The sequence below is a fragment of the Cuculus canorus genome, chromosome 29, assembly GCF_017976375.1.
Source record: "Cuculus canorus isolate bCucCan1 chromosome 29, bCucCan1.pri, whole genome shotgun sequence".
Taxonomy (NCBI): domain Eukaryota; kingdom Metazoa; phylum Chordata; class Aves; order Cuculiformes; family Cuculidae; genus Cuculus; species Cuculus canorus.
Window position 1 is genome coordinate 2,974,379 of NC_071429.1, and position 263,387 is coordinate 3,237,765.

The 263,387-nt window shown below is 60.7% G+C and overlaps 20 protein-coding genes, 1 long non-coding RNA gene and 3 other non-coding genes across 42 annotated transcripts in view; 8 read left to right on the plus strand and 16 right to left on the minus strand.

The window, feature by feature from the left end:
* The first annotated feature begins 383 nt into the window (after positions 1–383).
* CCNT1 (cyclin T1) lies at positions 384–9,868 on the plus strand. The gene is made up of 9 exons (XM_054051570.1): positions 384–618; positions 1,872–1,953; positions 2,337–2,465; positions 3,272–3,332; positions 4,515–4,577; positions 5,307–5,352; positions 7,364–7,527; positions 7,871–7,941; positions 8,318–9,868. The coding sequence occupies exons 1-9, from the start codon at positions 446–448 to the stop codon at positions 9,731–9,733; spliced, it is 2,205 nt and encodes a 734-aa protein (XP_053907545.1). The 5' UTR covers positions 384–445; the 3' UTR covers positions 9,734–9,868.
* A 1,016-nt stretch (positions 9,869–10,884) lies between these two features.
* Positions 10,885–25,322, plus strand: KANSL2 (KAT8 regulatory NSL complex subunit 2). Of its 2 annotated transcripts, none has more exons than XM_054051573.1 (10): positions 10,885–10,941; positions 12,131–12,389; positions 14,040–14,218; positions 14,758–14,872; positions 15,801–15,968; positions 17,031–17,193; positions 17,653–17,749; positions 20,952–21,205; positions 23,403–23,621; positions 24,527–25,322. In XM_054051573.1, the coding sequence occupies exons 2-10, from the start codon at positions 12,139–12,141 to the stop codon at positions 24,629–24,631; spliced, it is 1,551 nt and encodes a 516-aa protein (XP_053907548.1). In that variant the 5' UTR covers positions 10,885–10,941; positions 12,131–12,138; the 3' UTR covers positions 24,632–25,322. The 2 variants fall into 2 exon arrangements, with proteins under 2 accessions (XP_053907548.1, XP_053907547.1); XM_054051572.1 differs by lacking the exon at positions 10,885–10,941 and adding an exon at positions 10,953–11,239.
* On the plus strand, positions 17,810–17,938 carry LOC128849513 (small nucleolar RNA SNORA2/SNORA34 family). Its single transcript, XR_008447426.1, has one exon. It is a non-coding gene; the product is annotated as a small nucleolar RNA SNORA2/SNORA34 family (small nucleolar RNA).
* A 3,438-nt stretch (positions 25,323–28,760) lies between the features above and the next one.
* Positions 28,761–36,913, plus strand: NCKAP5L (NCK associated protein 5 like). Its single transcript, XM_054051336.1, has 12 exons — positions 28,761–29,165; positions 30,126–30,370; positions 31,130–31,198; positions 31,296–31,334; positions 31,908–32,027; positions 32,142–32,319; positions 32,836–34,570; positions 35,040–35,193; positions 35,277–35,355; positions 35,438–35,734; positions 35,862–36,001; positions 36,488–36,913. The coding sequence occupies exons 1-12, from the start codon at positions 28,892–28,894 to the stop codon at positions 36,722–36,724; spliced, it is 3,567 nt and encodes a 1,188-aa protein (XP_053907311.1). The 5' UTR covers positions 28,761–28,891; the 3' UTR covers positions 36,725–36,913.
* Positions 36,914–37,486: 573 nt separating this feature from the next.
* On the minus strand, positions 37,487–42,589 carry TMBIM6 (transmembrane BAX inhibitor motif containing 6). 2 transcript variants are annotated; one of them, XM_054051312.1, is made up of 11 exons: positions 42,475–42,556; positions 41,556–41,628; positions 40,507–40,610; positions 40,303–40,411; positions 40,078–40,198; positions 39,896–39,944; positions 39,722–39,819; positions 38,446–38,525; positions 38,251–38,351; positions 37,715–37,787; positions 37,487–37,611 (listed from the first exon to the last, which is right to left on the minus strand). In XM_054051312.1, the coding sequence occupies exons 3-11, from the start codon at positions 40,560–40,562 to the stop codon at positions 37,588–37,590; spliced, it is 711 nt and encodes a 236-aa protein (XP_053907287.1). In that variant the 5' UTR covers positions 40,563–40,610; positions 41,556–41,628; positions 42,475–42,556; the 3' UTR covers positions 37,487–37,587. The 2 variants fall into 2 exon arrangements, with proteins under 2 accessions (XP_053907287.1, XP_053907288.1); XM_054051313.1 differs by lacking the exon at positions 41,556–41,628 and having other exon boundaries at positions 42,475–42,589.
* Positions 42,590–42,885: 296 nt separating this feature from the next.
* Positions 42,886–63,008, plus strand: FMNL3 (formin like 3). Of its 2 annotated transcripts, XM_054051274.1 has the most exons (28): positions 42,886–43,096; positions 47,164–47,247; positions 47,352–47,432; positions 47,523–47,599; positions 50,036–50,119; positions 50,423–50,575; positions 51,456–51,564; positions 51,648–51,724; positions 51,820–51,913; positions 52,976–53,050; positions 53,136–53,246; positions 53,534–53,683; positions 54,311–54,412; positions 54,497–54,746; positions 55,388–55,456; positions 55,830–55,954; positions 56,030–56,232; positions 56,879–57,113; positions 57,200–57,268; positions 58,184–58,264; positions 58,371–58,500; positions 59,749–59,909; positions 60,422–60,523; positions 60,636–60,725; positions 61,336–61,447; positions 61,547–61,645; positions 62,525–62,557; positions 62,627–63,008. In XM_054051274.1, exons 1-26 carry the CDS (start codon positions 42,950–42,952, stop codon positions 61,636–61,638), a joined length of 3,063 nt encoding a protein of 1,020 aa, XP_053907249.1. In that variant the 5' UTR covers positions 42,886–42,949; the 3' UTR covers positions 61,639–61,645; positions 62,525–62,557; positions 62,627–63,008. The 2 variants fall into 2 exon arrangements, with proteins under 2 accessions (XP_053907249.1, XP_053907250.1); XM_054051275.1 differs by lacking the exon at positions 50,423–50,575.
* A 1,487-nt stretch (positions 63,009–64,495) lies between these two features.
* On the minus strand, positions 64,496–67,273 carry ATG101 (autophagy related 101). 2 transcript variants are annotated; one of them, XM_009559373.2, is made up of 3 exons: positions 67,134–67,273; positions 66,229–66,517; positions 64,496–65,298 (listed from the first exon to the last, which is right to left on the minus strand). In XM_009559373.2, exons 1-3 carry the CDS (start codon positions 67,148–67,150, stop codon positions 64,894–64,896), a joined length of 711 nt encoding a protein of 236 aa, XP_009557668.2. In that variant the 5' UTR covers positions 67,151–67,273; the 3' UTR covers positions 64,496–64,893. The 2 variants fall into 2 exon arrangements, with proteins under 2 accessions (XP_009557668.2, XP_053907286.1); XM_054051311.1 differs by having other exon boundaries at positions 67,086–67,149.
* A 2,914-nt stretch (positions 67,274–70,187) lies between these two features.
* Positions 70,188–77,894, minus strand: NR4A1 (nuclear receptor subfamily 4 group A member 1). The gene is made up of 7 exons (XM_054051285.1): positions 77,526–77,894; positions 72,730–73,529; positions 72,361–72,490; positions 71,541–71,692; positions 71,260–71,462; positions 70,571–70,749; positions 70,188–70,487 (listed from the first exon to the last, which is right to left on the minus strand). The coding sequence occupies exons 2-7, from the start codon at positions 73,525–73,527 to the stop codon at positions 70,231–70,233; spliced, it is 1,719 nt and encodes a 572-aa protein (XP_053907260.1). The 5' UTR covers positions 73,528–73,529; positions 77,526–77,894; the 3' UTR covers positions 70,188–70,230.
* A 3,691-nt stretch (positions 77,895–81,585) lies between these two features.
* TAMALIN (trafficking regulator and scaffold protein tamalin) lies at positions 81,586–87,777 on the minus strand. The gene is made up of 9 exons (XM_054051322.1): positions 87,625–87,777; positions 84,696–84,745; positions 84,140–84,194; positions 83,691–83,793; positions 83,201–83,294; positions 83,059–83,125; positions 82,598–82,664; positions 82,312–82,487; positions 81,586–82,035 (listed from the first exon to the last, which is right to left on the minus strand). The coding sequence occupies exons 1-9, from the start codon at positions 87,754–87,756 to the stop codon at positions 81,775–81,777; spliced, it is 1,005 nt and encodes a 334-aa protein (XP_053907297.1). The 5' UTR covers positions 87,757–87,777; the 3' UTR covers positions 81,586–81,774.
* Positions 87,778–91,773: 3,996 nt separating this feature from the next.
* ACVR1B (activin A receptor type 1B) lies at positions 91,774–113,921 on the minus strand. 2 transcript variants are annotated; one of them, XM_054051302.1, is made up of 9 exons: positions 113,811–113,921; positions 100,591–100,830; positions 99,091–99,339; positions 96,741–96,971; positions 96,366–96,533; positions 95,389–95,545; positions 94,777–94,901; positions 93,740–93,870; positions 91,774–93,000 (listed from the first exon to the last, which is right to left on the minus strand). In XM_054051302.1, the coding sequence occupies exons 2-9, from the start codon at positions 100,763–100,765 to the stop codon at positions 92,875–92,877; spliced, it is 1,362 nt and encodes a 453-aa protein (XP_053907277.1). In that variant the 5' UTR covers positions 100,766–100,830; positions 113,811–113,921; the 3' UTR covers positions 91,774–92,874. The 2 variants fall into 2 exon arrangements, with proteins under 2 accessions (XP_053907277.1, XP_053907276.1); XM_054051301.1 differs by lacking the exon at positions 113,811–113,921 and adding an exon at positions 110,636–111,470.
* Positions 113,922–115,430: 1,509 nt separating this feature from the next.
* Positions 115,431–129,159, minus strand: ACVRL1 (activin A receptor like type 1). The gene is made up of 10 exons (XM_054051290.1): positions 128,835–129,159; positions 123,528–123,598; positions 121,425–121,649; positions 120,939–121,138; positions 120,734–120,833; positions 120,243–120,389; positions 119,894–120,169; positions 118,669–118,866; positions 117,415–117,545; positions 115,431–116,712 (listed from the first exon to the last, which is right to left on the minus strand). Exons 2-10 carry the CDS (start codon positions 123,592–123,594, stop codon positions 116,578–116,580), a joined length of 1,479 nt encoding a protein of 492 aa, XP_053907265.1. The 5' UTR covers positions 123,595–123,598; positions 128,835–129,159; the 3' UTR covers positions 115,431–116,577.
* On the plus strand, positions 121,830–128,828 carry LOC128849443 (uncharacterized). The gene is made up of 3 exons (XR_008447395.1): positions 121,830–123,616; positions 125,090–125,338; positions 127,898–128,828. It is a non-coding gene; the product is annotated as an uncharacterized LOC128849443 (long non-coding RNA).
* Positions 129,160–132,074: 2,915 nt separating the features above from the next.
* ANKRD33 (ankyrin repeat domain 33) lies at positions 132,075–138,732 on the minus strand. Of its 2 annotated transcripts, none has more exons than XM_054051288.1 (5): positions 138,428–138,732; positions 135,222–136,469; positions 134,828–134,957; positions 134,002–134,142; positions 132,075–133,884 (listed from the first exon to the last, which is right to left on the minus strand). In XM_054051288.1, the coding sequence occupies exons 2-5, from the start codon at positions 135,669–135,671 to the stop codon at positions 133,109–133,111; spliced, it is 1,497 nt and encodes a 498-aa protein (XP_053907263.1). In that variant the 5' UTR covers positions 135,672–136,469; positions 138,428–138,732; the 3' UTR covers positions 132,075–133,108. The 2 variants fall into 2 exon arrangements, with proteins under 2 accessions (XP_053907263.1, XP_053907264.1); XM_054051289.1 differs by lacking the exon at positions 138,428–138,732 and having other exon boundaries at positions 135,222–135,868; positions 136,409–136,604.
* Positions 138,733–164,533: 25,801 nt separating this feature from the next.
* Positions 164,534–183,340, plus strand: FIGNL2 (fidgetin like 2). Of its 2 annotated transcripts, none has more exons than XM_054051278.1 (2): positions 164,534–164,654; positions 180,308–183,340. In XM_054051278.1, the coding sequence occupies exon 2, from the start codon at positions 180,319–180,321 to the stop codon at positions 182,518–182,520; it is 2,202 nt and encodes a 733-aa protein (XP_053907253.1). In that variant the 5' UTR covers positions 164,534–164,654; positions 180,308–180,318; the 3' UTR covers positions 182,521–183,340. The 2 variants fall into 2 exon arrangements, with proteins under 2 accessions (XP_053907253.1, XP_053907254.1); XM_054051279.1 differs by lacking the exon at positions 164,534–164,654 and adding an exon at positions 177,645–179,420.
* Positions 183,341–193,081: 9,741 nt separating this feature from the next.
* APOF (apolipoprotein F) lies at positions 193,082–194,254 on the minus strand. Of its 2 annotated transcripts, none has more exons than XM_054051306.1 (2): positions 194,108–194,254; positions 193,082–194,037 (listed from the first exon to the last, which is right to left on the minus strand). In XM_054051306.1, exon 2 carries the CDS (start codon positions 194,015–194,017, stop codon positions 193,109–193,111), a length of 909 nt encoding a protein of 302 aa, XP_053907281.1. In that variant the 5' UTR covers positions 194,018–194,037; positions 194,108–194,254; the 3' UTR covers positions 193,082–193,108. The 2 variants fall into 2 exon arrangements, with proteins under 2 accessions (XP_053907281.1, XP_053907282.1); XM_054051307.1 differs by having other exon boundaries at positions 194,112–194,209.
* A 79-nt stretch (positions 194,255–194,333) lies between these two features.
* Positions 194,334–208,615, minus strand: TIMELESS (timeless circadian regulator). 5 transcript variants are annotated; one of them, XM_054051268.1, is made up of 30 exons: positions 203,600–203,618; positions 201,698–201,828; positions 201,457–201,610; positions 200,970–201,084; positions 200,832–200,894; positions 200,647–200,748; positions 200,382–200,537; positions 200,170–200,303; positions 200,001–200,088; positions 198,985–199,161; positions 198,696–198,913; positions 198,506–198,609; positions 198,262–198,431; positions 198,060–198,185; positions 197,832–197,983; positions 197,657–197,754; positions 197,457–197,577; positions 197,173–197,374; positions 196,914–197,065; positions 196,759–196,844; positions 196,555–196,678; positions 196,391–196,473; positions 196,173–196,315; positions 195,925–196,090; positions 195,780–195,848; positions 195,356–195,474; positions 195,131–195,275; positions 194,997–195,063; positions 194,781–194,872; positions 194,334–194,591 (listed from the first exon to the last, which is right to left on the minus strand). In XM_054051268.1, the coding sequence occupies exons 2-30, from the start codon at positions 201,792–201,794 to the stop codon at positions 194,482–194,484; spliced, it is 3,633 nt and encodes a 1,210-aa protein (XP_053907243.1). In that variant the 5' UTR covers positions 201,795–201,828; positions 203,600–203,618; the 3' UTR covers positions 194,334–194,481. The 5 variants fall into 5 exon arrangements, 4 of the variants coding, with proteins under 4 accessions (XP_053907243.1, XP_053907242.1, XP_053907241.1 ...); XM_054051267.1 differs by lacking the exon at positions 203,600–203,618 and adding an exon at positions 202,836–202,918; XM_054051266.1 differs by lacking the exon at positions 203,600–203,618 and adding an exon at positions 202,627–202,772.
* A 1,793-nt stretch (positions 208,616–210,408) lies between these two features.
* MIP (major intrinsic protein of lens fiber) lies at positions 210,409–213,058 on the minus strand. 2 transcript variants are annotated; one of them, XM_054051310.1, is made up of 5 exons: positions 212,970–213,058; positions 211,986–212,306; positions 211,460–211,612; positions 211,314–211,394; positions 210,409–210,696 (listed from the first exon to the last, which is right to left on the minus strand). In XM_054051310.1, exons 1-5 carry the CDS (start codon positions 212,982–212,984, stop codon positions 210,487–210,489), a joined length of 780 nt encoding a protein of 259 aa, XP_053907285.1. In that variant the 5' UTR covers positions 212,985–213,058; the 3' UTR covers positions 210,409–210,486. The 2 variants fall into 2 exon arrangements, with proteins under 2 accessions (XP_053907285.1, XP_053907284.1); XM_054051309.1 differs by lacking the exon at positions 212,970–213,058 and having other exon boundaries at positions 211,986–212,415.
* A 1,349-nt stretch (positions 213,059–214,407) lies between these two features.
* Positions 214,408–220,815, plus strand: RBMS2 (RNA binding motif single stranded interacting protein 2). 2 transcript variants are annotated; one of them, XM_054051305.1, is made up of 13 exons: positions 214,408–214,667; positions 216,177–216,316; positions 216,440–216,498; positions 216,585–216,676; positions 216,782–216,939; positions 217,217–217,296; positions 217,381–217,490; positions 217,591–217,637; positions 217,746–217,839; positions 218,324–218,371; positions 219,248–219,355; positions 219,442–219,507; positions 220,598–220,815. In XM_054051305.1, exons 1-13 carry the CDS (start codon positions 214,602–214,604, stop codon positions 220,676–220,678), a joined length of 1,149 nt encoding a protein of 382 aa, XP_053907280.1. In that variant the 5' UTR covers positions 214,408–214,601; the 3' UTR covers positions 220,679–220,815. The 2 variants fall into 2 exon arrangements, with proteins under 2 accessions (XP_053907280.1, XP_053907279.1); XM_054051304.1 differs by having other exon boundaries at positions 214,417–214,667; positions 216,174–216,316; positions 220,598–220,811.
* A 4,620-nt stretch (positions 220,816–225,435) lies between these two features.
* BAZ2A (bromodomain adjacent to zinc finger domain 2A) lies at positions 225,436–241,052 on the minus strand. Of its 2 annotated transcripts, none has more exons than XM_054051265.1 (29): positions 240,942–241,052; positions 236,673–236,810; positions 235,018–235,602; positions 234,459–234,617; positions 233,816–234,010; positions 233,306–233,527; positions 233,153–233,213; positions 232,974–233,082; positions 232,700–232,801; positions 232,424–232,634; positions 232,249–232,310; positions 232,081–232,146; positions 231,809–232,000; positions 231,456–231,710; positions 230,560–230,774; positions 230,384–230,458; positions 230,093–230,255; positions 229,922–229,981; positions 229,625–229,760; positions 228,998–229,548; positions 228,185–228,410; positions 227,948–228,103; positions 227,715–227,878; positions 227,278–227,561; positions 227,071–227,203; positions 226,843–226,989; positions 226,564–226,760; positions 226,346–226,489; positions 225,436–225,773 (listed from the first exon to the last, which is right to left on the minus strand). In XM_054051265.1, exons 2-29 carry the CDS (start codon positions 236,806–236,808, stop codon positions 225,605–225,607), a joined length of 5,175 nt encoding a protein of 1,724 aa, XP_053907240.1. In that variant the 5' UTR covers positions 236,809–236,810; positions 240,942–241,052; the 3' UTR covers positions 225,436–225,604. The 2 variants fall into 2 exon arrangements, with proteins under 2 accessions (XP_053907240.1, XP_053907239.1); XM_054051264.1 differs by lacking the exon at positions 240,942–241,052 and adding an exon at positions 240,079–240,186.
* A 425-nt stretch (positions 241,053–241,477) lies between these two features.
* ATP5F1B (ATP synthase F1 subunit beta) lies at positions 241,478–245,126 on the minus strand. The gene is made up of 10 exons (XM_054051286.1): positions 244,964–245,126; positions 244,475–244,657; positions 243,648–243,822; positions 243,358–243,479; positions 242,932–243,116; positions 242,696–242,854; positions 242,487–242,609; positions 242,192–242,404; positions 241,913–242,114; positions 241,478–241,673 (listed from the first exon to the last, which is right to left on the minus strand). The coding sequence occupies exons 1-10, from the start codon at positions 245,097–245,099 to the stop codon at positions 241,576–241,578; spliced, it is 1,596 nt and encodes a 531-aa protein (XP_053907261.1). The 5' UTR covers positions 245,100–245,126; the 3' UTR covers positions 241,478–241,575.
* LOC128849511 (small nucleolar RNA SNORD59) lies at positions 243,188–243,261 on the minus strand. The gene has a single exon (XR_008447424.1). It is a non-coding gene; the product is annotated as a small nucleolar RNA SNORD59 (small nucleolar RNA).
* On the minus strand, positions 244,019–244,091 carry LOC128849512 (small nucleolar RNA SNORD59). The gene has a single exon (XR_008447425.1). It is a non-coding gene; the product is annotated as a small nucleolar RNA SNORD59 (small nucleolar RNA).
* An 891-nt stretch (positions 245,127–246,017) lies between the features above and the next one.
* Positions 246,018–253,663, minus strand: PTGES3 (prostaglandin E synthase 3). 4 transcript variants are annotated; one of them, XM_054051316.1, is made up of 8 exons: positions 253,516–253,663; positions 248,826–248,939; positions 248,603–248,672; positions 248,266–248,364; positions 248,021–248,110; positions 247,535–247,597; positions 247,103–247,127; positions 246,018–246,707 (listed from the first exon to the last, which is right to left on the minus strand). In XM_054051316.1, coding segments are annotated over exons 1-8 (483 nt in total). In that variant the 5' UTR covers positions 253,518–253,663; the 3' UTR covers positions 246,018–246,687. The 4 variants fall into 4 exon arrangements, with proteins under 4 accessions (XP_053907291.1, XP_053907293.1, XP_053907292.1 ...); XM_054051318.1 differs by lacking the exon at positions 253,516–253,663 and adding an exon at positions 253,368–253,474; XM_054051317.1 differs by lacking the exon at positions 253,516–253,663 and adding an exon at positions 253,280–253,413.
* A 1,037-nt stretch (positions 253,664–254,700) lies between these two features.
* The window catches only part of NACA (nascent polypeptide associated complex subunit alpha), a 9,108-nt gene continuing 421 nt past the window's right edge, over positions 254,701–263,387 (minus strand). The window contains exons 2-8 of the mRNA XM_054051314.1: positions 263,118–263,189; positions 256,468–256,553; positions 256,284–256,361; positions 255,715–255,861; positions 255,329–255,457; positions 254,919–255,041; positions 254,701–254,811 (exon numbers count right to left, since the gene is read on the minus strand). Of these exons, the coding sequence (XP_053907289.1) occupies positions 254,797–254,811; positions 254,919–255,041; positions 255,329–255,457; positions 255,715–255,861; positions 256,284–256,361; positions 256,468–256,553; positions 263,118–263,187 (648 nt within the window). The 5' untranslated portion in view covers positions 263,188–263,189 and the 3' untranslated portion in view covers positions 254,701–254,796. The remainder of the gene's footprint in view (positions 254,812–254,918; positions 255,042–255,328; positions 255,458–255,714; positions 255,862–256,283; positions 256,362–256,467; positions 256,554–263,117; positions 263,190–263,387) is intronic.

Consider the following 263,387-nt stretch of genomic DNA (forward strand, 5'->3'; position numbering starts at 1 on the left):
ATGCGTATTCGTATCCCAGAACCCTGCCCATCACCCTTTTGGCCACGCCCCCATCGTCATCGCTACCAATGTGCATGCGCAGCCCAGCACTGCCCCCGCCCCTTTGGCCCCGCCCCCGCTACAATTCCGACCAACGCGCGTGCGCATCTTTAGCACTGACCCCACCCACTTAACCCCACCCCTCATCAGCCGCGACCAATGCGCATGCGCATCGCTATCACTGAGCCCCCGCCCCCTCCACCTTTTTGGCCACGCCCCCGCCTCGGCCGCGACCAATGCGCATGAGCATCCCCGTCACTGACGTCCTTATCGCAACCGCGACTAATGCGCATGCGCTTCACAGACCCCGCCCCCGCTCTGTGACGCCAGCGTGCGCGCGCGCCGCCGTGCCCCGTGACGTCACCGCGCCCGTTGCGGCGGCCGCAGCGCGCGCGCGCGTTCCGCCATGGAGGCCTCGGCGGGCGGCGGGCCCGGCGGCGCGGGCCGGCGCTGGTACTTTACCCGCGAGCAGTTAGACCGAAGCCCCTCCCGCCGAGCTGGGCTCGACCCGGATAAGGAGCTCTCGTACCGGCAGCAGGCGGCGAATCTGCTGCAGGACATGGGGCAGCGCCTCAACGTGTATCCGGCCTCCGCCAGGCCGCGCGGCCTGCACCGGGGCGGGGTGGGGGGAGAGAGCGGGAACGGGGAGAGAGCGGGGTGTGGGGAGAGACCGGGATGGAACCGGAGCGTGAGGAGACACTGGGGTGTGGGAAGAGACCGGGATTAAACCGGAGCGGTGGGAGAGAGACCGGGATGGAACCGCAACGTGAGGAGAGACTGAGGTGTGGGGAGAAAGCGGGATGGAACCGGAGCCGGGAGAGACCGAAGCGTGGAGAGAGAGCGGGGTGGTGTGGGTGTTAGCATATAGATCTATAGGCTAACATGGGGAGAGACTGAGATAGAACCGGAGCGAAGGGAGAGAGCGGGGTAGGAACCGGAGTATGGGGCCAGAGCGGGGTGTGCAGAGAGAGCCGGCTGGAATCGGAGCCGGGAGAGACCTAGCAGGGAGAGGCCGGGCTCGAATCGGATAGCGGGGAGAGACTGGGGTGCAGGGAGAGACCGGAATTGAACTGGAGCGTGAGGAGAGATTGGGTTGTGGGGAGACATCGGGGTGGAACTGGAGCATGGGGAGAGGCCGGGCTGGAACCGAATCCGGGGGAGAGAGCCAGATGTGGGGAGAGACCGGGCTGGAACCAGAGCCGGGAGAGAGACTGGGCCGGAACTGGAGCATGGAAAGAGACTGGAGTGTGGGAAGAGGCTGGGCTGTACAGAGAGACTGGGCTGGAACTAGAGTGTGGGGAGAGCTGAGTGCGCTTTGGGAGCCAGGAGAACCACCCTGGGAGAACTGAGCCTGACCTGGGAGCAGGGAGAGAGCAAGCTGGAACTGGAGCGTGGGGAGAGCCAGGCCAGGAGGCTGGGAGAGTGAGACTAGAATGTGGGGAGAACCAGGAGTGGCAAGAGCTGAGCATGTTTTGGGACCCAGGAGAGCCAGATTCATCCCAGCAGTGGGGAAAGTGAAGTCCAGCCCGGGAGCAGGGAATGCTGAGAGTGTTTTAGGAGCTGCGAGACCCCAGCCCAGGAGTGGAGAAAGCTGAGTGTGTTTTGTGAGCTGGGAGAGCTTGGCCCAACAAGCGAGAAGAGCTGGTGGGATGTCTGGAGAGCCGGAGCTAGAACTGGAGTGTGAGGAGAGCCAGACCCAGGAGCGGGAAGAGCCAAGTGTGTTTTGGGAGCCTGGAGAGCTCGGCCCAGGAGTGAGAAGAGCTGGTGGGATGTCTGGAGCTGAGGGTGCTGCTCAGGGATGGCCCCGTGCTTTTCCTTAACCGCCCCACCAGCTCCCAACTTACCATCAACACGGCCATCGTGTACATGCATCGCTTCTACATGGTGCAGTCCTTCACCCAGTTCCACAGGAACGTAAGTGTGCCGGGGCCTGGCGGGGTGGGGGGCACCGGGAACCCCCCTTCACGGTTCTGCTCTAGCCACTGCGAGGGGGTGACACAGTGGATGAGGAGGGGGCTTGGGAAAGGGAAGGGAGGTTGTCACACGAGACCCTTTCCTTCCTGGTGGCATTTGGTTGTGCGCTGGCTTCGTTTCCTGGAGGAATATTTGTTTCAGACGTGAGAACTAGCTGGGTTAATTTGTTTCCTTGAGGAATATTTGTTTTGGATGGGAGAATTAGTTGGATTTATTTGTTTCCTCGAGGCAGATTTATTTCAGATGTGAGAATTAGCTGGATTTATTTGTTTTAATCTTGAACTTACTTACTTTATTAAAACACCGTTGTTTTTTCTCTGCAGTCAGTGGTACCGGCAGCTCTGTTCCTGGCTGCCAAGGTGGAGGAGCAGCCTCGAAAGCTGGATTATGTCATCAAGGTAGCCCATGCCTGTCTCCATCCCCAGGAACCTCCTCTAGACACCAAGAGCGAGGTAAGTGTCCCTCGAGAGCGGAGGGACGAGGAGTGAGAATGGCGGAAGCCTGCGGCATCCCGAATCGCGTGGCTACAGCATCTCGTGAAGTCGGGTTTGGCAGGACCCGCTCTGTAAGCGAGCGTCCACGTCCCAGGATAGTCAGAGCTTGCTTTCGACTGCTCTGATGCTGCCGCCTGAAGCTTTTAGGCTTCTGTACAGCAGGAGGTTTCCCTCTCTTGCTCTGTGGTGGTCTCTCCTCCCTTCTCCTCTACTGTGCTGCTGCAAATGTGACTCGGGTGCGCTGTGTCTGTGTGAAACGTTGCTGAGGAGGGCACAGATGTTGGCAGCTGCGATTGAGCCGTGCCTGTGGCAGAGCAGGAGCTGGCACGCATGGTTTGGTTTGGTTTGGTTTTGTCTGTGTACCTTTAATGCTGTTAAGAACATTGCCCACTCCCTATCTCTCGAGACAGAGCCTGTCTTACCTGGAACCAACCCTGTAAGGGGCAGCTCAGTCCAGGAAAGCTTAATAAAAAATGGGTGATTCCTCTCTGGTAGTCGTCCCCGTGCGGTGCAAGGGACCAGGACTGAGAGGGCCACTGGATCTCGAAGGAATTATTCCCTCGCAGTGGCAGGGAGTGGGGCTGCCTCAGCGCTCTGTTTTCTCTTCCCCTGGCAGAAAATCCATGCCCGTTCCCCCAGCGCAGAGTGGCTAAAAAGATTCCCCTTTGCTTTTTTTGCCTCCCTGAGGAAAAGGGGGTTTGAAATGTGCAGGCTTTATCTGGAATGCCTCCTCGTGAGTAACTTGCCTGTCCTCTCAACCCCAGGCTTACCTGCAACAAGCCCAAGACCTGGTCATTCTAGAGAGCATAATACTGCAGACCCTGGGTAAGTTTTTCAAAGCGGCCGGGCTGCCACATGAATCCGAGACCCAGGAGTTGTTCCGCAGAGCGGAGAGCATAACCACTCAGCCTTCTCCACAACCGGAGGGCAGATGTACGGCTGGCCAATGGGAGAGCAAGAGCCCAGGCAACAAATTCCATTTTTTCACACACCCACTCCTTTCCTTTTCCTTCTTAACATCGTTTTCTGCAGGTGGAACTCACATTCAGAGAAATTAAATCACGGAAGCGTGGCTTGTCTTCTTTCTTCGCCCTCCCACAGCAGGTTTTGTTCTGTTTAGGTGCCAGTCTCTGGCCTCTGTTGCTCTCTTGAGCTCGGGAGTGGCTGGGAAGCAGTTTGCACTGCGAGATGTCACACAAAGCTTGGGCTGAAAGTTAAGATTTTGATCAGATAGCTGAATATGGGGGAAAAAAATAAATAGCAACAAGTTTGGGGTTTATTTTTTGAAAGTAGAAGCCGGAGCCAGCACTTGGGGCTGTGGCTGTTGGGTCTGGTACTCTATTCCTTTCTACAGTGTACTTTTACTCCCTGTTTGTACTGACACGGGTTTCATTCCAGAGGGACCCCAGCTCTGCCCGGACTCCCTTCTCCAGTTGCCTTTTTTAACATCCCAGTTCTTCCAGAACATTCCTCATGGGAAGAACCAAATCTGTTGCACACATGGACCGACTGGAATCCTTTTTTTTTTTTTTTCCCTTTTAAAACGTAACACCCAAACTGAATAGGAAACCGAAGTGAGGATGAAGTTCAATTGTCTTTAGCGCTGCAGGCTCCTTCAAAGGGAAAATGTCTGCTTCCTCTTAGCTTTTTGGGTGACACAAATTCCTTTGAGCAGATGCCATTGTCTTCTCCTTCCTCCCAGCTGCTGTAAGAGGCTTTGTCCTGCTATTTTTACAATCCTTAATAGTTGTTTTGTTTGCAGTGAGGTTCTTCTGAACGCAGAAGTCCTTTAGCTGCTCGGAGGTCTGGCAGCAGCAGTGACCTTTGGGTTTTGTGACCTGAGTCTTCTGGATACAGGAAAATGGTTCCTTTATTCCTGCTGGCCTCTGAGCAGAGCCAGGGCTGTAGGAGGGAAGGGGAGAAGGCCTTGTCCCCCAGGAGCAGGGAACGTGAGCTTTGGGGATGCATTGCTGCTTTCCTGATGTCCATATGTCTGTGTTCCTCCAGGTTTTGAGATCACCATCGATCACCCCCACACCCACGTGGTGAAGTGCACGCAGCTGGTGCGAGGTGAGCGGCGTGCTCGGGCACTCGCGCCTTCTCCTCCGCGTAGCGAGAAGAGCTGTGAAAATCATAGAATGGGTTATGGATTGGGTTGGAAGGGACCTCAAAGCCCAGCCAGTTCCTCCCACTGGCTCAGGGGACACCTCCCACTGGCTCAGGGGCTCCAAGCCCCATCCAGTCTGGCCTTGAACCCCTCCAGGGATGGGGCAGCCACCACTGCTCTGGGCAAAATCCTCAAAATGAAGAATTTTTTCCTAAGATCTCATCTCAATCTCCCCTCTTTCAGCTGAAAACTGTTCCCCCTCATCCTCTCCCTGCACTCCTTGATCAAGAGCCCCTCCCCAGCTTTCTTGGAGCCCCTTTCCATACTGGAAGCTGCTCTAAGATCTCCCCACAGCCTTCTCTTCTCCAGGCTGAACATCGCCAACACTCTCAGCCTGGCCTGCACCTTTTGTAGTGCTCAGCCAAGAGCTCGCCTGCAGTCTCTCTCCTTAACAACCATAATGAAGGTCAAAATAAAGGCAGTTTCAAATGCCTGATGCGATGTCGTGGCTCTGACAAACCACGCAGAGCTCACTACCTGCAGTAGTTCCTAAACTCCTTCTTTCCATGGCGTGGTCGCATCGTGCTGGGTATTTTATGCGTGGGGTGGTGAGAGGCCCGTGGTTCTCAAAACATCACAATATTGGTCGGGATGTGCAGACTAACGCCTCGCTTTCTCGTTTTCTCTTCCAGCCAGCAAGGACTTGGCACAAACTTCCTATTTCATGGCTACCAACAGGTTATTATTTTACAATTGATTCATATTTGACGGAGGGTTTTATCTGGTGCTGCTGGTGACCCGGGGTGTTGATTGGCCTGTGAGCAACTGAGCAGCACTGGTTTGTTTCGGGAAGAACAGGAATCCTTTCTCCTTTGAGCTGCTGGTCTGAATTGGCCGTGGAAGCGAGGGAGATGGGATGCTCAGGAGCTTCACTTGCTTGCTTTTTGGGGAGTTAGGCAGTTGGGAAAGTTAAAAAATCAAACTGAAACAAAAAAGGAGACTGGAAATGAACCATTTTTACTGAATTAGGGTCAGAGGGAGAGTTTTGCCACTGAACCAGGTGCTGTGCAAGTTGTCAGCCGGTTCAGTCCATACCCTGGAGAAGGTGGATCTCGAGGATAAAGGGGTAAGAAGGGGAATTGGGTACAGGCATAAGGCATTCCAAAAGGAAACGATTGTGTAGGTTGTGTGATAGGACTCTGTGCTGTAAGCAGAGCCTTGGAAAGGAAAAAAGATGGGGGTTTTTTTTCACCCTGCGGGGTCTGCGTAGCTTTGTCCTGAGGTTTTCACCGATAGCAGGCCTTGTGTTGGGGCTTCTGATGCTGAAAACTGAATTTCCTGGATTACCAGCTTCAGGCGAATCGTGGAGTTGATGTTTGGCACAGACCATGGCAAATATTGTGGTGTTGAGAAAGAACTTGCAGAAGTGAAAGGAGCGGAGGAAAGGGTGGTTCAGGAGCTAGCGCAGAGGAAGCTGCAGAGTCAGAGAACCCTTCCAGTGCTTCCGAGCCCTGAACAGCCTCAGGCGAACCTCCGAGTGGCACCGTGTGGGTTCCCTGTGTAAATCAACGTGAAGGGAAGGTGGTTGTGGTGGTAATGTGTGGGTAAAGGCATCCTTGAAACGTGTTTTATCCCTGCAGCAATCACTGCATACCCAAGGAATTACGAGATTAAGATTGTAATTGAAAGAAATCCGTGTGGAAAGTACAAAACGCAGCCGGGCAGCCTCAATTTTGCCTTAAAGTCATGCCATGGAGCTCCAGATGAGGGTGCTGAGGGTTTATCAGATGTTGCTACAGATGCTTATATTCTGCTTTCTTCTGGCATCATTTTGGGGCAGAGTTTAGGCTTTTTGTGCACCTGAATGTCGCTTCTTGCCTTGGCAGACCCTATAAGGGCTCTGAATTCACCAGGTGTGGCTTCTCAATGTATGGATAAACAGTACCCATGAAACAGCTTCTGACTGGCTGGCTGTAGGTGCCTCTCCCTGTTCGCTCTGCTTTGCATTGATGGACCAAGGTTTAATAACCAGAGTGTGGCACAGGAATGTGGTTTGTGCCATCCTGTGGCTGCACAGAGACACTCTAAGCCCTGCTTCCTCTTGGAAAGGGCCGACTCCTGAGCGTGGCAGTGGGCAAATCCTGCGCTCGGCTCGCTGTCGTGTTTCTTGAGGCTTAGTGGACCTCACGTTGCTGTGGGGAGAGATCTGAGTGTTTGCTTAGTCCCATCAGTTCTGTTTTGAGGGCTCCCAGCACTGACGTCTCAGCTGTAATATGGCAAATTAATTCACTAATTAAAGGACTTGATAGGTGTCTGGATAGTGTTTCCAGCACTCCTAGGTCACACGGTGCTTCTCGCAGCCGATGCTTTGCCTAAAACTCATTTGGGAAAGCCCAAACCCTTCTTAAAAGCTGAAAAGGGTCCGTTTGCTCCTTGAAGTTGCACTTGGAAGTGCCTTTGAGTTCCCAGAGCCCATGGCAGCGGCGCTAGGGGTTGGCAGGGAACCCAGCCGCTTGCTTTCTCCCTCGGAGAAACCTTCGGCAGGAGCTACAAATCCTTGAGCTGCTGAATTCCCTGGGGAAGAGCAGGGAAGGAACCAGCACGTCGTTGGAGTTGGGATAGAGACACTCGTAACAGTAGGGCTGTACTGGGAGAGGAACAGCAGGGACTTCCCCACCATGTGGTCTGAGTGCCGGCGTTGGGGCTCGGGAGTTGATGGCTTTCTGTTTCTCTCTCCCGCTGGTGTCAGCCTGCACCTGACCACCTTCAGCCTGCAGTACACCCCTCCCGTTGTGGCCTGCGTCTGTATCCACCTGGCTTGTAAGTGGTCCAACTGGGAGATCCCAGTCTCCACGGACGGGAAGCACTGGTGGGAATACGTTGATGGCACTGTAACTCTGGAGCTCTTAGATGGTAAGTTTTGGACCGAGGTTTTGGAGCGAGGTTTTCCCTTCCCAAAAGGCTCTTCCATTATTTTGGCATCTCTCTTCCTGGGTCTGCCATTCCAATGCGGCCATCGGCCGGGCTCGTGGACTCCAGGATTTTGGGTCTCGCCAAGGTTTCCAGGGCAGCAGAGATGGCAAAAGGCGCAGAGTGAGAGGAGTTGAAATGTGATCAGGGATACCAGCTCTCAGTATTTCCCCTCCTGGAGTAGCTCCATCTCCCCGGTAGCTCCATCCATCTGTGTAGGGGGTTGCGTTGACGTTGTCCCATCCGCCTCTGACCCCTCTTGCCTATGTTTGTGTCTCCTCTGCAGAACTGACTCATGAATTCCTGCAAATTCTTGAGAAAACTCCCAACCGGCTTAAACGCATCCGGAACTGGCGGGTAAGAACCTTGCTTTGGGGTATGGGTGCTTGCAAGAGAACACAGGCTCCGGTTTCATCCGTGTCTCTGGAAGCACTGTGGAAGGCAGTGTCCGAAGGGCTTGCGTGGTGGGGGAACAGGAATGCTGCGCGTCTGCAAAATGTTTTGGCACTTGAGTTCCTCTGTTCTGAATGAACTCTGTGGAGAACTTGGGTTGAAACTCATCCGGCAGCCCCGCTCCCACAGGTCGGATCCTTTCCCACAAGGAGAGACGTGGGCAAAGCGGATTTGTCTTAGTTTAACTGAGTGCATGCGCGTCGTACAGGGTGAGCTGTTTGCGTCACCCCAGCTTCGGTGCTGGCCCAAAGGGAGTGACTGCTCACTGATTTTATTCCAGGCTTCTCAAGCAGCCAAGAAGTCCAAGGCTGATGACCATGGTGAAGACGAGAGCCTCTCGGAGCAGACGATCCTCAACATGATTTCCAGGAACAACAGCTCGGACATGAACATCGCTGGATTAATGAGCATGTCGACATCCTCGACTGCCGGAGCGGGGCCTTCTCTGACGGCCACAGCGGACTCTCCCAGCGAGCAGAGCAGTGCGGATGTATCCCAGACTGACCACTGGCATCCTCCAGCCAAGCTGGACATCAGCCAGAGTCACAGGACTAACGAAAGCTCTTCGGCTGCTGAGCATCCGTCGCAGCAAGATGGCGCTGGCTATCAGAAACACCCCAGCAAGAACGCTCCGTCAGCCAAAGTCTCGCTCAAGGAATACCGGGCCAAGCACGCCGAGGAGCTGGCGGCGCAGAAGCGGCAGCTGGAGAACATGGAGGCCAACGTGCGCTCTCAGTACGCCTACGCCGCGCAGAACCTTCTGGTCCAGCAGCAGCGGGAGAGGGAAGTTCAGCAGGACAGCAACCCCTCTCCCATCATCCTCAAAATCCCCATTGGAGGCCCTGAGAACCCCGAACGTCCTCCTGGGCCCGAAAAGGGTGACAAAGCCTCGGCTCTGAAGCTGAGGCTCCCGGTGGCGAGTGGAGGAGATAACAGGCCGCTCCCCTCCAAGCAGGAGGAGATAAAAATGCGGATCAAGATGCCAACCGGTGCGGACAGGCATGGCTCTTCAGATGAGAGCAGCGCCAAGAACCGGGAGCACAAGGAGAAACACAAGGGCCACTCTTCCAACCACCACCACCACCACCATAACCATCATTCTCACAAACACTTGCATGCCCCGCTCGGCGTCGGCCCCAGCGCCGTGCCCGGCAAGCGGCCGGGAGACTCTAAACATGGTGGCCCACCCGGCTCCCTGCCCCACAAGAGCTACGGGCCCCTTGGCTCCTCATCCCGCAAGAGGCCCCTGCCTGAGGAGGCAGCAGCCGCGGCCCACGACCACCAACCTAAAGTCAGCAAAGCCTCCAAAGGCCCCGGTGTGCCGTTTCCATACCCGCACCTCCCCGGAGGGGTCCATCTCCCGGGGCATGGCTCAGATACGAGCAATCTTCCTTTATCCCAAGCTAACAAAGCTCGGGGTACCCACAGCAAATCGGACAAGGGGCCCACAGGGGCCAACGGGCACAACGCCAGCCAGGCCAGTGACTACCAAGATACGGTCAATATGCTGCACTCGTTGTTGCACGCGCAGGGCATGCAACCTACCCAGCCCTCCACTTTCGACTTCCACGCTTACGGCGAGCTCTTGAATCCCCGCGCTTCCACCAGCTCCAGAGCCGCCACCAACACGGACAAACCCCGGCCCCCGCCCCTGCCCTCAGAACCCCCCCCTCCGCTCCCCCCTCTCCCCAAGTAACAAAACCCCTTTTGACTACTGAGTTTGTAGAGCCCGAGCCTGAAGCGGGGGCCGAGGAGGGCTTTGTTCCATCTTCACTGCCTCACGAAGAACTATTTTATTATATTATAACTTTTATTATTGATTATTTAGAGCGCGGAGTTGTTGAAGCTGTGAAAGGATAAGAAACCCTTTCTCTGTTCCTTGCTCTCTCCTCCTTTGCCTTCCAGTTCCCGGCTGGAAGCGGAGCCCCCTCTGGTGAACAGACGCTGAGGGGGGACTGGGAGGTATTTAAAAATATGTCAAAAAAAAAAAGAATTTAAGGCGTTTTACAAATAATTTAAGCAGTAACTTATATCTTAGTGCTTTCTTCATTTTGATTTGATGGGGGATCCTGGCGAGGCGCCGGGAGGGTGGTACCTTTCGTGCTCTTGGCAGTGGAAAGTGGATTGAGGAGGTTCTGCTTGAGCTGTTGGTGGCACAAAGTGGATTGAGGAGGTTCTGCTTGAGCTGTTGGTGGTGCAAAGCGGATTGAGGGGGGCTTTGGTGGCTGTGGGGTAGGAAAGGAGTGCAAGGAGGGGCTGAGAGCAGAGGCTCCTTGGGCTGTGGGGTGAGGGAATCTCAGCTGCTGCGGCAGCCGGGCAATGGGGGCAGTCCCATGGGCGGGGATAAACTGGAGAGGGGCAGAGTTAGACTGGACATAAGGAGGTATTTCTTCCCTATGGGAGAGGGGAGGCCCTGGAACAGGTTTCCCAGGGAAGCTGTGGCTGCCCCATCCCTGGAGGCGTTCAAGGCCGGGCTGGATGGGCCTCGGGCAGCCTGAGACCGTGGGATGTCCCTCCCCACGGCGGGAGGTGGGACTGGATGGGCTTTAAGGTCCCTTCCAGCCCAATCTAGTCTGGGATTCTTTACCGCCACACCGCTAGGGGGGCGGGGCTTGTCCCTGCGGAGTGACAGCAGGCTCAGCCAATCACATCTTATCCCCGCCCACAAACCACCAGTTGATTGGCTGTCGTGCTGACCAGTCCCGCCTAATCCCCGCCCCCACCGCTGATTGGCAGCCGAATTGACCAATGAGCTCTGTAGCCACGCCCACAACGCTGTTTGACGTAAGAATTGACCAATCATACGGCCACGCCCCATTTCCCGACGCTGATTGGCTGTCCCGCTCGCCAACGAACGGTGGGGGGAGGCGCGCGCTTCAGGCAGCAGGGAGACTCGCCGGCGAGGTAAGATGGCGGCCGCGGGGCCCTTGCGGAGCGGAGCCTTCCGAGCGTTTCACTGCGGCCTTTCCGCGTTCTCACGGGGCTCCTCCGCCCCGCCTCGCCCTGAGGGAGTCGGATCCCGCCCCGCTTTTCGCTCCGGCAGCGCTGCCCCGGCCCCGTCGGGAGCGGCGCGCACGCTCGCCACCAGCGGACAAAATGGCGGCGCGGGGGCGGGGGGAGAGGAGCGAGTGCGCTTGCGCGGGGCGGTGGAGCACGTGGGGAGCACCGGGAACGGGCACCGGGATGCAGGTGATGGGCATGGGTGAGCACCGGGGCACGGATGGATACCGGGAACAGGAACGGGTACCGGGAGCACGGTTGAGCACCGGGAAGCGGATAGGTACCGCGATTCAGGGGATGGGCACCGGGAGCGCGGGTGAGCACCGGAAGGAGGAACGGGTACCGTGGGCACGGTTGAGCGCCTGGTGCAGAGAGTGAACACCGGGAGCAGGGATGAGCACCGGGACCATGGACTGGGCAAGGTCAGGCAGGAGTGTGAGACAGGTGCCGGCGCCGTGAATGAGTACCGGAGACGTGGGATCGGCTCCAGGATCAGAGCGTGGGCACCGGGAGCGCGAATGAGCACCGGGATGCAGGATACGGGCACGGATGAGCGCTGGCATCCGTGGGATTGGCACTGGGAGCAGGGACTGGCAGTGGGACCACGGATGAGGATTCAGGAGCACAGCTGGAATGGTTTTAAGCTGAAAGAGAGGAGATTGGGATGAGATCTTAGAAAGAAATATTTTCCAGTGAAGGTAGGGAGGCCCTGGCCCAGGGTGCCCAGAGCAGTGGAGGCTGCCACATCCCTGGAGGGGCTGAAGGCCAGGTTGGATGGGACTTGGAGCCCCTGATCCCGTGGGACGTGTCCATGCCCATGGCAGGAGGTGCAACTGGATGGGTTTTAAGGTCCCTTCCAACCCAAACCATTCCAGGATTCCATGAACAGTTGCTAGTTCTGCTCATCCCCCACCGATCCGTCCAATTCAGCCCAGCTCAGTGAGTGGCATCCCTGCCCATGGCAGAGCATGGAACTGGATGGGCTTTGAGGTCCCATATAACCCAACCCATTCCATATGTTCGCGGAGTTTGCTTTTCCTTTTTATCAGCAGTTTGTTTCGTTTCTTTTAACTGTTTTTTGTCTCTTGAGCAGGTGTTGGTATGAACAGGATCCGGATCCATGTTCTGCCATCCAGCCGAGGCCGCCTCACGCCTGTGCCGCGGCCGCAGGAGCCACTGTCCTGCGCCTTCACTCAGCGCCAGTGCTCCCAGCCACGCCTGGAGGGGCAGGAGTTCTGCATCAAGCACATCCTCGAAGACCGGAGCGCCCCGTTCAAGCAGTGCAGCTACATTTCAACAAAGAATGGAAAGCGATGCCCAAACGCTGCGCCCAAACCGGAGAAGAAGGATAGGTGAGTGCCTCTGTGTCTTGCTGCATTCGTTCTGTGCTGTGCAGAATCAAAGAATCGTAGAATCCTGGAACGGTTTGGCTTAGAAGGGACCTCAAAGCCTAGCCAGTCCCACCTCTGGCATTGGCCGGAACATCTCCCATTGGATGAGGAGTCTCAAAGCCCCATCCAGCCTGGCCTGGAACCTCCAGGGATGGCACAGCCACCACTGCTCTGGGCAGCCTGTGCAAAATCCTCGTAATGAAGAATTTCTCCCCAAGATCTCATCTCGATCTCCCTTCTTTCAGCTCAAAACCATTCCACCTCATCCTCTCCCTGCACTCCCTGATCAAGAGACCCTCCCCAGCTTTCCTGGAGCCCCTTTCGGTACTGGAAGCTGCTCTAAGATCTCCCGCAGACTTCTCTTCTCCAGGCTGAACAACCTTAACTTTCTCAGCCTGTCCTTGTACGGGAAGGTGCAGGTGGGGTCTAGGCTGTCTCCTTCACCCCCTGTCCTTCAGACAAGCAGCTCCCGTTTCCTGAAGTGTTTTTAAGCATGGAAAAGACTGCGTGGATTTATCTCAGTCCTGCAGGACTTCTGTGCCATCAGGAGGTGGCTGCAGTGATCCAGAGCTGTCATACGAGCTGTGTGTGCGCCCACGCTGTGCTGCAGCTCCGCTCAGCCCAGGAAATTCAGCTCAACGCTCGTAGTCCTTGCGGTTAATCCTCAGCACAGACACTCTGGTTCCCGGTTGTGTGGAGTTGATGACCTGGTTGTGTTCCTTGTTCCTTGATCTGTACGAAATGTTCTGACTGCGATGGGTGGAAAGACCTAGGAACAGCGATCGATACTCACTACTTGCAGCGATGGAACACAGACCTACATTCACCTGTGTTTCATTCGTGGAGGTTATGGGAATATGGACACTGATGGTTTTGATTCTGCCCTTCATTCCTTTGGGATAAAAAAGACCCACGCAATGAGGGCCTTTGTGCTTAGCGTGTAAATGAGAGCTCAGCATGAATGTTTGGAATCAGAAGAGCTCGCCTTGCAGGCTTTAAGAAAAAAGAGAAGGCTCTGGAGAGACCTTAGAGCAGCTTCCAGTACTGAAAGGGGCTCCTGGAGAGCTGAGGAGAGGCTTTTAACCAGAAAGTGCAGAGAGAGGATGACAGGGAACAGTTTTGGCCTGAAAGAAGGGAGATTGAGAGAAGATTTAAGAAGAAATGTAAGAAATGTTTTGCTGTGAGGGTGGGGACGCCCTGGCCCACGTTGCCCAGAGAAATGGTGGCTGCCCCACTTCAGACAAGTTTTCAAGGCCAGGTTGGATGGGGCTTGGAGCAACCTAATCCAGTAAGAGGTGGCCCTGCCCACGGCAGAGGGTGGAACTGGGTGGGCTTTGAGGTCCCTTCATATCCAACCCATTCTGGGATTCCATGAAGCAGCTCTCTGCCCGCTGCTCTGCCTGCTGGCTCCACTGCCACAGGCGGTGTTTTGGCCGCACAGTATGGTCTGCGAGCTATCCCGGGCTCTGGCAGTTCAGAGTGGTGCCTGCAGTCGTGTTTGTGGAGGGGATGTGCTTTCTAGGTGCCAGAGAACGTTTCTCACGGCATTGCTTGTTTGTTTTGCTGGCTGAGGGCTCAGAATCATAACCAGGTTGTCATTTCTTCCTGCAGCACGTCGTTCTGTGCCGAGCACGCCCGTAGGAACGCGCTGGCGCTCCAGGCTCAGATGAAGAAGTCCAATCCTGGACCTGCGAGTGAAACTCTTCTTTGCCAGCTTAGCTCTTATGCTAAAACAGAGCTGGGCTCCCAGACCGCCGAGAGCAGCCGCAGCGAAGCCTGTCGGATCCTCGGTAAGAACTGAAAGTGAGAAGTAGTGAGAGAAGACCTGGAATTCTCTGGTTTGTGTGGAAATGCTGAGAATATTATTTCTTATATCCAGTATGGGAAAGAGATTACAGGGGTCTGTGGGTAGCAGATCACATTCTGCTCGCTCTGGCATGCCCTGCCTGCTGCTGAATATAGACGTGTCACACCACCAAAATCCTGCCAGTTCCTTCCCTTGCAGTTGCAGAGTGGAAGCGCAGCGGGATTCGCTCTCTGCTGCGTCAGTCTCTAGTGGTGTCTGTCCGTCCCCATCTCGCAGGGTTGCTCCGTGGGGGCAGGAGCTTTCCCCCCTCAGGAGCTCAGCTGTGCAAAGGTGGTGGCTTTTGTGTTGTTCCATGTCCTTTGCTGGCACCGTGCTGGAGAGAAGTTTCTCTTGATACGAGGCAGAGCTGCTTCACTTCCTTGCGGCTGTGGAGCTGAGCCCCTGAGCTCTGTCCTGTGCCAGAGCAGCGAGTTTTGGGGCGCAGGGCGGTCTCCTGTCACTCCAGGTGATTTCTCTTTCCAGATGAGGACAGCTGGAGCGATGGCGAACAGGATCCTATCACAGTGGACCAGACATGGCGAGGAGACCCGGACAGTGAGGCCGACAGCATCGATAGCGATCAGGAGGATCCCTTGAAGTGAGTTGGACGCTGCTGGATGCGTGCAGAGTGTTCTGACCTTAGTCTGGTGCCGGGGGGAGATGGCATTTCTGTTAGAGAGACGATACCGATGGTGTTGCAGTTGGAATTTGTGCTTTGTCTGGGTGTGAATGCTTAAAAGTTTGGGAGAAGCTCAGTGTGAGTCAGCCAGTTGTGCTCACAGCCCGGAGAGCCAAACCATTTCTTGGCCTGCATCCAAAGCGGTGGGAGGGGATTCTGCCCCTCTGTTCTGCTCTTGTGAGACCTCACCTGGAGCCCTGTGTGCAGTTCTGGAGTCCTCAGCACAAGAAGGAGATGGAGCTGTTGGAGCGAGTCCAGAGGAGGCCACGGAGATGATCCGAGGGCTGGAGAACCTCCCATACAAGGACAGGCTGGGAAAGTTGGGGTTGTCCAGCCTGGAGAAGAGAAGGCTCCCCAAATTGTTTAAGAGCAGCTTCCAGTACTGAAAGGGCTCCAGGAAAGCTGGGGAGGGGCTCTTGGTCAGGGAGTGCAGGGATAGGATGAGGGGAACAGTTTTGAGCTGAAAGAGGGGAGATTGAGATGAGATCGTAAGTAGAAATGTTTTCCGGTGAGGGTGGGGAGGTTCTGGCCCAGGTTGCCCAGAGCAGTGGGGGCTGCCACATCCCTGGAGGTGCTCAAGGCCAGGCTGGATGGGGCTTGGAGCCCCTGATCCCGTGAGAGGTGTCTGTGCCCATGGCAGGAGGTGCAACTGGATGGGTTTTGAGGTCCCTTCCAACCCAAACCGTTCCAGATTTCCATGAACAGTTGCTAGTTCTGCTCATCCCCCACCGATCTGTCCAATCCAGCCCAGCTCAGCCTGCACTTCCAGTAACATTCGTGCCATTTGGTCAGAGCAGCCCTGTGAGATCCTTGGAAACCTCACCCCGTTTCTGTGGTTGTTTTTTAGGCACGCAGGCGTGTACACAGCCGAGGAGGTGGCTTTGATCATGCGAGAGAAGCTGATCCGCCTGCAGTCTCTCTACATTGACCAGTTCAAACGCCTCCAGCACCTTCTGAAGGAGAAGAAACGCCGGTACCTGCACAGCCGCAAGGGCGAGCATGAAGCCATAGGCAAGTACAGGGCCAGGCAGTCACCGGACTGGATTCACCCCCATGGGCACGGCGCTTCTCTGTAACACGTGCACATTAAAACACTCTGTGTTAAAAAAATATGGGGTTTTGCCCTTTTAAAAGCAGATTTCAGAGCGATGCAGTCTTGGTAAGGGTGAAAATCACTGTAGGAGTCAAACTTGGTTTGAGAAGGTATTTTTGTGTTTGGCCTCCTGACCGGAGATCGGTATTGTCTGGGTTAGAAAGGGTTGCAGGGTTTCTTTGGTCTTCAAAGTTAGCAGCGTCGTCAGGAAATGAGGCTACAAAGTGAATTCTGAGACAAAAGTTCTTTTTTTGTAGGGGATTTCCTGTTCTTGGTTTTATAAACAACAAAACTTATTCATCTGTACGGCTCCGTCCATGTTGGCTGAGGTTTCTTGCGGCGTATTCCTGCTTAGCACGGGTGCAGCTTTCCCTTGCAAAAGCGTTTCTGCTCTGCTTGGAATCCTCCCTGTACGGCACACGCAGAGGCAGAACCGTGCTGTGCGGCCGACGGTGAGGACCGCGGCGAGCAGAATGCGGTCCGTAGTGCAGTCTTAGAATAGCTCGTCCTGGAAAATGGCCTGGGTCAGCTCTGTCTCTGGTAAAAATAACTGCAGGCTTGGTACATAACAATTTTGTAGAGCTCTTTTTAGCAAACGGGTGATAAAAAGGCAGATCCCGAGCATTGCCCTTTAATTACAGCCCAGAGCGCGTAAGGGAAGCTTCCAGAACTCGCACAGGAGCGAGACTGTGTTTGGCAACTTGAATTCTGCCTACGGGAATCACGAGAGACTTTGCGGAGGCCAAATGGTTTTAAAACCGCTCTGTCAGCCCAAGCACAGCTGATGCACACGGATAGAAGTCAGGATGGAATCTGCTTTGTCGGCTTCTTGTGTAAGCAAGAGACGTTCCTGTTCATACACGCAACCCTACGTGGTGATGTCGATGCTGTTAGAGGTGTTGGAGCTCCTGACTGCTGGTTTTAGACATTCTAGTGGCAGTTGGGGTGGTGGTTTCTGAGCCTTCTCTTGTTCCCCACAGGCAGCAGCCTCCTGACGGGCCCGGAGGGACTGATGGCCAAGGAACGGGAGAATCTGAAGCGCCTCAAGTGTCTGCGCCGCTACCGGCAGCGCTATGGCGTGGAGGCCCTGCTGCACCGGCAGCTGAAGGAGCGCAGGATGTTGGCGACCGACGGCGCTGCCCAACAGGTACAGCCAGTGCCTTGGGGTTGGTGTTATCACCTTGCTGGGAAGAGGAGGCTCTCTTCCCTTCTTGGGAGCAATCCCAGGCCAGGTCCGCTCTGGCCCTGCCGGATTATCCCTTTATGCCAGGATGTGAAGATTGGGGAGTGCCCCACAGCCCCATTCTAGAACACCTCCTGGGGCCATGCTGAGAGAGTTGGGGTTGTTCAGCCTGGAGAAGAGAAGGCTCCAGGGAGACCTTAGAGCAGCTTCCAGTACGTTGAAGCAGAGCTGGGCTTTATTATCTTATCTGTCTTTAATGAAAGCTTGAAGTGGAAGGACCCGATAAGGAGTGAGGCTCTGCTGGAGTGCACCGAGTGTGGTCTTGGCGTGTTTGTAAAGCAGGATGCGAGTGTTGTACAGCCAAGGGGGTTTCTCCGGCACAGAGCTGGCAACAGCGTGGATCTGAGCTCTGCTCTCTTGCAGGCGCACACCACCCGCTCCAGCCAGAGGTGCTTGGCCTTTGTTGATGACATCCGCTGTTCCAACCAGTCCCTCCCGATGACCCGGCACTGCCTTACGCGTATCTTTTGATCCATTTGGGCTGCGCTCTGACCGTTTGAAGTGTGTTGGATCCTCTTTTCTGGCCCTGAATCAAGGCCGTCGGTTTGCCGTAGCCGTTGGTTTCAAACAGGAGCCCAAAGGAAACATCTCTTGGTCTGTTGGCTCTCCTGTCTCCATGGAATAGCCAATTCGTTTGGGAGTGACAAAAAGCTGGCCTTGTCCTCACCTCTGCCTGGGCAGGTCCTGCTGCAACCGTTGTGTGGAGTGCTGGCCAATCCGAGCATCCAAACGGGGTGGATGGTTCACTTGGAAGCGACCAGGGAACCTCACAAGGTCCAAGTGACGCTCCAGCTGGATTCAGGATGTGTGAAAGTGGGGTAGGAGCAAGTGTGCTCTTGGTTTGGCTGCAGGTGTTGGGTGCCAGTAGTATCTGTGAGCAGGATTTGTGAGTCCTCCTGGGAGGGAAGCTGGTAGGAGGGGGTGGCTCCCTGCTGAACCATGTCTTTGGTGATTTTCGGGAGGATCTCAGAGCCCTGCGTTCAATTCTGGAGTCTTCAGCACAGGAAGGACGTGGAGCTGTTGGTGTGAGACCAGAGGAGGCCACGGAGATGATTGAGGGCTGGAGAACCTCCAATATGAGAACAGGCTGAGAGAGTTGGGGTGTTCAGCCTGGAGAAGAGAAGGCTGCAGGGAGACCTTAGAGCAGCTTCCAGTACTGAAAAGGGTTAGGGGGTGCAGGGACAGGATGAGGGGGAACGGTTTTGAGCTGAAAGAGAGGAGATTGAAATGAGATCTTGGGAAGAAACATTTTCCCATGAGGGTGGGGAGGCCCTGGCCTAGGTTGCCCAGAGCAGTGGGGGCTGCCCCATCCCTGGAGGGTTTCCAGGCCAGGTTGGATGGGGCTTGGAGCCCCTGATCCAGTGGGAGGTGTCCCTGCCCATGGCAGGGGGTGGAACTGGATGGGCTTTGAGGTCCCTTCCAACCCAAACTACTCCAGGATTCCGTGATCTGAATTGAGGGAGCAGTTTCTGGCCTGTTTTTGGTTGCCATGGCCCAGCTCCGTCTCCTTTTACTCCTTAAAAGCTTCGCACAGGTGTGTGTGAGAGCAGCCTCAAGCTGTTTGACCTCAAACCCTCTTGGCTTTTCCAGGGCCAGCTCTGAAATTCCCACTGGGATCCCCCCCTGCTCAGGGATCGCTGCCTCAACATGGGATCCACCAACGAAACAGATCCGTGCATGCATTCGTGGTGCTCTTGTCCAAGCGGGCTTGGGCAGATGCGTCTGGGAGCAGGTTTGGATCGGGTTGGAGCTGCGTTAGCTGCTGTTGCTGGGCTGAGTCAGGAGAAGCCTGGGTCCCAGAGTGGAGCTGGCAGCTCAGGGAGGATGAGCTCTTTGTTTGAGCTCTTGATTGTGTTTTGTTATTGAAGTTGGCAGAGTCTCTGTGCAGGGAGCAGCTTAGAGAGCCGGAAGCTGCCTTTTGTTTCTCTCTAGCGACCATCTACCTCAAAATAAAGGCAGGAGAACCACCTCTAAAGCACTCAGAGCCAGTTGCTGTTGGCAGCTGGCTCGTGGGGACTGGAGCAAGGAGAGGAGGGAGTGGAAAAAGCGATGTCTGATCTCTTAAGGTCAGAGCCATCAGCTGGCTGGCTTTCACTGACACAAACAAGGTTTTACTTTGCCGATACCATCTGTAGCCCATGCTGCTCTTGTCAGGAGGCTCTTGGGCTTTGTTTGCTTTTCAGGAGCCGGATTGTTTGTCACGATGCATTAAAGGGACCAAATCCAGCTGGGCTGCTGGGCTCCAGGTGGAGCGTGTGATGTTGTCAGCTTGGCAATCAGTGCCTTTTGGCTACTGATAAAGTCAGTGCTTGAGCTGGGAGTCCATCAGGGAGATAAAAATGTGACTTCCCCACCCCGCTGTTCGTACTGAGGCGCTGCCCTGGGGGCTCTGCAGGGTGAGGCTCCCCACAGCCGGCCAGGAATCCCATCATGGAATCATTGAGGTTTGGAAAAGCCCTCTAAGCTCACCCAGTCCAACCGTCAGCCCAACCCCACCGTGCCTGCTAAACTATGTCCTGAAGCTCCACATCTCTATGAGTTTTAAACCCGTAAACCCCTTCAGGGATGGAGACTCCACTGCGTCCCTGGGAGTTCCCAGTGGTCCCCAGGGTTCACCACGCTGCCAGTAAAGACATTTTTCCCCAATATCCAATCTAAACCTCCCCTGGCACAACTTGAGGCCGTTTCCTCTCATCCTATCGCTTGTTCCTTGGGTGAAGAGACCAACACCCACCTTACTCCAACCTCCTTTCAGGGAGTTTCAGGTATCTGCACGTTCACAGAGCAGGGAGGAGAGGAGGAAGGATAAATCTGAAACTTTGACAGCTTTGGAAGGTGGGTTAAACTTGGTGCCTTGAACCAGTTTGTGCGGTTTGGGGTTTTTTCTTGGCTGCGCTCTGTGTAGAGGAAACGGTGATACGAACCCCGCCAAGGTCAGCAGCAGCTGGACAGTTGGGTGGATGGGTTTGGTGTTGAGGTATCTGACCTGAAAGCCTTGGAATCCACTTTGGCCACAGCCTCAGGTTGTCACTCTTTCAGGGCTGTCAGCAAAGTGTTTGTGGAGTCGCTCCCACAGGCTTGGTGTTGGGTCTGGGCCGGCTGTTGTTCCCCAGGGCTTCTGGAAGAGTGTGGGCTTGCATCTGTCACTCCTCTGTGAGCTCAGTGTGATCAGAGCGGAGTTTCTGTTTGTGATTAAAGGCAGGAAATCCCATTTACACCTCGAGCAGGAATAGGTTTTCCATTGGGAAGGAAAATGCACTGAGAAGACAGAAGTACCGGAACAAAACTCCTGGCTGTGGAGAAAGCATTGTGTGTGCTCACATCTCCGCTGCGTGTTCCACGTTGAGGCTTGGGCTGATGTTTCTCAAAAGGGCGTGAGCCTGTGTTTGGAATCCCTTCCATCCAAGGATCCACAGGTGTTTTACAGGGATCCAGCCGCATCTCCCAGTCCCCACTGGGAGCCTGTGCCTGTTGTCCCCATTTCCCATCGTGCGAGTAACGCGGCCCGTATCTCCAGGCAGTTGAGATGCGACTCTGGAATCAGGACCTTGAGGAAAAGTGAGGGGGTTTTAACACTGTTGAGTGAGTGGGGAGCGTTTCTGCCTCTGAATGTGTCTGTAGCTTGGCTGCTGTGCCCGTTTTCCTTGACTGCATCTTCCCAGACATCTGTCAGGACACGAACCAGACGCTGTTCAAGCCCTGCCAAGGCTCCGAGGAGGTGCCCTGCAACAAACCCGTTCCTGTCAGCCTCTCCGAGGATCCCTGCTGCCCGCTGCACCTCCGCTTGCCTCCGCAGATGTACGTACCCGAACAGGTCCTTGCTGTCCCCGAGGAGCTGGAAGCTGCTCCCACCGACCTCTACTTGAGCGCTGCCGAGCTCCAGCCCACGGAGAGTTTGCCCCTGGAGTTCAGCGATGTAAGTTGGAGCAGTGTGTGCTGCAGATTGTGGTGTTGCACACAAGCTGCCCTGCAGGAAAATGTCCCCTGGATGTTGCTCATTCCTTTGTATGCCATGAAGCCACACTGAGATACCCGGGAAGCACGTGGCAGGGCGGCTGCTCCCCACGTGGAGTTGAGCTCCAGGAAAGCTGGAGAGGGGCGCATAAACAGGGAGTGCAGGGAAAGGACCCGGCGGAATGGTTTTGTGCTGGAAGAGGGGAGATTGAGATGAGATCTTGGGAAGAAATTCTTCATGATGAGCATTTTGCCCAGAGCAGGGATGGCTGCCCCATCCCTGGAGGTGTTGAAGGTCAGTTTGGATGGGGCTTGGAGCCCCTGATCCAGTGGGAGGTGTCCCTGCCTGTGGCAGAGATGGGACTGGATGGGCTTTGAGGTCTGTTTCAACCCAAACCATCCCATGGTCCCATGACTCTGTAATAGGAGAGCACATGGGCATCATGTGAAGTCCCTGCCTCGCAGCACAGACAGCCTGGAATTGGTTTTATTCTCGCTAGCTCGGAGAAGCAGAGTCTCTTGAGGAAGGTTCAGGAATGCAAAAGGTTTGGGAGGAGTTTGTTTCTGCGCAGTTAGCGACTGCTCCTTCCGAAGGGCTCTGTGCTCATTTAAATCCCTATTTAGGGGCTTTTTAAAAAGAGGATTTCCTCCCCCCCTCTTCTTTCCCATGAGGAATCCATGAGGATTTTAATCCCCAGATTATTCTGATGTCAGCACTTATGTTAAGCCTGCGTGCCTAAAATCCTCTGGGATTGGTTTTGTGGCCATTTGGAGCTGCTCCTCTGGACCAGGGGCTGCTACCTTCAGTGATGGGATGCCCCCGAGATTCTTGAGCACCGCTATTGGGAGGCAAATCCCACTGCCACCTTGGAGTTTGCTGCTGGAGGAGGGATTGCCGGCAGCGATTAACACAGGAGGGGCTGTGGAGTCAGGCTGGGCCCAGGTGGAGAGAATGCTCTCCCTACCTTCAGTGCATGTTGGAGCAGATCCTAGCTCTCCTTCCCGTGCTCTGGAAACACCCTTTGTGGGAGAGGTGGGTTTTCAGGTCAGAAATGAAAACCAGAGCTGTTCCCTTCCCTCAGCCTGACTTTCAGAGAGTGCCCAGCCCTGCACAGAGACCCTGGGGGCCTCGTTCCTGCCCCATATCGTGATCTGGGGCTCACGGTGCCTCAATCCTGCCCCAATCTGGGATGCTGGGTACCTCATTCCTGCTTTGTTCCCAGTCTGGGACACTGGGTACCTCAATCCTACCCCAATCTGGGATGCTGGGCGCCTCACTCCTGCCCCGATCTGAGAAGCTGAGTGCCTCGCTCCTTCCCTGTCCCCAGTCTGGGACACTGGGTACCTCAATCCTGCCCTGATCTGGAATGCTAGGTGCCTCATTCCTCTCCCGTATCCCAGTCCAGGGCCCCGTACCCCAATCCGTGTCTGGATGTGACTGCAGGCTTTCTGTGTGAGCTCTGCGTCCTCGGCTCAGAGGGCTGTGGAGCTCCGCCAGTGTTACTGCTGTGCAGGGCATCTGTGTTGGATCTGGCATCACACTAGGCTCATAGCACACCCCTCGTGAGTTGCAGACACCTCGCCAGGGTGTCAAACACCCTCCTGAGCCAAAACAAATCCTATCCTCTTAACGGCAGCCTCGCAGGACTCCTGGAATCTCAGCCTCGCAGGAATCCCAGCCGCTCGCCGCAGCAGGGTTGTCTGCAGCCGCAGCAGCAAGCAGGGTGATGGAGGAGGAAGTCAGAGTTGTCAGGGCAGACAAAGGGCGTTGTGTGAAATCCTAGGAGAGGGCTGGCTGCTCCAGCTGCCCTGAGGAAGGCAGATTGGGACCCTTTTGCATCCCTCCTGGCTGCAGCTGGGATGCATCTGGTGAAGCGCATCCTGCTGGACTCCAGAACTTGCAACCCCCACCTTGTTTTTAGTGGGAGCGCAGCTGCCTGCGTGGATCCCGCCGTTACTGGAGGAGATTCCTGGCTGCCGAGGCTGGGAATCGCAGTGACATGATGCCCGCTGCTCTGCCTTCTTCCTCCCATGCCCCTAAAGCCGAGGAGCAGCCTGCTCCCACTCCTGCCCCACTGCTTAGGGGGGCTGGAAAAGGGCTACAAGGGTTTCCACCACCCGCTCCTTTGCTGAGCCTCTCCTGGTGTTTTCTCTCCTAGGACCTGGATGTGGTGGGAGATGGAATGCAGTGTCCCCCATCCCCGCTCCTCTTTGACCCCTCCGTGGCCCTCGATCCATCCCTCCGAGACATTGCCGAGGCTCCCATAGACATCCTGGCTCTGGAGGAATCTCCACATCCATCCCTCCCATCGCAAGCGGTGCTGGGGAACGGAGGGAGCTCCGCGGCTGCAGAGTCAGCGGCTGAGCTGCCTGCACAGGTACAGCCGGGGCAGCGCCGGCAGCTCCCAGCACCGCGCAGGCCCCACGGCACTGGGAGATGAGCCTTCATCCAGGGAAATTGTGGCTGCCCCATCCCTGGAGGTGTTCAAGGCCAAGTTGCTGGGGCTTGGGGCAGTCTGAGCCAGTGGGATATGTCCCTGCCTATGGCAGGGGTTCTGAATTAGATGATCCTTAATGTTCCTTCCAACCCAAAATATTCTATGATTGATTCATCCCCGTTTGCCCCACAGCCGGGCCCTGGGGGGTTCCTCTCCCACACAGCGGAGCTCAGCCCATGCCTGGATGGCCTTAGGAGTGGTGAGGGGCTGGAAGCCAGAGCTTATTCCTGGTGGCCGCCTCTTCTCTGTGGGTGGCTCGGTGCCACCCTCTTGCCGTGCGTGGGCTGGGTGTCTGGGAAGCGGTGGGGACGTCTCGCAGGCTTGGAATCCCGGCTGGCTCCCATCTGGGGAGGTGAAGAGAAGCTGTTGCTTTCTGGGCAGAACAATTCTGCCTTCCGAGCCTCCGTCTGCCCTCACAACTCCCTCCCCTCATGGCCCATACGGAGTCTGGGGCCACCAAGGGCACAGAGTCTCGTCTTTGGGGGTGCCCTCACCCGCTCACCCTGCATTCCCAGTGCTTCCAAGGAGTCCTTGCAGGAGCTGAGAGTTGGGGTGGGGGGACCCCAATCCCAGAGCCCCCCAGGCTCTGGCTGAAGACCACTGGTTTGCCGTAGCCATTGGTTTCAAGTAGGAGCCAAGAGGAAACGCCTTCCGCTCTGTTGGTGCTCCTGTCCCTGTGGAACGTCCGCTTTGTGTGGGAGCAACATGAGGCTGTGCTTGTCGTTGGCTCCATCCGGGCACATCACGCCACAGCTGGCTCACCGTCCCCTTTTTGTCCCTTCCAGGATCCCATGCCGATGGCAGCAGGACACTCGGCACCTGGCAGTGACAGGCAACCGGAGGAAGCCACCTCGGCCAACGGGAGCCTGGAGCCGGCACCCATGAGCTGAGCCCGGTTGCTCCCAGTGAATCCTCATGGTGGGACACGTGTGGGAATGGCACCTGTGTCCTTGCCAGCAGGAATCTGGTGTCCATGAGCTGAGCGCAGCCGTGCATCGCGGCTCCTCACACCTGGTGAATCCTCACGGTGGGATAGGTGTAGGAACGGCGCCTGGAGCCGGCGTCCGTGAGCTGAGCCCAGCTTTGTGCCGCAGCTTGATGCTCCCGGTGAATCCTCGCTCCTGCTGAATCCTCCTGGTGGGAGACACGCGTGGAAATAGTGCCCATGAGCTGAGCCTGGCCTTGTGCCGTGGTTCCATGGTCCCGGTGAATCCATGCTCCTGGTAAATCCTCGTGGTGAAACAAGTGGGAACGGTGACCATGAGCTGAGCCCGGCCTTGTGCCGTGGCTCCTTACTCCCGGTAAATCCTCATGGTGGGACACTGGTGGGAACGGCACCGTGTCTTCGCCAACACCGGCTCCAGCCAGAGCAGCAGGGTTGGAACCCCAGGACTGAAGCCGCTGAACCCTCAGTTGTGGGAAGAAGCCGTGGGGGCTCCTGGTGCTGTGGGGCCTTTGCCATGGGGAGCAGCTGATGCCGCTGTGGGACTTGGGGGGTCTCCGAGGTGGGGACCCCACAGTGGTTTTGGTCTGAGGGAAGGGAGGTTCCCCCTATTGTATCCCCCATAATAAAGTGGTAGAGGGGAGAACAATTCTTCCTGTGCCCTGCGGAGGAGGAGGTGAAAGATGGAGGTGCCCTGGGGGGGCTTGGGGGTGCCCAGGGGGCCATGGGGAGGTGTGGGGATGCCTGGGGGGGTGGGCTGGGGGATGTCTAGGGGGAAGTTGAGGGTGCTCTGAGGAGTTTTGGGGTGCATGGGGGGGTCAGCAGGGGGGGGGGGCTGTGGGGTGTTCTGGGGGTTTGGAGGTGTGGGGGGTACAGGAGTCCCTGGGTTGTGGTGGGGGTTGTATTGGGGGATCCTGGGGCTTCAGGGGTGCCCAAGGGGGGGATGTAGGGGTGCCCGGAGGGGTCTGGGGGTGCTCTAGTGGGTGCAGGGGTCCCCTGAGGGGTCTGGGGGGTCCCCTGAGAGGATGTAGGGCTGCTAGGGGGATTTAGGGTCCCCAGAGGGGGGTGGGGGTGCCCTGAGGAGTTTTGGGGTGCCTTGAGAGGTGGGGGTGTCCTGGGAGATTTAGGGGTGTTCTGAGTGGTTCGGGTTGTCCTGGGGAATTTTGGGGTACCCTGAGGGGTGGGAGGGTGCCCTGAGGGGGAGTGTTGGGGTTGGGGGTTCCCTGGAGGCATTTGGGGGTACCCTCAGGGGTTCGGAGTGTCCTCGGGGCAGTTTTGGGGTGCCCTGACTGGGGGGGGTGGGGGTGGGGGTTCCGGGTCTCGGTGCCGAATCCCGATCGGAATCCCGGGGTTGGGGGGGGGGGGATGCGGCGACCCCGGGACCTCCCCCCGCCCATCCCCGCCCCACCGGGCTCCCATTGGCGGCGGGGCAGGGGGCGGAGCCGGGACAGCCGTGACGTCACCACCGGCCCCGCCGCCGCCGCAGCCCCGGTGAGTCCGGAGGGGGGGAGGGGGGGGCAGCTCCCTACGGGCACCGGGGGGGGGGGGGGGGGGAGGATCCCGGTGTGCCCCGTGTCCCCAGTGCATCCCGGGTGTCCCCAGTGCATCCCGGTTGTTCCCAGTATTCCCAGTACACCCCGGGTGTCCCCAGTGCATCCCGCCTGTCCCTACTGTGTTCCTGCCGTGTCCCCAGTGTGTCCCCAGCGTGTCTCCAGTGTCCCCAGTGCATCCCACGTCCCCAGTGTGTCCCCAGAGCATCCCGCCTGTCCCTGCTGTGTCCCCAGTGTCCCCAGGGCAGCCTGCATGTCCCCAGTATATCCCCAGTGTCTCCAGCACACCTGGTTGTCCCCAGTGTCCCCAGTGTCACCTGCATGTCCCCAGTACATCCTGGCTGTCCCCAGTATATCCCCAGTGTCCCCAGTGCATCCTGGCTGTCCCCAGTGTCACCTGCATGTCCCCAGTATATCCCCAGTGTCCCCAGTACATCCTGGCTGTCCCCAGTGTCACCTGCATGTCCCCAGTGTATCCCCAGTGTCTCCAGCACACCTGGTTGTCCTCAGTGTCCCCAGTGTCGCCTGTATATCCCCAGTATCCTCACTGCACCCTGGCTGTCCCTGATGTCCCCAATGTCCCCACTGCACTCTGGGTCTCCCCAGTGTGTCCCCAATGTCCCCATTGCCTCCCGGCTCGCCCTGCCATGTGTCCCCATGAGTCCCTGCTGTCCCCGAGCTGTCCCTGATCCCCTAAGGCTGTTTCTCTGGCACATCCCGCTTGTCCTCCTGCGTCCCCGCTTGTCCCCAGTGCATCCAGGCTGCCCCAAGAGCAGCGCAGCTCCGCAGGGTTGGGGACACTTAGGGTGTCCCCCCACGTCCCCTGGAGGACTTTGGCGTGGGGCAAACCAATCCAGCCCCCTCGCCATGGGATCGTGGCTGTCCTCTGCCGCGCTGGCACGTCCCCAGCCGTGCGGTTTGGGGACGTGGTGGGTGTCAGCGGCTGCTGTCCCTTGGCCCAGGGTGACCGAGGGGGACAAGGAGGGGGACACGGGCTCCTGGTGCCCCATGGAGCATCCCTTTCCCCTGGGGACACACCAGGGACAGGGAGAAGCCTGGATGGAGCAGGGGACGATGGGGACAGATGGTGGGATGCACTGGGGACACTGGGGACAAACGAGAGCCTGGATGGACTGGGGGATGGTGGGGATGGACTGGGGACACATGGGATGTACTGGGGACACCCCAAGGACATGCGAGAGTCTGGGTGGAGCGGGGGACAGCTGGAAGAGATGGCAGAGGGGTGGGATGCACTGGGAACACTGGGGACAGACAGGAGCCTGGAAGGACTGGAGGATGGTGGGGACGGACTGGAGACGTGTGGGATGCACCGGGGACACTGGGGCACACCAGGGACACTGGGACACACCAGGGACAGGCGAGAGTCTGGATGGACCAGGGGATGGTGGGATGCACTGGGGGAGCCACGGAGTGTGCTGGGGACAGCAGGGACACGCACCCTTGTGTCCCCCTCCCCATGGGGACACTGGTGCTTCCACCGTGGGGTCCCAAGCTGGGGGAGGTGACAGCCACACCCATCCATCTGTCAAGACCCCCCATTCTGTCCCCGCCGGTAGGGCCTGGGGGGGCCATGGGCTGCTCTTCCCCTCCAGACGGAGCCTCATTTCCCCCCATGACGCAGCCGGAGCTGCCGGACGGGGGCCGCTTCCTGCCCTGGGACAGCAGGGATGGGGGGACACGGCCACCATGGGCCATCCCGGAGACCCTCTGATCCCGAGAGCTGTGAGGGGACAGGGACAGCGTGGACCACGTCTGGCTGCGCGCGTGGTGCTGGGCGCGTGGCCAAAGTCATGGAGCTGAATGGGTTGAGGATGGCTGATGGATGGGGACGCGGGGAACATCCGACAACGCCATCCTAGAAGACCTCCCATCCAAGGAGGGGCTGTGGGAGTTGGGGTTGTTCTGGAGAAGAGAAGGCTCCGGGGAGACCTTAGAGCAGCTTCCAGCGCTGAAAGGGGCTCCGGGAAAGCTGGAGAGGGGCTCTGGATGAGGGAGTGCAGGGAGAGGATGAGGGGGAATGGTTTTGAGCGGAAAGAGGGGAGATTGAGATGAGATCTTAGGGAGAAATGTTCTCCTGTGAGGGTGGGGAGGCCCTGGCCCAGGTTGCCCAGAGCAGTGGGGGCTGCCCCATCCCTGGAGGGGTTCCAGGCCAGGTTGGATGGGGCTCGGAGCCCCTGATCCAGTGGGAGGTGTCCCTGCCCATGGATGGGCTTTGAGGTCCCTTCTAACCCAACGCATTCCAGGGTTCTCGGATCCTTTGCCCATCACTGCACTGAGCAGGGCTGCAGATACCGGCGCTCCGCTTCTTTCTTGGGTGCCATCTCACAGGATGCCCCGTGTCCTGGTGCCCGGGTTTGCCCTCTCCAGATTGCCCGGTGCCCCTGGTACCCGGGTTCTCCCTCTCCCGGGGTTCCCGGTGTCTCGTACCCGGGTTCTCCCTCTCCCGGGGTTCCCGGTGTCTCGTACCCGGGTTCTCCCAGTCCTGGGATGCCCCGAGTACCCCTCTCCAGGGATTCCTGGTGCCCTGTATCCCCTCTCCCGGTGTCTCCGGTGTCTCGTACCCGGGTTCTCCCTCTCCCGGTGCCCAGTGTCCCCTCTCCCGGGATGCCCGGTACCCAGGTTCTCCCTCTCCTGGGATGCCCCCGGTGTCCTCTCTCCAGGGATTCCCGGTGCCCCCTGTATCCCCTCTCCCGGGATGCCCCCGGTGCTGTCTCTCCGGGGATGCCCGGTGTCCCCGGTGTCCCCTCTCCCGGGGCAGGGGGCGGGGGTCCCTCCCGGCTCCTCCCCGGTCGCGGCGGGGAAGGCGGAGCCGGGGCCGCCGCCGCCTCCCAACAATAGCGCGGCCGGGCCGGGCCGGGCTGGAGCCGCCGCCGGGACCGGGGCCGGGGCCGAGCCGAGCCGGGAGAGCGGGTGAGTGCGGGGGGGACCGGGACGGGGCGCGGGGAGCGGCACCGGCCCCGTTCCGGGGCGCACGGGGCGAGCGGCCGGGAGGCACCGGCGGCGGGAGGAGCCCCGGGGGAACCGGGACCGGGAGCTCCACGGCACCCCCGGGGGCCCGGGCACCGGTGTCCCGGGGGCTGAGGCTGGTTTCAGGGGTGCTGTGCACCCCGGTCCCAGTCTCGGTACCGGGGATGCTGAGCATCCCGGTGCCCCGGGGTTGGTGCCGGTCCTACTCTCGGTACCGGGGATGCTGTGCATCTCGGGGCTGGTCCCGGTCCCTCTTCCATCAGTGCTGAGCATCCCGGTGCCCCGGGGCTGGGGCTGGTCCCAGTCTCGGTACCGGTCACAGTGCCGGTCCTGAGGGTGCTGTGCATCCTGGTCCGTGGTGCTGTGCATCCCGGTGTCTTAGGGCTGGTCCCGGCGGTGCTGCGTCTCCCAGTTCCCCCGGTGCTGATACCAGTCCCGGTCCCAGCAGTGCTGTGCATCCCAGCGCCCTGTGGCGGGTGCTGAGCCTCCTGGGACTCATCCCAGGGGTGCTGTGCATCCCAGTGCCAGTAATGGGGGTGCTGTGCATCCCAGTGCCAGTAATGGGGGTGCTGCACATCCCAGTGCTGGTCCTGAGGGTGCTGTGCATCCCAGTGCTGGTCCTGGGGGTGCTGTGGATCCCAGTCCAGATCCCAATCCCGGTCCTGGAGGTGCTGTGGATCCCAGTGCCGGTCCTGAGGGTGCTGTGCATCCCAGTGCTGGTCCTGGAGGTGCTGTGGATCCCAGTCCAGATCCCAGTGCTGGTCCTGGGGGTGCTGTGCATCCCCGTCCCCCCCGGGAAGGCGCAGGATGGGTCCCGGTCTCGGGGTGCCGTGACTGACGGGGTTGGGACTCAGCTCGGGGTCCCCCCGGCTCTGTCCCCACTCACCCCGTTGTGCCCCACAGGTGCCACCGGGCAGGGACGGGGCTGGGGACCCTCCGAGCGAGGCAGAGGTGGCCCAGGCTGCCCAGGGCCTGGCAGGCTGGGTGGCCAGTGGCCCGGGGCTAGCGGGGACCCCGGCCGGACGCACGTCCCCCCGCAACCAACGATGTCGGAGAGCGCGGCCGAGGCGCCTGGAGATGGGAACGCCGCGGCGCTCGGCGAGACGGGCACCAGCCAGGAGCTGCTGCAGCGCCTGCGGGAGCTGGAGGTACGGGTGGGCCACCGGCAGCAGGGACTGGTGGCCACCGTGGAGCTGTGGCCACCGTGGCCACCACCACTGTGCAGCCATGGGCAGTGCCACCGTGGAGCTGTGGCCACCGTGACCACCACCAGGCAATTGTGGCCACCAGGCAACCATGGCCATTGCCATCGTGTAGCCACTGCCACTGGGCAGCTGTGGCCACCAGGAACTGGGGTGACCGAGGCAGCTGTGGCTATCAGGCAACTGTGACTGGTGCCACCGGGCAACCTTGGCCACTGCCGTGGTGCAGCCACTGTGGCTAGTGTCACTATAGATGTGGCTATTGCCTTCAGACAACTGGGGCCACCATGGAGCCATGGCCGCTAGCTGTGGCTAGTGCCGCTAGAGATGTGACCATTGCCTTCAGGCCGCCGTGGCCACCGTGTAGCCGGTGCTACGAGACAGCTGTGGCCACCAGGTAGCCGTGACCAGTGCCACCGTGCAGCCGTGGCCACCGTGTAGCTGTGGCCAGTGCCACCATGCAGCTGTGGCCACCGTCCAGCCATGGCCAATGCCACTATGCATCCGTGGCCACAGAGCAGCGGGTGCCACAGCACCAGCAGCCCAGACGCCACGGTGAGGGGCAGCACGTCCTTGCCATGGGGTGGCCCCGTCCCTGCAGCGGTGGCAGAGAAGGAGGGGGGTGGGGGGAGGTGTCCCCCCTGGGTGCTTGTGGGGTTCCAGGTGCCTCTGCTGTGTCCCCTGAACTGTCCCCACTGTCCCCAGGCGGAGAATTCGGCGCTGGCCCAGGCCAATGAGAACCAGCGGGAGACGTACGAGCGCTGCCTGGATGAGGTACGGGGTGGGGGGGGACCCACACGTGTGGGACATGGGGGGACACGTGTGTGCCCTCAGACCCCCCCACCCAGACCCCCCCCCCTCTGCTCCCCAGGTCGCCAACCACGTGGTGCAGGCGCTGCTCAACCAGAAGGTGGGTGCTGGGGGGGAACTGGGGGTGCTGGGGGGGAACTGGGGGGCATTGAATGGGCACTGGGGGGAGACTGGGGGTGCTGGGGGGGCACTGGGGATGCTGGGGGGGAACTGAGGGTGCTGGGGGGAATACTGGGGTGTCCTAGAGGGGATCTGGGGGTGCTGGAGGGGAACTGGGGATGCTGGGAGGGAACTGGGAGGGAACTGAGGGGCACTGAATGGGCACTGGGGGGAGACTGGGGGTGCTGGGGGCGAACTGGGGATGCTGAGGGGATACTGGAGGGTGAAGGGAGGGGGACTGGGGGTGCTGGGGGGAATACCGAGGTGTCCTGGAGGGGATCTGGGGGTGCTGGAGGGGAACTGGGGATGCTGGGAGGGAACTGGGAGGGAACTGAGGGGCACTGAATGGAGACTGGGGGTGCTGGGGGGGCACTGGGGATGCTGAAGGGATCTAACAGGGCTGGAGGGGAACTGGGTGTGCTGGGGGGATATTGGGGGTTCTGGAGGGCACTGGTGGGTCTGGAGGGGAACTGGGGGGGCTCCCAGCTGACACCCCCAGTCCCGTCCTTCCCAGGACCTGCGCGAGGAGTGCATCAAGCTGAAGAAACGCGTTTTCGACCTGGAGCGCCAGAACCAGGCGCTGAGCGACCTCTTCCAGCAGAAGCTGCAGCTCTCGGCAGGATCTGTGCCCCAGGTACGGCCCAGGGGGGCAGTTGGTGCCAAGGAGGAAAGGGGGGGGTCACAAGGCAGAGCCCCCCCCCCCCTTCCCGAGCCCCAAAGCTTAACCTGGGGTCTCCCTGCTCTCCAGCTGCTGCTGCACCCGGTGCCGGTGCCGGTGCCGGTGGACGCCCCGGTGAGCTCCGTGCCGGGCTGTGCTGAGCAGCCACCCCCCCAGCCGCCCCCGAGCCGCTGCGTCCCCCCGCCGGAGGTGGGTACCAGTGTCACCCCCCAGCTCTGCCTGCGCTGTCCCACGCCCCAAATGTGGGGTACCGCGCATCCCAAGCCTGCTGTGTCCCCAGGGCGGTGGGGACCCTGCATTCCAGGGCCATCCATGGTGCCACCCTCTCCGGGTCTGTGGCGTCCCCGTCCCTGTGCCCGTGGCATCGTCCTTTCCACCTGCCCACAGTGTCCCTGTGCCTCCATTGTCCCCCTCTCCAGGCTGGCGCATCCCTGTCCTTGTGCCTGTGGCATCGCCTTTGCTACCTGTCCAGTGTGTCCCTGTCCCCATCCCTGCGCTGTCCCCATCTCTGGGTTCATGGCATCCCCATCCTTGTGCCATCGCTCTTTCCAAGCCCGCAGTGTCCCTGTCCCCATCCCTGTGCTGTCCCCTTTGTCCCCACATCCCCAAAGCCCTTTGTGCCCCCTCCGAAGCCCCTCTGCATCCCTCTCCCCATCCCTCTCCCCCAGAGCGACCCCTCTCCCCGCGGTGGGACTCAGCTCTCCCTCTCCCGGTGTGTCCCGGTGCTCCGTGTGGGTGCCGTGACGGTGCCCGTTCCCCGCAGGTGACCCCCCCGGTGCCCTCGAGCAGCCCTGGGCTCAGCCCCGCCGCCCCCCCCCCCCCTTGGACGCCCTCTCGCCGTTCTTCAAGAAGAAAGCACAGATCTTGGAGGTCCTTCGCAAACTGGAGGAGACGGACGCGCTGTTGGGGCCCCCCCCGGGTTCCCCCGGCTCCCCCGAGCCCTGCGCGGCACCGGGATGGCCCCCCTGGGCGCTGCGGGGAGCGGGGGGCTGCCGGGGGGCCGAGGGGAGCCCCTGCTCGTCGCCGGAGGATGCTGCGCCGCCGCGGGGGGCTCTGCTCAGCGCTTTGGCCGAGCGGCTGCTGTTGCGGGGGGACGGCGGCTGCTGCCGGCGCAACGGCGAAGCCCCCGGGGGACCCCCTCGCCCACGGCACGCCGAGCACCCCGCTTTCCTCGGGCTTTACGCCCCGACCGAGGAGAACCCCGAAGGGGGGGGTTTCCCTTCGCTCTCGCCCGCCCTGGGGGGCTCCAATTCCTTGGGGCCCCCCCCGAAGGTGCTCAAGCTGCCACCCCCCCCCGGGGCGCTGCGCCTCAGCCCGCAGCTGGCGCGCACCTCCAAGATTCCGTGCCGCGGCGGCGGCAACCCCGAAGCCTCGCCGGCGCTCAGCCGCCGTGCGTCCCCCGATACCCCTCCCGAGCCCCCCGCTTTCCCCACGCCGTGCGCCTGCGAGGCGGCCGAGCAGCCCCCCAACCCACCGGGACCCCCCCCCGCCAGAGGGGAGCGAGCGGCCGCTTTGCCCCCCAACACCCGCTGCGGTACCGGGGGCTCGGCCCCCTCGCGCCGCCCCGGTAAGAAGCCCCCGGAGCCGGGCTACTTGCCCTTCAAGGAGCGCCTGGCCGCCCTGGGCAAGCTACGGGGGGCCGAGGGCCGCGAACCCCCCGGGCCGGGCCGGCCGGAGCGCAGCCACGGGGCTGAGCCGCGTCCCGCTGCGTCCCGGGGGGGTTTGGGGGGCAGCTTGAAGCACCCCGAGCCGGCACACGGCGCCGAACCCCTCGCCCGCTGCTATTCCTCGGGTTCCATGGGCGAGCCCGGCAAGTTGGGGGGCAAAGGGCGTCCCTCCGGTGGCAAAACCCCCCCGCGCGCCCCCCCGGCTCCCCCCGCCAAGGCCGCCCGCAGCCCCCATGGCAGCCCCACCAAGCTGCCCACCAAGGCGGGCGCCGGCAAGGCCGCGGCGCCGCGCGCCGAGGAGCCCGGAGGCGCTAAGGCCGTGGGGGTTCCTCGTAAAAGCCTTGCGGCTTCGGAACCTTCCGGCACGGGGCCGCCGGCGGGTGCTGCCGCGCATTCGGCCATCGAGGAGAAGGTGATGAAGGGCATCGAGGAGAACGTGCTGCGGCTGCAGGGCCAGGCGCCGGGCGGGGAAGCCAAGGGCAAGGCGGCCGGCGGCTTGGCCAGTTGGTTTGGTTTGCGTCGAAGCAAGTTACCGGCTTTGAGCCGTCGCGGCGATGGCGGCCGAGGCCGGGAATGGGCCGGAACGCCGTCTCCATTGCGGCGAGAGGTCAAGTTGGCCGCTCGGAAGCTGGAAGCCGAAAGCCTCAACATCTCGAAGCTGATGGAGAAGGCGGAGGATCTGCGGAAGGCGCTGCGCGAGGAGCACGCGTTCCTGCAGGGGTTGGCGTTGGAAAAGGGGCGCCCCAGAGGAACCCCCAACGCCCCCGGCCACGTCCCGGTGATGTACCAGGAGGTGACGGCCGAGACCTTCATGCAGCAGCTGCTGGACAGGTTAGGGGGGGTCCAAGGGGGGGTTATGGGGTGTCTGTGCGCCCCAAGGACGGGTTGGGGGGGGTCTATGGGGAGTCTGTGCACCCCCAAGGACAGGTCGGGGGGGTTATGGGGAGTCTGTGCACCCCCAAGGACAGGTCAGGGGGGGTCTATGGGGAGTCTGTACACCCCCAAGGACAGGTCGGGGGGTTATGGGGTGCAGGGGGGGGTCTATGGGGAGTCTGTGCACCCCCAGGACAGGTCAGGGGGGGTCTATGGGGAGTCTGTGCACCCCCAAGGACAGGTCGGGGGGGTCTATGGGGAGTCTGTGCAACCCCAAGGACGGGTTGGGGAGTCTATGGGGAGTCTGTGCACCCCCAAGGACAGGTCAGGGGGGGTTATGGGGTGTCTGTGCACCCCCAAGGACAGGACAAAGGTTCCAGGGGGGTTATGGGGTGTCTTTTTCCCCCTGACACTGCCTCCTCCCCAGAGTGGACGGGAAGGATGTGCCCTACGAGAACCGCCTGGAGCACAAGCGGGAGCTCTGTGACCTCCGCCGGGTCCCCCCCGACGCCAAAGACCCCCGGCTCTGCCACCCACCCCGCAATGGTATCGTGGGGCACCTACAGGGCCCCCCCGACAAGGTGAGGACCCCCTCCATCCTGCCCACCCCCCAACTATGTGTTTTGGGGGGACCCCATGGCCACTTCCCCCCTCTCCACCGCAGGTGCCCGACGTGGGGCTCCGGGATGAGCTGCCGTCGGATGAGAGCTTCTCCGAGTCAGGAACGTCGCAGCTTTTTGCCGGTGAGGGGGTGCTGGGATGGGGGGGCACCCATCGGGGAGCAAGGGGGGGGAGCCCCAGCACTGACGCCTCCCCTCGTGCCAGCAGCCTGCGGGTCCCTAACACGGACGCTGGACAGTGGGATCGGGACCTTCCCACCCCCCGATTACGGAGGGGTCCCCACTAAAAGCACCCCAAAACCACGAGGCCGGCCTGAGCCGCTGGCCGGAGCTGTGCCGACGCGGCCACCCGCCATCACCAAAGTGCCGCGCAAGGCTCGGACGCTGGAGCGCGAGGTGCCCAGTTCAGAGGAGCTGCTGGTGACCGGCAAACACCGCAGCACCCCAGCGTGCCACGTCCCGGCACCCCCCAGCACCCACGGCCACCGCGCCGCTCCCCAAGGTCAGTGGCCAACCCTACGGCGTGCAAGCGTGCACCCATTCATGTGCAAGGTGCTATGGGGCTCAGGACCCCCCTGGAGGGCCGGGGGGGCTCTATGGCACAGCAGTGACCCCCCTTTTTCCTGCAGACGCCGATGACGATGCCGGGAAGCCGTGGCGCGTCCAGCAGAGCAAGAACTGGACCTTCCCCAACGCCAAAGCCTGTGGTGCCGCAGACCCCTTCCTCTGCCCAAGGGGGGATCTGGAGGGGCTGCACCGCCCCGCGATGGTAAGGGGTGGGGTGGGGGGGCGCTTGAGTGGGCTGTGGGGTCACCCCACCAGCCCCAGGGTGGGGATTTGGCATTGAGAAGGAGTGGGGGGCACAGGGACCCCGGCCACGTCGCGGTGATGTACCAGGAGGTGACGGCTGAGACCTTCATGTAGCAGCTCCGGGACAGTTTGGGGGGGCTCAAGGGGGGTTATGGGGTGTCTGTGCACCCCGCCCAGGACAGGTCTGGGGGTCCAGAGAGGGTCATGGGTTGTCTGTGCCCCACCTCAGCAGCTCCTGGACAGGTTGGGGGGCGCCCAAGGTGGGTCATGGGGTGTCTGTGCCCCACCTCAGCAGCTCCTGGACAGGTCGGGGCGTCTGGGGGGGTTATGTTTTTTTTGTGGCTCCCCCCCAGGACAGGTCAGGGGGGCTCCAGGGGTTTATAAGGTTATTGGTGTGGAGTGGGGGGCACAGGGACGCCCCCCCGACAGTCCTGTTACTCCCCAGGTACCAGTCTGCAGCCCGTCTGGGTGTCGGGGGGCTTCCCCAGAGGCCCCCCCGCCGCTGCCCCCCACTCTGAGCGCCAGCAGCAGCCGAACCCCCAGTGCTTCGGATGTGGGGGACGAGGGCAGCACGGAAGCCCAGTCACGGGATGGGGGGCACGGCCCCCCCGGCTTGGAACACTCGGAATCCCTCAGCGATTCCCTCTACGACAGCCTCTCTTCCTGCGGCAGCCAGGGCTGAGCCCCCACCTCGGCTGCGCTCGCACGTCTTCCGCTCCCCAGCCCGCTCCCCCTACCCCAGTCTTGGGGTGCAACTGGGACAGGGTGGGGTCCCGGTGCCCCGTGCCCCCCACCTCAGCTCTCTCCGATGGTGCTATCGCAGTGTACAGCCCCCGCCGCTGGGTTTTTAACTCAATAAAGCTGCCCTCGCCCCCGTTTATTTATATAGGTTCTCATGCAGCCGCTGTCGTCTCTGCCGTGGCCGCATCCTGCCCAGGGGAGGAGGGAGGGAGGGGGGTGGAAAAGATGGAAAAGGGCCCAAAAAATTCCAACTCTGAGCGTTTTATTGAATCATCCCGGTGTACAAAGAGAGGCGACGCGGGATTGGGAAGAGCTCGGAATCACAACACCTTTGTCCCCGCCGGCTGGCTCGGGTTGGTTCCCGGCGTGGTTCTTGGCACTGGTGCTAAAGGAGAGGCTGCTCCATTGAGTTTGGCTTTGGGAGAACAGCCAGTGGGGCGGCCTGGGGGTCTGCTGCCCCCCAAGTCCCCCCCAGCTGGTGTTGGGGGGCCCACAGGTTAGGGGGATAACACCCCGGCTCCCTGCACAAGGGTGCAGTGAGGCCACGTCGCCAGCGGAGCCGGGGAGAAACCTCATCCCGAGGGACACGGGCTCTGGGTTGGGGAACTGGGGGGGAGGTGTAAAACTCCAGCAGGATCTGCAAATTGGTCGCTTTCTACTCAAAAAAAAAGCTCAACAAGAGAAAAACCCACAAGGTGCGAAAGCTTCCGGGCTGCTTTTCATCGGCAGCAAAGCGCAACCCCTTTAATGAATTAGAGAGGGGACGGGGATGGGGATGGGGACCGGATGGGGACAGGAGCCGCTTCACTTCTTCTCCTTCTTCTTGTTCTGCAAGAGGAGCGGTGTTCGGTCACTGCCGGCCCCGTGGTGGCCGTCTGGTGCCCGAGGGCCCCTCGCGCCCCCTGCGCCGCCCCCGGGGCCCCTCACCCACCTTGGTCATGCCCAGGATCATCAGGAGCTCCTGGAAGATGTTGACGAAGTCGAGGAAGAGGTCGACGCAGTGCCTGCAGGAGAAAGCGGCTCAGGCCGTGCCGGCTCACCCGTTTCCCAGTCCCCTTTCCCTCCTCCCTTTCCCATTCACCCTCACTTTTCCCTTTCCCTCTCCCCTTTCCTGTTTCCCCCCCACTTTTCCCTCCTCCCTCATTTCCCTTCCCCTTTCCCATTTTCCCCTCTCCTTTCCCATTTTCCTCCCCCCTTTCCCATTTCCTCACCCTCTTTTCCCATTCACCCCCCTTATCCATTTTCTCCCTTTTCCCATTTTCTTCCCCTTTCCTGTCCCCCCCTTTTCCCTTTCTCTCCCCCCTTTCCCTCCCCCTCCCATTCACTCCCCTTTTCCCTCCTTCCTTTCCTCTTTTCCCTCACCCCCTTCCCATTTTCCTCCTCCCTTTCCCTCCCCCCTTTTCCATTTCCCTCCCCCCTTTCCGACTTTCTTTCCCCTTTCCTTCCCCCACCCTTCCCCTTCCCCACCAGATGTAATCCTTGTCCCCGCTCTCCGCCTTCTCAATGATGAGCTGCGTGTCGAAGAGCACGAAGCCGCACATGATCATCAGCCCCAGGTAGAGGTTGGCCTGTGGGAAGAAAGGGGGGGACGTTGGAGGGGGGACAAGTCCCACAGTGGCATCACCAGAGCGAGGTGACGTCCGTCCATCTGTCTGTCCTTACCGTGAAGAGCCAAGTGGATCCCATGAAGGTGTTAACCACGGAGAAGAGGAGCATCAGGGTGAGGCCGGAGAGAAGAAAACCTGTGGGGCAAAGGCAGGGCAGGTGGTGAGGCCCGGCTTCAGTCCCCCAGAGTGCCCCCCAAGAAGCCCTCAGACCCCTGTGGGTCCCCACTGGCCTCCCAGACCCACACAAGGAGCCCCCAAACCCCCGTGGTGCCCCCCCAGACCCCTGTGGGTCCCCACTGGCCTCCCAGATGCACACAGGGAGCTCCCAGACCCCCGTGGTGCTCCTCCAGACCCCTGTGGGTCGCACTGGCCCCCCAGACCCACACAAGGAGCCCCCAAACCTCCGTGGTGCCCTCCCAGACCCCTGTGGGTCCCCACTAGCGCCACAGACCCCTGTGGTGCCCTCCCAGACCCTTGTGGGTCTCCACTGGCCCCCAGACTCACACAAGGAGCCCCCAGACCCCCGTGGTGCCCCTCCAGACCCACACAAGGAGCCCCTCGACCCCCGTGGTGCCCTCCTAGACTCCTGTGGGTCCCCACCAGCCCTGTAGACCCACACAAGGAGCCCCCAAACCCCTGTGGTGCCCTCCCAGACCCCTGTGGGTCCCCACTGGCCTCCCAGACCCACACAAGGAGCCCCCAAACCCCTGTGGTGCCCTCCCAGACCCCTGTGGGTCCCCACTGGCCTCCCAGACCCACACAAGGAGCCCCCAAACCCCTGCGGTGCCCTCCCAGACCCTTGTGGGTTCCCACGGGCCTCCCAGATCCACACAAGGAGCCCCCAAGCCCCCGTGGTGCCCTCCCAGACCCCTGTGGGTCCCCACCAGCCCTGTAGACCCACACAAGGAGCCCCCCGAAGCCTCTGGTGCCCTCCCAGACCCACACAAGGAGCCCCTAAACCCCTGTGGTGCCCTCCCAGACCCCTGTGGGTCCCCACCAGCCCTGTAGACCCACACAAGGAGCCCCCAGACCCCCGTGGTGCCCCTCCAGACCCACACAAGGAGCCCCTAGACCCCCGTGGTGCCCTCCCCAGGAGCCCCCAGACCCCTGTGGGTCCCCACTAGCCTCCCAGATGCACACAGGGAGTTCCCAGACCCCCGTGGTGCTCCTCCAGACCCTTGTGGGTCCCCACTGGCCCCCCAGAGCCACACACGCAGCTCCCAGCCCCACATGGTGCCTCCCCCAGAGCCCCAAGCCCTCCCTGGGAATCCACTGCCCCCAAAGCCCCACACAAGGAGCCTCCAGCCTCCCCCCGTGGGCTCCCCCCTCACCTCCCAGGTAGAGGAAGCTGCGGCGCCGGGCGTACAGGGCACTCAGGGAGAAGCAGGCGAAGATGGTGGCAGTGCCGAGGAAGGCGGTGGGGATGACGCTAGGAGAGAGAAAAGGGGGTGAACGGGATCTGGGGGTGCAATGGGGAGGGTTTGGGGGGGGGGCCACGCTCCTACCTGGGGTTGATGGAGATGCACATTTCCAGGAGGGGTCCCAGGTTGATGCCTGGAAGGACAGAGCAGGATGTCACCAGAGTCATTTTTCGGGTGGTGCGGGCTGTGTCGGAGCCCCTGTCCCCACACCCCCGGCCTGAGGGTCCCGTGGGACTTGGGGGGGGCAGTTCCCAGTGCCCACCTACCTGTCAGGAAAGCAAAGCCAGCCAGCATCCCCAGCCGCTTCTGCTCCGTCTCCCGGCTGTGCGGGGTAGCAGTGAGCCAGATCATCAGCCCCAGGGCACCCAAGCCAGTCAGGAAGCTGAACTGTGGGGCGAGACGTAGCTTGGGGGCCCGGCATCACCTCACCAAGGCAGCACGGGCAGTGGGGTGCACATATGGACCACCGCCATGCCCCAGAGACCCCTCACCTGGAAGAAGTGGGTCACCACGTTGATGTAGGCGCCTGTGGCGGCCACAAACATGCAGATGGCGAAGCTGGCATAGACCTTCTTGAGGTGCTCCTGGGTGGAGGCCGAGCTGCGGGTGAGGAGGAGGAGGTGGTGAGGTCGGTGGCGAGGCCAGTGCAGCCCCCCGTGAGCCCCCAGCCCTGCCTGCTCGAGGGGGTTACTCACATGTGAGAGAACTTGAAGAGGGCATCGAAATTGATGTTTCGATCAAAGACGTTCATGGTGCCGCGCTGCGAGTGGGCCCACTGGCCGCTTCGCAGTGGTGCAAGCTGCAAGAGAAGAGGTAGGCGAGGTGGCTCAGGGGGGATGTTGGAGCCTTCTCGTGCTCCCAAAGCTCCCACCTTGCTGTGCAGGAGCTCAGTGGGAGCCGAGGAGCTGCCCGTCCCGTGTGGAGCGAGCGGCAGGAGCTGTGAGCTGCTGGGGACGCGCCGCACTCTGTGCCAGCTGGTGCAAGTGTTGCCGGCTGTTGCGAGACCGGGGCTGCCCCCGAGGAGGCTTCGACCCCGCGGGAGTGCTGCTGGCAGCTGGAAAGCGTCTTTGTGCCAGGCTACTATTAGTGCCCGTAATGACATCCCCAGAGGAGGCTTTGGCAGTGTGAGGCTCCCTTTGCGGCCTCCTCCTCCTCGCTCCTTCTTGCGCCAGCCTCTGGTCCAGCCGGCTCGGCCGGTGCTGTTTATCCTGGCACCTACGGGAGCTCATCCGGCCCAGTGAGTCCCAAGGGAAGGGAATGACAGGATGGGGCTGTCAAGCGGCTGCCCTGGCACACAGAAGGGTTTGGGGTCCTCTCTGGCTACCCCGGCACAGGAAAGGGCCCGGGATGCTCTTCTGGCACAGGAAAGGGCCCAGGATCTCCTCCTGGCACAGGCCTGGGGGTCTCCTTCCTGCCACCCCATCCAGCCAGGCACGGGGAAGGGCTCAGGGTCTCCCCCTGCTATCCCGGCACCAGGACAGTGAAGGCTCAGCTGCCACTGGTGCCACTGGGATCTCCTGGCTCAGCGCGTGGCTCCCGGTGGGTCAGAACCGGTGGCCATTGTGCCGTGGCCTCGCCGGGGGTTGTGCAGGCGGTGGAGCAGCCATCCCTGCGTGGCTGTGGCAGGCGCGGAGCTGCACACCAGCCTCCTCCCGGCACAGCGGTGACAGCGAGTTTCGTCAGGCAGGGCCCGCGCTCCCTTTGGGGCTGGGGGACTCGAACCCCTGGGAGAGCCGCCCTTCACCTGTCACGGGCGACTGCAACGGGGCTGGAGCTGCTTCGGCTTCGCTGGCAACGTCCGGGGGCAGAGACTGGAGCTGTTAATGGGGAACCGTGGCTGCCAGGCGACCTTTACCCATGGCCATGGCCCTGCCAGCCACCGCCCAGGCGCCTCCGAGGGGGTTGGAGGTGGCTGACACCGGGCTGCAACCCCTGTGACTGGAGGGGGACCCCCAAAACTGGGCAAAGCCCCCCTGAATCACACCTATCCAAACATCCCCCCCCAACCCCAGGCTCAGTTTGGGGTGCCCAGAATGGAGCCCCCAAGAGTTGAAATTTGACTGAGCCCCAGCGGGGGCTGCCAAGACCCCCCCCCGAACCAGATGGAGCCCCCGTAGTGGCCAGAACCCCTGTGTCCCCCAACTTCCCACAGATCCAGCGGAGGTGGCGGGGGAGGGGCGCCCGTGGCGTTGAGACCTACCAGGGCCCCAGTGGGGGCTCCCAGGGCCCCATGGGGGTTGGGGACCCCCCAGTCCTCCCTATGCCCACCCTCTCCCTCTCCTCCAGACCCGGGGGGGGGGGGCTGCAATCGCCCCCCCCCGCATGCCCCACCACCCCAATCCCAGAGAGGGGGGCAGAGGATGTCCAGATCGCACACCCCTCGTTGTTGACACCTAACCGGGTCCTACGGGGGGCTGCAACGCCCCCTCAGGGTCCCCATGGTGGGGGAGGGAATCGGGGTCCTCATGGGGGGGGACCCCCAAGGCTCCCCATCCCTCCTTGTCCGGCCCCCCACCCCCCCCAGAGCCAGTGGGGGAGCAGGGCCTGCCCACACCGCCGACCCCCCGCCGTTATTGACACCTCACCGGGCCCTACCGGGGACCGCAGCCGCTGTTCGACCCCCCCCCAGGCCCGGGCCCCCCCGCAGCCGCCCCCGCCCTCACCTGCGCTGCGCCGTCCGGGCCAGGCCGCGAGCGCTGGCCGCTGCGCCACGGACTGGGCTGCGATTGGCCAGCGCCCCCTTAAGCCCCGCCTACCACGCCCTGCGATTGGTCCGCTCCAGACTCCCGCGGCCGCTCATTGGCCGATGTCCGCGCGATCCCGCCCACGCACCGAATACGCGACGCTGATTGGATGCTGCGGACGAGGCGCGGGCCAATGGGAGTCCTCCTCTCTGCTCTCTCGCGCCCCCACGTGGCGACGCCGCCGCGGCTGCGCCTTCGAGCGCCCCCCGGTGGCTCCGGTGGTGCCGTTTGTGCTCGGGCGCCCCCTGGTGGCTCCGGTGGCGACGACGCCCCCGGCTCGGGCGCCCCCCGGTGGCTCCGGTTGGGCGGGGCGGGGCGGGGCCGGGAGACGACGGGCTAAGCGCCCCCCCCCCCCCCCGCGCCTCCTCCGCCCCCCCCGGTGCCTGGACCGGGGATGGGGAACGTGGAGAGCGCGGATGGGGAGGCGCTGCCCCGGGGACCGGGAACGGCGGCGGCCCCCGGGGGACCCGGGTTGCTCGCCCCCGGTAAGATGCCGATGCCGGAGCCTTGCGAGCTGGAGGAGCGCTTTGCCTTGGTGCTGGTAAGGGATCGAACCTCTCCGGTGCCGTTCCCCGGGACTCCATCCCTCCTCCCGGAGTGCCTTCTCCGGTTCCCGCTTCTCTTCTCCGTGTTCCATCCCTGCTCCCACTGCTCTGGTTCCCCGGCTCTATCTCCCGGGACCCCTCCCGGTACTCTTCCCCTCCCGGGACCCCTCCCGGTGCTCTTCCCCTCCCGGTGCTCTTCCCCTCCCGGGACCCCTCCCGGTGCTCTTCCCCTCCCGGTGCTCTTCCCTTCCCGGGACCCCTCCCGGTGCTCTTCCCTTCCCGGGACCCTTCCCGGTGCTCTTCCCTTCCCGGGACCTCTCCCGGTGCTTCTCCCCTCCCGGTTCTCATCCTCCCCCCGGTTCCTCTCCCGGTGCTCTTCTTCCCCCCGGTTCCCCTCTCGGTTCTCCCCCCCTCCCGGTTCCCCTCCCGGTCCCGGTGTCCGGTTGCGGGGTCGGGCGGGGATCGCCGGTACCGGGACTTCCCCGGGATGGGGGGGGGGGGGCACACGTTCCCGGAGCCGCCGTTCCCCTGCAGCCCCGGGGCTTTTGGAGTGGGGAAAGTCCCGGTGGGGGCACGGGGCGAGTGGGGAGGCGCGAGGCTTGGGGATCCCTCCTGGATGCTGGGGATCCCCCGCGGGGGTGAGGTCCCCGATTCTGGGGGTCCCCATGGATGTGATGGCTCTGTGGTTTGGGGTCCCCGATTCTGGGGATCCCCATGGATATGGTGTTGCTGTGGTTTGGGATCCCCGATTCTGGGGGTCCCCATGGATGCAATGTCACTGTGGTTTGCGGTCCCCAATGTTGGGGGTCCCCATGGATGCGACGTTGCTGTGGTTTGGGATCCCTGATTCTGGGGGTCCCCATGGATGTGATGTTGCTGTGGTTTGGGGTCCCCAATGTTGGGGGTCCCCATGGATGCGACGTTGCTGTGGTTTGGGATCCCTGATTCTGGGGGTCCCCATGGATGCAATGTCCCTGTGGTTTGGGGTCCCCGATTCTGGGGGTCCCCATGGATGCGATGTCCCTGTGGTTTGGGATCCCTGATTCTGGGGATCCCCACGGATGCGGTGTCCCCGTGGGTGCAGTGTCCCCATGGCTGGGGGTCCCCATGGATGCAATGTCCCCATGGTTGGGAGTCCCCGGTGTTGGGGGTCCCCATATTTGAGGGTTCCTGTGAGCGTGGAGTGCCCTCATAGTGGGGGTCCCCATGGCTGGGGGTCCCTGTGAATACACTGTCCCCGTGACTGGGGGGTCCCTACGGGTGACCCCCACCCCGCTGTTCCCGCCGGGGCGGTGGCCGTTGTGCCGCGCTCACCAGCCCAAACCATCCTGCGCCCCCCGTTTAGCGGCCACAGCTCCGCACTGATCCTGTCCCCACGCTGTCACCTCGGGGCCATCGCCACCACCGACCCCATGGGGGTCACTCCTGGCACAACGCGGTGGCTTTTATTTTGGGGGGGCCACCATGGCCAAGTGACACCCGGGGCACGCGGCCTCCGGTACCACCATCCCGGTGGCCACGGCCAACGGAAGCCGCAGGCGGGCAGGAAATGCCGAGCGTGGTCCCAGGGGGTTACTGGGAGCTGGAACTGGGGATACTGGGGGGCACTGACCCCCCCCTTCTCAGCGTGGGATTGTCCCACCCGTGGGGCCATCGCTCGTCCCCGCATCCCACGCGGGGCGGATGTGGCACCCGGTCACCGTGGGGCCGGTGGCGGGGGGGGCGCATCCTGCTTGAGGGGGGACACACACACATGGATTTTTGGGTCCATCCCAATGTTGTCACCCCCAAAATCCATCACGCTCCCCCCAGCATCATCCTGGAGGAAAACATCCCATCGTACGCCCCGGGGACCCGAACGGGCAGGATGCGACCCCAGGTCCCCAAAGCGGGTGGGCTGCAGCCTCTGGTTCTTGGGGGGGTGTTGGGGGGGGGACACAGACGGGATGGGGGTCCCCGTGGAAGTGGGGGGGGGAGTTGGTGGTGGAGGAAGCGGCTGAGCTCCTGCCACAAAGGCAGGAAACCGAGTGGCTGGAACGTGGGCGACGGCGGCTGCGCTTCCAAGCCCCCCCCTTGGGTCCCCCCCCTGCCCGGGACCCCTGTGCCCCCCAACTCCTGCCCGGGACCTCCGTGTCCCCCCCATGCCCAGGGTCTCTATGTCCCCTGGGACCTCTGTGTGTCCCCCTCAAGAGCCTCTGTGTCCCCTCCATCTGGATTTCCATGTCCCCCCTGTGCCTGGGGGGGGTGTCTCTGTGTCCCCCCCCTTTCTCAGCACCCCAATCCCCCCACCTGGGACCTCCATGTCCCCCCCCCTGCACTTCCATGTCCCCCCCTGCCTGGTGCCTCCACGCCTCCTGGGGTCTCCATGTCCCCCCCTTCCCAGGTTTCCCTGTCCCCTGGCATCTCCATGTCCCCCCCAGGACCCCCCTGGAATCTCTGTGTCCCCCCCTTTGGCCCTTCATGTCCCCCCTCTTCTCCTCCATCCCAGTGTGGGGGGGCCCTGGGTACCCCAGGCTTTCTCCAGTGGCTGTGACGTACGAAGCCCCATCCCTATGGCATTTCTGGGGGTCCCCATGGTGGCCGTGATGCCCTCATCCCACGGGACTGTCCCCCCGCAATCTGGGGGTCACGGCCGCGCCCAGGCTGGGGTTCGGTTTCCTGCGGGCAGCGATGAACGGATAATTTTAGCTGCTACCGGGTGGGTGGAGTGCGGGCACCTCCCCACTGCCGCGGGGGCCAAGCGGCCCCCGGCACCGCCTGGGGGTCACCTCGCTGCGGTGGCATCGCCCATTAGGGTGGCATTGGCCACCGTGATGACACTACTCGTTGAGGTAGCATCGCTGCCCTGGTGGCATCACCCATTGGGGTGGCATCACTTGTTGGGGTGATATTGCTGCCCTGGTGGCATCACTTGTTGGGGTGGCATCACCCGTTGGGGTGGCATTGCTGCCCTGGTGGCTTCACCTGTGGTGGTGGCATCACCCCTTGGGGTGGCATCACTCATTGGGGTGGCATTGCTGCCCCAATGGCATCACTTGTTGGGGTGGCATTGCAGCTCTGGTGGCTTCACCCGTGGTGGTGGCATCACCCATTGGGGTGGCATCACTTGTTGGGGTGATATTGCTGTCCTGGTGGCATCACTTGTTGGGGTGGCATCCCTGCCCTGGTGGCTTCACCTGTGGTGGTGGCATCACCCCTTGGGGTGGCATTGCTGCCCTGGTGGCATCATTTGTTGGGGTGGCATCACTTGTTGGGGTGATATTGCTGCCCTGGTGGCATCACACCTTGGGGTGGCATCACTCGTTGGGGTGGCATTGCTGCCATGGTGGCATCACTTGTTGGGGTGGCATTGCAGCTCTGATGGCTTCACCCGTGGTGGTGGCATCACCCATTGGGGTGGCATCACTTGTTGGGGTGGCATCCCTGCCCTGGTGGCATCAGCTGCCATGGTGACATCTCCCATTGCGGTGGATTTGGTGCTGTGGTGCCATCACCTGCCGTGCTCGCATCACCCGCTGGGGTGGCACGTCCTGCCAGGGCAGCCCCTGTCCCCCCCATGTCCCCACATTCCTCGGTGCCACCGCTGCGAGTCCCTGGTGACAGCGGTGCCCCGGTGGGTGTCGCGCCGCGGTCGGGGTGTCGGGGCTGCGGTTTGCGGGTGAGGAAGCGGGTGCAGACAGGAAGGATGCGTCGGTGCTGCTGGCAGCTGGCATGGGGCACTGGTGGCACTGGTGGCACTGGTGGCACTGGTTTCCTATGCCATGCATGTGGCCTTGTGCCCACCAGTGCCTCCCAGTGCCAGGGACCATCGGGGGGCCCCTGGCTGTGTTTGGGGGTGGGGGGTGTCTGGGTGACATCGAGGGGGACCCTGGCTGTGTTTGGGGGGGGTGGTGACATCGAGGGGACCCTGGCTGTGTTTGGGGGGGGGGCTGGGTGACATCGAGGGGACCCTGGCTGTGTTTGGGGCTTGGTGACACTGGGGGGGCCCTGGCCATGCTGTGGGTCCCCTCGGGGGGGGGACAGTGTCCCCGTGTCCCCCAGGGTCACCCCCTTTTCCCCCCAGAGCTCCATGAACCTCCCCCCGGACAAAGCCCGGCTGCTGCGCCAGTACGACAACGAGAAGAAGTGGGACCTCATCTGCGACCAGGTGGGGGTTTTGGGGGGGCTGAAGGGGACTGGGGGGGGGAGGGGGGGGCTGTGCCAGCATCACTGACACCCCCCAAAAAAAAAAATCTCCTTCCAACCCCCCAGGAACGATTCCAGGTGAAAAGCCCCCCCCACGCCTACATCCAGAAACTGCGCAGCTTCTTGGAACCGGGGGTGACGCGGAAGGTGAGGGGTTCGGGGGGGGGGGGGGGGAGGGGGGGCGGTCCTGGGGGTTCGGGGGGGTGTCCAGCTCAGCCCTGGCTTTGCCCCCCCCAGAAATTCAGGAGGAGAGTGCAGGAGTCGACAAAGGTCCTGCGGGAACTGGAGATCAGCCTGAGGACCAACCACATCGGGTGAGTGGGGGGGGTCCTGGGGGGGGGGGGCAGGGGGTCCTGGGGGGGGCACACACAGAGGGGGTCCTGAGGGGGGCACAGGGGGTCCTGAGGACACGCACATGAGGTCTGGGGGGGATACACATGAGGTCTGGGGGGGGTACACAGGGGGTCCTGGGAGGGGGCACAGGGGGTCCTGGAGAGGGAACAGGGGGTCCGGGGGGCACACAGGGGTCCTGGGGGGGGGGGGGCACAGGGGGTCCTGGGGGACACACACACACAGGGGGTCCTGGGGACGGCACACACAGGGGGTCCTGGGGGGGGCACACAGGGGTCCTGGGGGGGGGCACACACAGAGGGGGTCCTGGGGAGGGGTACACAAGGGGTCCTGGTGGACTCACCCACAGAGGAGGTCCTGGGGGGGGTACAGGCGGTCCTGGGGGGGGGGGGGGCTGGGCACACAGGGGGTCCTGGGGGGGCACGCAGGGGGGCCGGGGAGTACATAGGGGGTCTGGGGGACACACAGGGACACAGTGGGTCCCAGTGCAGGAGGTGGGGGGGTCCTGGGGGGGTCACACAAGGTTCTGGGGGGGGGGGGTCCCATGGCAGGAAGAGGATCCTGTGGGGGGAGTGGGGGGCGCACAGGGTCCTGGGAGGGTCCCAGTGCAGGAGGTGGGGGGGTGTCCCGGGGGGGGGGGGGGTCAGGGGCTCCTGGTGTGCAGCCCCGCTGCAGCTGCAGGGGAAGTCGCAGGCGCTGCAGGAACTGTGCCTGTTCCTGCGCCGCCGCTGCAGCAGCGGATGCCGCGGGCGGATGCGCCGCGATGACGCCCTGCGAGGAGCTGCGAGGTCGCATCCTGCACCTCCTGGCACCGCAGGCTTCGGCGCTGAGCCCGCCGGTGTGCCCGGGCTCCTCGGGCACCCACCCTGTGCGCACGCTGCATTGTGCGTGTGCAAACCTCCCCCCCTGTGCGCGCAGCCCATGCGCGCAGCCCTGGCGCCTCGTGCACACCCATGCACACTCGCAGCCCATGCACGTGTGCTCCATGCGCACAGTCCCTCTCCCCGGGGGTGTGCTTTCCCACGTGTAGGTGCTCCCCTCGTGCACACACAGGCTGTGCACACCTCCCCTTTGCACATACACGCTGTGCACACCCCTCCTCGTGCACACCCCATGCACACACACACTTTGCACACACACCCCGTGCACACACACTTTGCACAGACACCCCCTGTGCACACACCCCCTGTGCACACTCACCCCATGCGCACACATGCTGTGCACACTCCCTATACCCATGCAACACCCCCCCCAAAAAATGCCCCCCATCCCTTATGCACACCCCAATGTTCACCCCAGTGTCCCCCCTCACCCCAGGGTGCTCAGGGCTGGGGGCACCCAAACCCCATCACCTCAGGGTGCTCAGAGCTGGGGGCACCCAAACCCCATCGCCTCAGGGTGCTCAGGGCTGGGGGCACCCAAACCCCCTCACCCAGGGTGCTCAGAGCTGGGGGCACCCAAACCCCATCGCCCCAGAGTGCTCAGAGCTGGGGGCACCCAAACCCCATCGCCCCAGAGTGCTCAGAGCTGGGGGCACCCAAACCCCATCGCCCCAGGGTGCTTGCAGCCGAGCCCTTCCCGCGCTGCAGGCGGCAGATAAAGCTGCGCAGGTGCTGGCACGGGTGATAGCAGAGGGGCTGCAACCGTCAGCGCAGCCCCAGGTGTCCCCAAGTGTCCCCACCCCAGCCCTGAGCCCCACTGGGGGTCCCCATGGTCTGGGGAGGAGGGGTTCAGGCCAGGAGCTGGAGCAGAGTGGGAGCGGGGCACTGGGGGGACTGGAGCAGAGTGGGATGGGGATAGTGGGGGGACTGGAGCAGAGTGGGATGGGGACAGTGGGGGGACTGGAGCAGAGTGGGATGGGGACACTGGAGGGACTGGAGCAGAGTGGGATGGGGATAGTGGGGGGACTGGAGCAGAGTGGGATGAGGGCACTGGAGGGACTGGAGCAGAGTGGGATGGGGATAATGGGGGGACTGGAGCAGAGTGGGATGGGGACACTGGGGGGACTGGAGCAGAGTGGGATGGGGGCACTGGGGGGACTGGAGGGACTGGATGGGGTTGAGATAGAGGACCAGGATCCAGGCAATGCAGGAATTTGGAACACCAGTATGAGGCTGGGATGAGAGAACTGGAGGCCCCAGGACCAAACTGGGCTGGAAAAGCAGAACCCATGGAATGAAGGAACTGGGGAGATGGGATCAGACTGCGATGGGGGCACTGGGCGGGACTGGATCAGACTGGGATGGGGGCAGGATGAGGCTGAGACAGAGGACCAGGACCTGGGGAATGCTGGAACTGGGGGCACTGGGACCAAACTGGGCTGGAAGAACAGGACCCAGGGAACGGAGGAACTGGGGGGACCGGGACCCGCGGCCGCTGATGGGTTCTCGGTGCCGTAGGTGGGTGCGCGAGTTCCTCAACGATGAGAACAAAGGACTGGATGTGCTGGTGAACTACCTGTCCTTCGCCCAGTGCGCCGTCATGTGAGTGGGTACTGGGGTGCAGGGGGGGTCTGGGGGTGCAGGGGGGGTCTGGGAGAAGGGGATGGCGAGGGTCCCGCTGTCCCCGGGGCAGCTCCCTGCTCCGTATCGGCACCGGGGCAGCCGGGGCATCCCGAGGGATGCGGGTTCTCGAGGGCCATGGGATGCTCGGTCCCCTCTTTGTGCCAAAATCGTGGCTCCCAACGCCTCCTTCGCGCCAATGCCCACCGCTACCGCCCACTTCAGCGCTTGCCGCGGCGGCCGTGGCTCTTTTGCGTGCCGAAGCCGCTTGCGTGTCGCACCCAGGTTGGATTTGGAGGGCCTGGAAGGCGGCGAGGACGGCGCGCTGGAGAAGTTGCGCGTCTGGAGCAGATCCATCGAGGATCTGCAGCCCCCCAGCGCCCTGCCCGCCCCCTTCGCCAGCAGCCTCGCCCGCTCGGCACGCCAGACCGCCCTACGGTACGTGTGCCCGCCGCCGCCGGGCACCAACCGCAGCTGTGCCGCTTGGAGCTGGTGGCCACCGCGCTGCTGCCGCTTGCCGGGGCCGTGCCGTATGGCATCCTGCCCCGTGCCACGTGCTTCTGGCTGCGATGTGCGCCGTGCCGAGCGCTGTCTTGCCCGTGGCGTGTGCCGTGCCATGTGCCCTGTGCCAGACACCATCCTGCCCGTGGCGTGTGCCGTGCCATGTGCCCTGTGCCATCCTGCCCGTGGCGTGTGCCGTGCCGAGCACCGTCGTGCCATGCCATGTGCCCTGTGCCATCCTGCCTGTGGCGTGTGCCATGCTGTGTGCCATCCTGTTTCGGTGCATGCCTGGCCACGCCACATCCCGCCGTGCGGTGCGTGCCGTACTGAGCCCCATCTCGCCTGCGGCGCAAACCCCACCGTGCCGTGTCCTGCTCGGTGCATGGTGCATGCCACACCCCGCGGCTGTGCCGTCTCCCGTGTCTCGTGGCGCCGGTGGCCTGCGCCGTGCCCTGTCCTGCTCTGTGCCATGGCATGCGTGGTGCACGCTCACCCGGCTCTGGCTGTGCCGCGCGCTCGGGGTAACGCGCCCCATCTCTGCTTCCAGGCCTGGGGTCCCTCTCTCTGCCTGCGCTCTCTTCTCTCTCTCTCCTCTGCGCCCGCCTCGCCGGGTAAGTAACCGGCGCGGCATCAGTGGCGGCTTCGCTCCGCGTCTCCGCTCAACCTCTCTGTCCTTCTCGCCCTCCGGCCGCTTCTCTCTGCCCCTCTGAAAGCCACACTATCCCCACGCCATCCCCACCGCGGTGCCGGCTGAGCGCTGGCGGTGCAATTCCGGCGCTGCCAGCGTCCTGCTCACCGGTGCCCGCTTGCCCCCCAGTTACGGCACGCTGCCGAGCCGCAGGGCGCTGAAGAACTCGCGTTTGGTGAGCCAGAAGGATGACGTCCACCTCTGCATCATGTGTCTGAGGGCCATCATGAACTACCAGGTACCGCCGAGCCGCGGAGGCAGCGGTGACGCCGAGGCCACCGCCACGGCACGGTTAACGCCGCCTCCGCTCCGTCCCCACAGTACGGCTTCAATCTGGTGATGTCCCATCCTCACGCCGTCAACGAGATCGCTCTGAGCCTCAATAACAAAAACCCCAGGTGAGAAGGAAAGAGGGGGAAGGGGAGGGGGTTTGGGGGGGTCCCTGGTGCCATCTGGGGGTGACGGTGATGGTGACGGCGCTGCTCGGTCCCAGGACGAAGGCGCTGGTGCTGGAGCTGCTGGCGGCCGTGTGCCTGGTGAGGGGCGGCCACGAGATCATCCTCGCCGCCTTCGACAACTTCAAGGAGGTACGAGGGGAGTAGAGGGGAACGGGGTGAGACTGGGCTGGGGGGACTGGGGGGGGCTGGGGGGAAAGGATGAGAGGGGGGGACTGGGGGGGACTGGAGGAGGTTGGGATGGGGGGGACTGGGGGGACTGGGGGGGACTGGGGGGAAAGGATGAGAGGGAGGGACTGGGGGGGACTGGAGGAGGTTGGGATGGGGGGGACTGGAGCGAAAGGGGTGGGGCACTGGGGGGACTGGAGCAGGCTGGGATGGGGATACTGGTGGGACTGGAGCAGAGTGGGATGGGGGTACTGGGGGGTCTGGATGAGGCTGAGATGGGGGAACTGGGGGGACTGGAGCACAGTGGGATGGGGGTACTGGGGGGTCTGGATAAGGCTGAGATGGGGGAACTGGGGGGACTGGAGCACAGTGGGATGGGGATACTGGGGGGACTGGATAGGGCCGCAGTGGGGGGACTGGGGGGACTGGAGCAGAGGGGGATGGGGGCACTGGTGGGATTGGAGCACAGTGGGATGGGGATACTGGGGGGACTGGATGAAGCTGGGGTGGGGGGACTGGAGCAGAGGGGATGGAGATACTGGTGGGACTGGAGCACAGTGGGATGGGGGCACTGGGGGGACAGCGTGAGGCTGGGGTGGAGGACCAGGACTCAGGGAATGCAGGAATTGGGGGCACCAGTATGAAGGTGGGATGGGGGCACTGGGGGCACCAGGATCAAACTGGGCTGGATGAGCGGGATCCAAGGAATGGAGGAACTGGGGCCACCAGGTTCAGACTGTGTTGGGAGCACTGGGGCCACCAGGACCAGGTTGGGATGGAGAACCAGGACCCAGGGAATGCAGGAATTGGGGGCACCAGGAGTAGGTTGGGATGGGGAGACTGGAGCACAGGGGATGGAGGGATCAGGGAGGATGAGGTCAAGGTGGGACTGATGCCTCCAGGACCAGACTGGGATTTGGGGTTTGGAATGGAGGAGATTTGGGGTCAGTGGCTGCTGGTGGTGGTGGTGGTGATGGTGGTGGTGGGGGTCCAAGCCAGGTTAACCCCCCGTCCGCACCTACTCAGGTCTGCAAAGAGAAGCACCGCTTCGAGCGGCTGATGGACTACTTCCGCAACGAGGACAGCAGCATCGACTTCATGGTGGGACGCTTGGTCCTGGGGGATGATGGGGGGTGGCAGGAGATGCTGGGGTGGGGGCTCCCGGTGACCCCAGCCCTGCCCGCAGGTGGCCTGCATGCAGTTCATCAACATCGTGGTGCATTCAGTGGAAGACATGAATTTCCGCGTCCATCTCCAGTATGAGTTCACCAAACTGGGGCTGGAGGAGTTCCTGCAGGTACAGGAGGTCCTACAGGGACAAGGGGGAAAAGGGGGTTGAGCCATTCCTCCCCCCCCTGCAGCCCCACCACTTCTCTACTGGTGGAACTGGGAGCATTGAACCCTCAAAGGGAAGGAAAAGGGGCTCAGGGTGGGGCAATTTCTCTCCCCCCCGTGAAGTTCCTGGAGATCCCAGGTGGATTTTGGGGTGGGAGAGTGGGAAACTGGGAGTTCAGACATTGGTACTGCGGGGTGGGCACCTTAAGGAACCCCCCCAAGTCCCTGACGCCGCCCCGGTGCCCACAGAAGTCGAGGCATACGGAGAGCGAGAAGCTGCAGGTGCAGATCCAGGCGTACTTGGACAATGTTTTCGATGTCGGAGGTCTGCTGGAGGATGCTGAGACCAAGAACGTGGCTCTGGAGAAGGTGGAGGAGCTGGAGGAGCATCTATCCCACGTACGTGAGCGTAGGGGAGGCCGGAGATGCTCCGTTCTGCGTCCTGGGACATCTCTGCTCAGGGTCTGGATTTCATAGAGTTGGGTTGGGTTGGAAGGGACCTCAAAGCCCATCCAGTTCCACCCTCTGCCATGGGCAGGGGGACACCTCCCGCTGGATAGGGGCTCCAAACCCCATCCAACCTGGCCTGGAACCCCTCCAGGGATGGGGCAGCCCCCACTGCTCTGGACAACCTGGGCCAGGGTCTCCCCACCCTCATCATGAAGAATTTCTTCCTAACGTCCAATCTAAATCTTCCCTCTTCCAATTTAAAGCCATTCCCTCTCATCCTATCGCTCTGTGCCTTTGGAAGGAGTCCCTCTCCAGCTTTCTTGGAGCCCCTTTCAACACTGGAAGCTGCTCCAAGATCTCTTTGGAGCCTTCTCTTCTCCAGGCTGGACAACCCCAACTCTCTCAGCCTGTCCTCGTACGGGAGGTTCTCCATCCCTCCGATCATCTCCGTGACCTCCTCTGGACCCGCTCCAACAGCTTTGTGTCCTTCTTACATTGTGTTTTGCCCCTGAGGAGGTCGGTTGTGATACCAGGAAGGTCCCGAAGCTGAAGTCACAGCCGTGTCCTCTCCCGTAGCTGACGGAGAAGCTGCTGGACCTGGAGAACGAGAACATGATGCGCGTGGCGGAGCTGGAGAAGCAACTGCTGCAGCGCGAGAAGGAACTGGAGGTGGTCAAGGTGCGTTGGGGGGCACCGTGAGGACCATGGGGAGCCTGGGAGGGTCCTGGTGTCCCCCCTAAACCTGACACTTGTTGTCCCCAGGAGACCTTCGAGCACACGAGCCACCAGGTGCACACGCTGCGGCGGTTGATCAAGGAGAAGGACGAGGCTTTCCGGCGGCGTTACGGCTCCGAGCCGCCCCCCCCGACCCCCGGCACCGAACCCCCTCCCCAGCCCGACCCCCTGCCCCCAGATGAGCCCCCCCGGCTCCCCGTCCCCCCCCCGGTGGAGTCTGCGCCCCCAGCGCCCCCACCGCCACCCCCCCTGCCGCCCCCCGCGCCCCCGCTGCCAGGTGAGGAGGGGGGTATATGGGGGGGGTGGTCCCTAAAAATGGGGGGGTTCCAGGACTGGAGCATCCCCAGGATGGAGCTGGGCTCCAAAAATGGGGGGTCCCCAATGCTGAGCCACTCTCAAGGCTGGGGTGCCCCCAAAATTGGGGGGGTACCCAATGGTGGGCCACTCTCAAGGATGGGGGGGTCCCCAAAATAGGGGTGTCCCAGGGCTGGAGCATCCCCAGGATGAAGTTGGGCTCCAAAACTGGGGTGTCCCCAATGCTTGGCCACTCTCAAGGCTGGGGTGTCCCCAAAACTGGGGTGTCCTGCATCTGGGTCCACTCTCAAGGCTGGGGAGATCCCCAAAGTGGGGGTGTCCCAGGGCTGGAGCATCCCCAGGATGGAGCTGGGCTCCAAAACTGGGGTGTCCTGGGTCTGAGTCCACTCCCAAGGCTGGGGTGTCTCCAGAAGTGGGGTGTCCTGCATCTGGGTCCACTCTCAAGGCTGGGGAGATCCCCAAAGTGGGGGTGTCCCAGGGCTGGAGCATCCCCAGGATGGAGCTGGGCTCCAAAACTGGGATGTCCCCAATGCTGGGTCCACTCTCAAGGCTGGGGGGGTCCCCCGAACTGGGACATGGTGTCACCCCCTCCTCCCTCCACAGGGAAGTGTCCCCCAGCTCCGCCGCTGCCCGGGGCCTCTCCCTCCATCACCCTCACCGTCGGGCTCTCGGGTAGGGATTGGGGACCACAGGGATGGGGACAAGGAGGGTGTGGGGAGCTTGGGGACAGGGACAAGGAGGATGTGGGCACCATGGGGCCATGGAGATAGGGACAATGACCCTGGGGATGGGGACGAGGGTGCAGAGACCCTGCAGATGAGGACAACGAGGGTGTGGGGACAACGGGGGTTGCAAGGACCGTGGTGTTTGGGTTGCAGTGGCCAAGGGATGGGTGCGCAGACCCATGGCACAGGGATGGGGTGGCCCAGGGGGTTGGGTCACCCAGGGGTTGAGGTGGCCCAGGAGATGGTGACAGCCTGGAGCATGGTGGGCCAGGCTGGGGCGGCTCGTGGTGGGGCTGAGTTGGCTCCCGTCCCGCTGGCAGCCATTCGGATCAAGAAGCCCATCAAGACCAAGTTCCGCTTGCCCGTCTTCAACTGGACGGCGTTGAAGCCCAACCAGATCAGCGGGACGGTGTTCAGCGAGTTGGATGACGAGCGGGTGCTGGAGGTGAGCTCAGTCAACTTGAGCGACTGGATGAGCGTTTGACACAACCTTCGAGCTCCAAAATCTTTGTCCCCAAAGGACCTCGACCTGGAACGCTTCGAGGAGCTCTTCAAGACCAAGGCGCAGGGCCCAGCCCTCGACCTCGTCTGTGCCAAGAACAAGGCGTCGCAGAAGGTGGCCAGCAAGGTGACGCTGCTGGAGGCCAACCGCGCCAAGAACCTGGCCATCACCCTGCGCAAGGCGGGCCGCAGCGCCGAGGAGATCTGCAGGGCCATCCACACGTACGGGGGGACATGAGGGGGGGCTGGGGGGCAGCCAAGGGGGTGCTGGGGGTGCAGGGTCTGGTTGGGGTTCAGGGGGACCAGGTAGGGTTCAAAGGGGCTGAATGGGGTTCAGAGGGTCCAGTTGGGGTGCAGGGTCTGGCTGGGGTTCAGAGGGACCAGGCAGAATGCAGAAGGTCCAGTTGGGGTACAGGGGGACCAGGCAGGGTTCAGGGGGGCTGAATGGGGTTCAGAGGGTCCAGTTAGGGTGCAGGGTCTGGTTGGGGTGCAGGGGGGCTGGTTGGGGTGCAGAGGGTCTGGTTGGGGTGCAGGGGGACAGGTTGGGGTGCAGGGGGTCTGGTTGGGGTGCAAGGGTCTGGTTGGGGTGCAGAGGGTCTGGTTGGGGTGCAGGGGGACAGGTTGGGGTGCAGGCGGTCTGGTTGGGGTGCAGGGGGTCTGGTTGGGGAGCGGAGGGTCTGGTTGGGGTGCAGAGGGTCTGGTTGGGGTGCAGGGGGACAGGTTGGGGTGCAGGGGGTCTGGTTGGGGTGCAGGGTTGTGGTTGGGGTGCAGGGGGTCTTGTTGGGGTGCAGGGGCGCTGGTTGGGCTGTGGACGGTCTGGCCGGGGCGCAGTGGGGCTCCAGTCTCCACCGCTGTGGGCGCGGTGCAGGTTTGATCTGACGACGGTGCCGGTGGACTTTGTGGAGTGCCTGATGCGGTTTCTGCCGACGGAGGCGGAGGTGAAGGCGCTGCGGCAGTACGAGCGGGAGCGCAAACCGCTGGAGGAGCTGGCGGACGAGGATCGCTTCATGCTGCAGTTCAGCAAGGTGGAACGGCTGCCGCAGCGCATGGCCATCATGGCCTTCCTCGGCAACTTCACCGAGAACCTCCAGATGCTGACACCGGTACGGAGCCGGGGAGGGGGGGATAAAAGCCCACTATTTTGGGGACCCAGGTCCCAGCTGAATCCCGTTGTTCTGCCCCCCTGCAGCAACTCAACGCCATCATCGCAGCCTCAGCCTCCGTCAAGTCCTCGCAGAAGCTGAAGCGGATGCTGGAGGTGAGCGTGGTGGGACAAAGGGATGCTCTGGACAGGCTGGAGAAGTGGGGCTGTGAGAACCTCAGGAGGTTCAACCAGGCCAAAGGCAAGGTCCTACCTCTGGGTTGGGGCAATCCCCGATTGCAGTACAGGATGGGGGATGATGGGATGGAGAGCTGCCCCGAGGAGAAGGGCTTGGGGTGATGGTCGATGAGAATCTCGACAGGAGCCACGATGTGCGCCACCTGTGTCCTGGGCTGCGTCCAAAGCAGCGTGGCCAGCAGGGAGGGAGGGGATTCTGCCCCTCTGCTCCTCTCTGTGAGACCTCATCTGGAGGATTGGGGTCAGTTCTGGAATCCTCAATGTAAGAAGGAGATGGAGCTGCTGGAACGGGTCCAGAGGAGGCTCCAAGGATGCTGCGAGGGATGGAGAACCTCCTGTGCAAGGACAGGCTGAGAGAGTTGGGGTTGTTCAGCCTGGAGAAGAGAAGGCTCCGAGGAGATCTCATAGTGACCTTCCAGTACCTGAAGGGGCTCCAGGAAAGCTGGAGAGGGGCTGTTCGTAAAGGCTGTGGGGATGGGACGAGGGGGAACGGGGATGAACTGGAGAGGGGCAGAGTTAGACTGGACATGAGGAAGAACTTCTTCACCATGAGAGTGAGGAGGCCCTGGAACAGGGAAGCTGTGGCTGCCCCATCCCTGGAGGTGTTCAAGGCCGGGTTGGATGGGCCTTGGGCACCTGATCCAGTGAGATGTCCCTGCCCATGGCCGGGGGGGTGGAACTGGAGGGGCTTTAAGGTCCCTTCCAACCCAAACTATTCTATGTGGGGAGCCACGAGCTGCACCCTCTGTCCTCGCTGTAGCTGGGTCAGGAGGTCCTAGGGAGGGGTCTCACTCCTCCCTGACCCCCCCAAACCTAATGCTTCCCCCTTTGCAGATCATCTTAGCGTTGGGCAACTACATGAACAGCAGCAAACGCGGCGCCGTCTACGGCTTCAAACTGCAGAGCTTGGACCTGGTGGGCAACCCCAAACCTCACGTCCAGGTCCTTGGGGCCACATTGACTGCTGGGGGTTCCATCTCACATCTTTGACACCCCCATTTCTCCCCCAATCATCTTGCAGCTCCTGGACACGAAGTCAACAGACAGGAAGATGACGCTGCTGCATTTCATCGCATTGACCGTACGGGAGAAGTACCCGGAGCTGTCGACCTTTTGGCAGGAGCTGCACTTTGTGGAGAAGGCGGCTGCAGGTGCTGTCCCTGCGCTCCCCCCCACCCCAAACACGGCATATCCTCCCCGGGCTCCATAGAATCATAGAATCACCAGGTTGGAAAGGACCCATTGGATCATGGAGTCCAACCATTCCTAACACTCCCTAAACCATGGCCCTCAGCACTTCATCCACCCGTTCCTTGAACACCTCCAGGGAAGGTGACTCAACCCCCTCCCTGGGCAGCTGTTCCAGTGCCCAATGACTCTTTCTGTGAAGAATTTTTTTCTGATATCCATTCTGAACCTCCCCTGGTGGAGCTTCAGGCCATTCCCTCTTGTCCTGTCCCCTGTCACTTGGGAGAAGAGCCCAGCGCCCTCCTCTCTCCAACCTTTCAGGCAGTTGTAGAGAGTAATAAGGTCTCCCCTCAGCCTCCTCTTCTCCAGGCTAAACAACCCCAGCTCTCTCAGCCGCTCCTCATCAGACGTTCTCCAGCCCCTTCTGCAGCTTCATTGCTCTTCTCTGGACACTCTCCAGAGCCTCAACATCCTTCTTGTGGTGAGGGGCCCAGAACTGAACACAGTATTCAAGGTGTGGTCTCCCCAGTGCTGAGTACAGAGGGAGAATCACCTCCCTGGACCCCATTTCTGATCCAAGCCAAGATGCCGTTGGCCTTCTTGGCCCCCTGGGCACACTGCTGGCTCATGGTCAGTCAATCCACACCCCCAGGTCCTTCTCCTCCGTGCAGCTCTCCAGCCCCTCTTCCCCCAGTCTGTAGCTGCACAGGGTTGTTGTGCCCCAAGTGCAGGACCCGGCATTTGGCCTTGTTGAACCTCATCCCATTGGTCTCATCCCATGGATACAGCCTGTTCAGATCCCTTTGGAGCCTCCCTACCCTCCAGCAGATCCACGCTTCCTCCCAGCTTAGTGTCATCTGCAAACTTGCTGAGGGTGCACTCGATGCCTTCATCCAGGTCATTGATAAAGGCATTGAACAGGGCTGGACCAGTACCGAGCCCTGAGGAACCCCACTTAGAACTGGTCTCCAGCTGGAGTTAACTCCATTGACCACCACTCTCTGGGCCATCCAACCAGTTTCCACCCCAGGAGAGTGTGCGCCCATCCATGCCGGAGACAGTTTCTGAAGCAGAACGCTGTGAGAAACCGTGTCAAAGGCTCTCCTGAAGTCCAAGAAGACTCCATCCACAGCCTTTTCCCCATCCACTAGTCGAGTCATTTGGTCATCATGGACAATATGTTGTCCGTGTGACATCTGGTGTCCCCACAGTGTCCCTGGAGAACGTGCTGCTCGACGTCAAGGAGCTTGGCCGGGGCATGGAGCTGCTGCGGCGGGAGTGCGGACTGCACGAGCACGGCGTGCTGCGCGCCTTCCTGGCCGCCAGCGAGGGCAAACTGGAGCGGCTGCAGAAGGACGCACGCACAGCCGAGGTGAGCCTCGCACACGCCTTGCTTTGCACGCTCCTCGTGCATATCTTGCTTTGCACGCTCCTCGTGCATATCTTGCTTTGCATGCTCCTCGTGCACGGCTGCCTGGCTTCACATGGCTCTTGTGCAAGCCTTGTCGCACCTGCCTGGCTTCGCACAGCTCTAGTGCAAGCCTTGTCACACCTGCCTGGCTTTGCACGGCTCTTGTGCAAGCCTTGTCGCACCTGCCTGGCTTTGCACGGCTCTAGTGCAAGCCTTGCTTTGCACGCTCCTCATGCACAACTTGCTTTGCACGTTCCTCGTGCAAGCCTCATCCCACTCTTTGCGCACACCTTGTCCCACGCACCTCCCTTCACACCCTCCTCTCCGCTCGCCGTGCTTTGTACGACCCTCACTCACGAGCCTTGCTTTGCACCCTCCTCGCTCACGCCTCGTTGCACACCTTTGCACGCTCCTCTTGCACACCCATCGGGCTTTGACACCCCCGCTCCGGTGACGCCCGGTTGCCATTGCAGGACGCATACAACGCCGTTGTGCGTTATTTCGGCGAGAGCCCCAAGACCACTCCCCCGTCCGTCTTTTTCCCGGTTTTCGCGCGTTTTATCCGCTCCTATAAGGTGAGAAGGGGGTGGGGAGGGGGATGGAAGGAGAAGGAGGAGGAGGAGGGGGGGGATCTTGGTGACAGTGCATCCGAAGAGGGGGACACTGGTGCCACCGCTGTCACCGCAGGACGCGGAGCAGGAGAATGAGATGAGGAAGAAGCAGGAGGAGGTGATGCGGGAGAAGCTGTTGGCACAGGAGGCAAAGAAGCAGGAGAAGGTGAGCAGGGAGGGGACACACAGGGGACACCTGTGTCCCCCCCCCAACTTGGCACCCTGAGCTCCTTCTGTCCCAAATCTGGGGGCCCGTGTCCCCAAGCTGCGCTCCCCGTGTCCCCAACGAGGCACTCGCACGTCCCCAACTTGCAATCTCTGCGTCCCCAATCTGGGCCCCCCTGTTTCCAGCCTGAGACCCCCCCCGTGTCCCCAGTCTGTGACACTCATGTCCCCAAGTGGGGCTCCCTGTGTTCCCAACATGGGATGCTGATATGCCCAGTGTGGGCTCCTCGTGCCCCCAACCTTGTGTCCCCGATCCAAGACTCATGTCCCCAACCTGAGCACTACTGTGTCCCCAACATGGGACTTCTGTGTCCCCAACAGTGGACCCCCATCTCCCCAATTTGGGACCTGACCTTTGCATCTTCAAGCTGTGACCTCTGTGTCCCCAACCTGGGATTTCTGTGTCCCCAACCCTGGACCCCCATCTCCCCAATTTGAGACCTTTGCATCCTCAACCTGTGACCTCTGTGTCCCCAACCTGCGCTCTCTGTGTCCCTGAACCTCCAACACCACTGTCCCCAACACCTGACCCTTGTGTCCCCCCCTTGCAGCGGAACAAGTGGCAGCAGCAGGAACTGATCGCTGAGCTGCGCCGCCGTCAGGCCAAGGACCACCGCCCCGTCTACGAGGGCAAGGACGGCACCATCGAGGACATCATCACCGGTAACGGCCCCCTCCGTTCCCCCGATGCCGGGGTCCCCGGGCACACGGGGGCTGACGTGTCCCCGTGTCCCCCCCCCGCCCCGACCCCCCCCCCTGCAGCGCTGAAGAGCGTCCCCTTCACCGCCCGCACCGCCAAGCGGGGCTCTCGCTTCTTCTGCGACCCGTCCCACCACGACGAGTCCACCTGTTAGCCCCCAGGTACCGCCGGCACGCCGGGACCCCCGGAGCCCCCCCCGGAGCCCCCTGCATGCCCCCTCCTGCACGCCCCCCGCCCCGCATGCCTCACCCTTGGGTGCCCGGTACCCACCCGGTGCCCACCCAGCGCCCAGCAGAGCAGGGGCACGGGAATGGAGCGCGGTGCAAGGATGGATCCCGGTACAGGATCCCAGTACAGGATCATGGTGCAAAACTGGGACCTGGTGTAGGATCCCAGTGCAAGGCTGGGTCCTGCTACTGGATCCCAGTACAGGATCCTGGTGCGAGGCTGGGTACCGGCACAGGATTCCAGTACAGGATCCCAGTATAAGGCTGGGTTCTGGCATGGTGCCTTTGCTACAGTACTGCATCCCAGTACAACACTGGATCCCGGTGCATGGTCCCAGTGCAACACTGGATCCCGGTGCATGGTCCCAGTACAATACTGGGTCCCGGTGCATGGTCCCAGTGCAACACTGGATCCCGGTGCATGGTCCCAGTGCAACACTGGATCCCGGTGCATTGTCCCAGTACAACACTGGATCCCAGTGCATGGTCCCAGTACAACACTGGGTCCCGGTGCATGGTCCCAGTGCAACACTGGATCCCGGTGCATGGTCCCAGTACAACACTGGATCCCGGTGCATGGTCCCAGTACAATACTGGGTCCCGGTGCATGGTCCCAGTGCAACACTGGATCCCGGTGCATGGTCCCAGTACAACACTGGATCCCAGTGCATGGTCCCAGTACAACACTGGGTCCCAGTGCATGGTCCCAGTACAACACTGGATCCCAGTACAACACTGGGTCCCAGTGCATGGTCCCAGTACAACACTGGGTCCCAGTGCAGAGTTCCTGACACTGTCCCTTCCATCCCACAGCGCGACGGTGGATCCGCCTGTAGCCAAGCAAGGGTAAGGCTGCAGTGCTGGGGGGGGTTCAGCTGCCTCAGTTTCCCCTCCTCACCTCGCTTTGTCCCCCAGGACCCAGGGGACAGCATCATCCTCACAGACGACATCCCCGTCCCCCCCAAACTGGGGGGAACCCTGTGGCTGGGACCCCCTCCCCACAGCAGGGGCCAAATCCTGCCCATGGCTGCGGTGGGGGCTGAACCCATGGGGTGCCCCCGCTCCGCATCGGGGGTCCCCCGGGGGGCGAGGGGGGGTCAGAGCCCCTGCGTCCCACCATAGGGACCCCCCCAACCCCGCGCTCGTCACTTTGACCACTGATATCAACACTAATTGCCAAAAAAAGGGACCAAAGCCAGGCTGGGGTTGAGGGGTGGGGGGGTGCAGAATGGCCCCCTTTCTTCCCCCTCCCCAGAATTCCATCCCCCACCCCAAAATTCCAAACTCCTCTCCCAGTTCCCGGTGACTTTTTGTACATGTGAAATATATGGAATCTTTTACATGGTCGCTGCTTGGTTTGGGGGGGGGGGGCGTAAAAGGGGAGGAAAAGTGGGGGGGGGGGAAAGGGGGTGGGGAGAAAGGGGGGCTAAGGTGACCCCCAGGTTGCGGGGGGAGCACCATCCTGCCCTTAGTTCTTAAAGCTGGGGAATTAAGGGGGGGTGGGAGATCCTATTGGGGGGGGGGGGGGAAGCCCCACTCCAGGGTGGAGTGGCCCCAGTTCATCCCAGTGGGGGCAGCTGGGGGGCACTGGGAGCCGTTTGGGGAAGGGAGGGGCAGGATGAGGTCCTGGGAGGAAAGGAAAAGGGGGCACAGAGGGGCAGGATGGGGCCTGAGCACCCCCAGGGCACAGCAAAATAGAATGGAACGGCAGGATGGGGGCTGAGCCGCACCCAGGGCAGGGGCAGGATGGGAGCTGAGCACCACCAGGGCAGTGTTTCGGGGCAGGATGGGAGCTGAGCACCACCAGGGCAGTGTTTTGGGGCAGGATGCAGCCAGAGCACCTCTGCCCGCAGGGTTGGACAGGCTGCGAGGAGCTTCGTGCGGTCCCCGTATCCCTCAGCGAGGAGAAGAAATGATTCAGGGTGGCAGGATGTGGCCCCAGCAGCTCCACTGCTGGGGTAGAAGGGGTTCAGAGGGGCAGGATGCATCCCCAGACCCTCCCCATGCCCAGGGATTAGCCCTGAAAAAGGGACTAAAAGTTTCCCCTAATCCTCTCTGGTGAGATTACCAATGCCGCCGCGCCCCGGGCCACATCCAGCCCTGGCTCAGGACCGATCCCTGGCTCCGTTGGCCCCCCGTTGCCTTTTAATCCGTCAGTACAAGGCAGGGGTGCCGTGACCCCAGTGCCATCGTGCTCCGTCCCCAAGTGCCATTGCAGATGGTGGTGTCTGTCCATCTATCCATCCATCCGTCCGTCCATCCGCCAGGCTCAGCACCGGTCCCTACGCCCTCTCAGCCTCACAGGATGCCCATCGCTCGCCCTGAGCCGGCGCGGCCGCCAACCCCTCTGCCTGCAGGAGCAGGTTACAGCCGAGGAAGAAGATGGCAAAGGTGACGGCGAGGCAGAGCACGAGGACAACGGCGATCTGGGCGGCCTCGGCCACAATCATGTCCCCCCACGCACGGGCCGACGTGCTGGTGTTCATCTCCTCTTCCTCCCAGGAGCAGAATGCGGGCGTGCAGGGCGGTGGCCGGAATAACGGGAAGGGTTTAAGTGATGTAGGCACCCACGTGGCCCCCCTCGCTCTGCTGCTACACTGGTGCCTGCCGGATGCCGGATTCTTCCCCCGTGGAAAGGGGAACATGGCTTTGACCCTGTGGTAGCACGTGGAATCCTGCAGGGAATGGGGATCGCGGCATCCCCTCCTCTTGGGGCTGCCCCCTGTCGGGTGTCGTGACACCACGGTGCCCCGGCCCCACCAAGGAGGGGACAGAACTCCCTGGGAAAGGAGAAACGCTTTATTTTTGCCCCAGAACTGCAGCGAGCTCGGCTCAGGACCAGGGGACACGCAGTGTTGAGGGATGAACACTGGCTGCGGGCGCAGCCACAGGCAGGGCTGGATGGGATTTGGGTGCCGTCACTGCTGCTCTGTGCCAATCCCCAGCGCCGCGGTGCGGAAACCACAGCGGCTCCCACCCCTCAACCAACCTGGGAGCCACCCAGCCGGTTCTCCAGGACAGGCGAGTGTAAACCAAACCAGCAGCAACCCCCAATTAAGAGCCAGGAGAAGCCCAGGTTCTCACAGAGGCTTCTTGGAGGTGGAGAGGAGGAATCCAAGAAGACGCCAACCCAAAAATCCATGAGCTGTGCTGGTGAGGTGCCACCATGCCATGGGGTGAGCCTACAGAGCCAGCGTGTCCTTGATGAGCCGGCGCATGGTGGTGGTGACCGAGGTGCCCAAGGAGTCCGTGATCTGGTAGGAGATCTTGTAGAGGTAGGGCTGCACATCCTTCAAGCTGGTGTCGAAGACGTTGTCCACCTCCGACTGGGTGGGCATCTTGGGGAGGTACTCGTGGCGATTCATCACCTCCACGATGTTGATGATCTTCTCGCAAAGCTTCTCGCCCACCTTCTCCCGGCAGATCTGCCGCTCCTGCTCGTTGGCCAGGTTCACCACGTTCACCTTGATGGTCCACAGCTCCCAGGGGATGCACTCATCTGAGAAGGGCCAACGTGACTTCTTCTTCTGGTAGAACTCCAGGGAGATCTGCCCCATCCCATCACTGCCCGAGTTGCGCAGTGCGTCCTGTGGAGAGAGCGCATGGTGCTGCTCAGGGGAACAGGGACCACCCTGCCCCTCACAGGTGGGGACACGGCATGGCCCACAACTTGTTAATCGTGGAATCATTGAGGTTGGAAAAGGCCTTTAAGCTCATCGAGTCCAACCCTTCCTCCAGCACTGCCAGCTCCACTACCCAATCCTGTCCCTGAGCGCCACATCTCCATGGCTTTTAAACATCTCCAGGGATGGGGACTCTACCACCACTCTGGGCAGCCTCGGCCAGGGCCCCTTCCCCAGCTCTGTTCCCTTCTCTGGACGTGCTCAAGGTCTTTCTTGGAGTGAGAGGCCCAAAACTGAACCCAGAATTCGAGGTGTGGCTTCACCAGGGGAAAAGTCCTGTCCCTGCCCCTGTTGGCCATCCTACAACTGATCCAAGCTCACGTTCAGTTCCTCTTGACCAGTGCCTCAGGGCCTTTTCTGCAGAGCAGCACAGACCCAGCACTTGACCTTGGTGAACGCCATCCCGTTGGCCTCCGCCCATGGATCCAGCCTGGCCCAATCCCTCTGTAGAGCCTTCCAGCCCTCCACTCATAGATCCAGCCTGGCCTGATCACCCTCTGAACCCTTCCTGCCCTCCAGCCCATTAATCCACCTTCTCCAGAGCCCTCTGCACATCCTTCCTGCCCTCCAACCATGGATCCAGCTTGCGCAATCACTCTCCGAACCCTTTCTTCCCTCCATCCATGGATCCAGCTTCTCCAGATCCCTCTGTAGATCCTTCTTGCCCTCCACCCACGGATCCAGCCTGTCCCAATCCCCCTGTAGATCCTTCCTGCCCTCCAGCTCATGGATCCAGCCTCTCCCAATCCCCCTGTAGATCCTTCCTGCCCTCCAGCTCATAGATCCAGCCTGTCCAAAGCTCCCACTTTCATTCCTGCCCATGGAACTCCTCACCTTGAACTCTCCGACAGCCTTGCGGAGGGCCCGGTCGAGCTCCTCTGAGGAGACTCTGACATAGGCGAAGTCGATGAAGTCGCAGTCCACATCCTGGGTGCCGACAGTGCCGATGGAGTAGGTGCCTTCCTTCTTGTAGTGGAACTTGCCGGTGCTGCGGTGCAGGAGGACGGTGTGGAGCACAGCCAGCATGGCCTCCTCCACCTGCCGCCCCTCCACCGACACCTCCAGCACCTCCGCGCGGCAGTTCATGGCGGGGGCGGCTCTGGGGGGGCCACAACAACGGCTCCTGCGGGGAAAGAAGTGGTGAGAGGATGTCAGTGCTCTCCAACCCCTCTACAGATCCCTTCGCTCACCCTGGCGACGCAGGTGGCCCAGTGTCTGCTCTCCCCACCCCACAGGGATCCGGCTGTCTCGGTCTGGGCCCCTTCACACCCCACTGGGGGGCCCTGACACCCCTCAACCCTTCCCGGCCCCCCCCAGTCCCCGTCCCCCCCCGCCAAGCCCCTCCCGGGGGTCCCAGCCCCACTCCCCCCTTCCCGAGCCCCCAGTTCCCCCCCCAACCCCCTTTCCGAGGGTCCTGACCCCTCCTACCCCGCTCATGTCGGCCTCCCGGCCCCCCAAGCTCCTTCCGGGGTTCCCAGCTCCCCCCGTCCCACACCCACCGCCACCCACCCCCGCAACTCCCGGGGGTCTCGCCCCCCCGCCCCCGGCACTCCCCAGCCCCCCAAGGCCCCTCCCCGGGGTCCCGTCCCCCCCAGTCCCGCACCTACCGTCCCATATCCCCACCCCTGCCAACTTCTGGGGGGGCCTCGGCCCCCTCCCAAGCCCCTCCCGGGTACCCCACCCCCCCTCACCCCTTCCTAGGCCCCCTCCGGGGGTCCCGGCGCCCCCCCCACACGCACCGCCCGGTCCCGACCATCCGAGAGCGGGTAGGCAGGAAGTGGAGCAGCCCACCTGCAAGGGGGGTGTCGGGACACAACACCTACAGAAATAGCCGCGCTTCCCCCCTCACCAGGCGTGTCCCCTCAGTATACAACTCTTTTCGTTCACGCTGTGCTCGCCGTTAGGGGGTTCCGATCTCGGGGGGGCGATGGAATAACCGGGGCGTTCCGGTTTCTTCTCCCCTCCCCGCAGCCCATTTGGTTCGTTCCAGCAGAAGTGCCATAGAGCGGGGAGCTGGCGGCACAGAACGGCACAAAGAGGCTTCACTTCCTGGGGGCGTGTCTGGGCGCACAGCGCCCCCCTGGGCGGGAGGCTCCGAGGAGGAACTGCAGGAGGGGCGGTGACCCCCGGGACATGGGGATGCAGGGGACAGGGGGACACAGGGATGCAGGGAATCCCAGGGACAGGGACATGGGGGGACACAGGGAAAGGGAGATATGGGGTCATAGGGGAATGGGAATGGATAGACATGGGGACTGAGAGACAGATGGACATGGAGACATAGGGGACATGAGGGACACGGGGATGGATGGACGTGGGGGAGATGAGGGGCAGAGGGACATGGGGACATCGGGGATGGATGGACATGGGCAGGGGAACGCAAGGACATGGGGATGGATGGACATGGGAACATTGGGGACATGAGGGACACAGGGACATGGAAATGGATGGACATGGGGACACGGAGGACACGGGACAGCCTGGCCCTGGAGCGAGCGTTGCTGGGAACACCGAGGGCCAAGGCAGAACAAGGGCCACATTGAGGCACTGGGCGGGGGGGGGGACACAGCCACCAGCAACAAGGGCCCCTCTGTGTCCCCCTGCCACCCCCGCCCCGGGACAGCGCTGACGCACTGCGGGGCCACGGGATGGGGGGCAAGGGGGAACCGGCACAGCCGTGCTGTGGGGCGGGAATGGCCATGCTGTGCCGTGCCATCTCCCCATATCCCTCTGTCCCCTGTGTTCACATGTCCCCATTTTCCCCCTTTATGTCCCCATGGCCATCCATCCCCATGCTCCTATGTACCCATATCCATCGGTTCCCCAGTCCCTGTGTCCCCATGTCCCTCCATCCCCATGTCCATCCATCTGCATGTTCCTGCATCCCCCATGTCCCCATGTCCATCCATCCCCATGTCCATCTCTTCCCCATGTCCCTGTGTCCCTCCATCCCCATGTCCATCCGTCCCCATGTCCCTGTGTCCCCCATGTCCCCATGTCCATCCATCCCCATGTCCATCTCTTCCCCATGTCCCTGTGTCCCCCATGTCCCCATGTCCATCCATCCCCATGTCCATCTCTTCCCCATGTCCCTGTGTCCCTCCATCCCCATGTCCATCCATTCCCATGTCCTTGTGTCCCCCATGTCCATCTATTGCCCAGTCCCTATGTCCCCCATGTCCCTGTGTCCCTCCATCCCCATGTCCTGGTGTCCCTATGTCCCCCTGTCCATCCAGTCCTATGTCCTGGTGTCCCCCATGTCCCTGTGTCCCTCCATCCACATGTCCTGGTGTCCCCCATGTCCCTCCATCCCCATGTCCATCTCTTCCCCATGTCCCTGTGTCCATCCATCCCCATGTCCCTGTGTCCCCCATCCCCATCTATCACCCAGTCCCTATGTCCCCCATGTCCATCCATCCCCATGTCCCCCTGTCCACCACCCCAGGACCCCCCCCATGTCCTCAGCTGCAATGGGAACCCCAACCCCTGTGCCCCCCCCCTTTCTCTGCCCATGTCCCCAGGGACCCGGGGAGGGGGGGGGTTGACGGGGACACCCAGTCACGCTTCCCGGTTATTTTGGGGACGATAAATCCAGCGGGGACAGGTGTGAGGCCGCGGGGTGAGCGACGTTCAAGGGCAGCGGCGTGGACGACGTGCGGCTCTGGTGCCCCCCCCGGGTCCTCCCACCCACCTCCAATCATCAGATATTAAATAGAGATGATGTCACCGGGGGGGGACGGGGGGGGGACACATGAGAGAAACAGCCCTCGCTGTCCATACGCGTTTATATACAGAAACTGGCCCAAAAAGAGAAAAAAATAATATATATATATATATAAAGGGGAGGGGGGCAAGACTAGGGAGGGGGCAGAGCCCCCACTCTGCGTCTCCCACTCTGTACAGGATGCGGCCGCTCGCTATTTACACTGGGGGGTTTGTACAAGGGAAGGGGGGAGTACAGTGATGCCCCCACCCCCCCCGGGGGGTAACGGCACCGGGGGCAGCTGGATGTCTGCGTCCGGCACCGGGAAGGCACATGGGGGGGGTCCCAAGGGGACCCAGGCAGCTGAGGGGGGACTCAAGTGTCCCTGGGGAGGGGGTCCAGGCATCTCTAGGGGGGACCCAAGTGTCCCCAAGAGAGATCCAGGCATCCCTGGGGGGGGTCCCAGGCATCTGAGAGGGGACTCAAGAGTCCCTGGGGGGGGTCCAGGCATCTCTGGGGGGACCCAAGTGTCCCCAAGAGGGATCCAGGCATCCCTGGGGGGGGTCCCAGGCATCTGAGAGGGGACTCAGAAGTCCCTGGGGGGGTCCAGGCATCTCTGGGGGGACCCAGGTGTCCCCAAGAGGGATCCAGGCATCCCTGGGGGGGGGTCCCAGGCATCTGAGAGGGGACTCAATTGTCCCTGGGGGGACCCAAGTGTCCCCAATGGGGAATCCAAGGGGTCTTGGGGCTTTCCAGGCATGCCTGGGAGGGGACCTAAGTGTCCCCGGGGGGGGACCCAGGCATCCCTAGGGGTGACCCAAGTGTCCCCAAAGGGGATCCAAGTGTCCCTAGGGGGATCCGGGCATCCCTGGGTGGGTGGGGGGGGGTACCAGGCATCTGACAGGGCACCCACACATCCCTGGGAGGATTCAGGCACCCCCAGGGGGGGCCCCTGTCAGCCCAAAGGGGGGACCCAAGCATCCCTGGGGGGGATCCAAGCATCCCCAGGTGGGTCCAGGCGTCCCTGGGGGGTTATCCAGGCACCCGAGGGGGCTCCTAGGGGGTCCCCATCCCATCACCCCTGGGGGGGGGGGGGGGGGGCAGGAGCTGGCAGCAGCCCCCCAACCGGGGGCTCAAAAGGGCAACGTGTCCATGAAGATCTTGTCCACGATGGGTGGTGGTGGCACCAGGTCCTCCAGCTTCAGGTAGAAGATGCGCTGGAGGCCCTGGGTGCAAAGGCTCCGTAGCTCGGGCAGTTTGCCCAACAGCTTGGAGAGGCAACCGGGACGCCCAGGCTCGGCCCCCGCCGCCGCGACGTGGTCCTTCAAGCAGCCCACGATGCGGTTCTGCAGCTCCTCCACCCGCTTCGGCTCCTTCAACCCATGGCGATCTATGAGGAGGACGCACGGGCGTGAGGCCAGGGTGATGGGCACGGGGTGGGGAAGGGGATGGTGAGCGAGGCGGGCGTCTCACCGGTGATGATGACGAGGGCGGCGAGGCAGGAGAAGGAGGGGACGTCGACATTCATGCGGTGGAGGCTCTGGGAGAACTCGAGGATGGCGTCAATCCACTCGCCGAAGCCCCGCACGCACTGCAGGCGGTGCAGCACCACTCCGTTGCAGAAGATGAGCTTCCCTTCCTCCGGCTTCGAGCTGTGGGAACAGCCACACTGGGTCACCACCCCGGCACGGGGCTGGGCTCCACCTGTCCCCATGTCCCCATGTCCATCCACCCCCCATGTCCATCTCTTCCCATGTTCCTCATGTCCATTTGTTCCCCATGTCTCCGCGTCCTCCTTGTCCACCTATTCCCCATGTCCCTATGTCCTCTATGTCCACCATGCCCTCCATGCCCATCCCATCCCCATGTCCCCCCTGTCCCCATGTCCATCCATCCCTCATGTCCCCCCTGTCCCCATGTCCATCCATCCCTCATGTCCCCCCCGTCTCCATGTCCATCCATCCCTCATGTCCCCCTCGTCCCCATGTCCATACATCCTTCATGTCCCCCCTGTCCCCATGTCCATACATCCCTCATGTTCCCCCTGTCCCCACGTCCATCCATCCCTCATGTCCCCCCTGTCCCCATGTCCATCCATCCCTCATGTCCCCCCTGTCCCCATGTCCATCCATCCCCAATCCCCACCTCATGCCGGGGCTCACCGGTACGCCAGGCGCAGGATGAAGAGCTCGAGGAAAGCCGACTCCAGCAGCAGGTCCTGGTCCTCCTTGGGCAGCTCGGTGAAGCCTTGGATCTTCTCAGCCCACTTGCGGATGACATCCATGGAGCCGGTGAGCAGATCGTAGAACTGCTGCACATCCACCGAGTCCTCCTTCTCAAACTGGCACGGCATCGACTCCTGGAACTGCCGCAACAATGGGATGGGGTCAGGATCCAACCCCGGCGCAGCTCTGCTGGGGCCACGGTATAGGATCAGCCCTACCTTGGAGTAGTCGAGCTTGGTGGCACTGGGGATGGAGTCGATGTGAGCCCGCACCAGGGAGGTGATGAGGCTGACGGGGGACGCGTCTGGTGGCTGCTTGGGCTTGGAGGGCAGACGGCCTCGTCGCCCCTTCAGGCTGTCAGTCCGGACCACTGTGCGAGGGACACGCAATGAGTGCATCTGTCCTCAGCTCATGTCCCCATGTCCATCTGTTCCAATGTCCCCCATGTCCATAAATCCCCCTGTCCTGAGTCCTCCACGTCCCTATATCCATCCTTCCCACCATCCCTTTGTCCCCCATGTCCCTATGCCTCCACGTCCATCCACCCCCAGTCCTTGCATCCTCCACGTCCCCATATCCATCCATTCCCCAGTCCCTGTCCCCCATGTCCACCTGTTTCCCATGTCACCATGTCCATCTGGTCCCCATGTCCATCCAACCCCCAGTCCTTGTGTCCTCCATGTCCCCATGTCCATCCACCTCCCAGTCTCTGTCCCCCGCATCCACCTGTTTCCCATGTCCCTCCATGTCCCCATGTCCATCCACCCCCCAGTCCCTGCATCCTCCACGTCCCCATATCCATCCAACCCCCAGTCCCTGTCCCCCATGTCCACCTGTTTCCCATGTCCCCATGTCCATCCATGTCCCCATGTCCATCCACACCCCAGTCCCTGTATCCTCATTGTCCCCATGTCCATCCACCTGCGTCCTCCATATCCCCACATCCATCCATCTCCCAGTCCCTGTCCCCATGTCCATCCGTGTCCCCCAGAACTCCTGCTGGGACCCCCCCGTTGTCCCCGGATGGGCTCCTGGTACCTTCTTTGACCATGCCGACCGCCAGGCACTTCTGGAAGCGGCAGAACTGGCAGCGGTTCCTCCGCCGCTTGTCCACAGGGCAGTCCTTGTTGGCCAGGCAGATGTACTTGGCGTTCTTCTGCACCGTGCGCTGCGGGCGGGGAAGGAACGGCCCAAGCTCAACCTCGGGGCATTGAGCCACCAAACAAAAGCTCTTCTGTCCTCCTCTGCCTCCCGCTCCAACCCGGCATCCGGCTCCGCGTCCGCGGGGAGGGCTCCTAGAGCCACGCTCCTGCCCTTCCCCTCCTCGGGGTGACCCGCAGCATCCTCTGCCTGCCGCAAAGCATGGTGGGAGTATCCCAGCAGTGGGTTGAAAGGGGTTCCCCTTACCTTGAAGAAGCCCTTGCAGCCCTCGCAGGTGCGCACGCCGTAGTGCTGGCAGGAGGCGTTGTCCCCGCAGACGGCGCAGCGACCCTCGCCCGCCCCGGGGCTGCGCGCTTTGGTGGGGGTCAGCGGTGGCCCCTCCAGCAGCGGCGACGCGGGGGCCAAAGGCAGCGCCGCAAAGCCCCCCTGTGCCAGGGCGAAGGCATCCGTGTCCAAGAACCGGGGGTCCAAGTGGGGCGAAGGGCTCGGCTGCCCCTTCAAGGTCCCGGGGGTCCCACCGGGACTGGGTGCCGGGGGGGCAAAGGTGAAGAAGGGGGGCTGAGTGCCGCCGCCCTTGGCCGGCTCGACCCAGGGTCGCCCGCTTTCATAGTTTGGCGGTGGGGAGTACGCCCCGAAGGAGACCTCCCAGTTTGGAACCTGGGGCGGTTGGAAGCCCGGCGTGGCAGGCGAGGGAACGGAGCAAGGGCTGCCGTAACAGTCCGAGCCGCTGGAGGAGAGGGTCTCATCCTGCTGCTCCCCAAAAGCCCCGGGGTAGCAGCCGTACACCTGGAAGTCCTCCAGCTTGAAGGCGGTGGTGGTGGCGCTGGGTTGGCCGCCGGTGGGCAGCTGGTAGAGGAAGGCGTCGAACTCTCCGGCGTAGCCCTCCATGAAGGTGCTGAAGCTGGGCAAGGCGGGAGCGGCTGCCAAATCTGCTCCGGCCACCTCCATGACGAAACGGCCACCGTCGGGGCTGAGCAACTCGGTCGGGCAGCGCTCGCAGGGGCCGGTGCCCGCCGTGCCGTACTGCGCCTGGATGCAGGGCATCTCTGTAGGGAGAGCGAGGTGTCAACCCCACCGCAGCGCCCACCCGTGCCGCGCAGGCGATGGAGATGGCGCAAGAACCACCAGGGCTTCGCCAGGGTCCCCCCTCGCTGGCAGCCGGACCCCCAGAGCCGCTGGCTGAGCCCAGGAAAGGTCACGCCACAGCCAATGGGCGCAAAGGACATTGCCCAAAACGCTGGCTTAGCAAAGCTGCCGAAAGGGAAGGAGGTAGGAATGCGACCGGCGGATTCCCGAGCTTTGGGGAAGCCAACGCTGGGGTTGAACCACCGCTTGAGGGTCCCAATCCCCCAATTTCGAGGCCTTTTGGAAAAGCAAATGCAGCCGGAGGTGTTGGATACAGGAGAAGAGGAGCCCCCCGCCTCCATCCCTGCACCCCCTGGCACGGGTCCAACCCCACGGAAGACGTAACAGGAGTCCCACATCCAGCTGAAAGCCAAGCCAGGAGTGACCCTGATGGCAAGACGATAATGTAATTCATCTCGCAGACCTTTAAAGGTCACGCCTGGCTCCCAGCCACCGTAGCCCCAGCACGGCACCGTTGCCGGCTCACCCACCGGCCCCCGGCTTTCCCCGGCCAAGTCCAGGCAGCTTTTGCCAGCGCCCAGAAAGCCGACACCCACTTGGGTATTAAAATACCCACAGCGAGTCCCGTTTTGGTACCCACAGAGTGGCATCCATCCCCAGCCCTGATGGGGTTTGTGCCCCTTCGCCAGGGACCAGAGCTGCGCTGGGCACCGCTGGTGGGTTCAGAGGGGACGGTGACCGCCCCCCAGCAGCCTCCTGTCCCCACACACAGCCGTGGGACACGATGGGGACACGGCAACGGGGGACATGGGCTCTGCCTGCATGCAAAATCCTGGCTGCAAAGCAGCAGCTGCGCTATGCAAAGCCTCAGCCCGCCCTGCAGCCCCAGCGTGGGCTTTGCCTGGCAGCAGCTTCCTTATTGTTGGACGGAGAGGACGAAGGGGGACGGTTTTGAGCTGAAAAAGGGGGAATTGAGATGAGATATTCAAAAGAAATTCTTCATTATCAGGATTTTGCATATAGTGCCCAGAGCAGTGGTGGCTGCCCCATCCCTGGAGGGGTTCCAGGCCAGGTTGGATGGGGCTTTGGAGCCCCTGATCCAGTGGGAGGTGTCCCTGCCCATGGCAGAAGGTGGAACTGGATGGGCTTTGAGGTCCCTTCCAACCCAAACCATTCCAGTGTTCTATCACTCAAATAGTTTCGCCCTCACCCACTGGATGGTGACTTTTGGGGTCCTCCCTGCCATCAGCCCCCCCCCGGGCACCGGGCACAGCTTCCCACGGTGACCCCCACGCTGCCCACAGATGGGGCGGTCATTGCGTATTCCTCAGTTGGGAGCGAGGGCAGCTGCCACCACCGGGCCCTGAGGACGCTGCCCACGGGGGCTGCGGGCACCCCTGGCACCGGGCCCCGAGCCGCGGGCGGGGGGAGCAGCCGGCAGCGCCAAAGGGAGGGCAGTGCTGCCCACTCCCCGCCTGCACCTGCTGCATCGCCGCGCCAAAGCACAGCCGCTGCCCGGCTGCGAGGGTGGTGGAGGGCTTCTCTGCAGGGCAGTGTCCCTGAGCCTGTCCGCACCGCCGTGTCCTGCAGTCCTAGAAGAGTTTGACTTGGAAGGGGCCTTAAAGATCATCCAGTTCCACACCAGCCCCTGCCATGGGCAGGGACATCCCACGGGCTCAGCCTGCCCGAGGCCCATCCAACCTGGCCTTGAACATCTCCAGGGATGGGGCAACCACAGCTTCCCTGGGCAACCCGGGCCAGCGCCTCACCGCTCTCATGGTGAAGAAATTCTTCTTTATATCAAGCCTAAATCTGCCCCTCTCCAGTTTATCCCCGTTCCCCCTCGTCCCACCACTACAAGCCTTTATGAACAGTACCCGCTCAGCTTTCTTGGAGCCCTCTCAGACCTCCAGAGCCTTCTCCTCTCCGGGCTGAAAAAGCCCAACTCTCTCAGCCATCGCTGCCACGTCCGCGGTGCTGCCCACGCAGCGCTGCCCGCACGGCGATGCTGCACGGTGCTGCTCCTGCCCTCGCTGCCACGGCCCTGCCGCTGCCGTCACTGCCATGGCCTTGGTGCTGCCCACACAGTGCCGCCCGCACGGCAGTGCCCCTGGTCCTGCCCACACCGCGACATCCCCGGTGCTGCCGTCACTGCCATGGCCTTGGTGTTGCCTGCACTGCCGTGGCCCCGGTGCTGCCTGCATGCTGCTGCCTGCATGGCAATGCCCGCATGGCAATGCCCGCATGGCAATGTCCCCAGTGCCGCGTGCATGGCAATGCCCGCATGGTGCTGCCTGCATGGCAATGCCCGCATGGCAATGTCCCCAGTGCCGTGTGCATGGCAATGCCCCCGGTGCTGCCTGCATGGCAATGCCCGCATGGCAATGCCCACACGGTGCTGCCCTCATGGCAATGCCCCCGGTGCTGCCTGCATGCTGCTGCCTGCATGGCAATGCCCACACAGTGCTGCCTGCATGGCAATGTCCCCAGTGCCGCGTGCATGGCAATGCCCGCATGGTGCTGCCTGCATGGCAATGCCCGCATGGCAATGCCCACACGGCACTGCCCACATGGCAATGCCCACCCCACCCCACCCCGGTGCTGCCTGCATGGCAATGCCCTCATGGCAATGCCCACACGGCGCTGCCCGCACGGCAATGCCCACCGCACCCCACGGCGGTGCTGCCCGCACCATCCTGCCCGCTCCAGCTCCACCCCGGCTCTGCTCGGGACCCCTCGTTCTGTCGATCCCCACCTGTTGCTTTTCCCTTTCTCCCCTCTCCCGGTTCTCCCCGGTGCTACCGGGTAGCCCTGAAGGGCAGCACCGTGCGGCGCACAAAGCCCGGTGCCTTCCACCGGGTCCCTCGACTCACCCCCCCGGTGGCACCGGGGCTTCCCGGGACTCTTGCGTCCTTCAGACATCGAGCCCCGGCTCGCCCCCGGGATGCCCGGCCCCATACACTTTGCAGGGCGCCCCCGGTACCACCGGGACCCCCGAACTGGCTCCTCCCCGGTGCAGTCGGGACGCCCGATCCCGTCTGAAACTCCCACTGCCACCCGGGACACCGGACCCCGTGCACGAATCTCCCATCCCCGGTGCCCTTGGGACACCCGAACACACCGGCTCCGCCGGTACCACCGGCACAACCGAAACGGCTCTTCCTCGGAGCAGCCGGGACACCTCCCCCCCGTGTACCTCCCGGTGCGAGAATCCCCCATCTCCGGTTACCTCCTGGAAACGCGAATTGACTCCTCCGTTACTCCCGAACCAACTCTTCCCCCGGTGCCACCGGGACACTCGACCCCGTCTACAGCTCCCGTTACCACCCGGGGTACCGGACCCCGTGCACCTCCCGGTGCGCGATTCCCCCATCCCCGGTGTCCCCTGGACGCCCGGACCGGCTCTCCCCGGGTCACCCCAACCAGCTCTTCCCTCGGTGCTACCCGGGACACCGGAGACCGGACACCCCCCGGTGCCTCCGTGACACCAGATCCCGGGCACCTCCCGGTGGGCGCATCCCCCGGTGCGTACTCGTACCGGGGTGCCGGCACGGGACAACCGAACCAGCTGTTCCCCGGTGCCACCCGGGACACCGAACCACGGGCACCCCCTGATGCGCCCATCCCAGGTGCTCCCGGTCCCCCCCTCCCCATCTCCACTGCCCCCCCATCCCGGTTACCGTATCCTGGTGCCGCCGGTACCCGGCTGCCGGCACGGGACACCCGAAACAGCTCCTCCCCGGCGTTCCCGGGACACCGGACCCGGTGCACCTCCCGGCGTCCCCGGGACACCGGACCCGGTGCACGCACCCCTCATCCCGGTACTTGACCCCTTGCGCCCCTCGGTGCCCCCGAAACCTCGGGACCTCAGTCCCCGCGCACCTCCCGATGCGCGCATCCCCGGTGCGCCCCCGCTCCATCCGCATCCGCATCCCCCTCCCGGTCCCCGCCCGTACCCGGGTGCCGGTGCAGCAGCGGCGGCGGCCGGTCCTGTTCCCGCTCCGGCTGCCGCTCCGGTCCGCGCTCCGCCGGGCTCCGGCCCCGCCACTACTTTCTCTTAAGCGCTCGGTGACGCGCGGGGCGGTGCGGGGCCGGTGACGCACGGGGGGGGCGGCGCGGCGGGGGCGCGGCCGTGACGCACGAGGGGTTCCATTGACGCAACCGCGGCCCCGGCTAAAAATACCCGCGGGCCCCGGCTAAAAATAGCGCGGGCGCCCCTGGCAGCCCCCCTTCGGCCCTCCCCGGGGCTCCCGGGGCCACCGGAGATGGGGGGGGAGAAGGGAGGCCCCGGTGGCGGCAGCGGGACGGGCAGGGGCAGCAGCAGCGGCGGCGGCAGGAGAAAGACCGGGACCGGTATCCCCAGTGACCCCCCCGGGGCTGGTATCCCCGGTGCCTCCATCTCCCCGGTGCCCCCATCCCCGGTGCCCACCCGAGACCGGTATCACCGGTGCCCCCATCTTCTCGGTGCCCTCATTTCTCTGCTGTCACCCCATCCCCGGTGCCCCCATCCCCAGGGCTCCCCCCATCCCCGGTGCCCCCCGGCGCCGGTATCCCCGGTGCCCCCATCCCCGGTGCTCCCCCCATCCCCAGTGCCTCCCGGTGCCCCCATCTCCCCGGTGCCCCCATCTCCCCGGTGCCCCCATCTCCCCCGTGCCGCCCCATCCCCGGTACCCCATCACCGGTGCCCTCATCTCCTCGGTGCTCCCCCATCCTCGGTGCTCCATCTCCCCCGGCGCCGGTATATCCCCGGTGCCCCCATCTCCCCGGTGCCCCCATCTCCCCGGTGCCCCCCCTCGGTGCCGGTATCTCTGGGCTCGGTATCTCCGTTGTTGATATCCCCGGTGCCCCCGCCGGGCCGGTATCTCCGTTGGCGGTTTCCCTGTTGCTCCCATCCTCGGTGCCTGTATCCCCGCTCCCCCGGTGCTGGCATCCTCCGGTACCCCCAACACCGGTGGCCCCTCAGTGTTGGCATCAGTGGAGCCCCCATTCCCGGTGCCCCTTTCCTGCCGGTAACCCCGTTGCCGTTATCCCCGTTGCCGGTATCCCCGGTGTCCCCCCCACCCCCGTTGCTGCCGGTATCCCTGGTGCCGTTATCTCCGGTGGCCTTCCGGTGCCGGTATCCCCATTGCCGTTATCCCTGGTGCCTTTATCCCCGTTGCCGGTATCCCCGGTGCCCCCTTCCCGCTCTCCCCCGGTATTCCCGGTGCCCATTTGAGCCGCTATCTCTGATGCTCAGCTCCCCAGGTACCGGTACCCCTGTTTTTCTCCCTCTCGGTGCCCCGGTAGGAGGCTCGGGGCGGGGGGGGTTGATGCTCTCCCCCCATCCGGTCCCCGCGGGAGCCCCTGGCCGGGACGATGGAAAGAGCGGCGGCTGCTGGCGAGCGCCCAACGCCGGGAACGGCGCCCGCGGGCTGGAAAGATGAGCTCAGCCGGGGCGGGGCGGGACCCGGGACCCCCCCACCCCGCCACCCTCCGGGACCCCCTCGTACCCCCCCCATCCCCCTCCGCCCCCCTCCGCGGGACCCTCCGGTACCTCCTTGCATCACCCCCGCTGCTCTCCGGTAATACCGCCGTACCTTCTGGGACCCCCCCGGAACGCTCAGGGACACCCCGGCAACACACCCCCCCCCCCCCCCGCCCGGTACCTCCCCCCCTCCCCTCCGCCCTGCCCCCCCCCGGGACCCCCTGGCATCCCTCCCGGGATCCTTCTGTACCTCCCACCTCCCCCCTCTCCCCCGGGACCCCCCCCCCCGGGACACCCCGCACCCTCTCGGACCCTCCGGTACCTCCCACCTCCCCCATCTCCCCCGGAACCCCCCCCCCCGGAACCCCCCCCCGGGACACCCCCTTACCCTGTCGGACCCTCCGGTACCCCCCAACCCCCTTAGTGCCCCCCCATTAATGCCTCCCTGTTATTGCCCTTCGCTTTTGCCCCCCCCCGCCTTAGTGCTCCCCCTTAGTACCCCCAGCAATGCCCCCCCCCCTTGGTGCCCCCAATGGTGCCCCCCCGGGTGACGTCACACCTGGCGATGACGTCACCGGGATCCTTTTGCATCCCTGGGGATACCCCCCCCCCCCAGATGGAACCGGGGTAAACGGGGGGGGGGGGGGTCCTGGAGCAATGGGGGCTCCTGGAGATAGTGGGGGGGGTCCTGGAGATAGTGGGGTTCTTGGAGCCATAGGGGGAGCCAGAGCTGTTGGGGGGGTCCCAAAGATGAAGGGTGGGTTGGAGTCTTTTGGGGGGTCCTGGAGCCACCGGGGGGGGAATTAGAGCTGTTGGGGGGGGGGGGCAGAGGCAGTGAGGGGGTCTCAGAGATGGTGGGGGGGCTCAGAGCCATCGGGGGGGGGGTCTCAAAGCCATTGGGGGGGGGGGTCACAGAGCCCAAGTGATGGCCACAGGGCACCCATGGGCGCCCAGAAGCCCAAGCGATGGTCACAGCGCAGTGCCCAGAAGCCCAGGTGATGGTCACAGAGCACCCATGGGTGCCCAGAAGCCCAGGTGATGGTCACAGGGCACCCATGGGTGCTGCCAGGTGTCTCCATCCCAGCGCCGCAGCCTCGCCCCGCGTGCCCCCCGTGTCCCTGGCTGACCCTCGTTGTGGCTATCAAAAGCCCAGCGTGGGCCACCAGCCGGCGCGCGGGTCCCATGACGGGGTATGGGCGCCCCAATTTGGCAGCGTCGGCGGGTGCTGCCGCCGCCGCCGGTACAACCGGACCATAAATGTCCAAGCGTTGAGCGGCCTGGCACGGGGACAGCACGGGGACAGCACGGGGACAGCGAGCCACGCACGCCGCACACAGCCCTGCGTGAGCGTAAGAGTGCACACGCATTCCTGCAGCCCCCCCCACGTGTGCACACGCAGCCCTGCAGCACACACACACGCACACGTGTGCACACGCAGCCCTGGAGCCCCACACAGAGCACACGTGTGCACACGCAGCCCTGCAGCAGGGCAGCAAGGCCACCCCCGTGCAAGGGAGTCCTTGTGCAAGGCCATCCACATGTGTGGGTCTCAGGTTCCTCGTGCAAGGGAATCCTCGTGCAAGGGAATCTTCATTCAAGAGAAGCCCTGTGTGCACCGACACTGTCGTGCAAGGGAATGCGTGAATGGGAAGTCTTGTGCAAAGAAATCCTTGTTGGAGGCTCCCCCTCTGCAAGGAAATCCTGGTGCAAGGGAATAGTCGTGCAAAGGAATCTGTGTGAAAGGGAACTCTCGTGCAAAGGAATCCTCGTGCGAGGAACTCGTGTGTGCAAGGAAACCCTCGTGCGAGGGACTCCTCTTGTGCAAGGAAAGGGGCAGTTTGGGGGCAAAAGGGGCAGTTCGGGGGGGTAAAATGGGAAACAAGGGGGGGCAAAAGGGGCAGTTTTGGGGGCAAAAGGAGCGGTTTGGGGGCAAAATGGGAAGCAAGGGGGGGCAAAAGGAGCGGTTTGGGGGCAAAATGGGAAGCAAGGGGGGGCAAAAGGGTCAGCACAGGGGGCAAAGGGGCAATTTCTGGGGCAAAAGGGGCAGCATGAGGGGGTCAAAAGGCACAGTTTGGGGGCAAAAGGGGCAGTACGGGGGGGGGGCAAAGCAATCGGTGGCAAAAGGGGGCGGCAAGGAGGAGGAAGGCGGTGGGGGGGGGGGGCAAGAGGGGGGGGCTGCAGTTTGGGGGTCTCCAGGGGATATGTGTGTGTGTCCCCCCCAGTCACAGCCACAGCAGCTGCAAAAAGTCTCTGTATTGGTGAGTGCAGTACAAAAGCCCCTGAGGGCCCCCCCCCAAACTAGAGGGGACACCGCCCCCCCCCCCAAATTCCTGAGCTGAGCGGTGGCTTCGCAGCCACATCCATGGGGACCCCCGTGACTGAGACCCCCATAATCTGGGGGGGGGGAGGGGGGGGCACAAACTGGGGCTGTGACCCCCCCCCCAGACTGGGAGCGGAGAGGCAAACTGGGACCACTGGGACTGTGACCCCCCCTCCCCCAAACTGGGGGCGGAGAGGCAAACTGGGACCCCCGTGTCCATGCCCCCCCCTCCAAGTACTGGGAGCCCCGTGTCCATGACCCCTCCATGGGTGGTGGTGGTGGGGGCAAAATTGGGACCCCCAGGCCGGACCTCGAGCTCCTTCCAGTGCCCCCCGGGGGGGGTGGTTTGGGGAGTGGGATCCCCACAATCTTTTGCAATAAATAAATAAATAGTGGGGGGCGCAGTGTCCCCCCCCCCCGGTCAGAGCTGACTCTCCTCCTCCTCCAGCGCTCGGTTCAAGCCTGGGATGAACTTCAGCAGCCGCCGGCGGAAGCTGCTCTGACGGCATTTTCGGGGTGCAGCTGCCACTGCCCCCCCTCCACCTTCAGGGGGGTCCCCGGGGCGTGCCCCCCCCGGCCGCCCCGCGCCCCCCAGCTTGAGGCTGGTGCTGCGCATCAGTGCCGGCCGGGGCCGCGGCGGGGGGGGGACGGGACCCCCAGTGTCCGCATCCTTCGCTGTATCCTTCGCTGTATCCTTCGCTGCGTTGTTGTCGGCATCCCTGGCTGCATCCCTGTATGCAGCATCCCTGTCCACATTCCTGGTTGCATCCTTGGCTGCAGCCTTGTCTGCATTCCTGGTCGCATACTTGTCCACATCCCTGGCTGCATCTTTGTCCGCATTCCTCGTCGCATCCCTGTATGCAGCATCCCTGGCTGCATCCTTGCCCGCATCCTTGCCCGCATCCCTGGCTGCATCCCTGGCTGCATCCTTGCCCGCATCCTTGCCCGCATCCCTGGCTGCATCCTTGTCCGCATCCCCATCGTCGGAGGTGAAGAGACACGTTTGGTAGAGCGATTCGTCGCTGCCGCAGGCGCTGCCGTGGGGGGAGCCGCCGCGGAGCCCCCCCGCAGCCTGCAGGCACCAGCGCACCGACTCCAGCGTGGCGTAGATGTTGGGGTCCTTGGCCACTACACCTGATTGAAGGGGGAAGGATGAGAGCGAGGGAAGGAGATGGGGGTGGAGGAAATGGGGGTCAAGGGGGGGCCCTTCCTCCTCCTCCCCCCCAGGACCCCTATAGCCTCACCTCGCACCAAGCGCTGCTCCTGCACCAGCAGCGAGCGGTACTCGCCCCACTTCTCATAGAGCGTTTGCTGAGGGGTGCGGAGAAAAAAGGGGGGGAGGATGCTGGGGGAGGGTGGGTCTCAGCCCCATCGCGACCCCCCCAGTCTTATATTGACCCTCCCAGCCCCATCTTGACCCCCTCAGCCTCATATTGACGCCTCCCGCACCATCTCGACCCCTCCAGCCCCATCCTGACCCCCCCCCCAGCCTCACCTTGGCCCCCCCCAGCCCCATCCTGACTCCCCTCAGCCCCATCTCGACCCCCCCAGCCTCACCTTGACCCCTCCAGCCCCATCTCGACTCCCCCAGCCCCCTCCTGACCCCTCCAGCCTCACCTTGACCCCCCCCAGCCCCATCCTACCCCCCCCCAGCCCCATCTCGACCCCCCCCAGCCCCATCCTGACCCCCCCAGCCCCCTCCAACCTTCAGGTACTGCAGCCTGGCCTCCAGCTCAGCCCTCCGGATGGACGTCCCGTAGAGGGTGTCAAGGCTGTGGGGCAGCAGCGGTCAGTGGGGGGGCCCCCCAACCCCCCCCCCCCCCCGTTAACTCCCCCTCTCCGCTCACCGTAGAGCATTCCCTGAGCTCTTGATGATCTCCACAATCTCCCGGTGCCGAACCCCCTCCACGTTGAGCCCATTGACCCCCGTGATGGCATCCCCTGTGCCGGGGGGGGGGAACGACACACACACACAGGTTCAGGGGGGGCTGAACCCCATTGCTGGACCCCCCCCCATCCCCTCCCCCGGCATCGTTGGGGCAGGATGGGAGCACTGGGGTGATACTGGGGCGATACTGGGGCAGGATGGGGGCACTGGGATGATACTGGGGCAGGATAGAGGCACTGGGATGATACTGGTGCAGGATGGGGGCACTGGGATGATACTGGGGTGATACTGGGGCAGGTTGTGGGGCTTGGGGGGGATACTGGGATGGCACTGGGGCAGGATGTGGGGCACTGGGATGATACTGGGATGGCACTGGGGCAGGATGCGGGGCTCGGGGGGATACTGGGATGGCACTGGGATGGCACTGGGGTAGCTGGCGCTGTGCTCACCCGGCTGCAGCCCCGCCGCCTCGGCCGCGCTCCCGCCGTGGACGCGGCACACGAAGGTCAACAGCTCCACGCGGTTCCTGTCGGGGTGGTGGAGCCCATAGGTCTGAAACGGGGGGAGGACACACACAGTGAGGGGCACAGAGGGGACCCCCACCCCCATTACCAGTGATCCCAGTCCTGCCTTGGTGCTGGGCAGCACCCGGGGACCCAGCGAGCTAAAAATACCAGAGGGGCAGCGTAAAAATAGACTGGAGGGGAAGAGCAGGACAGGCTGAGAGGGTGCTGAGCACAGCACGGCTCGGCACGGCTTAGTATGGCACAACACGGCACAGCTCGGCACGGCTTGGCTTAGTATGGTACGGCACAGCACAGCTTAGCACAGCTCGGTGGAGTACGGCACGGCTCAGCTCAGTTTGGCCCAGTTTGGCCCAGTTCGGCTCAGCACCCACCTGGATCTCAAAGCCAAAGGTCTCCTCCGCCGCCTTCTGCAGTGTCACCACCCTCCTGGGGGGCACATGGGGGTGAGGGACAGCAGAACCCCTGCACCCCCCACACACACACCTTGAGGCTTTTGGGGTGCAGGGGGGGACTGCTCTGTGCTGGGGGGGACCCCAAGGTCAGGACCCCCCCCCCAGAGACCCTCAGCCTCTCCCATGGGTGCTGGGTGGGACCCCAACACAAAAGAATGGGATTCCCCCCCACCCCTCCAAAGGATGGGACCCCCCCAGTGCCCCCCAACCTCTCCTCCCATGGATGCTGAATGGGACCCCAAAGACAGGACCCCCCTTCAAAGGATGGGACCCCCCCCAACACCCCCCAACCTCTCCCATGGGTGCTGAGTGGGACCCCAAGGTCATGACCCCCGTCCAAAGGATGGGACCCCCCCAATTTCCAGCCCCTGTGGGGATTCTGTGGGGGAGCAAGGGGAGCAGCAGGGGGACCCCAACCCCACCCCTGTGTCCCCCCCCCCCCAATTTCTGCATCTCACCCCCCCTTTCCCCTTACCTGTGCTCTTGGGGGGACTCGCTCGGGGACACCCACTGGAGCCCCTCACCCTGCGGCCGAGTGAGAGCCATCAGGGGGGGCCCATCCATCTGCCCCCCCCCAACCAGTGCCACCCAAAATAGGGTGTCCTGGCAGGGACCCCCCCCAAATCCCAGCCTCAAACCAGCCCCCCCCCAGTTTGGGGGTGTCCCTGAATCCCAGTTCCAAACCATGTCCCCCAGTTTGGGGGTGTCCCTGAACCCCAGTCCCAAACAATGACCCCCAGTTTGGGGGTGTCCCTGAACCCCAGTCCCAAACCATGACCTCCAGTTTGGGGATGCCCCTGAACCCCAGTCTCAAATCAGAGCCCCCCCCCCCTATTTTGCCCCCCTCCCAAATCCCAGCCTCAACCTCCCCCCCCCAATTTGGGGACCCCCCAACACTCCTGGGCCAAACCATCCCCCCCCATCCCCATTCTGCTCATAACAAGAGGCTTTGATGGGGCTCAAAGCCCCCCCAGTCTGTTCGTCCCACGCTTGGACGTCACCATATGTCACCCCCCCACTTGGGGGGGGCCCCGGGCACAGAGGGGACCCTGTTTTGGGTCCAAAGGGGAGGGGTTTATGGGCCAAATGTCCCCCCCGCCTTGGCCCAGACAATGGCCCCGTTGTGGGGGACGCGGGGGCGGCCGGAGGGACAGGCGGGCAGGATAGGACCCTCGCTGTGGGGCAGGGATTGGGGGGGGGGACAGGGCTGTCCCCAAATGCCCCTCCGTGCCCGCTGGGCTCCGGCTCGGCACGATTGGCGTCATCGTCTTGAGAGCAACTGGGGACCAATGTGTCCCTTTGCTCTGGGATGTCACCAGATTGATGGGCACCCGCAGCCACTGAGGGTGTCCCCAGCGCCCCACGGGTGCCACCAACCCTACGGATGTCCCCAGTCCTCAAGGATGTCACCAGATTGATGGGCACCCGCAGCCACTGAGGGTGTCCCCAGCGCCCCACGGGTGCCACCAACCCTACGGATGTCCCCAGTCCTCAAGGATGTCACCAGATTGATGGGCACCCGCAGCCACTGAGGGTGTCCCCAGCACCCCACGGGTGCCACCAACCCTACGGATGTCCCCAGTCCTCAAGGATGTCACCAGATTGATGGGCATCCGCAGCCACTGAGGGTGTCCCCAGCGCCCCATGGGTGTCCTCAGACTCCCAGAGGTGCCACCACATCTATGGATGCCACAGCTCCCCTGTGGGTGCCCTGAGTCCCTGTGGGCATCCTGAGCCCTACGGGTGTCCCCAGTCCCTCTAAGTGCCACCAGACCCCATAGGTGTCCCCAAGCCCTCCGTGGGCGCCCATCCATGGCCATTTAAGTTCAACCTCCCCAACCCGTTGGCGCGTTGGCCACTGGAAACGCTGCCGCCTGTCCCGTTGGGCCCCCACGTCACCCCAGTGCCGGGCAGGTGACACGGGACACTCTTAACCCCCCTTGGGGACACCTCTGGCCGTGGCCTCGGCCGGTGAACGGGAGCCAGAACCCACACGTGACCCCGAAGCCACTTCTGCTCCGGATGTCGGCTCCGCTCTCGCTTCCCCAACGCGACGCTCAGGAAGCACAGTGGGGCCAGAGGGGGACATTGGGGGCGGCGGCAGCGCCACTGCGGAGGGGGCGGCACAGGGGACACGGTGGCAGAGGGTCCCACGTTCCACCAAGCTGAAGAACCTTGTGCCCTGTCCCCCCATCTCGATGGGGCAGAGCGTGGGGAGACACTGCCCCAAGGACACTGGGGTGTCCCTGCACCCCAAAGGCTGTGGGGCAGGATGGGGGCTTGGGGGGGGGGCACTGGGATGATACTGGGGCAGGACATCGGGCTTTGGGGGGGCACTGGGGTGATACTGGGGCAGAACATGGGGCTTGGGGGGGCACTGGGGTGATACTGGGGCAGGACATGGGGCTTGGGGGGGCACTGGGGTGACATTCAGGCAGGATGTAGGGCTCTGGGGGGCACTGGGGTGATACTGGGGCAGGATGTGGGGCTTTGGGGGGGCACTGGGGCAATAGGTTAGAGGGCCAGTGAGGCAGGACAAGACCCTGGGAGAGGACACCGGGGCAGCCCCACAGGGTGGGGGTATGCGTAGCACCCCCGCTCTGTCTCTCCACCCCGTTCCCAGCCCTGGTGCACAACTGGGGTGTCCCCCCCTTACCCCAGTGCCCCCTTAGACCCACAGCCTATCCCAGTATCACCCCAGTGTCTCCCCAAGCCCCACGTCCTGCCCCAGTATCATCCCAGTATCATCCCAGTGCCCACCAAGCCCCATATCCTGCCCAGTGTCACCCCAGGGTCACTCCAGTGTCCCTCCAAGCCCCACATCGTGCCCCAGTGTCACCCCAATAGCCCCCCCAGCCCCACATCCTGCCCCAGTGTCGCCCCAGTATCACCCTAATAGCCCTCTAGCCCCATATCTTGCCCCAGTGTCACCCCAGTATCAGCCCAGTATCACCCCAGTATGAGCCCAGTATCATCCCAAGCCCCACATCCTGCCCCAGTATCAGCCCAGTATCACCCCAGTACCACCTCAAGCCCCACGTCCTGCCCCAGTATCAGCCCAGTATCACCCCAATGTCCCTGAAGCCCTACCTCTTGCCCCAGTGTCACCCCAGTGTCACCCCAGCGTGTCTCCAGTCACACTGGAGTGAAGCCCCAGTGCCACTCCAGTGCCCACGTCCTGTCCCAGTACCACCCCAGTGGCCCCCAAGCTCTATACCTCCCACCCCAATGTCACCCCAGTGTCTCCCCCCAAGACTCTTCCCCAGTGCCCCCCCCCAGTGGCTCCATTCCCCCAGTGCCCCCCCCCAGTGGCTCCAGTCCCCCCAGTGCCCCCCCCCAGTGGCTCCATTCCCCCAGTGCCCCCCCCCAGTGGCTCCAGTCCCCCCGGTGTCCCGGGCTCTCACCGTGCGCACCCGGGGCAGGGTCCCGCCGGCGGCCGCCAGTGCCCGGTACAGCTCGGCGGGCCCGGGGCGCTCCGGAGCCGCCGCCGCATCCTCCTCCTTCGCGCGGAGCCGCCGCAGCCGCCGCAGGGTCATGGCCGGGCGGCGCCCCGCCGAGCGCCGCTAAATCAGCCCGGGGGAGCCACGCCCCCGTGCTTAAGCCACGCCCCCTCGTGCGGGAGACACGCCCCCTCGCACTGAAGCCACGCTCCCTCCTGCTGGAGCGGCGGGTCCTCCTGGTGCGGAAACCACGCCCCTCGCGCTTAAGCCACGCCCCTCCCGCTGAAACCACGCCCCCATGCTGGAGCCACGCCCCTCCTGCTGAAGCTACGTTGCCTCGCGAGGAAAGCCACGCCCCTCGTGTGGAAACCACACCCCGTTGTATGGAAACCACGCCCTGTCATACGGAAACCACGCCCCATCATGCAGGAGCAACGCCCCATCGTGTGGAAACCACGCCCTCTAGGAAAGAGAGCCACGCCCCTTTGGCACCGAGCCACATTTCCCAATGGGAGAGCCAGGCCCCCTTTTGATGAAACCACACCCCTAGAGAGGGAGCCACACCCCCTTTTGCAGAAGCCACGCCCCTTTGAAAGAAGACAGGCCCCCCCCCCCCCCCCATGGGGAGGGATCAGCGCCCTCCTTGCGAGGGAGCCACGCCCCCTAGTGAGGGAACACGCCTCCTCATCAGGAAGTCACGCCCCCTCATGACGAAGCCACGCCCCTTTGTTGAAGCCACGCCCCCATCGGGAGGGAGAAACGCCCCCTAAAGAGGGAGCCACTCCCCTTCGAGTTGGGAATCGATGTGGTCTCTATAACAGAAGCTTTGCTGCTCCCCGGAGCTGCAATTCCAGCCAAGAACCCCCAGCGGATTCACCCCACGGGACAGCATCCCACCCCCACCGCTTTCTGGGGTGAATTCCAGGCAGCAGAACGCCAGACCGCACTTCCAGCGAGGATTTGAACCATTCCCGCAAGGCTTTGGCTGCACCGAGGACGGGGACGCACAGACGGAGGAACAATTCCCGGAGGCAGGCGCGGTGTGGTGTGGCTCAGGGAGGTGGCAGGAATTTCCAGCTGGAATTAAAGAGTTTGCCCAGATGTTTATTTAAAATTGGCCAAAAAAAAAATTCACTTTGGAACAATCCCACCGGCGTTCCCACCCATCGGCTCTGACTTCTCCGGTTTGGAAGTGCCTGAGAAAAAAACCAGGGTTGAACCTGCCACTCATCCCAGGGCACGGAGCCACAACCCTTGCTCAGGGAGCAAAGAACAACATAGAGTCATAGAATAGTTTAGGTTGGAAGGGACCTTGAAGACCATCCAGTTCCAACCTCCCTGTGATGGGCAGGGACATCCCGCTGGATCAGGTATCCAAGGTCCCATCCAACCTGGCCTGGAACCCCTCCAGGGATGGGGCAGCCACAGCTTCCCTGGAAAACCTGTTCCAGTGTCTCACCGCTCTCACAGTGAAGAAATTCTTCCTCATGTCCAGTCTAAATCTGCCCCTTTCCAGTTTATCCCCGTTCCCCCTCATCCCATCACCACAAACCCTCTGAACATCCCACCGCGCTCCCAACACGTGGCAGTGCAGGGAAGACAACGTCCCCTCCACCAAAGCCATTCCAAACCTATTTTCCCATCGCATTTCCTATTAAAAAAAGGGGTAAAGATGAATTTTGCTATAAAAAAACCCCCACGTTCTCAACTCAAGAGGCTGCTGCCTCGATTTCCAGGTTGGGATCCCAGATGGTGCCTCCACACCCCTTCCCCCCACCAGCTCCGTCTGAGCCTATGGGATCCCCCAGCCCCGATGGATTTTCCTCTTGATCCGCTTCCACCAAGGAGGCCCCAATTAGGGAGAATTAAGCGTGGGGTTGCACAGCCCCCTGAGCAAAGAGGATTTCTTAGGGATGCCGGGCACTTGGGAATGTCCGGAGGGAAATGGAAAGGCTGGAGAAGTGGAGCTGTGAGAACCTCACCTTCTATGATTCTACCATTCTATGACTAACATTGATCCTTCTTGGAAGCTGTGGATCAATGTGTGGAGACAGATCTCAACCCTCTTCCACCCAGCGAGGGAGATGGGATTTCATCCCGTGGGAGCTGGAAATCCCAGGCTGCCTCATCCCCGCCTCCCCTCAACCACAGCATCTCCGAGTGCATTGCGGAAGAACGGAGCTGTGTTTCAACCAACATTAGGAGAAAGATTCCCGGCGGGGGAAGAGTTCAACTGAGACCTCTTCGGGGCTGAGAGCTGCTCGGTTCCGATCCCTCCTTCCTCTCCCAGCAAGACTCCAACACCTCAAAAGTGAATAAAACCACCTTTAATCATGTACAGCAGAAAGACGGCCTCGTTTTATATTAAACAAAGATCTCCTATCTTACACGGTATGTACAGTTGCATACGGAAGAGGTAAAGTGTCTAAGTGGCTATTTTACAGTCCATTTCTAATCAAATAGACAAACCCAAACAAATAAAAAGGGGCGGGGAAGTACCAAGAGATCTGTTCCGCCGCCGCCGTACCGCCCGGCGACCCCCCCCGAGGTGGTGAGCTCTGTACCTTCTGCCTCTCCCCGTTTGCCCTCGAGTATCCGACGTCTCCGCTTGGAGCCGCTGCTCATGCATCTCTCATCCTGGATTGCCTGTAGGGTTGGGTTTTCCCACAGCCACCTCGGAGCCGGGCGCATTCCGGAGCCGGGCAGCGATTCCTATGTTTGCTCCCAGTCGTTAAGTGAGCACTGAGCCTCCCTGCCACGTGTTTGCATGAAAAGTGCTGGAGATATGCTACATAGTCAGCGTTCTCACCTCGGATTTGACCATTTCACGATGGCATCGCTCTACCAACAAGGCTTAATCCGTGATTTTACTTCCAGGGCCACCTTCTCGCCCTGCCCTCACCCCTTCTGACTCCACTCCGGTTTGGTTTAGCGCTGAGGCAGATGCGTGTGTGGCTACAGTTGAGGGGCAGCGGAGGCAGTGCCGGTTCCACGGCTGGTTGAGCATCACTGAGATGGGATGAGAGAGTCGGAAACGGTGCTCGTGGAGGAGCAGGCGGCAAACGGACCTACCGGCACGACCGGCTTTCCTACGGCAGCTTATTTCAGTCGCTAAGGCTTCCAAACTCTGTCCGCCAGGATGGGATGGTACGAGAGTCCCATCCCAGCACCAAAGGGTCCGTAGGGCGAAACGCCCACCACCGCAGTTTCTAAACGCAGAATTTGGTTAAAGGATGTGTGGTACCGGAGACACGCGGCAACCTCAGGCCGAGAGATGGGTTAGGACACGTCGGAAAGGGAGGGAAGAAGCTGTACGTTCACTGAGCGGACACCCCGCGCTGCTCCGACCAGCCGACATCCCCATCAAGGACACAAACCAACTCCAAACACGACGCGAATCCCGCGCTCCTCACTTGACACAAGAGTCACGGACAAAAGACAGGGAGTGTGGGCGCAGACAGACACACGGACAGCGAGAACAGAGTGTTTAGAAAGGAAAATTCACCCCAGAGCAGAGCTGAAACCTCACCTCACAGAGCAGGCGCAAGGTTTGAGTAGAAACAGTTCCAGTGTAAATCGAGCTGTGCATTTGGTTTGGTTTTTTTTTTTTTCTTCTCTTTTTGCTTCTTTTTGTTTTTTTTTGTCGTTTTTGCAGTGATTTCTTTACAAACAAACAGGTCAAGAGGTAATCGTTAGCGATTGGATTTCTTCTTTTAGAAAGAATTAACAACATTAAAAAAAGTTAAAATCCAGACCCTCCCATCAAATAATAATAATAATAATAAAAAATAATAATAATAATAATAATAATAATCAAAACCACTCCAGTTAAAAGTTATGGCTTCAGAGTTCTATTCTGTAGATGCTGACCTAACCACCAAGCAACTGGTGCTTCCCAGTGGCAGGAGAGGCTCAAAGCCTCAGCTGCTCCTATTCCAGCCGCAGCCACCGCCACCGCCGAACCGGCGCTGCCGTCACCCCGACGCAGTGTTTAACCAAAGGAAAAAGCCATGCAGTTCCCCCCCACCCCACCCGTTAAATACAGTCGCTTCCAGATTAGGAGATAGTTATATTAGGGATATTAAAAAGACGGATATCAATTTTCCAACTCCACAGCCCGAGGAGGCGCAGAGCACACCCAAGCCTCGAGACGTCCCCAGGACGCGAGGAATTAATGTTCTTAGAAAGGTCTCCTGCATCTCCCCACGGTGCGGAGCCGCGCTCCGAGGCATCTCCCCTCCCCAGGGCTCTCCACCCTACCAAAAACTACAAACCTCAGGGGCTCAAGACAAAATAAAACCTGGATTCCAGGAGTGAAGTCGCTTCCTCGTCAAAAAAAAGGGAGGAGGTGGCAGTGAGGCAACCTGCTGGGAAGCTCCTGCAGCCGGCGTAGGGACGGCAAGGCCACGGCACCCACGGGAGAGCGAAGGACCTGGTTCCAAGCAGCCTGTCCAAGCCAGACAATGCTCACGACTCAACACGGAGAGCACCAGCGCGCACAGCTCAAAACAAGGACACTCTGGATTTTGTTTGCACATGCACGGAAAGCACGAACAAGAGAGGAGTTCGCCGCACGTCTACGGGAGGAGATGAACAGGCACAGGGACACGCGCACCTCGCGCATGCATACACCATCGCGCACACGGACAGCCAGTCGGATTTTGGGGTTCGAATTGTTCAAGCTTAAGAAAAAAAAGAAGGAAACGGGGTCGTGAAGCTGACGAACGGTTCAGCCTCTCGGAAGGGAGCACCATTTGTTTCGCAAACCATTTTTTTTAACCTGCGTTGACGTGCCAGTCCCTGGAAAAAAATCCTCAGAGTACGGCAAGAAAACTTTCCCTTTTCCCTTCCCGCTCCCGGCACCCGGCACCCCAGCCCCAAACGCTGCCAAGGGCTGCGCCGCGCGCACCGAACTTTACAGGGGTTTCCGTTAAAGAAACAAAGAGTTATGATCGTGGCTGAGATCCCCTCAGGTCGAGTCTCTTCTCAAGTCTTCATGCTGTCAGGAGGTGATCGTAAAAGGTTTCTGATTGTTTCATACCCAAGCGGGGAAGAGAGCGATTCAATAGGCTCCGTCACCCCACCTAGCAGCCTGTAGGTCACGCTGTTGGGTTGGTAGCAGTAGGTTGGGCAGAAACACGAGGTAGGCCTCCGTCACACGTCTACTTTAGCGTGGCAGCTTCTGTGCAGTTTCCTCCTGTTGGGGCTCAGGGTTTAGATTTTCACATCTTCCTGAACGCTGAGCTGCGAGAGGGTTTTCTTAATGCGGAGGGCGGTGAGTCGAGCCGCTCCGTTGGCGTACCAGCACTCTCGCATCATCTTCCCCATCACCCGTAGTGCCTAAGTGAGAAACAACGGTGGATGTCAGCGCTTTCTTCTCGCCAGCCCCAACACCGATGAGGCCCCCATACCTCCTAAAATCAGATCTCAACTTACAGGGCTTTCATAGAATCGCAGAATGCTTTAAGTTGGAAGGGACCATGACGGTCACCCACTCCAAATCCTCTGCAGGAGCAGGGACATCTTCAACCAGATCAGGTTGCTCAGAGTCCAAACCAACCTGACCCTGAATGCCTCCAGAGATGGAGCCTCCACTGCCTCCTTGGGCAACCTGGGGCAGTGTTTCACCACCCTCACTGAAAGAAGGTCTTCCTTATCCAGTCCAGATCTCCCCTCTCTTAGTTTAAAACCAATCCTCCTTGTCCTGTCACAACAGGCCTTGCTTAGAAGTCTGTCTCCAGCTTTCCTGAAGCTCCTTTCAGGACTGGAAGCTGCTCTAAGGTCTCCCTGGAGCCTTCTCTTCTCCAGGATGAACAACCCCAACTCTCTCAGCCTGGCCTCATACGGGAGGTGCTCCAGCTCTCCGATCATCTCTGTGGCCTCCTCCGGACTCGCTCCAACAGCTCTATGCCCTCCCTGTTCTGAGGACTCCAGAACTGGAAACAGGGCTCCAAGTGAGGTCTCACCAGCGCGGAGCAGAGGGGGAGAATCCCGTCCGCGGTCCCACTGCTTCGAACGCAGCCCAGCATGTTAGCCTTATCAAGGAGAAAAGGATTTAGAAGGTGAAAGCAGACCTTACCTCGTAGCTTTGCCACCAGTTTGGGATATTAGGCCGTAATTTCTGATCACATACGACCTTCCGCATCTCCTCGATAGAAGGATCAGAGGGTACGAGGTCGTAGTACGGCAGCTGATATTCCTCGTGGATACCTGAAAGGCAGAGAAGGGGCGATGCAACTCCTGGGGAACAGATCATCCCCCGAGGCTCGCTGACGGCAGACTGATACCGGTTTGGATGACATGACTCATTGCTGAGATGCGTCAAGGCTTTGCAGTTATTTAGAACAGAAAGGGAGAATCTGGGATTTGAGTTTACAAGAAAAACTCAGGGAAATAAAATGCAGCTGCCCAAACTGGAACAGAGTCAGCGGGCTGTGATCAGCACCTCCCAGCAGAGGCAGGGCCATCGCATCCCGGCTGAGCCAAAGGCAGAACTGTCACGTGCACCACGGCATCACACTCCTGCCCAAAACGCTCCTTTCTACTGATGTGGAGGAAGAAAGAAAAAGGGGGCCTCCAAGAAAGCTGGGGAGGGACTTTTATCCAAGGGCATGGAGTGATAGGATGAGGGGGAATGGCTTTAAACTGGAAGGGGGAAGATTTAGATTAGACATTAGGAAGAAATTCTTCACCATGAGGGTGGAGAGGCCCTGGCCCAGGTTGCCCAGAGCAGTGGTGGCTGCCCCATCCCTGGAGGGGTTCAAGGCCGGGTTGGATGGGTTTGGAGCCCCTGATCCAGTGGGAGGTGTCCCTGCCCATGGCAGGGGGTGGAACTGGATGAGCTTTGAGGCCCCTTCCAACACAAACCACTCTCTAATTCCTTAAACCTCATCCAAGGGACAGCGGCCACCAGCCAGAGCATTAACCCCGTTTCCCCAGCAGCTGCAGGTTACTTCTGTCCAATCCCTCAGCGCCAACACACACAGACGCATCTTCATGCAGCCCAGCTCTCCAGGCTCCCCTCAAACCTCATGAGCTCTGATGAACAGGAGCCACGGAGGCCGGGAAACTCAGGAACAGGCGAAGCCGATGGCTGCGGCACACAAAGAGCATTACCTCCAGCATTGCACCTTCGAGCAATCTCCCAGTAGACCAAGCCCAAGGCGTAGATATCGGCACATTTAAATGAGTCAAAATGCTTCATGTTAATGGTTTCATCCAAGACTTCTGGGGCCATGTATCTGCAGGACAGAAATGGAACAGCACGTTAATTCCGAGAGAAGATTCTCTGGAAGACAGTAAATGGCAAGTCTTCCCACACAGTATGTCTCGGCAGACAAAACTGCTCTGCACAGCCTTAATCGCAACAGAACTGGGCCCTACGGTCTAAACGAGGGAACAAAATAACTCAAAAAGAATAGCAAGTTGGGAAATAGGTAAGAACATCCAAAAGCCCATCAGGCTGCAGACAGCAGGGCCCAAAGGGCTTTTGAGAACGCCAAGCTTGTTGTCAAGTGTTATACGAGCTCCCTGGTGCTGAGTTTATGTAGCTGGCCAACAGCTCTCAACCTGATGGCACCTGGAGATGAAGGAACTGATGTTCCTCCAATATCCACTCACTGCGAGACACTTGGAAGTGCTTGAGAAAGAGAAAGCCACCCGTGTTCAATCAGCAGCCAGTCACACTCTGACACCTCCCAACACTGGCCAAGCAAACCATTTTCCTACCGTTTGGTTCCGACCCTTTGATTCGGTGCAATATCAATTGTATCCGTAACAGAATCGTGCCGGACGGCCAGACCAAGGTCAGCGATGGCGCACGTGCCATTCTTCTTCACCAAAATGTTCTTTGATTTCAAGTCTCTGTGAGCAATCCCAGGCTTTCCTAACAGAGCAGACAAAAACGTAGCGAGGGTCTGGTGAAATCCTGTTAGTCAAACTGGCGCAGAGGCAGGACCGGATTTCAGGGCATTAGTTAAACTCGGTGTTGCAACACATTTTCCTGTTTGGATACGCTTCAACGCCAAGAACACAGTGGTGCTGACAGCCTATGGGATGCAAAGGCCCCACAGACGCTTCCGAGGCGCCACTGATGCAGTAGCATCCAGAAGCCTCAAGAGGGACAAACTCCCTCCTCCCTGACATTAGAAGAGTTTATAATCCTGCTGCCTATGCTAAGTACCATCCCACCCAAGCAGCACCAGTTTTAGGATGAGGATGCTACAGGAAAGCTGGGGACAGGCTCTTGCTCAAGGAGCGCAAGGAGAGGATGAGGGAGAACGGTTTTCACCTGAAAAAGGGGAGATTGAAACGAGTTCTTAGGCAGAAATGTCTACATTAGACATTAGGAAGAAATTCTTCACCATGAGGGTGGAGAGGCCCTGGCCCAGGTTGCCCAGAGCAGTGGTGGCTGCCCCATCCCTGGAGGGGTTCAAGGCCAGGTTGGATGCAACCTTGTCCAGTGGGAGGTGTCCCTGCCCATGGCAGGGGTGGGACTGGATGGGCTTTGAGGTCCCTTCCAACCCAAACCATTCCAGGATTCTATGCTGCTACACCTCCCAGGGCCAGCGCACGGCTAATCCATCTGTTTCTGACCAGATGGATCCACGCTGCCCCAGCCAGGGTTTTCCATGCAGCCCCGCTCGACAATTCTGCTTTATTCTCCCGTCAAGAACTCCCAGCACCTTTTCAAACTCAGCTCTTACCCTGAGTTCCCACGATCTCCATGTGCAGGTGGGCCAGCCCGCTGGCAGCAGACAGGGCGAGCTTGATCATCCCCTCAATGGTCACCGTGTACCGGTTTAGGTAGTCGAAGAGAGAGCCGTGCTCGTGGTAGTCAGAGACGAGCCACAACTGGGTCCACGTTCCGTTATCTGCAGCACGAAAGAGACCGCGCTCAGACAGGTACAGCACTCGAATATCAGTTGTTCTGAGAAGCATTCCAATAGGCAGCTACTTGAAAAGCACGCTGACAGCTTTCTTTAACCATTTAATTACAAATCCACGCAAAGAAATGAGACTCCCAAGTGCAGACTGCACACTGGCAGGTCTCTCCTCTCAGGACCGAGGTGCTTTTTTACCTTTATTATCTGCAGCAATAAATCCCAGGATGTTCTCATGGCGCAACATAACGGTTTGATAGATTTCTGCTTCCCTAAACCAGGACCGCTCCTCACGTGAAGAGAAGATTTTCACCGCTACGTCCCCTCCACGCCACCTGCCACGCCACACTTCTCCGAAGCGGCCTTTCCCAATGATCTCCTGCAGGACAATTGTTCGGGCGACAGTGCGTTGGACAAAAAGGGGCAACCCTAGGGACGAGAAATTGGAAGAATGAATGCCTGTTGCAACCAGAGAAGTTCACGTAACCCTGGAGTCCAAAGCAGAGCATCATCAAACGCAGAAGACTCCACATTTGTGTGAAGACTTCATAAGTGGTGTTCCCCAGATCAGTCCTGGGTCCAGTAATGTTTAATAACTTTATCAATGACTCGGATGAAAGCATTGAGTGCACCCTGAGCAAGTTCACAGACAACACTAAGCTGTGAGGATCTGCTGGAGGGCAGGGAGGCTCCAAAGGGATGGGAACAGTCTGGATCCATGGGCTGAGACCAACAGCATGAGGTTCAACAAGGCCAAATGCTGGGTCCTGCACTTGGGGCACAACAGCCCTGTGCAGCTCCAGACTGGGGGAAGAGTGGCTGGAGAGCTGCACGGAGGAGAAGGACCTGGGGGTGTGCATTGACTGACCATGAGCCAGCAGTGGCCCAGGGGGCCAAGAAGGCCAATGGCATCTTGGCTTGGATCAGACCCGGCGTGGCCAGCAGAGTCAGGGAGGGGATTCTGCCCCTGCACTCGGCACTGGGGAGGCCGCACCTCGAATCCTGTGTTCAATTCTGGGCCTCTCACTCCAAGAAGGATGTTGAGGCTCTGGAGAGTGTCCAGAAGAGAGCAACGAGGCTGCGGAAGGGGCTGGAGAACAAATCTTATGAGGAGCGGCTGAGGGCCCTGGGGGTGTTGAGGCTGGAGAAGAGGAGGCTGAGGGGAGACCTTATTGCTCTCTACAACTGCCTGAAAGGAGGGTGTAGAGAGGAGGGCGCTGGGCTCTTCTCCCCAGTGACGGGGACAGGACAAGGGGGAATGGCCTCAAGCTGCGCCAGGGGAGGGTCAGAATGGACATCAGGAAGAAATTCTTCACCAAAAGGGTCATGAGGCCCTGGCAGAGGCTGCCCAGGGAGGGGGGGAGTCCCCATCCTGAAGGGGTTTAAAAGACGGGCGGACGAGGTGCTCAGGGACACGGTTTAGTGGCAGATGGAATGGTTGGACTCAATGATCCAAGAAGTCTTTTCCAGCCTGGTGATTCTATGGTTCTAGGATTTGATCTCAAGCAGCAGCCTGAGCAAGCCCCGAATCGGCAGACGGTGGGAGCTCCCACGTAGGACGTTTGGCTGCCGGGACAGCATCTGCCTATCGCTTTGAAGTAGCTCACAAACCGCCAGCGAGGAGGCACAGAGCAGTTGGGGAACTTCTGCTCTACGCAGATCAAAGTCACTTTAGCCTGAATATGCAGATTGGAACTCGTTGAGGACAGACTCTGTTGAAGAGCAGTAACCCCCGAGCTTCTCTTAGGAACAGTCTTAACGCTATCACCACCTCTTACGCAAGCGACAGAGCTCACCTGGGCGCAGAGGAGATCTCTGAACAGTTTATACACAGCAGACATGGTGCTAGAGGTTTATTCCCTGGCCAAATACCTGGTTGTCATATTCTCTGTGGATTACCCTACAGTTCCCACCTGCTGCAAAATCCATTTTTTGAACCTATCTGCTTTCGTAGTTCAAAGCCATGGATAAAATGTCTTCTCTGCCTGTTCTAGGGATGATTTCTTAGTGCGACAGAAGTGAACGCTGGACACTGTTCACTTTGAAAACCCCAGGATTCTTTGGGGGTGAAATGAGCTGTGCCAATGCAGTATTTGTGCGCTGTACCATTCTCAGCTACTGGGATCTTTCCCACTTTCCTTTCAGCTTTGAGGCAGGCAACATCCTGCATCATCCTCTGAAAGCCAGCAACCCACAGGTTAACAGTTCATGCCTGTTTCCAACCCAAATCCCACTCCAGGGCTAAATTTGAAGTAGATGTAGCTGCTTGGTTTGAATTCTCCTCTCACAGCCAAGGAGGAAAGCTACACAAAACTGTTCTCTCACCTCAGCAGCTAAGGAGGAGCTGAACTATTGCTCTTCTCTCGCCTGAATGCTAACACGGGGCTGTGGCTACAGCGTCTCCTGCATGACTGAATTTGAACCCTGCCCTTCACATTACTCACGTCAGGGCAATCCTGCAAAGCTGTGGCAACCAGGAGCCCGAAACAGGCTACTCGGTTACAACTCCAAAGCTCTCCTCCCTCATTTCCAGTCATTATCTTAATACCTGAACCAGAGCCGGAGGTGGAGAGATCGTAGACCAGATCTTGCAAGGTCTTATCCTTTGACAAGCACATTTCACAAGAAGGGTCTTCCACGTCCAGCCGCTGGCGGTTGTGGTAGACTCGTTGGTGGTGAAGGACAACAAAGACTACTATGATCACGACAACAAACAGAAGGAAGAAGGGCCCGGCGATCACTGCCACCAGCTCCACAGGACCCCAACTCGATGGGGGTTCGTTATCCTTCAGGTGTCCTTGAAGGGAAAAGGATGAATAAAAAGAAACTTAGCTGGCAAACACTGGCTAAAACCTAGAAACAGGATGGTGTGTCAGTTGTAGGACCAGGCATAGGGGCGCTTGCTCTTTGAAAGAGGATAGGAGCCTGTTCTGGGCTCAATTTGCCACAACGGCCTGCATTCTACCTTCCACCCGAGCTCTCCAAGTGGGAGAAAAACCAGCCAGTCTGTAAGGACTCATTTCTCCCTCTTTCCCCTTTGCCCTGTAACAACTTCATCCCTGAAGACAACTTGCGAGGCCCAGGCTGCCCAGCGAAGTGATGGCTGCCCCATCCCTGGAGGCATCCAAGAACAGGTTGGATGGGGCTTGGAGCCCCTCATCCAGCGGGAGGTGTCCCTGCCCATGGCTGGAGGTGGGACTTGGATGGGCTTTGAGGCCCCTTCCAACCCAAACCATTCCAGGATTCTATGACTCTCTGAATTATTTGTCTTTTTGAGAACAGATGAGATTTCCCTGCTCTGCCCTCAAGGTAAATGTGTACTACAGTCTTTGCAGGATCCACTAAAAGGCCCAAATCGGAGAAGAATGAGGCCCAAGGAAGTACCACATGGCTTCTCTGTCCCAGGAATTTGAAAGGAGCAGACGTTTCCCACACCCTCCCTCAAAGGCAAGGCTGCTTCCTCTTTGCTTATTCAGAATCCAGGCACCTCTTCACCCCACACACTTTAGAATCATAGAAAAGTTTGGGTTGGAAGGGACCTTAAAGATCATCCAGTTCCAAACCCCCTGCCATGGGCAGGGACATCTCCCACTGGATCAGGCTGCCTAAGGGCCATCCAACCTGGCCTGGAACACCTCCAGGGACGGGGCAGCCAGTAAAACAAAAGTCTTCTTCGACGTAAGGAAGAATTTCTTCCCCATGAGGGTGGGGAGACACTGGCACAGGCTGCCCAGAGAAGCTGTGGCTGCCCCATCCCTGGAGGGGTTCAAGGCCAGGTTGGATGGGCCTTGGGCAGCCTGAGCCAGAGGGATGTCCCAGAGGGGGTTGGAACTGGATGATCTTTAAGGTCCCTCCCAACCCAAACTATTCTATGATTCTATGACTATTTTCACTTTGGAGATCAAGGAAATAAACCTAGCGCTTGGGTTCACGCAGCAAGCGAAGGGAAGAAGTGAAACCAGGACAAGAAGTTCTTATTCCCAATCCCAAGCAGACGGTTTCTTCCCTCCCTGCTTCCAACAGATGATTTATTGAGCTTTCTACTCACCACTGGGAACCATTAAATCAATTTTGTTGCAAAAATCAGAGTAGCAGCAGTGAGTATTACGCAGATCTTCTGAGCTCAGACAATAGAAGGGTTTCCCAGCAGGAATCAATTTTGCTTCAGGAATGCAGGTCCGAACGTGATGTTTGACACCGTCCAGGTTGAAGACCGAGACCATGCAGGCGCCGTCGGTTTCGCAGGTGGAATTTGCTTGTTTGCAGTCGGAGCACAAACAGGTCAAAGCTGCAGAAATCCAAACAAAACCACCTCTTTAAAACCCCTCCGAGACCAAAAAGCTCAAACAAAAGAAAGGTTTCTTCTCTGTGTTTCCCATTTCAGAGGGAACCGATCATTCCTAGGCTCAGAAATTAAACGCTGGGAACAGAGCAAGTCATACTCTGCTGATTGATGAGAAGCTCGATGTAAGGTGGGAATAAGCGCTCACAGCCCAGAAAACCGTGTCCTGGGCTGCATCCAAAGCAGTGGGACCAGCAGGCAGAGCGAGGGCATTCTCCTCCTTTGTTCTGCTCTAGTGAGACCCCACCTGGAGTCCTGTGTCCAGCTCTGGAGTCCCCAACATAAGGATATGGATCTGTTGGAATGGGTTCAGAGGAGGCCACGGAGATGATGCGAGGGCTGGAGAACCTCTGCTATAAGGACATGCTGAGAGAGTTGAAGTTCTCAAGGCTGGAGAAGAGAAGGCTCCAAGGAGACCTTAGAGCAGCTTCCAGTGTGGAAAAAGGCTGCAGGAAAGCTGGGGAGAGGCTCTTGATCAGGGAGTGCAGGGAGAGGATGAGGGGGAACGGTTTTGAGCTAAAAGAAGGGATACTGAGATGAGATCTGAGGGACAAATGTTTTGCTGTGAGGGTGGGGAGGCCCTGGAAAAGGCTGCAGTGGGGGCTGCCCCATCCCTGGAGGGGTTCAAGGCCAGGTTGGATGGGGCTTGGAGAAGGTGGAACTGAATGGGCTTTGAGGTCCCTTCCAACCCAACCCATTCCATGGTTCTATAATACTCAGTGTTTCAGACCTGCAAGAACTCCACTGAAGCACGAAACACAGCGTGGACATCGAGTAGCCTTTCCAAGAGACGACTGCCCAGACAGTCTTCTTCCCCGCCCTGGCTGCAACCACTAACAGAGACAGCCCAAGTCAACCCAGCCAACATCCCAACCCAGCCTGGGGCCAGAACTCACCCTGCAAACAGCAATTACTCAAACCAACACACTCGATTTCACCTGAGCTGCCTGTCCAGGCTTCCCCAGCTACGCCCCAGAAGAACTGCCTGGTTCTGGTCGGTGAGGGACGACCACCCCAGGTCGTCAGAGACAACACGCGCTTGGCAGATGCCAAAACAAAACCGACTCAAACCAACTCCACCAGCCAAGCGTGCTACACCTAACTCGACCGGTCACTTATTTAGTAACTACCTTCCTGATCCGAGACACTACCTGGGGTCAAATACATTCCTGGCTTTTTGCCACTCCGTGAAGATTATTTGAGTAGAGAGCGAAGGAGAAACTCCAAGGCAGATTCCCACATTTTTCCACCTTGTAGATGTCTTTGTGCTTTTCTCAAGCTACCCAAAAAACTGTAAGCAAATCCCCAGTCCTCCCCATCCTTGGGAACAAAGAGCAAACACAACAATGTCAAGAAGGGTGGGGCTTGTTGAGCAGCAGGCAGCACGTTCCTCAGCTTCCATCAGATCTCAGCCTCCCTGGAGGGATTCCGGAACATGTACTTACCCGCTGGAGAAATGGGCTTTCAGGTAGAGAGAGGCTGAAGAAGCGTTTTAAGAGATAAAAGCGCCACGGTTAACTCTCCCCACTCCGATAGCTCAATCCTCAACATCTGCTCCCAACTCCACCACCCCTACGAGCTGGTCGGACCTGCTCGATTTAAAGGCACAAATGAAAGGCGCTGTCAAGACTTGGGTGTCTGTGAGTGTTTGTGTGTCGCCTTCCTGTGCGACAAGGGAACACTGAGCCTTCACATCATCGCTGGCAACCAGGAGGTTTAAGGAGGATCACCATTCGAGGATGTTCACGGTGCTGGAAGAGACTCTTGCTCTCATCCAGCTCAAGCTTCACAGCAAAGAAGCAGGTCCTAAGCAACTCCAGAGTTAGTTTAGGAGGAAGATGCCCATTATCCCTTATCGCCAGTGTCCTAGGTAAATCAGTCAGGCTAATTGCATCACTGTCCACTTAATTGTCTCTGGATGCTGCTCTTATTTCCCAGCTGCCATTGCGAGCTGCTTCCCAGCGCGAAGGCGGCTGCAGGATTTCAGGCAGGAGGAATGCAGACGGCTGGTGAGTTCTGAAGCCCCAGATTCAACGCTACAGAGGCAGGAAAAAAGCCAGTAAAACCCTGAAGAGGTGGTAGGTGAGACACCTTAACAGCATCGCAGCAAACTTCTTGCTTGGTACAAGAGACAGAACTGAAAATGGACAGGGAAGACCCTGCGCCTGAATCAAACCGAAGAGCCAAGTGCTGCATGCATCAATTATGCAATTATAAAGGAGAAACTTTATAACGAAAGGGAAAAAAACCAAACCACTAATGTTCAACCTGACAAGCAGTGCCGAGCATGGTGTTTTCTCTGTTTTCAGCAGAGAAAAGACAATTCTGCTGAAAAGTACCCACACTCGGAAGACCAAAGGTTGGTTATAATGGAGATTTTCTGCAAACATGAGAGAGGAAAGAGCAGGCAGGGCATGTTCCTGCCTTCCAGGAAAGAGTGTTTTTGAAGAATCTCCTTTATCACTTTATCAAAAACTCAAGGTATGAATTAAAATCATTTAAACCACACATATTTCACCATGCAGGCTCTTTTCAACTTGATTCAGATACAGCGAAGCTGAACTTGTTTCCTGTTAAGACTCATTTCTAAGGTCTCAAAGCCAAGATTTAGGCTAGGGCAGCTTTGCTTCCAGAAGCTCAGAAGTAAACAAAACACTTCAAGGATTTTGTAAACTTCTTACTGAAGTATCTGGCCAGGAACTAAGCATCTTTTTGGGAAGGGAAGCAGAGGAGCTGGTTGTATCAACTCAGTTAGATTTGTAGGATTAGGAAAGGGAAGAAATCGGTTTACCCGTGGGGTAGGAGAGCAGAGCCCTGGTGCAATGGGGCAGAGTAAGAAGATGAGGATCAGCGCAGGAAGGACACAAAGTCCAGAGGCCAGGAGGATGATCTGAGGGCTGGAGCAGCTTCCATACGAGGACAGGCTGAGAGAGTTGGGGTTGTCCAGCCTGGAGAAGAGGGGGCTCCGAGGAGACCTTAGAGAAGCTTTCAATACTGAAAGCAGCTCCATGGAAGCTGGGGAGGAGCTCTTGATGAGGGAGTGCAGGGGTAGGACGAGGGGAATGGTTTTGAGCTGAAAGAGGGGAGATTGGGATGAGATCTCAGGAAGAAATGTTTTCCTGTGAGGGTGGGGAGGCCTTGGAACAGATTGCCCAGAGCAGTGGGGGCTGCCCCATCCTTAGAGGGGTTCGAGGCCAGGTTGGATGGGGCTTGGAGCCCCTGATCCAGTGGGAGGTGTCCTTGCCTGTGGCATGGGGTGGAACTGGATGGGCTTTGAGATCCCTTCCAACCCAACCCATTCCAGGATTGTAGGATCGAGCGAGCGAGCCTGCTTCCATCTGTCTTTGAAGGCCACACAGCTCCCATGGCGAGAGCTGCGTCCTCCCTGAGCATCACCTACTGCCGCCTGCCCGTCTTGTGGCGACAGCAGCCCCGCTCCCGCAGGCGCCAAGCGTGCCAGGGAGGAAAGGCTTGTCTGCACCGGGCAGCTTCCGGCAGAGAGGAGAATTACAGGGTAACCCGCGCAGGGCCGGCATTTCAAGTCTGCTTAACCAGAAGGGAAAATTCTTCTCCTATCAGTAACACCAGAAGCCAGGAGAAAAAAAAAAAGCAACTGTTCTTTTCCCTTGGATGGGAGTCAAAAACCAGGTACAGAGTTCCCTGCCCAGCATCTCCCCGGTGCTCCGAGAGCAGCTGGGGACGCTTGGCAGAATGAAGGGAGACAGGAGTGAATAAAGGCATTTTTCATGCCAACAACACTCTTTTTTTATTCAAGAAGAAAAGCTCCTATTGAGTAAAACATATAATCGACTTAATAAAAGAAATCAACCGGGCGAAAGAAAATAGATGGGGCGAAGGAAAAAACAAAAGAGCAGTTCACCGAGCCGGGGCGGCAAGTTTCCCTCGCGCAGAACGCCTGGGGATGAGTCTGCATGAAAGGTGCTCCAGGAGCTGGCAGCAGAGCTTGCTCTATCTGCTCTGCACGCCCGCTCTGACATCCTGCTCGCAGACAAACCCAGCCCTTTCCAGAAGCTGTTTAAACAAGCCTAGCATTAAGCTGCAGATCCTCGGAACGAAAGCTTTGTTCTCGCTCAAAGAGATGGATCAGGTTAGTATTTATGCCAAAGCAAACCCGCGCTGCGACTTAATCCAACATCGTGGCATCAATGGCAGGAGTGAGCCAGCCCGGTGCCACCACTCATGGCTCTTCCAAGAACCCTGAGGGGTCAGTTGGCACTGCAGAAGACAAACTCTCCTTGCCTACCACGGCCCCTCCAAGTGGCCCTCCAAGTTTTTAAGGTCCCCAGTGAGGTTCAGAGAATCATGCAACCATGGGATGGGTCTGAAGGAACCTCAAAGCCCATCCAGTTCCACCTCCTGCCATGGGCAGGGACACCTCCCACTGGATCAGGGGCTCCAAGCCCCATCCAACCTGGCCTGGAACCCCTCCAGGGATGGGGCAGCCACCACTGCTCTGGGCGACCTGGGCCAGGGCCTCCTCACCCTCATAATGAAGAATTTCTTCCTAATGTCTAATCTAAATCTTCCTCTTCCAATTTAAAGCCCTTCACCCTCATCCTATCGCTCCAGGCCCACAGAAAAAGCCCCTCCTCAGCTTTCCTGGAGCCCCTTTCAGTGCTGGAAGCTGCTCTAAGGTCTCCCTGGAGCCTTCTCTTCTCCAGGCTGAACAACCCCAACTCTCTCAGCCTGTCCTCATAGCAGAGGTGCTCCAGCTCTCGCATCATCTCCGTGACCTCCTCTGGACCCATCCCAACAGTTCCGTATTCTTCCTGTGTTGGGGATTCCAGAATTGGACACAGAACTCCACGTGGGGGTCTCACCAGAGCGGAACAGAAGGGCAGAATCCCCTCCCTCGCCCTGCTGGCCACGTTGCTTTTGATGCAGCCCAAGATACGATTGGGCTACATCAGAAGGTTTGTGGGTTCCAGGTGGCAGCAGCTTCACTCCCAGAAGGAATTTGGGGCACGGAACTCTCAGTATCCCTTTGTGTTAACTACAGCAGAGAGGAAAACAAGAGAAGGGGCCCTTTTATCCCAAACTCCCTCGTTAAATGACGTGCATTTACAACTGGATCCAAACAAACAGGCGGAGCCGGTGGATCACAGCTCCAGGGAGACGGCAGCATCGAGCTCGGACAGGCAAAGCACATTTCTCTTTTTCCCCTAGCTGCTCTCTGAGCTCATTCTGCACGTTCTTTATTCTCGCGCAGGATCGCATGTGTCAAGACGTCTACGTAGCCAGACAGGGGCAAGTTTCACAGCAAAAAACCCTCACAGAATGGTGTCAACCACCTCTTGGAATACATTTTCCAAAGCTCTTGAAGCTGTGCTAGGCGAGGTGGCATCTTCTCAAGGCTAAACCCTACCTGCTCAGGATGCAGTATTGCGATAACGAACCTGAGGCTGATCACTGGTAATATTGCCAATAACCGCCCCCGTATTTACCAGATAAACAGATTTTTATTTTTTTTGTAGAGATTGTGAGCTGCTGCTCTTTTTCGGAAGAATGATGATTCCCCTTCGTAAAACTCTGGAGCAGGAGCTGCAATTTATTGTGTCTCTGTACAGCACCTAACTTAATGAGACCCAGTCTGGTTGTGATGTTTCAATGCTGCAGCAGCATAATGTTAGCAAGAGAAATGGAAAACAATTGGGTCTGTGCCTCTGCTGTTTCTTTAGATGCTGTAATGAAGAGGGACGTGTGTAAACATGCTTGGAAGAAAGAAATACCTTTCCTTGTTTCGCTGTATGCTGAAACAACTAACGAATAACCTTTATCAGAGCGTTTTGCCCGAAAGCAGGGTGAGAAAAAACCCCATTCCCTTGCGGCAAGAGAGCAGGAGCCTGTACCAACAGTCCCTTCACGCTCCTCGTTCAACCGTATGACCCCAAGACACTCAAAGCCATCTGATGAAGACCTCAAACACAAAGATTTACTTTCCATTATGTTCACTTCCAACCTTGGTCTGCAACTGGAATCCCTACACCCCTCTCTAGGATACATCCGAGTCCATAACGCCTGCTTAGTGTGGCACACCAGTATCTTCGACCCGTAGACGGGACACGGTTTAGTGGCAAACAGGAACGGTTGGACTTGATGATCCAAGAGGTCTTTTCCAACCTGGTGATTCTATGATTCTCCACAACGCAGAGCCATCTCAGCTACACTCACCGCCTCCAAAGCCAAGTGTGAGCCCCGTTCTGGACCCTCATGCTGCCCCCGTTTCCTTAAAAAGGAGCTGAAGAAATGAATATGGATTTGCCCTCGCGTAGAGACAGCACCACCACCTCAAATACGCTTCCTACATGGCGCTGCCCTGTCAACTTCTCCTCCTACTTTCACATCCCAACATTTCTTCTGCTCCTTGTTGGCGCTGATGAAAAATGTACTGACCCGCTGCTGTAACTGAAACAGAGTTAAAATTAGCTGCAAAGCACCGTGAAAAAAAAATGTGCTTTCACACAAGTCAGCCGGCAACTAAAAATTATAGTAGGATATTTAAAGCTGGAAACAAGAATCCCAACTTTTTCAAGCTGGCTGCAGTCCCCTGGCACAGGCTGAACCTGACGTGAACACATCACGGCTGACTAGAAAACATACACTAAATGGAAAAGAAAAAAAAAAAGGGCAGGAAGAACGTGCTCTCACTTTTAAGTGACGAACTTTTCCTGCCTCTACTCCAGGAACACAAAAGGAGAGCTCCCAAATGAATATTAAATAAGCGAATTGACAGGAGTCTCATCATTAATAGGTTAATTAGAAGAAACCTTGACATTTCTGCTGCTTTTGCTCTCGACTTAGAAAACAGACATATGGCTCCCAACGCCCGCTCCAGGCTCTGGTCTGACACCTATTTTGTGTTTTAACTTGTGAGGAAACCAGTTTAGAGCCACCAGCACTGTGGGAGAACATCCCGCAGCCCAGCTGCACGGCAGGGAGACACACGGATCGCTACCGATGGATTTCAGGACTTAAATCCAATGCTGTGTATTCTAGAACAGACTTTTTCAGTCTAAATAACCAGCTGGTTAATGTGTAGTTTGTGTTCTGACACCCAGCAGTCCACAGGTTACTTCCAGAAAACCCGCAGAAAGCAGCAAGCGCAAGAAACCAAGCCAAGAAGCTTCAACGTGCAGCGGAGCCTGCTTTTCTGATGAAAAAAATAAATACATGGGTCCGCGAGCAAAAGGAAGGGAGACTTGAAGGGGCTGCAGCCAAAGCAGCGCGGCCAGCAGGGAGGGAGGGGATTCTGCCCCTCTGCTCCTTTCTTGGGAGACCTCACCTGGAGAATTGGGTCCAGTTCTGGAATCCTCAACATAAGAAAGAGATGGAGCTGTTGGAACGGGTCCAGAGGAGGCTCCAAGGATGCTGCAAGGGATGGAGAACCTCCCGTATGAGGACAGGCTGAGAGAGTTGGGGTTGTTCAGCCCGGAGAAGAGAAGGCTCCGAGGAGATCGTATAGCGACCTTCCAGTACCTGAAGGGACTACGAGAAAGCTGGAGAGGGACTGTTCATAAAGGCTGTGGGGATGGGACGAGCGGGAATGGGGATAAACTGGAGAGGGGCAGATTTAGACTGGACATAAGGAGGAATTTCTGCCCTATGGGAGTGGGGAGGCCCTGGAACAGGTTGCCCAGAGCAGTGGGGGCTGCCCCATCCCTGGAGGGGTTCCAGGCCAGGTTGGATGGGCTTTGGGGCAGCCTGAGCCAGTGGGATATCCCTGTCCATGGCAGGGGGGTTGGAACTGGATAATTTTAAGGTCCCTTCTAACCCAAACTATTCTATGATTCTATGAAAGCTTCACATCTGAGGACAAAAGAGTGCTCCTATCCTCTACAACCGCTCCTAAATGACAGCCAGGCTCCACCAGCTCAGCGCCAGCAGACGGTCTTGTCCTTGTAATCCCATCACCACGCGCTCCCAGACCAGGTTGGATGGGGCTTTCATCCCCTGATCCAGCGGGAGGTGTCTCTGCCCATGGCAGGGGGTTGGAAATGGATGGGTTTTGAGGTCCTTTCCAACCCAAATCATTCTGATTCCCTCCGAGAGGAGCACCTCCTCCTCAGCCTGCTCCGATAACCACGCTGGCAGTGCAGCGGAGAACATATTTCCACAGGTCAACACCCAGTGAACTTTGCTTGCTGTGAAGAGAATTGACGTTTTACTTCTCTCCTTTCGCAATAGCTGTTTCCGCAGCATCCACTCCTGGCAGTGAGTGGCGTACCCAGGGAGGAAAAAAAACCACCCGAGCTGTCTGGCCAAGGAGCTGAAGGAGTTCAAGAATGCTCCTTGGACACTGTTTTTAATTTCCAGTTAGAGAAGTCTTTCTTGGAAAGTTGTAAGATACAACTTAGGGACCACACGGAGTTTGCCTGATTTAACCGGGTAAATATTTTAAGCAGGTGTTAATAATAAAACCTGCTGGCCCGACTCTTTTGCCTTATTTCAAGCACACAAACAATGCCTACCTACAACTGCTCCATCACTATCGCTGCAGAGGCGCCTTTTGTATTTTCTTTGCCTATTTTTTTAAGGAAGGAGAGCAAGGCAGTGCTTTCTGCTCTTTTTATGGATGCACAGAGAGCCCCTTCGGGTACTGGAAGGTCGCTATAAGGTCTCCTCTGAGCCTTTTCCTCTCCAGGCTGAACAACCCAAACTCTCTCAGCCCGTCCTCGTACGGGAGGTGCTCCAGCCCTCCGATCATCTTTGTAGCCTCCTCTGGACATGTTAAAACAGCTCTATCTCCTTCTTACCTCCTTCTATCTCCTTCTTATCTCCTTCTGGAATTGAAGATTCCAGAACTGGACACAATCCTCCAGATGACGTCTCCCAAGAGAGGAATAGAGGGGCAGAATCCCTTCCTTCGCCCTGCTGGCCGCGCTGCTTTTGGTGCAGCCCAGGACACAGTTGGTTGCCGGCTCATATCAAGCTTCTCCTCAACCAGATGTTAAAACCTCTGGTATAAAGCCCAACAGTCCGGGCAGCCCTTGCTGCTGAGGAGGCGCAGCAAGTGCACATCATTGCTGCTCAAGCAGCACCCAAATCCTAGAGTGAAGAGTCTCTATTCCCTGCCATCCTCTTCCCAGCTCGACAAACGCAGCTCCCTCGCGTCCCCAAAGCCAGTCTGAGCTCACACCTTTCGCTGGAGAGCACAAACACAACCACACAACACATACTGAGCAGAAACAATAGCCCGATATCAAAGGCACCGAGAGTCAAGCGAGCGTCCAGCAGATACGCAGCCAAACGGCCCTTTCCTGCTTATTTATTATTATCTCTTTAAACAAACGCCACCAAAACGCGAAGTGAAAGCCTGAGAGCAGCGGTGGGATGAGTCTCACTTGGTCCTGCTTTGCCATTTATCACCAAAAAGCTGAAACACCTTCCTAACTTTACTTTAGGTTCAAACAAAGCCCAGCTGCTCTCCCCTAAAGCACATTCGCACGACCAACAGGACTCGCAAATACACCCCTAACCTACTGCCCTACTGGGGTTTAAAGCAGTTTCTGAAGCTAACAAGTCCAGATCTGCACGTACAAAGTTATTACCCTCTGACAGTCGGTTGGGAATACACAAAAGGTGAGAGGATTGGGGAGAAGAAACATATTTCAGCGCCGTTCCTGTTGGAACAGGTCCCCGCGTTACGCAAGCAGCGATCAGCCCCGATAGCCACGAGAGAGACGGACGACACGGCGAAACCTCGGATGCTGAAGGGGCTGCTGCCACCAACCTTGCCAAGAGGTGCTGAGATGCTTCCAAGAGGTGCTGAGAAGCTTCCAAGAGGTGCTGAGAAGCTTCCAAGAGGTGCTCTGGGCCCGTCCAGCTCCAGGGAAAAGGTCCAACCTCTTTAAGAGCTGAAACCTCTCTTCCCCCAAGAATGGCAATGGTTGCAACCCCCCAGGTAAATCAAGAGGATAGAACAAACAGCCGAAACAAAGAGTTTCCCTCACTTGCCTCCCTCCAAACAAATATTTACAGTCGTTACAATCCAGAAGCGTAAGGTATTAGAAAGGTTTCTTATAAAACACACTATCATAGATTCCATGAGGCTCTGTATTAAGCACACACGGCAATCGCTGGTGCCCAGGGGCTCCTGATTTTCCCCCTTGGCCGGGTCAACAGCCCAAGGGAAGAGGCCACAACTCCCGATGAGGTTCACAACACGGTAGCACCTTCCAGCCAGATCTGAGCTGCTCTCCCCACGCCAAACCTCTGCTTCCCGGGGCCACAAAACACCCTGGAGCCCCACACATCCAGACCCCCCCAGCCTTTTCTCACTCTGGGAAAAGCCCGTTCATCTCAGTTTCCTTCGTTATCGGCGCGAAACAGGCTGGAAGGTTCCCAGATCCTTTCCCAGCCAAAGCCAAGGCAAGCGTGTGCCTCCTCGGAGCATCCTCGGGCACGCAGATGGCCCTGCTCTCTGGCTCCTCTTCCCCAAATGCTGCCCCCATCCTCCAGACACACTTTGTGGACCCCAAACAAGCCCAAGGGTCCCCTTCAAATCACTCCTGACCCGCTGGCCAGGCTTGGCCGCCACCCTGGGGGCTCAGTGCTACCCACTCTACACAGCGCCTCCTCCTCCTCCACAGACCCCACCCTGAAGCACTCTCCCCTGCCTGTCCCCCCCGCTGCCCACAGCCTCAGGGGCACCTCTGGGCTCCCAAACCCTCTCACGCTCCTTTGTCCCCCCAAATCTCGTCCCTGGCTTCCCAGCCCCCTCTTCCCCTCCCTGCCCCACAGACACCCCCAGGGCGACCTTCACTCTGCTCCCCCCCTCCTCTGGTTCTCCTCATTGATCCCTGCTTCTCCCTATGTTCCCCCACCTCTGCTCTCCCTCATCAGCCTCCTCCCTCCTCGAATCCCCCCTTCCCCGTTCACCCCCTGGTGCCCCCCATCTCGATCACCCTATTCCCTCCCAGTTGTCCCCCGTTTACCTCCTGATCTCCCCTCCTGTTCCTCCTCTGCTCTCTGTTCCCATCATGACCCCCCTCCTCTGGTTCCCCCACCTTCACCACCCCATCCGCTCCCCATTCCCACCTCTATCCATTCCCTCCACTCCAATCACGATACCCCACTTCTCCATTTCCTGCTCTTGTCCCCCCCTCATTCGCCCTGTTCCCCTCATCTCCTGTTTCCTTGTTGCCCTCATTCCCATCACAATTCCTCCTGGTTTCCCTCCAGCCCCCCTCCGCTCCCCGTTCTCATCACTATCTGCACCCCTCTCGTTGCCCCCATTCCTCCCCCTTTCCTGTCTTGCCCCCCAATTCCCTGTTCCCATCCCGTTCCCCCTGTTTCCATCTCTATCTGCACCCCCCCATTTCCATCCCTATCTGCACCCCTCCACCCTCCCATTCCAATCACAATCCCCCACTCTCCCGTTACCTCAGTTCCCATCCTTACCCCCCCTCAGCCCGTTCTCCCCTCACCCCACACCCCCAATCCCATCAATAGCACTCTGCGTTCCCCCCAAATCCATTTCCCCTGTTGTCCCCATTCCCTGTTCCTACCACAACCCCCCCGCTCCCCATTCCCACCTCCATCCACACCCCCTCCGTACCCCCATTCCCACTGCTACCTGCACCCCCATTGCCCCCTTGTTTCCCCATTCCATCCTGCCCCCCTCTTCCCATCCCTATCCACAACCCTGTCCCCCCCATTCCCATCCCTATCTGCACCCCTCCCATTGCCCCTGTACTCCTATTCCCATCCGCACCCCCCGTTCCCCCGATTTCCGTCGCCCCCCCAATTCCCCCATTCTCCTCCCTAACTGCCCCCATTTCCCCCCTCTATGCGCCCCCTTACCGCCCCCCCATTCCCATCCCATCCCGCACACCCCACTCCCTCTCCGTTGCCCCATCCCCATCCCGATCTACCTCCCATTCCCATCCCACCCCCGCCGGTTCCCCCCTCGACCCCCATTCCCTTATTCCCATCCCTATCCACCCCCACTCCCCATTCCCATCTCCCCCCCCTTCCCCAGTTCCCATCCCACAACCCCCATTCCCACCCAACTCCGTTTGCCCCCGGCCCCCCCCGTTCTCCCCATTCCCATCACGATCCTCCCAGTTCTCCCCATCGCCGCTCCCCCATCCCCCCATTCTCATCCTATCCCGCCCCCCCGTTCTCCCCATTGCCATCCCTATCTGCCCCCCCAATCCCATCCTGCCCCTGTACTCCTATTCCCATCCGCAGCCCCCGTCCCCCGTTTCCCCCATTCTCCTAACTGCCCCCCCATTTCCCCGTTTCCCCCTTTCTCCTCCCTATCCGCCCCCCCCGTTCTCCCCATCCCATCCCTATCCGCCCCCCCATTTTCTCCCCATCCCATCCCTGTACTCCTATTCCCATCCGCACCCCCTGTACCCCCCCATTTCCCCCTTTCTCCTAACTGCCCCCCATTTCTCCCGCCATGCACCCCTCTACTCCCCCCCCGTTCCCATCCCATCCCATCCCGCCCCTGTACTCCTATTCCCATCCGCACCCCCCGTTCCCCCATTTCCCCCTTTCTCCTCCCTAACTGCCCCCCATTTCCCCCTTTCTCCTTCCTAACTGCCCCCCCATTTCCCCGTTTCCCCCTTTCTCCTCCCTATCCGCCCCCCTTTCTCCCCATCCCATCCCCGTACTCCTATTCCCATCCGTCCCCCCCATTTCCCCCATTTTCCTCCCTAACTGCCCCCCATTCCCCCCCGTTCCCATCCCATCCCGCCCCCCCGCTGCCCCCCTTTCTCCCCCCACTCCCGTTTCCCCTCATCCCAACCCTATCCCCCCCCACCCCGTTCCCCTCCTCGGTTCCTATTCCCCCCCCCACCTCCCCGCGCCCCCGTTCCCCCGTTCCCGTCCCCGCGGCCGATTCCCGGGGGGGGGCGGGGCGCCGCCATGTTGTGCCCCGGCCCCGGTTCCGCACTCACCGCGGGCCCCGCCGATGGCCGCGGCCACGAGCAGCAGCGGGAGGGCGAACAGCGGCGGCGGCGGGGGGGGAAGGAGGGGGCGGCGGGCGCGGCGCGGCGGGGGGGGGGCGGCGGCCATGGCGAGCGCCGCGGGGCCGGTGGCGAACGGCCGGCAGCGCGGCGGGGGGGGGGGGAGGCGGTGTCGGGGGCCGCGCGGGGGCGGGGCGAGGGGCGGGGCGAGGGGCGGGGCGAGGGGGGCGTGAGAGGAGGGAGGGCGAGGGGTGGGGGGAAGGGGGAACGGCTGAGCGGGCGAGGAGGGGCGGGGGTGGGGGGGTGGGAGGTGCAAGGGGGTGCAAGGGTGGGGGTGCAAGGGTGGGGGTGCAAGGGTGGGGGTGCAAAAGGGCGCAAGGGGCACGTGCAAGAGGGAGCATGCACGAGTGTGTGTGAGGTGCAAGGGTGTGCAAGGGGGAGCGTGCAAGGGGGCGCAAGGGTGGGGGTGCAAGGGGAAGTGTGCAAGTGGGTGCAAGGGTGGGGGTGCAAGGGGCACGTGCAAGGGTGTGCGGGGGAAGGGTGTGCAAGGGGGAGCGTGCAAAGGGGGTGCGAGGGTGAACGTGCAAGAGTGTGTGGGGTGCAAGGGGGTGAGAGGGTGGGGGTGCAAGGGGCATGTGCAAGGGGGGGCGTGCAAGAGTGTGTGTGAGGTGCAAGGGTGTGCAAGGGGGAACGTGCAAGGGGGCGCAAGGGTGGGGGTGCAAGGGGAAGTGTGCAAGTGGGTGCAAGGGTGGGGGTGCAAGGGGCACGTGCAAGGGTGTGCGGGGGAAGGGTGTGCAAGGGGGAGCGTGCAAAGGGGGTGCGAGGGTGAACGTGCAAGAGTGTGTGGGGTGCAAGGGGGTGAGAGGGTGGGGGTGCAAGGGGCATGTGCAAGGGGGGCGTGCAAGAGTGTGTGAGAGGTGCAAGGGTGTGCAAGGAGGGAGCGTGCAAGGGGGCGCAAGGGTGGGGGTGCAAGGGGAAGTGTGCAAGTGGGTGCAAGGGTGGGGGTGCAAGGGGGAGCATGCAAGGGGGCGCAAGGGTGGGGGTGCAAGGGGCACGTGCAAGGGTGTGCGGGGGAAGGGTGTGCAAGGGGGTGCGAGGGTGAACGTGCAAGAATGTGTGGGGTGCAAGGGGCATGTGCAAGGGGGGGTGTGCAAGAGTGTGTGAGAGGTGCAAGGGTGTGCAAGGGGGGAGCGTGCAAGGGGGTGCGATCATGAGCGTGCAAGAGTGTGGGGGGTGCAAGGGGTATGTGCAAGGGGCAGCATGCAAGAGTGGGGGGGTGCAAGGGGGAGCGTGCAAGGGGATGCAAGGGGGAGCATGCAAGAGTGTGTGTGGCCATGGAGGCCCAGTAGCCATGAGGGCCAGTAGCCACGGAAGGCCAGTAGCCACAGAGGGCCAGTAGCCGCGGAGGGCCGGTAGCCACAAGGACCAGTAGCCACAGAAGGCTAGTAGCCATGGAAGGCATGTAGCATGAGGGCCGGTAGCCACAAGGGCCGGTAGCCACAAGGGCCGGTAGCCATGGAGGGCTGGTAGCCACAGAAGGCTGGTAGCCAGGGTCGTATCCTGCCCCTTTCCCCCCCGGGAGAGGTTGGGCGGTCGTTAAGCGATAAAAGAGCTTTAGCACTTTATTCAATATATTAAAATCTTAATTAAATAATTCTGGAGGAAGACGCGAAGCGGGAGCTGCGGAAGGTCCGGGACCTGCGTCGACAAACATCCCCCACCGAGGGGTGCGTTGGGGTCCTGTGGGCTGGAGGGGCCACCGGAGCCCTCCGGAGGACATCGACCTGTGGGCAAAGACCAAAGGGAATGGGGAACGCTGGTGGCTCCTCAAGGGAAGGATGAGGCCACTGCAGCTGTGGAAGGCCTCATCTTGATGGATCCCCATGGGTGCTGAGCCCTGGTTGCTCCTCAAGGGAAGAATGAGGCCGCTGCAGCTGTGGAAGCCTTCATCTTGGTGGGTCCCTATGGGTGCTGAGCCCTGGTTGCTCCTCAAGGGAAGAATGAGGCCACAGCACCTGTGGAAGCCTTCATCTTGGTGGGTCCCCATGGGTGCTGAGCCCTGGTTGCTCCTCAAGGGAAGAATGAGGCCGCTGCAGCTGTGGAAGCCTTCATCTTGGTGGGTCCCCATGGGTGCTGAGGCCCTGCTGGGTGCTGACAGCTCCTCAGGTTAGGATGAGGCCACCATGACTGTGGGAACCACCATTTCAGGGGTCCCTGTGGCCCACAGGGTGCTGAGACCCTATTTGGTGCCAGCATCTCCTCATCCCGGGGCGCCCCAAGATGTGCCAGGGTGCAGATCCAGCCCGGCCACGTGGACGCTGCGCTGGACCATCCTATCCCAACACCATCCAGGTCTCCTTGAGAAAGACACTGCCCAGCGCCGGCAACGTCCCCTCTGCTGATGCCCCGGGTGGGCAGGTTTGGGGCATCACCCATTGGTGGGTGCTCAGGGATGGAGTCGTCTCCGGTGCCCATCACCGTGGCATCCGGCCAGGGGGCTCAGGGTGGGCCGCCACCCTTTGGCACCCGTTGCCACCCGTGCTGCGCAGGCGAGACGCGCCGGCGTCGGGTAACCGATCCGGGGGTATTTTTAGAACCAGACTGGAAGATCTGAAGATTCCTCCTTTGATACTTTTTTTTGTCCCCTCCTATTTTTTTCCCCTCTTCGCCAATCCAAAAAGGGTGGGAGAGGTGGGGGCTGTGGGTGGGAATCCTTCCGTGACCGTGAGCTATCCCGGTGTTGGCTCCACCCGGGTGCTCACTGCTCCGATTTGGGCTTTTCCAGGCAGTTGTTCAGCTTCTTCAGCGTCTTTTTGATGCGCAGGGCGGTGAGGCGCGCCGAGGGGCTCTGGTACCAGCACTCCTTCATCACCTTCGCCAACGCCGACAGAACCTGACAGCGACATGGAAGGGGTTCATAGAATCCTGGGATGGGTTGGGTTGGAAGGGACCTCAAAGCCCATCCAGTCCCACCCCTGCCATGGGCAGGGACACCTCCCGCTGGATCAGGGGCTCCAAACCCCAACCAACCTGGCCTGGAACCCCTCCAGGGATGGGGCAGCCGCAGCTTCTCTGGGCACCCTGGGCCAGGGCCTCCCCACCCTCAGCGTGAAGAATTTCATCCTAAAATCTCATCTCAATCTCCCATCTTTCAGCTCAAAACTGTTCCCCCTCATCCTTCCCCTGATCCAGTGCCCCTCCCCAGCTTTCCTGGAGCCCTTTCCCTACTGGAAGCTGCTCTAAGGTCTCCCTGGACCCTTCTCTCCTCCAAGCTGAAGAACCTCAACTCTCCCAGTCTGTCCTCATACAGGAGGTTCTCCAGCTCTCGGATCATCTCCGTGGCCTCCTCTGGACTCGCTCTGACAGCTCCATGTCCTCCCTGTGCTGAGGACTCCAGAACTGCACACAGGGTCCAGGTGAGGTCTCACCAGAGCGGAGCAGAAGGGCAGGATCTCCTCCCTGCCTGCTGGTCCCACCGCTTTGGATGCAGCCCAGGACGCGGTTGGTTTCTGGACATATTGCCGGCTCATGCTGAGCTTCATGAGGTCAACAGTCCGGCTCAGGGTTGGAGGGAGCGGCCCCACCAGGGACTCACCGGATCACAGAAGAGGCGATTGGGGACCACAGGGGTCTGCTGGTCGATGCACACCACCTTCTTCATGTCCTCAAAGCTGGGGTCACTGGGGACAGTGTCAAAGAAAGGCGGCCGGTACTCCTCCACAATTCCTGTGGGAGAGGGGATTGGTCTGAGGGCAGAGAGGACGCAGGGTTCACTCCCCACCCTACACATCACAGCACCCATCATGACCACGCTGCATGGTGGGTGCACCGCAGGACCTTGCCGTGACTCCAGCACCAACTCCAGGAGTGGCTCCAGAGCCACTGGTGACTCCAGCACCACTTCCCGAACCACTGGTGGCCTCAGCACTACCTCCAGCACCAGTTCCAGAACCACTGGTGGCTCCAGCACCACCTCCAGCACTGCCGTAGTCCAGCACCAGCCCTACCATGAACAACAGCTCCAGCACCATCTCCACCACCACCACCACCACCTCCCAACACCGATGCCACCTCGCAGCCCGCCAGCTGGCCCAGCTAATCTCTGTTTAGCGCCTCCATATGTCTGTGTGTCCACGAGGTTTAACCTCTCGGGGCCACCTCAAGCACCCATCATCTCCCCGAACCCTATAAGGTGGCTCTTGAGCCTTGAGGTCCTCCAGATCCCCCATCTCCGATGCCCTGCGGCCACGCAGGGGCCGCACAGCCCATCCTGGAGGGTGAGGGTTCCTGGAAGGGTTAAAACCAGACGGCTGAAGGTCATCTGTGCATATGGCTTTGGTAATTTGGAGTAAATGTTTAATCTGAAGGAGCTCCGGGGCGGTAAATGAGATTATCCCGAGGCCAGACTGCGCCTCGGGGGGACCTCCTGCCTCACTCATCAGTGCCCACCATTTAATTAACGCTTCTAGAGGATGTGGGTGATGGGGAGCAGCGCCGGCTTCGCAGTCGCGAGGAGGCTCCTCTGCAGCGTGGTGGACCCCATCCCCATCGCTGCCCCCCCAAAGCCAAGCCCTGCCGGCCAGAGGTCCCGGCCGTGGCCGGATTCCAGGCAGTGTTCCATTGCTGCTTGTTTTCTAATCAGCGCTGAACAAACAAAGCGCTGATTGAGTCTAATGGGCCCTTTAATCAGGGAGCCGGGTGCTGACACTAGATTACAGTGTTTATAATTTACAGCTAATCTTCTGGGCGAAGGGAGAGAAAAAAAAAGAGCCCGACAGAAAAGAAGGGAAGGAGGGAGAAGGCGCTGAGCCCTCGCCGGGAGCGTAGCAGCCGGCCTGGAGCTGCTCACCGTTCACCACCGTCCGCCGGGCGATCTCCCACAGCACCAAGCCGTACGCCCAAATGTCTGTCTTCTTGTAGGACTCGAAGCAGTCGGTGCGGATCTGCTCGCTCAGCACCTCCGGGGCCATGTAGCGCTTGGTGCCCACCCGCGGGTTGTTGCCGATGTCCAGGTAGTCGCTGCCCTGGGAGTGCATGACGGCCAGCCCTGCAGGGATGCCGGCCCCGGTTAGAGCCGTGCTGGGCACTGCATCGTCAGGGTGCCGCATCCCTGGGGTACCACATCCCCAAGGGACCACGTCCCCAGGGTACCGCATCCCCAGGGTACTGCATCCCTGGGGTACCGCAGCACCAATATACCGCAGCCCCAGTGTACCCCACATGCCCAATGTACCACATCCCCAGGAACCGCATCCCTGGGGTACTGCATCCCCAGGGTGCCACAGCCTCGAGGTACCGCAGCCCCAATATACCGCATCCCCAATGTACCACATCCCCAGATACCGCACCCCCGGGGTACAGCAGCTCCAGGGTACCGCAGCCCCGGGGTACCGCAGCCCCAATATACCGCAGCCCCAATGTACCACATCCCTGGATACTGCACCCCCAGGGTACAGCAGCCCCAGGGTACCGCAGCCCCAGGGTACCGCAGCCCCGGGGTACCGCAGCCCTGGGGTACCGCAGCCCCAATATACCGCATCCCTAATGTACCACATCCCCAGATACCGCATCCCCGGGGTACCGCAGACCCAGGGTACCACAACCCCTACATACCACATCCCCAATGTACCGCATCCCCAATGTACCGCATCCCCAGGGTACCACAGCCCCAGGGTACTGCAGCCCCAATATACCGCATCCCCAATGTACCACATCCCACATCCCCAAGGTACTGCATCTCAAAGGTACCGCATCTCCAAAGTACCGCATCCCCAAGGTACCGCCCCCCTGGGGTACCACACCCCCAGGCTAGCACATCCCCAAGCTACTGCATCCTCGTGTTACTGCATCCCCAGCGTACCGCACCCCCAAGTTACCACGTCCCTAGAGTATCACATCCCCAAATTACCACACCCCAAAGTTACCACACCCCCAAGTTACCGCACCCTCAAGTTCCCACATCCCCGAGTTACTGCATCCCTGGGGTACCACATCATCAGGCCTCACATCCCTGGAGTATCATCACATCCCTCGGTTATGGCATCCCCAGGGTACCACACCCCACCCCATCTCACCCAGGTCAGCGATGCAGCACTGCCGGTTGCTTTTCACCAAGATGTTCCTGCTCTTTAGATCACGGTGGGCAATGGCGGGCTTGCCCTGGGTGCCAAAGATCTCCACGTGGAGGTGGACGAGGCCGCAGATGATGGAGGAGGCCAGTCCCAGGCAGGTCTCCACGTCCAGGGCCGTCCTCTGCAGGTAGTCGTAGAGCGAGCCATTCTCATGGTAGTGGGTGATGAGCCAGAGTTGGGTGCTGGAGTTCCTTGATGTCATGTCAGAGGCGATGAAACCTGGACAGGGAGAAGAGTTGGGACCGTGGAGCTACCACGCAGCCACCCCCGGCCACCTCGGCCCCCCACTCACCCAGAATGTTGTCGTGCCGGAGGAGGACGGTGTTGTAGATCTCTGTCTCACGGAACCACGATTGCTCATCCCGGGAGGAGAAGATCTTCACGGCCACACTCTCCCCGTGCCACACGCCTCGCCACACCTCTCCGTAGCGTCCTTTGCCTGCCATGACCGTGACACCGTGTCATGTAGCCCTTCAGCTCCTGACCTCCTCCCCACACCCAGCGTGAGGAAAACAGCTCCTGGTGTGGAGCACCATGGGGTGGTATAGTGTCCATGGGCCTTGGCCAACCACGACCCACCCGAGCAGCCACACTCTGCCCCTCACCAGCAAGACTTAAGGTCTTTATGGTGTCTTGGCTGAGATGGTCCCATCCAACCCCACCTCCTGGGTTTGGTGTTGTGGTGCCGTCGCTGGTTGCTGTGGGGCAGGGGTCTGGCATGGGCCGAAACACCAATTGGAGGGGTTGGGGCAACCTCCCACCGTGCCTGGCCGCTCTCCTTACCCACACACTCCACGAGGGTGATTTGCCGAGCCACGGTGCGCTGGACGAGGAAGGGCAACCCTGAGCCGCTGCCCGTGGTGCAGTCATCATTCAACAAGTCCTGCAAAGCCAGGGTGACACCGGGTCAGCCCAGCAGCCACTCTAGAGCAGGCACATCCCTCCCTCTCACACCAGATCTTGGGGGTCCCTCCTGGAGCTCACCCACCTCCAGAGTGCTGTCTCCCACCATGGATGCTTTCAGCATGAGGTCCATGTCTCCAAAGTCACTTTTCTTGTGGCGGTGCTGAGCGACCTTCCAGCAGAAGAGAGCTGTGAGCGCCGTGAGGACAAGGAGGGCAAGCAGCGGGACGAAGATCATCAGGAGGAGGTTGGGCAGGGAAGGCTCCTTTCCCAGGGTGTCTTCTCCTGGATGGAGGAAATGATGGATGAGAGCATGGATCTGGGAGAGTGGAGATCTTGGTGCTTGGGCTTGGACCTAGGAAGGGGGGATCTGCATTGGGGTCAGCCCCATGGATGGCAACTCTGCAGGCGCAGCCCAAGCAGAAACACCTGGGCACACCTCACTGGCCCCGTCCTACTTGGAAAAGGGCGACTCTTGAGGGGCTGAGTGAGGATGAGGATGATCTGGAGACCCAACCGCCGCTCCACCGCTCTCTGCCTGGCTCTTCGAAGAGGGCCGCGGCCTTTGTACCTTGAAGGAAGATCTCCAGCTCGGCGTTGCACATGCTGGACTCGCAGCACCTCATGCCGTACTGCTCCGTCACGGGCGTGTGGCAGTTCTCCAGGATGTTCTCGGAGAAGCAGCCCCTGTGCTGGGTGATGGTCCCATCCTCCTTCCTCTTGCTGATGAAGCACACCTTGCCGGTGCAGGTGGGGAGGCTGCAGTACGGAACATCACAGGCGCACAGCAGCTCATCTGCAGACATGAGGAGAGGGCGCGTTGTGCCATGGGACCACCACACTGGTGGCTTTGGGGACAGTGACATCTGTCCTAAAGACTCTTGAACCAGATTTCCAGAGTGGGTATCCAGGGACTGGCAGGGTTTGGGCTGAGGAAGGCGCTTGTGGGTGCTCAGGACCTTGAGACCTCCTGGAAAATCACTTTCTCATGGTTAGTGCCAGCCCTGAAGCTGGGGGTCACCTCTCCCCATGGCCTTGGAGAAGCTGTGGAGGGCCCATACCTCCAGCCCCAACAACTGGGATTGACTGGAAGGCACTGGCTCACAGCACATAGGGTCACATTCTGCTGTGGGGTCCCCTAGGGATGTAGAAGCCCCCCACTCGGGGGGCCACGTGGGGCTTGGAAGCCGGGATGGGACCAAAAGCCCCAAATTCAGGCGGTGTCTCCCCAGCAGGTGCCGAAGGGGATGTTGAGTTTTGGGAGTTGGGCACCAAACCTGAAGCTTCTTCAGCCGCCCCAAGGACGCTTCCCTGCGCCTCAACGCCGGCACAGCGCATGGCTGCACCCCCAACCTCCGGATTTAGCTCTGCCCTTTCTTACAGAAAGTATCCCCCCTGGAATCAGTGAGTTCAGCGTGAGGGCAGCCAGACAGAGGGTGGTGAGAGGATGGCCAGGAGGTGGCGAGGGGACAGATGGCTCCAGCCACGTCGTCTCCTGCACCCATCACCCCTCGCATGTTGCCTGGTGCTAGCACCATGGCGTGGGGTGAGTTCACCACCCTGAAGGTGGTGGCTTCATGGGCAGCATGAGGACCCGACAGAGAACGCGTTGCACCCCAGGAGCTCTGCAGCTCCTTCCTGGCAGGGAAGACCATAGAATGATGGAACAGGTTGGGTTAGAAGGGACCTCAAAGCCCATCCACTTCCACTCCTGCCATGGGCAGGGACACCTTCCACTGCAATAAGGGTTCTGAGCCCCATCCAACCTGGCCTGGAACCCCTCCAGGGATGGGACAGCCCCCACTGCTCTGGACAACCTGGGCCAGGGCCTCCCCGCTTGCATCATGAAGAATTTCTTCCTGATATCTCGTGTCAATCTCCCCTCTTGCACCTTCAAGCCGTTCCCCCTCGTCCTCTCCCTGCGCTCCCTCATCCAGAGCCCCTCTCCAGCTTTCCTGCAGCCCTTTTCAGTACTGGAAGGTGCTCTAAGGTCCCCACAGACCCTTCTCTTCTCCAGAACAACCCCAACTCTCAGCCTGGTCTCGTACAGGAGGTGTTCCAGCCCTCAGATCATCTTTGTAGCCATCTCTGGACTCGCTCCGACAGCCCCATCGCCTTCATATGTTGAGGATTCCAGAACTGGACACAAGACTCCAGAGGGGTCTTAGGAGAGCAGAGAAGAAGGGCAGAACCTCCTCCCTCGCCCTGCTGGCCACGCTGCTTCTGATGCAGCCCAGGACCCCCCCCTGCACCAACCCCAAGCCTGGATCCATCCCAGGTCACCCTGATGCTCTCCTGGGATCCTCGGCATCTCCTCCTTGCTCCCCACCACTGCTACCTTCACCCCTGCGAGAAGCCGCGTTTCAAAGCACACACACTCAAGCCTTTTCCTCATCTTCCCTCCTGTGACGTCAAAACGCTCGATAAACCATAATTAATTAATCCCAGCTCTTCTCTCTCGGAAGGAGGTCAGCACCTCAAGGGGGACAAACCCCTCACCGGGGATACCGGGGGTCCCCGAGGAGCTCTGCCTCGCTCGCTGGAGGCCAAGCGGCCCTCCATGGTGGTTTATTTGGAGCAGAGCGAGCGATGATGCTCCCAAAGGGCCGAGGGTTTATTTGACTGCGTGGGGGGGAACATCTGACACCTTCAACCGCTTTGGTTTGGGACTCACCGTCGGCGACGCCGAGGGAGAGGGTCAGCAGCGCCAGCAGCGCCCGGGCACGCGCTCCGCACGGCATCGTCCTGCGGGGAGCACAGGGGGTGAGAGGCAGCCCCTCCCAGACCCCCCAGACCCCTATAGACCCCCCAGACCCCTATAGACCCCCCAGCCCTCCCCCAGCCCTCCCCCAGCCCCCTGTAGACCCCACAGCCCCCCCACAGCCCCCTGTAGCTCCCCTATCCCCCTGCCCTCTGTAGACCCCCCAGCCCTCCCCCAGCCCTCCCCCAGCCCTCTATAGACCCCACAGCCTCCCCACAGCCCCCTATAGCTCGCCCAGACCTCTATAGACCCCCACAGCCCCCTATAGCTCCCCCAGCCCCCTATAGACCCCACAGCCCCCCCACAGCCCCCTATAGCTTGTCCAGCCCTCTGTAGCCCCCCCAGCCCCCCCAGCCCTCTATAGCCTCCCACAACCTTCCACAGCCCCTGAGAGCCCCCCATAACCTTACACAGCCCCCCAGTCCCCCACAGCTCTCTATAGCCCCCCCAAGCCCGTATAGCCCCCCAACAGCCCTGCATGACCTTCCACAGCCCCTCCAGTGCTCCATAGCCCCCCCCAATCTTCCATAGCCCCCACAGCCCCCCAACTCTCTATAGCCCCCCCAGCCCTGCACCATCTTTCACAGCCTCCCACAACCCTCCATAGCCCCCCACAATCTTCCACAGCCCCCCAGAGACCCCCCCAGCTCCCCACAGCCTCCTACAAACTTCCCCACCCCCCTCAGGCCCCCATAACCTCCCACAACCCACATCTCCAGACACCTCCCCCCCCCAATCTTATACTGTCCCCCCCAATCCTCCAGAATACTCCACACCCACCCACACCTTTTACAGCCCCCCCAGAATCCCCCCCCGTTCCTCCTGCACATCCCCAGAAACCCAATAGCCTTTCACAAATTTCCAGAGCCCCCGAGCCCCCCCCCCAACTTTCTACAGCCCCCCCAAAATCCCCCAGAGTCCCCCCACATCCCATGGAGCTCCTCGTTGGACTGGAGGCATCTGGGGGGGCTTTGGGAAGGAAGCGGGGGGGGGCATAGGGAAGCGATGGAAACTGGGGGGCAGGGAGAGGCGCAGAGGGGTGAGGTAGGATGTGCTGCTGCTTCCAAGCGGAGTTCGGCTCCGGACGTCCCGGGTACAGCCCTTCCTGAGAGCAGATCCCTGGGATCTCCTGAGCTTGGGGGATCTCCTGAGCTTGGGGGACCTCCTGAGCTTTGGGGGACCTCCTAACCAAGGCATGGGACACCACACTTGGGAGAATTCCAGAAGCAGGACCTCACCGTGGCTCTCCTATCCCAACATCCTGCCTTTACCACAGCCGCCTGGGGTCCCACCACCTCCCACTCCATCTCCATCCACCAGCTCCTTCGCTTTGCTCTCGGCGGTGAAGGTGTTCCCCTTCCCCAGGGCTGCTCCACCCAACACCACAGCCCGGTTCCCATCACTCCCAGACGCTTCTGACCCATTCCGAGAGGGTTTAATTAATTTTTTTCCCTTTTCTCCTAACGCTGCGGCAGATCCCAAAGGACAGAAAGATGGAACACGGCGACATGAGTTGTCACCACCCTCCAATCAGGCTGGGAAAGATGCTCTGGAGGGTTCCTGAGCTGCCGCTCCATGGTGAGGGAGAACCAACGAGAGGGAACGGCCTCAAGTTGCACCAGAGCAGGTTCAGATTGGACATCAGGGAATATTTCTTCACCAAAAGGGTTCTCAGGGCCTGGCAGAGGCTTCCTTGGGTGGTGGTGGAGTCGTCATCCTTGGAGGTACTTGAGAGATGGGCAGATGAGGCGCTCAGGGATGGTTTAGCTATGTTGGGCTTGATCATCTCCAAGGTCTTTTCCAACCAAATGATTCTCCGAGTCGGTGAAGGGAGGTTGGGGACAGGGATGGGGACACAGAGGCCGATTTGGCCCATTATGGAAGCACGCAGGGTGTTTTTCCCGTGGGATGCTGGCGATGGCTCTGGGTTAAGGTTCTCTCTTGGTTACCACCTACGATCCATGTGATGTTGTTTTGTTTGGACAGCAAAGCTGTGAGAGAAACCTCGAATGCCCTTTGTTTCATAGCCAAAATCCCTCTGGATTTTATGGAAGGGAACGAGTGAGGAGCCACTACATCGCCTGAGATCTCAGCTTCGGCCAGACCGGAGCTCTGGGATGGGGCTGGAAGCCCCCACACTGCATCGCTCACCCCTGGCTCTGCATGCACTGGTTTGGCCCCGGAGGAGCTGAGCGATGACACAAGCCGAGGCACCGCGGGCAGCCAAGAATCCCCCAACTTTGCCTTTGGGGGAAACTGAGCTATTTTTTCTCTCTTATTTTTCCTTAAAAAAAAGGACATATTTCTGCCAAGCCAAACACGACAAAGCCATCACTCACCTCCTGCCCTACGGCATCGCTGCCCCTTTCGCGTGACCGAGAGCTCGGCCGGCGGCAGCTGGGGCTCCTCAGCCCCTCCTGGGCTCATTCTTCGCCGTTCCCGACATAAACACGCCAAAGTCACCGTTTCCTGCAATTGAAGGAGCCCTGCCCAGGGCTGCCGGGACAGGAATCAAGATTGTTTAGATTCTGGCCTTGATGGGGACGCAGAGTCACGCAAACCCGGTCCTCGAGAGCACGCGCGGCTGGGGCTGATCCAGACAGGCTCCGTCCGCAGCCTAAAACCGGCTTTTCCTCCCCAAAATAGCTCACTAGCTTTTAGCTTGTGGGGAGGAAAGTAGCTTTTAGAAGTTTATTTTCCTCCTTAGAAGCTTTAGAAGTCCATCGAATTGGATATCAGGAAAAAATTCCTTCATGGAAAGGACTCTCGGGCACTGGTTGCCCAGAAAGGTGGTGGAGTTCCCATCCCTGAAGGTGTTTAAAAGCCAAGGGGGTGAGGTGGTCAGGGATGGTTCAGCAGTGGACAAGGATGGTTGGACTCAATTGTCTCAAAGGTCTTTTCCAACCTATCATTTTAAGACTGACCGGGTCCTGGAGGGCAGGACCTGGGTCTGGTCCTGGTTGCCCCATGCCAGGAGCACTGGTTGGGCTGATCTCCAGTTGGAGCAACAGCTGGACTCTCGGATGGCCTGGGATCAGCTTGAGCTTAAAGCGAAAACTCCCGTGTCACACGGAAAAGCCAAGTGGTGATGGGAATAAGTTGCTCTGATTGGATTCCGGAAGAAAGTTTTTCCCCATGAGAACATTAGAATCATCTCCCCAGGGGAGCGGTGGATTCTTCGAGCCTGGACATTCATAAGGCTCAGCTTGACAGGGTGCTGGGCCACCTCATCTAAACTGTAGATCACCTAAAAAGGTTGGACAAGATGATCCTTGAGGTCCCTTCTGACCTGGCATTCGATGATTGTATGAATCTACAATTCCCTTGGAGCTGGGCTGCTGCTCCCCAAGCCTCCAGGATGCTCCCAGGCACAGAGCTTCTCCTCACAGTCCTGAGAACCACCAAACACCCCGAGCTGAGTGTCCCAAGTGGTGCATTCCTTCCTCAAGGGCTCCATGAAATCCAGAGGGCTTTTTGCCATGAAACGGAGAACGCTGAAGGCATCTCCCACAATTCTGCAGTACGAGCAACACAATTGCATCTATTGATGGTGCTAAGCAAGAGTCAACCTTAACCCAGAGCCATTGCCAGCATCCCATGGGGGAAACATCCCAAGTGCTTCCATAACGGCTCAAATCGGCTCCTGTGTCCCCATCCCTGTCCTCAACCTCCCTTCCTTCTCTCTCACCATGAGCTGCAGCTCACACAACCTCCAGAGCATCTTTGCCAGCTTGGCCAGGGAGTGATGACAACCCCTGTTGCCGTGTTCCATCCTTCCATCCTTTGGGATGTGCAGCAGCGTTAGAAGAAGGGGGGCGGGAAAAAAAAAACAATTAAACCCTCTTGGAGGGGGTGTGGGTGCCAGCAGAAGAGGCTGGGAGTGATGGGAACCGGAGGCTGGAGCAACCCTGGGGAAGGGAATCTTCTTCACGTTGGAGAGCAAAGCCAAGGGGCTGGCGGAGAGAGATGGAGTGGGAGGTGATGGGACCCCAGGAAGGGGGTGGCTGGCTGCGATCGGGATGGCAAGGAGGGTCATAGAATCCTAGAATAGTTTGGGTTGGAAGGGTCCTTAAAGATCATCCAGTCCCAACCCCCCTTCCGTGGGCAGGGACGTCCCACTGGATCACTCTGCCCAAAGCTCCTTTGCTCTCACTGGCGTGGCTTGGTGGAACTTTGCAACACCAGCGCTTCCGCACACCCCCGTGGTTTCTGCTGCTGGCGGTGGGGGGTTTAGTTGCAGGACGCAGCTCGTGACTCAGTTCCCCTCTGTCGCCCTTTCCCAGGGAGCCAAGCACAGCGAGACCCTCGTGCTGCGTGATGCCAGCGCCGATGGATGCGTGATGGCACCGGCTGCGGGTGGACGGACACCACATTGGAGTCACCAAGAGCTTTGCTGCAGACCCCCAAGGCTTCAGCCTGGTTGCAGGCAACGGACAGAGGTTTTTTCTCCCCCATCCCCATAGCTGTGGGGTGATCACGTACGTAGCAAAGCCGCTGGCACCGTCCAGTGCAGCCCCCACAGGAGGGACATCCGCTCCGGCCCCTCTGGCACAGAGAGCAGCAAAACCAGCTTTGCACGGCCGGTGTCACACATGGTCCCTCGTGCAGGGAAACGTTCCTGCTCCGACCTTGTGGTCGAGTTCGAACGCCGGCAGTGGGGCAGAGCCCTCGGCGTGGCTCACGCCGGCTTCACTTTGGGCACTTTGCTCTGAAACGGGAGCACCTTCAGCAGCCGCTTGGCCCGCGCTCACCCACTCCTCCTCTAAGGGGTTTGGCTGTGCCGAAGCGGTGAATGGAGATGGTGTGTCCTGCAGTGTTGCTGTCGCCGGTGACCACTGCCCTCGCTGCCGCCTCCGGCCAGCACAGCTGTCACCTCTCTTTCCGTTTTTCCACATGCTTTTTCAAAATACATCCAAAATCCCCGTTTCCCGTGTCCGCTTTGGGCTTTTTGTACAGCCGGGTATCATTTCAGCTCTTTAGAAAGGACCTGGGGACGGATCCGGCTACCGCTACACTGATTTAAATCCACATCTACGCTCCCAGCCCCGCCAGAGCCCCCGTTCCAGCCTGCGCTAACCTTGATGTCAACATCAACATCCCACCAAACACGAAGGAAACAGGGCCAAATCCTGATTTCAGCTCCAAGGGATAAATGGGGAAGGAAACACTAAGCCTGGTGCAACCCTGGGCTTTGCAAGCGCACGGCGCTTCCCCACTCACCTACAGCATCCACGTCCCGCGGCACAGCCCGGCTCCCAGCGATCCCAAGCTCGGAAGCGACGCGCACGGCTCAGCCGGGGCAGCTCAGCTCCGTGTCCTGCACCCCAGCTTGGAGGGGCTTCATGGGGCCACTCGCCTCCCTCCACCCGTCCTGGCACCGTGGTGGCTCCCGTAGCCACAGCAGTGCCCGTTACGGTGGGCGAATGCCTCCGTTACTGGCCCCGGGGGGCTCGGCGGCCCCGTGGTGCTAACGCAGCCGCTCGGTGAATGCTCTGTGGTGTGGATGTGGGAGAAGTCAGAAAAATGTTTCTTATTACTGCCTCTTCCTGCCTGGCTTCTCTCCACCACTCCCAGCTAATAAAGCATTTCCTATTGCTGAGCACACATCCACCGCCAGCCTCCCTTCCTCCCGCACACCGGGCCCCAGCTCCATCCTGGTTGCTCTCCTTTGGACCACTTCTCCCACCACTGTCCTTCACCAAGCTATTTCTCATCCCGGTTTCCCAGGTTTCAGGGCAAACCCAAGCTCTTGGGCTGCAGCTGGCAGGAGGACATCCATCATTTCTCTTTCCGTGAACATCTAAAGACCTTTGGCAGAATGCAGCTGGTTGCTTTGATGGTGTTGAGGGTGGGAATCATAGAATGGGTTGGGTTGGAAGGGACCTCAAAGCCCATCCAGTTCCATGGGCAGGGACACCTCTCACTGGATCAGGGGCTCCGAGCCCCATCCAACCTGGCCTGGAACCCCTCCAGGGATGAGATCTGAGGGTTCTGGTTGACAGCAAGTGAGAATCATGGAACCAGGGGATTTTTTGGGTTAGAAGGAACCTCAAAGCCCATCCAGTCCCACCCCTGCCATGGGCAGAGACAATTCCCACTGGATCAGGGGCTCCAAGCCCCATCCAACCTGGCCTTGAACCCCTCCAGGGATGGGGCAGCCCCCACTGCTCTGGGCAATCTGTTCCAGGGCCTCCCCACCCTCACAGGAGAAAATTTCTTCCTACGATCTCATCTCAATCTTCCCCCTTCCAATATGAAGTCATTCCCCCTTGCTATGTGCGGCCGTCCCTCCTGCTCCAGCGTCCGACCATCACAGCTGCCCCATCCCTGGAGGGGTTCAAGGCTGGGTTGGATAGGTCTTTGAGCTCCCTGATACAGTGGGAGGTGTCCCGGCCCGTGGTGGAACTGGATGGGCTTTGAGATCCCTTCCAACTCAACCCATTCCACGACTGGAAAGATGGGAGCGTCGTGGCACAGTTAAGGGGCTCCCTGGTTATTCCACGCTCACCACAACACTCTTGGGGTGCTGCACTGGAGGGCAGGGCAGGTTTTCTCCCCCGGGGTGTAACACAGCAGATGCTCTGCTCTGGATGCAGAGGTTTTGCCGGGTGCCTCGTGCCACGCTGGCCCTTCATCCCCCAAATGTGGCTCTCGAGTGGTGGCAGCAGCCGGCGCTGGGACACGGGTGGTGGAGCCATTCCCACGGGGGGGGCTGGGCACTTCCCGCTCCCCTCAACATCTGGGACCATCGGCGCTGCGGAAGCACCGCTTCCCCTTTTGCCACACTGGGGTCGTCCTTTGAGCCACCCCATTCTCGGCAGTTTCACATTCCTCCTATCCCGCTCCAGCACCTTTCGGAGCCGCATCCCTGCCTTCATCCCGGCAGCTCCCCTGGCACGGTGACCCCATGCCCTGGGCTGGCAGGGGCAGCACTCGCATTGGCATCACAGCCTCTTTCCTAAGGAATTTACGGGGACTGAATAACCTCTCCATTCCCCATTACATCACCACCCCCGGTTACACCACGAACCCAGGGGGCACCCGGAGCCTCTCCATGCTGGAGCCGCACGGCTGCCATGCTTTGAGGTCTCGCCACCTGCCTCTCCCCTCCTATCGCCCATCATCTAGGAAGTTTAAACAAACAAAAAGCACAAAACCAGGATAAAACACGAAGGACCTTCACACGTGACCTTGCCCACGCCAGGGCTCGGAGCTTTGTGGAGCCGGCGTAGAGGAAACGGGTGGTTTCCATCAGATAGGAACCGCCCAGGAGGAAGCCGGTGCCTGCAGACGCTTTATCGCCTTTGACCATCTTTGCTCCAGCACAGGGGTCTCCGAGATCTGACCGGCGATTCGCTGCTTCCAGGGTTATTCCTGGATGGCTCCTGTGACCCTACCTCTTGCCATGGGGGCAGGCGCATGGTGGGCGCTGGCACCCCGCTTTTACGGCTTCGGAAAGGAGTTTGTCCCAAGCAACGGAGCTATCTTGTTCTCCGATGAGGGTTGGTGCCAGCGGCTTCGGTTCCTCCGCTTTCATCTTCCAAATGGGGCAGCTCCTATTTTTAAACTCTCAGCATCACCAGGGCTGCAAATCCTTGCTTAAAAAACTTCTAAAAGATACTAAGCCCTAACCCCGGGTGACTTGAAGGACAGGGATGGGTGGGAGCCCCGGGCTGGGCTGCAGCGCCGGCGCTGCCGTCGTGGGAAAGTAAACTCACCCAGAGCTGGGATCGACCACAGGGGCACATTAAACTCCTCAAACCCAACCCAGGCTCTCTCAGGCGCAGGCAGGGCAGTCCCTGCCCCTCTCTGCAGCAGACGGGGTGAATCAGAAGGGATGGGCGCCTGTCTGGGGCCGAGCATTGCCCCACATCTGCCATGGTGCAACCTCCCACCGCCCTCTCGAAGCCAAAGCCAGACTGCCCATCACCACGTGCTGCCACTTCATCCCGCACAAGGATGGGGGTCCTCTCGGATGGCAGTTGGACTCTCGCAGCCACCCCTTGGGGGTCTCACCGAGCTGTCCCTGCAGACAAGAGGCCGCAAAAGCCCATCTCTCCCTTCCCCCTGAGCGATGGGAGCCAGGCTGGCACGGCGCGGGCGAAGGCTGCTCCATGTGCCGCCCGCCCCCGGCTCATCTGCGAGCTGCCGCCGGGAGCTGGCGAAGAAGGGCAGCCACGTGCCGGAGAGCCCGGCACGAGCCAAGGGCTGGAGAGGGATGGATGGGGACGTTGTAGATCCTTCCCACCAAGCATCCCCTCCTCACCCACCAGCAACTCAGCCCAACCAACCCCCCTGCACCCTGAAAGGTGAAGCTGCAGCCTAAAAATGGGGAGCAGAAGGGGAGCGGGGGGCTTTTGTCCCCCTCAGGAAGGGGGTGGCAAAGGGAAGGGGAGGGTTTATTACCTGGATAATTAGTGCTTTGAGCGGCTCTTGCTGCAGTTGCTCTCCCTGCAGGTCAAACCCTGGGTGCTCGGGTGCTGCAGGAGGCAGCGCAACTGCTCAGGACCCCGAGTTCACCTTCCTACGCCCTAGGATGGAGCTGGGTTTAAAAGGAGCTTGAAATATAGGAAGCAGAAGCTCGCTGCAGCTCATCCAGGGTGCATCAGCACCCAACAAAAACACGGCTGCATTGCCCCTTGGGGGAATCAGTCCCAGGCAGGAGCTGGTGAGAGGTCCTGGGGCTCCATACAGGTGCAGGCTGGAGCTCCCAGACAGTGGGGTTTGCTCGGGAAGAAGGACCTGGGTCCCGATTTGGGGTAACATTGCAGCCCAACAGCTGTCTCTTCTCTGCCTGTCCCTGCTCCAGAGGATGGAGGATGCTCCAGAGTGTGGTGTCCAGGCAGGATGGAGCCCACAAGCACCCCAGGTTTGGTTTCCAGCCCATGCCTGGCACCCAGAGCTCCTGTGAACCCTCCTGAAGCACGGAGATGCTTCCTTGTGTTTGTCTATCTGCAACCCAGGAATACGTAGGAGTGGGGTAGTTAACATCACCGAGAGGGTGGCAGCGTGGCCCGGGGATGCTGGCAGCAAGGGCGAAGCAGACCCCCCAGCCCAACAAGCAGCCCTGAGCTTTATTCATTAAATCAATGCTGTTAACATGACAACCGCTTCCATTTCAATTTGCATGGCTGCGTTCCACCACGTGCTGCAAGATGCAGATCTCAAGATCAGAGGTATTAAGAATAAAAGAACCCAACCAAACCAAAAAAAAAGGAAAAAAAAAGAAGATAGAAAAGCCCCTTCTGACCCAACTCTGCTCCCTGGCAGACCCAGAGCAGGGTCACAACACAACCGGAGCAGTCACTCTTGAGGCAGGAGAGGACGAGGGGCTGGGCACCCAGGACCAAGGGGTTTGGGGCATCTCAGCTGGGTACGGCCACATCACCCTCTTCCCTCAAGCATCACCATCCCACCAGGGCAGGAAACCACTCCTGTGCCAAACGAGCAGGTCCAAGAGAACAGCTGGGACCTCACCCCTACCCTGACACATCTCACTTATGTTTTCCCCTCTTCTTTTTCTCCTCTTTCTTTGCCTCCTTGGCTGCTTTCTTCTCCTCCTGCAGCTCCTTGTACTTCCACTTTGGTGGCTGCAAGAGGTTCTTGTCCCCCTTGGGCTTCCTCCGCTCCCTCGAGCCGGCAGGCGGGCAGGAGTCTTTGCTCACTTTGATTTTGGGGATAGGTTCTCCGGGGAAGATGATATTCCCACGCCGCAGCCAGAGGGGCAGGAAGCTCAAGAGGCCACGAGCCTGCCGGCGCGATGGCAGGAGCCGGATCTCCGACACGGCTTGGCCATTGCAAGAAGATGCACTGGTGCTGAGACACGAGGTGGTTTCCGATTCAGCATCCGGATCCAGCACGTGGTGCCCAAGGATCTCCGGCACGGACAGCCTGTGCTTGCCCACCTCAGGAGGGCTCTCAGGACAAACTGTTTGGCAAGCAGTGGCCACAAAGGGGCTGGCAAGGGAGGTGGTCATCCTCACCATGTGGTCCATCACACCATCCTCTTCGGGGTCGTGGGGGAAGCTGAAGGTGAACATGGATTTTATCTTCTCCGACAGCCTCTTGCCCGTTGATTTGGGGCGCAGGGCTTTGGCTACCAGCTCGGCCAGGGCTGGCCACTCAGGCCGGTAGCGGGTGCTGAACTGTTCCGCCCGTGGGCGTCGCAGGAGGCTCCGGATCCTCACAGTCGTCTCGAAGCGGCCGGTGAATACTGCCCACTCCCTGGCAGTCTTCCCCTTGATGGGATCCATCGCTTGCAGGTCTGCTCCTACAGCCGTCACAACGCAAAGAGCATCACCGCAGTGGCCCACTCTGTCCCACCCCAGAGCGGGACAAGCAGGGACACAACCCCTTCCCCCAAAGATGGTGCCCCGGAGATGCTCACCCGCCAGGAGGAGGGCGGCCACGCAGTTCTGTCGCCCCTGAACCGCTGCCTTCATCAGTGCTGTCAGACCCCGGGGGTCCCTCTTGTCCACCTCGAGCGCAGGGAAGTAGTTGAGGAGGTAGTTGACGATGGTGATGTGTCCTTAACAGCCAGAGAGAAGCTGCGTTAGAGTTTCGACAGTTAACAAGGGAGAACTGCTGATGCCCGGATGGAGAAAAAGCATTTTGCAAGAGCATCTCATGAGGACAAAACTCCAGAAACTCGGAGGGATCAGGGCTGAAAGGGTCTGGGCTTGTTCTGGGTTGGGCTTGGCAGCGCAGGGAACAGCGCAGGAAAGAGGCCAGAAAAGCAAAACCCATCCTCAGTTCCAGCAAGGATAAAGTGGGAACAGAGAGCGATGCCCACTCTGAGAGCCGCCGCCTCCTCTCCCCTGGGGTTAAGCGGGGTAGAAGGAGGCGAACTCCTACTCTAGCATGAAAACTCATCGTGACTGGAGATTTGGTGCCTACACGTGGTGTTTGCCAGCTTGGACCTCGTGCGCAGGTAAATCACTGCGGCTCACGGGGCTTCGCTGGACCACGCGGGGCAGCTCCAGCTCAGCTCCGCTGCTTGGGTGGGATGTGCTGCAGGAGAACGTTGCTGTAGGCATCTCCAGCTCTGCATCTCCTAGCCAGTGTTAAAACGAAGCTAAGATGAACTAGAAACTTGGATGAGGAAGGTCACCCATCCCACGGGAGCATCAGCTTTCCCAACGGCTCATTTTGGGCATCACACCACATCTCAGAAGGGCTCACAGGGGTCACCCCATGCCAAGCGTGCTCCCTACCTGCCTGGGCTGCCATCATGAGGGCCGTGTTCCCATCCTTGTCCTGCTGGTTGACGTTGATGTAGGGGCACTTTTGCAGCAGGGGCACAATGTCCACAAAGCCCTTGTAGCAGGCGACCATCAGCGCGTTCTGGAGAGGGAGCACACTCAGCGCCGGGGCTGGCATCGCATCTCCCCATTGTCCTCCTGCTTCCTCCTCCCACCCCAAACCACACAGGCTCCAGATGGGAGGACAGAGGAGGTTCTGCTCCAAGATCAGTCCCTGGAGACACATCCCTTGTCAAAGCCCTCCCACACAGGACTCTTCCCTCCTCCTTAACCTGCTTGAGCAGCCACCATCCTTCAGGATTTGCCCGTTCCCAGGAAATCCTCTTTCTGCTCTGCAGAAGCTCACCCTCCCGTTGGCATCCAGCTCCATGGCCTCGCTCCGGGTCACCCCATGCTCCAGCCTCTCCTGCACCAGCTTGGCATCGTTCCTGGCACAGCACTGGTAGAGGCTGAGGTCCCCAGTGCCACCGGCCCCCAGGGAGACCTCATAGCAAGGGTAGACAGAGTCGTCAGAGCAGATGCTGACGGTGTCTGAGGACTCCGACTCATCCTCATCTTCCTCCTCGTAGTGCAGCTCTGGATCGGAGGCATCCAAGCTGGAAGCAGGGGCTGCAGCACGTCCTCCTCCACCGCAGGCATCTGTCATCCGGCCCAGCCGGGAGGAGCAAGCCCAGCTTGGCCCCGAGCCCTGCCTGGGACCAGGAGCCTCTCCCGGTGGGGTGAGGAGGCACCGTGGATTGTTCGCTCCCCCTGTGCAGACACAGAGTGGGCACAGGAACCGCGTGAGCTCCAGCATCCGCCATTCCACCGGGAAGCCTTAGCCGGCTCCCGGCCGCCAGCACAGCCCGTGGGTCCAGTTTTCCACCCTCTTCCCCACACAAACGCTTGCACCTGGGGCTCAGATGCAGCAAAAACCTGGGATGCAGCTCCCCTCAGCACCATCTCCAGCAAGGAAAAGGAGGAGACAACATGGGAGTTGGAGTGGACCACGGTCTAGGCATGGAAACCAGGAGGGTGAGGAGACTGGGAATGTCTCCGGGGCAGTAGGGATGCCAATAACGAGGCTGTTGTGCCAAGCATCATCAGGAAAGACCCTCTCCATCCCTTCCCAAGCCACACTGTTGGGATCTGAGCCCTTCCCACAGTGCCCTCCCCACTTCACTGCTCCACATCAAAGCAGCTGCAAAGACCTTTCCCGGCAGCAGAACGTGAGCAGTGTACGGAGGGAAGCATTAAATCCGGATTCTTATGCCCAAGCAGCATGGGAACCGATGCCGGAGCAGCTCCCAAAGAAGCTCCTTAACCAGCTCAGACCTGCAGCCCTGGTGCAGGAGCTCCGGCGCAAGGACAGCCCTGGCGGCAGAAACTCAACCCTTTTGCTTTTAAGTAGAAGCCAACCGATAAGCGGTTGGTGCTGTAAAGGAAGGAAGCCTTTGCAATTCCATTAACCATCTTGATTAACCACCCACCTTGGACACCCCAAAGCAGGCTTTGGAGATGAGGGATGCTCTTCTCCCTGTTCCCTGGTCTTACCTGGGGCTGCTCAGACCTTCCCCGCGGGTCCCTTTTCAGCTGGGCAGCATCACAGCTCCATCTGGGAAAAAAAAAAACAACTTTGCAAGAGAAAGGTGGAAACCGCCCCTACCCTTTGTGATGGGAGAGGGTTCTCTGCTCCAGGTCTAAGGTGGCCTTTAGGCACCAAAGCTGTGATAACCTGCACGTTGATGTGGGCTCAGCTGGCCAAGATAACTTAATTTAAATTGCTGCTTAAAATGGCTCCATTCATCCTGAGCAGGATCAGAGCTGCTTGGATGGGATTTAGTATCTTTAGCCGAGGAGCTGCAGGGACTCCTGGGCTGTATTTTTATACCTGCCTCACCTTGGAAAGACAATGCTTCCCAAGCAACCCCCACCAGCTAAACTAAACCCCACCAACCCTTTATTTATTCCCTTTATTGCAGGGGAATTTGCTGATCAGAAGCACCTGGGGAGCTGCTGATTCACCAAGGACACCAGAACTGTGCAGGGGTACTAAATAAACAGCTGCAATTCCCCCTCCGGAGGTGCCTTGGAGCTTCCCACCCTCCTCCTCCTCCTCTGGGCACCTCAATGTCAAAGCTCAGGGCAACGTTTGCCAAGGAACTGCACATCCTCGTTTCCTGATTTCCCCGTGAAACCTTTATCTTCATCATAAAATTATTTTATTTTTTGTTGTGGTTGGTTTGGTTTTTTCCATGTGTTTTCCAAAGTACAGGGGGCCTAAGGGATTTGGGAAAGTCCCCGGATCAGTTATTTCCATAGCAAAAAAGGCATGGATTTGGTCCCAGAGCAGATTGTGGGAGGCCACATCCTCTGTTTAAAGCAATCGTTAAGGCAGAGTCCCAAAGGTCGCTTTGCTTGCATCCTTGAACATGGAAACATGGAGCAGATGAAGGATCCCAGCTGTTCCCTCTGTGCTTGGTGCATCCTGCTGGGAAGCAGGACCTGAGGATCCCGATGCTAAATGTCAGCATCCTGATGCTGAACATGAGAATCCTCATGCCGAACATGAGGGTCCCAATGCCGAACATGAGGATCTTGATAGCAAACATGAGGATCTTGATGTTGAACATGAGGATCCCAATGCTGAACATGAGGATGAACATGAGGATCTCGATACTGAACACGAGGATCCTGATGTTGAACATGAGGATCTTGATACCGAACATGAGGATCTCGATACTGAACATGAGGATCCTGATGTTGAACATGAGGATCTTGATACCGAACATGAGGATCTCGATACTGAACATGAGGATCCCAATGCTGAACATGAGGATCCTGATGTTGAACATGAGGATCCTGATGTTGAACATGAGGATCTTGATACCGAACATGAGGATCTCGATACTGAACATGAGGATCTCGATACCGAACATGAGGATCTTGATACTGAACATGAGGATCCTCATGCCAAATGTGAGGATCCTGATGCCAAACGTGAGGATCCTGATGTTGAACATGAGGATCCTGATGCCAAATGTGAGGATCCTGATGTCGAACATGAGGATCTCAATGCTGAAGGCTGCGGAGCTGGAGCTGAGCTCTGTGCCTGAAACATTCTCCCAACCCCTGGTGTCATCCTGGCCATGTCCCTTCCTGCCAGGGGCCAGGACCTGCTCTGGGCCCCTCGGCACCGCGTGTAGCCGGGCTGCCAGCCCTCTCCGAGCTGCTGTGCCTGGGGGGTCCCCCAAAGCCGATGGGGGAACCTTGGCGGTGCTGGATCCCCTAACGCAGCACCAAACCCCAACCCTCGCCCCTCGCTTTGGGGCCAAACCCTCTGCTCCCGCCGCTCCAGCGGGATGATGGGACCAGCGCAGTGTCATCTATGACACCTCCTGCCCCGTAGCCACCCTCCCACACCGCCTTATCTCGGGAGAGGACTGGGAGCAGATTTAGGGCTTATAAAGTTATCCGGGGAGCTCCGTGCCATAATCTGCCGCCTGCCACAAGCGGCAGGCTCTGAGCCGGTTGCGTAAGGGTGAGGTCTGGGCTGCCGTGGGCTCAACTCACCCTTTTGCTGGTGGTTTTGATACAAGAAATAGTTATTATTATAAAAAGTGGACTATTTTTACGTCTCCAAACATGTGGAGAAGGACTTGGGGTACTGGTTGATGAGAAGCTCGACACAAGCCGACAACTTGTCCTGGGCTGCATCCAAAGCAGCGCGGCCAGCAGGGAGGGAGGGGATTCTGCCCCTCTGCTCCTCTCTGTGAGACCTCATCTGGAGGATTGTGTCCAGTTCTGGAATCCTCAATGTAAGAAGGAGATGGAGCTGTTGGAACGGGTCCAGAGGAGGCTCCAAGGATGCTGCGAGGGATGGAGAACCTCCTGTGCAAGGACAGGCTGAGAGAGTTGTTCAGCCTGGAGAAGAGAAGGCTCTGAGGAGATCTTACAGTGACCTTCAGTACCTGAAGGGGCTCCAGGAAAGCTGGAGAGGGGCTGTTCATAAAGGCTGTGGGGATGAGATGAGGGGGAATGAGGATAAACTGGAGAGGGGCAGAGTTAGACTGGAGATAAGGAAGAATTTCTTCCCCATGAGAGTGGGGAGGCTCTGGAACAGGGAAGCTGTGGCTGTTCCATCCCTGGAGGTGTTCAAGGCCAGGTTGGATGGACCTTGGACAGCCTGAGCCAGTGGGATGTCCCTGCCCTTGGCAGGGGGGTCAGAACTAGATCTTTAAGGTCCCTCCCAACTCAGACATTGTGAGTGAAGTACGAGCTGTGTCTCTTCTTTTGGAATCCCCTCTGTTTGCAGCACTTTCCTGTCTCAAAGGAGAGCTCACGCAGAGAGCTCGAGGCAGCTTCAAATGAGAAAGAGTTTTGACTGTTGTAAAGTTTCATAACGACATTAAAATAAGACCTCAGAAAGTGGTAGAATATGCATCAGACTTCTGGGAGAACGGATACATGCACGTGCGTGAGAAATCCATTCTATCCCCAGCTCTTGGTTGGTTGCCCGCGATCGACGGAGATCGCTCTCTCACGTTGCTCAGTTCTGATGAAGGATGCTCGCTTTTTAAAACCCCAAAATGAGTCTTAGAAAGTTGGGATTTGCTGCTGGTGAGGTTTTGCAAAGCCATCGGTTGCCACAAGGGGATGCCGGAGCCCGCGGGAGGAGGCTGAGCCCGGTCGGGAGGGACCACATCCCAGCGCTCCTCCCTGCCTCCAGCGCATCCCTCCCCTCCCACCGGCTGGGAAAGCTCCTACGGCTTCTCCGAGGGCAGCGGACCAGTTGGGCTGAGGTCTCAGCGGGGTTTCTTTCTATTATTATGACTTTTTTTTTTTAACAAGTTTCTATGTAGAAGTCACGGCATCCTCCCAGATGTCGTAGCATCCTTCCAGATGTGATGGCACCCTCCCAGATGTCAGAGCATCCTCCTAGAGGTGATGGTGTCCTCACAGATGCCTTGGTGTCCTCCTAGATGTCTTAGCGTCCTCCCAGATGTCACAGCGTCTTCCCAGATGTGATGGCATCCACGCCAATGTCACATCATTCTCACGGATGTGATGGCATCTTCCCTGACATCATAGCATCCTCCCAGATGTCATAGCATCCTCCAGATGTGATGGCATCCTCCCAGATGTGGTGGCATCCTTCCTTCCAAACATCGTAGCACCCTCCCATATCTCATAACATCTTCCCAGGTGTGACGGCATCCTCTCAGGTTTCATTATCCGTACATGAGCCTCACTGTCTGGGAACCTGTTCGGGACACCCTGGAGAGAGAGAGAGGAAGAGAGAGAGAGAGAGAGTGAGAGGGAAGCGCAGCTCAGAGATGAAAAGCCCAGCTGACACGTGGAAATGGTTGCAGGGAGAAGGATGTCCCTGCCCAGAGCATGAAAACCGTCTGCTTCTCTGCAGGGATGCGCTGTGGAGAGAGGCTCCTTCGGTGGCAGAGCATCACCCGCTCTCCCGGTGAACTCACACGCACTAAATCACAGCCGACGCTCAGGAGCATCCACACAGGGGAGGAAAGGGCTGGAGGACAGCCCTGATCTTTCACCTCTTGCCCATGGTCCTGCTGGGAGCACCAAGCCTGGTGGTCTGGCCCAGGTCACTCATCCCTCACTGCCTGGTCATCTCCATCACAAAACCAGGGCGCAATAACTCAGCATGGAAGGGAAGCGGAGGGCGTTGATTTAAACCTGCGGTTGGGCTCTCCTAACCCTGGTCCTCCTCGCCACGGTCAGGGCTGGGTCATGGCCGAGTGCAGCTCCTGCCCCATGAGCAGGAGAGGCTGCGGGGACACGGTAACGAGCTTTGCTGCAACGGCCGCATCCAGCCCTGCTGCCTCCTCACCTGGATGATACTCAGGGAAGAAGCGGAGCAGCAGGGAAAGGGCTGGATGCCGCCGTGGCCGCGGAGTGCGAGGAGGTGTCTGATGTGTCACAGCCTTGCTCCCAACCCCATCGTAAATCAGTAGCGGGTGTCGCCGTACGAGATGACGAGGCCAACCCTTCGCAGAGGGCCGGCAGCTGGTGCAAACCTCGGGTCAAGCCATGATTTACACCACCGTGGTTGTGCGATCACGGCGGTCGCGGCTGTTCCTGGTACGGCTCCTGCACACACAGCAAAACCTGGTGCGTGCAGGAGTTTGCTGGGGCTTGGCAGGGGCGGGCAGGGGGGTACTATGACATCTGGGAGGGTGCTGTCACATCTGGGAGGATGCTATGACATCTGGGAGGGTGCTGTCACATCTGAGAGGATGTTATGATGTCAGGGAGGATGCCACCACCTCTGGGAAGATGCTATGACATCTGGGAGGATACCACCACATCTGGGAGGATGCTATGATGTCTGAGAGGATGCTATGAAGTCTGGGAGGATGCCACCACCTCTGGGAAGATGCTATGACATCTGGGAGGATGCTATACCACCACATCTGGGAGGATGCTATGATGTCAGGGAGGTTGCCATCACATCTGGGAGGATGCTATGACATCTCTGGGGGTTGAGGGGAGAAACGCCACGCGCACAAACTGGGATCTGAGGATTCCTGTATCCTGGTGCCAAATCCCGTCTTCTGCCTTTCCCAACAGCCATGTGGCTGGAGACCAAACCATCTGCCTTCCCCACTGCCTGCATCCCTTTTCCTTACCCAAAACACCACAGAGGAGGGATCACCTCTCGCAGAGGGTGTTGTCGAGCCGAGGAATGTCACGCTCTGCCACCGGCCAGGACAGAGCAATCCGTGCATCCGAGCGCCTTGGGGAGCTGCTGCCCACCGGGTGGTGGGACAATAACCCCTTGTCTTCTGCTGCCTGGAACCATGGCAGCACATCCTTAGAGGTGACATGCGTTGAGCGGGGCAGGAGCGCGCCTGTTCGCTCCAGCACGTGCTCGGAACTGGGGGATTTCACTGGGATTTACCTTGGATACACATTAAGACCATAAAGCGCCTTATCCGAGGCTGTGGGCAGGGATGTTACCTCCGAGCAGGCAGTGCTGTGGCACACAGGGTGACAAGGGCTGCACGGAAGAGTTCTTTCGGGCAGCAAAATATACAAAATAAAATGGAAATCGGGATTGTGTTTGCTTACTTAACCGGGAGTTTCCCAAACTGAGCGCAGGCAGAGGAAACAGACCTGGCACAGCGCAGCTGCCCAGCCCAGAAAGGACCTGGGTTTGTTTGTTAAAAGCCATTTCTTCCTCATCTCTCCTCCCGTGACGGCAGCATCGGGACAAAAGGGGTTTTATGAGACTTTTGCATCTCAGTTTTGCCATTTGCCTTTGGTTTTGGAAGCCCAGCTTGAGGCTAAATTGAATAACAGCCTCAAATCCAAACCAGATTCCAATCCAGCCCCAAATGCAGCCCCTGGATCACAAGCGTCCATGAGGAGCAGGGTGCAGGATTGGGCCCTGGCGTTCTCAAAGCAGCCCTGCGCGTGGTTTCCCATCAGCAAAGCCCACGCAGAAGCCACTGAGATGCTCCAGCTCTCCCAAAGCGCAGCCGAGGCTCCGGCCGGTCCGCTTCCCACCCCACCACCATCCTTTTTAATTCAGGACCTTGAGGTTAAAAAAAATAAATAAATGCCAAGAGAGAGGCTTTTCTGATTAAATTACAGCTGCCCAAAGCCGGAGCCGGAGATCAATTTCAATTTCTCCCTTTTTTTTTTCCTCCTTTCGGAGGGGAGGGAAGCACCGGGAAGGGCATAGGAGAAGGGGGAGAAAATCAGACTTGCTAATTCCCTGGCTGTAATTATACCTAAAGAGAGACAGTGCCGCGTGAGGTCCCTGGTGTGTGAGGGGTAATTTAGGGTTGCTTTGCGAGGTCTCTATGAAATTTGGAAGGAGAGAGACTCCCCCCCACGTCGGTAATTGTATTTCTGGTGCCGCAGATGGTGCTGGCTCCGGATCCGTGCTATAAAGAAGATGGATCGCAGAGCGTGGAGGGAGGCGAGGGGACAGCATCGCTCTCTCGCCTTCATGATGAGCGTTATCCATCAGGCGCTTTACAAGGCAGCAGGAGCTGGGACAATAAGGGATTGCCCGGCAGGTAAAGGCCACCACATCCAGTGGCTGATGTCCCTGTCCCCAGCCGGTGTCTCTGCCTCCAAACAGTACCTTTTTCGGCCCATCTTCTTGGTTGTCATCAGATCCTTCAGCCTTCCCACATCTCCAGAAGAGTGGCCCTTAACCAGGAGCCCGGGTCAAGGCAAGGGCGATGGAGAAGTGTGGTGGCCGCGCCATCACTCGCCTCTTGATGCAGGCAGGGAGGTGCCCAGTATCCCCCTGATATTATCATGGAATCCTGGAATGGGTTGGGTTGGAAGGGACCTCAAAGCCCATCCAGTGCCACCCCTGCCACGGGCAGGGACACCTCCCACTGGATCAGGGGCTCCAACCCCATCCAACCTGGCCTGGAACCCCTCCAGGGATGGGGCAGCCACCGCTGCTCTGGGCGACCTCAGGGGAAAACATTACTTCCTAAAATCTCACCTCAATCTCTCCTGACCATCAATGCTGTAAAGGAAAGCCTGGCAGCGCGCCCGAGCCCAGCGGGAACCTCCCCTGAGCCGGTGGGACCTGGGAAGGAAAGAATTGCTATTTTGGATTGTGAGCAGCTCTCTGGGTGTCTCCCAAAATCCATCCTCTTCCTCGCGCTGGCTCCCTCCCCACCAAAGGGGAGGAATTCAAGCAACTCCGTGTCATCCTCATCTAGGGGAAAAAGCAGCTCCTGGCGCAGAGAAAACCACCTCAAAACCACCGCCACCTCTGAAGTGCTCAACTCAGGCGTCAGAAGGGTCTCCTGGTTTTGGAGCCCAGGGAGAAACAGGGGCCAAAGGAAACCTAATAACCGCCCCAGGGCGACGGAGCGAGGAGCTAAAAGAGGAGCCGGGTTCCCGGCTATGTAAATAAATGTCAAGTTATCTGATCACGGAGGCAATAAATAGAAAGAGGAGAAAGCGGTGATGGGGACCACATCTGCCTGGAGCGTCGCTGCATGGATGAGAAGAGTGGGGTGCCCCGAACCCAGAGAAGAGATGCTCAGGAGGGACCGAGGAGGATGGAATCGGGGTGGGTGATTTACAAGATGTGACAAAGCCAGCTGAAAATGATGGATAGGAGGTGGGGAACGTCGCTCCCCAGCTGGGCTCCGCTGGTGTTAGTGGAGAGGAGAGGACGTCCCCAGCTATTTATCATCTCTCCCCAGGCCCCTCCAGGACTGTGAACCCCCAGTGCCCAGCACGAGCCGCATGGGTTAACCCTTTCCGAGGATGCCTGGGGGTAACACGCTGACATCTGCCTCGCGGTTACCGCAGGAGGAGGTGTTTATTCTTTCATTCTCTGGTTTTGCCCCAAAGCACTCACAGACGGGTGGGCGGCTGCTGCTCCAGAGGGGCGCTGGGTCAGTTGGTTCCTCTACGAAAAACTGCGTTCCTGGATGGAAAACCAGGTTCCTGGATGGAAGAGAGCATCTTGCCCTTTCTCCATGGTATTTTGAGCTTGGGGTGATGCAGAGGGAGCGCTGGCAGGGGTGGGGTGGGGGCAGCACCAAGCAGGCTGAGGGCAACAGCTCATCACAGAAATGAGGACAATGAATCTCAGCATCGCCTTCGTGGGGAGGGGAAAGACAACAGAAAGCTGTGAACTGCGGCTGAAGCCCCAGGGAGCCCCCTTGGATCCCAGGCGTTGCTGATCCCTCCCACAGCCTCTCGGCCAGCGCTGCCTTATTAGATTTGGCAAAATATTAGGGGAGTGTTTGGAAGGTTAATTAACACAAGACATCGAGGCATGGGAACCCGGCGTCGCCAGTGGGTTAGCCCGCGGCCAGCTGAGTTCAGGCTGTAGAGCTGGAGTCAAACTTGCCCCAGCACCACGCACCCAGGACCACCCGGTGCCTTTTACTGCCATGAAGTCTTGTCTGGGCAGGATAAGAACTGGCACGGTCCAGTCCTTCCCACCGCCGACTGTGCAGCATCAGAGCAGGCAAGCAACTCTCAGAGCATCCCTGATGCCACCGTTCCTAGTGATCCTGGCTCTGTAGGTCCCAGGACCTGCTTCATCAGTGGGAGAACTGAGGAATGAGGCTGTGAGAAGAGCCGCCTGCACCGTGTGGGCGAGCTGGGCTGGGGCTCTGCCCACGCTTGGCACATCTGCTGCTCACCAGCACAGAACAACCTCATCCCTCAGCCCGGGTGCTCTTCTCAACTCAAATGAGCCCCAAGGGATGGGGATGACCCATCCCTGGAGGGGTTCAAGGCCAGGTTGGATGGGAGGTTGAGCAACCAGATCCAGTGGGAGGTGTCCCTGCCCATGGCAGGGTGTGCAACTGGATGGGCTTCAAGGTCCCTTCCAACCCAAACCATTTTATGATTCTCAGAGCCCCATCCAACCTGGCCTGGAACCCCTCCAGGGATGGGGCAGCCCCACTGCTCTGGGCACCCTGGGCCAGGGCCTCCCCACCCTCACGGGAAAACATTTCTCCCTAAGATCTCATCTCAATCTCCCCTCTTTCAGCTCAAAACCATTCCCCGTCATCCTCTCCCTGCACTCCCTCATCCAGAGCCCCTCCCCAGCTTTCCTGGAGCCCCTTTCAGTGCTGGAAGCTGCTCTAAGGTCTCCCCAGAGCCCCCTCCATCCCCCGTGTGTTGGGGTGCAGACGCGCAGCCGGTAACCCGACGCTCCCATTCCTCTCATGTTTTACATGGCCGGGCATGTGGTTGTATTTTGTTTTGCCAACCTTTGCTTTCCCCAAAGGAGGGAATGAAAGGGCCAGTGTGCCGCCAATTTATTGTGCCTCCCGAGAGCCCCATGGCTGCCAAAAAAGCAGATGCCTTCTGCTTAATCTGGCCTGTTGCTATGTAAACCTCCTTCCCGCTTTGATGTCCTCTATAAATACTCCATGTGTTTCCAATAAACTGGCATTTTTATCACTGGAGCTGTTAAAGGCAGATCTGTGTCAGATTTGTCCCTGGGCTCGGCCGGGGCTTCGCTGGGGATAACCTCCCTGCCCTTATAAAGGGGCTCATTGTATCTGGGAATGGGGCTCCAGGGCCAGGAGGGGACGATGCTGCCACGGTGATGACATCTCTCAGGTCCAATATGATGCTCTCAGGGGAAGGGAATGGTTCCGCAGGGATGAGCCTCATCCCTTGGGGCTCAACCCTACACCGGGACCATTGTGGGTCCAGGGACAGTCAATCAAGTGCCAATCACCTCTGTTTCTTTGCCTCTCACAGGAAAACAGAAACCTCGAGCTCCTTGAGGCTGATCTGAGGCATCTCATTTTCCCTCCCCAGCCTCTAATTTCATAGCTTAAGCGCTGCAACAACCAGAGGAAGGCAACGCAGCAGCCCAGAAGCAAGGACCTCCCTTCTTTCTGCTAATTTGATTTCACAGTGACGTTAGGCGGAAACCCACCTCACCTGCTCACAAACACCTTCTTCATCTCCCCCCGTCGTTCCCCCTTGCCCTTTCACCGATATAAATCTCTCTGATTATCGTTGTCACCCAAGGATGGAGCACAAAGCTCCCCAGGCTTGGGTCACCTCCTCCGTCACAGTCACGGGTCAGGCGGTGTCCCCTCCAGCGGGTTCTGCTGCTGTCGGTGATGTTGGCAGCACACACGGCTTTGGGGAGCTCAGCCCTGAGGGGAAGCCCGTGGGGGATCCAGGTTTTGGCTGGAGCATCAGCTTTGCTCCTCTCTCGGCAGGAGGAGATGCAGGAGGGTGAGCAAATCCCCACATCCTGGGATGTGGTTTGGTGTATTAACAGCCTGGGATAAGGATGCTCGTGTGCCAGAGCTGAGCTGAATGTGTGCAATGCTTCCAAAGGGTGTTGGATATAGGCATAGTTGGATAAAGGCATAGTTAATGTGGGTCTGGGTCTTCCCAAAAGCTCTCTATGTCGGGCGTGAGCATCACTGTACATTGTCACTGAGCAAAAGTTGCCCTAAGAGCCCCCAGTGGGGCTGGGGGATTTGTTTTAAAGATTTCCAGCCTCGGATGTTCCTGTGAGGATGGGACACACTCTGTGGCTGCCTATGGGATGGCAGCTCTGTCTCATCCTCCCTGAGCTGCAGCATCCTCCTCCTACCACTGCATCCGCTCCAGGGGCTCCTGCCCCTTCCTTTGCCTACAGATGGTAGAATCGTGGAATGGGTTGGGTTGGAAGGGACCTCAGAGATCATCCAGTTCCTCCCGCCTGCTGAAGGACGGCGGTGAGGCACCGGCGCAGGTTGCCCAGGGAAGCTGTGGCTGCCCCATCCCTGGAGGTGTTCCAGGCCAGGTTGGATGGGGCTTGGGGCAGCCTGATCCAGTGGGATGTCCCTGCCCACGGCAGCGGGGTTGGAACTCGATCATCTTTAGGGTCCCTTCCAACCCAAACTATTCTATTATTCTATGCTTCCATGGCTGAAGGCTTGGCTGTGCTCCTGCAGCTCCAGCATCTCCATCCTGATGCCACACCGCACACGGAGGGCTTGGACCGTGCTCTGGGCATGACTAGCACCAAGCTGAGCTCCCCATCAATGTCCAGTGGCAGCTGGGGCCGGACAAGCAGCATCTCTGCCTCATTGGGAAACTGGGGGAGGGGTTGTTGTGGGTTTTAGGGTTTTTTTTTTTAATCCCTATTTTGGTCTGAAATGCAGTGTCAGAAGCCCGGCTGATATATGTTGCAAAAGAAGGGGTCGGCAGTGCTGGTATTCTTTATTTTGACAGGGCAATGAAAGTGTTATGTAGTCGTGACGCCTCCCTGCTGCTCCACCCCCCTCCGCCTTTATCAACCTGAAAGAGCCCAGGATCCTATTTATAACCTAACCTGAATTGTGCGATGCATGGGGAAGGGGCCACAAAGAGCAGTGATTTATGAATGCAAGAGAAAAAAAAACAACAATGCAGACCCTCCACACTCTCCTCCGCTCTGGAGGGGACACCCCTTCACCCAGCCCCAGCGTCGTGGGGAGGAACCCAAAGGAGGGGGTTCGAAAGCCCCCCCTGCTTGGTTTGCACAAGGTGACAGCAGCCCCTGGGCTGGGTTTTGGTGGTGAGATGGGAAAACGGAGCTTCCTATGGAACCTGATGCCCCCTCGAGGTTCTTGATGCCCCCTCCATGCTCTTGATGCCCCCTCGAGGCTCTTGATGTCCCCTCCATGCTCTTGATGCCCCCTCCATGCTCTTGATGCCCCCTCGAGGCTCTTGATGCCCCCTCCGGGCTCTTGATGCCCCCTCCATGCTCTTGATGCCCCCTCCAGGCTCTTGATGCCCCCTCCATGCTCTTGATGCCCCCTCCATGCTCTTGATGCCCCCTCCAGGCTCTTGATGCCCCCTCGAGGCTCTTGATGCCCCCTCCGGGCTCTTGATGCCCCCTCGAGGCTCTTGATGCCCCCTCGAGGCTCTTGATGCCCCCTCCAGGCTCTTGATGCCCCCTCCATGCTCTTGATGTCCCCTCCATGCTCTTGATGCTCCCTCCAAGCTCTTGATGCCCCCTCGAGGCTCTTGATGCCCCCTCCAAGCTCTTGATGCCCCCTCCAAGCTCTTGATGCCCCCTCGAGGTTCTTGATGCCCCCTCCAAGCTCTTGATGCCCCCCTGGGCTATAGCTGCTCCACTAACTGAGCGATGCAATCTGTCCCGTTAGGGTTTGCAGCTCCACGAGTGACTTGTGTCGAACACCCCAAGGGTGTTTGTACCCCAGGTTACCTCCTCGTGCTCTTCTGCAACGCTCCTCACCTCAAGATGCCCGAGAGCTTCTTTCTACGATTCTGTAGTAGGTTTTAAATTAATTACTTGGATAAAAAGCGCTTTCTGCTGGCGCGTCAGGAGCGCTGACAGATTGCAAAGCCCCTCGTTACGGTGTGGGGGGAAGGGGAGGGATGACAGCGAAGCTCAGCTCGTCTCTCCAAGGTCAACCCACTTCCATTCCTCACCCTCACGTTTCTAATAACGTTGTCAATGAGCGCCGGCACGGGAAGCTTCATGGGGGAAGGAGATGCCGTCAAGCTTGGCTCCGTTCACGTGAGCATCCACAGCAGCGTCCTGGGCATGGGTTTGGGTGGGATTGGGGACTTCCCACCTAAATGCCCACCTAAATATCCCATCTCTGGATATTTTCAAGATTGGAGAGGGTGGCTGGCTAATCTCATCTAGGCTCCCTTTCCCACAAAAGGCTGGACCAGAGGATCTCCTGAGGCCTCTTCCAACCTGGGCTATTCTATGATTATTCCATGATTTATCTCCAGCTTCCCTTTCCACGACTGAACGTACCAAACTATACAAATACCAACCTTGTGCACGCAACGCTGAAATTTTCATCATTCTACGCTCTCCAAATCACTCTGCGCATACCCTTCACAACCCAATCAAGAAGAATGTTCAAGAATTTTCCAGTAAGCAAAGAATAAACCTGCGAAGGGCACTGATTAGGCTGATAAGCAATCGGGTGCTTTCCCACCACACTGTTCCCTTAACGCCCACCTAAACTTCCCCCTTCAATGCCCGATACCCGCCCTCAACGAGGGCAATTAAGCTTTTTGGTGGCTGTGAGTAGTCAAAAAGAGGGTGTCCGCAGTGTACCTCGTTGTGCCAGGTCTGCTGGTCCCTGCCTCCCGTTCTCCAGCCCTCTGGTAGCGTTTCTTCTCTTCCACCCCTTTTTCAGATTGGAACTGGGGGAGCAGCCAGGGCAGGGATGGTGACGCCGGTGCCCCTCGCCCGTATATGGGGTTATTGCTGATGACATCTGAATTTGGCGTTTGGAATACCTCCCTTCTGAGCTGTGACACATTGATGGCTGAAGCAACCCAGCAGCGGGTGGACTTTCCCTGCCTAATTACTGCCAGATTGCTCAGCCCCATCCATGTGCTCCGCAGGGCCGTGGCTGCGCGCGTGGGGGACGGGGCAGGGGCGGGCTGGGCTCTCCTGGGCTTGGGAAAGCTCTTCTTCATCCCAGCTTCACCATCACCAGGCTCTGCTGAGGGAGGCACAGCACCAGAAATCATTTATTAGCAATTTCCAGTTCTAAAATGTCTGGAAGTTGAGCTGGGCAGTACTAAATGTTTTATTAAGGATGGGATGCTCTCCGGGCTGGTGGAGATCTCCATCTCCTCGCCTCTGGACCATCAGCTGGGGGTCGATGTGTTGGGTGCCACCATCTGCTGGTGTCGGTCCACAAATTCACCGCTCCCGGCACAACCCCTGTGCTGCGGTTTCTCGCTGAAGAGCTTAACGAGGGTGTTTCTTCTATCTTAACTAATTTATTCTCGTATACATCGAGGTCAACCAGGGTGCAGGGCACTGCGAGCGGAGTGAGAAAAGCTCTTGACAACGGAGATCTTGCTCTGCTTTCCGTCAAGCGTCAGCCCCACTGCCATCAGCGTTTCCCTTTGGCGTCGGGGACGTGGCACCTCTTTGCCGCTGGTGTGGATTCACCAGGGAATGATGTTGAGGACAAGGTTTGGTCTTGCCTTATCAGCAGAGCCATGGGAGAGAGCAAGACACGGCTTTGCACGCCCATTTGGAGCTCTGGTCACTCAAGGTTCTGGCTCCTGCGCTGCGATGAGCGACGGCACCGGCAGGACTGCCCGGAGCTGAGAAGGGAAAAGAATAATAAAGAGATTTTTTACGAGGCAGCTGCTTGCAGGGGCTTGTTGTGGGAAAAGCAGATCCAGGTGCTGCACTCAACCAAGCATGAAAAATAGCAGAGGGGAAGGGAGAGAGCTGGGGTGGTCGCTTGGCTTTTACTGTGCAGGAGAGGCCAAGAAGCTCTTCTCATGCCCTCAAGATATTGAGGACAGGAGGAGCCGAAGCGGGAGGAGGGGTGGGATGTGGCTGGGTGGGAGATCTTGGGGATGCGAGGAAGCAACGGAGCTGCCGAGGCCCGGCTGTTCCGTGCTGCCCAAGCTGCTCCAGCACATTCCTCCCTCCCCCTTCGCACGTTTGTATGAATGGGCTTTTGACCCCACTCCCCCTCAACACCCGGCGAAAGGGAGAGAGGTTGGAGGTCCTGCATCTGCCCTCCGAACTGCACCCGCTGGTGTTCCCGCTGCAGGGAGCAGGCACGTGGCTTCTCCTCTCTCCGGCCTCTTTGGTTTGAGGAGCTGGTGGGAAGATGTATTGGATGGTAGATGAACCCATCCTGGGTGCTAGACCAGTGCTTGCCTCCTCTGCCCCCTTCTGCTTCCACCGCAACCTCAACTCAGAGGAAAAGTCGTGGTTTGGTGGGTTCATGAGCAAGAAGGATCAACTCTGGACTTCCATAAGCCTGGACATGGTCGTACTGTTGGTGCTTTGTCCTAAACTCAGGTAACATTGATACTGCTATAAATCCACCCCAGACCCCTGGCTTTCTTCTTCCAAAACTAAACCAATTTTGAGGCCCAGAGTGGTAGAATCTTCAGATTTAGGACTTCCTTCATCAAAATACTGTTCTTTCCTGGTTTCTGGAGATCAGTGGGCACATTCACAATGTCTTTCAAGTTGTGATACCTAATCAAAAGCTTTGCAGAAAGTCAAGAGGTTCCTCAATGGAGACATTCAAAATCTCTGTAGCGATGCTCTCCCAGAGTTCATGTTTCATTGAGCATTGATTTATCATCCCTTGAGTTAATTATTGACCTTAGCTTTGCCTTGGTCAATATTTACCTCCTCAGGTCAATAAATCTTGACGTTCACCTCAACAGAAGTCAATATCTCCTTAGTGTTTATCTATTCCTTCTGTTGCTAATTTTGCTGAAAGCTCTTATTTATTCTTATAGAGCGTCTCGCTTGGCTCAAGGCTCGCTTGGAGAGGAGCAACCTTTGTTTATCTGCTACAGACAACACCTTTGCTTCTCTGTGATGGCTCACGTGGGACAAACCATGAGTGTCATCACCGCAGCTGAGGCAAGACATTGCCTTCTTTCGTCGGGTTGATGAGATCCGGACAATTTTCCATCAGCAGCAGCACTGCTTTTTCTGATGGAGCTGACAGCTTTCCTGGGACCACAGCCTGGCTGATGAGAAGACCATGTGTTCCTACCAGCCAGGCTTGGAGCTGATCTAATATTGGGGCAGGAGGAAGAAGAATCACAGCTTATCCTCCAATATTTATGGAAAGATGGGCCAACCCTTGAAGCTGTCGGCCCTGCTTTGCGCTTGAGCTTCGCAGGCAGCTTTGTGGGTGCTCTTCTCATGACCCAGCTCCGGGTGGAGGAAACCATCTGTAATGGGGATGGACGAGGGAGCTGTGATTTCAAAGATGCTATTTCTGTGGTTTGAATTGTCCCCTTTGAGTCCAGCAGTACTGGGGTCTACATCATTCCCCATTCCTGTCTGCAGAGGCAGGAGCACCCCGTCATGTCCTCAGCCTTGGGAGTCCAGGGGTCTTCGCAGGCGATGCCTTTGCCTCGAGACTCTGCCCTTCCCTTCTTTCCATTAAGCGGAATTAGATGAATTGGTGATGTGTCTCTATGCCCCGTCCCCTCTCCTTTTGATTACTCCCATGACAAAGATTAATTGGAGTTGCTGTTGGAGGCTGCAAAAGGTTGAGAGAAACCCTTCGAATGAGTGGGTTACGAACAGCGCCAAGAGCCTGAACACCTCCGGAACGCTCTGGCTCTGCTGTGGCCGAGTCTGCTGGGCACCATCAGCAGAAAAGCCCTGAAATCCATGGAGACACAAACCAGAATCTGCAGGGAATCCTTCCGCTCCCAGACATCCACACGGGTGGGTAGAGCCACTCTCCAGCTGATGCTTGGCTTCGTCAGTGCCGTGCAGGCAGCACCGCCCCTTGGTTCAGAAGCTGAATTCGACACCGTCTCCACCGATTTTCTGCAAATCCAGCCCAAATCGCAGCCCTCTTTTCACCAGAGGACGTACCACGGAGCACTCCGGCTGCGATGGGAATTCTAGTTCTTCAGTAGTGCTGAGCAGTGGTAGGGGTGGGACGTTGGCTGGAGGTGGCTCTTCCCTCTCAGCATCCTCAGGCTAAGAACACACAATCATAGAATGGTTTGGGTTGGAAGGGACCTTAATTTCATGGATTCTCCTCTCTTGCCCCTAATTCCGTCTATAGAATCCGGGCTCCTGGTTGTGGGGCAAGCTCTGATAGACACTGGCTTCTGTAGGATTGGAGATGACCAGAGATTTCGTCTTGCGGTCATCCAATTTGGGACTAAATCTACTCCCTGCTTCTCATTGCACGCCTGCTTGCCTACCAGAACCCCTCGACATAATCTCTAATCTCTCTCCCCCCGTGAGGAGGAGAGAAGAAGAACCTCCATCTCTGTGCTCCTGCCTCGAACTTTTAATATTTTAATTGAGTGAATTGACCTGGAGTAGTCTGTTGAACTCCGCCTGACCTTTTAAATAACAGGTCAAGGATTTAGCTTTGCAGCGCTGACCTCTTCCCTTATCTGCTAATACTGCTCCTCTCTCAATTAGCTGCCGTCCCCCCAACCCGGTGAAGTTGGGACCACTTTGCAGGCGTCAGCGTGGCTTCCTCCACGCACGAGTGGGTAATGGTGCGCGGCACCCGCCTCCGTGGCTCTGAAACGGAGATCATTGATCCTCCCTTGGGGTTACAGCGTCCTTCTTCAGGGCTGTCCACCAGCGCACCAGCGCCCAAGGGAAGCTTCATCCTTGTCTTTTACTGGTGACGAGAACTGAGGCACGGCGGAAGGAAAAGCAAAGCTGAAGCCGCTGTGAGTGTCCTGTAGCACCTTCAGCTCCATCACCCACGTGGAGGTACTTTCCTCCTTTCGTTAAAGGTCATCAAGAAGAACAGCTTGAGATCCCACCTGCCCTTTTCAACCAAGGGACAGTAACCCCCTTGGACAGCAGCTTGAGCTGCTGCTGTGGCCCAGCCAGAAGGTCTTTCCCAAAGGCAGTAGTGGAAAATGCTTGCTAGGAGAGTCGTGTCATGCTGGGGGTTGCGAAAGAGGATTTTTGGCATCCCAGTGGACCTGGGACATGAGATCCTCCACCATCACATCAGCTTGAACAAGAGGTCCTGTGTCAGGAGCTCAAGCACACTCTGCAGGTCCCTTGTTCTCTGCACACCTGAGCATCTCCGTCCTGTCCGGAAGATAGAATCCCATCCAGAAGAACCCTTAGAGGGTTTAAACCTCTCCATGTGGCCCTTGTTAGAGGTCGGAGGCTGTTCCTCAGCCATGGCCATGCCACCCTTTCCCATCCAAGGCTGCTGGCGTGTCCATCTGCTTGGCAAGGTGTCCAATGCCTTTGCAGGGAGCATCATTCCACTTCTGTGGGGATCCGAGGGGGGCAGGGAATAAATGCAAAGATTTGAAAACCCATAAAAACTCTGCCTGGTCCAATTTTAGCTCCACGAGAGCCCGGTTTGGGGAGCGGCCCTGGGTTACCCAGCCCTGTTAAATTAGCACTGGGCTCTGCATTCCAGAGTATAAATATCTGCCATTGTAGTGCTGAGGAATGCAAGCGCGTTGGAGTCTAAAATTAAAGAGCTGGGACGAAGGCATCTCGGGTTACCAGAAACAAGACTCCATTGTGCTCCCGTTGGGGCTTCGCCTCGGTGCGGGGAAGTGGACTGTGAGCGTTTAGAAACCGCCTGGGTTAAATACAAGGGGCAAACCAGCCTTTAATTACAGCAGTTTGATACATATCTTTAATTGAAACCCTCCAGCCTGCCGCTCCGCAGGGCAGGGTACCCTTCTAGGTACAAGGTGTGAAGGATGGGGTTCTGGAGCGTACCCAGCGGCTTTTCTTTCACCCGTGTGGGGTTCTTGGCTGTCCTGCCCGCTTTTCCTGCCTCCGCTCACCACATCTTTAAGCACACGCTTAAATGCAGCTTTTCTGAGATTCCGTTTAACTCACATCCCGCGTCGCAGGGAGCCCCCATCGCGGTGCTTGGCCCCATCTGTGCCCACCCTTAAGCACAGCCGCCGCTCACAGCGCTCCGCTCTGTTGAACACGCGGAGCCAGAGATGCTCGGCTGATGTTTACTGGCCATGAGGCCACTCGCGCAGAGGAATTTTGAGCCCCAGGAAAATAACCTGGTGCGGGGGAAATGAATGTCTTTTTTTTCTTGTAAGGATCCTCTATATTCTGCGAAGGGGGGAAATGGGTCAATGCAGGGTTGCGCTGAGGTTTCACTGGGGGTGCTCGGGTGTTGTTTGACCTCCCGGGGTTGCCTGTGCTGCAGCATCCTAAGGACACCCTGGTCCTGGCGAGTCCCCCCCTGCGGCAATGAGGATTTAAATCCTTCGTAGAATCATAGAGTAGTTTGGATAGGAAGGGATCTCAAAGCCCGTTCAGTTCCACCCTCCCTGCCATGGGCAGGGACACCTCAACACCTCTCAGATCAGGCTGCCCAAAGCCCATCCAACCTGGCCTTGAACACCTCCAGGGATGGGGCAGCCACAACTCCCCTGGGCAACCTGTTCCAGTGTCTCACCGCTCTCATGGTGAAGAAATTCTTCCTTATGTCCAGACTAAATCTGCCCCTCTCCAGTTTACACCCATTGCTCCTCATCCCATCCCCACAGCCTTTATGAACAGCCCCTCTCCAGCTTTCCTGGAGCCCCTTCAGGTACTGGAAGGTCACTATAAGATCTCCTCAGAGCCTTCTCTTCTCCAACAACCCCAACTCTCTCAGCCTGTCCTTGCACAGGAGGTTCTCCAGCCCTCGGATCATCTTTGTAGCCTCCTCTGGACCCGTTCCAACAGCTCCATCTCCTTCTTATGCTGAAAATTCCAGAACTGGACCCAATCCTCCGGATGAGGTCTCCCAAGAGAGGAACAGAGGGGCAGAATCTCCTCCCTCCCTGCTGGCCACGCTGCTTTTTATGCATTTCTTCAGGAGAAACTCTCCCTGTTTCTCACTTCAGGTGCAAACATCTCATTGATGGACAATAAGGAGCAGGGTTAGAAGAAAGAAGAAAGGATGAATGGAGCAGGAAAAAAAAAGTCAGATTTGCTTATTATTTTGTATTGTACTCCACTATTTTTGCGGAGGATGGAGTTCTCCAGAGTGGGGTTGGGATGCTGAGTGCTGCTTCCCTGTGCCTTGAGCAGTTTTCTTGCAGGTTGTGCGCTCTCAGCTCCTATTTCCAATCACCCAATGGCTGCCAGAGCAGCAGCTGCAGAACATGCAGTTCGTGAGATGATGGAATGGTTCTGGGATGTTCTGCAGGGAGAGCTGGGATGTTCCTTGCCTTTGATGAGGGTTTCATTTCCTGCTGGTGGTTGTTGGCAGTGTGGATAGGGGCTGCCACAGCCACAGGGATGTTGGATTCCTCTTTGCAGTCACCTCCTTTTAATCCCACCCCACTGGCATGGGCTTCGATTGCGGTTCCAGACCCACGCGGTCCACGATGCAGAAAAAAACCCAGAAACCTCCGTAAATATGGAGCTGTTTCCCGTTGCCATCGCTGTGTCCCCTGAGCAATCAATTTATGGCTCCTAAAGATCCTCGAAGTGGATTTAGCCTCTCAAGATAAATCTTTTCCCTTTGTGCGTGCAGAGAGTGGCCCCAGTTCTGCAGCCACGGTTGCTAAATCAAAGGTTTGGAGGGATCAGACCCCCCGGATCCGTGTCCCCAGCTGGCATCGGTGGCCGTGCTGAGACCTGTGGCAGCAGCTGCTCTGCTGGGTCCGTGCTGGTGGCATCTCATCGTCATCGGACTTTTCTTTTCTCTTTAATTCAGGGGCCTTAGAACCATGGAATCGTTTGGTTGGAAAAGACCTTTGATATCATTGAATCCAACCGTACCTGTCCACGATTAAACCATATCCCCGAGCGTGTTTGTAAGATCACAGGGCTGAATTCTGATTTTCCGGGGACAAATGGACTTAACAGGAGCTCCTTATCCCCTGGAAGTCCTCTCCCTGCTCCCCTCTGCTGCAGAGAGGAACCCACAAGGACTGTTCTCAGGATGGACTGAGATTCTCAAGCTGCTATGTTTATCTCCAGGAGCGCTTTAACTAAATAGAGCTGCTCGTGGACCCTCTGCCTTCTCTGTCTTTGCACAGTTTGGGGTGGGTGGGATCCCCGCGCTGGCGGTGATGCTCCGGGATGGCTCACCCATCGTCCCGCTCTTCTGCAAAGCAGGCACTGCTGCTCTTCTCCCTCGTGGCAGGGAGAAAAGTAGCCAGACCGTGGTTATATCCTCTCCTCCAAAGAGAAAGGGGAAGGGAATTGAGGCAGCTTCAGCTCTTCCTAGAGAGGAGGAGGTGGGTTTAATTGCAAACGGGAGCGGGGATGCTCGGGATGGGGGACGCTCGCCAGCAGCGCAGCGCTCAGCTCCAGCCTTCTGCTCGCACCGGGCTGGAAAAAAAAAAGCCCTATTAGCTACACGAATTTTAAGCACAACCAGATGTGGGAGATGAAGCTGTTAAACTCCTTTTGTGCTCTCAGCGGAGGCTGAAGGGGCGGAGGGGGGGAGTGGTCCTGGGCCCCCTCACCACCGCGTGCCCCCTCCGCTGCAGTTACTGAAATCAGAGGCTTTGCTCGGGCCAGGGAGGCGACGGTGCCGCTCAGATATTCACCTTCATGGTCCTTTCCAACCCAACCCATGATTCTCCGGCTCTGTATTCCACATGTGACGATTCAGAGAGGCTTTTCTTGCTACAACACAGACTAAGTCTTGCGCCATGAGCTCCTTCCCCAATTTCTCCCTATTTATAAGCGTCATCTCCTTCAGAAACTCAACACAAGTTCTTTATAAACAGAAGATCCATTTCCAAGAGGCAAACCATGAGTTCAGGAGATCGAAGGACTTTGCTTTCCGGAAGAACGGGAAGACTGAGCAGAGATTCTTCCTCTTAAGGAGCTGATTTGCTTTTGATGGTGTCACTGGGAGATGGTATCCCCGAATTCCAGGAGACAGCACGAGCGGCGAAGACCCAGCAGCCCCCACCAATAAATCAGCAGCGCTCTGTAATTTTATGTAACGTTAATAAATCAGACAAATGAAAATAGCTCGAGCCTTGTAAGGCATAAATCAACCTTCCGCCCTGGCATGGTGCTTTAAAATAATTTGTGGATTGATGGTTGTCTGCTTGAATGAGGGAGTTGGGGGCCTGGGAAGATTTTTAATGACCGCTGCGGTGCAGCGGTTCCCCGGGCAGCATCCCAGCTCCTCCCCCCTTCCCAGTTTGCCAGGAGTGGCTCCAGAGGGAACCGGGGGATTGAAGGAGCTCAGGGAACGAGGGGGAGGGATCTGGGCAGCTCCCTTAGGGTTTGGGGGCAACTTCTGTGAGTGCTACAGTGGCTCAGGGGCTCCTGGGTCTGTCCCTGTCCTTCCCACTCACTGGTGGGCAACGATTTAATGCTCCTTCTTCTCAGAATCACAGAATCACAGAATCACCAGGTTGGAAAGGACCCACTGGATCATTGAGTCCAACCATTCCTAACACTCCCTTAAACCATGTCCCTCAGCACTTCATCAACCCGTTCCTTAAACACCTCCAGGGAAGGCGACTCGACCCCCTCCCTGGGCAGCTGTTCCAGTGCCCGATGACTCTTTCTGTGAAGAATTTTTTTCTGATATCCATTCTGAACCTCCCCTGACGGAGCTTGAGGCCATTCCCCCTTGTCCTGTCCCCTGTCACTGGGGAGAAGAGCCCAGCGCCCTCCTCTCCACAACCTCCTTTCAGGCATTGTAGAGAGCAATAAGGTCTCCTCTCAGCCTCCTCTTCTCCAGCCTCAACACCCCCAGGGCCCTCAGCCGCTCCTCGTCAGACGTTCTCCAACCCCTCACCAGCTTCGTTGCTCTTCTCTGGACACTCTCCAGAGCCTCAACATCCTTCTCGTGGTGAGGGGTCCAGGACTGAACACAGTATTCGAGGTGCGGTCTCACCAGTGCCGAGTACAGAGGGAGAATCCCCTCCCTGGACCTGCTGGTGACACCATTTCTGATCCAAGCCAAGATGCCGTTGGCCTTCTTGGCCCCCTGGGCCACTGCTGGCTCATGGTCAGTCGCTGTCAACCATCACCCCCAGGTCCTTCTCTTCCGTACAGCTCTCCAGCCACTCTCGTTTTCCCCCGGCCACACACTGACAACGATATTTCTTCCTAAGGCTACCGACTCCATTAACTGTTTGCAATTATAACCATCGAATAGTTTGGGTTGGAAGGGACCTTAAAGATCATCCAGTTCCTACCTCAACTAGACCTACCCAGATCCTTTAACTGGTTATACTGGCACAACTGGTATCCTTCACCTGCATCCGTAGGCTTGATGCTCACCACCAGCCCAGGCTGGATGCCACTGTGGACCTCTCAAACCTGCTTAAATCCATGCCGTGCTCAGGGCTCTTGGTGGTGGTTTACAAGCACCCAACTGCTCTCCTCACCACGGAGACCTTGGCTCTTGTCCATTCAACTTGCTTTGGCCCAGGAGAGATTGGCTGCAGGTTTTGCGCCATGGAGTTTTGGCAGCGAGGTGTGTTTTACTGCTTTTTGGAGGTGTGAAGAGTTAAGCGTTCAGCCGGAGGGTGGTGGATCAGGGTAATTGCTCCCTGGCATGAAGGCAGCGTGTTCCAGCAGGATAACCCATTCTGCCTGCGGGATTTATGCTCGTGCATGGGGTTTCCAGTGGGATCCCGGGTGCTTGGTGTGTCTGGGACCCCCCAAAAGCACTGGTGCCTTTCCCAGCTGTCCCGGTGAGGGGTCCCTTTTGCTGGAGAGCAGATGGATTCTTGGGGTCCCCAGGGCTTTCCGGCAGATTCCTGCCCTGAGAACAACGTAGAGAGGCCGGCACTGCAGCGGGATGCTCTGCAAGCAAAGCAGGGCTGGGATTAAAGTCCCTGTGCAACGCTCTTCATCTCAATGTGGTGATTCGCGGGGATGTGACGGCCTGCAACGTTGCTGCCGGCATCCTGCAGCAGGAATATCCACTGTGAGGAAAGCTGGGGAGGGGCTCTTGGTCAGGGAGTGCGGGGAGAGGACGAGGGGAAGAGTTTTCAGCTGAAAGAGCGGAGATTGAGATGAGATCTTAGGGAGAAATTCTCAATTTTGAGGATTTTGCCCAGAGCAGTGGTGGCTGCCCCATCCCTGGAGGGGTTCCAGGCCAGGTTGGATGGGGCTCGGAGCCCCTGATCCAGTGGGAGGTGTCCCTGCCCATGGCAGGGGTGGGACTGGATGGGCTTTGAGGTTCCTTCTAACCCAAACCATCCCCTGGTTCCATGATTCTCACTTGCTGTCAACCAGAACCCTCAGATCTCATCCCTGGAGGGGTTCAAGGCCAGGTTGGATGGGGCTTTGGAGCCCCTGATCCAGCGGGAGGTGTCCCTGCCCATGGAACTGGATGGGCTTTGAGGTCCCTTCCAAGCCAACCCATTCCAGGATTCTATGACCTTATAAACAGTCGTTCTGCTCCTTTATAAACTGAAATCAGCTGCTGTCTGAAATGGAGCCACAACGCAGGTCCTGGTCCAACGTCGTTATCTCCACAATCTCCCTTCTAGCAGAAGCCGATCTAAACCCCATCCCCTACCCCGGGATGAGCCATGAGTGTTTCACCTCACCCTCTCACGGATTTGTAGCCAGATTTTAAACCCTTTGTAGGGGGGATTTATAGCTCTTCCCAATCCCTAGGGAATGAGGACATTAAATAATTAGAGACCTCTTCAATTAATGTCTCTCACACGGCCCTGGGCACTTTGAGGACCTCAGACCTGCTCTTGGCACAGCTGCTTCTGCCGAGGGAAGAGTGAAGAGAGGCAGGGAGATGGCAACCCATCCATGAACCGGCAGAAAATATCCAGCATCACATGCCCGAACCCCTCAGCCCTCGGATTATCATATTTTGTCGTTAAAGCCTAATGTGAGCTGTGGAATGCCAGCTTCCCTGTGGGAGAAGAGAAACCCCAGTGTTTTGAAGCAGAAGGTGTCAGCACAGATTTTTGCTGATGGTTTCTATTGCTGATCAAACAGAGGAATAATTAACGAATTCGGACTTCTGATGAGGAGTTTATTTTTTAAAGGAATCATGGGGAGTGATTAGTGAAAATAAATTGCGTGACCCCAAGGTTCCCATCCAGCGTTTCCTTGGCTAATGAGGTGAGTTTGAACCCTGCGAGCAGGGCTAGAAATCCGGCTTCCCACTTGAATAAAAGGCAGCTTATACCCAGTGAAACCACAACCATGGTAAATGTCAGGTTCATTTTATAGCTCCCTGGGTTTAATATCATCAGATACTGTTTTCAGGACAGCAGCACCCAGATGCACACAGCCAAAGTCATGGTCCTGTGACGCCGGAGATCCCCAGCCCTGCAGGACCCACTGATGGGACCTCAAAGTAAGCAACTTAGTCGAGGGATGGAGGTGGTTGGCATCACCTCGACAAGCTGCCTCCTGGCAGTGCCTTCATGGGATCTTGGCTACTTGGAGACAATACCAGAATGAGCCAAGCTTGTTCCCATCAGCAAAGATCATCCTGCTTTGCATCTCCCTACCTACAAGAAAGATGAGGAGGGATTGTTTATAAAGGCTGTAGTGATAGGATGAGGGGCAATGGGTATAAACTGGAGAGGGGCAGATTTAGACAGACATAAGGAAGAATTTCTTTGCTATGAGAATGGTGAGGTATGATTCTATGATTCTATCCGGTAAGAAACGCTCCGACCAGCCAGCCGTGCATCCCACCGAGCGCCTGTGCGGGCTCTGAGCCACATGTCTTTACCCTCACGCTCGTCTCCCAGAACTTTTCAGTTCTATAATAACACAGAGGTGAAATGATCTGCGTGGTCTTCATGCCCAAAGGTTGTGGTGGGGACCATAGCATCCCTCTGTGTCTCAGGGAAGGGATGTGGATGAAATCTGGGTGGGGAACATAGAAGATGAAGTTTTCTTTCTGGCAGCTCTTCCAAGACCGGCACTGAGCTTCATAGAATCGTAGAATAGTTTGGGCTGGAAGGGACCCTAAAGATCACCCAGTTCCACCCCCTGCCATGGGCAGGGACATCCCACTGGATCGGGTACCCAAGGTCCATCCAACCTGGCCTTGAACACCTCCAGGGATGGAGCGGCCACAACTTCCCTGGGAAACCTCTTCCAGAGTCTCACCACTCTCATGGGGAAGAAGCTTCGTTGGGGCCAACCTGGGATGGTAAAGCTCCAAGAGTGCCGGGATGAGGCGGCTCAGCCGGGGTCAACCAGCCTGGGGCATTGGACACGAGGTGTGGCGTGACTCCTGGCGTGTCCGGCAGACCCACGGCCACGACTGCACTTTACACATTTGCAGGGTTTCAGTCCCTTACTACAATCACACCCCAAAAACCCATTGCTGGTGTTGCTCTTTGGGCTGCTCCTTCCCTTGAGGGGGTGAAGATAAGGGACTGATCCTGAGATACAGCAAGAAGGTGAATTCATTCCTTCTCCTGCTGAATGCAGGAGAGGGAATGAATGAACTTCCTGGAGCACTTGATTTCCAAGAAAAAAAAACACCTGGAGCACTTGATTTCCAGGAAAAACCAGCGGTGGGGGCAGAAGCAGCCGATGGGCTTAGCGGGAGAGCAGCTTTGAGGCATTTTCCCCCGATAAAAAATTTAGTGGTGGAGATAAAATGGGAACTTCCAGCACCTGGTGGTTTTCTACCAACATGGGAAGAGTGGGAAACCCCTGTCGCGTCGCTGAGCAGCTCCTGCAGGAAGCTAAGACACACGATCCCTCTCCCAAAGCTGAGCTGGAGAAGAACTGAGCCTCCAGTGTTTAAGTGCCGCGTCCATGCACGCTCACAGCACTGAGCGGGGCTCTCGGCGCGTGTTAAATAACAGCTTCTTCTTTGTCACACCCAGATCCAGAAGCACAAGCGTGCATTGTTGCAGCTGGGGGTAAAAAGAAAGAGGGATTTCTTTTTGTTTTGCATGCAAATAATCTGCACAAAGAGAATCGAAGGTGGGAGAAAAAAGTGCTCACAGATGGGGGTGGATCTCACTATGCCAACATCATTGCACCCTCTACCCCTGCCCCCCCCCTCTATACCAGCCTCCAAAATCCCTGCTCCCCAGCCTGTTGCCCCCCAGCTCCAGCCTTGCCCGTATCCCCACGGAACTCGTTTGTCCTTTCCGAGCTTTACTCAGGCGAGACGGAGAAGCGATATTCCCGTGCCTGGATTTTGCACCCGTTCCACACCGGCACTGGGGAGTCGGTGCTGAGCTGCATCGCTCGTGGATGGATGGATGGATGGGTGGATGGATGCTTGGGTGGATGGATGCTTGGGTGGATGGATGGATGGATGGATGGATGGATAGATGGATGGATGGGTGGATGGATGGATGGATGGATGGATGGATAGATGGATGGATGGATGGATGGATGGATGGATGGATGCTTGGGTGGATGGATGGATGGATGGATGGATGGATGGATGGATGCTTGCAGCTCTAACATCTGCCCAGGAAGAGGCAACGCTCGCCTGCTCCTGAAAGGAAAAATATGTCCTAATCCCTGAGGGCTACGACATAACGTTTGTGTGATGGGAATGAGGCCGGAATGTGATTACGTTTGAGCAGAGCCTGAGCTGGTTAAAGTAAATGAAGCCGGGGTTCAGAGAGCAACGGCGAGGCGGCTGCGGGGCATCCTTGGTGCAAACCGATCTGAAGAAGGGGAACGTTTGGGCCCAGAGAAGGGAGCGTTGTCCCCCACTATTCCTGCCCCACTGATCCAAGGCCGACTGGAGACGATGTGGGTGTGGAGGGTATTCGTTGGGGTGGATAATCCTTAATAAATGGGTTGTCCCGTGGCCACTTCCCGCTGACACAGTATCCTTGGGGCAACCGTTTTATTTTTGCACAGTAAACTAATAGTAGGAAAGTATTCCAGGTATTTGGGATTCCTCCAAGCGCCGTTTGGCAGCTGAGGACCCAGCCCACGGCTCCCCGCACACAGCTGGGTCCCCAGGGGGACGGGCAAGGCCAGAGCTGGGGTGCAGGGGGGGCAGGGTGCGTGGGTGATGGAATGCTGGGGGGCAGGAGGTCAATGGGCATGGGTGCTGGGGGGCACGGTCGGGGTGCACAGGGTGCATGGGTGCTGGGGGGCAGGGGTCGGGGTGCACAGGGTGCATGGGTGCTGGGGGGCACGGTCGGGGGGCACAGGGTGCATGGGTGCTGGGCACAGCAGTTGGGGTGCACAGGGTGCATGGGTGCTGGGGGGCACAGTCGGGGGGCACAGGGTGCATGGGTGCTGGGGGCACGGTCAGGGTGCACAGGGTGCATGGGTGCTGGAGGGCAGGGGTCGGGGTGCACAGGGTGCATGGGTGCTGGGGAGCAGGATGCAGGGGCTCAGGGTGCATGGGTGCTGGGATGCTGGGAGGCAGGGGGTCGGGGCGCACGGATGCTGGGGGTCGGGGTGCAGGGGGTCGGGGTGCAGGGGGTCGGGGCGCACGGATGCTGGCGGTCGGGGTGCAGGGGGTCAGCGTGCACGGGTGCTGGGATGCTGGGAGGCAGGAGGTCGGGGTGCAGGGGTGCTGGAGGTCGGGGTGCAGGGGTGCTGGGGGTCGGGGTGCAGGGGTGCTGGGGGTCGGGATGCGAGAGGTGAGGATGCTGAGGTGCCGGCACCTCCCTCCCCTCCTCGCTGCCTTTGTGCCGCTCCATCCCCATCCCGGTCCAGCGGGTCCTGCGGGGCTCCCGCACCGCCCCCAGCCCCTCCCTCCCCCGGGACCGCCCCCTCCCTCCCCGCCGCCGCTGAGGGGCGGGCAGTGGGCGGGGGGGCGCTCCGAGCCAGCCCCATCCTCTCCCTCGGCGGCTCCGTCCCAGCCCCCGCCGCCCGCGGGCCGCCCCGCATTGTCCGGGATGCTGCGCCCCGCACGGCCGGGCTGCGCTCGGGGCCCGCCGGCATGAGGAGGTGAGAGGGGACCGGGGGGGCACCCGGGGGGCACCCGCGGAGGGATGGAGCCGCCGCAGGGGATGCCTTTGCTCCGGGAGGAGGCGCTTCACGAGTTTTGGGGAGAAAACGGACGGATTGCGGACAGAAGAGCGGCGGAGGGGGGGATGGGGCTCCCGGTAACCCAACCCCTCCCCTGGGACGGGGCATCCCCCTCGGTCTCTCCCCTCCCTCCTGTCCCCAAAAAGGGTTCAGGGAGCCCCGGGCAAACATGAGCCCGCCCCGGGGGGAGCAGAGGGCGGCCCCGGCGGCTCCAGCAGCTCCGGCAGCCGGAGGGGGCACACGGGGGGCTGCGACCGTCCCCCACCCTTCCTTCCTTCCATCCATCCATCCATCCATCCATGCATCCATGCTTCCACTCACCACCCTTCCACCCACCCTTCTATCCACTATCCCTCCACCCAGCCTTGCATCCATCCATCCATCCGTCCATCCATCCATCCGTCCACCCATCCACTCTTCCTCCCATCCATCCATCCATCCATCTATTCATCCACCCTTCCACCCATCCACCCTTCCACCCACCCTTCTATCCCCCATCTGTCCACCCACCGTTGCATCCACCTTTCCATCCATCCACCCTTCCATCCATCCCTCCATCCACCCCTCCATCCACCCAGGAACAATGCGCTCCCCTCGGCCGCTGTCGCACGTCAAGCGCACGCTGGAGCGCTCATCTTGAAAACAGTTGTGGTGTTGAGGAGCTGATGGTGTTTTTCAATTAAGAGCTTTGCCTGAAAGGTCCTTTTTTTTTCTTTTTTTCCTTTTTAACTGTGCTTTTTCCACTTGGGGGACAAAAGGCACTTGGGAAAAACCCAGAAAGGTTATTAAATAGCTTTGTACTGTGCCTTCCAGCGTGAATCCTCCTGGGTTTAGAGACACCGTGTGCTGGTTTACATCATTCCTGGTTTCACAAAAATGACCGTTATCATTAAGCAGATCCGGAGTTTCGTGACAAATGGATTTCAGTGCTCCAGATTGGAGAGAACTTGGGTGTGCGTGGGGGTTCGGTTGGATGCTTGGTCTCTGTGGAGAGCGCGTGGATACAATGATAACGGCTCAAAATTGATATCCTGATTCCACGCGAGGGAATTACTGAGCTTTTTGCCCCGTTTTTCCTTCCACCGAGGTTGCGGCCGGCCGGGAGCTGCCTGGCGCGCTGCTCCGGCGATGACAGGGCGCTGGGTTTGCCGTTCCTAGCTGCCAGCGTGCGGCTCCGACGCCTGTTTGTTCTTAGAGGTGGCTCTGAATTAAACATTTCTGCGGGGTCTGAGGCTCAGGAGTTGTTTATCACCTTAAACATTTGTTTTAGCTCTTTTTAGCCAAAGTGTGTTGACATTTTCTCTTGGGGGACCACGGGGGGATAATGAATGGCACATACTGTATTGTGTCCCTTGGAAAGCCGCGGGATCCTGCAATAACATAAACACCCAGGGCTGAATTCATCCCAGATCCGAGAGGAATGGGCTGGCTGTTTACATCAATGCCGTTCCGGAGCCGCATCTCACATTTCAAGTTTATTATTGACGATGAAAACATCCCTGCGAATCCTTCTCCGATATGGTTTTATTTTATTGCCGGCAGCTGCGGTTTCACTCCCTGCTCCGTCTTTTAGTTGGGAAGCTTTTGCGGAGGAGAAAGCATGAGCGGGGTGGGTTTTGGGTGGCTCAGCCCCTGCAGGAGCCACCACGGGCTCTCCCCGCTCCCAATTGGGTTTCTCTGGAGCTGAGGGTTTCACAGCCGCCTTTGTTCTCCCACGGAGCCCCCGCCGCATTCTTCCCTTTTGCCATTATCATTTTGGTTAAACAGAAAGGCAAGTTGTGTACCATATGGATCATGTTAACAATTGCTTATCTGGAGCCGGTGTTTTCTCCTCCCCTCCCTTTCCCCCGGCCTTTTTCTCCCTCCTGAGCTCTGGGTTGGGGCTTTCTCGGCACTTTGGGTTTGGTGGTGCCAGTTTGACGCCGTCCCGTAACGCAAACCTCTGCTCCTACATCCAATTGGAGTGAATTCCCTGATGTAAAATAGAGAATAAACGCTGAGAAATCTCCAAAGTGGCTTTCCCTGCGTGCTCTGAAATACAGAAAACGGTTGCTGAAGAAGCCGCCGTGTCTGTGTTCATAGATTCGTGCCTCTGGCCACCAATGGGCTTCTCCCCAGTGCAGCTGAGGCTCCAATTGCCTTTATTAGGTGAGGAGTTGATGGCCAGGAGATGGTGAGGAGTGTAGTGAGAGGACACGAGGAAATGGTTTTCAGCTGAAAGAGGGGAGATTGAGATGAGATCTTGGGCAGAAATGTTTTGCTCTGAGTGGGGAACCCACGTTGCCCAGAGCAGTGGGGGCTGCCCCATCCCTGGAGGGGTTCCAGGCCAGGTTGGATGGGGCTTGGAGCCCCTGATCCAGCGGGAGGTGTCCCTGCCCATGGCAGGGGTGGGACTGGATGGGCTTTGAGGTCCCTTCCAGCATAAACCATTCCAGGATTCTATGATTCTATGATTTTTTCATCTTCCTCACCGAGAAGCTTTTCCCAAGGGGAGAAATGCCATCTCCAGGTTGTTCTACAAATGGTCACATACTTGCATTTCTTCCCTTCTGTCCCTGCTCTTCTAAAGGTTTGGGAGTTCTACACCTCCCTCCTTTCATCCTTTCAGCTGGAAGAAGATGGGTTGTGCCTAGGGGGAAGGAGAAACCCCTCAACCTCCAGTTTACGGCAGCAGATGTGGGAGCTCCGGATTTGAGCGAGGATTCCTAAAGGGAATTTCCCTGCAGATGACATTAATGCATCCAGAGAAGCGATAGTGACCCTTGCACGACACTGACCCTTGCATTTATGCCATGGTAAATACTTTTCAGTTGTATTTTTTTGAGCTCCAGTGATTATATGGCTGGAAGCGGAGCTTTGACGTTTGACAGGGGCCATCGGGGAGGCTCAGTTTTTGTCATCCCTGGGCAGATTCCCCGGGCATTTGGCCAAATGTCAGCTGGAATTTTGCAGCGTGCAGGAAAGCTTGAGGCTCACAGCTCTGAGCATCTCATTTGCTCGGCGCGCTCCTTCCTCTGCTGCCCCCTCCAGCAGGCAGCCCCCAGCTGGGCTGTCCCTCTCGTGTAGCTTTTTAGCCAAATAAAGATGGTTTTCTTCCTTTTGGGGCACGAAGGGGCGTACTGGTTAGTGCATTTGTTTAGTAACTCTGTGGCTTCCTGCTGCTGGCACTGGTGATGCTGGTGCAGATGCTGCTGGCACTGGTGATGCTGGTGCAGATGCTGATGCTGCTGGCACTGGTGATACTGGTGCAGATGCTGCTGGCACTGGTGATGCTGGTGCAGATGCTGATGTTGCTGGCACTGCTGGTGCAGATGCTGCTGGCACTGGTGATACTGGTGCAGATGCTGCTGGCACTGGTGATGCTGGTGCAGATGCTGATGCTGCTGGCACTGGTGATACTGGTGCAGATGCTGCTGGCACTGGTGATGCTGGCGCCGATGCTGATGCTGCTGGCACTGGTGATACTGGTGCAGATGCTGCTGGCACTGGTGATACTGGTGCAGATGCTGCTGGCACTGGTGATGCTGGTGCAGATGCTGATGCTGCTGGCACTGGTGATGCTGGTGCAGATGCTGATGTTGCTGGCACTGCTGGCACTGGCACTACTGGTGATACTGGTGCTGGTGGCACTGGTGCTGCTGGTGCTCCGTCACTCACCCGTGTCATCATACATCCATCGCTCTCGTCCCATGGGACACCTGAGCCGGCAGTGGTACCCAGCTCCCAATCCTGATCCCAGCTCAGATCCTGAGCTGCTGGGACTAAAGCAGACGTTATTAGCCTTAGCAAGAAAAATCTCATTGCTCAGCAGCCGAGCAGGGAACAAACCAGTTCTTCCCAGTGCCAGCCCTATCAATTCCCAGTCCTGAGAAACAGCTGCTCCCTTTGCAAGGTCCTCCTGCTGCCATTTCGTTGCCGTGATGACTTCTGCTCTATTTCCATGTTGGTTTTCCTTCCTCTCACACTCTGGAACAATGGGAAAGGTGCTCCCCTCTTTTCTCCCTCATGCTGCTGAGTGCTGTGCAGGATGTGACCCCAGGGGGGACACGGGGCTCCCCAGCTGACCCAGCCCCGCACGGAGAGGCAGCAGAGCTGTGCGTGCAGTGGCATCGCCGCTGCCGATGTCCGCGGGAAAGGTTTAGGTGTGGGGGCATCCTTACCCATTCTGGCATCGCTATAGCTGTCTTCACATCGTTTGGTTGCATCTGGAATTGCCAAATCCCTGGGATTGGCCCTGCCCTCCCAACCTGTCCTGACAATGAGAAGGGCTCTCTCCCATTTTTCTCCCTGAACAGCATCGTGGTGCTTTTTCTTCTCCGTGAACCCCAGTTTTGATTTGCAGGGGGTGCTGCTGCCCGGGTGCCTCAGCACCTCGTGGCTCCTCTGACGGGAGCAAGAGTTGAAAGTCAGCACCAGCTCCCCTGCAGCAAAGTTTATTTTGCCGCGTGACGAGGGTGGTGTAAAATCTCTCCCCTGGCCGTGTGGCCTTGTCATCAGCTGAAGTTAACGTTGGTTAAATTGTACAGATCGCTAGGACGACTTTTCCTGCCGTGGTGATGCCTGAGGTCGCTTATCAGCAACCCCTGATCTTTATTGGGGCCCCAATAAACCCAGCCAAGGCCTCGCAGATGCTGCTGCCTTCGAGCCCAGAGCAGAGGAGGATGGAAATGAAGGGGTTTCTCCCTTAGCTCCATTCTGCCGAGGACAAAGAGCTCAATTATGTTTGTTTAATTACAGTGATGCTGGTATGGTGTGTGTTTGGTGGTGCCCTGGGCAGGATACTGGGGTGCACTGCCCAGTGTGGGATACTGGGATGCTCCCAGGTTGGGATGTGGGGTGCATTCCCATGGTCAGGTGCTGGGATGCTCTCTCCAGATTGGGATGTGGGGTGCATTCCCATGGTCAGGTGCTGGGATGCACTCCCAGATTGGGATGTGGGGTGCATTCCCATGGTCAGATGTTGGGATGCTCTCCCCAGGATGGGATGTGGGGTACATTCCCATGGTCAGATGCTGGGATGCTGTCCCCGGATGGGATGTGGGGTACATTCCCATGGTCAGGTGCTGGGATGCACTCCCAGGATGGGATGTGGGGTGCATTCCCGTGGTCGGATATTGGGGTGCTCTCCCAAACACGATGCTCCACTGGCAGAGGAGTGATACCCAGGCGAAGATTTTTTCCTCAAAAGATAAAAGAGCCACCTTTTTTTTTTCCCCTCTTTTTTCCCCCAAGAAAGTGAAAACGAATGTCAAAACAAATTGCACTTTAACCCAGGCTTGTCTTGCCTACAAAAAAAAAGCTGAATAATAGCTGAATAAGTACCCCTTTCCCTGCCCCGGCAGCACTTGGAAGAGGATCTTGCTCCTCACAAAGAATTTGCTGTGTAAATAGATGAGAGGTGCGACAGCTCCGAGCTGGAAGGGACTCGTGGCCTCGGATGCTGGAACCCAGGTCCTCTCCCAGTGATTAATCTTCCTTGGTGTTGCTTCCAGCCTCGAGAGCAGCAGGACCGGCGGCTTTGTTGGCTGTCCTGGCGGTGCTGCAGCCGAGGGATGTTCTTGTCGGAGGCTGTTTCTTGCTTTGGAAAGAGTCTTAAGCACTTGACTCTGCTCCCTGTGTCCTTCTGGAAGGGGATAATGTGGATGTAATTGATGGGGAGAGGACTAATGGCTGCAGAAATGTGTAATTAAAGGCCAGGGGTGACGTGCTGCGAGGCTGCACCGTGTACGGGAGGTGAGAGAGGTTGACTGTGCTTTGAAGGCCTTGTCCTGCCTTGGGAGGGCAGGTCACCCTGCTCGGGGTGTCCCACAGGCCTGGCGTCTTCAACATACGAAGGATACGGAACTGTTGGAACAGGTCCAGAGGAGGTCACAGGGATGATCCGAAAGCTGGAGCACCTCTGCCATGAGGACAGGCTGAGAGAGTTGGGGTTGTTCAGCCTGGAGAAGAGAAAGCTCCAGGGGGACCTTAGAGCAGCTTCCAGCACTGAAAGGGGCTCCAGGAAAGCTTAGGAGGGGCTTTTTCCAAGGGCCTGGAGTGATAGGACGAGGGGAAATGGCTTTAAATTGGAGGGGGGAAGATTTAGATTAGATATTAGGAGGAAATTCTTCACCATGAGGGTGGGGAGGCCCTGGCCCAGGGTGCCCAGAGCAGTGGTGGCTGCCCCATCCCTGGAGGGGTTCCAGGCCAGGTTGGATGGGGCTTGGAGCCCCTGATCCAGTGGGAGGTGTCCCTGCCCATGGCAGGGGTGGCACTGGATGGGCTTTGAGGTCCCTTCCAACCCAAACCATTGCAGGACTCTGATTCTGTAATAATGAGATTTCAAAGACACCTTTTGAAGCACTGATCCTGTTTTCCACCGTAGATGTTGTGGGTGCTTAGGGTCAAAGAGAGCAGCATCCATGCAGCGTGACCTGGGGGCTCAGCCGCAGATGCCGTCGGGCAGCGCTCACAGCGGTAAATACCTGCTAATATAAAGATATTTCTGTTTGCATCTTAATCACCACCAACCGGAGCAGTGAGGCCGGACCCAGCCATGGAGCCAAAGCTGCCGGCTCCGCTTGGGCAGGGCTGGGATCGTAGCGTGGCCGCTGATCGGCGCGAGCCAGGTACGCGCTCCAGAAATAACGTCATTATGGATCTGACCTTGGGCTCTTCATATCCTCCTCCTACAAGGTGATTACTTTTTAATGAGTGGCTGCTGAAAAGGGAGGAAAATGAATTATTTCTGCCGTAGGATTAGCTCTAGGAGACAAGAGCGGTGCTGCCCTGATCGATACGCTTGCACAGAGCCAGCCCGGCACCAAACTTCTCCCCGATTGTCCGGCAATACCTTCTGCCACCGTATTGTTCTTTAATCTTTATTCTTTCTGAGCAGTAGCGGATTGAAGTGTTTGCACCCTGTGCTGTGTAATCATCATAGAATCATTAAAGTTGGAGAAGCCCTCTAAGCTCCTCCAGTCCAACCATCAGCCCAACCCCACCGTGCCTGCTAAACCGTGTCCTGAAGCTCCACATCTCCATGAGTTTTGAACCCCTCCAGGGATGGAGACTCCAGCGCGTCCCTGGGCAGCCTCTGCCAGGGTTCGCCACTCTGTCAGTAAAGACATTTTTCCCGATATCCAATCTAAACCTCCTCTGGCACAACTTGAGGCCATTCCGTCTCATCCTATCGCTTGTTCCTTGGGAGAAGAGACAACACCCACCTCGCTCCAACCTCCTCTCATGGAGTTGTAGAGAGAAATAAGGTCTCCCCTCAGCCTCCTCTTCTCCAGACTAAACCCCAGGTCCCTCAGCCGCTCCTCGTAAGACTTCTTCTCCAGATAAATGATGTTTAATTATAATTGGCTTAATTATAGCCAAGTATCTGTGCAAACTCCCCACGTGCCGAAGGCGGGAGCCGTTGGGATGGTGGATCCAGTTGTGGCTCATGGGTCCCCAAAGTCAAGAGTCCATCCGTCCACCCGTGCAGGCGTGCGGCCGAGGGGATCCACAGCCTCGGGCATGGATGAGGGCAGTGGTGTCAGCAAAGAAAGCAGCCCGAAAAAAGGGAACTTCTGGAAAATCCATTAGTGAATGGAGTTCAGGAGGGAGTTCGGCTTTTCAGGCTGCTGAGGCGGTGTTGAAAAAAAGAATCCGCGAGTCAAAAGGCTTGTGAAAACAAAAGCCATCGAGAGAGGCCTCCGCCAGCCCAGCTCTGGCTGGGGGTGGTGAGGCTGCGGGTGCTGGGGGTGGAGAAGGTGGCCCACAAGAGATGGGGTCCATCATCCCCGCAGGGCGAGTGACGGGGACGCATAGGGATGATGAGAAAGGAGATGCAGAAATGATGGAAAAGAGGAGGTTTTGCTCAATTCCCTGTGGAGTGCGCTACCCGGCAAGGCACCGAAGCGGAAAATACAACCGCGTTGCGCAGTGCTGGGTAGGGCTGGGAGGCTCTTCAGAATTATAGTTAATTAAGATTGATTCGTTCCGTGGAGGAGATGAGCTGAAGCGTTGCCGCTACCGCTGCAGACAGGCTCTAGTGCGTGGCACAAATTATCTCCCTGCTGCAGCCCAGTCCTCGCGTCCGCCACAGGCCCCGGCACTGACCCCAACCCGAGGCCAGATATTGGAGAAGATAGAGCTGGTGGCTCCTGCCTTGGCTTTTGCACCTGGGGGAGTTCATTGTTGGAGTTTCATTGGGGGAAAAAAGATCCTGGCAGGAGCGGCTGTGGTCAGGGACGGGGGGTACCCGGTCCCTGGGCCCCTTCCTGGTCCGCAGAGCATCTCCTGCATTTGGTGGCCTTCATCCAAGTGCTTGTGGGAAGATGAAATGTGATGGCAGTGTTTTCTTCTTGGAAAATAGAAGTAATTGTGAATTGTTTTCAGCCTTCTGGGGTTTAGGTGGGTGTCAGGGTCTGTAGATAACTCCCCCCCACCCCCAGCACCTGCCCAGCGTGCACAGTGGTGGGTGTGGATCAAACCACGGTTCTCCAGAAGCCAAGCGCGGTGCCCGTCCTTTTGGCTTTGGCTTTGCTTCTTCTCATGCCATTGTAGTGCAGATCTGAGAGGCTGCGTCTTCCGGGTGTCCCACCACTACGGACATCCCACCGCATGGCATCACAGGCGCTGACTGGGGTCTGGTGGGGTCCATCAGAAGAGCACAGTCCCCGAGATCCTCCTTCTGCAGGTCCAGGTGGGGCCAGTGGGGAAAGAGCTGAGTCCTGATGGTTTCCAACGAGTGGTTTTGAGTGGAGTGAGGTCAGGACAAGAAGTTTTTCAGAGCAGCTTCTGTCTGTTTGCTGACAGCACGTCCCTTGCTAAGTAGCTTCTGTAGGAGCAGAGTTGGAGATGGTATAAAGATGCCTTTAAACTATTTCTCTACAGCCCTCTATAGACCATGTGAATTTGCATACGCACAGCTGAAATGTCCTCAGGTGGTTTCACGTGGAATATTTATAGATGGGCTTGAGGACGTGATCATAGAATCATGGAATAGGTTGGGTTGGAAGAGATCTTAAAGCCCACCTCGTTCCATCCCCCTACCATAGGCCTGGACATCTCCCACTGGATCCGATTGCTCAAAGCCCCATCCAGCCTGGCCTTGAACACCTTCAGGGATGGGGCAGCCATGACTTGATGAGGGCCATGGTCACGTCCACGCCAAGTGAAGGCTTACAGCCCAGGTAGGAGAAGCGACATCCTCACTTCACCAGGTCCTCCAGCACTGCTATGGGTTGAGAGCAGAAGCAGGAGGCAAAGTCTAGTGTCGGCCTGGGTGGTGGGACCAGAAGCTTTGAGGAACGCTCACCACCGTTGCTGTCTTAGCTGTTGTCATGCAGATTGCATGTAAATTTGGTCCATTGGGTTTCCTGACCTTTTTATGAGCCCATGTCTGTTTGGGGAAATGGTCGCGCTGATTGGAAATGGATTTTCCTCTCTAATGTAATCCTCCAAAACTGGACTGGGTCCAGCTCCAGGTCCTGGGGAGCTTGTCTGGCATCTCAAGGAAATTTTGGAGAAGGGCTTCAGTCCTGACAAGGATCTGAGCAGCACCCAAGGGCCACGGTGCCCTTCTCTGGGGCAAGCTGAGGTTTATTCTGCACCTTGGCCATCTGAGACAGCCTTGTAGGTTGGTGGCCTTCAGTGACCTGGATGTTCAGTGATGCTCTTGCTAAAAAAAACTCCTTCCTGCATAAGAATCATCTTTGAAGCAGTGGTTTGGTGGAGATCACAGCTGGAATATCATCCCAAGGAACATTCTACAGCAGACAAAGTAGTTTAGGGCAGGAGAACATCTGCTGGAAGAGAAGCGATGGTGTGGCCAGGAGTGGGAATGATGTTGGATAGAGCCACGTTTTGCACACGCTGAAGCACACCCAGGGTAGGGAGTGGCCAAGACCGTGAAGAATTAATACGATAATTAAATCTTTTGGGATTAATGTTCCTCTTTGAAGCACTGGAGGGAACGTGCTGGTGGAGCAGCAGGAGAAGGGAGGGTTGGGGCAGCCCCACCATTCAGTTGTTCCTGGACCCGAACAAATTCTGCAGCCGTTTTGTCCCGTGCTTCTGGGAGTGGATGCAGGGCTGAAGTGGTCATGAGCCCAAGTCACGTTAAAAATACAAATAGCAGGAAAGAGGCTGACGTTTTTACGTTTTAGGATCAATTTTTTTGCTTCTTTTTCTCCCTTCCATCTCAGATTGAAAGGGAGAGCAAAATTCCTCCAACTCCCTAACGGCATTACCTCGGTATTCATAATATTCAGCTTTTTTTGCCTTATCCCTTCGGTCGGGGGATTCCCAGGGCCACGCGGTGGCTATGGTTTCCTCCTGGTATTCGTAATATCCAGCTTTTTTTTTTTTTTTCCTTATCCCCTCGATCAGGGGATTCCCAGGGCCACGCGGTGGCTACGGTTTCCTCCTGGTGACATTTAGCAGCGAGTTTTTCCTCGCGCCGTGACAGATGGGTGATGCTCAGCTGCTGCCGTGCTGAGTAGATCCATATTAATTTTTCATCCGAGGGCTGGAGCAGCACAGATGGGCGATGGCCCGTTGGTCACTCCCGGTTCGTGCTGGTGTCCAGCTGCTCTGCACTTGATATATGAGCGGACGTTGGAGCCTTTGGCTCACGTTGGCCAGCGCTGAGCCCATTTCTCCTGGGGGTGGGGAGAGGGCACGGTGGGGAGTTAGCCTAAATCCTTTTAACATATGTACATTGACCCTGCTCTGATTGCAATACCATCCTTCGCTTTGTCGGCCCCGGTTAGGAGGGGATGGGGAATGTGGCTCACAAAGAAACGCAGCTCCCCGGATGGATTTGCCAAACAATCCAAATTTGCCTTGGGAAAAAAAACACCCAATGTTTGCGCTCCGGCAGCGTGCCAAGAAATGGGCTGCGCAGCCCTGGGCATGCGGGGAAGGGCTGAGGGATTTAAAGAGCTCACCCTTTGCAAATGCTGCCAAGTTCTTGGGTTTTATCCCAGCTGTGCGCTCTTCTTGCCCTGGTCCTGGCTTTGGGACCGGCTCTGCCACCGGTGTAAATTGCTGCCAGGTTGTTTTCCCCTATTTTGGCCCTGCCAATGCGAGGATTTCTTCGAGATGAGCTGTATCTGGCTTAAACGTGTGCATCAACATGCAGAAATGTTGCTATAATCTACAGCATTAGTGTGAAAGCATTTCAGGAACATCGCCACGACCCGTAGCTCCGTGGTGAGTGTAAATGGAGCATCTGCGCGGGTTATAACTCTGATTTATAGCGGTGATTTGACTTGTGGTAATGCCATTGCGCTTTGCCTATGCTGCTCTTAAGAGGCAAGGATGAAGCCCAGCCCAGGGCGAGCTCTTGGCAGCAGGAGCTGAACCGATCATCAGGAAATACCTCATTAAAAAAGACAGAAGTCATTCCCTTGCCTCCACTTCACTGGGCGGACTTGGGAGAGTCTCTTTTCTCTCCTCCTGCATTTTTTTCCTCCCTAGCTTGCCTTTAGTCTTGAAAACCTCCCTACTACTGCTCCGAGACCTGGAGCATCTTCACAGGAATGCAGGCACCTCTCAGCTGCGTGAATCCGGGTGCAGCAGCAAAGCTTTGGTGCAGGAGTTGCATCGATGTGTGGCTGCATTGGCGCTGTGAGTGCTGAATCCAGGTCCTTGTCTGGAGCCAAAATTCAACCTGGAAGATCCATCATGTACGACATCTCTGATATCAGCAGGGTCTGTAAGGGTTGGGAACACCCAGAGACAGCTGGGATGTGGAAGGAGACTCCCAGCATCCTGGTTTGCTCCCTCTGGGTCCAAAGTTTGTACATCGGAGATTTCAAAACCTGGGAACTCAGGTGAGCCTGTAAGCAGAATGGGTTCTCCCTGCCTGAAAAGCCGATCACATTGGGCTGCTGTGGGGAATTGCAGGGATAATGAAAGTGCTCCATGTCTTTGGAAAAAAAAAAGCATAAATCCTCCAAGCTGGCAGCTCTGCAGAAAAAGGAGCCGTTAGCATTTAAACCAGTGGTGATGGGAGCAAAGCAGCACAGGGACGGTCCGCTCAAGGGCTCATTCCTGCACCAGGAGCCCAAGAGTGGCAGCGTCTGCTCTTTCCCAAGGGCTGGGATGCTTCTGCAGAGCAGCAGGGGCTGCCCAAGGAGATGTTGAGCAACATTTAGTGTTTGTACTGCGAGGCTATAGCTCTCTCCGAGGTGACCTCTGGGGTTGGTCCCACTTCCCGGGGCGCAGGTGCTTGGGAGAGTTTGGTTGGATTTAAACCCTGGCTTTAGCGCATCCTAAGCTTGAACATGTTTGCTCTCCCGCATTCCCTCTCCTTCTTTGCCCTCCAAACCTATTTGAACCCTCCCCTGATTCCTCTGGGGATGCTGGGTTGCTGCAGCCATCAGCATATGCTGCTTGTGGGTCATCTCTGGACTCGCCTACGTAGATTTGGCCGTGGAGTTTCATGCATGAGCGTTGACGATGGGTGTATGTCCCTGTGGCTGGGACAGGAGCGTCTAAAATACGTGTATGTGCATCCATACGTGGTGTGCTCTGCGTCCTCAGCGTTGGCGATGGGTGTATGTCCCTGTGGCTGGGACAGGAGCGTCTAAAATATGTGTATGTGCATCCATGCATGGTGTGCTCTGCGTCCTCAGCATCTAAAATACGTGTACATGCCTGTGTGCGTACATGGTGTGCTCTGCATCCGAGGGCTGTGGACGAGAGATGTGCTCCAACAAAGGCAGCCAATGCCAGGATGCTGCGTGAGACTGCGCTTGAAATCCCTTGGCAGGAGCTTTTCCCGGGGGAACAGCAGCGGGAGGGAGCGCACCCCATCCCCAACGCTGAGCCGTTGGACACCCTCGGCGGTGCGCCCCGCTAAAAAGCCCCCGAACAAAAGCCCAGTTCAGAGTCGCTGCTGAATAGATTAACAAGATTTCCATAATTAGGGCGGGCGGGAACAATAGGATTCTCCCCTGCCCAGCCCCCCCTGCCCGCCTTTGTCTTGCACTGGGGATAATGGGCAGCAGCGAGGGTGGGAACCGGCCTGGCCATTTGGTCACTGGACAGTAATTTTCTCACACTGCCAAGGGGAGCATTGAAACATCTGTCCCGCTCCGCTGCCTCATTCATGTCCCATTTCAAACCCCTGACAACTTCTCCCTGCCTGCTCGCCCTCCCCCTCCGCCTGGTTTTCCAGGGTGCGACTGTGCTTTCCGGGAGTTTTGGCTTTTCTTCTCCCCAAATGCAACTCGTCTTTAAAGGCTGGGATGGAGGCAGGTTTGCTTCTCCATCCTTTCGCGCTTGAGTTTGCTTTGGTGGCAGCAGCGCTCGTGCAAACCCGTGCATCCCCCCCTCTGCCCTTCTTCTTGCGGTGGCTTCCCTGGAGGAGCAGCCCCAGCCCATGCCGTGGTCGTGGTGGGCTTCCAGCTGCAAATACGGTGTTGTCCAACCTCTTGCAGGCTCCTAGAAAAGCAATTCCCATCACCGTGCTTATCTGGTAGACACCAGTTTTCAACTGGCGTTGGAGCAGTGGGATTCAGGGGTTGATGCTGATCCTCACTATGGGAAAGAGCTGAGCACTCCTTGGAGAAATGACCGTTTGTGGCTGTCCTCGTGCTGGGTTGTCCCTGGAAATCAAGCTGCTCTACTGCAGGAGAAGATAGATGTAGAGCTGCTTGGGGTGTGGCCCGCCAGGTCTTCCTGTCTCCATGAAGGGATGGGTGAGGGTATCTGTGCCACCGTCGAGGGTAACTCCAGAAGAAACAGCCTGGAAATGCCACCAGGATTCGCTGGTTGTGGTGGTGGCAGCTCGTTCCCACCGTGCTGCTCTGCACCAAGCCCAGTGCCATGGTGGATGCCGGAGCAATTGGCCACCCCCCAGGACTTCCCAAACCCCCTTTCCTCCTGCCCTGAGCTCCGTGTTGTTTTTTTTGGGGGGAGACAGAAGCTGCCGTGCTGCACATCTCCCACCACGGCCCAGTGCTCTGAGCAAGGCTGGAAATTCCTGCTGGTTTAGTGCCTTCAAGAAAGAGAAAATCTTATTCCACATGGACTCATCCAAACCCATGAAGAGGTTCTCATTGCCTTTTGCTCTCCCACAAGGAAGGGCCCCCCTGTCCCTCCATGCCAAGGTAGACCCCGTGTGTGTGTCTCAGGGAACAGTTGCTTTAGGAAGATGGGTTTGGGGAGTAGCGTTGTCCTTTGTGTCCATTAAAAAAGGCTCTTTCCCGCAGGCAGTCGGGGCCGGCTCTGCCGGAGTGCTGATCTATCAGAAGCACTTTAATAATGGCCAGTAAATGCAGGGAGGATGCCGGATAAAGCCCCGCAAAGCTGCCATTTAAATCCTCTTGTGTAAGTTTGATATCCAAAGTGGAAGTACAAATGCCATATAAGTCAATTAAAGCATTAAGTAATCTAATTGTGCCGTGGTCACAAAGTGGCTTAAAGGCTGAGAGAGGCGAGTGAATGGTGCACGAGGTCCCCTCCTGGTTCCTGCTTTCGCCGTCCCCCGAGGCACCGGGCATAAGAGCAGGGGGGAAGTGGGGGACCTGCGCCGGGGGGGTGATGAGCGACACTGCCACCCCCTTTTGCAGACATTCGAGGGCCACCGGGTATTTGGGGCTGGAGGAAGAGAAGGTGACACCAACCTGTGCATCCTGATGATGTGGAGTCGTTGCGGGGAACGGCGAGGCGAGGTTGGTGATGGAAGTCACGCAACCTGATGTGAGTCAGAGGCTCCCAGGATGTGTTTCTCACTGGCAACTGCTGGGTCTGGATGCGGCTGTGGTGTTTCCATCTTCCCCTTTGCCGCAGATGTTGTTTTGGTGGGGCCACACACAGTCCATCGGTGCCGGCATCGATGCCAGGTGCCGGGTGAAGGGTTCCCAGCCAACGCTTCCACTCAGCCTGGCGTGAATCATAGAATTATAGAATCACAAGGCTGGAAAAGACCTTTGAGATCATCAAGCCCAATTGTACCTGTCCACTACTAAATCATAGAATCATTTGGGTTGGGAAGGACCTTAAAGATCATCCAGTTCCAACCCCCCTGCCATGGGCGGGGACATCCCACCAGAGCAGCGTGTCCAAGCCCCATCCAACCTGGCCTTGAACACCTCCAGGGATGGGGCAGCCACAACTTCCTTGGGCAACCTGTTCCTAATGTCCAATCTAAATCTGCCTCTCTCCAGTTTGTACCCATTCCCCCTCGTCCTATCACCACAAGTCTTTATGAATAGCCCCTCCCCAGCTTTCTTGTAGCCCCCATGGCGGGCGGGTGGAACTAGATGATCTTTAAGGTCCCTTCCAACTCCAACTATTCTATGATTCTATGATATTTCTGTTGGATGATGTGGCCATCAAAACTTGAGTTTCTCCAAAGTGCTCGCAGTTGCCGTTGCTGGGGGATGTTTGCTCTGGTGATGGTTTGGGGTGGGGTTGGGTGGGAAATGTACAGTGCGGGCATAACTGAGAGTACGAGTTTGTGGTCGGGAGGTGCAAGGTGGTCCAGGAGGACAGGGCAGTGCAGTGGTTTTTGCAGATGTTCAACACAGAGAGGTGCTTATCCCTGTTTTGCTGGTCTCACCCTGTGCTGCCCTGTCCCCTCCCAGGTCTGTTGAAGATGCACTGGTCACCAGAGCATGCCCAGTCCCTGAACCAGTGGCCGGAGCAGCACCTCGACGTCTCCTCCACCACCTCCTCACCAGCCCACAAGTCCGACCTCTACCCCAGCACTCGCCAGCGCTTCAACTACGCCTGGGCCAACGACGACATCTCCGCTCTCACCGCCTCCAACCTCCTCAAGAGGTACGCCGAGAAGTACTCGGGGGTGCTGGACACATCCTACGAGCGCCCAGCGCTGAGCAGCTACGGGGATGGAGCCTTCGGGCCCGTTAATGGGCAGAAAGGGGATGGGGAGCCCTGGCCGGTGGCGCACGGCTCCGACGGCGCCTACCCACTAACCCCCATCCACGATGGCCTCGCCAGCGCCAAGGGGGTGGTGCCACCCGCCGTCCCCACCAGCGGCGGTGCTATCGGGCTCGGTGGCTCCCCGGTGGTGTCCGCCAACCTCGCTGATCCCATGTACCCCGGGAATGCCTGCGGAGGAGCTGCCACCGGCTCCAGCGGGCTCGGGTCATCTCAGGAGTACCCCTCAGGCTACGGTGGCACCTACTTGCCCTCTGGCTACTGCACCCAGCCGGCGGCCGCGCTCCCTCCGCCTCACCCCCCTGCCCTCCACGGCTCAGGGCTCCTGCAGCCCCCGCACCCCTCATCCGCGCTGGTGCCGGGCTACGGCTCCTCGGGCCCCATGTACAACTACACCGCTGGCAGCTACACAGCGCAGCCGGGCTACGGCACCATCCACGCGCCCCATCCCTCTGCCTCCTACCTGCCCTCCGGCATTGCAGCACCCACTCCTATCCCCGCCCCGCCGCCTGCCACCCGCCCACCTGGAGTCCCCGGCTACGGCTACCAGGGTGCCGGATTGACCCCCCTGGCCATGCCGCCCCTCGGCACCGAGGCGTCAGGCACTCTGAAGAGGAAGGCTTTCGACATCTCCGGCGGGGAGGATGAGGGGGAGGGCAGGTATAGAAAATACAGCTATGAGCAGCCAAAGTCCCCCTACCCCATGTCGGACAACGGCGAGTGCCGGGGCAATGGGTTTGTTGGCAACGCCGAGTCCTCCCAGGTGGCCTTCAAGCCTGGGAAGCGGCCGACGGGAGCCGGGAATGCTGAGGAACACACCAGCAAGTACGGAGGGCAGACGATGAAGAGTATGGTCTCACCACCCTACAGTGCCGGGGATGCTCCGCTGCGGCCGACGGAGCCCTTTGAGAAGTTCAGCCCCCCTCTTGCCAATGGGGAGCGGACGGCCGAGCCAGGCCCCACCTTCCCGCTGCGGCTGCCCCCCAAAGCACCGGTCTTCAGCAACCCACCGGTGGAGGAGCAACCCAAGAACATTGACCCCTTGGCCTTGGAGCTGGTGAACACCAAGATCGTGGAACGTGGGCCTCCTGTGCAGTGGACAGACATCGCTGGGCAGGTGTCCGTGAAGGCCACCATCGAGGAGGAGTTAGTGTGGCCCATCCTGCGTCCCGGAGCCTACACTGGGGTGAGTCGGCCACCCCGAACCATCCTGCTGTTTGGTCCCCGTGGCACGGGGAAGACCCTGCTGAGCCGGTGCATCTCCACCCAGCTGGGTTCCACCTTGCTGAAGCTCAGTGGGACAACCTTACTCTCCACCTGGAAAGCCGAAGCCGAGAAGATCCTGCAGACCGTCTTCTTCGTGGCCAGCTGCCGACAGCCCGCGGTGGTGCTCATCACCGAGGCCGAGTCCTTGCTGGCAGCCCGGGCTGGCGAGGACAGCAGCCAAGTGAGCAACCTCAAGTCCCAGCTTCTCTCCTACCTGGACAACGTGGCTACCTCATCCGAGCAGAACGTGGTTGTCATCGGGACCACCTCCCGGCCTGGCAGCATGGATGAAGCTTCCCATCGGCGCTTCGCCAAGCGGTTCTACATCTCCCCACCAGACAGCATCGCCCGGCGGCAGATCCTCCATCACGCCTTGGCTCAGCAGAGCTCCTGCCTCAGCGAGCGGGAGATGGCTTCCCTAGTGCAGCACACGGAGAGCTTCTCGGGCAGCGAGCTGCTCCAGCTCTGCCAGCACGCCGGGACCACCACGCTGCATGGTTTGCCGGGCCAGATCCAACCCACTTCCTACCAGGACTTTGAGAAGGCGTTCTGCAAGGTCAGCCCTGCCACCTCCCAGAAGGAGCTGGACTTATTCCTGGAGTGGGATAAGATGTACGGCACCAGGCACTGACGGCGCGGCATCGGGGGGGACAGGGGTGTGGGACAGACCCTTCGCCCCAGCCCTGCTTTTGGGGAGGGCATCCTCACCTCGTGGATTCCTCAAAGCTCCATCCAACCTGACCTTGAACACCTCTGGGGATGGGGCAGCCACGACTTCCTGGGCGACCTGGGCCAGTACCTCCCCACCCTCCCAGTAAATATTTTCATCCTAATATCTCATCTAATAGATATTAGGAATAATAGGATGTAATAATATCATGGATGCAGGGTTTGGAGGGGCCAGATTGGGGTTTGCAAGGGCTTTGGTTCTCTACCAGGGCTGGACAACCCCATCCAGCAGCTCAGGAGACCCTGGACAGCCCTGCCCACACGCACCGTCCTCTTCTTCGCCGTTCTGGACTCAACTGGGCTTTTCCTCTCCTCAGCAGCCGTTGCCCGCTGAACTCAGGATCACCTATTTATTATTCTCCCGTTCATCCGTCCCTGGACCGGCGACGCGGGGCCAGTGGCACCTCGGGATCCGCCTTTCGGATGTATGAGCCCCCCCCCCGGCTTTCCAGAGGCTTAATTATCCTTATTTTTTAATTGCTTTTATTGTTCCTAACAGAAATACCTCGGGCGCCTTCAGAGCAAGGCAGCCCCTCGCAGCCCAGGGGCGATGGCCTCGGTTGGGAAGGGAGGGGAATGGGATGGGGGGGAAACCCAAAACCAGGGGGGTTTTGGAGTAAAACGCTGTAGATCGTTGAAGATACTAGACTTGGGTTTTTTTATTTTTGTAAGGTATGTAGTATTTTTGTTGTTGTTTTCTTTTTAACTACTCAGGAAAAGAATTACCTCAGAAAAAAAAAAAAAAAAAAGAAAAAGAATGTGTTTCTAAAAACTCTTTTCTCAGAAAAAAAAAGGAAAAAAAAAAAAAAAGAGATTTTTTAAAGAGTTTTTCAGACCTGCGACAAAGCTGCTTCACGCATTTGCTTCCAAAGGGGGTGGAGGAAGAGAGAAAAGAAACAAAACTTGAAGCTGTTACAAAGATGAAAGTTGAATGTATTTTGGGTGCTTTTTCACATGTATTATGCCATAATTTTATTTTAAGTTGGGTTGTTTGGTTTTTTTTTTTGTTTGAACATTGTTATCGTAGCGTTTGGTGGAGTAATGTGTCTGCAACGGGAGGAGCGGTAGTGCCGTAGGTTGGACGCTGTCACAGCACCACTTATTGGATCAAGTTGGGGCCGTTATAGACTCACAGGATGGGTTGAGTTGGAAGAGACCTCCAAGCCCATCCAGTCCCACCCCTGCCACGGGCAGGGACACCTCCCACTGGATCAGGGAGCTCCAAGCCCCATCCAACCTGGCCTGGAACCCCTCCAGGGATGGGGCAGCCACCACTGCTCTGGGCACCCTGGGCCAGGGCCTCTCTGCTCTCATCACGAAGAATTTCTTCCTAACGTCTAATCTAAATAATCCCCTTTCAATTTAGAGCCATTGCCCCTCTTCCTGTCACTCCATTCCCTTCTAAAAAGTCCTTCCCCAGCTTTCCTGGAGCCCCTTTCGGTACTGGGAGCTTCTCTAAGATCTTCTTGGAGCCTTCTCTTCTCCACACTGAACAACCCCACCTCTCTCAGCCTGTCCTCATAGCAGAGGTGCTCCAACCCTTGAATCCTTTTCGTGGCCTCCTCTGGACCCGTTCCAACAGCTCCATCTCCTTCTTACATTGAGGATTCCAGAACTGGACACAATCCTCCAGATGAGGTCTCACAGAGAGGAGCAGAGGGGCAGAATCCCCTCCCTCCCTGCTGGCCGCGCTGCTTTGGACACAGCCCAGGACACCGTTGGTTTCTGGGCTGTGAGCGCACGTCGTGGCTCCTGTTGAGCTTCTCATTGACCATCACCCCAAGTCCTTCTCCTCGGGGCTGCTCTCAGTCACATCATCCCCCGTCCTTTACTGAAACCGTGATAGCTGTGATAGTATTGGGCTATAACTCATATTCGATCGATATATATTTGCTGTATCACAGAATCATAGAATGGGTTGGGTTGGAAGGGACCATGAAGGTCATCCGTTCCAACCCCCCTGCGGTGAGCAGGGACATCTTCAACCACCTCAGGTTGCTCAGAGTCCCACCCAACCTGACCTTGAACATTCCCAGGAACGGGGCGATCCTCCAGCATCTCCTGCTGCATCCCAAGTGACCCCCACCCCACATTAGGGCTTTCGGGAGCATCCGGGTTGGGGTTGGGTTTTTTTTTTCCCCCAGTTTAAGAGAATATTCCTTTTTATTTGTATTTTTTAGAGCTTTTCTCATACCCGGGGGGAAGGCAGCAGCTCTAGGGTCGCCCACTGGCCACTGCTCAGAGCAGCCCCCCCCCAGCCTCAGGGTCTGCACACGCAGAGCACACGTGAGCTCCATCCCTCCCTCCCTCCCTCCCCCCAATCTGCCAATTTGGGGCTACTTACCCGGGTTTTTTTGCAGTTGCCTGCGTGCAAAGGGCATTACAGGGGGGCAGATGCCCCTCTCCCTCCTTCCAAAAAGTGGTGCTGGGGTCCTGAAGCCTTTTTATTATTAATATTATTATTATTATTATCCTATTTGACTTTGTACACTCTCTGTAACCATTTCTACCTCATTTTGCAACATATTTGTACATGAAAGTATTTAATTCATGGCTTATTAATGTCGGAGAGAGAGAAAAATGCTTTAGAGCTGCAATGGTCTACCTCAAGAAATGCTGTATTTTAAAAAAGAAAAGTATTACACAGTATTAAAGAGATTACCTGAAATCCACTCTGTCTCATCCCAGCGCTGCCCCCACCCCCCCAGCCCTGATTTTACAACCCCAGGGGGGGGGATAGAAGGGAGATGGGGGACATGGGGAGATGGGGTGAGGGCGTGGGGAGAGGGAAGAGCCTCAGTCCCTTCTCCTCACCCGATTAGGGGTGATGGGAGGGTGTCTGGGTAACCCCCCCTCCTTGTTAGAGGTGTTTGGGTGGGGGGGGTCTGGGTGTGGTTCCCTTCATTAAAGGTGTTTGGGGGGGTGGGAGTGTGCCCCCCTCCTCATTAAAGGTGTTTGAGGGGGGGTCTGGGAGTGGTTCCTCTCATTAAGGGGATTTGGGGGGGGGGGGGGGGGTCTGGGTGTGACCCCCTCCTTGTTAGAGGTGTTTGAGGGGAGGTCTGGATGTGGTTCCCCTCATTAAGAGGGATTAGGGGGGTCTGGGTGTGCCCCCACCCTCCATTAGAGGTGATGGAGGTGCCCAGGTGAGTGCCCCCCCCCACTTTGATACAGGTGTTGGGGTGTCCAGATGTGTAACCCCTCATTAGGGATGCTGGGAGGTCCATTGGGTGATGGGAGGTCCATCTGGGTCCGTTCTCCTCATTAGGGATGTTGGGTCTGGTCCTACTCATTAAGGGTGTTTGGGGGCGGGGGGGCAGAATTGCCCCTCATTAGGGGTGATGGGGGGGGGGTGTAAGCCATGTGTGCCCCCCCTCATTAGGGGCATTTTCCCCATGAGAATGGGATGGACCGGGAGCAGCGTGGCTGTGGTGGGAGCTGTGGTCAAAGCTGTGACCTTGGCATCATTGTAAGTGTGCGATGGGGGGGGTCCCTGCTGATGTCCCCCCACCTTTTGCAGGTGCCAGCGGTGCCCAGGAGCCTTCCCTGCATCGCTCTTCCCGTGGGTGCCTGGCGACCCAAGCGTGGCCCCTCTGGCATGGAGCCACATGCCGGGGTGACAGCCAGGCTTTGGGTGTCGATGCCCAGGAAACCCTCGACCGTGAGCTCCCGGCGGCAGCTGTGCCGCAGGGATGGATTTTTTTGCCCTTTACTGCTGTAATTCATAGAATCAGAGAATAGTTTGGGTTGGAAGGAACCTCAAAGCCCATCCAGTCCCACCCCTGCCATGGGCAGGGACACCTCCCACTGGAATAAGGGCTCCGAGCCCAATCCAACCTGGCCTGGAACCCCTCCAGGGATGGGGCAGCCCCCACTGCTCTGGGCACCCTGGGCCAGGGCCTCCCCACCCTCAGCGTGAAGAATTTCCTCCTTATGGCTAGTCTAAATTCAATTTATAGCCAGAAATAATGATGGCAATCGTTAGTGTGGCTTCTTCAGGGTGTTTCTATGGGTTGGGAGGCAATGAATTGGGTGCTCTGTCCCCAAATGGGGACACGGTGCCATCCCTGGCTGGTGACCAGGAGGTGCACAGAGCCTTTGTGCTGGAGCATCCAGAACAATGCAGCAGCTCCAGCCTTTTATTAGCACCCCCTGAGGTTACCACGCTATGAATAAATTACTTGGTGGCTGAGCTGCAAAGCCACGAGCTGGAAAAATGGGAGGAAGGCTCCCTCTTCTTCCTCCTCCAGCGAAGAGAGGCTGGGCTCCTCTCCACCTGCTCCAAGGGTGCTCCCGAACCTCGCACGAGGTTTTTGTGCCTTTGTTTTGTCCAGGTTGAGGTTTGGGGTGTTGGCTCTCAGATGGACCTCCCGGCTCGGGCAGGGTTGGTTTCGTTGCCGAGTCCGGCAGTAGCCGGCACAGGGTCTTCATCCAGGAGCAGAAAGATAGGGAGACAGGGATGGAGAACCCCTGCAGCACCCAAGCTAATTATCCCGCCTGGGATAACGATGTCCAGTCACACTCTGCCCACCCCAGCCAGGGAAAAAGCCAGGTTTGGCCATGGTGCTCCAAGCTGGGATGTGCCGGCACCGAGGCAGCAGCTTCCCAGCATCTCATGGTGTTCAAGTGAATTTGGAGCTGGACTCTTGACGTTTTGGAGACTCCATTCCACCACATGGATGAAACCTGCCTGCGCTCCCCAAATCCAGGCCAAGACCCATGCAGGACACACCAGGCTAACGGCGGCGCCGGCATTCCTGGAATTCCTCCCCAACCCAGCCACGTGTGCTGCTCTTCTGCCTCCTCTTTGACAGGACAGTGGGACACACACAAGCGTTTCCTCCTGCTCCGTTGTTCTGGTGGATCTGCTCTGGCTTGTGTTTCCATCCCGGAGAGACATGGATGGTTTTGACTCCTCCATGGTCTCAGCACCACACAGTGATACCACTTGAACCGATACCACCAGAACCTCCCCAAGAGACACTTCCAAATCTTTTGGCAGTGAGATTATGGAAGAGCATTTCCAGGAGTGGCAGCGGCAAGGCGACGGCTGGGGTTGAGACCCTTGCACGAGGGAGATAGATCCATCCTTACTCAGGCAAGGTGTCCCTGCCCACGGCCGAGGGTGCAGCAGGAGGTGTTTGCTTGGTGGGTTTGGGGCTCTGTTTGCTCAGTTTCCCATCTTTTCCTTATTTACGCTCCCAAAGGAGCTGTACAGGCCCCTTCCCTCCATCCCTGTTGGCCATCCTGGAGAGGGGGGATGTTTTGGAGCTGCATTGACGGTGGTTTTCCACTCCCTCAAACCACCAGCGTATGGTCAGCAGCTTTGTTGCTTGAAGGGTGAAGGATGCTTGGAAGAATCAAACGCTTCCTGGAGCTGGGAGAGGCAGAAGGTGATGACAAATGATGGAGCCCCATAACGTGAAGCCCATGCAAACCTCCAGCGGGTGGGTTGGTGGCGAGTTGGCGTGGCTGCATTGCCACCTCGTGGTTATGGGCTACTGGCCCAACCCCTGAGCTAAACCACTTCCCTTAAACACAACTCCACTCCTTTGATTTGGGGTGAAAACGCAGGTTTCTGGCAAAGCGTGGGGGGGCTCTGTCCCCCCTCCTTGGGGAGGAAAAGAGGAGCTTCTTCCTTTGCCTTTGGGGCCTTCAGGAGGTGAAAGAGGGTGGTAGAGGCGTCCCAGGGGAGCAACAACCATCTCCTACCCCTGCTCTTGCAAAAGTGCTGGCGGGGAAGTGGGATGATGGGTGCTGAGCCTGGACAGACCCAGCCCTGCCAGGTCCCATGGACGAAGGCAGGATGCTCCAGGGTGAGGATGGTATGGGAAGCTAAGGTTGTCTGGATGGATGGATGGATGGATGGATGGATGGATGGATGGACAGACAGACATCACTGCCAATGCTGAGGGTGCCCTGAAGCTTCTCGCAGACAGCATTAAATTCTCAGCCCTTCGGTTTGGCTCTGCTGGGAATCCAGGACCCATTTGGTCTGTCTTCACATCCCCAGTGCCCAACTGGACTGCTTGGATGGGCTAAACTGGGCAGGGATCACAGAATGGTTTGCATTGGAAGGGACCTCAAAGCCCATCCAGTTCCACCCCTGCCATGAGCAGGGACACCTCCCACTGGATCAGGGGCTCCGAGCCCCATCCAACCTGGCCTGGAACCCCTCCACTGCTCTGGGCAACGCATGGCAGTGTCTCACCACCTTCATTGTGAGGGATTTCTTCCTAATATCTAATCTAAATGTTCCCCCTTCCAATTTAAAGCCATCTCCCCTTGTCCAATCAGCGCTGGGAGCGATGCCAGGCTGGAGCTGAGGGGCTGAGCTGGGGCACAGCAGCGTGGACAGATGCTCAGCCCTGCGGGGGACAGGGGACAACACACCGGGGGATACGTCCCTGGAAACCGCTGGCTCATGAGGTCACACAGGATGGGAGGGGGCAGGTCTGCACTCCTGGGCCACCTTGATGCTGAGGAGCACCCAAGCCATGCTGGCACCTGTGGGACTCATCCTGCTCTTGCTGGTGGCAGGTGGCTGGTGCGAGGACACTGTGGTGGCCAACGTTGGCCTTCACACCATGAGCCGCATCGCTGACCTGCTGTCACCCTCCGAGTGCCGCCAGCTCCAGCGGCAGCTGGTGGGACCCAACAAGGACTTGAGGGAATGGGAGCTGGAGAAGCTTTCTGAGGAGAACAATCCCATCCACCGCCACCACCAGAGGCACATCCGCAGCCCCATGGGATGCTCGGATGCCCTGCGGTACTGGCTGAGGACAGCAGGAGAGGTGGCGACTTGGGACCAGCTGACCCGTATCCTGCGCCAAATTGGACGCTTTGACATCGCCCAGGAGCTGGGGAAGAACCTGAACCAAGACCGGACCCTGGAGCTGCAGAAGAACGTGGAGGAGTACGGCCGCAGCGTGCAGCATCTCACCTCCTCCCTGCTGCTGGAGGGTGAGCAGCACGGCAGGGTGCGAGGCAGGAGAGGTCTGGACGGGGACCTGAGTGACCTCCACTTCGAGAGGCGACCACCACCTCCGTACACCCGCAGCCTCCTGGGGTGGGTCGGCCCCGTGGTCTTGGGCATCTTGGGGGGCTTTCTCGCCCCCATCCTCTTCTTCGTGGTCACCGTCTACTCTTGCCACTGGATGCTGGGCACGGACATCACCTGAAACTGAGATGTCACCCAAACCAGAGCATCTCCCAGAAGCTGCTGAAGAGAAAATGAGGCCAAATAAAGCCTTGTGTTGTTTTAGAGACCAACCCTGCATGTTCTTCTGGGCAGGGAGGGTTTCATCCTTGGCTTGGGCTCTGCTGGAGCATCCAGGGCTGGATCAACCGTCAGCATCATCCCTGCCTGGACTGAAGATGCCCCAGGTGGCCACTGGATGCCAGCGCCCTACAGCAGGGAGGGAGCTGAGCAGAGCCCCCCTGACCGGGTCCTTCCTGCAGCCCCCCTGCACCAGCGTAGGGGCTCCCCACCTCGCAGCCCCCACAGCCAGGATTGATGACAAACACTCTCAGCTGCGTTATTGTGCTCTAACACCAGCACCTGGTGTTAATTATTCTCACAGGGAGGCTAATTACAACACCAGTAACCTGGTTTGCTGTTGGGCTGGAGGTGGTTTTGTGCTGCCCGGAGTCATCCTGGATGTGAGGAGCTGTGAGCTGTCTGAGCTGCTGATGGTGTGGGGCCTCCGCTCTCTTCCTGCTCTTTCTCTCAGTGCAGGTTTGTGTATTTTCTCTCCATTTCTTAGCCAAGGGACCCCCATGAAGGAACTAAAATCCACGGGCTGGGCATTATAATGAGGCTTGGATGGGATCGGTCTTGCTGACGGTGCTAGGGAGGGCAGGATGTGACCCACTGGAGAAAGCAGCCACACAGGGCAAATATTGGAACATTCACACGAGCTGCCTCGCTGGGTTTTGTGTGTGCATGGTCCTAAACCCACCAAAGCTGGAGGTCCTTGGGTGATGCTGTTGGGTGATGCATCTCTGCTGTCCCGGTGTGCCGGTGGCTTCTCCCCACTGCTAAAATCAAACCAGTGCAATGAAAAGAGTGGAGAGACCCTGAAATCCTTTGGATCTGATCAGAGCCATCATAATTAAAATTAAAAGCCTGTGAGGCTGCTGCACTGAAGGGACAGGATGTGATCCAGAGGGATCTGGACAGGCTGGAGAAGTGGGGCTGTGGGAACGTCATGAGGTTCAATGAGGCCAAGGGCAAGGTCCTACCCCTGGGTCAGGGTAATCCACAGTTTCAGTTCACGATGGGGGATGATGTGATTGAGAGCTGCCCCGAAGAGAAGGACTTGGGGTGATGGTCGATGAGAAGCTCAACAGGAGCCACAATGTGCGCTCACAGCCCAGAAACCAACGGTGTCCTGGGCTGCATCCAAAGCAGCGCGGCCAGCAGGGAGGGAGGGGATTCTGCCCCTCTGCTCCTCTCTGTGAGACCTCATCTGGAGGATTGTGTCCAGTTCTGGAATCCTCAACGTAAGAAGGAGATGGAGCTGTTGGAACGGGTCCAGAGGAGGCTCCAAGGATGCTGCGAGGGATGGAGAACCTCCTGTGCAAGGACAGGCTGAGAGAGTTGTTCAGCTTGGAGAAGAGAAGGCTCCGAGGAGATCTCATAGCGACCTTCCAGTGCCTGAAGGGGCTCCGGGAAAGCTGGAGAGGGGCTGTTCATAAAGGCTTGTGGTGATAGGATAAGGGGGAATGGGGATAAACTGGAGAGGGGCAGAGTTAGACTGGAGATAAGGAGGTATTTCCTCGCCATGAGAGTGGGGAGGCACTGGAAGGGGTTGCCCAGGGAAGCTGTGGCTGTTCCATCCCTGGAGATGTTCAAGGCCAGTTGGATGGGCCTTGATCCAGTGGGATGTCCCTGCCCATGGCGGGGGGGATTGGAACGGGATGATCTTTAAGGCCTCTTCCAACCCAAACTATTCTATGACTCTGTGATTTTCTGTTAAGGAATGGCTTGCATCAATGCAACCACCTAGCAGCGATGTGCAAGGATTGTAGAAGAAAGGGAAGAACAAATAACACCATGTATGATTTTTAAAGATCAGTGAAAAGGTTAATTACTTATGTAATATATATATATATATTTTTTTGTAAATGAAATGGTACCCACTGCCCTTCAAATCTGCCGTTTCCCAGATCACCAGCACAGTAAGTTCCTGGCACTGCGCTGCTGCTCTCGGGTGGCTCCTGACCGTAAGTGAAGGTCAGGGCTCAGCAGCCACCCCACTCCTGCTGCTGCCGGCCCCGGCGTGAGAACCGCAGCTCCTGGGGGGGAAAGGCTGTTTTGCCATCTGCCACACCATCCTCACACCCTACAGCGTGACTGCCTCGGCCACCACGGCCACGGGGAGCTTGATGAGCAGCTCCTAGCCCAGGGCTGGTGGGATGGAGCTCAGAGGACACTGTGTGGCTGATAGTGTTGGAGATAAGAGAGAGAGGCGTTCACTCTGGAGCGGAATGAGGGATGGTCTGAGAGCCAAAGGTGCTGTGCAGGAGTTGCAGATCTCCCCGGAGGGGTGTGCGCTTGCAGGGTTGGACGAATGCAAGGAAGCACGTGCAGAATGTGTTCCCTTTCCAGTATGGAAAGAAGCTCCAGAAAAGCTCATCGGGGAGGCTTTTGATCAGGGAGTGCAGGGGAAGGATGAGGGGGAACGGTTTTGAGCTGAAAGAGGGGAGATTGAGATGAGATCTTAGGGAGGTTGCCCAGAGCAGTGGGGGTTCCTGGAGGGGTTCAAGGCCAGGTTGGATGGGAGGTGTCCCTGCCCATGGCAGGGGTGGGACTGAGGTTCCTTCTAACCCAAACCATCCCCTGGTTCCATGATTGTCACTTGCTGTCAAACAGAACCCCCAGGTCTCATCCGTGGAGGAATTCAAGGCCAGGTTGGATGGGGCTTGGAACCCCTGAGCCAGTGGGAGGTGTCCCTGCCCATGGCAGAGGGTGGGACTGGATGGGCTTTGAGGTCCCTTCCAACCCAAACCCATTCCTTGACTCTAATGCAATTTAGCACTCAGCTAAATTGGCACTTGACAGAGCCATGGGGATAAGAACAGGAGGACGGGGACAGAGGGACAGGATGGTGACAGGGGAACAGCTATAGAAGGACAGGGACAGCTCAAGGGGACAGAGCCATGGGGACAAGTGGATAGGAGGACAGGGACAAGGGGAGAGGGCCAGAGCCATGGGGACAGGGCCGGGGACAGCCACAGGGCCATGGCTGTGGCCCTGGGGAAGAGCACTGGGGACAGGGACAGCCTGTGGGGACACGCCCTGGGGCCACCGGGATGGGGACAGAGCTGCAGGAGGCGGTAGGCAGGGCAGGTCACGCTGGCCAGGCCGGAGCGGCGGCCAGTGGCCACCACGTGCCTTGGGCCAAGGTCACCACGACCCCAGGCAGGGCGTCCCCGCATCGATCGGGTGACAGGGACAAGGACACAGCGCCAGCCCAGGGTGTCTTTATTCAAACGATGAGGACGGGGCCGCGGTAGGCGGTGGGCGCTGGTGGGGCGTCCCCGTCCGAGGTGAAGTAGTCGATGAGCGCCCGCACGCCAGCCTTCAGCCCCGGCTGCAGCCCCAGATGCACCCCAAGGGCCACGGGGCCACCAACGGCACCGACCACGGCAGCCAGGCCGGCGTAGCCCAGATCCTCGGCCGCCTCCAACGCCCGCGTGGAAGCCACGGTCTCGCAGCCCTGGAAGGCGTAGTAGATGCTGGTGCCCAGGTTGTAGAAGGTGCTGACGGCCGGCACCCACGCCAGCACTCCGTGTGCCTTCTGCTCGCCAGGTGGGTTGCAGACGTCTTCACCCTCCCGCCGGCGCCGTGTGGCACGCCGGCACGCCAGCGGCACCCGGAGCCCCGCACTCGGCGCCCTGCCTGCGGGGGGGTGGGTGCCGGCCACGGCGCCTGGGGGCCCGGTGGGTGCCACGCAGCGCCGGGGCGCGGCAGAGCCTCGGGCCAGGCTGAGGAGCAACGGCAGAGCCTGGGGTGCCGGGGCACCCCGCAGCCGCGCCAGCCCCTGCAGCACCGCCGCGGCCGCGGCAGGACCCAGCTCCTGTGACAACGCCAGCACCTCTGCCTCGGCTTGGGGTGCGCAGGATGCCCCGCTCAGCGCCAGGGCCATGGCGGCGCGTGCCAGGGCGCGAGGCGGCGGCGGGAGCTCGGCAAAACCCGGCAGCGCTTCGGGGCGCAGGGCTTGGCAGGGGATGCCATGCGGCAGCTGCGCCTGCAGCGGGATGAACGCAGCCAGCTCCGCCAGCAGCGCCCGGGCAGCCGCCCGCTCATCGGCTCCCGGCATGGGACGGACGGTGGGGAAGGCGCTGCCAGGAAGAGCGAGGAAGAGGAGCGGGAGGAAGAGCAGAGCCCAACGCATGGTGGCAGCTCCGGGATGGCCTGTGAAGATGGGAAAAGGGACAGATCCCCGTCAACCCCCGCAGCGCAGCCCCCCAGCACCCCGGCTCACCCACTCGCCGCCGTCTCCTGCGCTGTCCCCTGCGGCTGCCGCCCCCGCGGCCCCTTTATAACCAGCGCTATCAAGAGTTGCGACACGCAGGGTTTGGCCCCAGCGAGCTGACCCCCAGGACTCCACCTCGGGCACGGCTGAGTGCTGCAATCCTTTATTTGGTCTCTTTCCAGATTTAAAAGAGGTTGGGGAAAAAGGAAAAAAAAGAAACAACAGCAGAGGGCAAAGAGGGAGTTTGGGGTAAAACCAGGGCAATGGAGATAGGAAAGGATAGGGTGGAGCTGCCCTTGTTTTCCAGCACCCTTAAAACAGCTTTAAAACCTGACATAAAAAACAAAAAGAGCCCAGAGGCTGGGCAGGGCAGGAGGAGCCCCTCAATCCTCCTCCTCCTCCTCCTCCTCCACGCGGCGGACACGCTTCCGCCTCCCCAGTGGCTGCGGGTCCTCATCTTCATCCTGGGGGGCTACGGGGTCCAGCTCTGCACCTGGGGGCAAAGGATGCAGGGAGAGGGCTGAGCCCCCCAGCCCCAGTGTGGGGTGTCCCCCCTGCTCCCCCCCAGCGCCAGGGCTGTGGGAAAGGGGCTGGGGACAACACAAACCCGAGCCAGCAGCGCTCTGTGCCAAGCTCGGAGCTCCTGCACCCCCCTAGGAGGGTGCAGAGGGGCTGAACCCACCCAAGTTCCCGGCTTCGTCCTCACTGTTGAGCTCCCGGCGTCTCTTGGTGCCCGCAGCCGGGCTGGGGACAGGGACAGGGACAGGCTCCTCGCTGCAGCAGTGGGGACAGGGGGTGGCACCGCTCAGCCCTACAGCTGGAGAACTGAGGAGTGCAGATCCCACCCCAAGGGGAGAGGACCCCACTGCGGAGATGGTACCTAGGAGCCCATTCTCACCTCTCGGAGTCTGATTCCAGCTGTGCCGGTGGCAGCTCTGCTGCTGGACAAAGAGGAGGGGTTCGGGCTGCACCCCACGGTTGGGGGGGTTCAGGGCCAGCCCCATGGCCAGGGGTTCCAGCCCAGCCTCTCACCTGGATCGGGGTCCTGAGGGCACCTCAGTGGCTCCAGCAGCACCCGTGAGGAACCCGAGGGGTCGGGGCTGCGGTGGGCGATGGAGGCGGCCGCGCGGCGCAGCTGCTGCGGGGTGAGGGCAGCCGGGATGCGCCAGAAGGATTCCTGAGCAGAGAGGGGAGAGGTTGCAGGGGCAGGTGGGGAGCGAGGGGATGGGGAGTGAGGCGAGGGGACAGGGAGCTCACCTGCTCGCTGGCCGGCGGCCGCAGCCCCAGCTGCCGCAGCAGGGCCTGGAAGCGCCGGTCCTCCATGGCATCCTCGTTCTCCTCTGAGAGCGGCACCAGTGGCACCGGGTGAGAGACACCTGGGCAGGGAGTAGTGTCAAACCCAGCAGCATCAACCTGACATCATCATCTCAGCACATAGAATCAGAAGAGCCCAGCGCCCTCCTCTCTCCAATCTCCTTTCAGGCAGTTGTGGAGAGCAATAAGGTCTCCCCTCAGCCTCCTCTTCTCCAGCCTCAACACCCCCAGGGCCCTCAGCCGCTCCTCATCAGATTTGTTCTCCAGCCCCTTCCGCAGCCTCGTTACTCTTCTCTGGACACTCTCCAGAGCCTGGCATCGCCATCCCAGCACTGTTGCTCCAGCACCTGCCCCTCTGCCCACTCACCATCCTCCTCGCGGTCGCCTGCCGTCCGCCGCAGACAATTCTCCAGCCAACGCAGGGGCCCAGCCAGGCCTGGGGAAAGGGCAGGGTGAGATGGGACACGAACCCAGAGCCAAGCCCGACTGGGGGCTCAGAGCCCCTCGCTCACCTTCTTGATGCAGATGATGTGCCAGCCCCTGCCCAGCGCCGTCCTCGGATGCCCAGAGCTCCTCCATGGGGCCTTCCTCCAACTCATCGTCATCGTCTTCTTCCTCACTGTCCCTGTCCTCTGCTGAGCTGTCCTGGGCTGGTACTGCCGGGGCACCCGTCATACCCTGTGGGACAAGGGGTTGTGTGGGTGCCGGCGATGTGGCAGCGTCTGCTTGGCCCAGCCCGAGCCCTCGCAGCCCCCCGTACCGCTGCGGCGCCCTGGCTCTTCCTCCGGCGCTTCTTGTACAGCTCCTTGCGCTCCGACACCAGCCCCAGCGCCAGCAGCTTCTCCACCACGCGAGCCCGCGACCGCCGCGCCGTCAGGCGCTTCATGACGTTTCCCAGGACGTCTGTAGGGAGAAGAGTCAGGGTGGGGGTACAGGGGGCACACGGGGTACCCCCCAGCTCTCTGTGTCCCTGCTCACCCTCCGAGTCCTGGAACTCCTCGAAGAGCCGCGTCAGCTCCTCCTCTTGCTCCTCCGTCCACAGCACGATGCGAGTGCCCTTCCTGGGTGACACACAGCATCAGTTTCTGCTGCCCCAGCTCGGGGGGGTGCGTCGTGGGGGTCCCGCGAGGTCCCGCACCCACCTCTCGCGCGGGAAGTCCCTGGCGCTGCCCGCCAGCCCCAGCCGCACCAACTGCTTCACCACCTGCCTCCGCGTCCGCCCGCGTCCCGAGAGATGGGCCAGGATGGCGGTGATGACATCCTCACCTGCAGGAGGGGGGAGGCTGCAGGGAGGGAGCCCCCAACGCCCCCTCGGGGGGTCTCCTCGCCCCACGGATAACCAATACCTTCCACCTCCTTGTACTTCCAGTAGAGCTCCCGCAGCTCCTGCTCCTCCTGCGGGGTCCAGGGCAGGGCCCGGCTCCTGGCAGCCCTGGACAGAGGGGAGAGGATGTGAGGGGAGGTGCGGGAGGGCGGCAGCCCCCTTCCCCGCCTCACTCACCCCTCGCCCTCGCGCAGGGAGCCGTAGCCCTCGGTCATCTCGTGGACTGCCGTTGAGTTCTTCCAGAAGAGCAGCTCCACAAAGGCTTTCTTGTTGGTGGCCGCCAGCGCAAAGAACTTCCCCAAGATGAACTTGGCCAAGGCCACCAGCTCCTGCGGGCGGAGGGAAGGAGGGAGGGAAGAATGGAGAGCGGGGCTGGGGGCTGCCAGTCCAGACCTTTCCCCGGCGAACATGAAGGGGGAACGGGGCCCCAGCTGACCTGGTGGGCGCCGGCAGCAGGGTCGTTGAGGAGACGATGGAAGAGGGAGAAGAGGGAGAGCTGGAAGAGCAGGGCCTCCATGTGCAGGTCGCGGGCCAGGCGATGCAGCAGCCGCACGGCGCAGTGGTTGGTGCGGGGGCTGTTGCGGGCATAACCCTGCAGCAGCAGCACCAACGCCCGCACCACCGGGGCACAGGCGAACCTGGCGGCAGCATCGAGTGATGAGGAGGGACACTGCAGCAAGCAGAACCCCCCGCATGCCCTGTCCCCGCGTCCCCTCTCACTGTTTCAGGTAGTTGAGGAAGTTGAACTCCTTCTCTGACACCTGGATGGTTTCTTGTTCTTCTTCCTCCTCCTCCTCCTCTTCCTCCTCCTCCGGCTCCTCAGCCTCAGGGGGCGCGTGCCCTGTGATGGGGACAGTGATGAGGGCCCGGAGCCCCCAGCCCAGATCCCCCCATTCCCAGTGCCGGTGGCGGGGACTCACGGGGTAAGGGAGCCAAGAGGATCTCCCGCAGCAGCTGGATCTCCTCAGGTGGTCCCGCATCCAGAGGTCCGAACACATCCCCTTCAGGCCAGACATCCCTGGGGAGAGAGGGACAGGCTGGCACCGCATCCTGCACCCCTGCCCGGGTGTGGGATAAGAATTGCGGTGCTGGTACCTGGCGGAGCGGAGCAGCCGCAGCGCACGGGGCGCCTGGGCATCCCGCAGGCAGCTCTGGATGCGCAGCAGAGCCTCTGCACGCTGCTCCTCCACCGGTGTCTCCGAGGTGGCATCAAAAGGCACCACATCCTCAGGGAGGGGCACCTCGCCCTATGGCAGGAAATCATCACCCTGCGCCCCACCGAGGGGCTCTGTGCCCTAACGGGGCCAGATCCTTCCCCCTTACCTGCAGGCAGGCCTGGAGCTGCGGGGCCAACCCTTCCCACAGCTCCTCCAGCTCCTCGGTGCTGGGTGGCTGCGGGGCAACGGCTGTGGGTGCCCGCGGCTTCTTCTTTCTTCGCACACGTTTGCTCTGGGGGGTGAGGACAGGGTCAGGAGGGGCTGCTCGGCCCCGCAAGGGCCCTCCCTGCAGGGTGGCCACATCTCACCTGCACCACCAACCCAGCACGACCGCGGCAGAAGCGCTCCAGCATACGGAGGAAGAGATGGGCTGTCTCCACCAGGTCCCGCAGGAAGCTGCGCGGCTGCTTGGTCTCATCGAACTTGCGAAAGAGGGTGAGGAAGAGCTCCCGGTATTCCATCAAGTAGAAGATGTTGCCTGAGGAGGAAAGGGTCAGCCCAGGGAGGGTGTCAGACCCCAGCAGGGACAGGCGGTGGGACAGATGAACTCACTTTTGATGATCTGGCTGCTGTCCCGCACCGCCTGCTCGGGGGATTGGTCCATGGCCTGCACCGTCCGCAGCAGCTCCTGGTACGCCTTCAGCGCCAGATGCATCCTGGGGACGGCAGCGTCAGGGCAGGACTCCGTGCTGGGGGGTCTCGGAGGGATCCCAGGCAACCGGGAGGTATCCCAGGCCCCCACCTGCGAGCCCAGGTCACTGCTTCCTTCTTATCCATCAGTGCCATCTCGTAGTAGTTGGTGAGGTTCTGCTCGATGAAGTGGAAGGCACGGACACCCACGGTCTCTGACACCAGCTCCGGGCGGAAGCCGCGGTGGCGGTTGAAGGCCATGAAGAAGGCAGTGGCCCACAGGTAATAGGTTTCATCGTGCTGCTGTGCCTTCTCCCGCACCAGCTGGTCCTGCGGGCACAGGGGGGGCTCAGTGGGGTCCCAATAACCCAGGGAGGGGGTCCCACAGCCCCGTCCCTCACCTTGACCAGCAGCATCAGGCGGTTGTAGCAGCTCTCCAGAAAGTCCTGGCAGAAGTGGCTCAGAAAGAGCCGGACATTGTGGGCAGAGCGGCGCGGAGGCTCAGCCTCGGGCACAACCTGGCGCCGGCGTGGCACTCGCCGCAGCTCCTTGCCCAGGTCATGGCTGTAGTTTTTCAGCTGCAGGGGATGAGCGTAGAATCATAGAATCACCAGGTTGGAAAAGACCTCTTGGATCATTGAGTCCAACCATTCCATCTGCCACTAAACCGCATCCCTGAGCACCTCGTCTTCCCGTCTTTTAAATACCTCCAGGGATGGGGACACCACCGCCTCCCTGGGCAGCCTCTGCCAGGGCCCCATGACCCTTTCTGTGAAAACCTTCTTCCTGATATCCATTCTGACCCTCCCCTGGCACAGCTTGAGGCCATTCCCCCTTGTCCTGTCCCCGTCACTGGGGAGAAGAGCCCAGCGCCCTCCTCTCTTCAATCTCCTTTCAGGCAGTTGTAGAGAGCAATAAGGTCTCCCCTCAGCCTCCTCTTCTCCAGCCTCAACACCCCCAGGGCCCTCAGCCGCTCCTCGTTAAGATTTGTTCTCCAGCCCCTTCCGCAGCTTCGTTGCTCTTCTCTGGACACTCTCCAGAGCCTCAACATCCTTCTTGTGGTGAGGGGCCCAGAATTGAACACAGGATTTGAGGTGCGGTCTCCCCAGTGCCGAGTCCAGGGGCAGAATCCCCTCCCTGACTCTGCTGGCCATGCCGGGTCTGATCCAAGCCAAGATGCCATTGGCCCTTTTGGCCCCCTGGGCCACTGCTGGCTCGTGGTCAGTCAATCCACACCCCCAGGTCCTTCTCCTCCGTGCAGCTCTCCAGCCACTCTTCCCCCAGTCTGGAGCTGCACAGGGCTGTTATGGCCCAAGTGCAGGACTCAGCATTTGGTCCTGTAATGCATGGAGCAGCCGGAGCCGTGTCCCTACATCAGCCCCCTTGCCCCCTCCACCATCCCCATTCCCATGCTCACATTGTGCAGCCCTTTGTGGAAGACAACATCCCGGTCCCCGATCGCCTTCAGGCCCTGCAGGACGTAGGAGCCACCAAAGCGGGAATGCCTGGGACAAGGGACACATGCTGAGCGGTGCTAGCCCTGCCGTGGCGGTCCCAGCCTGGCCAGGGGGGTCCCAGCCCCTCACCTGGACGTGCGCTGCAGCGCTCGAGCTCTCTTCTCCGCCAGCTCCCGCTGCCGCAGGCTCTCCAGCTCCTGCGTGTCCTTCCTGTGCTCGGCAGCCGCCGGCCCCTGTCCCAGCGCCGCCAGCTCCTCTGGGTTCTGCAGGCAGTGCCGTCAGCACTTTGGGGGGGCTCTGGGGGTGTCCCCGTGCCTATCACCCCCCATGTCCCAGTTTACCTGGTCACGGAACATGAGGGAGATGATCTCCAGGACATGCAGAGCCCACTGCTGCTCTGCCTGGGCACTGGCCAGGAACTTGAGCAGGTCATCCATCCCACTGATGTGCAGCGCCCACAGCACCCGGTCGTGCACGCTGGCATCGCCGTCCACACCCTGGGGGGAACGTTGGGCACGCAGGGGTCAGCAGGCAGCATCAAGGTCCCCAGGGAGCAACCACGGCCCCAAACCCACCGGGTATGTGGGGATACATCCTGTCTGGTACCTGCTCCTCCGCGGGGTCTGGAGGGACGTGGAGCACATTGCGCACAAGCAGCAGGATCCTCTCAATGAGCAGTGTGTCCTCTTCCTGCCGCTGCTCCCAATCCTGGGGCGATGGAGCCGTCAGGGCTCCCCGTGCGGACCCCAGCCCCGCTCAGCAGGACCGGACCCCGCAAACGCGGCACTCACCAGCTTCAGAATGTCGTAGAGCTTCTCGCTCAGGACCCCAAAAACCTTCTCACTGGCAAAAGCCTGCGGAAACCTTGCGTGAGGCTGGAGGTCCCAACAGTGCCCCCCACCCAGGGACCCCTCGCCAGGCAGACTCACCTCCTTGTAGGCCTGGAGGTAGGACAGGACCTGGAGAAAGTGGTGCCGGGAGGTGGCATCTGACGGCACTTTGCCAAAGCAGAGCAGAGCCGGCTGTGTCAGGTTCACCATCAGCCTGGACAGCAGGGCAGAGTGCGTGGGACGGCCGCTCTGGGTACCCAGAGCTGGGACCCCCATGATGCCTCCTGAACCCAAAGCTGGAACCCCTGCCACTGTCCCCCCGTACCCGGGACCCCCGTGCTGTCCCTGGACCCCAGACCCCTGGTGCAGCTCCTGTACCCAGAGCTGGGACCCCTGTCACTGTCCCCCCGTACCTGGGACCCCCGTGCTGTCCCTGCACCCAGGACCCCTGGTGCAGCTCCTGTACCCAAAGCTGAGACCCCTGTCCCTGCACCCTGGACCCCTGTGCTGCCCCCCCATACCCGGAGCTGGAACCCCCATTCTGCGACCCATACCCAGAGTCGGGACCCCCGTGCAGCCCCCAAACCTGAGGACGGTGTCAAAGAGCCCCTTGTCGTCCGGATGCTGCACCAGGAGGGGCAGGAGGTCGTTCTGCAGGATCTGCGCCGCTCCCAGCTGCTGCCGCACGTCCCGCGTCTCGTCCTCATGGCGTAAGTACCGGATCAGGTCCTTGACGCTCTCTGAGGGAATCGGGACCATCAGCCTCGGCCCCCACTGCCCCGGTTCCATCACCCTCACCCCCCCCCTCCCCCCCGACACCCCCATACCCAGGCAGTCGGGCTCACGGTGGTAGACATCGCCTTCCAGGTAGCCCAGGGCGCTGCAGGTGGCCAGCAGCTCGCAGTTCATCATGTACCAGTCCATACAGCGATGACCGGGACCGGGAACTGGGGAGCCTCTGCCAGAGCCGTCAGGATTCCCTCAGTACCAGAGGTCTCCCTCCATCCCGGTACCAGGGCACCGGCTGCCCCCCAGCCTCCCCAGCCCCTCCTGGGCACCGGCTGCACCCGGTGCCGCAGTAGCAAGATAGGGACCGGTGAGGATTCCCCTTGCCGGGGCGCCCCCAGCCCTGATCCCCGGTACCTATCCCCCCCCCCCCCCGGTACCGGTACACCCCCTGGCCCCCCGGTCTCAGAGCCCGTGCCCATCCCCTGTCCCCACACCGGAACCCAGAGCGCCCCCCGATCCCCGATCCCCGATCTCCCTCCGGTACTGGAGCACTCGCAGCCCTCGACCCTCCCGGTCCCGCAGCCCCCGGGCCCCGCCCCTGTGCCCCTCCCCCCCGTACCGAGCACCCCGTGGTTCCCCGGTTCCCCGCCCCCCGATACCGGCGCACCCTCCGATCCCCGGCCCAACCCTCCTAACCCCCAGCCCCGGTCTCCCCCGGTACCGGACCCCCCTTGGCCCCTGTTCCCGCCCCTTCCAGTTCCCGAGCCCCTCGATCCCGACTTCTCCCCCGGTACCGCACCCCCTCTTGGCCCCGGTTCTCGTCCCCATCGCTCCCCGCACCCTCCTGTACCGGACTCCCCTTGGCCCCGGTTCCCAGCCCTCCCCGGTTCCCGGTCCCCTCGACCCCTCCGGTACCAGACCATCCCGAGCCCCGGTTCCCGCGCCCCTCGGTTTCCAGACCCCCCGGTATGGATCCCCTCGAGCCCCGGTTCCCGCCCCCCCGCCTGTCCCCCCTCCCCCGGCTCACCGGCCCCGTCTCCGCGCGCTCGCGGCCGCGACCCCGGTGCGGGGGTGGGGGGGGGGTCCTTACACAACCGCCCCAGTTCCCGCGGTTCGCCGAGGCCCCGCCCCCCGCCTTCAATCGGACACGGCTCGCCAGGGGAAAGGTGGGGCCCGACCGCTGCTCCCGCCCCGCAGCGGCCCCAAGCTCCGCGGCCCCTGCAGCCCCCACTCCACCTCGGTCACCCGCCGGCTCAGGAGCTCCCCAAGCCCCGTGGCGCGGCGGGGGCCCTGCCCACCGATCACCCCGCCGTGGGGCGGAAGCGGGCGGCGTTGCCCTTTTAAGAGAGGGCGGGGACTGCGGACGGGGCGGGGCCTCCCCAGCGCGCGCAGGAATCGGCGCCCCCTGGCAGCGCCCGCCCCGCACGGTCCCGGTGGCCTTTCTCGGTGTCCCCCGGTCCTCCCGGCCTCGGGGTCCGCCCCCCCGTTCGTCCCTGGTTCCCCTCTCTCCCCTCGATGCCCCCCACCTCCAGTCCTCCCCCGTTCTTCCCGTCACCCTCCGTCCCTCCTGGTTCCTGCTGGTCTCTCCCGGTGTCCCCTGTTCCTCTCGGTCGCCCCCCGATCCCCTTCGGTGTCTCAGGTCTCTCTGGTTCCTCCCGGTGTTCCCGATCTCCTCCGGTCCCCTCTCTTTTCCGGTCCCCCCCGATCCCTCTGGCTCTTCCAGGTGTCCCCTTGTCCCCCCGGTGCCTCTCGGTGTCCCCGGTTCCCCCGCTACCTCCGATCCCTCCCAGTGTCCCTCGGCGCCCGGTCCCTCCCGATCCCCTCCCGGTGCCCCCGGTTCCTCCCGGTGCCCCCGGCCACGGCGGTTACCAAAATAAAAGAGCAGGTTTAATGCACCGAACACAGAGCTCCCGCCGCGGCGGGGGGGGCGGCTCCGGTTGCCGGTCCCGGTCCCCGGTGCCGGGGTTCCCGGTGCCGCCCCCCGCCGCACACACACGCACCCACCCCACGCCCGGCGGCGGCCCCGTCACAGCAAAGCGGCCCCGGGCGGCGCCTACGGGCCCTGCGTCTTCAGCTCCAGCGGCTCCGGGGGCGGCTCCGCGGCGGCGGTGGCGGCGGCAACGGCGGCGGCGGCAGCGGGGGAGGGCGCGGGGGGGACTTCGCCCTTCAGAGCCGCCCAGCGCTCGGCGAGGCTCCGCGCCCGCGGGCACAGAGCGAGCTCGTACAGAGCCGCCCCCAGCGCCGCCCCCAGCAGCGGCCCCGCCCAGAAGACCTGCGGGGGGGGGGGGGGTCGGGCTGAGGGACCCCCCCTTGCACCCCCAAAACCCGCCCAGGGCACCTGCGGGGGGACTCGGGCCGAGGGACCCCTCCGGCACCCCCAAAACCCGCCCAGAGCACCTGCGGGGGGGCGTCGGGCTGAGGGACCCCTCTAGCACCCCCAAAACCCGCCCAGAGCACCTGCGGGAGGGGTCGGGCTGAGAGACCCCTCCGGCACCCCAATAACCCACCCAGAGCACCTGCGGGGGGCGTCGGGCTGAGGGACACCCTTGGCACCCCCAAAACCCGCCCAGAACACCTGCGGGGGGGGTCGGGCTGAGGGACCCCCCCTGCACCCCCAAAACCCGCCCAGAACACCTGCGGGGGGGGTCGGGCTGAGAGACCCCTCCGGCACCCCCAAAACCCCCCCAGAGCACCTGCGGGGGGGCTCGGGCTGAGGGACCCCCCCTGCACCCCCAAAACCCGCCCAGAGCACCTGCGGGGGGGCTCGGGCTGAGGGACCCCCTCCAGCCCCAGGGCACCCCGGGCCAGGGCCCCCCCACCCCCTATCCCTACAGGATCCCCCCATAAAACCCCTGGGGGGGGGGCACCAGAACGGGGCGAGGGGGGGCGTTATCAGGTGATCCCCCCTAACCCTGCGGGGTGTCCCCTCTCCCTCTGCCCTTCAGTGTCGGGGAACCCCCAGATTCGAGATGCCCCCCCAATCCCGGTGGAGTCCAGCACTGGGGCACAGCCTCCCACCCCCCCCAATTCCGGCAGGGTCTGGGCACCCCCAAATTCGGGATTTCCTTCCCCTCCCTCCCTGCGGGGTCTGACCACCCCCAGATTTGGGATCCTCCTATCCCCGTGGGGTCCGGGCACCCCTGGATTAGGGACCCCCCTCCCATCCCTGTGGGGTTCAGGAATCCCCAGATTAGGGATCCCCTCCATCCCCTTGTCCAGGCATCTCCAGCTTTGGGATCCCTCCATCCCTCTGGGAACTGGGGACCCCTGGATTCAGGGTCCCAACCCTCCATTCCTTCGGGGTCCGGGCACCCCCAGATTAGGGACCCCCCCCCCCCCAATCTCTGTTGGGTCCAGGCACCCCCAGATTAGGGACCTCCCCCATTCCTGTGGGGTCTGGGCACCCCTGGATTTGTGATCCCCCCCCACATCCCCGTGGGATCCAGGCACCCCCAGATTAGGGACACCCCTCCCCCATTTCCATTGGGTTCGGGCACCCCCAGATGAGGAACCCCCATCCCCATGGGGTCTTGGCACCCCTGGCTTCGGGGGGACACCACCCCCCAATCCCATCAGCAGTCCCACATCAGCCCTTCTGGGCAACCTGGGTCCCCCGAGCTTTGGGAGTCCAGCCCCCCCCCTCCATCCCCATGGGACCCCAGACACCCCCAGATTCAGGATCCCCCCCATCCCTGTGGGATCTGTCATGGGCACAACCCCCCCACCCCAGTCTGTAGGGCTCTGGGTGCCCCCCTCCCCTGGGAGCCGGCAATCACCCCCCCCATCCTTGGCGGTCCAGTGTGGTGGGGGTGGTTCCCCCTTCCTTGGGGGTCCCCCATTCCTGGAGGGTCCACCCAGTTTGGGGCACCCACCTCCCCATGCAGGGGGGGGCCTCGCTCCCTGAGATATTGAGGTTCAGAGGGGCTGGGGGCTCCTTGCACTCTGTCTATGCAGCCCCCAATGGGGGGGGGGCCGGGACAGTTTTGGGGTCCCCCCACCCCACTTACCCAGTGGTTGGTGAAGTTGCGGGTGATGACAGCCGGGGCGAAGGAGCGAGCGGGGTTCATGCCAGCGCCCGTGTAGTGGATCTGGGGGGAGGAGGGGGTGACAGGGGGGTGACGGGGGGGTTGGGGTGAGAATGGGGTGACGGAGGTGACAGGATGATGGGGTGACATAGCGGGGTGACGGAGTGATGGGGGCAGAATGGGGTGATGGGGTGACATAGGGGGTGACAGGGGAGAACGGGTTGATGGGGGGGACAGGGGAGGTGATGGGGCGATGGGAGGGAGAACAGGGTCATGGGGTGACAGGGGCGGTGACGGGGTGGTGGGGGTGAGAATGGGGTGATAAGGGGTGACGGAGGTGACAGGATGATGGGGTGACATAGGGGGGTGACGGAGTGATGGGGGAAGAATGGGGTGATGGGGTGACATGGGGGGTTGACAGGGTGCTAGAGGGGAGATTGGGGTGCTGGGAGGTGACAGGGGAGGCGATGGGGTGACAAAGGGGATAATGGGGTGACAGGAGGGAGAATGGGGTGATGGGGGGTGACATAGGGGAGTGACAGGGTGACGGGGGGCTGACAGGTCAACCCAGGTCCTCACCCCGAAGATGTGCCCGAGGGCGAGGGAGAGGCCGATGGGCAGCGCAGCAGCTCCCGGGCGCCCGTCGTGGCGGTCGTCGAAGCTGGCGAGGGCGCAGAGGACGAACTGGGCGGTCAGGAGCAGCTCCAGCACCGTACCCTGCCCCGGGCCCACGCCGGGGTGCAGCTGTTTGGGAAGGGGGCTCAGCACCCCGCGGAGCGAGGACACCCCCCTGGCACCCCAGAGCCCTGCTTCCCCCGAGACACTGGGGGACCCCCAGCCCCACGCCACCCCAACCCTCCCGAACCCCCTCAGTCCCCGTTAGCCCCTTGCACTCCTCAGCTAGAGGGGTTCTGGGGTCCCTAGAGGGGTCCTGGGGGGCTCTAGAGGGGTCTTGGGGTCCCTAGAGGAATCCTGGGCGTCCCTGCATGGGTCCTGGGGCTCTAGAGGGGTCCTGGGGTCCCTAGAGAAATCCTGGGGGTCCCTAGAGGGGTCCCCCAACCCCTCCAACCCCACTCATTCTCCATTAGCCCTCCCGCACCCCTCAGCTAGAGGAATCCTGGGGGTCCCTACAGGGGTCCTGGGGTCTCTAGAGGGGTCCCCCAACCCTCCCCATTCCCCATTAGCTCCCCCATACCCCTCAGCTAGAGACGTCCTGGGGTCCCTAGAGGGGTCCTGGGGGGCTCTAGAGGGGTCCGGGGGGGCTCTAGAGGGGTCCACCAACCCCCTCAAACCCCCTCATTTCCCATTAGCCCCCCTGTACTCCTCGGCTAGAGGAGTCCTGGGGGTCACTAGAAGGATCCTGGGAGGCTCTAGAGGGACCCCCCCAAACGCTCCATTCCTCATTAGCCCCCTCAGCACCCCTCAGCACCCCAAACCCACAAGCATCCCTGCACCCCACAGCCCCCCATTACAGCTCCATGGTACCCCAATTCCCCTCCTGAAGCCCCACACCACCCCAAAGGTCCAAGAACCTCCTGAACCCCCTCATTCCCCATCCCCTCAAGTATGCCAGACCCCCAAGTATCCCTCAGCCCCACACCTCATGGTACCCCAAACCCTTCCTGGAGCCCCACACCACCCCAAATCCCCAAGGACCTTCTGAACTCCCTAAATCCCCATCTCAGTCCCCCAAGCACCCCTGAACCTCACAGCCCCGTGGTACCCCAAACCCCTCCCAGAGCCCCACACCACCCCAAAGCCCTTCTGAACCCCGTCATTCCCCATCCCCTCAGTACCCCAGACCCCCAAGCATCCCTCAACCCCACGGTACCCCAACCCACCCCCAGAGGCCCACTCCCCCTTCCTGCCCCATGGCCCCCCCAGACTCTCCCCAGAGCCCCACACCACCCCAAATCCCCAAGGACCTTCCCAACCCCCTGAATCCCCATCCCCTCAGTACCCCAAACCCCCAAGCACCTCCCAACCCCATGGTACCTCAACCCCCCTCCCGGACCCCCACACCACCCGAAAGACCTTCTGAACCCCCTAAATCCCCATCTCAGGACCTCCAAGCACTCCTGAACCCCAATCCCTCTCCCAGAGCCCGACACCACCCCAAAGCTCCAAGGATCTCCCGAACCCCCTAAATCCCCATCACAACGCCTCAAGCACCCCTGAACCCCACACCCCCATGTTACACCAAACCCCAACCCCCCTCCCAGAGCCCCACACCACCCCAAAGCTCCGAGGACATTCTGAACCCCCTAAATCCCCATTGCAGTGTCCCAACCGGCCCCGAACCCCCCAACACCTCAACCTCGGACCCCCCACCCCCATGTTACACCAAACCCCAACCCACCTCCCAGAGCCCCACGCCACCCCAAAGCTCCAAGGACCTCCTGAACCCCCTAAATCCCCATCTCAGGACCCCAAGCACTCCTGAACCCCAACCCACCTCCCAGAGCCCCACACCACCCCAAAGCTCCAAGGACATTCTGAACCCCCTAAATCCCCATCGCAGCGTCCCAACCCGCCCCGAACCCCACGACACCTCAACCTCAGACCCCCCCCCTTGCCCTCCCCGCCCCATGGCCCCTCAAACCCCCCCCCCCCCCCCCAATCCCAGCTCACCGCGGTGAGGCCGAGGGTGCCACGCACGGGGGCGGGGGTGACCCCATAGAGCACCCCAGCTCCGGCCAGGGCACCCAGCAGCTGGGCCAGCAGGTAGCCCAGGGCGCGGGGCAGCGAGAGCTGCGAGGCCAGCAGGAGGGCCAAGGTGATGGCGGGGTTGACGTGGCCTCCGCTGACGGGGCCAAGCGTTTGCACCAGGGTGGCCTGGGCCAGGCCAAAGGCCAGGGCGGCCCCCAGGACATTGGGGGGTCCTGGAGCCCAACGCAGAGAAGCCCCCAACCCCAGCATGGCGTAGAGGAGGCTGCCTAAAAACTCGGCCAGGATGGCCCTCCAGAAAGCGGACGAGCGTAGCTCCCGCATGGCCCTGGCCCCGCTGCCCTCCGGCCCCGCTCCCCTCCTCGGGGGATGCTGCACCCACTTTTATAGGCCCCCCCCAGCACGGCCCTGGGGGTGGGACCCCACCGCACCACCCCCCCCACCCCCCCACCCCCCAATCCCGTTAACTGCTTCGCTGCCCGCGATGGGGGATGAGTGGCAATGGGACAACTCCCCACCCCCCAACAGTGGGGACCCCCCAGTGGGGACCCCCAAGACAGCCCGGCACCCTCCAACACAGGGGACCCTCCAGCTGCATCCACCAGGACAGCCCAGGACACCCCAAAAGTGGGGGACTCCCACTCCCTGCCCCCCCCCAGGACAGCCCTTCACCCCCCCTCAAATGAGGAGACCCCTCTCTGCCCACTAAGACAGCCCTGCAGCTCCCCAACAGTGGGGACCCCCCAGCTGCCCCCCCCGGGACAGCCCTGCACCCCCCAACAGAGGGGACCCCCAGCTGCAACCCCCCCTGACACAGGGGACCCCCAGCTGCCCCCCCCCCAGGACAACCCTGCACCCCCCAACAGCAGGGACACCCCCAACCTGCCCCCCCCAACCTTGGCGCTGCCTCACCTTTTTTTTGGGTGGGGGGGGGCTCTGACCCATAAGTGCCCTCAGTGGGGTTTGGGGGGCAGCACCGCACTTGGGGGTCAAAGACAGCACTGAGAACCACCCCTTCTTCACTATGTTTTTGGGGACACTTTGGGGTGACGCTGCTGGGAGCCCCCCCTTGTCCCACAGAGGGGTTCCTGGGAGCCCCCCCAGCCCCACTGAGGGGTTCCTGGCTGCCCCCCCCCCCCCCCCAACCTGGTGCAGCAGCACTGGGGGTCATGGCCCCCCCCGGCCCTGTTGTCTGCGGGAGGGTTATTGAGCCCGGCTTAGCGCACCCTAATTCCCCGGCCGGGGGGGGATTATGGCCAAACTCAGCCATTGGCGCCCGCCAAAATCTGCCGGGGCTGCAGAGGCCGCGACAAAGCGCTTTGCTGCGCTCAGCACCCCGGCACGGGATGGGAGGACGGGGGGTCCTGGCCCCCACCCTCGCCGTGGGGCCGCGGGGAGGGGGCTCAGCCCCAGGGAGGACCCCGGGGGTGGGGACGGGGACAGGGATGGGAATAGGGATGGAGATGGGGATGGGGATAGGGATGGGGATGGAGATGGGGATGGAGATAGGGATGGGGATAGTGACAGGGATGGAGATGGGGTCAGGGATGAGGATGGAGATGGGGATAGGGATGGAGATGGAGACAGGGATGGGGTTGGGAATAGGAATGGAGATGGAGACAGGGATGAAGATGGGGTTGGGAACAGGGATGGAGATGGGGACAGAGATGGAGATGGGGTTGGGAATAGGGATGGAGATGGGGACAGGGATGGGGATGGAGATGGTGATAGATGGGGATGGGGACAGGGATGGGGATGGGGTTGGGAATAGGGATGGAGATGAGGACAGGGATGAGGACGGGGATGGAGATGGGGATGGGGATAGGGATAGGGATAGGGATAGGGACAGGGATGGAGATAGGGATGGGGTTGGGAATGGAGATGAGGACAGGGATGACGACAGGGATGGTGATGGGGATGGAGATGGAGATGGGGACAAGGGTCCCCATGCCCCAAAGGCACAGAACAGAAGTCCTGCAGCCACTGAGACCCCCCCAACACCCCTCACAGCAAGACTCTGCGCCTGCCTGTGACCCACAGCGGCTTTAATGCCTTCCCAGGGGGGGCTCCAGGCTGGAGCCATCGCTGCACAGACCCCCCCAGCCCCCCATGCCCGGGTGCCCCACGACCCAGTGTCGGGGGCCCATTTGCCACCTCCTGCGGGGCTGGGTTGGTGTGGGGGGGTCTTGGGGGGCTCAGGTGGTGCCTTGGCCCCGCTCGGCCGGCGGGGCTGGGGGGCTGCGGGCGGTGGGTGAGGAGGGTGCCGGGCTGGTGGTCTCCACCAGCGCCACGTCCCGGCAGGCGAGGCAGGCGCCCAGCTTCTCCCGGGAGGCGCTGGGAGCAAAGACGAACTCATAGGAGAACGCAGCCAACACGGCACCCAACACAGGGCCCAGCCAGTACACCTGGGGGGGGACATGGGGGGGGGGACAGGGGCTGCTGGGGTGCTCAAGGGGTGGGGGGACGGGGACACCCCCAGCAGTGACCGACGGGAGGAGCCATGGGGGGACCACACGTTTGGGATGGAGGGAACAGGAGGACCCAGACCAGGATGGAGGGGTTGGGAGGACCAGGACTGGGATGGAGGGACTGGGAGAACTGGGACTGGGATGGAGGGACTGGGGGGACCCAGACTGGGATGGAGGGATTGGGAGAATTGGGACTGGGATGGAGGGACTGGGAGAACTGGGACTGGGATGGAGGGACAGGGAGGACCCAGACTGGGATGGAGGGACTGGGAGAACTGGGACTGGGATGGAGGGACTGGGAGGACCCAGACTGGGAAGGAGGGATTGGGAGGACCCAGACTGGGATGGAGGGACAGGGAGGACCCAGACTGGGATGGAGGGACTGGGAACTGGGACTGGGATGGAGGGACAGGGAGGACCCAGACTGGGATGGAGGGACTGGGAACTGGGACTGGGATGAAGGGACAGGGAGGACCCAGACTGGGATGAAGGAGTGCTGGAGACCTCCATCCCCACCCTGGGGTCTCTGAGGGGTGCGGGTGCTGCCCACTCACCCAGTGGTCGTCCCAGATGCCGGTGACGATGGCCGGCCCCAGCGAACGCGCGGGGTTCATGCTGCCCCCCGAAAACGGCCCCTATGGAACAGGGGCTCAGCACCAACCGGAGCAGGGAGCAGCACCAGGGTTGGGGCGTTCCTCACCGCAGCCAGGGCGCCTGCGGCCACAGCGCTGCCCAGGACCAGCCCGGCCAGGGGGGCTGTGCGGTCGGCAGCGGCGAAGGCGGCCAGTGCCAGCTGGAAGGTGGCAAAGGTCTCCCAGGCCAGGGCCTGCCCTGCTGTCCCCAAAGCAGTCACCTGCAGTGAGAGCCCGGCCTCAGCACCCTTCACCGGGATGGGGACAGGAACGGGGACAATGATGGGGACAGGGATGGGGATGAGGATGGGGAAGGGATAATGATGGGGACAGGGATGGGGATGAGGATGGAGACAGGGATGGGGACAAGGACGGGGACAACGATGGGGACAGGGATGGGGATGAGGAAGGGATAATGATGGGGACAGGGTTGGGGATGAGGATGGGGACAGGGATGGGGACAAGGACAGGGACAATGATGGGGACGGGGATGGGGCAGGGATAATGATGGAGACAGGGATGGGGATGAAGATGGGGACAGGGATAGGGACAGGGAGGAGGGATGGAAACAGAGACACGGATGGGGCCACTCACCCTGGTGACAAGGCCAGCATTGTCCGGCAGTGCCAGGCGGGCGGCGGCAGAGGCCAGCACGGCCCCGGCACACTGGGCCAGGATCCCGGCGGCACCGCGCAGGGCACCCAGCTTGCGGGTGCAGAGCAGCGCCAGGGTGAGTGCTGGGTTGGCCTGGGGTGCCCCGAGGGTGCCAGCGAGCACCCCAGCCACCAGGCCCCCCGCCAGTGCCGGTGCGAGGGGCGCAGGGGCTCTTGAGGCACCCAGCACCGTCCCCACAAAGAGGAGCGTTGCCACCGCCTCCGCCAGCACCCCCCGCCAGAAGCACCCGCTTCGCAGCTCCTGTGGGCACAGGGTGGCATCACCCAGGGCAATGGGTGTCATGGTGACAGTGATAGGGTGTTGGGGCGATGAAGGATGGCAATGATGGGGTGTCCACGGCAATGGGATGTCATAGTGATGGGGTACCAAAGTGATTGGGGTACTGCCATGATGCCGTGGTGATGGGGTGCCATGGCAACAGGATCCCTCAGCAACTGGGTACCACAATGATGGGATGCCATGGCAACAGGATCCCTCAGCAACTGGGTACCATGGTGGTGGGGTGCCATGGCAATGGGATGCTTTAGTGACTGGGTACCATGGTGATGGGGTGCCATAGCAACAGGACCCCTCAGCAACTGGGTACCGCAGTGATAGGGGTGTCTTGGCAATGGGGAAACCATGGCAACATGGTCACCATGGCAACTGAGACCAGTGCCACGGTTTGGGGGGGGGGGGGGGTCAGTCACAGCTGCGGGGCAGGACCAGGAGTCACGGTGAGGGGCAGAGAGTGACCCCCATGCCAGGGCTGTGGGCTGGGAGGCTGAGATACAAGACTAGGGGGCCCCCCATGAGTTAGGAGTCTGCTCCCCCTGGCAGGGAGGGACCCCAGGATCTCAGAACCGAGGCTGTGGGGCAAGTAGGGGCTGCGGGGGCCAGGGCAGCGCAACGGTAGGGTCTTACCTCCCCAAGGGCCATGGTGCAGCTGCGGCACGAGGGGAGCGCGGGAGGTGCCCAGGGTGGGGGCAGCTCCCCCAGTCCCGGCCCTGTCACTCCCCCAGCAACGTGGGGAGGGCTCCGCACTTGGCACCTTGAGGTGCAGGAGGGGGCTGGGGGGTCCTGGGGGGCTTCAGGGGATCCTAGGGAGCTTCAAGGGGTCCTGGGAGGCTGAAGGGGTGGTGGGCCAGGGCTCAGAGCATCTCTGGGTGCCATGGCAACGAGCCTGGCCACTTTGGGGTGTTGCCACGACGACGACCAGCCCTCCATCCCTGGTGAGAGATGAAAGGCAGAGATGAAAGGCCGGGAAGGAGCCTGGGGGGGAAGGGGGGCACCCCCACGCCCCTGCCAGCTCAGCAGCCGCCCCGCACGTGGGGTGAGTCAGCGAGGCCGGGGCGCGGGCCTGGCTCAGCACCGGCCGGGGCTGCTGACGCCCTGAAAGAGCCAGAACAATCCGTGCCACAAAGGGGCCGTGCGGACGGACGCACGGACACGCAGCCCAGGCACACAGTGGGGGCACTGAGCAGCTCCCCCAGCCCCATTGCTACCAGGGCCAACCCTGGAGAAGAACCCCCCACCCCCCGTCTGCCTCCAGCCTGGAGGGAACCTCCTGTCCTGCCCCACAGACCCCTGTGAGACCCCCTGTTCTGCCCCCACCTGGGATGCTGTATCACCTCCAGGCACTCTGGCAAGTCCCAGGATCCCCCATCCTGCCCCACAGAGCCCCAGGATCCCTTGCCCTGCCCCACAGAGCCTGCAGGAGACTCAGGTGCCTCCAGGACCCCCTTTCCTGCCCCCTAGCTCTTCCTTGGCCCCCAGACCCACAGCTCTGCCCCCCAGGTCTCCCCTTTCCCTACAGACTCTTGCCCTACAGAGCCCCCAGCTCCACCCCTGCCCCCCAGGACCCCCATTCTGCCCCACAGAACTTTCAGGGCATCCAGATAGCCCCCATGTCCCCCTTTGCTGCCCCACAGACTCCCAAGCTCTGCCTCACAGACCCTCCACGTGGCCTAGACCCCCAAACCTTGACCCACAGAGCCCTCAGGAGACTCAGGTACCCCCCAGGTCCCCCTTTCCTGCCCCTCAGCTTTTCCCTGACATCCAGTTCCCTCTTCCTGCCCCCCCCAGCTCCTCCTTGGCCCCCAGATCTTTAGCTCTGCCCTCAAGGTTCCCCCCTCGTTTACTGCCCTCCCTTCTTCCCCTCCGGGGTCATGTGGGTGCGGGGGGAGACCCACCCCCCTACCCCCGCCTGGCGGGTAGAGACTGTGACCCGGCCCCAGGACCCGGAGGCGCTTTGAGCCCGGCGCTAGGACCCCGCGGAGCCCGTCCCGGCGCTAGGACCATGCGGAGCTCAGCCCGGCACTAGTATCTGTGAGCGTGGTGAGCCCAGCGCTAGGACCCCGCGGGGCCCGTCCCGGCGCTAGGACCATGCGGGGTGTAGCCCGGCGCTAGGACTCCGGCGCTCGGGGCCAGGCGCTAGGACCCCGCGGGGCTCATCCCGGCACTAGGACCCGGGGGTGCTCGGGGCCCGGCGCTAGGACCCCGCGGGGCCCGTCCCGGCGCTAGGACCCGGCGCCGCCCCGCCCGCCCGCCGCGGCGATGCTGCTCTCGGTGCCGCCGCGCCCCGCGCCGCCCGCCTGCGCCTACGGCAAAGGCGCCAAGAAGGTACGGGGGGGACCCCCGCCTCCCGTTTCCCCCCTCCCCGGAACCCCTCCGGGGACGCCCCCGCTGCCAGGCCCGGCCCCGGGCTGCGGCGGAAGCGAGGGGGAACGGCGGGGCCCAGCGCTCCCCCCGCCGGGGCTGCGGGGCAGGCACGGGGTGGGGGGGGGGGTGAGGGGAGTCCTCAAGGTGCCCCCCCCACGGGAATGAGGGAGGAGGGGTCCTGTGCCCCCCGAGATGTGGGGCAGGCCCAAGTACTGGGGGGGGGGGCAGGGAAGCCCTCAAGGTGCCCCCCCCCAGCCATGAGAAGGTGTGTGTGTGGGGTGGTGGTCCTGTGCCCCCCCCAGATGTGGGGCAGGGGAGCCCCCCCCCTATGGGACAGGGGTCATGGGGGCCCTGTGACCCCCTCAGATGTGGGGCAGGCCCCGGTACCGGGGCGGGGGGGAACGGGAGCCCTCAGTGTGCCCCCACCCCCGTGGGAAGGGGTCAGAGGGGTATAAGGGGGGGTCCTGTGCACCCACCCCCCCACCCCCCCCCCAAGCTCTGGGACAGGCACAGATAGCGGGGGGAGCCCTTGGGATTCCCCTCCCCTCGTGGGACAGGGCTTGGGGGGGGATGAGGACGCGGGGAGATCCTGTCCCCCCTTCTTCCAGGCACGGGGGGGGGGGATGTCAGGGGAGCCCCTGGGAACCCCCCCGATGGGACAGGGGTCATAGGGGGCCCTGTGACCCCCACCCCAGGCTGTAGGGCAGGCATAGATCCAGTGGGGAGGGTCACTGGATGTCAGAAGGGGCAGGAGAACCCCCAGGACCCCTCCACGGGGCAGGGATTGGGGAGGACACACAGGACCCCCCTCCCCATCCCGTGCCTCAGTTTCCCCACCTCCCCCCAGTGGGGTCACGGTCACCCTCACACATTGCCCCCCACCCCTAGCAGTAAAGGGGTCCCCACAGAGCTTGTCACACGCATGTGTGACACCCCCCCCGTCACAGGCAGTAGGTGGGAAGGGTCTGACACGCGTGTGTCCCCTATGCACACGGAGCAGCCCTGGCACACGCGTGACAGGCAGCGCACACACCTGGACACTGTGCCCACTGGTGTGCAGGGCACACAGCTACATGTATGTGAGCACGAGCCCACATGCATGTACACCTACATGGATGTGTGTCCACACACGTGCATTTACACAGGCACTCATGAACATACACCCACATGTATGTGCACTTATCTGTATGTACACCTGCGTGTGTCCCCTCACATGTATGTACCCTGTGCATACATGAGCCAACTTACATGCACCTACATGTATGTGCATCCACACACGTGTGCAACGTGGGGGGGGGGGACAGGGGGGCTGAGGGTTTGGGGGTGGCTGTGATTGAGTGTTTATTTTTCCTCGGGGAGAAGGGGAAGGGGGACCCTGGGATGGGCAGGATCTGTCCTGACGCGCTGGGGGGGGGGGTTGTGGCAGGTGCTGAGCCACACATGTCGTGTCCCCCCCCCCACCCCCAGCAGCCCTATGTGGCACCAGCGCAGCCCCTGGGCCCCCCCAGCCCTGCAGGGGGGGGCACGGATCAGCTCAGCAAAACCAACCTCTACATCCGGGGGTTGCACCCTGGCACCACTGATCAGGACCTCGTCAAGCTCTGTCAACCGTGAGTAGGGCCGGGGGGGGGGACGGGGGGACCCCCTCTTGCAGCCCAGAGACCCCCACCCCAGCGCAGGGGCTGGGGGGCCCCCACCAGGCACTGACACCCCCCCCCTCCCTTTCCCCATAGCTACGGGAAAATCGTCTCTACCAAAGCCATCCTGGACAAGACAACCAACAAGTGCAAAGGTCTGGGGGGGCCCAGCAGGGTTTTGAGGGGGGAGCCGGGTAGAGGGGTTGGGGTCCCTCACACCGCTTTGTGCCCCCCTCCCCAGGCTATGGGTTTGTGGACTTCGACAGCCCCACAGCGGCGCAGAAGGCGGTGACGGCGCTGAAGGCCAGCGGGGTGCAAGCGCAGATGGCCAAGGTATAGACACCCCACCCCCAAAATCGCCTCCCACAAAAGTGACCCCTATGGCCCCCTTTGGGCCCCCCCCCCCGGGCCTGGCCGCCCCCTGACCCCCCCCTGCAGCAGCAGGAGCAGGATCCCACCAACCTGTACATCTCGAACCTGCCGCTGGCCGTGGACGAACAGGAGCTGGAGGCGCTGCTCAAACCTTTCGGGCAGGTGGTCTCGACCCGCATCCTGCGGGACCCCCACGGTGCCAGTCGCGGAGTGGGCTTTGCACGGTACGGGGGGGGCTGGAGGAGGGGGGCACATGGGGCCAGGGGACACACAGAGAACTGGGGGGGGGCTGTGCTGTGGGGGTGTAGGGCAATGTAGGGGGACGGAGGGGCACATGGGGCCAGGAGGGGGGACCTGCGGTGGGGACACAGGGCAATGCGTGGGGCTGGGGGGGGGGGCGGGGGGCACAGGAGGTGCTGGGGCCTGCATGGGGCCAAGGGGAGGCTGCACGGGGCTGGGGGGCAGTTGGGGGGGGTCCCATGCGCGGCCTGCTCCCCCCAGGATGGAATCCACAGAGAAGTGTGAGGCCGTCATCACTCACTTCAACGGGAAGTACATCAAGATGCCCCCGGGGGTGCCAGGTAGGGTAGGGGGTGTCTTGGTGGGCTTGGAGGGGGGGGGGGTAGGGGCCATTGGGCAGTGCTGACAGCGCCCCCCCCCCTCAGCCCCCCCAGACCCACTGCTCTGCAAGTTCGCGGACGGGGGCCAAAAGAAGCGGCAGAGCCAGGGCAAGTTTGTGCCCAATGGGAGAGCCTGGGCTCGGGACAGCGATGGGGTGAGAAGGGCTTGGGGGTCCTTGGGTGAGGGGGGGCACAACACCACAGCTGCTGGGGGGGGGGGCCATGGGGCAACACTGACTCTTTTTCCCCCACCAGGGCACCGTGACCTTGGCGTATGACCCCGCAACGGCACTCCAGAACGGGTGGGTGCCCAGGACCCCCAGGAGCTCTCAGGCCCCTGAGCCCTGTGAGGGTGGGGGCTGCCAGCTGTGTTCCTCCCCCCTCCCGGTGACCCCCCCCCACTTCCACAGGTTCTACCCAGCGCCGTACGGGCTGGCACCCAGCCGGATGCTCGCACCCGCTGCGCTGGGACCCTACCTGCCTTCACCCGTCTCGTCCTATCAGGTAGGAGGGGTAGAGTGGGGCTGGGGGGGGGCAGTTGGGGAGCTAAAGGGAGGGGAGGGGTCAGTGGGAGGTGCCCAGAGTGGGAGAGGGTGATGGGGGGGGCCAGTTTGGGTGCTCTGGAGAAGGAAAGGGGTGATGGGGGGGGGGGGGGGGGCGCAATTTGGGTGCTTCAGGCAGGGGAAGGGTCAGTGGGGGCGTGCTCAGAGCAGGAGGGGGCGTTGGGGGGGCAGTTTGTGTTCTCTGGAGAGGGAAAGGGGTGTTGGGGGGGGCAATTTGAGTGTTTCAGGGAGGGGAGGGGCTGATGAGGGGGCAGTTTGGGTGCTCAGGGGAGAGGAGGGGCGATGAGGGGTGCAGTTTGGGTGCTTCAGGGAGGGAGGGAGTGATGGGGGGCAGTTCAGGTGCTCTTGGGGGGAGGCTGGGAGGAGTTGGGGGGTCGCTCCATGGAGCCCCCGCCCGTCCCGACCCGTGCCGGCCGGTGCCGCAGGTCCATGGCCCCGCCTGGATGCACCAGTCCTACCTCGTGCAGCCCCCGGTGAGACGGGACCCGGGACCCCCGCCCCAATCTTGTACTCTTAGCCCCGCCCCTTTAGCCCTGAGCCCCGCCCCTTGGGCTCTGGCCCCGCCCCACGCCCCCCATACCCACACGCCCACCCTCACCCCTCCCACGCTGCAGCCGCGCGGGGTGCGGTGCTGCCCCCGCTCCCCGTGTCCTCCTGTGTCCCCTCACCCCCCCCCATGTCCCCCCATACCCCTTAACCCCCCCATGCCCCCCCCTTCACACCCCTCGTGTTCCTATGTGTAGGGCGTGATTCTGCCCCCCCCTCCCCCGTGTCCCCTTCTCCCCTCCCCTGTGTGCCCCCCCGTGTCCCTTCACACCCCTCCTGTCCTTACATGTAGGTGCAGAGGGTGCGGTGCTGCCCCACCATGTCCCCCCCGCTAATAGAGGCAGGGCGGGTGTCCCCCCCATGTCCCCTCAGCCCTCCCCATATGTGTCCTGTGTCCCCTCACCCCCCCATGTCCCTCCAACACTCCTTGTGTCCCCCCCCATCCCCGATGTCCCTTCACACACACCTCGTGTCCCCCTCCCCATGTCCCCAGACCCCCCCATGTCCCTTCACACACACCCGTGTCCCCCTCCCCCATGTCCCCAGACCCCCCCCCAGACCCCCCCATGTCCCTTCAAACACACCCGAGTCCCCCTCCTCCATGTCCCCAGACGCCCCATGTCCTCCCCCATGTCCCCCCCATGTCTCTTCACACACACCCGTGTCCCCCTCCTCCATGTCCCCTGACCCCCCCCATGTCCCTTCACACACACCCGTGTCCCCCTCCATGTCCCCAGACCCCCCATGTCCCCCCCCCATGTCCCCCCCCATGTCCCTTCACACACACCCGTGTCCCCACGCAGGGCACGGTGCTGGCCCCCCCCGTGGACCCCGCTGTCCCCCTGCAGCCCCCGGTCATGGCCCCCCTGGCCCAGCAGCTCGGCCACCTCTCATTGGGTGGCGCTGGCGCGGTAAGAGCCCCCCCCCCCGGACTCCCCCAAAAAAAACCCTGCCCCCCCACCCCCCCCAACCCCCCCTGATCCACCGTCCCCCCCAGTTCGTGCCAGCTGCCGCAGTGCCCGGAGCCTTCATCCCACCGTACCCCCCCGCGCTCCCACTGGAGGTGAGGGATGGGGGTCTGGGGGGGTGTCTCAAAAAGTTTGGGGGTTCCAGGGTGTTCTGGGGGTCCGGGGGAATCCAGGGGTCCAGAGTTGGTCCTGGGGAGATCCGGGGGGATCTGGGTGTCCAGGAGGGGTCCTGGGGGGATCCCAAGGGATCCTAGGAGGTTCAAGGTAGGGGGGGGGGGTCTGGGGGGAGTCTTGGGGTTCCAGGGTGTTCTAGAGGTCCGGGGGGTATCTTGGGGGGGAAGTGGGGGTCCGAGAAGATTGAAGGTCCTAGGGGCTTTGGGGGTTCCATTGTGTTATAGGGGTCCAGGGGGAATCGGGGGTCCAGAGTGGGTCCCAAAGGGATCTGGGGGTCCAGGGCGGGGGTTGAATGTCCTGAGGGTCTGGGGGTTCCAGGGTATTCTGGGGGGGGCCTGGGGGGTCTTGGGCATCCCAGGGGGGGTCTTGGGGAGTCTGGGGGTTCCAGGGTGTTCTGGGGGTCCGGGGGAATCCAGGGGTCCAGAGGGGGTCCTGGGGAGATCTAGGGGGATCTGGGGGTCCAGGAGGTGTCCTGGGGGAATCCCAGGGGGTCCTGGGGAGTCTTGGGGTTCCAGGGTGTTCTAGGGGTCCAGAGGGGGGGTCTTGGGGGGAAGTGGGGGTCCGAGGGGATTGAAGGTCCTAGGGGCTTTGGGGGTTCCATTGTGTTTTAGGGGTCCAGGGGTAATCGGGGGTCCAGAGTGGGTCCTGAGGATCTGGGGGTTCCAGGGTATTCTGGGGGGGCCCGAGGGGTCTTGGGGAGTCTGGGGGTTCCAGGGTGCTCTGGGGGTCTGGGGGAGGGGGTCTGGAGATCCCACAGGGGGTCTTGGGGAGTCCCGGGGGGGGCCCTGGGGGTCCTTGGAAATCTGGGGGTGTTGAAGGTCCTTGGGGGTCTGGAGGTCTGGGGGGGGCTTGGGGGGTCGTGGGGCATCCCGGGGGGGTCCCAAGGGAGTTTTTGGGTTCAAGGGGGATTCTAGGGGAAGTCAGGGAATCTGTGGGTCCCAAGGGTGCCCCGGGGTGGATCTGGGGGTTCGGGGGGGGGGGGTCCGGGCTCCACTAACCCCCCCCACCCAGGACGGCAGCACCGCAGCGAGTCACGGCCCCGTGGAGTCGCCCCCCGAACCCGGCGCCTTCCCGTACCCCTATCCCAAGTAGCGGTGGTGGGGCCGGCCCGAGGGGCCCCCCCTGCACCTCCAGCTGGTTGGGGGGGGGGCGGAAATCTGCGCTGGGACCCCCGCCCGGTGCTGCCCCCCCCCTCACCTCACGCTGCTGCCGCCACTGCAAGGACCCACACCTGGGGGGGGGGTGTCCCTGACCTGGGGGGGGTCCCTATCTTGATGGGTCTCCCCATGCTGGGGGGGGGTCCCTGTGCGAAGGGTCCCCATTCTGGGGGGGTCCTTATGCCAGGCTCCCCCCCCCTCCTCCCATGCCAGGGTCCCCAGCTTCTCGCTGCCCCCCCCTCGCCCCCTCCCTGCGGACTTTTTTTCCTCCCGCATTTTCTAAAAAACTTAAAAAAGAAGAAAAAGTCAAAAATATAACCCCAATTCCCCCCCCCCACCTCGGGGGGCCCGGGGGTCCCGGTCCCCCCCTCCTTGTGCTTCCAGGGCCCGTGGCTGCGCGGCCCCCCCCCCTGCCGCGGAGCCCCCCCCCGTGCCTTTGCTGCCCCCAGGGTGGGAGGGGACATGGGGACATCTCCTTTCTTCCCCCCCCCCATGGGGTTCCCGGCCCCCCCGCAGGGCCGGGGGTGCTGCTTCCCCCCCCCCCCGCTCCCTGTTCCCCCCTCCCTGCAGCCATTCCTGCCCGCGGGGGGGGGGGCACTGCATGTGGCCCCCCCCCGCCCAGCCCCACCGGGGGGGGGGGGGGGGGCAGGACAAGTGCAATAACCCCCCCCCGGGCACTTTAGAGCCCCCAAGCCCGGGGGGGGGGGCCCAGCCCCACAGCTCCCCCCACCCCCTCCCAGTGACAATCTGGGGAGGGGGGCAGCAGGGGTGGCTCTTGCAACCAAAGATTGAGGGAGTTGAGCGGGGGGGGGGGGGGGGGCTGAGCTGCCCAGGCCCCCCCCGCCACGCCATGGGTCTGTCCGTCCGTTTGTCCCTCCCTGCTTGGGGCGGGGGGGCAGCCCTCCCCAATTTGCTTCCAGCTCTGGCCCCACCTTGCCCAGGGCCTTCTGGTTCTTCCAGCTCCCCCCCCTCCTCCAAAAGTGGGGTCCCCAGCCCCCCCCAGGACAGTGGGGCCCCCCCCAGCCTCTCCCAGCCCCCCCCAAAGTGGGGTCCCCAGCCCCCCCCCGGGGCAGTGGGCCCCCCCGGCCCCCCCTCACACATCTACCTCACCCCACAGCTCGGTGCGTGCCCAGCCTTAGGTTTTTATTGGGGGGGGGGGGTCAGGGGGCTGCATCCCCCTTTGCCCCCCCCCACCTAGGGTAATGCCGCTCCCCCCCCTCCGGTTTCCAGCCATTTCCCACCACTCCTGTTGCTGCTACAGCCCGGTTTCCCCCCCCCACCCCGGGCACAGCCTTTTGAGGGGGGAGGGAATAGGGGCCCCCCCAAGGAAGGAACCAAAGAGGGAGCCCCCCCCCCCCCCATTTAGGGCTGGGGGGGCACTGGGAGCCCTGCTCCGAGCCCCCCTCCCCACTGCCTGGGATATGGGGGAGGGGTTGAGTTGGGGTCCCACCTGCCCTGGGGGGGGGTGTGTGTGTGATCCCTGGGGTGCCCCCCCGCCCCCCCCCTTGTTAATTTATACGTAGCGCATTTTGTACAGGTTTTTAAGTTGCTTTTTTTTAAAAATCTCAAGAGGTTTCTAGTTTTGTATTTTCTGCTTCCGCGCTTCCCCCCCCCCCCCCCGCCACCCCCCCCCCCCCCCCCCCCTTCGAGGTTCTTTTGGTTTGTTTCTAAATAAAATATGCAAGAAAAAAAAAACCAAAACCCAAAAGCTTCTGCTTTGTGGGGAGGGGGGGTTGTGTCCCTGCAGCCCCCCCCGCCCCCCCAATCTGTGCCCCCATCTCAGAGGTCCCCAAATCGCCCCCTCCATGCTCAGCGTCCCCCCCCAACACAAGGATCCTTGTAGCCCCCCCTCAAAAGCACCCCCCCTATAAACTATTGCGCCCTCCAACAGCTCCCCCTAATGCCCCCCCCAGCTCAGGGCTCCCCAAAGCTGACCCCCTAAGAGCGTGCCCAAGCTCCTCCCTCTGCAGCTTGGGGTTCCCCAAAGCACACACCCCCCCCCCATATCAAGACACCCCCCATCCCAGCTCGGGGTCCCCTCAGCGCCCCCCCCCTCCTAAGCCCCATCCCCAGCACAGGGTCCCCAGAGACACCCCCCTCAAACCCCCCCCAACTTCCCTGCAGCTCAGGATAACCCCCCCTGCCCCAGCGCCCCATACAGTTCAGGGGTCCCCCCCCATTACCCCATACAGCTCAGGGGGTCCCCATTTCCCCCGCCCGAGGCCAGACCCACGGGTCTCTATCAAACGTGAGTTTATTCGGGCACGCGACACGCGGGGGCTACAGCCGGGAGTGGGGCGGACATCGACAGGTGGGGGGGGGACACCCCCCCACCCTTATCAAAAATGAGCTTGGTCCTAAAAATATAGAAAGAAATCAATTTAAATCCACAAAACCTGTACAGTTATCAAAAATCACAGAACGACACGGGGGGGGGGAGATGGGGGGGGGGGGTGTCCGCAGCATTGGGGGGGGGCACAGAGCAACTGGAGGGGGGGACACAGATCGGGGGGGGGTGCAGAGAAACGGCCCTGGGGTATCCGTGTCCTGGGTCGCCCCAAAGTTTCCCCCTCCCCCCCAGTAGGAGCTGCGGGCACCGGCCGGTGGGGGGGTGGTTGGGGGTGTGGGGGGGTGGAGGTCAAACCGGGGCGGGGGGGGGGGGGCAAACTTCAACCAAACAAACACGAGAACAACGGAGACTCCCGAAAACTCCCACGACGGAAACAAAACCTGAGGGCTCGGACCCCGAATCCCAAACGTGGGGGGTGGGGGGGGTCAAAACTGACCCTGGAGGCTCAGACCCCAAACCTTGGGGGGGTCAAAACTGACCCGGGGGGCTCAGAGCCCAAACCCCAAAACCCTGGGGGGGTCAAAACCGACCCTGGGGGCTCAGACCCTGAACCCCAAAACCCTGGGGGGGTCAAAACCGACCCTGGGGGCTCAGACCCTGAACCCCAAAACTCTGGGGGGGTCAAAACCGACCCTGGGGGCTCAAGAGCCCAAACCCCAAACCTTGGGGGGTCAGACCCTGAACCCCAAAACCCACAAGGGTAAAAACCAACCCTAGGGGCTCAGACCCAAAAACCAGGGAGGGTCAAAACTGACCCTGAGGGCTCAGACCCTGAACCCCAAAAACCAGGGAGGGTCAAAACTGACCCTGAGGGCTCAGACCCTGAACCCCAAAAACCAGGGAGGGTCAAAACTGACCCTGAGGGGCTCAGACTCCAAACCTCAGGGCGGTCAAAACTGACCTTGGGGTCTTAGACCCCAAATCCACAACTCCGGAGGGAATCAAAACTGACCCGGAGGGTTTGGACCCTGAAGTTGGTGGGGGTGGAGGGGGTCAAAACTGACCTTGGGGGTTCAGACCCCCAACCCAAAACCCTGGGGGGGGGGTGTCTAAACCAACCCTGAGGGCTCGGACCCTGAATTCAAGGGAGGGTCAAATCCAACTCTGGGGGCTCAGACCCCCAAACCCCAAACATTGTGGGGCCGGCAGCGCATAGAGAAAATATAAATATTTCTGTGTCATACAAAGCCCCGGCCCCGGGCCCACAGCAAAAATAAAATAAAATAAAGAGTTTCTGAGGTTATTCTGATAGAAAAAAGGCTACTTGGAGCGGGGGGGGGGGGCGTGGGGGTGGCCGGGACCCCCTGCCCAGGTAGGTGAGTTGTTTTCAGTGCTCAGTGGGGGTGGGGGGGAAACGTGCCCGGACCCACCGTGGCCCCCCCGGCCCCCCCAGAGCGAGTACCCGTAATATCCTGGCTGGGGGGGCAGGAGGGGGGTCCCGGCCCCCTCCCAGGCTGCCCAGAGCAATGAGAGGGGGGACTGGGGGCTGGGATGGGGGTCTGAGTACAGAGTAGGGGAGACCCCCACCCCAACTCCAGGCCCTTCCTCCCCACCCAGTGCAGCCCCCCCCGACCAGGCTGGGGTTCAACACCCGCCTGAGACTTCAAGTCCATCTTGGGGAGGGGGCAGCCCCCCCCCCAGCGCCCGCAGTAGCATCCCTGAGGGGTTCCAGTCGGGGCCACAGGGGGGGTAGGGGGGAGGACACGACCCCAGCCCAGCTCCCGGGGTCCCCGCGCCAGGGAAAGGGGGGGGTCGGGCTCTTCCTGAGACATGGAGGCAGGGAAAGGGGCGGCTGGGCCCCCACTTGCCCCCCCACCTCACTTTGGGGACCAAAGCAGAGGGGTTGGGGGGGGGTGAGGGCAGCGGGGGCTGCGCTGGAGCCCCCTCCCCGTAAAGTGTCTGCGCGGGCAGGGGGTCCTGGCTGGGATTGGGGGGGGGGGGGGGGGGGGTCTTGGCCAGGATGGGGGGGTCCTGGCCGGAATGGGGGGGTGGTTCTGGCCAGTGGGGGGGGTGTCCTGGCCGGGGTGGGGGGGCCTAAGTCCACTTTACTGGCCGTTAATGCATGTAGACGCTGCAGGAGCGCTCGGACATTCACTACGAACTATTGCTATTATTAAATATTCCCAGCAAGGAGGAGGGGGAATTCGGTTCCCTCGTTTAAGGGGGTGGGGGGGGTTTGGGGGAGGGGAGCGGCTGTTTCTGTTCTTAATTAGAAAATAAAATTAAAAAGAAAGAAAGAAAAAAAAAAAACCCACCTCTTTTTTTTTTTTTTTTTTTTCTTTTTGGCTTACAGAGTTCTGTGAGTTTGTGGTGCTGGGGGGGGGCTGGGGGGGCTGGGGGGGGCCAGGAAAGGGTGGTGGGCACGGGGAGGGGGGGCCCCGCGCGGGATCAGCAGGCAGCGAGATCAGCTCCAGAGGAGTCAGTTCTGGGGGCGCGGGGGCCCCAGTTCTGGGGGTGCAGGGGGACCCCAGCCCCGGCTGGGTGAGGGGGGGGGCTCCGGCCCCAACCACCTCACGGGCTCGAGGCGCATTTTCCCTGATAAAACTCGGCCCACCGGCTCTCGAAGAACTGGCGCATGGTGTGCCCGGCTTTGCCCACCGCCGAGTCGTCTTCGTTGAAGGTCTGGCAGTTGTCGAACACCAGCATGGCGTCGGCCGCAAACTCCTCCGAGCTCGAGTACCTGCAGAAGGGACAGTGGTTGGTGGCAGCCAGAGACCCCCAGCACCGGAGGGACCCTCATCTCTCAGAGGAACCCCCATCCCCTTCCCTGGAGGGATCCTCATCTCTCAGAGGAAACCCCATCCCATCCCATCCCAACCTATCCCATCCCATCCCATCCCATCCCCATCCCCATCTCCATCCCCATTCCCATCTCCACCCCCATCTCCATCCCCATCTCCATCCCACCCCCTTGAGGGACCTACAGCCCTTGGAGAGTCCCCCATCCATCCCTCAGAGGGAACTCCATCCCATCCCACCCCTCGGAGGAGGACTCATCCTATCCCATCCCACCCAGTCCTGTTCCATCCCTTAGAGGAGATCACATCCCATCCCCTGGAAGGGATCCTATCCTATCACACCCTTGGAAGAGGACCCGTCTCATCCCATCCCATCCCACCCCGTCCTGTTCCATCCCTTAGAGGAGATCACATCCCATCCCCTGGAAGGGATCCTATCCTATCACACTCTTGGAACAGGCCCCATCCCATCCCTCAGAGGAACCGCCTGTCCCATCCCACCCCACCGGCTCACCCGCCCTGCAGCAGCCGTGCGCGCATGGTGGCGAAGTCCATGGGATTCTTGATGATTTTGCGGTAGCCGGGCACCAGGCGGGGGTTCACGGGCTCCAGGAAGGGCCAGGCGTCCTCGTGCGACTCCATCTCCATCAGGATGATCCTGGGGGACAACAGGGTCAGGGGGAGCCCCTATGGACACGGCCCCAGCCCCCCCGTACCCCCAGCCCCACTCACTCGCAGAAGGTGAGGTCACTGGTCTGGCCCCGCAGCGTCACGCCCCGGCGCTTCGCGGGCGACAGTCCCTCGTGGCGGCGTGTGCCCGGCCGGCGCCGCGGGCTCCCCTCCTCCTGTACCGGGCTCCCCCCAAAGAGACGCCCCCGTTTCCGCTTCTTCCCTCGCCGGGGGCGAACGGGGTCCCGGTACTGTCCTGCCTGTGGGGAGGGACCAGAGGTCACCGCCGGCACGCGGGGTCCCTGCTGGCCCTGGGGACTGGGGGGGTCGCGCCCCACCTACCCGGGAGACGCAGACGGAGCAGAACCAGTCGCCCTCAGGCACCTCCGTCATCCGGGGCCGGTGGCAGTAGAGGTGGCAGCCGCGGTCGCAGCCGTCGCACAGCAGCAGGTGCTCATCGTCATCACCGCGCCGGCACACCAGGCAGGTCTGTGGGGAGTGGGGCTCAGCCGCGCCGGCACGGAGGTCCCTGCCACCTCGATTCCCATCCCACGCGGTATGGATACTCACCACTCTGTTGACTGATTTCTCCCAGGCGATGGATTTCTCCAGCTGGTTGATGCAGAGCGAGACCTGGGCTGCGCTGCGGCACCGCTCCAGCGTCTGCCGCCACGTCCGGACGCGGGGCGTGATCTCGTAGGCTCTGCAGTGGAAAGGGGGTGCTCAGCCAGAGCCACTCGCGTGCCGGCGGCGCAGGGTGGGGGACACGGGGCTCACATCTCAGTGGGGCCCAGGCTGGGCTCCTCAGCACCACTCAGCACTGCTTTCTCCACCACCACCTCATGCAGGGGCCAAAGTGGCTCCTTCAGGTAGCGCCGCTCCACGTTCTGCTCCAGCGCTGCCAGCCGCAGCACCGCCAGGTCCAGCGGGTTGGTGCGCTCCCGGCACAGCGGCAGCCCGTCCCGCCGGCTCCGGATGGTGATGTCCTCCAGGGGCTCCACTTTGTGCTCGCAGTACTGCAGGTCACTTCGCGTGGAGTCGGGGCTGGGGCACGTCCAGCCCTGCAGGGGACATGGGCTCAGGGCACGTGCCAGGACGCGGCCACCGCAGTACCCAGCCAAGGTCACCGTGGTGTCCGGCCAAGGCCACCACAGTGCAGAACCCAGCCGGGGCCACCACAGCACCCGGCCAAGGCACCACAGCCCAGCACCCACCCGGATCTGCAGATCAGCCATCAGCACACGCTGTTCCAGCTCTTCCACCCACTGCAGGACAGCGAGGTCGGCCTCGTAGGCTCTGTCCATCACCGACCACCGGGCCAGAGCTTCCTGAGACACGGCCGCGCCAGCCGCCTCCGGGCGCAGGTGGAAGATGGGGTCTGGAGGCAGAGAGGGGCTCAGCGAGGGGATGGCCGTGGTCCCTATCCCAGCCGGCGCGTGGCTCTTACCAGTGGTGGAGCGCAGGCAGACCTCCCGCAGGAACTCCCTGTGCTTGGTGAGGTGCTTGTGCAGCGCTTTCTCCCGGATGCCGCGTGGGTGCAGCGCCCGAGCCACTGCCTCCAGCTCCTCGGGGTCCCGCAGCCACCACCAGCCGCTCCGCATCTCTGCAAGGCAGTACCGTGGGACTCAGCACCACGCCAGCTGCACCCGCGCTCCCTGCCGGGATGCCAGGGCTCGGTTCTCACCAGGGGGAACCGGCTGCTCCGTCAGCTGAGTCAGGTACTTCTGCTCCATCTGCTTGAAGAACTTAGTGGGCGGCCGCCCCCGGCGCTTGGGCTGCCCCGGCAGCTCCTGGAGCTTCTCCAAGCTGCCCCGGCCCCTGGGGCAGGCACCGTGTGCCCGGGCACCAGCAGGCACCGGCGTGGAGGCGAGCAGGGGAGCCGCGGGGTCGTCTGTGGGGAGGCCGTTCAGCTGCGGGGATGGAGTGCGTCAGGAGGGCTGGGCAGGCTCCCATTCCTTGGCCCCCGATCCCACACCCTACAAGATCTTGGGCCAACAAGAAAGCTGGAGAGGGACTATTCATAAAGGCTTGTGATGACAGGAGGAGGGGGAACGGGGATAAACTGGAGAGAGGCAGATTTAGACTGGGCATAAGGAAGAATTTCTTCACCGTGAGAGCAGTGAGACGCTGGCCCAGGTTGCCCAGGGAAGCTGTGGCTGCCCCATCCCTGGAGGCGTTCAAGGCCAGGTTGGATGGGCCTTGGGCAGCCTGAGTCAGGGGGATGTCCCTGCCCATGGCAAGGGGGTTCGACCTAAATAATCTTTAAGGTCCGTTCCAACTATTCTATGATTCTATTCCAGCCCCCCATCCCTGATCCCACAGCCCCCCCAGATTCGTGGCTGTTTTGCCTCTCCCAGGCTCTGTGGGGCAGCAGGACAGAGCTCTGGTGTGGCACCATGAGGAGAGCCTCCCCAGGCCCAGACCCCCCTGTTCTCCCCACAAAGCCCTCAGGCTGAGGTGGGGACGCCAGGCGCAGCCCCCAGCCCCACACACGTACCTGCCGGGCTGGGCTCTTGGGCAGCTCGCCGCGGGGCTGGCCCCGGGGTTGCACGGCAGCTCGCGGCGAGGGCTCAGCAGAGGAGGTAGCGAGGGGGGCTCGGTCATCACAGGGCATCCGGGGCAGCAGGTTGAACCAGGGTCCCCGCTTTCCCGCAGCCTCCAGGGCGCTCTCCTCCTCCTCATGCGTGGGGTCCGCGGGGGGCTCGGGTGCCGTGTCGCTCTGGCCGGGGCTGCTGTCTGGGGTGAGGACGGAGTCGCGGAGCAGGGAGGCCTGGGTTTGGCTCAGCCAGGAGAGGAAGGCGGACTGGCTGAGGTCGTGCTGGCTCTGCCCCAGTGGCTCCAGCTCCTCCAGAGCCCCGTTCACCGGGGGCAGCTGCGGCCCGCAATGCTGCGCCAGCTCCTCTCTGCTCTTGCGGGGCCGCCCGCGCGAGCGTGAGGCCGTGCAGTTGGTCCGGTTGGGAATGGGCACATCCGTCAGCTCCTCCTTCACCGGGGGGATGTGGGGAGACGCCTTCTCCTCCAGGGGCTCCTGGGGTGCCGGCTCAGCTGCTGTAGAGGCAAGAGAGGGAGATGAGACGTGGGATCCTAACAGACACGGAGCCGCCAAAGCCCCTTTGCAGCTCACCCTCTGCGCCCTCCACGAAGATGCCGCCCAGGTGGGGCAGGACCCAGTATCGCCGCCGGTAACGGTCCTGACCCAGAGACGCCGCTCGCAGCGTCTGCGAGGAATGGAGCAGCTTCTTGCGGAAGAACATCTGCCTCTGTGGGGAGAGTGCAGAGCGGTGACGGGACCGAAAAGGCAGTGATGGGACCCATGATGGTGTGATAGAACTCTCAGGATGGCGATGGGATCCTCAGGGCAGTGACAGGACCTGCAGCTCTGCAGTGGGAGCCGAACCGCCAGCCCTCCCCTCCCACTCACCTTGACCAGCTTCTCGATCTGCCTCTCAAGCTCGGGGACGCTGGACGTAGATGTGTCCACCTGCAGAAGGGAAGGGACAGGTGCAGGGAAGTGTGGGCAGGCAGGGAAGAGACCCCCAAGGGTAGCATCTCCACCTCTGCCCCTGCAAGCATGAACCCTGCAGCCACTCACCTCCTCCTCCCTGCGGGATTTTCGCCTGCGGTTCTCCTCCTCCTCCTCCATCTCCAGCCCCGTCTCCTCTGTCAGGCGGGAGCTGCGCCTGCGCCGCCCATCCTCCAGCCCCGTGATCTCCGACTCAGGACGGCCCGTCTTCTTGGCCAGGGCAATCTTCAACCTGCCAAGACGTAGCCGAGATGTCCGCTGCCTGCCCCGACGCGTGTCCCACGCCCTGGCAGGCTGCGGCACGCGGTCATGATGAAGCACCTGGAAAGTCACTGCCGCAGGCAGCCCAGACCAACCCACCTGCGCAGCCGGCCCTCGATGATCCACTTGTTCCTCCGATAGCTGGACATGTTCTCCAGCGTCTTGTCGATCTCGCTGCAAGGAGACAGGGCTGGCTGCGGCGGGCGGCTGCGCGCAGCTCTCCCAGGACTCGACGCTGGGATCGGAGGTGGCGCCTGCCCCCCACCCGCGCTCACCTGATGATGAGGCCACTGCTGTTGAGCTCATTTACCAGGAAGGCCAGGATGGCAGCTTTCTGCTCCGGAGGCAGCGCCTGGAAGGGTTTGGTGCGCAGCCCATCACATAGGTCCTCCCCAGCCCTGTACGCAGTCAGGAAGCAGCGCAGGATCTCAGAGACAGTGTCACGGTTCAGGCTGATCTCCGACACCTTCTCCCCCAGGATCTTCAAGGACTGGAGAGAGCAGAGGAGGGGGGGTCGGGAGAAGAGGGTTTGCCAGGAGAGGAAAAAACAAGGAGATATCAACCTTCCAGTACCTGAAAGAGGCTACAAGAAAGCTGGAGAGGGACTGTTCATAAAGGCTTGTGGTCACAGGATGAAGGGCAATGGGTATACACTGAAGAGGGGCAGATTTAGACTGGACATAAGGAAGAATTTCTTCACCATGAGAGCACTGGCCCAGGGAAGCTATGACTGCCCCATCCCTGGAGGGGTTCAAGGCCAGGTTGGATGGGCCTTGGGCAGCCTGAGCCAGGGGGATGTCCCTGCCCATGGCAAAGGGGGGATGGAACTGGATGGGCTTTAAGGTCCCTTCTAACCCAAACAATTCTACGATTTTATGATTCTAAGAAGGGGAAGACATCAGCACCCAGTGGGTAGGAAAACCAGGGCCAGGATCTCAAGCCTGAGCCAGAACAAGCCTGGGGTGTCCCAGGCAGCCGGGCAGCTCTGGGTCCTACAGTCGGACAGACACGGGAGCTGCCATGGGCTGGAGCTAGCTGGGCATAGGGAGAGGGTGCAGGAAGAGCAGCACCTCCCAAATCTCGTCTCTCTTGTCCCAGTCTCACAGCAGCTGGGGTCTCATGGGCACCGAGACCCCCATCACAGCTGGAGCAAGGGCTGGGAATGGCTCACCTGGCAGTAGGGTGGCATTCCGGGGTCGTACAGCGCAGCCTGCAGTAGCCGCACTAGCAGGTCCTGCACCTCGCCTGCGCTGCTGCCCACGCCCAGCAGCCCCTCCTGCAGCGTGCACAGGCTGGGCACGTCCTTGGCTGGGTCGAAGCCCAAGACCTTGCCATAGCTCTGGAGGAACTCCACCACAGTCAGGCAGTTGGAAAAGGCGCGGCTAGGCAGGATGAGGCCCGGGATACGGGAGAAGGCTGGCAGGGGCTGCAGGGAAGGAGAGCGAGTGGTCAGGGCCAGCGTGGCACCGGACAGGCTGCCAGCTCCCAGCTCAACCCAGCAGAGCCCCCAGTGCCCCAGCCCACCTGGTGGTCCCCCAGGCACATGTCCTCCGTCGGCTTCTTCATCTCCTCCAGGATGAGCTGCTGCCGCCGCCGCTCCTCCAGGCGCCGCTGGGCCACCAGACCCTTGTCTGCCTTCCGAGTCCCTTTGCCCTTCTTCTCCTTGGGTCGTGCTTTGTCCTTGCCCTTCTCCACTTTGCCTTTCTTCTCCTTGGCCTGAGAAGACCCCGGGACACATGGTGGCGAGCAGCTCCATCTCCTGCCCCTTTCCACCCTCTTGGACCCTGTGGACTCACCTTGCACTTCTTCTTGGCCTCCTTCGTTCTAGGGGCTTTGGTTTCTTGCTTCTGCTTGTTCTTGGCCTGGAAGGGACAAGACCAGCTCAGGGACCTGGTGGCCTTCCCACATGGGGGAAGGTCCTGACCCAGAGGAGCCCCTGTCCCACCCTGTGCAGCCACCTGTACCTTCCGCCTCATTTTCTTCTTGATTTTGCTCATTTTCAGCTTGTCCTCATCGCTGAGCACCTCTGCAAGAGCAAGAAGGAAGGGCGGCAATGGGCCGGCTGCTGGGGTCCCACCAGAGTTGGGCTGCCAGGGGCTGCTCCGGCTGCCCTGCACTGGTGGGGCTGGGTGAGGGTACCTTGGGCTTCCAGCCTCTTCAGCAGCCGCGCATCCGTCTTGCTCAGCAAGTCAACCATCTTCACCTTGGGAGGCCGGCCCCGGCCACGCTTTGCAGCTGGCGGCTCCTTGGGCTTGGCCTTCTCGGCGTTGCGAGGCCGCCCGCGCTTGCCCGTGATGGCCTGGATGCGCGCGGGGATCTCCTCAGGGCTCAGCTTCACCCACTGCAGGCCCTGCGGCACAGAAACCGGTCACACCGAGCGGGGGGATGCGGCAGCACCGCAGCCCCCAGACCCACCTCCGGCGTGTCCCGCTCCTCGTAGAAGTCTCCCACTGGCATGCGGGGGCTGAAGCTGAAGTGCTCGCGCCGGACGTCCTGCACCACGTTCCTGCTCAGGTACTGGGGAGGAAGAAGAGGAGGAGGAAGGTCGTGAGGATGGCTCAGCGCCTCGAACCCCGTAGCTCCCAGCTGTGTCCATCTGCTGCAGGTGGGGGCTCTGGCAGAGCCAGGAGAGCTGCAGCAGAGCAGGACCCCGCATCGTCCCCCATCCCGCTCTCCCCAGGCTCCGCACCTTGATCACCTCTGGGAATTGCTTCATCCTCTTCCCGCAGGGCCCGTAGTACCAGGTCTCACCCTGCCAGCGGTGATTCCCCTTCTTGATCCGCACCTCCCGCCTCCACCTGGGCACAAGGGGCTTTAGCCGGGTGCCGGGGGGTCCCGCGGGGCCGGGTGGGGGGACGCGCCACATACCCGTGCTGCAGCGGGAAGCGCACCTCCTCCTGCGTAGCGATGCGACGACGGGGGACGTCACCTGCGGGAGCGGACGGGACGCTGGGCTTGGGCACACCGGTGGAAGCGCAGTGCTGGCGAAAGCACGGTGCCGGCAGGGGCTTTCAGCCGTACCTGCTGCCCGGCTGCTCAGCACAGTGGCCTCCTCGCTCTCTCCTTCCAGCGCAGCTGAAGTCTCCGGGCAGCTGTCGGCGGCCTCTTCCTCCTCCTCGTCCTCTTCTTCCTCTTCCTCCACAGATGGGGCCAGGGACTCTGGCTCCAGTGGGGTGCTGAGCTCCAGGGACTCCGGCTCCTCCGGCCCCGTGTGGCGGCTGCCGCTCAGGCCGATGCTGCCATCTGCGGAGCCAAGGTCAGGGACGTCACCGCCGAGCACGGCTGCCGTCCTGCTCCGCGCATGCCACCGGGAGACCCCTTGGCGTGCAGAGGAGACTCCGTGGGGCTGGCACCCAGCCGGGCACCCACAGGCTCGGCGCCAGCACCGGCCACAGCGCTAGCACGTGTGGGGTCCCTGCTCTGCCTGGACACAAAGATGCTGCAGCAGCACAGCCACGCTGGCAGCCCTGGCGAGCTGGCATGGGGGGCACCGGTCAGGCGAGGGGGGCACCGGTACGGTGCGGCACGTACCATGCAGGGCAGGCGGTGAGCTGGTGCCGGCGAGCAGTGGGGCGGGTGAGGGGCTGGCAGGCAGGAGGCCGAAGGGGCCGTCGGCGTGGAGAGGGGGGCTGTCGGCGCAGCGCAGGTCGGGGGGCTCCTCCAGCGGGGATTTGTCGCTCACCAGCCGCGCATCATCCATCGTGTAGGGATCCCCGGTGCCGGGGTCTGGCGGGGGGGGCAGCACCGGGAGTGGGGTTGGGGGGAGGCAAAGACACATTGCTGCTCCCGAGGGGCACCCGGGGGCCCCCCAAGCCCCAAAGGCGACGGCAGCGGAGGAGTTAAGGGTTGGGGCGCCCCCAGCCACGCCCCCTCCTCTGGGAAGCCAGGAGCCCAAAATGGCCGTGGCGGTGGCGGCGATGATGTTCACCAGCGCGGAAGTTCAGGCGCTGAGTAACAGCCTCGTCACGGAGCTGGGAAGGCCGGGAAGGCCGGGAGTGCGGAGGAGGCTGGCGCGGGAGGGACGCGGGTCCGCCCCTGCCGCCAGCGCCTGCCCAGGGCCACCCGCGCCACTGGGGCCATCGCCACCATCGCCACCGCCATCGCCACGAGGGGACGGAGAGGGGACCCAGCCACGCCGGCCCCTGTGCGCCCCACTGCCTCCCAGCCCCCCTACCTCTGGCCAGGGATTCGAAGGGCTCCAGGGTGTCTCCGCTGAGGATGTGGGCGTCCTCCAGCTGCGGGGCGATGGGTGACGCGTCCCCCAGGACGGGGCCCTCCTGTGCCAGCGGTGCCGGCCCCGGGGCTGACCCGTTGTAGCCGCAGATCTTCAAATCTAAAGGGAACATCCAAGCAGATCCAGACCCCGCGGCAGCGGCTGTGGCAGAGTCTGGGGTCTCACCCAGCATCAGCGGCTGCAGTTCTTGCACCAGAGAGACTGGCAACCAGCCCTCCCTGGCACCCGGCCACGCCGGGCTCGCACACACCCTGTGCCGGGGCAACGCCACAATGCCCGCGGCGACACCGCAGGCAGCACCCAGCCCAGTTTAACGACATCCCAGCATGGACTCGGAGCTGTGGCAGGGCAGACCCCAGCTGGGACATGGTGCAGAGGGGTCAGAGGGACCAGGTAGCACCATGCCCAGCTCTGCCATCCTGGTTTGGGATCCAGCACCTGGCTGCCGGTGCCGCAGCGCCCCAGCCCAGAGCTCTGCCCACCCACGCCGGGCTCCTACCTGGCTGTGCCTCCTCCAGCTCCATGCTGCCCACCAGCCCACCCCCGTTCTCCACAATGGTGGCCGGAATCTCTTTGGCTGCGGCATCGGCGTCACCTTCACCGGTGCCCGGCTCCTCTGGCAAGCCCGGCGGCAGCGAGAAAGGCTGGGTGCTGGAGCCCAGCATAGGAGAGGGCTGGGCGGCCGTGTAGAAGCCGGCAGGGCCGTTCTGCATCAGCTCAAAGCTCTGCTCCTGGAAGGAGTCGTACAGCTCCTGCGAGTCAAAGTTCAGTCCCATGGGGCCGGCGGTGCCGTTGGCCCAAAACTCCTGTCCGGCCTCACGCAGGTTGGTGCCGTGGTCTGGGGATGCTGGCCGGGACCCCCCGGCGACACCGTTGAGCGGGAATTGTCCGAGGCCGGTGAGCGGGGCAACGGGGCTGCCGTCCTTGAGGCCGCCGGCGGGCACGTACGGCGTGTAGTCCCAGAGGCAGTCGTAGGTGCGAAGCGGTGGCGTGCCGGCACGCGGCGAGCCGGGGGGGAAGGTCCCTGAAGTACTGGGGTGGGATACAGTAGAGAAGCCATTGACATTCGTGCCCCTGTTCAGATCTGGAGGGAGCCAGAGCAGAGAGAGCTGCGTCAGCTGCACCGCGCGGGCGCCTCGATGCCCACCCTCACGTGGAGCCCATCAGGCCCCACCGGTGATGGACAAGAGGCTTCGGGGACAGACAGACAGTCCACCCTGGAAGTCACTGAGCCTCTTGCTCTGCCACCCCCGAGAGCCCCGGCACAACTTGGCTAAATGGGCCCTGCCATGGGGTTCACCGGCGTCGGGCTGAGCACCGCGGGATACCAGGGATTAGCCGAGCGCTTGGCAGGGCTGTGCCGGATCAGCTGACTGGCCAAATCCACGCAGACCCCATTCCAGCAGGGCCGCTTTTCTAGGCCAAGGCGAGGGCAGATGCACAACAGACCCCGGCCCCATGTGTGGGGAGCTGCTGTGGACCTCCCGTCCCTTCCATCCTTTGTCCCCTCTTGTCCCCATGGTCCCTCCATCCCCTCTGTCCCCATGTCCACTCTATCCCCTCTCTCCCCATGGCCCCTCCATCCCCTCCATCCTCATGGCCCCTCCATCCTCTCCGTCCCCTCTGTCCCCATGGCCACTCTGTCCCCTTGGCTCCTCCATCCTCTCCATCCCCTGTGTCCCCTCGGCCTTTCCATCCCCTCAGCTCCTCCATCCTCTCCGTCCCCACGGCCTCCTCGTCCCTTCAGCTCCTCCATCCTCTCCATCCCCACGGCCTCTCCATCCCCACAGCCTCTCCGTCCCCTCAGCTCCTCCATCCTCTCCATCCCCTCGGCCTTTCCGTCCCCTCAGCTCCTCCATTCTCCCCGTCCTCTCTGTCCCTTCGGCCTCTCCATCCCCTCGGCCTCTCCGTCCCCTCAGCTCCTCCATTCTCCCCGTCCTCTCCATCCCCTCGGCCTCTCCGTCCCCTTGGCTCCTCTATCCTCTCTGTCCCCTCTGTCCCCTCGGCCTCTCCATCCCCTCGGCCTCTCCGTCCCCTCAGCTCCTCCATTCTCCCCGTCCTCTCCATCCCCTCGGCCTCTCCGTCCCCTCGGCTCCTCCATCCTCCCCGTCCCCTCTGTCCCCACGGCCCCTCCATCTCCTCCTCCCCACTCACTTTTCCCTGGAGGGGGGAAGCCAAGCGGGGCGCTGGGGTCGAAGGCGCCATCCCCTGAGGCAGGTGTGGGTTTCGGTCCTGAGGCAGCAGGTGCGGAGGAAAGGCCGGTGAAGCTGAAGTGGTTGTTTGTTTCCATGTCTGGTGAGGGAGAAGAGGTGGCAGAGTCAGTGCCAGCACGGGGAGGAGGTGTCACCCCCCAGCCCAGCCACCGTGGCCACGGGGACCTCGGGAAGCACCGGCTCCCCAGCCCGGAGCAGGATGAGCTCCCAACTTGAACCTCCATAGAAACCTGAGGAGAAACAGTGCTCCCTGGGGATCGCCACACTCCCGGCACAGAACCGGTGCTCCCTGGGGATCACCACACTCCCGGCACAGAACTGGTGCTCCCTGGGGATCGCCACTCTCCCGGCACAGAACCGGTGCTCCCTGGGGATCGCCACACTCCCGGCACAGAATCGGTGCTCCCTGGGGATCGCCACTCTCCCGGCACAGAACCGGTGCTCCCTGGGGATCACCACACTCCCGGCACAGAACCGCCACAGCATCCAGGCTGGCCCCGTGTCGCAGCCGGAGCCCCGAAGTCAGCTCAGCGCGGCCCAGGGACAGGCAGGAGCCACCAGTGACCTTCACCAGGCCGGAGGAGAAACACTCCCTCCAAACCAGAGAGGCTTCAGGAGGGCTCCCGGCGGGTGCTGGCCAAGGATGGGGCCTGGCTATGCCACCGGCACATCCGGCAGTGCCCAACGGAGCAGCCGAGACGGGAACGCCGGTGCCAGCGGGGATGCGCAGGGACACCCCATGTGCACCAGAGCTGCCCTCGGCCGAGGCAGCACCAGCTCTGCCGCCCTCTCCGGAAAGGCCGATGCCACCACACGTTCAGCAGCCGCATGTCGAAACCGGGGTGAGGATTTCATCACGCCCGTGGCGTCCGGTGCCCAGCGGCATCCGGGGCCACGGAGCCCGATCCCAGCGGCCAGGGACACCGGTGACTCATCCAGAGAAACCCGTATGGGCGGCGACACGGCTGCCACACGCGTGGCGCTCCGGGATGTCCCGGGGGGTCCTGTCAGCCACCCCCCAGTGCTGCCCGGGAGCTCCCAGCCGGCACCGGGAAACCGGGCAGAGGGCAGCTGGAAAAAGGAAAAGCCTTTCCGGTCCCACCCGGTGTTGGGAACGCCGCTGCGGCTTTGGAGGTCAGAGTTGGTGACAAAGGGAAGCGCTGGGACCAGGTCAGAATGGACGGAGCAAGCAGGAGCGCAGCTGGGAGAGCAGCACCGCGGCACCAGGGCAAAATAAACCTGGGAATGAACTCCAGGAGGGCCGAGCGGCGACTCAGCCGTGGGCTGCGCCCCGGCCATGGCAGTGCCAGCTGTGCCGGATGAGGACCGCGGCTTGCCCTCACTCAGGGGACAAATGGGGCCCAGCCACAGCGCGGGGACCCCCAAACCCTGCAGGTGCCAGAGTCACCCTTGGCACCACCAGGAACCTGCTGGCACTGGGCACGGCGCCGGCAGCGGCCTCGGCTCCCGCCGCTGCCTGATGGAGCCGCAAACTGGGCCACGGCACGAAACCGGAGCTGGCACGCCGGCGAAGCCAAGATGGGAACCTGGGGTCTTGCTGGCAGCGATAAAGGGGGAGGGTGGCGGCTGCTCCAGGCAGAGCGGACAGAGCTGGCGCGGCTGCGCCCGCCGGCAACACCCACAGGCTCGGGTGCTGCAGCTGCACCCGTGGGTGCCGGGCTGGGCTCGGGCGCTGGGGCTGCACCCGTGGGTGCCGGGCTGGGCTCAGGCGTTGCGGCTGCACCCGTGGGTGCCGGGTTGGGCTCAGGCGCTGCGGCTGCACCCATGGGTGCCGGGCTGGGCTCGGGCACTGCGGCTGCACCCGTGGGTGCCGGGTTGGGCTCGGGCGCTGCGGCTGCACCCGTGGGTGCCGGACTGGGCTCGGGTGCTGCGGCTGCACCCATGGGTGCCGGGCTGGGCTCGGGCGCTGCGGCTGCACCCATGGGTGCCGGGCTGGGCTCAGGCGCTGTGGCTGCACCCGTGGGTGCCGCACTGGGCTCGGGCGCTGTGGCTGCACCCATGGGTGCCGGGCTGGGTTCGGGCGCTGCGGTGGGTGCCGGGCCGGGCAACCTGGATGGACACACGGATGATGGGGAGGACATAGAGGGGGAAAATGAGACAGGGACACAGGGGGGGACAGGGACACAGAGGGGGACAGACGGACACTGTGGGGAGGGAGGGATGGATGGACATAGAGACGATGGGGGGACACGAGAGGGGGGACACCAGAGGGACACAAGGGGAGGGACAGGGAGGGATGGACACACAGATGATGGGGGATGACATCCGGAAATGGAGGGAAATGGGACAGGGGACATGGAGGGATGTGGACACGAGGGGGGGTCGAGGGATACAAGGGGAGGGAAGGATGGATACGGCTGAGAGAGGGATGGATGGACACACAGCCAACGGGGTGTGGGGGAACAAGGTGGGGGGACAGAGGGACACAAGGAGAGGGACAACGGGACACACGGGTGATGGGGGGACACAGACATAGGGGTGTATACAGAAGGACACAAGGGGAGGGACAAACGGACACGGGGGGGGGGGGACGGGGAGGCAGGAAGAGGGACACAAGGAAGAGGGACAGACAGACACGGGGGGGAAGGATGGATGGACACATGGACGATGGGGGGGACAGAGGGACACAAGGGGGAGGGATGGATGGACACAGGTGATGAGGGGGACACGGACGTGGGGGGACAGAGGGACACAAGGAGGAGGGACAGATGGACACACAGATGATGGGGGGGGACATGGACAGGGAAAATGGGACGAGGACACAGACACAGGGGAGGAGGACACGGGGCGGGGGGGACAGATGGACACAAGGGGAGGGACACACGGACACAAGGGGGAGGGACATAAAGAAGGGAAATGGGACGCAGACCCGGAGGGACGGACACACGGACACGGGGGGGGGGGGGGGGGGGGGGGACACACACAGACACGGCTCCGCCCCACCCCCGGGTCTCGCGAGGACCGGGGAGCGCCCGAGGGTGTCCCGGTACCGGGAAGGGAGGGAAAGGCACGGGGTGGGGGCGAGGGGCTCACCGGGACCGGGGGAGGCGGGGGGGGGGGCTCACCGGGACCGGGTAAGGGGATCGGGGGTCTCACTGGTACCAGAGGGGGGGGAAACGAGGGTCTCCTCGGTACCGGGGGGGATGAAGGGAGGAAGGGCTCCCCGGTACCGGGCAGGGGGTAGCGGGATCTCACCGGTACCGGGAGGGGGAAGAAGGAGAAGGCATCCCCTGGCTCAAGAACGGGGTGTTTCTCGCCGTGCCCGGCCCCAACCGCCGCCCCCCCCCCCGCCGTTAACAGCCACCCCCACCCCCCCCGGCCCCCACCTGGCAGCGGCCCCGGTCCCGGTCAGGCGGCGCGAGGTGTGTGTGGGGGGCGGCGGCTGCTCATGTTGCCGGTACCGGGGGTTGGGGGGGGTTAGGGGGTGGGGGGGGTCCCAGCGCCCCGGTCCCGCCGCCCCGCGCGTACCCCGGGCAGGAAGCGCCTCGCGCCGCCCCCGCGCGTCACGGCGGCCGCGATCGTCACCGGGGGCGGCGCGCGCGTCACCGGGCGGGGCCGCGCCCACGTGGGGGGGGATCCCCACCCCCGGCGGGGTCAGCGCGGGGGAATCCCCGCACGGGACCCTTCGGGACCTCCCCCCTCTCCGTTTACACTTCCCCCACCCCACCCCCCTTCCCGTCGCCAGCTCCGGTAACGGAGGCTCCGGTAGACGGACGCGATACCGGACGCGTTACCGGGCCCTCCCGGCTCAGCGGGGACACCGGGACCCCCTTCCCCCCCCCCCGCCCCCCGGGATCCCCGCTTACGTCACGCGCACCGGCCGCGCTGCGCAGGCACCGGGCGGACGGGGGGGGGGGGGCGGTACCGGGAAGCGGGGGGGCGGGGGGCTGGTCCCGGGATTCGGTGCTCAGCGGGGGCTCCCGGGTGTGTGGCGGGGTGTCCCCGGTCCGGGGGTCCCGGTGCGGCCCCAAGGAGGGGAGGGTGATCCCTGCCCGGTGCCGGTGGTGCCCGGTGCAGCTCCGGTAGAGAGGGATTCCTGCCCGCTCCGGCGGTTCTGTGCCCGGTAGGGGCTCCCGGTGCGGCCCCGGGTGGGAGGGGGGGTGCCCCGGAAGGGGGTCCCGTGCCCGCCGGGGAAGGGACGGAGGGAGGGAGGGGCGTCCCAATCCGCGAGTCCCCGGCGCTGCGGTACCTGGGGCAGCGGAGCCGGTGCCGGTCCCGGTGCGCAGCGCAGGTGCTCCCGACCCCGTGATGTCAGCGGCGCCGCCGCCGCCGCCCGGTTCGCACCGCCCTTTAAAGGCGCCGCGGCACCTCCCGGGGTGGAACGACACCGGCTGCAACCCGGGCCGGGACCCCCCGCCCCCCGCGGGAACCAACCCCCCCCAGTACCCGGTCCTATGGGGCGGGGGGTGTGCTCGGAGCTGCAGCTCCGCACCGGGGAATCCGTGTCCACCCCCCCCCCGGGTCCCTCTGTGAGCTGTGAGATGGTGGAGCAGAGACAGATGGACAAGGACGGATGGATACACGGGACAGAGAATGGGAGGCGTATTTCCCACACACCCCCCCCCATATATTGACCCCGCATTTGGGGCAGAGGGTGCGTGTGTCATTCCCCACTCTTGGGGACCCACCGGGCTGGGGGGTCTCAGCCCCCCACTTTCCCCCTATGCCATGGGGGATCTTGCAGGACCTCCACCCCCCCCCCTCCGTCGAACCCAGAGCCACAAGCCGTTTTCACTGATGTTTTTATTGGAAACGTTAAATACTGGGGGATCCCGGCCCAGGGGGAGCCGGGAGGGGCTGAGGGGGTGCAGAGCCCCCCCACCTCATGCGTGCTCTTCCGCCAGCTTCTCAGCCTTGGCCACGGCCTCCTCGATGGGCCCCACCATGTAGAAGGCCTGCTCGGGGAGGTGGTCGTACTCACCTGGGGGAGGACAGGCGTCAGGAGGGAGCAGAGCACCCCCCAAGCCCTCCCCACCCCATCCCAGGTCCTCCCAACAGTCCCTTGCCCCCATCCCAGGCCCCCAGTTCCATCCATGCCCAGCTTGGCCCCCCTTGACCTCACCCCATGCCCAACCTCAGCCCCCTGAGGGACCCCAGCTGCTCCCTCTATGTCCAGGCCATGTCCCTCACACCACAGGAGCCCCTGTGCTCCCCCCTCACCCGCCAGGATCTGCTTGAAGCCCTTGATGGTCTCTTTCAGTGGCACCAACTTGCCCATGTGGCCAGTAAAGACCTCGGCCACCTGGAAGGGCTGGGAGAGGAAGCGTTGGATCTTGCGTGCCCGCGCCACCGTCAGCTTGTCCTCCTCCGAGAGCTCATCCATGCCCAGGATGGCAATGATGTCCTGCAAGGACTTGTAGTCCTAGAGACAGGAACAGCAGGTGAGCAGCTGCTATTAATTTCCATGCCCTCCACATCCCATGGGAGCCGTCCTCTTACCTGCAGGATCTTCTGGACACCCCGGGCCACGTCATAATGCTCAGGGCCCACGATGTTGGGATCCATGATACGGGAGGTGGAGTCCAGCGGGTCCACAGCCGGGTAGATGCCCAGCTCGGCGATGGCACGGGACAGCACCGTCGTGGCATCCAAGTGGGCAAAGGTGGTGGCAGGCGCAGGGTCTGTCAGGTCATCGGCTGGCACGTAGATGGCCTTAGGGAGGCAGGAGAGGACAGTGGGCCTGGGGCAGGCACTGCGGCTTCCCCAGCACAGGCACCACCAGCCCTGCCCTCACCTGCACGGAAGTGATGGAGCCCTTGCGCGTGGTGGTGATCCGTTCCTGCATGGTACCCATATCAGTGGCCAGCGTGGGCTGGTAGCCCACGGCTGAGGGGATTCTGCCCAGCAGCGCTGATACCTGGAGAGGACAGTGCTGTGAGAAGCTGCGCACGCCATAACCACCCTATCCTGGAACCAACACCAGGGCCCCGCGCGCGCACGGACCTCAGAGCCAGCCTGGGTGAAGCGGAAGATGTTGTCAATGAAGAGCAGCACATCCTGGCCTTCCTGGTCCCGGAAATATTCAGCCACCGTCAGGCCTGTTAGCGCCACACGAGCACGGGCACCTGGGGGCTCGTTCATCTGCCCGTACACCAAGGCGACCTGTGGGCAGGAGTTAGGTGTTAGTGCAGTGTGATGCTGCCAGGAGCCCACCCGGGCCCTCTGGAGATTTATCCCACCTTGGAAGTGGCGTCCTTCAGGTTGATGACACCAGACTCAATCATCTCGTGGTAGAGGTCGTTGCCCTCACGGGTTCGCTCCCCGACACCAGCAAACACCGAGTAACCGCCATGGGCTTTGGCCACATTGTTGATCAGCTCCATGATCAGCACCGTCTTGCCAACACCAGCACCTCCGAACAAACCTAGGAAGCAACAGGAATCCTGCTTAGACCAAGCTGATGCAGCTGCTCCCAGTGCTTCCACGCACCCCTGTCCTCCTCAGGTCATTAAGAGCGGCTTCAGCAAGCTCAGAAGAACGAAAGTCAAATGGTTCCTCATCAGTGAAGGACAGCTCTGCAGCTGGATGAGCTCAGAGCCCTGGGACAGCGCAGCTGGGTTGGCAGGGTGGCCCCTAACCCCCCCCCTCCCTCCACAGCCTCATACCAATCTTGCCGCCCTTGGCATAGGGAGCCAGAAGATCCACGACCTTGATTCCTGTCACCAGGATCTCCTGCTCAACGCTCATCTCCACAAACTCAGGGGCTTCTGCGTGGATGGCAGCAAACCTGTAGCGGGAAGGGGAGAGCAGAGCTGAGCCAGGGAGCTGAACCCCTCAGCCTGGGCGCTAGCAGGAGAGCATGGCCGCTGCTCCAACACCAGAGAACATCCGCACAGCGGGGACATGCCGCATCCCTGATCCCACACGTGGGCTACTCCAGAGGCTCCTCACTCACTGCTTGGTTGTGATGGGGCCCCTCTCGTCGATGGGCTCCCCGATGACGTTCATGATCCTGCCCAGCGTCTCAGGGCCCACAGGGATGCGGATGGGTGCGCCAGAGTCTAGCACCTTCTGTCCCCTCACCAGGCCCTCAGTCCCGTCCATGGCGATGGTGCGCACGGTGTTCTCCCCTGCCGAGACCAAGGGCAGTGTCACGGCAATGCCCCGGCTGACCTAGGACAGAGCCACTGGCAGCTTCCCCAAGCTGCTGGAATGGTGACCAAGGAGCAGCAGCAGCAGCACCCAGGAAACAAAATGCCACAGAGGAAAACCGAGCCCCGGCTGTGCTCCAGCTGCAGCCTGGAGCCCTCTGGCAGCCATTTTCTTCCTCCTCAGATTGAAATCCTTGGCTTCAGCAAGCTCAGGAGAACGAAAGTCTAAAATGCATCATCACGGGAGGAGCCCTCCCACTCTCTGCAGTCTCCTCTGCAGCCGCCCCTTCCCACGGTCCTTCCCAAGCCCCATTTGCAGTCCCTTCCCACATTCTGCAGCCACTTCTATAGCTGTTCCGGTGTCCTTCACAGCTCTTCCCAAGCCGCCTTCGCAGCCCCTTCCCACACTCTGCAGCCACTTCCGCACCCGTTCCAGTGTCCTTAACAGCACTTCCTAATCCCCCTCCCCGCACCCTTTGCGGCCCCTTCCCACACTTTGTGGCCCCTTCCATAGTCTCCTTTCACAGCCGTTCCTATTCCCCCCCAGACGCCCCTCCAAGCCCCCTTTCGGAGCCCCTTCCAGTCTCCTTTCGCAGCCCCTTCCCACCCCCTGCAGCCCCCCCCCACTCACCCAGGTGCTGAGCCACCTCCAGCACCAGCCGCGTCTCGCGGCCCTGCACCTCCAGGGCGTTCAGGATGGGGGGCAGCCCCTCATCGAACTGCACATCCACCACGGCCCCGATAACGGCCACGATGCGCCCGGTACCGGCGCTGGCCTTAGCCGCGGGGGCCGCCTGCGCCGCATGGTCCCGTCCTAGGAGAATAAAAGAACCGGGGTCACTGGGGAGGGGGCAGAGCGGAGCCCTCGGGATGCGACCGGGGCCTCCACCAGGTGCGAAAGGACCCCCGAACCCCTCGATCCGAATGAGAACCCCGCACCCTCCAGGGTAGCCGGGACACCCCGCTCCACGGTGCAACCGTGACCCCCCACCCCATTCAGTGAGCTCCATGCCCTGCGCCGACGGTGCCCGCTGTTCCCCCCACCCCTACACCGGTAACGAGGCTCGGGCAGGGGCCTCCACCAGGCCCCAAGGTGACCCCGCGGCCGCCCCGCACTCACGCGCCCCGGTGGCAGCGGCCGGCCCGGCCCCGCGGCTGAGTAGCAGCGGTAAGAGACGGGGGCCCGGTCCAGTCCCGCGGCTGAGGAGCGGCCCCGCGGCGGCGGCGGCGGCGCAGCGACCCGCGAGCCCCAACATGGCGGCGCCGACTGCGCCCCCCGCCCCGCCCGGCGCGCTCAGCCCCAGGGGGGGCGGGACCGCGCCCGGCTCCGCGCGCGCCCATTGGCTGACGCTCCTCCCGCAGCAGCGTTCCCATTGGCTACTTGCCCCTCGGCGCCTCCTGATTGGCCGCCGTGCCGCCCGCAGCCGCGCTCTCATTGGCTGCTCCGCGTCCCGCGCCCGCTGACTGGGTAGCCGCGCCGCCACGCTCGCATTGGCGTCCCGCCCTCCGGGGCTGCTGATTGGTCCATCCCCCTGTCCGTCAAACGGTGACGCGCACTGATAGGGCGCGGGAACAGGAAGGGGGGGGGCGAGGCCGAAGGGCAGCGGGAGCCGCAGAGCACGTGTCAATGCTTGTCCTTGAGGCGGGCGCCGTGACCGTGTCCTCCCCGCCGCACGGCTCCTCTCGCTGGGCCTGAGCGCGGCCCCGGGGCTGCCAGCACCCATGCGGTGTCCCCCCCGGTGTCCTCTCAGTTCTTCCCCCCGTGGCTCCCTAGAGGCCGCGCCCCACCAAATCCCCCCACCCAGGAGTCACTCCCCACCCCGCCGGACCCGAACGTGGCCCTGGGGGCTGCCAGCACCCATACTGTGGCTCCCCAAGGCCTTTCCGGTGCCTCCTCAGTCTCCCCGACTTTCCCCCGGGGGCTCCCTAGGAGCAGGGCCTCACCAGTTTCCCTGCGCCCAGGAGTCACTCCCTGCCCCACGGCTCCCCCCCGCCGTGCCCGGGGACTGCCGGCACCCACGTTGTGTCCTCCCCGGTGGCTCCGTATGGGCCCATCCCTACCAATTACCCCATACCTGCCCCACCGCAATCCCCAATCCCAGTTTCCCTCCCCGGTACCCCCCGAGCCCAGGCAAGGGTCCTGCTGCTGGAGCCCCGGGATGGAGGCGAGCCTGGAGTCTTCAACAGTTTATTAGAAAGAATGCAGACATTAAAAAAATCCCGGCTGCTCTGAGCCCCGGCCGCAGCCGCGCCTCGGGGTCACTCGCTTCCATGCCCTCAGTGCAAATCGGTTTGGTCTGAACGCAGGGGGAGGGGGGGGAATGGCCCCGGGAAAGCCCTGGGGCACCGGGAAGGGGCAAACACCCAACGGGGGAACCAGTTTCCTTTTTAAAACGAACTTTATGGGAAGGGGCCTGGAGCCACCGCGGCAGAATTCCGGGACGCCAATGGCATCGCCCTCACTCAAGCCGGTTTGGTTCCTGGTACAAACGCACCGTTGGCTGCTGGGGTAGGTCCAGGGCCCTCCCGCCGCGACTGTATTGGCCACAAGGCGAGGGGCTCCATAAACTTTATTGCGACTGCGTCGTATTGATCACCTACACCGGACTGGGATTGTGTGGAAGTCTGGGAACGGCTCATGCATAACGTGGCTGCCTGCCATGGCCAGTGACCGCCCCGTGCCGTGGCTCACCCCTACCCTCAGCGAAGCCATTCAAAATGGACTGAAAATGGGTTAAAGGATGCAGGGTCTCCCCTTAGGGCTATCAACTCAGGAATTCGAATCGCGGTTATGAAATGCTGTGATGAACTTCTTTCCCCAAACCCTGAAGACGACAGATTTCCTTACTCCAGATCAGGCATTTCTAGAGGAAAAGAAAGAGAAGAGCGTTACTCGGCGGGTTTGCTGTTTTGTCCTTTAACAAAAGCCCCTAGAGCCACACTGTGACAAGCGGGAAGAGCCAGCCCTTGCCCAGGACAGCGCGGGGCAAGCTGCCCAACCTTTGCCCCAGCTCGCTGCCTCTTCAAAGGCAGAAGGCATCCACAGCCGCTGTGCATGCCTGCCGCTCCTCCAGCTGGCCAGAAGGCCAAGCTGGTATTCTCTGTACTTGGAGTGGCTTTCACCCACCACATCCTCTCATAGCGCTCAGGCAAGGCACCGGTAAGGAGCTTGCAGGCAGGATTTAGCCAGAGTGACAGCCCGAAGCATCTACCAATGTTGCTTCAGGCACTCACTCAACCAACCCCAACCCCAACTTACTTTCATCATCGCTGTCCGGTGAGTCCTGGAAAGAAGAAACAGTGTGAGCTGGAGCAGCCTGTGCCCGGAGTGCTTCCCCCTCCACCACCCCCAGCCCTGCAAGGGAGCCACCACTCCCAAAGCTGGTGGCAGGCACATTCCCTGTCTAAACGTGGACATCAAGGAATGCCAGGTTCCAAGAATAGGGAATCACAGGTTCCTCATTGGCTAGAGTCCACAGACCCATAGTGACCACTGGCTGTGGTGCAGAACACAGCACTGCGGGGCACCGAGCACAGACAGCACCGTCCTGCAGTGCCAGCGGAGAGCAGAGCAGACGGTGTTTGGGACACTGCGTGTCCAGGTTTGGCACAGCTCAGCCTGCTCACAGCGCCGGGGAGGGAACGCGGCAAGCAGCAATGAGCGTGGTGCCAGCCCGCGCAGAAAACTCACATCATCTGCCCCGTCTACTTCTGGCAAGTCTACGTCGTCGTCTCCACCCATGTTGTTCATCATCTGCTCCAGAGAGATAACGGCTGTGTTACCAGGTGACACCAACCACGCTCTACACAAGCACGGGCAGTACCAAAACATCTAAACCAGCTTTGAACTCTTGCAACCAGCACCTGCGGTCGGTTTGAGGAACAGGCAGCACCTCTGCAGGAACTGCAGAGAGAAAACCCACACTCGCTGCCCAGCAAACCAACCCTGCCCTGAGCCAGTGCTGGTGCCTGCAGCCAGACAAGCATCCATGCATATTCCACAGCAAACACAGAGTGGGCACCATGCCGACAGCAGCAGCACAGGGCAAAGGGTTGCGCTGGCACCAAACCCGAGGCCAGGGAGCAGCAGGAGAAGGAGTGCTGGCTCTTCCCACTGCACCCTGTCCCTCTGCAGAGTGCAGAAGGAAGCCTACTCCCAGCACTCAGATCTCTGTACCTCCGAGAAGCGGTCAAAGTTGGACATGTCCTCGTCCGAGTCATCTTCCCAGTCCTTCCAGTTGTTGAAGTCCACACTGAGCCAGTTGAGCTGTGCAGCGACACAAGAACTGATGTGAGGGCAGCGTCATTACAGCTTGGAGGACGAAGGAGAGTGGGAACCGCTGCACCAGGCAGGAGTAAGGAAAACGACCAGGGATTTGAGCACGACCCAAACACTGAGAAGCATTAAAAACCAGCACCCACCTTTGCCCGCTCTTTTGTTAACCGCGGCCACGCCTGCCCAGACTCCCCTTTTCGTAAACAGCACAGGATGGATCTGTCTGTTCTTTTGTGCTTGGACTCCTGGAAAAGGGAAGAGTGAGAACTCGTGAGCACGATCACTGTGCTGTGCACTTCACCAGAAATGACTCCTTAGTCTTAAGCCATCAATTTGTTCCTGTCCTGATCATCACCCAGAGCTGCTCCCACAGATCCAAGCTCTTTCACGGCCTAAGGAAGCATTTGCCCACAACACTGGAAGCAACTTAAGGAGCGGATGGTGTTTTTCATGGCACCAGGAATGCCATGGGAGGATACTCACATTTGGATCAATGTTGTTAAAAAGGTCAATTTCGTTTAAATGTTTGAAGTTGTCACTCCCTCCAAGACAACTGTCAAGAGAAAACAAAGCTTGTGTTTAGAGGGAAAGGTCTCACATGGAGCAGGACTTGCTGCTTTGAAGGAAAACATCACTTAATCCGTGCCAGCACCACCTCCAGGCACCCTCCCCACGCCTCTTGGCTCCCAAGACCCCGATTCCTCACCTGAATGTAAGTTTGGACTTTTCAAAATTTACATTGACATCTTTGCTGTCTTCAACACAGAACTCGATGAAGACGTAGTCCCTCCGGTCGTACCACTTGGCGGACGCGGGCTGCCTGCCAAGAGAGCACCCCGGCACGGTCAGGTCACGCCGCTTGTCCTTCAGCAATGCAAAGAAACCTTCACCACCCACCGCTCTGTCCTGCCAGAAAACGCAGCCTCGGCCCTTCCAAGGTTTCTCCCAACATAGCTCCAACAGTTTGGTTTTTTAACTGCATTTAGAGAAATTCAGCTAAAAGAATCGTCCTCTCTGGCATTGCCAGCCCATTCCTTGTCAGCTCTGAAAAGGGCTTAAGGCCAGAGAAAAGTATGGGGTATGGAGACATCCCACATATTCCGTGTGTGACGCCCCCTAAATCCCTTGCCAATGCTCCATGAGGAAGCCCTCACAACTTCCGAGGCCAACAGAAGTGTTGCAGCAAACCAGGAGTGGTCAAACTCCTCTGAAGGAGCCATTGCAGCCGATGGCAGAATTCCAGCCACCTCCAGCAGCCATACAGGTGGATTTACCTCCGCTTTCTGTCACTGGTAGAGCCAGAACCCCGGAGAAGCCATGCAAAAGCCCACTTTTCTGGATGTTAATTAAAAGATGAACCATTTCACAACTCTACAACTGCAACCCAGCTGAAGGCAGCTTGAATATGGGCACTGAAGAATCCCTGTCTGACCTCTTCCTGCATCCTCCTGTGTGCTTCCAACCTCAGCTCCCACGCTGTCCTGTATGCTCTGGCATTCCCGGCTGCTGCCACATGCAGCAGCCCATCCCAGACACCAGGAACACCACTGGGCTCCTGCACACTCCCAGGTCTGCAGTGAAATCACCTGCAATGCTCAAGCACAGCCATTCCCAATCAGCAGGCAAAGGCGACCCCAGCTCAGCCACGGGCTCCCTGCCACTTCCAGTCGCTCTCCTGGCAACGCAGGCCAAGCCCACAACAGCACGCGGCGTTCCAGGAGGAAGCAAACAGCGACCCAGCACAAGCTCTGTTGCCAGGGCACAGGAGAGCATGGGTGCTTCCCACACTTCGACTACTTCCGGGGTTTTGTGGCCGGTGCCCCCGCAGAGCCAATGCCAAAGACCTGTGGGCCAGGCTGAGACAAAACACTCGGAGTTAGCAGCGCCCAACTGCGGCATTTACTGCAACCACAGCGACTGCAGGAAGCCGAGCACAGCCGGACACAGCCAGCATTCCCACCTTATGCCATGGCAGCTCCCACGAACAGTCTCTGCCCTGCGCTCCGGCACAGCCTGATGAAGGAGGAACTCACCTTCACAATGTGTGTGGTCACAGAGCACTGCACCGCTCCCATGCCCCACAGCTCATTCCTGCCCTGCTCCCGGCACAAGTCCCTGCAGATCCACAGGATGAACGGAACCAGAGCCAGGCCAGGAAGCTTGAGCTCCCTTGGTGCTCTGGGCACTTTGCAGCCCAGCAACACCAATGCCGCCAGCGGGAGCACGGCCAGTGCAGTGGCCATGGCTGCCTCCACCAGCATCTGCACCCACCGTAGCGTGAAATGCATCAGCTCCGAGGCTGAGAACAGAGCAGAGAACTTCTGAGAGCACAAAATCTACGTGGTCTCTAAATGCAGCCTCTGGTTTCAAGCTGGATCCTGGGTGACAGTGCACACTTTCCCTTTCAGTGGCATTTTTAGGGAATGCTAAGGCTCTGGTGAGGGGCAACAGCTGGTGCAGCTGTGTCCTGGCTGCAGGGCGTTTAGTTCCCTATTGGACACAAGTTTCCTCCTCTGACAGGGAATGAGAGACTCCAGAGGGGAAGAAGGGGTGAGATATGAACAGCTTCATCCCCACGTGTTTGGGTACCATGCAGCAGCCATTTCTCACGGAAAAAAAATCTGTCTACCTGGAGCTTGGTCCATTACAGGGACACACTATTATTGGAACAGAAATCCCGGTGTCCCCACTCAGGATGAGGCAGGGGCTCCGACTGAGCAGCATCAGCACTCCGCCAGCGGTAACCTCTCCAGCCTTCCCAAGGAGCCGTGTGCTCCGCACTCCTGCAGCTCTGGTTTGGCCATGACCTCGGTCCTGGTGCCAAGATCCAGGGTTCTGAGATGCCAGCAGCCTGTCCGCAGCCCTGCTAGGGGAACTGCACGCATCCTGGCTGCGAAGGGAGGAGGATAGGCGCCAGAACACAACTCACATCTAATGCTGAACGTTGGCCGCCTCCCTGGAGATCCCCGCAAAACCGTGCTGGCTGTAATTCCAGCCTTACAGAGCTTCCTCTCCTCTTTAATCTGCTGCTCCCATCTCTCCTCTTCCCACACGGAGCACAAAATCCTCCCCCCAGCAGCCTGAGAAATGCTTCAGCCAGGCACCATGCAAACCAGAAAGGCAGGATACGCTGGATCTGCTGGCCAGAGCTTGGGAAGAGGCGGAAGTCACAGCCCCTTTGCGTCGCCGGCCCACCCAGAGATTCTGAGGAGCCAACTGCAGGCATGGAACCAGCGGAGAAGTGTGTACGTGCTCTGAGACGGCTCCCCCGCACCCACAGAGAATCCTCTGTTCCCTCGCTGACGCTGCTGGGCCCACGCGGCACAGGGAGACCCTGGCGGTGCCTCCACTCAACCACGCGATTCCGAGGGGACTCCAGCCCCACGACAGCTTCAGCACGCGCTCCAGTTCTGCGTCATCCCCACCCCCCTAACGGGATGTGGGATGCTTTGAACCAGGGAGGTGAATTTAAACGTGCTTCATCCTGTGCAGCAATAACTGGTAACAACTCCGAGCAGCACCGGGAGCAAATCGCCAGCATGCGGCTGCAATTTCTGCTGCCAAATAAATTCCTGCTGCCTGCCCCAGCGCATTTGGTTGAGCACCATGCACCCCCATGTCTCTAGTCCAGAGACAACCGTGACAGCAGAACTGTGGGACCGGTTCTAGAAGCTTCACAGCAGCAGTTTCCCACTGCCAGACTCCGCATGGACTCAGCTCCACCCTGTTCCGCTGAGCCCCGGGAGCTCCATGCTGGCTGCTCCCACACAACCCGAGCCACGGTTCCGCTGCTGCGCTCCCAGCTCAGCCGTGGGCACGGGAGCAGTTTCGCAGACGCTGCCCCTTGCATCTTGGCTCTTACTGCTGGCACCTCGCTGTAGCTCCAGTGGCTCCCAGACCCGTCCTGCTGCTCTCTCCCAAGTCCCTCAGCCGGAGAGCTCAGTTTCATGGCCCAAAGAGAATTCTGACAACTCCTGCAGTATGAGGACTGCAGAATCCTCCTGCTGAACTAGATTCCCCCCAGACAGCAGAAACAAGACCTGCTCCAAGGAATCAGTTTTCAGAATCTGTTTTCCTTTCATCTACGCACCTGGGAAGGGGGTTTTTATGTTAACCCCGCAGTTCCAGGCCCCAGACACTAAGCAGGATGTTGCAGCCCCTGCCGTTTCGAGGTAAGGTATCCCATAGATCTCAAACCCAGAACTCCACTTTTACTACACCTTTCCTGCTTTCGGTCACGCTAAGGTGAAGCAGCCCTGAAATTCGGAGTTTCCGATGCACTGTACCGAGGTAAACACCTTGTGGGGCCCAGGGGTGAAAGCCAGGGAGCTGGTGTTGTGCCGGGCAGCAACGCTTCCCCGCTTCCCCGTAGTGGATCAACCTTCCTGACAAACAAAAAATGCTTTTACTTTCAATCAACAAAGCTCAACACATGGAGGTCTAGCTGGGAAAGCTGCCGGCACGGAGCCCCTTCCCAAACAGCCAGGCTTCGCTCCCACTCTTCCACATTACGGAGTCCGGCTGCTCTCCCAGCTGCTGCACCGGAGAACGCTCCCAGGCTGGGCCGGTCTGGGGTCACCGGAGCAGCCTCAGTGGAGTCACAGCGAGCGAGGAGGCCCCAGCGCGGTACCAGCACCCCTGGAGCACCAGGCACCGCGGGCTCACAGTGGCCGCGTTCAGAGGAGGAACCCGTCCGCTCGGCTCCGCTCCCCATTCCACAGCGGCTCAACTCGGGCAGGGCCTGCGCTGCATCCCGCTCCTCCCGGTGGGCAGGGCCTGCATCCCGCTGCCCGCTCCAATACATCCCACTCATCCCGGTGCCCGCTCCGGTACATTTCATTCATCCCGGTGGGTTTCCCTACGGGCTCCAAAGCGGTGCTCGGTCCCCGTTACCGGTTCGCGGGTGCGGGGCTCCCCGGCTGGCGCCGCCCCGGCCCCTCTGTGCGGTCACGGCCGGCGCGATCCCTCCTCACCGGTCCCAGTACCGCACCGCGTTCCGGGCGGCCCCGGGGCAGCGACCAAAGCCCCGATCGCTTCGCAGCGGGACGGGAACGGGGTGAAACCGGCGGCACCGCACCGGGCGGGCCCAGCCAAGGTCACCACGCACGGCCGGTGCCGGTGTGCGCGGCCCCCCAACCCCCGGCCCCCCCCTGGGCTCACATGGCGGCGGCACGGGGGCCTGGGCCGTGGCGGCAGCGCTTGGCTCCCACAATGCCCCGCGCCGCCCCCCGCTCACCCCCGGGCTCACATGGCGGCGGCGGCGACGGGCGCGGGGCCTGAGCGGCGGCGGCGAAACGGGAGGCGGCGGGGCCTGGGCGGCGGCGCTCGACTCCCACAATGCCCCTCGCCCCCCGGCTCCCCCCTCTCGCGTCCCTCCCCCTCCCCCTCGGGCTCACATGGCGGCGGCGGTGGCGGCGGCGGTGGCGGCGCTCGGCTCCCACAATACCCCGCGCGCGGCGCCCGGCGCTGGTGACGCAGCAAAATCCCCGCCGCGCGCGCCGTGCCGCTCCCCCACTGCGCATGCGCACAGCCCGCCCCCGCGGGGCAGACCCCGCCCCCGGCCCTCGCTTGTCAAGGCGCGCATGCGCAGGATCCATCGCGCATGTGCAGGCACCGCCCCCCCTCGCCGCGCGCGCGCGCCCGCTCCCTCCTCCCTTCTAGCAGCTTCTCGGCGCGCGTGCGCGCTACGATCGCCCCGGGGGGGGGGTAACTGGGCCGCGGTTGCCATGGAGACGGGGGGAGGGAGTGGTAGCAGGAATAGGAACGGGAATGGAAGGGGGACTGGGAGTGGAATGGGCACAGGAATAGGGAACAGGAATGGGAGCAGGAACAGAACCGGAACAGAAATGGTAAAGGGAGCACGAATGGGAATGGAACAGAAGCAGGAACAGCATGGGAATGGGAATGGGATCGAGCACTGGCCATAGCCCCCAGCCCCAGAGCCCACCGAAGCAGCTTTGCCTGGGAGACAGAGAAATTCCCACAGGCGCCGAGCTCAGTGGTTGGGAAGTGCCTGGAAGAGCACAGAATCCCAGGCCGGGATAGCAGCAAAGCCCCATGTGTGCAGGCAGCCAGGAACAGCACCCGGAATGCAGCATGAGACCCATGCTCTGCAAACTGCGCTCCCCACAGCTAGACGCTGCTCCGGAATCCCATCCTGTTCCCCGGCAAACGGGAGCTGTACCAGGGCCCTGGTTTATTAGCACAGGGGAGAATAGGCACTGGCTGTTTTCCCAGCTCCAGCTCCATGGGCTCCCTTCCTGCTTCTCCGCACAAGTCCAGCGGAGCAGAGGCTGAAGGGCATGGGATGCCCCAATCCCTCCCTGTCCCATGGCTGCAGGGAAGCGAAGGAGCAACCCCAGGGAAGCAAATGCCGGGGGTGTGGGAGATGCTCCGCAGTGGATTCCTACAGAGGCCCAGGTCCAGCATCCCCAGGCAGAGGGGCGGCTCTTCGACAGGATGGAAACCTAGGAACAGGCAGGTGCTCTTCCGCTGAGGTGGGATGGACCAGGACATCTTCCCAGGCAGAAGGTTCTACCAGGGGCTCTTCAGCTGACATGGAGCAGGAACGGTTCCCCAAGGATAAGCCACAACGTTTATTGGTCGATAGAAACAGTACAAACCACGACTGCGCTGCGCCTTCCTTGAGGCCCCAAAACAGCTGCTCCCACCAGCGGCTACATCGTCAGCTCCTGCAGAGAAAACAGACACATCAGGAACCGGCGGCACACAGTCCAGTCCAATCCAGCTCCATAGATGCCAGCGCATTCCCCGCTCTGACTCTGGAGCCAGTGCTCACCATGATGGCGTTCACGATGTCGTTGCTGTTGTTCTTGAGCGCACGCACAGCCTTCGCCCGGGACACGTTCGCCTGCGACATCACCAGCTCGATGTCCTTCACCTCCACGCCAGTCTCGTCCACCTGCAGGAGATGGAGCCCAGGATTGGTGCCAGCCCAGTGTGCGGCTTGCTGGGAGGCAGGACCGGGTACTACCCAGCCCCAAGGGATGATCCCTGCCAGCACTGGGACTGGATCCACCAACCGGAGAACCCTGCACTCCCCATTCCCCATGGATGAGGGGAAGAAAACCCCAGGTCTCAACGCAAGCTCCTGGCGCTCCCAGGCCATGCATTAAAGCTCCAGGTCTGCAGCCCATTGGCCATGCGGCTCCTGGGATGTGCCCAGCCTGGTGGGAACGGTGCAGGCACCTCCTCCTCCTCGCTCTCCTCTTGCACTGTGGGCGTCTGTGTGTTTTCCTGGATGTTCGAAACAGCCTCTCCTTGCACTTTGAACTTCTCGGCCGCTGCCAGCTGTGCCTGCTGGGAGAGGTCCTCGATCTGCAGAGAGGAGAGTGACTGTGAGTCCCCTGTGCCAGGCACGATGTTGGCATGCCGGCTAGGAGTGCCATGGCAGTACCACCGCATCAAACGGCTCTGCTGCATGACCCAGACAGAAGCTGGCCCTTGGTGCAGACACCAAGCCAGCACATGGCAGCAGGAAGGTGCTGGCAGCACTGCGAGCAACAGGCGGCAAGGAGGGAAAGCCATGAGCATGGATCGCCATGGCTGTGGGACATGATGCAGAGCCAGCGCACCTTGGCCTCGCCAAAGACGATGTAGGTGTCTGAGGCTGGGCTCTTGTAGACGTCGGGCTTTGTGATGACGAAGAGGATGTTCTTGGACTTGCGGATGGTGACTCTGGTGACTCCTGTCACCTGGCGAAGGCCCAGCTTGGACATCGCCTGGGAATGGGAGGGAAAAAGGGTCACTGGGACAGCCCAGCTGGGAAGGGATGTGTCCACTTATCCACTCTCCAGAGCCCCAGCGCTCATGCAAACAGAAACGTGTGTTTTACTGCCACAGAGGCATTCCCAGCATTTTAGTCTGGTGCGCTGGAAGGGAATTCCCTGCTCCCAGGACTGGCGAGATCCATCGCATGACCTCGAGCCTGCCCAGACACAAGGATTTTGCTGGGCAACCTCTGCCTGTGGCTGGACAAAGGCAGAGCACCCTACGAACCTCCCAGCTCTGGAACACATAGCTGCTGCAGTGCAGGCGCTGCCGCCCTGGACGGGCTTCACAAGGTGCAGACCCCAGTACTTGGGGAGGCCCTGGAGAAACCACAGCAGAGCCTCGCTGCCATCCACCCCTCATCCCACCATACCTTCCGTGCTTTCTTTTCACTCCGGCTCTGTTTTGCTTTGCTAACTGGTTCCTCATCGATTTCAGCCGCTGCTGCCAGCTGCAAGGAGAGAGAACCCAAGGGCTTGTCACAATTTGGAGACAACAGCACCCAGCACCAGCAATGCTCCTGCTCTGCCACGGGGACACAGTGGTGCCCACCCTACCTGTGCCTGCTGTGTCGTGGCCTGTGTGGAGTCCTGCTCTTCCAGCTCTGGCACAGATTCATCACTGTCAGACTCTGTTCCGGACCCTACAGACACAAACACATGCTGTTCTTTCCAGCTCTGGGAGGTCCGGGGATGCAGAGAGCATGGAACCATGCTGCTGCAGAATCACCTCCACTGCTGGCGCTCCGAGTGCCAACAGCTCTGGTCAGCATGGTTACACAGCATCTGGCAGAAGGAGCCCTCCCTGCAACCCCAACACCATCAGCAGTGGGTGGCACAGAGCCTCATCCCAGTTTCACTGTGGCGGCAGCGCCCTACGGCAGCAGGGAGAGCACAGTGGAATCCCAAAGGGTGCTCTGGAACGCCGCATCCCCAGCCTGAGGCACAGCACTGGCCAGCATGGCAGCGCAGCTGGAAGAGCGCCGGGCACAATTCCCAGGCGGAGAAGCCAGTGCTGCCAGGGAATCTCTGTATTCCCCTCAAAGCTGCTCAGGCAGCAGCACAGCCAGGGCTGCAGGAGCTAAGACACAAGAACGAGACTCAGCTCTCTGCATCTGCAGGGCTCCTGCACCTTCCCGGGCCCTCACCGCAGGGACAATTCCCATCACCTTGGAACCCCCCTTCAGGGAATGGCATCCTTGGGTGCTCAGGCCAGGCTCAGTGACAGAGCCTGGCAGGCTTGGAGGGTGGCCGGCTCCGTGAGAACCTGCAGACCCTGGCACAGCTGTCTCCAGCTTCAGAGCTGGCCGTGATGCTGCTGTGCAGCCATGGCCCTGACTTCACTCCCAGTTCCTTCCCTGGAAAGGGCTGCGGTGCCCACAGCCACACTGAGCACAGCTCACTGTGGGCTGCCAGAGCGTGCCCAGGGGATCCAAGCAGTTCAGGCAGGCAAAGGAGCTTCTTCAGAAGGCAGCGAGGGGCTGGTTCCAGCAGCAGCGCTGCCGGCAGCTCCCCTCTGCCATGGTGGATGCCAGCGCCACACATGGAGCCAGACCCGACAACAGCCGTTAACGCCCATGCCACAAACCACACCGTGCTCCGTGTCGAGACCAGGTGTTAGTGACTCTGACCCGCTGGCACTGAACCACACCAATCCCAGACCTGCCCAATCCCACGGCCACGGGCCATCTCTCCTCCTACACCCCAGGCAGGTTCCACTCACTCCAGCACAGTCCACGTCCACTTCCGCGGCAGCACTTCCACAGCCTGCTAGTCACGAGTAACACTCCATGCGCAGCAGGGCGCACGGCCCCGGCAGTGGGTTAGTATCCGTGGGCAGGCAGTGACACTCCATGCACACGGCAAACCAAGGCAGGAATACCCTTGTCGTTCCGCAGCACCGGCGGCTGCATGGGAGCCACGCGGGGAGAGAAGTCCACCAGGATGGGCTGAACGGGCAGCTCGACGGCGGGCGGCTCCGGGGGAATCAGGGGTGGCAGATCGGCGTCCTCGTCAGTGCAGGCAGGGGCCTTCGAGGGGGCTTTGGGCAGGCGGGGGGCCTTGCTGGGTGGGGGCTGCTTCCGCACAGGGGGAGCAGCAGGGATAGGGAGGTTTCCTGCTGGGACAGAGCCAGCAACCCCAGCTTCTGCCTTCAGGGGAAAAGGGGCAGCACGATCGGCCGGTGGCTTTGGCTTTGCGGGGACACTGGGAACCCCGAGGGCTGGGGCAGTCATGCCAAGAGCAGGAGCTCCTGTGCTGGGTGCCGGGCTCTCAGGAGCCACTTTGGCTGCTGGAGCTGGTGTGGCAACAGCTGACGGAGCAGCAACTGGGATCTTGGGAGCCACTTTGGCTGCTGGAGCTGCACCAGCGCTCTTGGGAGCTTTGGTTGCAGCAGCAGTTGCTGGAGCTGGTGGAGCAGCCAGAGCTGGCGCGGCAGAGGCTGAGGGAGCAGCAACCAGGCTCTTGGGAGCTTTGGCTGCAGCAGGGCCTGCTGGAGCTGCCAGCACTGGAGCAGCAGCAGCCGAGGAAGCCGCAACCGGGCTCTTGGGAGCTGCAACAGGGCCCTTGGGAGCTTTGGCTGCAGCAGGGCCTGCTGCAGCTGCCACAGCCGAGGAAGCCACATCCTGGCTCTTGGGAGCCACTGTGGCTGCTGGAGCTGGTGTGGCTGCACCAGGGCTCTTAGGAGCTTTGGCTGCAGCGGGAGCAGCTGCAGCAGGGGCAGCTGGAGCTGGCGGCACTGGAGCAGCTGCAGCTGAGGGAGCAGCAACCGGGCTCTTGGGAGCCACTTTAGCTGCTGGGGAAGCTGGTGTGGCTGCACCAGGGCTCTTGGGAGCTTTGGCTGCAGCAGGGGCAGCTGGAGTTGGTGGAGTCACCAACATTGGAGCAGCTGCGGCTGAGGGAGCAGCAACTGGGCTCTTGGGAGCCGCTTTGGCTGCAGGGGAAGCAGCTGGAGCTGCCGGAGCTGGTGTGGCTGCAACAGGGCTCTTGGGACCTTTGGCTGCTGGGGGAGCGGCTGGAGACTGCGGAGCTGCAGGAGCTGGTGTGGCAGCAGCTGAGGGAGCAGCAACTGGGCTCTTGGGGGCTGCTTTGGCTGCAGGAGGGCCTGGAGCCGGTGGAGCTGTAGTGGCAACAGCTGAGCTTTTGGGAGCTGCTTTGGCTGCAGGAGGGGCAGCCAGGGCAGCAACTGGGCTCATGGGAGCCACCGTGGGCGCAGGAGGAGCCGGAGCTGCCAGCACTGGTGAAACAGGAGGGGGGGTGCTGGCAAGAAGAGAGGGAGCAGCCAGAGCAGTGACAGGGCTCGTGGGAAGCAATTTGGCTGCAGGAGGGGTAGCCGGAGCCGGTGGTGGAGCTGCCACCACTGGCACAGCAGGGGCAGAGGAAGAAGTCGGAGCACCAACTGGGCCTGCAGGAGCGGCTTTGGCTGCAGGAAGGGCCACAGCACAGGCTGAGGGGGCAGCAATGGCACTCTTGGGAGCCGCTTTGGGCACAGGAGAGGCTGGAGCGGCCACCACTGGTGCAGCAGGCAGGGAACTGGCAGATGGGGCAGCAAGTGGGCTCACAGGAGGTGATTTGTCTGCAGGGGGGGCTGGAGCCAGTGGAGCTGCAGGAGCTAGCACAGCAGGGGCCGAGGGGGCAGCACTTGGGCTCACAGGAGGTGATTTGGCCACAGGAGAGGCCAGAGCAGCCACAGCCGCAGAAGCTGACATGGCAGGGGCCGAGGGGGCAACTGGAGTTGGAGCCACAGGAGCTGGCATGGCAGGGGCTGCAAGGGCAGGAACTGGGCTCAAGGGAGCTGCTTTGGCCACAGGAGGAGTGGCCGGAGCAGCCAGTGCTGGTGCGGCAGGTGGGGAGCCGACCAGGGCCAAAGGAGCAGCCGGCCCAGGCAATGCCGCTGTGGAGCCAGGGCTTGCTGGAGCAGCTTTAGCCAAAGCAGCTGTGGCTGGTGCTGCCCGGGGCCCTTCAGCAGCCGGGGCAGCCCCGAGAGGTTTGGGAGGGATGGGAGCTGCCCGAGGGTCCAGGGCTTCAGGAGGGTTCCAGGCCATGGAGCCAGTGAGGAGCTCTCCTGCAGCAGCAGCCGGGGCAGGGCCCAAGGGATGGGTCTTAGCAACAGCTGGAGCAACTGGAACCAGTGGAGAAACTGGAGCACCAGGGGCTGGGCCCTGTGGGGTGCCAGCTGGACTCCCGGGAGCCATCCCGGCTGGCACCAGAGGGGCAGAAGGTGACAGCGGAGCCATGGGCGCAGGCAGGAAGACGGGTGCAGAGACAGCAGCGGACAGTGCCGGACACCGGGGAGAGGCTGAGGTGGAAGCCAGTGGGATGGCGGCAGGGCTGCCAGGAGCCGCTGGCATCGCCAGATCAGCCGGTGTCAAGGTAGGACGGAAAGCAACTGCTGCAGGAAGAGGAGTGCCAGGGCTCTGGGGAGAAGCCGAGGGTACTGGCAGTGGAGCAGGGGTGGGTGGTGGGGCAGCAGCCGGGGCTGCCGCAGGGCCTGTCACTGCACTGGGAGCCACAGCCAGCGCTGGAAACATGGGTGCCGGGAGCCCTGGAGCCACTGGGATACCTGGAGCAGGCCCTGGAGATCCTGGGGCTGGAAAACCCACCTGGGGTTGGGGAGCTGGGGCCAGAGGAGGGGAAATGGTGACTGGGACCTGCGAAGCCGGGGCAGGGAGCTGGGGGGGAATTGAAAACACCGGGATTGCTGCAGCTGGGACCACAGCAGGGGAGAGGGGGAATGGGCAGCCTGCAGGGCTGGGTGGCTCTGCTGGGAGAGCCTGGCCAGCTGGGCCCGGAAGTGGAGCCGGGGAATGAGCAGAGTGAGGAGCAGCTGAGGGAGAGAAACAGAGTGAGGGGATGAGAGAAGGGAGGGAGGCCAGGGGAAGGCACCTGGCCCATCCCAGCCTTCCTGTCTCGCTCCTGGAGTAGCACCAAGCGCCAGCCTGCGCTGCCAGGTCCAGCACAAACTGGGCTGCTTCCCTGCCTCCAGAACCTGGCACTGATCACTCAGGGAGAGCTGTGCTCATATGTGAGCCAATGGGCTCCACAGAAGGCAAATCCTGGTGCTGGGATCAGCAGGGCCACCACAAACTTCCCTGGTTCAGAGAAGCTGCAGCCAAACCCTGGCGTGGCAGGAGGAGACACCTGGAACACCAAGAAGCCCCAAAAGGAATCTGACGGGGCTAGCGCAAGGCCAGGCTTTGCCATCAGCTCTGTCCTTGGCTCTTCCCTTCAGAAGGGGTTGTCACAGCTTTGGCCAGCGCAGCGCTGAGACATCAGCTGGCGGGGGCCCACCCAGGAACAAAAGGAAAAGCCAAATCCCACATGCTGACCGGCACTCTGGAAGTGCCCTGGGGCAAACAGGCTCCCCTGGGAGCCCGGGATCCCAAGGCACAGCTCACGCTGCCCCATTAGGGTTAAGGTCACAGCAAAGGGGTTAATGAGCACACAGGGGTTAACGAGAGTCCAGAGTGTCCCAAGTACCTGGCGCTGGAGCAGGGCCGGGAGGGGCAGGAGCTAGACAGGGAGAACAGAAGTTCATTAACAGCTCATCAATACGAGCCCTCCCAGCCTAGTGCTCCCCAAGCGCCATCCAGAACATCGGTGGGTGACCAGAGGGAGCCACTGGGGAAGACACCACGAGCGTCAGGGAGCCAGTGCTGGTCTGACCAGAGGAACTGGCCCTGCTGCCGGGCAAGAAAGCAGAACCGGTCCAGCCATGCACCCGCCCTTTGGCAGCACGAGCCCCAGCGCACGGGCAGTGTGACCCAGCACGTCCCGGCACACCTTGGCATGTCCCAGCAGGGCCAGCTGCCCAGAGAAAGCCCCTGACAGCAGGGGAGCCCAAACCACAGCCTGGCTCACAGAAACCCCTCACATCACAGAAGCTGTAGATCTGCTTCTGTCACCGAAGCAGCCTTGTGTACAGCACTCGCAGCCACCTCTGCCCCATGGATGCTCTGATACTCCCATTCCTCACGCCCACCCTGGAATGCAGGCGGTGTGAGGCGCCATCCTAGAGCTGGGCAACTGCTCCGCGAGCACCAGGCATTAGGTGTATTGTGTCAACAGGTACCAGGACAATTCCTGCTCTGAGGAATCTCCTGGCGCCTCGAAAAGGAGCAACAGCCCCTGCCCAGAGCAAAGCCGGTCCCGAACCATTTCCAGCCTGGGCTGGAAGAGCAGAAGCTGCTCCATAAACCTCATTTATCCCTGCCAGCCCTCCTGGTTCCTCCTTGACACCTCGCCAGCTCTGGCTGAGGCCATTCCTGGGATGCTCGCGCTGTTCCTGGTTCACCACTCTCTGGTGGCCCCTTCTGCAAGGCACAGCGCGTGCTGAGCACAGACAGGCTTCCAGGAACGCTTGGGGCCATGGAGCCAGCCACACCCGGTAGCTGACACCTGTGCTGCTGGATCCGAGACTGCGCTGTCCCATCTCCCAGCCTTTCCAAGGGCCAACTGAGCCCCCCAAGGATACAACCATCCAGGGACACTGCCCGAACCCCATCCCGGGGCAACAGCGAATCCAGTGCCAGCACCTCTCACGCTGCTGGTGCTCAGAGCAGCCGGCTCCACAGCAGGAATGAACATGCCAGCCCTTTTCCTGCACCTGCCACCTCTCGCGAGCCCCGCAGCTGCTCTGGCCCCGGCAGCTCCCCAGAAGCCCCCACACAGGGACGGCGACAGCTCCGGCCCCACAGAGCTGCTGCAGCCTGTGGAGCAGTGGAGCTGCGAGAGGGAACGGGTGGGAATTCTCCTCGAAGGCAAAAGCATCCCCGGAATAAAGAGGATGGTGGGAAGTGTCCAGACCGCAGGAATCACGTCTGCACCTGGAGAGACCGGAGGCTCAGCCACCGCTCGGACCCCTGGGCCCAGGAGCCGCTCCTGGCCGGTAGCTCCTATCCCTAGGAATGAATCCCTGCCACCCCGCGGGGTCCCCGGATTCCACCCCCATTCCCGAGGGTCCTCGCCCAGGCGGCAGCATCCCGCATTCCCGGCCGAACTGGAGCCGCTCCGGGCGATCCAGTGCCTCCTCGGCAGCCGCTCCCGATGTTTTGGTGCCTGATCCGGGCCGAGCCCGGCTCCTCCGGGATTTCAGAATACGAGCGGATGCAAAACTTCCCCAAGCTTTCACCCTTAAAAGCAACGGAATGACCGCACCCGGGCAACCGAGGCCGCCCCCTGTCCAGTACCCCCCGTTCCCCCGGGCTCACCCGTCTCAGCCTGCGGCTGCGGCAGCTCCTGCTCGGTGGCCGGGACGGTTTCTGTGGCTTCGCCAGGCATTTCTGAGAAGGAGGCAGAACCGACAGCGCCCGCGTTCGACAGGGTCCGGGCGGCACCGGGACCGGGCACCCTGCTCCCAGCCAGCATGGAACGACCCCGGCTCCCTCGGTCCCCCCTGCCCCGTATGGGCTGACCCTGGCCCCAGCAGTTGCTGGTCACCCCCCCCGGTTCCTCCGGGCTGCGGCTGTTTCCCGGCTCCG

Bases quoted from the DNA above. Each gene is read 5' to 3' on its own strand.
- CCNT1 (XM_054051570.1), top strand. From the start codon at position 446: ATGGAGGCCTCGGCGGGCGGCGGGCCCGGCGGCGCGGGCCGGCGCTGG. The intron at 619-1,871 runs GTATCCGGCCTC...CCGCCCCACCAG, and splicing joins ATGGGGCAGCGCCTCAACGT to CTCCCAACTTACCATCAACA. The intron at 4,578-5,306 runs GTGAGCGGCGTG...TTTCTCTTCCAG, and splicing joins GTGCACGCAGCTGGTGCGAG to CCAGCAAGGACTTGGCACAA.
- KANSL2 (XM_054051572.1), top strand. From the start codon at position 11,134: ATGGCGGCGCGGGGGCGGGGGGAGAGGAGCGAGTGCGCTTGCGCGGGG. The intron at 21,206-23,402 runs GTAAGTTGGAGC...TTTCTCTCCTAG, and splicing joins TGCCCCTGGAGTTCAGCGAT to GACCTGGATGTGGTGGGAGA. The intron at 23,622-24,526 runs GTACAGCCGGGG...TGTCCCTTCCAG, and splicing joins CGGCTGAGCTGCCTGCACAG to GATCCCATGCCGATGGCAGC.
- NCKAP5L (XM_054051336.1), top strand. From the start codon at position 28,892: ATGCCCCCGGTGTCCTCTCTCCAGGGATTCCCGGTGCCCCCTGTATCC. The intron at 29,166-30,125 runs GTGAGTGCGGGG...TGTGCCCCACAG, and splicing joins GAGCCGAGCCGGGAGAGCGG to GTGCCACCGGGCAGGGACGG. The intron at 32,028-32,141 runs GTACGGCCCAGG...CCTGCTCTCCAG, and splicing joins CGGCAGGATCTGTGCCCCAG to CTGCTGCTGCACCCGGTGCC.
- TMBIM6 (XM_054051313.1), bottom strand. From the start codon at position 40,562: ATGAACGTCTTTGATCGAAACATCAATTTCGATGCCCTCTTCAAGTTC. The intron at 40,199-40,302 runs GTGAGGGGTCTC...CTCGCCCCACAG, and splicing joins TGGTGACCCACTTCTTCCAG to TTCAGCTTCCTGACTGGCTT. The intron at 38,526-39,721 runs GTGAGGGGGGAG...TTTGCCCCACAG, and splicing joins CAGCTTCCTCTACCTGGGAG to GTTTTCTTCTCTCCGGCCTC.
- FMNL3 (XM_054051274.1), top strand. From the start codon at position 42,950: ATGGGGAACGTGGAGAGCGCGGATGGGGAGGCGCTGCCCCGGGGACCG. The intron at 50,576-51,455 runs GTACGTGTGCCC...CTTGCCCCCCAG, and splicing joins GCACGCCAGACCGCCCTACG to TTACGGCACGCTGCCGAGCC. The intron at 56,233-56,878 runs GTACGGGGGGAC...GGCGCGGTGCAG, and splicing joins ATCTGCAGGGCCATCCACAC to GTTTGATCTGACGACGGTGC.
- ATG101 (XM_009559373.2), bottom strand. The intron at 65,299-66,228 runs GTGAGGAGTTCC...CTCTCTCCACAG, and splicing joins AGGCTGTCGGAGAGTTCAAG to GACGCACTGCGCAACTCGGG.
- NR4A1 (XM_054051285.1), bottom strand. From the start codon at position 73,527: ATGCCCTGCATCCAGGCGCAGTACGGCACGGCGGGCACCGGCCCCTGC. The intron at 70,750-71,259 runs GTGAGCCCCGGC...CTGTTCCCACAG, and splicing joins ATCCTGCGCCTGGCGTACCG to CTCGAAGCCGGAGGAAGGGA. The intron at 70,488-70,570 runs GTGAGACGCCCG...TCCTCCTCATAG, and splicing joins CGCCCTCGTCATCATCACCG to ATCGCCATGGGTTGAAGGAG.
- TAMALIN (XM_054051322.1), bottom strand. From the start codon at position 87,756: ATGACCCTGCGGCGGCTGCGGCGGCTCCGCGCGAAGGAGGAGGATGCG. The intron at 82,665-83,058 runs GTTGGAGGGGGC...CGCACCCCTCAG, and splicing joins CCAGGCTGCAGTACCTGAAG to CAAACGCTCTATGAGAAGTG. The intron at 82,036-82,311 runs GCCAGGGATGCG...GATACAGCGAAG, and splicing joins GGGATGCGGACAAGGATGCA to GATACAGCGAAGGATGCGGA.
- ACVR1B (XM_054051302.1), bottom strand. From the start codon at position 100,765: ATGGTCTCGGTCTTCAACCTGGACGGTGTCAAACATCACGTTCGGACC. The intron at 94,902-95,388 runs GTAGGAAAATGG...TCTGTCCTGCAG, and splicing joins CAAAGGGTCGGAACCAAACG to ATACATGGCCCCAGAAGTCT. The intron at 93,871-94,776 runs GTAATGCTCTTT...TCTGCCTTTCAG, and splicing joins TCGAAGGTGCAATGCTGGAG to GTATCCACGAGGAATATCAG.
- ACVRL1 (XM_054051290.1), bottom strand. From the start codon at position 123,594: ATGCCGTGCGGAGCGCGTGCCCGGGCGCTGCTGGCGCTGCTGACCCTC. The intron at 120,834-120,938 runs GTGGGTGAGCTC...CTGGCTTTGCAG, and splicing joins TGGGAGACAGCACTCTGGAG to GACTTGTTGAATGATGACTG. The intron at 120,390-120,733 runs GTAAGGAGAGCG...CGGTCATGGCAG, and splicing joins CACCCTCGTGGAGTGTGTGG to GCAAAGGACGCTACGGAGAG.
- ANKRD33 (XM_054051288.1), bottom strand. From the start codon at position 135,671: ATGCTGGAGCTCACGCGGTTCCTGTGCCCACTCTGTGTCTGCACAGGG. The intron at 134,143-134,827 runs GTAGGGAGCACG...CTGGCTGTTAAG, and splicing joins CATGATGGCAGCCCAGGCAG to GACACATCACCATCGTCAAC. The intron at 133,885-134,001 runs GTGAGCATCTCC...TGACGGCTGTAG, and splicing joins GGCCGCCCTCCTCCTGGCGG to GAGCAGACCTGCAAGCGATG.
- FIGNL2 (XM_054051278.1), top strand. From the start codon at position 180,319: ATGCACTGGTCACCAGAGCATGCCCAGTCCCTGAACCAGTGGCCGGAG.
- APOF (XM_054051306.1), bottom strand. From the start codon at position 194,017: ATGCGTTGGGCTCTGCTCTTCCTCCCGCTCCTCTTCCTCGCTCTTCCT.
- TIMELESS (XM_054051268.1), bottom strand. From the start codon at position 201,794: ATGGACTGGTACATGATGAACTGCGAGCTGCTGGCCACCTGCAGCGCC. The intron at 200,538-200,646 runs GTACCAGACAGG...CGTTCCCCCCAG, and splicing joins CAGACCCCGCGGAGGAGCAG to GGTGTGGACGGCGATGCCAG. The intron at 196,845-196,913 runs GTGAGTGAGGCG...CCCTCTGTCCAG, and splicing joins TCCCTGCGCGAGGGCGAGGG to GGCTGCCAGGAGCCGGGCCC.
- MIP (XM_054051309.1), bottom strand. From the start codon at position 212,348: ATGACACCCATTGCCCTGGGTGATGCCACCCTGTGCCCACAGGAGCTG. The intron at 211,613-211,985 runs GTGAGTGGCCCC...CTCTCACTGCAG, and splicing joins ATGCTGGCCTTGTCACCAGG to GTGACTGCTTTGGGGACAGC. The intron at 210,697-211,313 runs GTGAGTGGGCAG...GTCCCCCCCCAG, and splicing joins GCATCTGGGACGACCACTGG to GTGTACTGGCTGGGCCCTGT.
- RBMS2 (XM_054051304.1), top strand. From the start codon at position 214,602: ATGCTGCTCTCGGTGCCGCCGCGCCCCGCGCCGCCCGCCTGCGCCTAC. The intron at 216,499-216,584 runs GTCTGGGGGGGC...CCCCCTCCCCAG, and splicing joins GACAACCAACAAGTGCAAAG to GCTATGGGTTTGTGGACTTC. The intron at 218,372-219,247 runs GTGAGACGGGAC...GTCCCCACGCAG, and splicing joins CCTACCTCGTGCAGCCCCCG to GGCACGGTGCTGGCCCCCCC.
- BAZ2A (XM_054051265.1), bottom strand. From the start codon at position 236,808: ATGGAAACAAACAACCACTTCAGCTTCACCGGCCTTTCCTCCGCACCT. The intron at 234,618-235,017 runs GTAGGAGCCCGG...TGTTCCCTTTAG, and splicing joins GCTGGAGGAGGCACAGCCAG to ATTTGAAGATCTGCGGCTAC. The intron at 227,562-227,714 runs GTGGGTGCTGGG...TGTCCCCTGCAG, and splicing joins TGGCTGATCTGCAGATCCGG to GGCTGGACGTGCCCCAGCCC.
- ATP5F1B (XM_054051286.1), bottom strand. From the start codon at position 245,099: ATGTTGGGGCTCGCGGGTCGCTGCGCCGCCGCCGCCGCCGCGGGGCCG. The intron at 243,480-243,647 runs GTGAGTGAGGAG...TTCCCGCTACAG, and splicing joins GGCCCCATCACAACCAAGCA to GTTTGCTGCCATCCACGCAG. The intron at 241,674-241,912 runs GTGAGGGGGGAG...GTCCTCCCCCAG, and splicing joins CTTCAAGCAGATCCTGGCGG to GTGAGTACGACCACCTCCCC.
- PTGES3 (XM_054051315.1), bottom strand. From the start codon at position 249,728: ATGGCTGTGCTTGAGCATTGCAG. The intron at 248,673-248,825 runs GTGAGGAATCGG...TTCTCTTGACAG, and splicing joins AAGTCCAAACTTACATTCAG to TTGTCTTGGAGGGAGTGACA. The intron at 246,708-247,102 runs GTAAGTTGGGGT...CTTTTCCTCTAG, and splicing joins ACCGGACAGCGATGATGAAA to AAATGCCTGATCTGGAGTAA.